The sequence below is a fragment of the Betta splendens genome, chromosome 5 (genome assembly GCF_900634795.4).
Source record: "Betta splendens chromosome 5, fBetSpl5.4, whole genome shotgun sequence".
Classification (NCBI taxonomy): domain Eukaryota; kingdom Metazoa; phylum Chordata; class Actinopteri; order Anabantiformes; family Osphronemidae; genus Betta; species Betta splendens.
The window spans coordinates 13,659,885-13,920,647 of record NC_040885.2 but is presented as its reverse complement, the minus strand read 5'-3'; the positions used below and the strand labels follow the sequence as shown (position 1 = coordinate 13,920,647).

General features: G+C 44.9%; 11 protein-coding genes and 3 long non-coding RNA genes across 29 annotated transcripts in view; 11 read left to right on the top strand and 3 right to left on the bottom strand.

Annotated features, from left to right (window-relative positions):
• Nucleotides 1-2,109: 2,109 nt before the first annotated feature.
• poc1a (POC1 centriolar protein A) lies at nt 2,110-26,011 on the top strand. Its single transcript, XM_029151940.3, has 11 exons — nt 2,110-2,348; nt 4,183-4,267; nt 4,388-4,559; nt 4,743-4,922; nt 5,036-5,143; nt 5,300-5,415; nt 6,796-6,929; nt 10,665-10,733; nt 10,845-10,985; nt 18,985-19,260; nt 24,657-26,011. Exons 1-11 carry the CDS (start codon nt 2,334-2,336, stop codon nt 24,771-24,773), a joined length of 1,413 nt encoding a protein of 470 aa, XP_029007773.1. The 5' UTR covers nt 2,110-2,333; the 3' UTR covers nt 24,774-26,011.
• On the bottom strand, nt 2,723-3,514 carry b9d2 (B9 domain containing 2). The gene has a single exon (XM_029151941.3). The coding sequence runs from the start codon at nt 3,414-3,416 to the stop codon at nt 2,889-2,891; it is 528 nt and encodes a 175-aa protein (XP_029007774.1). The 5' UTR covers nt 3,417-3,514; the 3' UTR covers nt 2,723-2,888.
• Nucleotides 26,012-32,343: 6,332 nt separating the features above from the next.
• Nucleotides 32,344-40,887, top strand: dusp7 (dual specificity phosphatase 7). Its single transcript, XM_029149692.3, has 3 exons — nt 32,344-33,280; nt 34,435-34,863; nt 36,756-40,887. The coding sequence occupies exons 1-3, from the start codon at nt 32,872-32,874 to the stop codon at nt 37,070-37,072; spliced, it is 1,155 nt and encodes a 384-aa protein (XP_029005525.1). The 5' UTR covers nt 32,344-32,871; the 3' UTR covers nt 37,073-40,887.
• Nucleotides 40,888-44,131: 3,244 nt separating this feature from the next.
• Nucleotides 44,132-47,118, bottom strand: LOC121202276 (uncharacterized). The gene is made up of 2 exons (XR_005897776.2): nt 46,541-47,118; nt 44,132-45,211 (listed from the first exon to the last, which is right to left on the bottom strand). It is a non-coding gene; the product is annotated as an uncharacterized LOC121202276 (long non-coding RNA).
• An 11,860-nt stretch (nt 47,119-58,978) lies between these two features.
• rpl29 (ribosomal protein L29) lies at nt 58,979-60,711 on the top strand. Its single transcript, XM_029149694.3, has 4 exons — nt 58,979-59,077; nt 59,480-59,532; nt 59,791-59,855; nt 60,514-60,711. The coding sequence occupies exons 2-4, from the start codon at nt 59,496-59,498 to the stop codon at nt 60,631-60,633; spliced, it is 222 nt and encodes a 73-aa protein (XP_029005527.1). The 5' UTR covers nt 58,979-59,077; nt 59,480-59,495; the 3' UTR covers nt 60,634-60,711.
• A 793-nt stretch (nt 60,712-61,504) lies between these two features.
• On the top strand, nt 61,505-94,299 carry iars1 (isoleucyl-tRNA synthetase 1). The gene is made up of 34 exons (XM_029149686.3): nt 61,505-61,617; nt 62,288-62,411; nt 62,675-62,831; nt 62,926-63,045; nt 63,291-63,373; nt 63,535-63,652; nt 63,833-63,980; nt 66,082-66,169; nt 67,360-67,420; nt 67,603-67,698; nt 68,654-68,776; nt 72,112-72,203; nt 72,873-72,971; nt 75,622-75,748; nt 77,224-77,297; nt 78,154-78,348; nt 78,504-78,590; nt 79,416-79,499; nt 81,090-81,234; nt 81,733-81,853; nt 81,940-82,031; nt 82,123-82,200; nt 82,765-82,886; nt 84,251-84,353; nt 84,569-84,652; nt 86,278-86,452; nt 88,415-88,527; nt 89,489-89,584; nt 91,318-91,494; nt 91,638-91,758; nt 91,965-92,090; nt 92,416-92,565; nt 92,846-92,998; nt 93,247-94,299. Exons 2-34 carry the CDS (start codon nt 62,293-62,295, stop codon nt 93,327-93,329), a joined length of 3,810 nt encoding a protein of 1,269 aa, XP_029005519.1. The 5' UTR covers nt 61,505-61,617; nt 62,288-62,292; the 3' UTR covers nt 93,330-94,299.
• LOC114855017 (vimentin-like) lies at nt 68,837-71,475 on the top strand. Its single transcript, XM_029149693.3, has one exon. It carries the CDS (start codon nt 69,545-69,547, stop codon nt 70,676-70,678), a length of 1,134 nt encoding a protein of 377 aa, XP_029005526.1. The 5' UTR covers nt 68,837-69,544; the 3' UTR covers nt 70,679-71,475.
• Nucleotides 94,300-97,725: 3,426 nt separating the features above from the next.
• On the top strand, nt 97,726-166,531 carry atp2b2 (ATPase plasma membrane Ca2+ transporting 2). Of its 15 annotated transcripts, XM_029149683.3 has the most exons (23): nt 121,843-123,335; nt 136,326-136,526; nt 138,233-138,490; nt 138,921-139,046; nt 139,499-139,624; nt 140,067-140,099; nt 141,173-141,265; nt 143,075-143,116; nt 145,292-145,456; nt 146,338-146,552; nt 146,719-146,961; nt 154,285-154,526; nt 154,619-154,853; nt 156,320-156,499; nt 156,623-156,710; nt 156,812-156,918; nt 157,411-157,602; nt 157,815-158,028; nt 158,118-158,329; nt 158,416-158,706; nt 159,832-160,021; nt 160,362-160,411; nt 162,784-162,920. In XM_029149683.3, the coding sequence occupies exons 1-22, from the start codon at nt 123,137-123,139 to the stop codon at nt 160,367-160,369; spliced, it is 3,660 nt and encodes a 1,219-aa protein (XP_029005516.1). In that variant the 5' UTR covers nt 121,843-123,136; the 3' UTR covers nt 160,370-160,411; nt 162,784-162,920. The 15 variants fall into 15 exon arrangements, with proteins under 15 accessions (XP_055365105.1, XP_055365101.1, XP_055365104.1 ...); XM_055509130.1 differs by lacking the exons at nt 159,832-160,021; nt 160,362-160,411 and adding an exon at nt 97,726-97,922 and having other exon boundaries at nt 122,561-123,335; nt 162,784-166,531; XM_055509126.1 differs by lacking the exons at nt 159,832-160,021; nt 160,362-160,411 and adding an exon at nt 97,726-97,922 and having other exon boundaries at nt 122,558-123,335; nt 162,784-166,531.
• A 6,140-nt stretch (nt 166,532-172,671) lies between these two features.
• On the top strand, nt 172,672-185,010 carry slc6a11b (solute carrier family 6 member 11b). Of its 2 annotated transcripts, none has more exons than XM_029149688.3 (15): nt 172,672-172,956; nt 173,471-173,698; nt 173,996-174,130; nt 174,205-174,345; nt 174,419-174,500; nt 176,130-176,262; nt 178,128-178,262; nt 180,697-180,800; nt 180,876-181,000; nt 181,407-181,519; nt 181,605-181,742; nt 182,119-182,221; nt 182,558-182,658; nt 182,766-182,936; nt 183,036-185,010. In XM_029149688.3, exons 2-15 carry the CDS (start codon nt 173,488-173,490, stop codon nt 183,177-183,179), a joined length of 1,836 nt encoding a protein of 611 aa, XP_029005521.1. In that variant the 5' UTR covers nt 172,672-172,956; nt 173,471-173,487; the 3' UTR covers nt 183,180-185,010. The 2 variants fall into 2 exon arrangements, with proteins under 2 accessions (XP_029005521.1, XP_029005522.1); XM_029149689.2 differs by having other exon boundaries at nt 172,948-173,074.
• Nucleotides 185,011-185,367: 357 nt separating this feature from the next.
• On the top strand, nt 185,368-190,010 carry LOC129604141 (uncharacterized). The gene is made up of 3 exons (XR_008694804.1): nt 185,368-185,595; nt 185,714-185,776; nt 189,883-190,010. It is a non-coding gene; the product is annotated as an uncharacterized LOC129604141 (long non-coding RNA).
• On the bottom strand, nt 186,212-200,447 carry LOC114855019 (uncharacterized). The gene is made up of 3 exons (XR_003785853.3): nt 199,726-200,447; nt 199,298-199,377; nt 186,212-190,581 (listed from the first exon to the last, which is right to left on the bottom strand). It is a non-coding gene; the product is annotated as an uncharacterized LOC114855019 (long non-coding RNA).
• Nucleotides 200,448-201,175: 728 nt separating this feature from the next.
• slc6a1b (solute carrier family 6 member 1b) lies at nt 201,176-212,402 on the top strand. Its single transcript, XM_029149691.3, has 15 exons — nt 201,176-201,566; nt 202,616-203,032; nt 203,332-203,463; nt 203,696-203,796; nt 204,144-204,253; nt 204,382-204,514; nt 205,137-205,271; nt 205,357-205,460; nt 205,992-206,116; nt 206,371-206,483; nt 206,660-206,791; nt 207,805-207,907; nt 208,075-208,175; nt 208,454-208,621; nt 209,881-212,402. The coding sequence occupies exons 2-15, from the start codon at nt 202,786-202,788 to the stop codon at nt 209,992-209,994; spliced, it is 1,818 nt and encodes a 605-aa protein (XP_029005524.1). The 5' UTR covers nt 201,176-201,566; nt 202,616-202,785; the 3' UTR covers nt 209,995-212,402.
• A 19,495-nt stretch (nt 212,403-231,897) lies between these two features.
• Nucleotides 231,898-239,505, top strand: hrh1 (histamine receptor H1). The gene is made up of 2 exons (XM_029149696.3): nt 231,898-232,705; nt 234,619-239,505. Exon 2 carries the CDS (start codon nt 234,808-234,810, stop codon nt 236,434-236,436), a length of 1,629 nt encoding a protein of 542 aa, XP_029005529.1. The 5' UTR covers nt 231,898-232,705; nt 234,619-234,807; the 3' UTR covers nt 236,437-239,505.
• Nucleotides 239,506-239,707: 202 nt separating this feature from the next.
• atg7 (ATG7 autophagy related 7 homolog (S. cerevisiae)) overlaps nt 239,708-260,763 on the top strand; it is a 37,086-nt gene continuing 16,030 nt past the window's right edge. Inside the window, exons 1-18 of the mRNA XM_029149695.3 lie at nt 239,708-240,202; nt 240,720-240,918; nt 241,078-241,132; nt 241,242-241,359; nt 241,447-241,524; nt 241,646-241,762; nt 242,762-242,908; nt 243,096-243,184; nt 244,487-244,608; nt 245,492-245,582; nt 245,726-245,870; nt 246,888-247,046; nt 249,358-249,552; nt 251,007-251,252; nt 252,357-252,472; nt 253,684-253,759; nt 256,683-256,763; nt 260,408-260,530. Of these exons, the coding sequence (XP_029005528.1) occupies nt 240,747-240,918; nt 241,078-241,132; nt 241,242-241,359; nt 241,447-241,524; nt 241,646-241,762; nt 242,762-242,908; nt 243,096-243,184; nt 244,487-244,608; nt 245,492-245,582; nt 245,726-245,870; nt 246,888-247,046; nt 249,358-249,552; nt 251,007-251,252; nt 252,357-252,472; nt 253,684-253,759; nt 256,683-256,763; nt 260,408-260,530 (2,130 nt within the window). The 5' untranslated portion in view covers nt 239,708-240,202; nt 240,720-240,746. The remainder of the gene's footprint in view (nt 240,203-240,719; nt 240,919-241,077; nt 241,133-241,241; nt 241,360-241,446; nt 241,525-241,645; nt 241,763-242,761; nt 242,909-243,095; nt 243,185-244,486; nt 244,609-245,491; nt 245,583-245,725; nt 245,871-246,887; nt 247,047-249,357; nt 249,553-251,006; nt 251,253-252,356; nt 252,473-253,683; nt 253,760-256,682; nt 256,764-260,407; nt 260,531-260,763) is intronic.

Genomic DNA, 260,763 nt, shown 5'->3' with positions numbered 1-260,763 from the left:
TGTGACTGTCGTGATGCTTATTTTGCGATCCTCTAGACCACATACTTCATTTCCAACATGCTGTCATCAGTACACACTCACATGACTCACACTAACTTTTTAGACGTGAGACAATGTGTTGATGGTAAACCATCATTTACATGTGACCAGGAGTGATCTTATTGTTTCTTTCTGTTGTGTGGCTACAAGATTCATTCAATGCATGGTCAGATTACAGCTATGTTAAAACACAACATGGCATGTTCATGTACATCTGATCATGTTTTAATACTCAAGGCCTTTCTTGGCTCTGAGGTAAATACATAAAATATTTACTTAATTACCTGGAAACTTACAGAGTGAAACCTTCTCTCACGGTCTAACAAAAGCACAAACTAGAGCAATTTCCAGTATGGAATTTGTTCCTTTCACTTCGCACAAGGATGTAAATACAAACAAAAGGCTGGAACAAGTTGAGCAGGCTTTGCAAATTCCTTTGAAAGCACCAGCTGCTGAAACCTTGACCTCCTAAAACAAAGATGTCCTTACCCATCACATCTGACAGATTATTACTAAGCTGCACAAAGACAAATCTAGACAAATCTGAAAATATAATGTAAAGAAGCCCTTTAAGCGACTCCCAAAGTGCTTCTATGCTTTTTCTAGTTGTTTAGGTTCAATATTGGGCTAAATATTTTACAATTTGTGGACAATGCTATCATATAATAACTCGAGTCTATAGTCAAACATCTCTTTCAACCATCTCATCGTTCACTATACAATGGGACATGGTTCTTCCACTCCTTGTGCTGAGCTTCAAACATTTGAATACAAACACAAAAATGTTATCATACTTCAAACAAAAGTAACACAAGACACTGTAAATAACAGTGGCTGATGAAGTCAGTTTTCAATCGACTGGCTAAAGGGAAATTACAGCCCTTTGGTTTTTAAAGCCGTCATAAATGGCTGAAACGTTTGGATGTAGATAAACTGCTCTGGTGCCTGGGATAATGATTCTGAGAGTGTGCATGCATAAAACATGTGGGTTTGTAAATCATAGCGCGTCGCTTCCTTCAATCACTGAACACGAATCAGAGTTTGTGGTTTTGAGTTCTGCATCAGTTGCTTGCTTTTCTTCCTTCTTCCCCCTCCTTCTAGCCATAATATACGGGAATCACCTTCTCACAGCTGACAATTAAAGGCTTGTTTAAATAACTCATTGATAGGTTGCACGATAACCTTGTTTTTATACTGTGGCTTACAGAAAGTGCACTGAAGTCTATGGTGTAGTGTTACTGTAACAGGAGAACATAAAGCTATGGGTTTGTCTCAGCCACGGCGACACCTGACATTATCTACCTCAATTACCATAAGTGCACAGTTGGGAAATGGGAAACAAACTTCTTCTTTTATGGTTTTTGCTACTATATGCTGAGAAGTTATTTATGCTCTACTTGGGTTGAACACCTGCTAATACCTTGATGGTGCAATAAACAGGGAACATGTACATCAGAAATGACTATTCTCTAATAATCGTAGATGAAGTTTGTCTTGTTGTTTATGGAAATACATCATGCACCAGAAACATGGCTACATAGTGAGAACATGTGAAATTAAAAAAAAAAAACCACAATTACAGGTAATTATAATTTATAATATAAGATAATACCTAAAATTCTGGCCTGAAATAAACAGCAGCAAATACATTTACCACAGTTACTACAAGCACCAGTTATGCAACATCAGGTAAACGTAGATGTTTCAATTCATATGATAAAAGTTAAACAGAGACTTAAGACTTGGTCGTTTTTCCTTCTTTTGCTTAACTTAAGCAACATTTTAGAAAATGTATTATCTACGACGTAGCGCTACATATGGGCTCTACTGACATCTGCCGACAACGATGCGTAAGCACACTCTTAAAGGGGAATATTTAGGAATTAAGATCATACAACAGATTGATTAATATTATAGTAACAAAATAAGTAGTATTATAACAAATTTTTTCAATTGTAGTGCACTTTAATTGATTGCAACTTAATTCATTACAGCAATCCTAAAGGACATTATATTAGTGGCTTTAAGCTTTAGACGACAGAAACAAGAAGGGCTTTTCCTTTAAGGCTTCTGACCAGAGACTCGGCGCCCAATCGCGGCGGGTAAACTGAACTGTGTTGTTGTTAGCAACTAGCAACTACATGTAAGCTAATGTTAGCCGATCTTTGCTAAGGGAACAAAATAGTTTGATTGATTCATTTCACATCGACGTGCAGCGCGGTTATAGTTCTGCTGTAACGGCCACAACAGTCAGCAGGTTCTTCTCAGCGGGTGGTTTTCTCCCTTAAGGAAATATGACTTCTGCACTGGTGAGTGTAGCTGCAAGCTAGTTCAGCTGAAGTTGGTGTCTCATTGGTAGTTTCATAGGAATCGTACAAACAGATGAGTACAAGTGATTATTTTTATATGATAAAGGGATATTTTACCGTCATTTTATGTGAATTGCTATTAAGGCTTAGTTAAAGCAACACATATCCATGAGAATATGTCCCAGCACAGACTTACGATGCTTCAGCCTTGCATTGAAGAACATCATATTTTACGTATATGGCAGAAGATTGATTTCATTCATAACGGGTTGTGTTGGAAATGATCACATTTACTTTTTTGTCATTTTGTAATATTTTAATTTCATTAAAAAAAACTTTGGCCGTTAAACGGCACAAACCAACATAGAGCCAACTTCGTTAAGGCATTGGTTTATTCACATATTTGTAAAATAAAAAACACAATTTAGCAAACGCAAAAAAACACTGTAAAAAGACCCAAATAAATTGGACCGTGCCTGTACAGTACAGTAAACGGTATAATCCTCCAGGCTTTTTTTAAGTCCTTTCCTTTTCATCGTGTCAGTTTTCGACGCCATATTTGTCGAAGTGTCTCATGATAACGCCGAGCTCCAGCTCCACGGTGCCCATAGCCTCGGTGTGGAGCCTGTATCTGTCCGCCCCGCTGTATATGAGGTCCGGGTTGCGGAGCTGGGGTCCCCCACCTACAAACATTTGAGCTAACTGCTCTTGCCAGGAGCCGAGCGGCCTCCAGGTCACACAGTTTATCCGGTGATGACCGGGGCTCGACGGGACGTGGCAGTATCCGTACCCGTACAGTTGGCACCGTCCGAACGAGTCCTGGTGCCACACTTGGAGGTGGATCTTCGGCCAGCCTTGGAGCCCCTTGGTCGCGTAGTGCAGATCAATCGGGTGGCTCCAGTACGCTATGTCTCCTGTTTGGGGGGTATCCACCTGGGTCTGACCCTCCTTCAGACCAGAGAGAAGGCGCCATGCTCCCCCCGAGTGAACTCCCCATTTGCAGAACAAAGTGTTCTGCGGAAAACCACTGGCCCCGACGATCTGTCCCATAATATGTAGCTCTGCCATTTCACAAAAGTCACATACAGCGACGAGTCTTCTAGCTCCTCTGCTACTGACGGCTAACGACGCAGCCCACGTCTCCTTGGTAACAGGGGAATTGTGGGTAAGGAAGGTGTAGCCTGCGTTTATTCTGTCAGGCTCCTTAGACGTCGTGCGTTCAAAAATCGAACCTTAAAACTCTAATCTCATCTATTGTCAACATATATTTTGTCATCCAAGCAAATTACTAAATAGTAATATTGTTTGTAGTTCAAACTGTGGAGCCGCTGCCTGGCAGGCTAAACGCAGGGATAACCGACCTGCACTACCTGCCTTTTAGGTAATCATCGTTTAAAATATGAAAGGCGTGACCTACAGTTAAACAGTTTTCACTACATGCTAATTATACAGCATTAAGCATTAATGACGAGTGAATTCAGCTTTACTGCTATCTCAATGGCAATTTCTTGGTTTCTTAAACCCTGCAAAACAGCGCCACTCCACGGCTACAAACACAATGTCTCTACGGATTAATAAATTCAAGAATATCATCTGTTCTTAATATAAATTATGTATTATATTTCTTCAGGTTCAGAGACGTATTTAGGTTGTCCTGCACAGCCAACATGTTTTGTTTATGTTAGTTTAAGATCAATGAATATTAATCAACAAGCAGATTTTAGCAGTTTTTGTCTGTTAATCTGTTAGTGTTTTAATTTGTTTAAGCCGTGACATGTGTTTGCGCTCACTCATGCAGTTTTGAATTATTCATGTCTCTGATTTCTCCATACAGTCAGATCCAACATTAGAGAGACATTTCAAGGGTCACAGAGACACTGTAACAAGTGTGGACTTCAGCTGCAACATGAAACAGATTGGTAACCGCTACTATTCTTTACACTTAACAAATTTGCTTTATTGTGTTTGTTTCCCCGTTCTTTTTATTTTGTGTATGACATAATTCAGTGGTCCATGTATTTACTCAATTGCTCTCCCAGCTACAGGCTCCATGGACTCCTGCGTTATGATCTGGAACATGAAACCTCAGATGCGAGCCTATCGCTTTGATGGCCACAAAGATGCTGTCATTTCTGTTCAGTTTTCTCCTTCTGGCCACCTGGTGGCCTCTGCCTCCAGAGATAAGACTGTGCGTCTTTGGATACCAAGCATGTAAGTTTTAGTTTATTCCCCCTTTGTACTTGTTAGGAATTTTTCCCAGTTTATATTTAAAAACAAAGGTAATCACAATGACGATTATCCTGACTCATAAAAGCCAAAAAATTGTTAAAAGAGTTTTATGTTTATTCAGATTTTTGTCATAACCTGTGGTGTTGTCTTGGTGTTTGCGTACAGGAAGGCAGAGTCAACAGTGTTCAGGGCTCACACTGGTACCGTGCGCAGTGTGAACTTTTCCAGTGACGGACAGAATCTGGTCACAGCCTCTGATGACAAGACCATCAAAGTATGGACTGTTCACCGGCAAAAGTTCCAGTTTTCTCTCAATCAGCACATCAACTGGGTCCGCTGTGCCAAGTAAGAGAGATGTACACATTTGTGAACATGTTTTACAGTAGTTGTACTTATACTAATTACTTATAACTATTTAGTATTCGGCCAGTTTCCTATATCCAGTATTTTTCTTTCAGGTTTTCTCCAGATGATCGCTTGATTGTGTCGTGCAGTGATGATAAGACTATAAAGCTGTGGGACAAGAACAGCAGAGAGTGCATTCATTCTTTCTATGAATATGCTGGGTAAGCACGTAGAATATAAAATAATGCTTGTGAAAAGTTGTGCATTTGAGAGAGAATCATTAAATAAACATGTTTCTTTGGTTGATTTAATTAGTAATAGCTTAAATATATGCTTTCTTTCCTAAATGCCATATATTTAATTTCTGTGTTATTCAGTTATTCAAGTCACGTGGACTTTCACCCTAGTGGGACATGCATTGCTGCAGCCAGTAGTGACAACTCTGTTAAGGTGTGGGACATTAGATCACACAAGATGCTGCAACACTATCAAGGTAAAACACTGAAAACAGTAAATAGATTCCATTTATTCTATTTATTTTTTTAAGAAAGTCATTTAACATAAACATTAGCTGCAATTTGCAATAAAATTGCAAACTAAGATTAATGCAGAGTCAGCTGTATTGAACTTCTACTTGGGAGTGTTATCAGTTCAGGATTTTTACTCGGGCAGAGTGTTGAGCTGTCCATTTTTGTCATCTGCTCTCTACCCTGTGAAAAAATGTGGCTAGAAGTAAAAGAGAAACATTACTGAAATTATGGCATAAAGCCCATGATTAGAAATCAGAATTCATGATTTTCTGCATTCTGAATAAAGCAAACTTGTGCTGATGCCTTCTTGGCAGCCCGCCACTCAGTCCGATTGTTCTAATCAGCTCCCTTAAATGGATTTCAGTGGAGGGATCTAATAATGGATAATTACATCTGTCTGAGGAGATTGGACAGGAAGATAAAAGCTTTTCCTCTCCTCCCACTTCCCCTCCTCTACTCTCATCTTCTGTGCTTCACATCACATTCTGTAGATAATTACAAATTTAGCTGCAGTTTCAATTTGTTGGTGAAATGTGGCGTAGTCACTGTTATGTGTAAGTTAGGCTGATTAGAAATGAAAAGCAATGTAGATAAGGGTGTTTTAATTATGGTTAAAACCTTGAGGGGAAGAAAAGCATTTTAGTTAGGCTTTTAAGTCAGGGTTTGTATGAATAATCTATAAAATACTAAAGGTATAAAACACTGAAGGTTGATATAGTTGTCTAGTTATTGTAGCTTGCTGCTCTGTTGGTATTTCAGTGCATTTTTGCTTTAATGTGGTGTTTATTTGCAGCCTCAGCCCTGTAGGCTGAATTAGTACACCTGCACCGTGCAGCTTCTCAGCTTCTCTCTCTTATTACAGCTACAGATGCCAGTATGTTTGTATATGTCGTAGCATGATGCAGCCAGCAGAGGGACCACACCGCATGTTAAATGCCTCCCGCTGTGCTCGTTTTGTCTCCATAAGGACCCCATTCAAATCCGTGGGCTTGAAATGGTCATTTAAATTACTATTCGTAATCAGCTGTGCTAATGAAAACCTCACGGTAGCTATTCTAATGTCTGTGTAACAGCCTGTCGTGCTGGACTAAATTACTTATGGTTAAGTATAACCATGTATTTTTATCTCACATTCATGATTCATAATAATTTCACAAAGTTCTGATTATGTCATCTTGGTACAACTGTTATAATCAAAGAGTAACTTACTTACTACTGTCCGATCTGACAGCCTGTATCTGCATAGATGAATATAAAGCAACAAAATGCATTAAAACTAGGTACACGTTTATTTTATCTGCCAAAGAACAGGGATTTGATGGACTGTGTGTGTGTGTTCTCAGTCCACAGTGGTGTAGTGAACAGCTTGTCTTTCCACCCGGCTGGTAATTTTCTCATCACTGGGTCTGGTGATTCCACAGTGAAGATACTGGACCTTGTAGAGGGCAAGCTTCTATATACGCTGCACGGACACCAGGTAGACACACACACACACACACACACACACACACACACACACACACACACACACACACACACACACACACACACAAATACGTTAAGTTGTATCCTAGAGGCCAAAGTCTTCAGCTCACTCAGTCGTGATCACTGTACAGTGCACTGGTCATGTCTGTAGTCTGCTCTGCTGTTCCGTATTTGTGTGTGGAGGCTTTGCTGTGGTCAGTTACAGTATGTGTGAATGTATTTGACTTCGCCTTCTGCGCATGTTTAGTTCTCTGAAGTGTGTCTGTGCGTGAGTGTGTGCATATAATGCCTTTTTTTGTTATAAGATATATTTTAGTACTTGCCAGGCTATGGAGCGGCCCACTCACGATGACTCATCCCAGGGTTGTTGGAAGGAAACAGAACTATGTTCCTGCCTCCGTTCCTCTGGATCCTCTACTACTCTTCATCCTGTTCTCCGTTTCTGTCCCGTCCTTTTTCTGGACCTTAACACTCTTTCGCCACATACTCGCGTTCTGGGCTTGTTTTAATATCGTCACCATCCTTATCAGCCTGAATGGTTGGGTACATATCAGCACTGGGATAGACAGAATTCTTTCCTTTAGTTCACCTGATGTACTCTCATTTCCGCTTCATGAACTGTCACTAACGTTACCGGTTTGCCCAAACAGCTGATGGCTTGCTCACCTGGTATGGGAATCTGGAGGTGATTTGGTTCTCTGCACACTCAGTCCAACTTTTTTTTTGTCTGTCACCTATGCTTCTATCCAGACACTCTTCTCTTTGTCATGGTACAAAAACAACACTTTTCCCCCCTTCTCCTTTGACACCTCCAGATTTGTCATCTGCAGCGTCGTGTCTCGGTTTCTGTTCTTTTTTTTTTTTTTTTGGCTCAGTGGTGACATCCGCCAGTCTGTTGGCGCTCAGAGCGATCAAGGCGTTAATTGTCTCTCCAGTCGCATACCTAGCAATGGGCGAGACCCCCATCTGTTTGTTGTGGTGCATAGGTGTGTGTGTGTGTGTGTGTGTGTGTGTGTGTGTGTGTGTGTGTGTGTGTGTGTGTGTGTGTGTGTGTGTGTGTGTGTGTGTGTCCTTGCGGTAAATCAGAGCGGGGCCTTTTTTTTTCTACTAAAGTGGGGCCCTAAGGTCACTTGTGGGGCCCTTTGGCTGGGCCCCACAACTTTTAAAGGCCTTTTTGACGGTCAAGATGTGATTTTAGGGCAATTGAGGTTTGGTTCAGATTAGAGCAAAGGTTTGACATCTGCCTTTTTTTGTGATGGTTAGGAGTAGGGTAAGGGGCTAGGGAAGGCATTATGGCAATGGTGGGGCCCCACTTTTATAGCACCGCAAGGCTGTGTGTGTGTGTGTGTGTGTGTGTGTGTGTGTGTGTGTGTGTGTGTGTGAAAACACACAGGGGCTGTGAGGAAGTGTTTTGCTGTTGGATCTGACAAATGTTTTGTTTACTGAGCCTCAGGAGAATTTTACCTGCCTGGCTAAAATCATGTTCACTTAGGTTAATTCGTCTCACTGTTACACTGAGGTTAAAAAAAGTTTTATAAAGCAAGTTTTGACTTAGTACTTGAATGTGTTTTAGTTTTTTAAGTTCGTGAACGACATTTAATGTTAGTGTTGCTTACGCTACTTGAATGTGTTACTGTTTGACACTGGAGCTTTTGCAAACTGCTGTACAGTGAGGTGAATGATCAAATATACAGGCGCAGTTGACCTGCAATGAGAGATTGATAGCACAGCACCAAGCTGTGATTGATAGAGATGTGATTGGGGAGTATCCTCATTGTTGCACCTCAGTCAGACCTACCACTCACTGATGTGGTGTGTCAGGCTGCTAGTTCAAGTCCCAGTCTTGTCTTTGTACTTATGTGTTTTCAGTGGATCTCACTCAGACATCCTTCGGCCCGGGTGGGGCAGAGCTGTGTTGTGGGTAGATCTTACAGGATGCTCAGTGAAACATTTGGGGATGCAAAAAGCAAACTGTGGAGGGTTAGATGTGAAGCGCTTCGTCATGATAAAGGGCAGTGATTCAGACAAGACCCAGAGAATAACTTGGAGCCGGATGGGATGATGGTGATGGAGTTGAAGCATGTGGGGATGACTGCCTGGGCCAGATGGATGTTGAAGAGGACCGTGGCTCTCTCAGTCTGTGTATTCTTCCAGATCAGCGTGGTCTTCATAGAAACCCACTTGTTAGAACGTGTTCCAGTCAGTGTTTTCAAAGAGCCCTGCGAGGCTAAGACAGCCCCCTCTGGCCAGACAATCTGTTTGTGAAGTTTTCACAGTTCGGCTTGCCAAATGACAGAGGCAGTTATTTACTATTGAAGTAGTGTTTTTATTTTTGCTTCATTAACTAATAGTTTTAGCCTTTTAGCAGTTTATTATACACTGCGAGTGTTTGGTTCTTTTAAAATCTAAGTCTAATTCATATTAGACAGTTTACATAGCAACATGAATTAAGAAGCAGTATTTGACCAGTGATCCAAAAGTATTTATCAGTATTCTTAGAGAAATTCTTTGTCCAAATGACTCTATACTTTATATAAAACACAAGCACACAGTGGTCACAAATTTATGGCAGACACCATGTGGGGCCTGTCTGGTTTCTGCAACCCCTGTTCATTTATTAATACATAAAATGTGCCACTTAGGTCCACTGCCCTGTCAGACTCGCTGTGTGTGTGCGTGTCTGGCCATGGCAAGTGCCAGCCTGGCAGCAGGCATTAGTCAGAGTAGAGACAGAACATGCTGTCTGTCAGGCTGTCGCGTTGCCATAGAGACAGTGTCTGCTTCTCTCAGGTGCTTCTGGGAAACCATTCCTCACCCAAACCAGCCTGTCTGGGTGCCAGCCACAGGACACGGCTCCCTTTTTTTTCCTTTCTTCCAGCAGCCTAGTTGTGTCGTTTTTCCTTTTTTGCTTGCTTCCTGCTTTCATCCGTTCTTTGAACGCAGTCAGAAGCTCAAGCTGTAATCATTGACCCCGTTCTGCATTCTAAGGCTAGGGCGAAAAAAAAAGAATAAATCATAAGAGAATTTTTGAGTTTTTAAAGCCGGCTCCTGTCCCACACCCTCAAGCCCACACACACTAAGGCCTGCTAAGCTCCTAACATCCTCAGGTGATCCTTTTTGGCTCAGACCATGTGACCTCACTCCACCTGAGTCTCTGCTTTCTGTTATTGATTGCGCTGCCACAGCTCACCCAGCTCCTCCGCATACATAGACACACAAATCAACACAGACAGGGCTTTCTGTTTAAGCAAAATTTAGCTTTCTTTGTTGGTTTAAAGGCTCCAAACGTGTGATCATTTCTATCTTGTCATGTCATTGTCCCGTATAAAACACATGTAAGCAAGTGTATATAAAATACATTTGTGTTGTGTGTTTGTTTCATTAGTCTTTATCCTCGACTCCTGCAAAATATTTCAGTCCCCATCCTTTACACCTACATTTACACTGCAGCTACTGTGCGTTGCTTGGCAGAAGAAAGGCAATAAATTATTCATACCATTTAGATCTGTTATGTCGGATTTAAATTAATGAATGAGCTGAAATCAAAACATAGGAATTCCTTATTATAAAGGAGTTGTTTATTTGCCATTATGCATTGGGAGAAATTAGCATTGTGTCTTTCCTGCCAAGATTATTGCTGTTTCAAGAAGGATTTGAGACAATTGGTTTATGACATTACTGCATTATCATTGCTATTCTTTATCTCTGAATGACTTCCTCTGTCCAGGGTCCAGTTACCTGTGTGGCCTTCTCCAGGACAGGAGAGTACTTTGCCTCAGGAGGCTCTGATGAACAGGTAAACAGTGCTTTATTTTACTGTAAGTTGGCCACATTGATCTTGTGTTCAGAAAGTTGTGCTTTACCTGTAATTTGATGTGTTGAGTTGCATTTTATGTTTACCTTATAGCTAATGGTGTGGAAGAGCAACTTTGATTGTAGTGACCCTGTGAAGCTACCACGTAAAACCACTTCCAGCTCACAGACAGCAGCAGTCAGCTCCTCAGCTCAACCCCCCTTTAACTCACATCCCTCTATGCTCCGCAGCCAGGTAAGTTCAATTCCATTTGGAATCTGCAATTTATGCCTCCTTTTTATTCCCCTGCACAGGTTGATATTGATCATGCACAACACATACCAGTCACATATCATGGTTTTCCTTCCTAACACATCTAAGTGAGTTACACAGTCTGCCAGCCTTTTGTTATTATCCCAGTGATACTGGGCCGTGTTGTTCTTGCCTCAGCCTGCACATCAGTCCCATCCACCATCTGGAGGAAATTATATAAAGAGTAGATGTAAGTATGAGTTCAAGAAGTTCAAGAATGAAAGTAGGAGCAAGTTAGACTGTAGCAGCATGCTAGTGATAAAGGCAGCACAACATCTAATGATGCCATTACACTAGCATGGACACATACAGAGTGGCCCAAACATGACAAGGGAATCGTAGAAGGACATAAGTCTGATAGTAGAATGTCTTACTGCAGCATGGGAGCCTTTGTGCTTGAAATCAAAGTTCCACCTTGACCAGTGTTGCTGAAACCTGCTGTGGCCCATAGGTCCGAAGGGTGTGTGGGTAGTATGAATGCTAACTAATTATTTTGTCCTAAGGGTAGCCAACGCTAAATGAAGATTCATAATATTCATCTTCAAAAGCATCGTAGAGTTGTCAGTTATGTCGTCTGTTAGTATGTAAATGTTCACAACAGAGCAAACAGTGGATGTGAAAAAAATCACATTCTTGTTTTCTGCATGTGCAGACACAAGTAAACACTTGAAGCGTACACATAAATGCACTTCTGTGTGTCATGCCATCATTGCAGCTGGCTGATTTGCTTTATGCATGTCCTTGCTTTGAAGTTTTCCATGTGGCCCAAAGCTACATTTATAACCTACACGCTGGGCAAGAAATACCCATTTATTCCCTCATCTGCATTTTGATATGAGGACATTTTCCTCATCTTTCTCAACTCATGAAACTGATGAAATATTAATCTCTCAGCTTTTGATTATATCCTCTAATTTAAAAGTTAAACATGTTTTGTCTTATTGCTGACAATCTGGAAAAGTGTAAGATTTTGCCCAAAAAGATATTGTTATTGATGGTGTCCCCACTAAGCCAGCCATCATTGCATTATGAATTAGGTAACATATTCAGCTCAAATGAGGCTATAACAACAAAGGAGAGCTGTCAGTAATTGTCCTTGAAGGGGACATGGAGTAGAGTCATTTGTCCTCATCTTTCAGTTCTAAAACCCTTATTGCTTATGGTTTGGTTTGTTCATTCATTTATTTGTCCTATATACAGAAGGCTAATTTGTATAGAGTATTAGGTAACCTAATAACACTTTTATGGGATGGCATTTGAGTTACACTCTCTCTTTCTAGTCCTTTATTTAGTTTGACAACGAAAGGGTTTGAATTTATACGTGCGTCAATAAATGCCAAAGTCAATTATGCAATAAAATATTCAGATGGAAATCAAGTTCTCCAGACATTCATATTGTGGCAGTATCTCTTCTATTTCCGACAATAATTGAATAGAATATTACTCTCTGTTTTTCAGTAGGAGTCCACTTTCACTGATTCTGCCTCTTCCTGTCTGACTGTTAGTCTGGCTAAGAAAAAGTAGTTATGTACTTGTGTTTTCAGTTTAAAATTGAATGATTACTGATAAAAAGATTTGAATGATTTTTATTTTCAGAAAGAAATGTGTTTATATACAGGTTTATGGATATTTTACTGCAGGCCTCATCCAATGCCAGTTTTAGTTACTATACCATCTGTGGTTTATGTTGATGTATTATCAATAAACAGAAGCAGTAGAGGGGTGTGTTGGAGATGGCACTTTCAGTTTCTGTCATCTTCGAGTTGTGTGCAGGCAACAAATTGAAAATACCTGCTGTGTTAACTTTTTTTTTTTTTTTAAAGCTGTGATTCTCAGTTACTGATTATAGTTGCATCATGTCAGAACTTAAGTCTTCTGGCCTTTTACTGAAGAATTTCGCCAGGGTTAAAACCTGGCTGTAAATCTATTATTTAGATGCTAAACGTAGCGTATTATTATTATTTGACACCTTGTTTAGTTGGTTAGTTTAGGAGATTAACCGATGATAGTTCTTGACTAAACGAAAAATGAAACAACAAGAGAAGTGCAGCTATTCGTAATGATTAAATATTCAAAGCCCTTGTCAGATGACACACACACACACACACACACACACACACACACACACACACACACACACACACACACACACACACACACACACACAGGACAGGGTGTCACCGACTGGTCAGGGAGCCTCAGGGATCGGTTTGGGTTTCAACTCCTTTGACTGCAGTGTTACTTACATCAACAAGGGCACAGCCAAGGTCCTTCAACACACACTCACAAAGACAAAGCCTTTTTGTCTGTGATTACACACCAAGGCTCACACGTCAGTGCTGTCTTCACTTTACATTTTATATATTTAATAGTTATCTTATTATACGTGTCAATCGCTACTTTTTTAACTTAGTTTATGCTTTGAAAACTTTCTTAAAGCTCATAGTACGTAAAGCACAGAATACACAGTAATGGTATGGATACTGCTCATAGGTATTCCTGTCAGTACACTCCTCAGCCATATTGTTTGGTTGTACATGTAGTTTACACGACACACTGAAACTAAATACAATTCAATAACCAACCACTGCACCATTTTTCTACTTCCTAGAATTAGCTAATATACAATTAGTTAGAAAAGTGTAAAACGTAGCACTCAGTTTGCTTTGTGAATGTTGCTGACAGGAATTTGGACACTGAAATATACAATTATTTCGTATAATCTACCCAAAAGTCAAAATCGTAAACCTGGCCAGGATGAACAGCAATACAATAGCATAAAAACAAACAGATGAATATGCATTCCTCATCTTCTCTCTCTCTTGCTCTGTCTCACTCTCTCTCTCTCTCTCTCTTTCTCTCTTTCTCTCTCTCTTCCAATTTCTCTCTCTCTCTTAATGGGTTTTAATAATTCTTATACTTGACTGTCATTCATTGTTCCAGGCCTGTCCTAAAGGTTGTTTAGAGAATGGGCAGCTGATGCAGAGAGGGATGATTAGTGTGGCGTTTGTGAAACCTATTATGCTCATCTGAGAGCCACTGTACTTGTATAACCCCACTGAACCCTTCCATTGGGAAATATGTCTGTTTTATTACAGCTGTCTAATCAAATGGAAAAGTAGTAATTCACTTGTACTTCATTGGACAACACTTCAACTGTAGCGTATGTGTTGGCTCTAAGTCACAAGCATTGACAGGTACATGCTCAGCTGAGAGTGTTTGTTTTGTTTTTTTACTTTAGTACCACAGATTTTAAGAAATAGTCATAAAATTGCCCGATCTTATGCAACTAAAAAAATAGAATAAACTGAAATTATCCTGAAGGTATTGATTAAAATCCAGAATAGACAATACAGTTGCATAAAAAACTGAATGATGTTTTCCTGTCAAATATTTACTGCAACTTTTACTTTAACCTCATTAAGTGAAGTTACTTCCAGGCACTGACATTCCCTTCATCCCCTTTCATGTCGTCTGCCAGTTGTTACAGTTAAAGTAATGAGGATGGCTGCACCTGGAAGTTCCAGCTTCCTAGATTTTCTGTTTCATGTATAATTTAACCATCCATAATTTATTATTAATACAGATGCTTTCATCTTTCATAAACTGCCACAAGTCTCACGCACGTGTCGCTTGAGAGAAAGCATAGACAAAAAAAAAATCCATGAGCCGATCTATATGTGTTTGCTTTCTTCTATCTTGGAAAGACTGTTAAAGGTTTTTTTGATTTCAAAGTGTTTATAATATGTTGTGGTTGCCGCATTCCGCATCTATTGTGGTGACGTTCGTCGGCTCCCTGCAGAAGCGTGTTTAGCTGTATAGAATCGTGATTCTTGGGTGACTGGGTTTAGCCTGTGTTTAAATGTGTCACATGATCTTGCTGTTGAAACCGTCCCTTCTTGCTATGTGCAGCATCCAGGATTACACAACGCCGCCCTTGGCTGTAATTCATTTCACTAAATAGAAATGGACTAATGAGACCGTAATGCTGTGTTTATTCATACAGAGGTAAAGGCCACCCATGTCCGCTGCCCTCTCACAATCTAATCCATGGGGATTTCATAGTAGCTAATTTAATATGCTGATCCTTTTAACGTGCTTAGATGTGAAGCTTTATGATAATTTGCCAGTGATGGGCACTGTACCAGGAGCATGTGGCCCTGTTTGTTAAACACAGCAAGTCCTCTTCAAAATGAGGTCTCTCCAGCTAAAGATTGAGGCACAACAGAGAAAATCTTCATTTGCCGCTGTTTCGACGTGTGAAAATAGAACCATCTGTGTGTGTGTGTTTGCGTGCGTGTGTGTGTCTGTAAGTGCCAAGCATTTCTGACAGCCAGATCAGCTCTCTCTGATCACATCCGTCCTAATCCCTCCATCCATCCTCCTCTCTCACCCGCCCCCCCACCCCCCACACCCGTGTCTAGCTTCACATCTGGGTCTTTCTCCCGCTCACGTGTGCAGACAGACGAGCTGCACGCTCGCAGCAGGCTTCCCTTCACAGTTCAACACACAAGCGCACACAAACGCACACCACTGCACGGCTCCGCTCGGCTTTAGGATGTGGATAAGCGAGGGGGGGTGGAGACTGCAGTAGCAGTCGAATTTCTACCTCCTTCAACATTATTTTATTGGTTTAGCAAAGGTAAAAGGCTGCGGTGACAATACTAAACTTTACCAGCACCACCCTTAGTTAAAGAGTCAGTAGAGAGGCTGAAACAATCCAAGGATTCAACTGCACACCTTTAAGGCGCTGGCACTGAGAGACCAGCGTTATTGTTTGAGAGTGGGAGGCAAATGCATTTGTCAACGAAGTACAGAGAGCAGGGGGTGTGACAATGGAGCGTTGAAGACAAGATAGCATTGGAGTTAAGGAGAGCCTAATGGTCTAGTGGAGCGAGAGAGCATCAGTGAGGGAGAGCGAGAGGAGGGAATGTGGCAGACGCAGGGAGAGCACGTGAGCGAGCTAGATAACATAAGCACACGAGAGGCAAACAAAACAACTGAGATGAGTAGCAGCAGCAAAGGGAAGAATCAGAGGAGAAGATTGAAAGCCACAGACACCTGTTCGTCATTGTGGCACTAAAGACAGACATCAAAGGAGATGGAAGGCAGCAGAAACTGACAGAAAATTAGAATTTACTACAGAGAGAGGAATCAAAGGTTAGACAAAAGAGCGAGCGAGAGGCAGGAGGGGCAAAAGGATGATGTGAGTTAGTAGCTTTGTAAAAAAGGGGTTTTACTGAGAATCGACTCTATAAAGCCGGGCTCTGGTGACTCACATCATTCACCAAAAAGCATCGCTATCACCTTGTTAAAGTGTTGGCTTTACTACAATTAACAGGGACCTCAGAATTCGGACTGACATTGGAAGATGGGACATTAACAGAGACGTTATCCTTGTTTCCAGTCAGTGTCGGGGCCACGTGGATCGGCAGTGTGTTAACTGGAGGATGCAGTCAGGTGAAGCTGAGGCTGAGGATTAAAACAGGCTGTAGCTGCGCCTTCAGTAAATATGACTCCAATTAGCTCATCGTGGGTAAACAATGCATAAATCTCTCAGTAGCATTAGACGGTGTCACAGTATAAATGCATGGTGTCGAGTTCAGCGGTGCTGGAGCTGATTCAAACTGTCGAAAGCGATATTGGGGGGGAAGCACAGAGTTGATGACACGCATGTAGCTACCACTCTGCCCACAGCCCTGCTGAGTGGAGCTGTGGTTGCTGATATTGTATCCTTCTAGATGAGGCTGGTGTTTACAATCAGGATCCGGATGGCCAAGGTGACGATAGACAGCGCGCCCCCAGTCGTAATCCCAGCTACCGGCCTGTCTCAAACAGACCTGGCATCGCTGGGTGTAATAACACGGCGTTGACAGCGCTGCAGCTCTGGTAACTAAGTCCAAGGAGCTGCGGTGCGATTTGAACCCTCCCGTCTACCGGATGGAGCAGGCTACTGTCACCGTAGAAATCCGCTCTGGATTATAGTATTGTCAGGGATTGAAAGAGTGGTTGTGAGCAAACTCGTCATCGTGGCTCTGGATTTCTGAGGGTTTTTACCAGAGAATGACGAACAAACCCTGCGGTACCAGGCTTGCACTGTTTTATTGACTGCAAATAATCTGTGTCTAATGTTCGTAGTTTGTCTGTTGCAACTTCAGCAACAAATGCCAACAGAAATGTTTTAACCTTTTTTCAGAGCCAACAGTTTATCTTAATATAGGTTTTCTTAACGTCGCCTTCATGACACGGCACAGTAATGTGAAGTGGCTACAGTAGTAGAATAATAACTACTCAGCCCTGAGGAAACACTTTCACTAATTGCTAAACAACATCTACCTTTACTTTATCAAGCACCAGTGTAAAACGCAAGTCAACTAAATGAGTAATTCAATTCTGAGTGTTCACAAACATAATCTGACACTCTGATGGTTCTAATTTGACATTTCGACTGGTTCGTTCGAGGCCACTTGTGACAACATAAATTATTGTTTTACATGCACAAAAGTAATGTAAAGTAAAGTAATGGTTAAATTCAAATCCATTTGGATGATGCTCCTGAACAGCGTGGAGTCGTATGTGATGTGAACACAGCAGTTCTGACTGATTAAAACCTCAGAATTCCTAATACATTTACATTTACATTTACATACGGTTGTGGGTTGTGATGAATGGTTTGGACGCATCATTCACGGTGTATTGATAGTTGCCACTACAGTTTAATTTAGGCCTTATAAAACTTTCCACTGTTGGTTTTTCCAGGCCGTGTGATTAATTAGCAGGGTGTTTACTGTGGACTCGTTTGTGCTTTCTTCATAAGGGTTTTCCCTGGTCCTGCGTAACGCGTAGGTGACCTTCACACACTATTGCGGTAACATTGATTCATGTCCCATTATAAAGGATGAACTGGAATACATATTTAGTGGCTGCAATAGTTCACACCTGCATGTGTGTGTGTTTAAGTTGTGCTTTGTGGCGTTTACATTTGTACATCTGTTATAATGAAGTGAGCTGTGTTTTATTCTGAAAAGAACAACTGTAAGACACACGTTTCATTTACCTGTAGAAAAAGTGCAGAACTGTGAAGAACGGCTTTATTTTGGTACTTAGACGTCAAGGTCACATTGACTTGTATGAGTTTTATTTCATCTGGCACAAATATTCTCTTTGACTATAATGATGAGAGTTTATTAGAGTATGGGTCTGGACAAGCATGCATCCAAACAGCAACTTGATCGAATTGATGTCATTTTGACACAGCATCAGTCTAGAAAAAAAAGAATGAAAAACGTGTTTTCCCGAGACATAAGTTCCTGTTTTTTCAGAATCACACACACAATAAAGACTTGTCATAGGCTGTTGTATAAACCAGCAGAGTCCTACTGTCCACTTCATTATGGCAGCATGTACTCTGTCTGGTGCAAATGTGTTGAGCCTGGTGACAAATGGTGGCTCTGCACATCTGGCTCCATTTAGCAGCAAGACACTGTTTGACACAGCAGTCTTGTATGAGAAGCGACGAGCACAACAGCTGTCTCGCTGAGATGCAGAGATGTTGTGTTGGAAGAGAGACACACACCACTGCAGGTCTGCAGCGCCGGCAAACGGAGAGACGTATGGATGTGTGCACCCAGCGCTTAGTCACACGGACACGTCGATGGAGAGACGGGATCACTGACCTTCATGTGTTTATGTCTCATTGGATTAATCATGAGGCAGAGGCAGAAGGGGTCTTCCCTCTGACTGTATCAGTTCCTCAAATAACTTTAAGCAAAGTCTGGGACATTTTAGGTTTTTACACAGTGTGTAGAACGATACAAATAAAAAACTAGAAGAAAAAAAACTAAAAAAATATTAGTATCACATAAAATAAAAAGTGAAATCTAACCACACGAGTATATTTAAGGTCTGTGTGTTGAATTCTTCCCCTGCTTTGTCTTTGTAGACTCCTGAACCGTCAGAGCACTTTAACAGGCAGGACTCCCGAACTGCTGCCCACACTCAGAACAGCAGTCGCAGCGGCAGCCACAGTAGAACAACACCTTCCCACCCCTGCACGAACCACAGCTCCAGCTCCTCCTCCAACCACCACACGCACTCCCAGAATGCACCGCAGCGCTCACCCCACGTTCACGGGTCCCGCGCCTCTGACGGAGACCTGCCGCCCGGTCTGGCGGGCACCCTAGAGCACATCATGGGTCAGCTGGATGTCCTCACTCAGGTGAGCAGAACATGCGCCTCCCGTCATCACAAACATAATGCAGTGTACTTTGACTGCGCCTCCCACACGCTGTTCAGAACAAATGCTTCCTTTACTTCTCAGCTTGTGGGTCAGATGAAAGCACAACCTCCTCTATGCTGCATTAGAGAGGCCCTCTACCTGTACATAGGTGTGTGTGTGTGTCTGCAGTAGACTGTGTAATCAACTGTTCTCCACAGGCTGTGGTCAGGTTTGCCCTGAGCTCCGTTCCACAGGAGACTGTCAGTGCTTGGTTCCAATTAAGGTGCTGGAAATCTTAGAAGGGCTTTGCTGTTAATCTGGGATTTGTTGTTTTTTTTGTATAGTTTTGCTCTGTAAAATGCCTTGGGATGACTTGTGTTGTGAATGAGCAATATATAAATGAGATGATTTGACTGTACCACAAGCCAAATTTCATGCACAAGCATAATGGTCATATACATACGTAGCTGCAGTACTAAATACACATATACTACACATTTTTTATCCTGGGGTCTTTATCTATATTGTAAATGGATCCGTACTTACATTTACAACATGACTGAAGTGGAGATGTTTTCTTTATCTAGTTACACTTTCTAATTTTAGCCTCTAATCTTTAATAGGAACTTCCCACAGTGGTGGCAGAAAAAGCTGTTTTTTAATTTGTTCCTTATGAGAAACATGCACACACGCGTCGCCGGCTGTGTTCAGCTCGTGTCTGCGCACAGCGTGCCTTCCTGGCCAGTGAGGCCAGGCACAGTTTGAAGCCAGACCAAACCAGGGCCTCCAGGTCTAAAGATAGGCCAGTGGACAAACACACAAAAGAACATCCGCCGGTTTAGACCCGAAGGTCTGCTTCGTATCAATTAATGCACTTTTATGATGCCAGATTTAGTTTTGCTTCTTAGATGTGGCCAGTCATGGATATAGCAAATGCAGCAAAACATTAGAGACTCTTCATAAGACACAGCAATGAAAATTACATTGACGTCTTTTTTGTTGCTACAATGATCACTATAATCACGCCATGTAATGAATCACGCAAACACTATGGTAAGCGCTTGGGAACACAGGCGGTGTAAGGGACAGGTGTGAGCGAGGGTGAAAGTATGTGAGTGGGTGAAGTCAAGGTGTGGTCCTTCACAAAGGCACATGCCAATGACGGAAGGAGCGACTTCTCCAGGAAACGGAATGTTTATGTGCCACAGTGTGACTTCACAGCACAGGTGATGAACCCATTAGGCTGCATCATCTGATGCTGTTGAAACCACGGCAGTTTGTCTGAAGTGTTCGTATTCTTTCAAATGTGACACGGCAGCTTTGTCCTGCTCTTCGCTCTGACTGAACCTCCCACATCAGACCAGGACAGCAGCAAATAGCAAACAGGTTATGCTGAGATCAAATGAAAAGCTACAGTGTGGAGTTTCCTGCAGCTTCATTAACCCACCAACACACAAAGAGGCGATGATGAAAGGTAAAAAGTGTAATAAGGAGCATATTTAGAACATTTTATCTTTATGTACACAAACCTTCGGATGCAATTTCTGATAATGACGCAAAAGACTCGAGAATCATTTAGTTGACGAAGTTCTACTGACATGCAGGAAATAAAGATAAAGACTTTACCACTGATCTGATCTGCAACGGCTCACCAGAAAGTTAGTTACGTAACGTTACAGAATTTAATGCTCATGGCACAAAGTTGGCTTCAGGTCCCAGAGGCAAAGTGTAACTTCCCTAAAATAGATGCATTTAATTCCTTAATGCAGACTGTGCTCATTGGATATGTGAAATGCAGCTCACAGGGTTTGTCAGGCAGACTCACGGGCTCACGGTGGCGGTTTAACTCCAACCTGCCTCTGTGCTGTGGTTAATGCACCACTAGGTGTGACCAGAAACAAGCTGACACCAGCGTCTCTTCCGTTCGGCTGAAGGTCTAAAGTTGAGGCAGGAAGATTCAGTCCCCGCTCCCTCTCTATTCTTTTGCTCTTACGAGTTATTTCTCACCAGCGCAGCTCTTTGTAGCAGTAGTAGAGGAGGACACTGGGAGAGATGATGAATTATTCAGCATCACATTGAAGCTTTCCAATCCTCAGTTTGCTGCGTTCGCTGCTTTTCACTTGTCTGCCTCGCGGCCGTCCTCATCAGCACCAGCACCTTTCTCTTCTCTCCCTCTGTCTTGTGTTCTTACATGTCCTCACACTAAGCCTGCAGTACTCACACATATCCTCCTCTGTCACACTCGCCCTCTTAATTATGAAGACTCTTCAGTGAGGGAATGGCTCTTTGTTCCAGTTACTAATTCAAAGGCTGTAGCTCTTACTTCCTCGACGCACTATTAGACTGTTCTTTACTGGATATTCTTTGACTTGACCTGTAATGTAACAACTGTCCCTGGAAATGAAACACAAATGACGTTTGTTCCTCAGAAACAACTTGAGTTTTTCTAGAGTCACACATTCCACTGAATTTATCTTCCTGTTAGAGGTGCAGAAGTGAAGCAAACCTATTCCTGTAAGTTCCCTTATAGATGTTTCTCAGAGGAGTTTCTGTGATTAAAGTGTAAGGTTCTACCGCAAAACGGCTCACTGAGCCCAACAGCTGTTTGAAGAATTGGAACACTGAAGCCAAAATGCTTCAGATTAGAACAGAGTCTCTTATTTGTACTTTTATAGAAGTCGTCTGTCTATAAAACCTCTCTTTTAACTAGCCTCCAGGTTGTTTCACTGTAGAAACAAGAGAAATTGCACTAATCTAGAGAAATATAGTAACTAGAAACAAGAAAAAGTCGTTTTGTCATCACGGTATGTAAATACTACAATTACAACAAAGTGTCCTCTTTTCCAACACTCAGAAATTAATGGCCGTCCTTCTTCAGCTTGTTGTGCGCGGACAAAATTAGCACGTTAACGCTGGGCTTTTAACAGATGCCTGTTGTCAACGGATACGATGATTCTTAATCTGGTTCTAGGTATTAACACCGCTGGTCTAAAACCACCACCCCTCTGGTTCTACGCACCTGCAGATCCTTCGTATGGCTTCACGTTGGAAACCTTTGCTCCTTTCCGGGTTTTCACCAGTTGTACCTTGTTTTAATAGAAGCCCAACACCACAGATCAATACCAGCAAACTGCCACCAGTTTGTCGTCCTTCGACTTTGCGGCTGCTGCAGCGTGGGGTCATACCAAAGCGATGAGACTTTGTAACAGAGGCCAGTCTCGCCCCGGGCGATGGAGGGTGTAATGTGTTCTGGAGAGAAAGGAAAAACAACTCCCTCTATTTTTAGGAGCATAAAGATTTGGTTTCTACTCCAGATGAAAACTATAGGCCCGTATAATGTTGCTGCTGCCTGGGGACACGTGCACAGACGCACTCACGTCACACAGCCGCCAGGAAGGCCAGAGCTGACGCGGCCCCCTTTAACGGGTGCGGGTCGGGACCACTGCATCCAGCCGACGCCGCCCCTTCCAGACAACCTCACCTGGTTAACTGAGAAACGCACGCTGGGCCCAGGGCTGGGCGGCCATATCATGTTGGTAAGATAAACAGGGTAGTATTGATCTGGAGATGGGAGACAGGTGAGGAGAGGAGAAAGAGGAAATACAAGCCCTTTCTCTCCCATCGTGGGTGAAATAGCAGGAGACGTTATCGAGCTCAGTGACCCAGAAGAAAACGCCGCTCGCCCACACACTGTTGAACTCCATGGCATGTGGTGTATCTGTTGGAGCCTGAGATAATCGCAGGGATTTCACAATCTCACTCGATTCCTTTGTGATCTCGTCGATTCTCCGCTCTGCTGTGTGCGCGCCGGCTTGTGCGGCACCATGAGGTAAATATAGGAGCTCAGCAGACCATAACCAAACATAGCTGGGCTACTGGATGCCTGCAGCTGCGTGCGCTCGGGGCCTCTGGTTTCGACGTTGCCGCGTTGATGTGCACTTTGATGGTTGTGGTGATTGATGTACAATGTCTGACACCTTGAGTTTAAACAGTGTGCTTAATAACCAGAATGTGAAACCTTACGATGAAACTGCATAGAAAACCACATCTAAGCTCCCACTGAACCAAGCATCCTCGTAGCACTGCTTGTTTCGTGTGTCTGGAGGCTTTAGCAGTGAATATTCAGATTTAAGCTCATCTTAACAAAAGCACCTCATAAGCTAAGTAAATATGTTAAGTTTTTGACTGCACTCATCTATGGAGTGAAAAAGTGCTCCGTGATGTTATTAACTTCAATGAATAAAACCAGCACTTGCTTATTTTTCAACAAAATGGTTCACTCTTGGAAGCTCATCAGAAATGCCCTCAGCTGAACTTTACCTCTCACGTCCACCACATCTCATGTCTAATACGCAGCTGGGCAAATTTTCGCAAATGTTCTGTTTTGCTGCTCCGGTTTCTAGCAATTCCACAATTACACTCAAGCAGGGCCGGGAGGAAATTACAGGTCAAGTGATGTTGACATATCTTCAATCATTCACTGGCCCAGCTCTGGAGAGGCTCATCTGCCCGGGTATCTCATGTTTATGCTTCCAATGTTTCTGCCTGGACCACATTTCTGTGGCTGGTTTGTGTTTGTCACCTGGCAACTTCAGCTCCGCAAACAATTATGCCAGGGACGCAAAGCAACTGTCGCCAGTTTAGTGCTTCCCAAACACTTTTAGGATTTTAGCACACAGATTTTTTTAGACTAAATATATTTTGACACGCAATGCACTCGGTTGAGTTCGGCCCACAGCAGCATTAACACTGTGCAGTATAATTCTAACTATGGCTGGAAGTCAGTACTGATCTCGTTAAGCTGCTGAAACCTGATTGGGAACAAAAGCTTGTCAAGCGATTGTCCTGGTTCAGCTGCTGCAGCTTCAGTAGCACATAAAAGTCATCTTCCAGCGATCTGTTCATTCAGATGCTGACAAACCACACCTGAAGGCTGAATGGCAAACAATCAGATGACACAGGGCTCAAACCAGCCAACACCGGCGCTGGTGGAGGATGCTGAGAGGAAAAGTATGTCGCGCTGTGATCTCACTACCCACACACGGCCCGTCCTGTGTCGGAAAGGGACTTTCTTGTATTCTTTGTGCGTATGTGTGTTTATGCAGAAGGAGAACCAGAGAGTGCGTGCCAGACACAGAGGCTCTGCTGTTTGGGGCTCAGGCAGCAGATCTCTCTACAATAATCAGCTGGATTGTCTGGCACGCACAACATCTGCCTAAGACGCACACAAACTGCCTTTTTCACACATGCACACACACACACACGCAGCCATTATATAGTCATTACTGTCAGGCTGATGCTGTACAGTCCTCACTAACTTCTCCATCTCCTTCCGTCTATCTGCCGTCTTCGTTCGGTTGCTCTCCCTAATCGTCTTCTCCCCTTTCCTCCTCCAGACGGTTTCGATCCTGGAGCAGAGGCTGACGCTGACAGAGGACAAGCTCAAGGAGTGTCTGCAGAACCAGGTGGAGATCGGCCTGCACCTCCAGAGAACGGAGGAGGCCCAAGAGTGAGGAGCAAGGAGCGAGCGAGCGCTTGAGCTTGATCTTGTGGTGTGTGGGGAAATGAGGTCGCATCAACACCATAAACAGAAACTAACACTGGTCTGTTGTTTGACGTGAGCGACTCAGTCGCACAGAGTCACGTGCACGGCAGCGTTTTCCCCACTAGACCCCGAGGCGTTCTGCTGATCTACTGATTATTAGTTGTAGGAGATATCACACGGAAGGAACTGAAAAAGTTGCTCTGCGCTCTCTCTCCTCGTTTCTGCTGACAGAGGACGTGCTGCCTCCAGTCGCCGTGCACGTATGTGGACGCGTGTGCACGATGGCCACAAGTACAGAAGTGTAGATACATCTGAGAGACCTTTGTACTAGTCTATGGTTAGCACATGGGCCCTCCCTCTGTGTGTGTGTGTGTGTGTGTGTGTGTGTGTGTGTGTGTGTGTGTGTGTGTGTGTGTGTGTGTGTGTGTGTGTGTGTGTGTGTGTGTGTGTGTGTGTGTGTGTTCAGGCCTATGCAGACAACTCATAGTGTTTGATTCATAGTGATGCTTGTGCTAATACAGTACACATTTAAAACCACTTTGTTTACCTGTCTGAATTTATCTACTGGCCATGATTTCTCTATAGAGGAGCAGCCCATTTCATTTCATCAGCAGGCACCTGTTGCAAAGCCATTCCAGTGCCTTATTTGAATCCTATGTGGCCAAACTGTGTCCCTACTGGTGAGGTTTGAGGCCACACTGACGCACGTTCCCTCATCACATGAACATAGATGCTGTAGATTCATGTATTTATTTTAGGCCTATAATGTGTAGATCATCCTTCTGCCCCATCAAGGTCCAAACATTATCAGGCCAATTGGGTAGAAGACGTGAGGTTCAGGACTGGTACAGGTTTCCAACGTTGTCCAGTTTGAGTAGGAAGTCACGGAACCTTAAGTCTGTGTTTTTTATTAATTTTGAATTATTTTAATGTTATATTACCAAAAAACAGAAAAAAGGTCACCAATGTTTGGAAGGCGATCTGTCACATTGTTGACTTTCACTGGATTTGTGTTTGGGTGAAGTTCTAACAGAGCCTATTGAGCTGATTTGTAGTTTGAACTCTTTTGCTTGGGAGAAGAACTTCTGGTTGTAGTTACGATGTTACTGTAAGATAAGTATCTTATTCTGTGTGAAACTTTCACCCACTGAACATAAGTTATTGTACACATCATTAATAAACGTTTCTCTTATTTCTCTTTTTAAATTGGCTGTTGAAATTCTGCTTTCTCTTTCATGGGTTTTTGTTTGTGTATCGAGGAAAGTTTTGTTTTTCGTTGTCCGCTTTCTCCTCTGATTCGTTCTCTAAAACCAAGCAGTTGGCTCAGAATTACGACTTCCTTGTCTTCACCGCCTTCAGCAGAGATGATAAGATCATCCATCGCTCAGAAACACAGGGAGGATTTATTTCAAAGGTTTGAGGTGGCAGCTGAATACAAGCACTCTGCATGTGTCCAAAATCCTTATGTTTCACCTCCTCAAGTAATTTTGAGTAACCTGAGCTCAAATGCTGGATCAGGACTTTTATTTTTAGATGCTTCAATGAAAATGAGCCTGTAGCTGGATTTAGACTCAGATGAGGTTTCCCCAGGAACAGAGCCATTTACCGAATTAATTCCAGGTTTTACTGAGGCTGGTGGAGCATTTACAAACTATAGGACTTAGACATCAGTTAAGCTTTATTACGAGGGGAAGAAATATTAATGACTGTTCCTTTAAGGCCAGAGTCAGGCTTAGCACTGATGGAAAAAGAAGAAAAACAAAACCGGAATACTGGAGTTGTGCAGCCGGGCCCACTCTCTTCCTTCCTGTCTGGACCTTGACACACACACACACACACACACACACACACACACACACACACACACACACACACACACAGAAAAGAGCTCCCTTTACCATGGGCCTCAACCCGACGGCCTGCCAGGAGCGCTAAAGGAGGAGAGGAGGGACTGAAAGAGTGGGCTCAATCACTGCTAAGCTGTGTGTGTGTGTGTGTGTGTGTGTGTGTGTGTGTGTGTGTGTGTGTGTGTGTGTGTGTGTGTGTGTGTGTGTGTGTGTGTGTGTGTGTGTGTGAGAGAAGTCAGTGCTGTGAGTTCTTGCCATAAACCTCTGGTTTAACAATCAATCGGTGATGGGATTATTAAAAACACAGTGTTGTAACACTCACACGGGGCGAGAGGCAGGTCAGTGCATGTGGACTCAGAGACCTACGACCATGGGGGAAAACCTGCGCAGGCCTGGGGAAAACATACAAACCCCACACACAAAGGAATCACCACAACGCTTGATTTCTTCACGCAACAGAGAGACGAAAATGTTTTTTACTGCAAAGTAAACGTCACTGTGACGTGTCCTGATGTGAAGCTTAGTAAAACTGGATCATATTTCATAGTTTCACCAGAACATGAAAATATGAAGCCACGTTTTTTTTTTTTTTTCTTTTTTTTTGGTTGGGGGTGGGGGGGGGGATTTGCAATGGTTAGTGACAAGTACATCTGTACTGTGTGTGTGTGTGTGTGTGTGTGTGTGTGTGTGTGTGTGTGTGTGTGTGTGTGTGTGTGTGTGTGTGTGTGTGTGTGTGTGTGTGTGTGTGTGCGTGAACAAAAGGGAGAAAAAAGAAGTTGGCGCGCAGGGCTGTAATATGTTGCCCATGTGTGGCCGATGACTGAGTGAGTGTGTGGGAGGGGGTTGATCCTATGAGTTGAACATCTGGATGTGTTTTTCTGGTGGTGCCGTGGTCGCTGCCACTGCTGGCCCGTGTGGGGGGTGTTTCAGTGTTTTACTGGTTCAGTGTGTCAGATCTTTTGTAGTCGCTTTGTTTCCTCAAACATTGTGTTATTATCTGATGGATTTACGATACTAAGACGACAGCAAGCTGCTGTGATGGCGGTGCCCTGTGCCGCCAGTCATCGTTTCATCTACGTCCAGTGCATATTCTTAGTTATCCTGCATCTGTTGTAAATGATCTTTGCAGACCAGACCTCTGATTTAAAATGGTTAAACGTTTTTGCTTTTCCTTTTTTTTTTGGTACTAAACTCAAAATTTGAGTTTCATCCACTTAACTGATTGATTTCCCACTGGAGTTTTCTTGCTTATGTGACAAAATGGTGAAGGCTGCTTGTGATTCAAAGGGGACCCAGGTATTATAACTAACCCGAGACGCTCACCAGAGGATAAAAACTAAGAACACAAGGACTCGGAAACAAATGAAACAAAACAACAACTAGGACACAAAAGCAAATGCTTTGCGATGCAAGTGACTGGCTGAGGTGGAGGTTGGGGAACAGGAGATCAGGGATTGAACGAACGAGCCCAAGTGTGCATCATAACCTTCCCTCACCTCCCCCTTTTCTCCCCCCGTCCCCCTCCAGTCCCAGTGAGAGTGGACGGATGGAGCGTTCGCTTCTCCTCCGCGGTGAAACAATTCCACAGAAAAAGGCTTTTTAATCTGGTTGGACCGACTGGGTCACGACAGCCATCTGCAAAGTAGCAGCAGTTTATCTGGAAACCGCTGCCTTCTGATCAGCAGGCTATCGCAAACATCTCGGTTCTGTACACGTCTGTAATTTGCGACGACTAAATATACGGTCGGAACTTTAGTCCTGAACGCCAGGATTTGTACAGTCGAAAACGCCAGCGTCTAAAGTTCTCTTGGTCGGCTCTGAATCACGCATGACCCGCGATGATTCTGCTGGTGTACTGGGCCGGCCTACTTTACAGCAGGCCGGCCCAGAAAACAAACTCAGGAGTAACTGGAGAACACCTGCCCTCCTCACAAGGTCTCACCTCGGCCGGACCTGCAGGTCCAGCTCAGCACGAACGCTCCGCCTCCTGTTGCTGCTCGTACGGTCGAAGGGATCTAAATTTTCGCCTGTATCACGTAAACTTGAAACATCTCTGGGTGAAGCCCAGAGTCCAGAGGAGCTTCACAGAAAGTGAAAGCGAAAAGAAAAGAATTTGAGAATTTCCTTATGATTTAAGCAATTGTGATTCAGGCAATAATCCAACACACTGATGCACAATAACTTGAATTGCAGCACATATTTTTGTTCCAGTCCAACCATATCAGAACCGTGTGATAACCAAATCCCACAGGTTGTGGATGTCTTTACATCCACATGTACAGTAATTACATACCTGAGTCCTGGCATGTTACATAAGCTGCCTTTATGTAACTCCGGTAGTTAAGAGGTCATTTGTGTTATTTAGGCCTAGAATAGCTGAACTAATGTTATGTTCATGTGCTGTGACTCAACTGCTGCTGGTCTGGAACAAACAGAGGGGGGAAAGCGAAACTGCAGAGGACAGAACAGATCGTTAGGAGTGTTTCATAGTGATATAATGGAGTGAAGCTGGAGGTGCAACGTACTGCACACGTAAGACTGGGTCAACACGCGGTGAGTCAACCCGCTGCTTTTACAGGCCTGCCTACGTAGAGCGCCGTGTTTGCTCTGCAGGTTGATTAGATACAGTAGGTGGTTGGAAATTAGGGACTCGCACAGAAGTCACGTTGCGTCCCCCTCCCCCCCCCATGTTAATTCAGTGATTTATTAAATAGACACTCGAGCTGGAAACAAAATCAGTCAAATGCTCTGTCTGGAGCCGCTCCAAATGTAAAGAGCAGCCGAGAGATGTGAGCGGAAAGAAAGCGCCTTCAGCCCCACAAACGCTGCAGCAACATGAGACTCTGCTCCGCTTCATGTGTTATAGGAAACTTTAATATAAGGCCAGCATCATATCTAGTAAATACATGTGTACTTAAAAGGTACCTAATGCGTATTCAAGTGTAGAATCACTCAAAGATCATTTTATCATACAAGCCTCCAATTTTAATCTCTGACTGAAAAGACTGAACTTGTTAGAGCCCGCCCCCAACTGTATGCTCTTGTTTCTGATTGGTCAGCTCCAGCGACGCTTCTAGGTCCTAAAACAAAACAAAAACAAACATCAAAAAGCACAAGTCTTGGGATTGTTTGCAAAACTGCTCTCCACTGCTGCTCTCCACATCTCTCTGTCTTTGAAGTTTTGTTTTTAATGCATTTAAAAGTGTGTTTGCTCAGTGGCTGCTCCCACTCCCACTGGAGAAATCCACATTAACGCCGGCTTGGATTCTACTTGTGTGAACACAGAGCATCTTCATTCGTTCAGCAGCGTGTGCTTACGTTGGGCAGGTGTCGTGTGTGTGTGTGTGTGTGTGTGTGTGTGTGTGTGTGTGTGTGTGTGTGTGTGTGTGTGTGTGTGTGTGTGTGTGTGTGTGTGTGTGTGTGTGTGTGTGTACCAGTCTTAGAGTCTGCATGTATTCCTTGGGTTGGATCCAAATCACGGCAGCAGTGAGGCGACATACGTGTTCCAGAATTGCGGGCGATGTGCGTGTTTGGAGGCAGAGGAAACAGCAGAGGAAATGCCAGCGCTCGTGTGGGAGAGCGGCACCTCACTCCATCACTGAGGTGAGTGGGTTTAATCCACTGCCTTAAAGAGACCTCAGACAACAAACACAGAGACAGAAACGAAGGGCTTTCCCTTTGTTTTCTTTAAAAACAACATCAATAATGCACGTGTGCGTTTGAACGACTCACAAAGAGATGGAAGTGGGTTAATTTATATTTTTTCATGATCAGGATTAATCTACAAACTTGTTTTATCTGAATGACTTTCAGCTAGAAGTATGTATGCAGTCAGGCAACGTGGGGTTTAAATCCAGAACATTTTACACTGTGAAATGGGTTTTGGAGCCGTTCCATTTGCAGTGAATGGGAGACTTTTCTTAAATGCTGGATGAGTCCCAGGATGATTCTCCAGGGATATGGGCGGGTTTTCTGGTTCAGAAATGATCAGTTGAATCCTGTTGGTGGGTGAGAAGGCTCACACGGGTCCACAAAGATCAGATCAGCCTCCATCCACTATGAGGCGTGCGCTTTATTACCATATATATTGCCCATTACACAAAGGAGGGGGCCTGGCTGGCACCAGATATCTGCCTTTGAGGGACAAAGGCAGATATGAAAAGACTGTCACCCCTCACAAAGAGCCCTAGTATTACTGACCAATGCAACCAACTGGGCTGTGGGTTCTATGCTCCGATCAGGCACAATGTTCTGACCCGACAGGTGCCATGAGTGACACTGGTTGCCTCTTCGTCATGGTACCTGTACCTGAGAGTGGTTGAGGGACGGTGTGAGGAGCACGTTCCATGGAGGCCCACGTCGTAATGTACAGGACCTCAGCTCACCTTCAGGGGCTGGTTGGGTCCATGGACCACCACAATATTAGACAGACGGCTGAGTGCTTGATTGATCACACAGCACGCAGCACGTTAACGTCAGCCAACAAGTGGTAGAGTTTCACCATGAATAATGTTCAGCTCCTCCTGAACACTTTGAAATAAGCAATGATTGTTTTGTTTACTACTGGAAAGCATTAACACACACACACACACACACACACACACACACACACACACACACACACACACACACACACACACACACACACACTCTACACACTCGTTTCAGAGAGCCTGTTGTTGTCCATGAAGGGAGTGGAAACACAAGAGCCCTAAAGTTAGTGTGTGTGTCTGTGTGTGTCTGTTTGTGTTCCTGTGTGTGTCTGTGTTTTGTTAGTGAGTGTGTGTTTGTGTGTAAGTCAGTGGGGGGGATAAAGAGCCATTGTCTGCAGCTGGTGCATCCCCCACTCTTCTTCTCTGCAGCTGTGAGGAACTCAAACGTTCCTCTTTTCCCTGTCTCTGCCTCTGACACGACCTGCTGATGCCTTATTAGGTCATTCATGGCCAAACGTAGCGACGACCCACCGACGGACCCACGGTCACAGACGGGCTCAAATAACAGCCCAGCCTGGCAAGACAATGTGTTGTCTCAATATAGTTAATATTACAGCATCCGTTTTCAAAACTGATAAATGGATGCAATAATATTTTTCAATGTTGCCTTTAAAAATATGAAAAATATAGAATAAATAATGAACACAGCAAACAATATTAAATAAAATAAGTCTATAAATAAATCTGAATGGCAACAAAAAGCTGCTGTCTGTACAGTGGTGGTAAACAAGTCTGTTCTTTTCTTGGCTGTTGCTCTCATACACTTGATCCTTTCTTAACTTTTCATGGTGTTTACAAAACACTTAAAAGAATAGAACAAATAATAGCATATTGGTCTTTTCATATTTAATGTTTTAATTATTTTGCACATCTCTAGTCTTATATTTATATTGATAGTGTTGGGATGGAAAATAAATGAACTTTGTTGTTGTTGTTGTTGTTGTTGTTGTTGTTGTTGTTGTTGTTGTTGTTGTTGTTGTTGTTGTTGTTGTTGTTGTTGTTGTTGCCCACACTCGTTCTTGCTTCTGACAGCAGCGGGCAGATGTGAGCCCTCGTGGGTTCCCGCCCGTCCCTGGGTTCGGTCCGTCCTCCGCCGTCCGGGCTGCGCTCACTGTCATGAATGGACGGTGTGTGGGACCAGCGTGAGCGCCCGTGAGCGTCGAGCGGCTCTGCGCCTTTAACTGCGCGCGCTCCTCCCTCCGCTCAGTGACAAACCCGCAGAGCCTCTTGAACGCATCCAGTGGAAATGACAAACCAGAGGCGCTCCGCGGGCCAGCGCGTCAAATCACTGTAATCATGGCTTCTAGCGACGGCACCTCATCCGAAAGTCTCCTCCGGAAACAGTAGCGAGGCATCCTCGGTGGGGTTTTTTTCGGATTTGCGGACGCCTTAGAATTTGGACCGGTGTCGGCAAATGGACGTCGATGGACTGGAATGAAAGCTTCACTTCTTCTACCGGACTGACGAACGGAGGAAAGGAGCCTCTGCATGTTCAAGTTTCCTGCTCCGGCCGGAGGGGAATCGCTGCGTGCGTGTTGGACGCGCGTGGAAGCGTGCGTCGGGTGCGTGTGTGTGTGTGCGTGCCCGCCGGAGCAGCGGTAGCGCGAGCGGCGGCGGCGGCGGCGGCGGAGAGAGGGAAGTTTAGCGCCGCGATTTGCCTCCTCTCCTCCTCGGCTCGGTGGGTTCTCATGTCGCGGCGGGGGACGGGCGGACCCACGCTTCCCTCATGAAAACTAACCATCCGTGGAGCGGCTCCGCGATCGTGACTGTGACGGCGATGTCGAGCAAGAGCGCGGAGTGGCTGCAGGAGGAGCTGGAGTCCGGGGTCGGCGCCCTGCTGCTGCTGGACTGCAGAGCCCACGAGCTGTACGAGTCCTCGCACATCGAGTCGGCCATCAACCTGGCCATCCCGGGGCTGATGCTCCGCCGGCTGAAGAAGGGCAACCTGCCCATCCGCTCCATCATCCCCAACAACGAGGACAAGGAGAAATTCGTCAAGCGCTGCAAGACGGACGTGGTGGTGCTGTACGACGACGCGGCGCCGGAGCGCCAGGAGTCCGGCATCGGCAGCTCCGTGCTCGGGCTGCTCCTGCAGAAGCTGCGCGACGACGGGTGCAAGGCGTTCTACCTGGAGGGTGAGACGCTTCGATTCATAAAAACGACCGACGTCGCGCTCAGACGCGTACGTTACCGACGGCCGTATGCGTTAGATGGTGTTTAGGTGCAGCTGCTCTAACAGTGTGTGGTCTGCTTTAGGTGTGAAGACGCGTTTGGAGTATTTCAATGTGACAGCGTGGCGGCATTCGATTCGAGTCCGGCTACGAGCGACTGTTTACAAACTGAAGTTGGGTCATTTTTGACTTAAAAATGTTTTAGCAGCAATTTCTCGTCCATAATTACAAGAAACACGGTGTAACCACCACAGTTGAGCCACTCTTTCACTGTTCAGGCGTTATGAACTTTGACAGAGCAGTGTGTTTTTTTTATTCTCATTAGGTCGGAATTCGTTTAATTATACCTGACGTAACTGAAAAGTGCAGCAGCGTCCTGCGTTTTCATACGCGGAGCTCGCGCAAATATGTTTTCAATTAAATGGTGCAGAAACGGCCCCGCCATGTTGTTGCTGCTCCAGGAAAAGGCAGGCGGGTTTTTTTTTTTTTTTTTTTCATGAATGAACGGGGAGACGAAGAGACGACGACGACGCGCAGCGGATCCACCGCAGCGCCAGAAACGAGCGGGCGCGCGTCTCAGCGGGGGTCGTTCCAAACAGACGGGGTCGCGTCGGGTTTCTGTTTTGACGCTAAACGTTTCGCCGGAGTCGTCGGCCGAGCTGCCATTCACAAAAAAAACCCGCTGAGCAGAGCTGCGCGGCGCAGAGAGCAGGACGCTGCCGCCGCAGGTCCCCGGGGCGCAGCATTTCTCAATGGAGCACATCTGTCCGGCCTGTTATTCACAATGACGTTATGCTCATATTATCTGCCATGTGGCGTTCAGGTACATGGAGGTTTCTTCAATGTAATGGTTCTATTTATAAAAAATACCTTTTATTGAATCGTCCAGTTTTGTTGCTCACTTACACACTTGCACACTGCATATGATTCCTTTATATGTTTATTATAATTTGCTTAGTTTTTTATTACCACACATTTCTCAGTGGTGACTTTTGTTCATAGTATTATTCAATGCAAGTGTTAATTTTTCCAGGTTCACCCTGGTGATGATGCGTAATTGACACTCCCTGGTTTCATCACAGCGCTGACCTTTCATTTGTCTTTTCCTCGCGCTCCAGGGGGCTTTAACAAGTTCCAGTCGGAGTATCCGGAGCACTGCGAGACCAACCTGGACTGCTCCTGCCCCAGCAGCTCCCCCCCGGCCTCCGTTCTGGGCCTGGGAGGACTCCGCATCAGCTCCGACTGCTCGGACGGGGAGTCCGACCGCGAGCCCAGCAGCGCCACGGAGTCGGAGGGCAGCCCGCTCCCCAGCAACCAGCCGGCGTTCCCCGTCCAGATCCTGCCCTACCTGTACCTGGGCTGTGCCAAGGACTCCACCAACCTGGATGTGCTCAGCAAGCACAACATCAAGTACATCCTCAACGTGACGCCCAACCTGCCCAACATGTTCGAACACGAGGGGGACTTCAAGTACAAGCAGATCCCCATCTCTGATCACTGGAGCCAAAACCTCTCGCAGTTTTTCCCTGAGGCCATTTCATTCATTGGTGAGTAGAAGCAGAGGGTTCAGCACGGTCACTTAGTCTTCACTTTATTGACGGAGCTGAGTTTATTAAAAATGCTCATGTTGTACAGTATAAAAGTGATCAGATACTGTGTTTGTCTGACTAGTTCAACCACTTATTCTTCCCTTTGTTTAAATAATATGGTTTTAAATAGAAGGAAGTTTATTCGGTAATATACAGGACACATGCAAACGTTATAGGGACTCACAGAACCACTGGTTGAATTCATAAAATCTATGAAGATCCTCACGTCAGGAGCCAAATGCAGGTTGTGTTTTTATTTTCTGCTTGAGGAATCACTTAAATGTTAATCAATTATCAGTGTCGGGCTGATATTAGGGACACATGTCTGGTTTTTATTGTATTCCATATATTCTAGTTGTCGGTTATGAGATTCATTATTTGGCCTGAAAAATATAGGAAAATGGTAAAAAATCAGATGTTTACAAAGGTCGTGTTAACTGTAAATCTTTAAACTGTCCAATCAATAGTCCAAAATATATTCTGTTCCAAAGGCCGAGAAAGCTGAGCTTTTAGTCAAAGTCAGTAATCTGTTAGTTAACGTGGCAAAACATTGGCTGCTGTTTAGTTCTTAGTCATTTCGGAACATTTCCACTCTGCCAGCGTTCTTTCAGTTTTCAGTAACAGGTTTGTGAAAGCGGTTTAGTTTAGCCACACACACACAGTCAGCTGCCTGTTTTTAACCATTACTGATAAAATACGAATGCAAAAAAAAAAAACAAAAAAGCAGAAGCCATGAATAAAACATGGCCACGGATTCTTTGAGAATGAGGTCATCCTGAAGCCTCATGGATTTCACCCCAGTAAAACATCCTTTCCGGTCTTCTGCAGCCTCGTCCCGTTTTTCATTCTCCGCCACTATTCCCATCATTTCTCGTGATGTAACTCCCAGAGAATGAGTAAATTCCCTGTGTGATGACTCAGAGCCAAGGCATTTGTGCTCGTCTTGGATTGTGCAGACCCCCCACATTATTCTTCCTTTCATTTTTCTAAGAGTAATACTTTGCATCCGCTTCGGTGGGAGGAAGTGTGACATATGCCAGAGCCAGAGGTCGTGGCAGATTTAGGTCATGCTGATGTTGAATGGAGCCGGCTGTAAAGTGCAGGGATTACATCAGATCTTTTTGGTAACCGCAGGGTAATTACGGGTAAAAAGAGAGAAACCGGAGCTGGGAAGAGGAGGAGACGCGAACCTGCGCTGTCCTGCTGTAATCTAGATTCCATAAATATCCGGCCTGATGGTTGGAGCTTGTTTTCATGCACTCAGGAATGAGAACGGACAGAGATTTGACGCGTCGTGTCAAATAGTCTGACAGAGACGCCTCGGGACTTGCTGTGTTTTTGAGGTGATGTAATGGCGCGCGGTCTAAAGTTCGGGCCGCGGATCAGCTTCCGAGACGCGTCGAGTCTCCTGACGAGGACGTTCGGCCCCTTCTCATCGTGGCCAGCGAGCGCACGTCACGTAGAAATTTAATTCGGCATCCGCTTTGAGCCGACTGACCCCAATCCTACGACGAGAGGTGCAGGCAGGGCGAGCGAGGGGAGGATGAAAGGGGGAGAGAGAGAGGAAGGGAGCACCTCACTCTCGCTCTAATGGCCTCCAGTGATGCAAGTGCAGGAAGGTGCTTGGATGTGGCCTGTTAATAATGGAAGACGTTGCTCGGGTTTTTTTTTTCTGCGAACCGAGCGGGAGGGAGGCGGAAGGAAACGTAAGCTGGCTGTTTTGGAGAATAGGTCATTCAGGGTGTTAAATAATAAATAATGTAGTACCTCTTTTTGCTAAAGTGGCTAATTGTTGGTTGCTCACTGACGTTCTCTGCTCTCCTCCCTCCTGTTTCCGGCTCCGGCCTCAGACGAGGCGCGCTCCAAGAAGTGCGGCATCCTGGTGCACTGCCTGGCCGGCATCAGCCGCTCGGTGACCGTCACGGTGGCCTACCTGATGCAGAAGCTCAACCTGTCGCTCAACGACGCCTACGACTTCGTCAAGCGCAAGAAGTCCAACATTTCCCCCAACTTCAACTTCATGGGCCAGCTGCTGGACTTTGAGCGGACGCTGGGCCTCAACAGCCCCTGCGACAACCACTCGGCCTCCCCCACGCACGACCAGCTCTTCTTCACCACCCCGACCAATCACAACGTGTTTCAGCTGGACACGCTGGAGTCCACATGAGAATTGGAGGGCGGTGGGTGTGTGCGTGTGGGGGGGGGGGGGTTCCGTCCCCTGTTTGAGGAGAGGTGTCAAGATGGTGGTATTACCATGGCAACAAGTGGCGGCACCGCAGGGGAGCAGCCAGATTTAACGAATGTTTTTGCCTCCTGGGGCTCGTTGTGCGCGAGCCGGGCCACGGAGCAGGACGGGGGAGCCCGTATTTGCCATGTTAAAGGGGAAGGGGAGCGTTTGAGGTCCTGAACCCAGAGAGGGGAACTGACAGATGGGTTTACGCGGGGCATCCTTCTCAGAGTGCACTGATTCAAGGGAGGACGACCCCCCGTCTCTTGTGACAAAAAGGCGATAAGGAGACTCAACGGACTGACAAAGCCAGCGAAGGTCACAGCTTCATACAAAGATAGGAACACGGAAAAACTACAGCGCTCAACCTTTGGAGACAACTACGTCCTCTCTGTCTTTCTGTCTCAGCTCTCGAGGTGAGCTGACCGGTGCCAAGTGGAGAATCCAGGATTTACTCATAGGAAATCTTGCTCTACTGAATGCAGAGCTTTTAAAAACCAAGGAATTTTAATACGTACACACACACACACACACACACACACACACACACACACACACACACACACACACACACACACACACACACACACAAAGTAAGTATGTTTGTACTGTATGTACTGGATGTATGTCAACATGCATAGCAGAAAATGTACGGGCAGTCCTTGACAAATTCAGTATGTCTATATGCATTTTTGTATATTTTTGTGTACATTTACGCACAAATCTATACCTTATAAGTATATACGTATAGAAATCTTACCTTTGTCCAAAAACAAAGTAATCTAATCCTATAATGGCTTAAGAGATTGTAATACTAAGAGGGGAATGGGTGAGGTGGCGCCAACAACGGGGGGGACATTTTCTTGATATTCCTGCTTCTGTTCTTCTTCCTCTCCGTTTCTTTTAATATTTTAATGACCCAAAGCAGTTTGCACAGTGGCTTAGCCATCACGTTATTGGCACTTGGAGCCGGTGCTGAAAGCAGCCAGATAAAGAGACATTCAGAGAAGAGGAGGCGAAAGACGGGAGGCCAGTCCCAGGCTGCGACGAGGGCCGACAGCTGCGCGGTGCGGCGGGGAGGGCGCAGGACTGTGGGCGGGGCTCCGGGGCCTCCAGGGGCGGGGTCCTGTGGCCCCCAGGGGCGGGGCTACGGGGCGGGGCTCCGGGGGCGGGGCTTGGGCCAGACGCCACCGCGGCCGCGCTGGCTTTTAGGGATAGTTATAGATTCAAAAGTGCTTGGGTACGATTCGCCGTTTGGCCGACTCTGCAAGTTCCCGCTTCCTGCTTCCTTCCCCATATGACTGTTGATGCCGTTGCCTAATGAGAAGTGCGGGGTGTTTCCAGCAGCGGTTTTGATGATTTTAGAGAAAACTCAACTTCCTCTGAGTTTGTTACGACACGGCCCTGCGTGTTTTGACAAACGGGTTCCTAACGGCTCGGCAGCCGGTGAGGTCAGGGCCGCTGTTGTGGATACGAAGTGCTGTTGACAATGACGGGCCGCTTGGCTTAGCAACCTCAGGCTCAAACCCCCAAACCTTTGTATTGGAGACTTTTGTTTCGAAGGCGTTGGCCTGTCTTCGGTTCTCTCTACAGATATTTGCCAAAAAGGGACTCCAGGCCCGGGGACAGTGATTGCAATCTGATCTTAGTGTTGGGGTTGTGGTGCGGCGAACTGGGACTGGCCTCAGCTACAAACTGCACTTAGCTATTCGAAATAGCATCAGGTCCCTTAACTGCATCAGTGAAAACAGAAAGGAAAGAGACCGCCCACTCATCAAAGAAAGGTTCCGGTGGATTCACCCTTAAGCCTTGGGTATGAAATGAAAAGTATATTTAACACAAATAGATATATACAGTATATATTATAGAGCTAATAGTAAACAGATCTATATTATTTTGTATACTGAGCATGCTGTGCTACTGTATGCTCTCTAACAGCAGACGTAACCACGGGTGGGATGTTGCTTTAAGAGGCAGGTCAATGAACGTTGGAGCCGTTTTTTTACTGCTGCCGTTGCTGCACGGCGGCGGCAGCTTGTGGCCAAGGAGTTTTCTGAGACCCCGTCCACATCAGTGGTCCTGTGTCTGTCTGACACTGGGCTTCATGGAACAACATTGTTCCGCCCCTATTATTTTTTTAATTATTCGTAAGTCTTTCTAATAAACACACAAACATGGCGTTGAATGCAGACGCTTCAATGTTTAAACTTTGGAGGCATTTCAATCAACTGCACGTCTTCTGGCTTGTGGAAGCTTGAAATGTGACTTAGTCCCTAAAATACTCTCCAATGACCATATTTTTTTTAAACTACAGTACATCTCTGAGCAGAGATGTGGACGGGGTCACAATCAGACACCAGGCACTGGTTTTCTGACAGGACAGCAGTTTGCATCTGAAAAAGGGTTGGTTTTAACTGGCCTTATATAATCTTTTAACTTGTTTCTAATGCTGACTGTTCAATACTCTTTGTATCTCACTTTAGAAAAAAAAATCTGTAAAGAAATGAGACGTTTGTTATCTGTTATTTGAATCAGAACATGGTGAGCTGTCTTTTTACCGTAACAGGTCGCGCAACGTCCTTTTTGTTACTCTGCAATATATGGAAACACCTTTTTTTGCAGTATTTTGTAGATTCAGAACCTCAAAATTTTTAAATTCTTCTTCTTTTGTACTATATTCTATATAATGATATGAGATCCAGCTTGATTACGGCTTGTAGACTGAAGTAACTTTTCACCTGGGGTGTCCGACGTGAAAAGGAAAGGCCCTCGTTGTCACAGCCAGAGCTGTGGTTCAGCATGTCAGTTTGATTCACAGTAGACCATTACACCCCCCGGCATAAATAATTACAAGGTCTGTCTTGTTTTGATATAACGTGCTCTATGCTATTCCTGTGGCCTTTCAATATGAAGATATATCTAAGTATATATATATATATGTTATGACTTTATGCAATTGTTTCTGTCCTATTGAGCATCAGAGATAAAAATAAGTACCATGCTTTATTGGACTTCCTCGTCTGGAGTCTCATCCCAACCACAATAAGGAAACACTGAGGATCACTTGCACCCTAGGATTGAAATATATTTCAGTACAAAGCTTTTCTATTTAAAAACAATACGGTTAATTTTAAGCTGCTTTCTTGTGTGTGTGTGTGTGTGTGTGTGTGTGTGTGTGTGTGTGTGTGTGTGTGTGTGTGTGTGTGTGTGTGTGTGTGTGTGTGTGTGTGTGTGTGTGCGCGCGCGCGCGCGCGCGTGCGTGTGTGTGTCTTTGTAACAATGAAAGAGAAATCACGTCTTTTTCTCTGTTTGTAAATTTGCCAGATCACGGGAACGGCCGTTTCCGTGTCCTTAAACTTGTAGCTACATATTGGTGAGAATGTGCGTGGGGGAGGGCGGGGGCGGCGGGCGGGGGCGGACGGGCGGCGTTGAAGACACAAAGCGAAAGGAAAAGCGGATGATTTCAAAATGTTTACCTCAATGAGGATTTTTTCAGGGATTTTTTTGACAATGCATCTTGCATCGTGTTACAGCTTCGAACACATGTTGAATAGCTGTTTTGTATTGTGCTGTACAAAGTTTTTAAATAGATGCAATCTGTCTGTGTGTGAAAACAAGGGGCATGTTAACCGGGACAGTTTCACCTCTTCTGTCTATGAAGGAAACACCGTGGACCCTACGTATTGTACAGTGTATGGATACAACACAAGACATGTTTATACCGCAAATAAATATTGAAATATTTTTTTCTTTAATATCTGCTTTACTCTCTGTGCTTTGACTCCACTTTAAGTCAGCATTTAAATGAACTTAGTGCATAATCATCACATTTGACTGAAGACAGATACTGAACCGTTTTGATATTTATGACATTCATATTTCTCTGTTATGAGGTTGATGATGTATGGATATTCCCGACCGGCCTTTTCTAAAGACCTGAATGAACCTTGGAGCGCGGAGCTCGGCAGGTTCGGCTCCTCTCGTCGTCCACGGTCTCACGCTGCTCCTCGCCGGCTCCGTCGCGCTGCGTCTTTGCTGTGGTTTCCAGGGTTTCTGACGGCGACGCACGGCGCTGCTTAGACCGAAACTCTGCCACTTCCCGTCTCGAACGTTCACATTTACCATAAAAGCTCTGACACGAGCCACGTAAACAACTTTGATCTAACCCAGCGTGAGGTCTCTTAATAATAATAATAACTCCTATTTTTAATCGAGTTCTTAGCGAGAACTGAAAACTGAAGTTGCCTGAGACATTCTTCATCTAACTGTGATGCTGGGTTGGTTTTACACCGTATCAGACTATTCCCATCATTTGTTTTTCTTTTCTTATTCTACTTCAACAAACTAGATAATCTTGTAATTTGAGCCTGACAGTAGTTGTGTTGGCAGCCTTGGCTCTTCCTGTATCAGTTAGCTGCTTCCCAGTCCAGTAAACACACACAGTAAATAGCATAAACACTAACACAAGTACTTACAGCGTCTTATTCTGTCATTTGAATGGCTTTTATACTGTAACAAACCATCCAGAGTCCAGTATCCAGTATCTGTGCTGCTACATAACCTTCCCAGTCTTTACTGTCCAATCATTCATAACTGTGAGAAGAAAGATGACAGTGAGGGAGCGTATCAGCAAAGGAGGGAAGCAAGAAGCTGCAAAAACCCTCTTAAAGACAGCAGAGCCGAGCTATAAATATCCCCCGTTCCTTCAGCGCCGTCCTCGCTTCCCTTCCCTCTTCCTTCCGTTCTCCCACCGCTCGCTCCACCGCAGAGAGGGCGTCAAAGCGAGTCGGGAGCGAGGGCCGCGTCGGGGACGGGCGACGCGTCCGAACTGTCATTTGCAGAGGCCAAAGCTGAGTTCATGAAGAGCGGGGACGGTGGGATGAAGCCGGTGCCAACGCTGTGCCGCCTTTGCCACTAAATGCTGTGTGTGTGGGTTTGAAGAGCCGCTCTTCACAGATCGCTTTTACTGCAGCACCATTATCACCCAGAGCTCACGGAGCGATTTGATCGTCTACAGTACATCCATTGTTCAGTTACATCACACCTTTAAGAAAGGGTCTATATCTCCTTTTTTTTATGAATAACGCAAACACCTGAGTCTGATCTATATTTTATAGTTCTAGCTTTCCAGCCTGGAGGGTTCTGAGCCTCCTCCGAAATCAGATGTCGGTTTTATTCTCGTGTTTCACGTGTTCACAGGCAAACGGGCCACAAAAGCCAGGTGTTGGTAGACTGGGATTCTTCAATGCCCATCGTCTGTTCAGGCGCGTTTTGGAGGCGAAGCATCACATTGTCAGACATTTCCTGCGTGTCTTGACAGGTGCTGCCTTGACTCGGACTCGTTCTGAAATTCCTCCGGGTGAGTTGCAGCCGCCGTGAATGAACAGGAAGCTGCGGCGCTGCGAGGCCTGCGTGGGAGACGCGCCGCGCGTGTCACTGCGCTTCAGGGCGTCCGACACCGGGGATCTGCCGCGGCACGTTCCTTTTCCACTCGCGGTGTCAGTCGGCCGTTGCAGCAACCGTCCTCGGCAGGAATGCGGTTGTGTTGCAGTCGCGGGTGCAAACAGACCGCCGCCCACGGAACCGCGTTTCCCAACGCTTCCCCTCTCAGCAACGGCAGGTACCAACAGGCCGCCGGCGAAGAACGCGCCTGCGTCCGGCGTTGGTGAGACGTCCCGTGGGTTCTCGCTCTGACTGACAGGACGGGGCCGCGCTTCCAAAGCGCTTTTTATGTATTTGTTGGCTTAACTTCAGTCTAATGCATGAGGTGGAGTACGATGTTGAGATGAGTTAGAGCAAGAAAAGAAGAACACAAGAAAAAGTAAACACAACAAACACACAACACATCAATCTAGTACTATAAAATACACATCAAACATGCTTGAAGTTGTGTGTTTACAGCTGATGTGAAGTTGCCGGACGTCCAGACGTGCTAATGATTAACATCTACTGGAAACAGGAAGCTCACAGTCGTCCGCCGTGTTAAAGTCCAAAGTTAATGTGGCTGAATGTGTCTTCAAACGCGTCGTCTGACTTCTTTGACCCCGGTCCCTGTTTTTTGGCACCGACTCATTCCCCCTGTTCCCGTAAGAACCGCATGGCTGATCCTCCAGAGACCAGCAGGTTGAGCGTAAAGCAGGCGAACGGCGAGCGTGTGGAAGAAACGGCGCTAATCATTAACACAGCGACGCTAGCGTAGCGAGAACATGAGCAGGTCCATCACTGTGAAGACCATCAGTAGCAGTAAGTTAAAATGCTCTGACTGGAACAATAGCGTCATTCTTAGGTCACAGCTTCTACTCTGGCACGTTGATCTCATCCCCACACCATTAGATGAGACACAAGACGAGCAGGTCACAGATACCTGTGTGGTTTGGTGGCAAACTCAGCGAACACATACCTGAAAAGACAAAGCCACTAATCACCCACAACAGTAAAAGGCTCGGCTGGTGTAAATGCTGAGTCAGCGTGGGAGACCATTAGTCCTGTTCCAGCCTGGCAGCTGTCAGAACACACAGTGCATCCTCGAGCTGCTCCAGTGTGTGTGTGTGTGTGTGTGTGTGTGTGTGTGTGTGTGTGTGTGTGTGTGCTCCAGTGTGTGAGCGGCCGCAGGTGCCAAGGTGAGTGTTTGACTTTGACCCTGTCCTCGTTGAGCTAACGCATGCGGCCTGCTCTTATCTCTTCGACCCCGGTGACCTCCTCAGGAGGCCGTGGGTGTATTTGCTGTATTCTACGTATTTAGGAGCCACAGCTTTTTGACGGGCGGAGCTTGAAAGTGGGCGTCCGCCCCCACCCGTGGCCCTCTGTTGGACCGGAGGCCCGCCTCCCGTCTGATTGACAGCTCGGATCATTTTACTCACAAGAAGCTTTTTCAAGTATTATGTCGATGACTCAGTCACACGTTGTGGATTTCTCTCGGCTGCTTTTTAGTAGCTATTGACTCATTTTAAGTTCCATGTAGTGAAGCCTGACTTCTACGTTGATGAGCCACAATCATCGTTTAATCTTTATCGGCCTTTTAATCTTTAATCCCTGCACAACATGATTTACACACGTCTGGGTGAAGGTGAGGAGCCGGTCGGGCAAATAAAGTCCACATCCGCTTCAAGTTAACGTGTAACTACAGCGGCTGATTACCACACTCCAGTGAGTGATTGGGGGACGGGAACAAGGTGCCGATCGCCCATGAGCAAAACGTGTGTGGCATTAGGCCAAAACACCCTGAAACGTCCAGTCTCGCTGTTGATTCGCATTATTTTAGCCCCAATAAACACAGGTCATTCCCATTTATTCACATTCAACTGCAAGGTGAACATTATTGGGTCGTTTTTCAGGCAGCAAGCGGTGCAAACCCAGATATGCTGCTCGTTCCTGCGTTCCTGAATGATGAGCGGAGCCCTGTGATCTTCTCCCCAGAGTCTTATTAGCAGACCATTAACTCCCTTTAACCGCTCCACTCATTTCTGCTGCACCTTTCCGGCCTGAGACCGCTCCGGCGCTGCCGTCTCACCCCGGCTGCTCCTCCGAGACAGACGGCTAAATTAGAAATGATTGGTGGATGTGAGTCGGGCCTGTGCATCAGGATGAACTTCACCGCTGAAATCACGGCATTTGTATGCGACACCAGCGCGCTCCTGCCTTCAGATCGCTGTTGTACGCAGTGGAGAGCAGGTCTGTGGGAACGGACGCGGAGTCTATTTGCATCCTCTGGCCTCAGGCCCACGGAGGACCAGGGACCGAAGCCTGCGTGCTGGTGGAGCGGACTCCACTGTACATGCGTTCACTGCAGCGAGAGGCCAAGTGGAGTGTTGTAACAGCGATGTTAGCGCTTTACAGGCTGCAACTCATTTCACGTCAGGGACCTGAGAGACAACATGCTTGTTCTTTTGTTGAAGACAACGGATGATGAAAAAGATGCCGAGTCAGGGATCTGTCTGAGCGCCCTGTGTCCCCGTCTGCGTATGTGTGTTGCAGCTTCTGCTTCTCTTCTTTAACCATAGTGACCACTGTGTCGCAGGTCGCGACCTTCTGCCTGTGTCTCTGCCGCTGTGGCGTTTACACAGCGCCCATCGCTCTCAGCTGCAGAGAGAGAGAGAGAGAGAGAGAGAGAGAGAGGCGGGGAAGTGGACATAAAAATAAAATTTCAGCCCGATCCGTGTGAGGATAACAGAGTTCTCCTTTGCTGTTGCCATGGTAACCGGCGGCAGGAAGGAAGTGAGGTTGTTGCCGAGCTCAGCGGGACCGAGTGAATGATTCCAACTTCAGCACGTTTGTGTGTGTGTGGCTTTGCGTTTCGTGGATTCACGGGGCTGGTGAAGTTGAGACGCACTCATTTTCACCTGCATGTGATTCGTCAGAAGGATTAAAATGCCATTCATGCATTTGCTAAAACACGTTCATACAGTCGACCATCAATCAACGGATCCCTTAGCAGCTACACAGGTCGGGTTCTACACCTGAATGTAGCCTGTACAGCCTGGAGCAGGTGGGTGCTGCTCTAAATATGACTTAAATTAATAAATAAACACAAATGTGTTTTTGTAATCATCTGTCTCATGTCTGATTTATTTAGTTCTGCCATATTTGAGCAGTAATTGCGGGATGGGCTGCAAATAGCTTAGAACCGTAAAGTATTTTAGCCCTTGTTCGTCACAGTGAGGTCCGTTCTGTCAAAGCTACTCCAAGTGGAACGTCTCCTATGAGCGGTTGCTCCTTATTAGCTATTAGTGGTGGAAAGCGCTCAGCTCGGCGCTCTGACCCCATTAGATCATCTGTCTGCTCTCATAATCAGGCCTCTGCAGCCTCCCACTGACCCAAACGGAGCTGCGGGGCCCAAATCGAGCGGCCGAAGCGCTCGGCCGGGTGGCCCAGTGGGTCACTCGTCCGGCACAGGGGAAACGCTGAGCAGAGCAGAGGCTTCCTTTTCTGCTTGGGTGCTGATATTCTCTATCAGAAGTTGGACTTTGAACTCACCATCCGATGAGGCACCGGGTCAATTTCTCTCCCAGGGATCAGTACTGCAGCGAAGCTTTTTATAGCACCTTTAGCAGCATTTAGTTGAGATGTCACTGTTACACTGTAACTTGAAAATAAACCGTTTTAAAATACTGCACTGGTGTTTATTGGTGTTTTGTCTATGAGAAGCATTAAAGCACATCTGCAGATATGCAGTAAATCCTGCTGAGGTAAAACGAGGCCCGAGTTACTCGTGTGTTGAGTAACAGCTGCTTCCTGTGTCAATAACAATCTTTAAAACTGCTTAATCACTTATTCCTGTTCAGCTGAAGCAGATAATAGTCTTTCTGCTCTGACCCAACTCTAAAAGCCTGTGTTGTTCCGCATATGAAGGCTAAACTGAGTTGTGTTGCATAACTCAACCTCCACTCGTTATTCAGATTTTACACTCACCAGCGTCTTCTGTTCCTCGTTCCGAGGTCTAATGTCGCGCTCGCTGAACAGATCAGATTCCCCCAAAGCACGAGCGTCTTTCCCACCGACAGATCTCACATTTGCCCCCCGCGAATGAGAGCGATGTCTCGCTCAGACACGATGTGTTTCACAGCTCACACAAAGACTGACCCTGAGCTCTGTCCTCAAGAAAGGCAATGCTGCAGAAGGTTTATTCATAGTGCAGTTCTAAAATAGCAGCTCTGATGAAGAGTAGGAATAAAGGTGTTGCGTAATAATCGCTCGACTGCGCTCGCCAGAAAGTCATCGAATATTTGGATTCCTGCTAGAAATGCAGCCGGTGGATGAATGGCCCTCTAACAGTTTTACCTCCACAACCTCGTCTATTATAGTTTTACTCCTGGGAGGTGGAGTCAGATCAACGCCTGGATACGTTCTGCAGCGTCTGTGTGTCCAGTCCTTGGGTCTGATGCGCCTCAGGACAGAAGGACAGAAGGTTGGAGTCAGGTGATCTTCACCTCTAAGAACAACACAGACGTTTCCTTCTTCATTTGACTGTGACATCCCAGAGGATGTGGTGCGATTCAAAGCAGTTGAATGCGTGACCCGGGATCCTTCCTCGTGAAGCTGCTGATCCCACCAGCAAAGTGGCTACGGAGCTGGTTTTTACCAGTAATGAGGGGAAAACCAGTTTAATGATGAGTGGGGATCATTTTAAAGTCTTAATGAACAAACTGTGGAGGTGAACGCGCACAGGCTGCATGTAAAGCGCTTTGTTAGCGACGAGTACGTGCGTCGAGGAACCGAGACAAGACGAGGGCTCTGGTGGATTCAAAATAATCATGAATGTTCTTTCCACATTGTAATCTCATTATGTGCTCACAGGGTGTTCTTGTCTCATTCAAACACTCTTAATTGTCCCTGTGGCTAATTCATCCCCCGTCACTCGCCTTTTTTTCCCATTAAGCAACGTGTCCTGTTGTTTTCTTTTTTTTTTATTTCTTTCTCATCTGGTGTCCCTGTTTCTCCCTGTGTCTCTCTAATTTCTCGATTCAGTTGGTCTCACCTCATTAGTGTCCATTATCTGTGAGAGAGAGCTGAAGATGCAGCTCTTTGAATCAGGATGTCAACAAATCATTTCCTGCAGGAGATACAGAGCATATGTGTGTGCGTGCATGTGTGTGTGTGTGTATGTGTGTGCGTGTTTGTGTGCGTGCGTGCGTGCATGTGTGTGTGTGTGTGTGTATGTGTGTGTGTGCGTGCAGCGCTAATGAGCTACAAATCCCCTGGTCGCTCCAGTCCAGACTGTGTCAGTGCTACTTGCTGGCGCATCTGAATCTGGGCTTTGGCTGCGGCGCTCACACACTCACACACTCACACGTACACGCAGACACACAGATTCATTTCTGGCGCACTAAGTGGAATCCCTTTGAGTCAAAGAGGAACCCCTGCACTATAAGTAATAACCCGGTGAGTTAGAGCGGCTGCATTTAGCCCGGCAGTTAAAAAGATTTAATGACATCAGCGTCTTGCAATGCTGCGGCTCAGTCTGACAGCACGCATCAAGAGGAGGAATCTAGAAGGAGCTGCAGGTGGAAACCGTGTTGTGGCGATTGGACACGGGCCTTCGTTGTCACCTCAGCTGACCTCATTTTCCTTCTTTCTCTTTTTTTGTGATTAAACTTTAATCTCTTTCGGCATCAGGAGGATCTTATCTGAACTGCTCTCAACGGCGTTGAACCGTAAAACCGTGATCAAGATTGTTTTAATGTTCGGAACTTTCATTTTGTGTATCCGCGTTGACCCCGAAGCTGAATCCAAATGTTTATTCTCAAACAAGACAAATGAAAGCGCCCTCATCGATAGGGATGAGTGTGTGTGTGTGTGTGTGTGTGTGTGTGTGTGTGTGTGTGTGTGTGTGTGTGTGTGTGTGTGTGTGTGCGCGTGCGTGTGTGTATGCGTGACGGGTTCCGCCATGCGATCAGAGGCGACAGATTCCCCGCATATCGGCCGACTCGGGTGTCCACGTCCGCTTCCTGCCCTCGGGGCCACGTGCGTGCTGACACCTAAGCCCCCCCCCCCCCGGCGTCCAGCCGGCCTTCCTGTGGCCGCGCTGCCGGTCCGCAGCTGCTGGCGGCGTCGGGTTGCAGCGCGAAAATAGATGCGACGGCCGTTAACGTCCGACTCGCTAAGCGCCCAGCTTCCTGTTAAAGCAGCGACGGGCGCGTCGGGTTACGGGGCGGGGGGGTTATTTATACAACCTACAGGAGCCTCACGGATCTGGACGGGAGCAAACGCCGGTTAAATCCAATTCAATTAAACTCTCCGTTGAGGCAGATAGAATTCTTGAATAAGTGTTATGTGAGTTAAATCCTCAATAAGAGGTCAACCTCAGCGTATGGAGCCATAAGAATGTAGCAAATGAATCGCTTGTCCTTTTCTCAGACAACTGTTGAGCCTGATTCTGTTTGACTGCGAATGAATCATCTTCATAGTCCACACATCTATATTATGTTGCCCTGATAAATCAGCCCCGCCACCAAATCACAACAGAGCCTTCATTATCATCACAAGCATTAGTTTGTGTAAACAAACCTGCCACATTTGATCGATCTCATGTCTTTATTTTACATAAGATAACAGTTTCAACACTCAGAGGCTCTCAGCTGGTGGATTCTGGGAGAAATTAGTCATTTTTGAGTCAGTGGTCACAATGGGTTTCAGTCTGGGGCTCAATGGAAAAGAGACTCTTATCTGGTGAGTAGGTGTTCATCAGGCCTATTTCTGGTTGGAGTGTTTCCTCTATTCACACACACACACGCACGCATGCACGCACGCACGCACACACGCACACGCGCACACGCACACACGCACACACCCACACACACACACACACACACAGGGAGACTGACCCTCACGCACCAGCGCGATCCGAGGGGGGCAGAACACACATATAGAGCTACCCCCCCCCCCCCCCCCCTTCACGTCACCATGGCAACGTGGGCACCGCATTAACCAGTGTGGCGGTGAAGCGTGAGCGTGTTTATTTGCGAGAACGTGCACGGTGGCGAACGGTGGCGTCCGTGGATGAAGGAGGGGTGTTCAACATCTGGCCTGTCTCACAGACATGTTTCCTGCCTGGTGACGAGCTGTCACAGAGCCTTGACCTTTGACCTCCATGTCCAGCGCATGAGCTCCTGTCTTTTATCAGTCTGAGAGACGTCCACAGCAGATAGTTTGGCCCGTCTGGGTCGGAGGTGAGGGGACGGGGCACGCAGCCCCTCCTTCCTCCCGCTCCCCCTTCCATTAGCAGGTTCACTCACGCTCCGGAAGCAGGCTTTTAACAGAGGTCTCGTGTTGCACCCGTCCTCGCGTCCTTGGACCGGACGCTCCCGCGTGGGGATCCGGGGAGGCGTTACCTGGCTGTTTGAGTCCACGGTGGTGGAGCGATGGTGTGAAGATTATAAACAGAACCACCCTGCGACGCTCGTAGGGAGCTGTGGCCGATGGCTGGGAAGCTGCAGCTCGGACGCGCCTGGATTAAAGTTACAGCACTCTGAAAGTGAAAGTCCGGGCTTTTTACAGGGCTCTGCCTCATCAATAATCTACAGGAGACCAGTTCACCTTCATGCAGCAAAAAGGCGCCCGTGGTTGAGATCTACCTCTTGCGTCCTCTACACGTGTGCATGCATTAAATGGGACCTCTTCTGTTCTCCATGCAGGTACATGTAGCAGTGATAGTAAAAGAGAGAGGAGTTCCTGGAGCCCAGTGATGGCCTGTGTTGATGGGACGTAGCTCGTTAGCCCGACACCTGCCCTCTGTTGAATCTGCCGTCGTGACAGTGGCGCTGCCTGAAGGTGCCCCGGCCTGTAACACCACACAGCGCAGCGCTGACCCAGATGGCATTAATGATTCATGGCCCGGATCTGGTTTTTGTTGGTTCCTGGCAGAGAGCCTGACGCCCCTCCAGAGCGGCTGAGCGATGATGTCATGCTTTAGAGTATCAATTAAAGCGCTCTTCTCTAACGCATCACTCTGCCCCCCCCCCCCCCCCCCTCCATCTTCACACTGACCTCATCAAGTCCATCATCAGAAACCAGATGCGGCCACTAAAACAATAAAGCTCCCATCCAGAGAGTCATAAAACACATCATAATCAGATGGTCCGTGCCAGGATCAATAATTTCCAGTTAGGCCCAGTAGCCGAGACAAAAGCGGGCCTGGATGCTGCAGTGGGCTGCAGAGGGGAGGGGGACGACTGATGGGGGCTGAGAGTTGGGTTACAGCTAAAGTGCACCAGAGAATCGATAGTTTGTGGAGGCCTGGGCCCAGTCAGAGTTATGGGCCCATCTCCCGTGGGATCTGAAGACCTGCTGCACGGAACGGGCCTGACCAAAACAACGGATTGTGTTTCCGTTACAAAAGGCATCGCGGGTTAATCTGACGCACATCGCCTGAAGCAACTACGGGGTTCATGCGTTTTGGATGGATCTTGAGTCTCTCCAGATCACATAAAAACACATCACCTCTTGTTACTAATTGTAAAATCTATGGGTTTCTGCAGTAGCTGCCCTGTGAGCGCAGCTACTGCTCCATTACTGCACAGCAGACGCTGCACGTGGACAGACGCTCGATTCATAGTCAATCAATGAAGAGGCGATAGATGCAAACGTCTGATAATCAGTGGCCTCTCTCCCGCTCCTCATCGTCTGCGCTTCTTCATCCTCCCTCCATTCCCCGACTCGCTCATCTGTTTCCCTCCCATTTTGTCTCATACAGCGGCTCGTTCCATCTCTGTCAGTTCGGCTTTTCTGCCTCAGCTCCCATAGTTCTCCTCACCCTCGCCCACCCCTCGGCCGAGGCTCGGTCTTCAGTTGAATGATGTATGAAACAGTAGCAGCTGAATGAGAGGGATTTGCTGGCGCCTCTTCCGTCCTGCACTGCACACGCGTACGCTCCTCCGTCCGCGGTCCTGAGCGATCCGGGATCAAAGGGAGCGTTAATACCACTGTACACACACACACACACACACACACACACACACACACACACACACACACACACACACACACACACACACACACACACACTCACACTTCCTTCCTCTTCTTCCTCTTTGCTGAGGGCTATTCATTCATTAATGGAGTCACATGCTGCCCATCTGAGTTTCACACATCACTGGCATTTATTTAGTGAAAGCGAGCACAGAGACAGACAGACAGACAGACAGACAGACAGGCAGGCAGACAGGCAGACAGGCAGGCAGACAGACAGGCAGACAGACAGGCAGGCAGGCAGGCAGACAGACAGACAGACAGACAGACAGACAGACAGACAGGCAGGCAGGCAGGCAGGCAGACAGACAGACAGACAGACAGACAGACAGACAGACAGACAGGCAGACAGACAGACAGACAGACAAGCAGGCAGGCAGACAGACAGGCAGACAGGCAGACAGGCAGACAGGCAGACAGACAGACAGGCAGGCAGACAGACAGGCAGACAGGCAGGCAGGCAGGCAGGCAGACAGACAGACAGACAGGCAGACAGACAGACAGGCAGACAGACAGGCAGACAGACAGACAGACAGGCAGACAGACAGACAGGCAGGCAGACAGGCAGGCAGACAGGCAGACAGGCAGGCAGACAGACAGGCAGACAGACAGGCAGGCAGGCAGGCAGACAGACAGACAGACAGACAGACAGACAGACAGACAGACAGGCAGGCAGACAGACAGGCAGACAGACAGACAGGCAGGCAGGCAGACAGACGTGTGCATCCGATCTCACCACGCTGCGTGTCTGCACGCAGCCGTGCGTGGCGGCCACATTAGCGTGAACGCTAACGCGTGCGTGCCGCTGCACGGCGTGCTGTGATGTGCTGTGATGTGCGTGGACGTGCCGCTGTCACATGGCCTCGCTCCGGAACACACGAGGCGGCGGCGGCGGCGCGGAGGGGAATGATCTCACCTCGCGCTGTCTGGATTTCTTCTGAGCATCTCCACCTCTCGTTTGATTCCCGCTCTCTGTGCAGCCAGGCAGATGATTCAACATCGCGCCTCCTCTGTGATACCATGTGAATGTGTCAGTGTGGGAAACCTGTGCATGTGTATGCGTCCTGTTAAACCAAACCTGATGGCTCCTGACAACAACCACACCATCCCATTCTCAAGCACGATGGGGGTTTAAAATAACATTTGCAGACTGGTTCTAGTTGAACACCTTATGTCACTCTATCCCTAATGACGCCCGTTGCTTGGGCTGCATTTTGTTTAAATGCCGCTGAGACCATTTGTGAGCTGACCTAAAAACCCCCTCATCATAAAACTCGCCAGGCAAAGCTGCAGCCTCCCTTTGTTCCTTACCCTGGTTTAATCTACACCTTCATCTAGCAGCCGCTGCATATGTGTGATTAACGCGATGAGACCTACTTTTTCCCCATTACTCAGGCAGCGCCGGGTGCAGCTGTAAGCACCGCTCTCCCTCCGCAGCAACATGTACGGGCCGACCGCAGACGAGCCGCTGTAATTACACGCGCCACGACGAGATTAATGTGATAGAAGAGGAAAAAAATGAACTGAATGGAAAAAAACCTGTAAACTGTAGCTATGTGGCTCTAACACAACTGCCAGTAAATAGATTAAACCCATATTGTAAATAGCTTCTATTAAAAAAAAAAAAAGGTGGTCACACGAAGGCGATTAACACTAATTTCCCTTCCCCTCTGGTAACTGCTACAACCTGGGTGAATAGTTCTAATGAGTCCATAAAATGGTCTGAACAAATTAATTAGAAAATGGTTTAGTGAATGGGTCATCCTTGAAAACCGCACACAGAGCGGAGCTCCACTGTGCTGAGTGGCTTTATTCAGGCCCGGAGAAAAGAAACTGGACAATGATCGAAGCAATATGTAGAGGCGTGAGTCAAAGCTCCGAGGAGCCCAACAACAACCCAAGACATGCTCAGACAGAACAGGTTTAGTCTGTGGAGAGGCAGCAACAGTCATTTATTTATTTATTTATTTATTTATTTATTTATTTATTTATTTATTTATTTATTTATTTATTTATCTATCTATCTATCTATCTATCTATCTATCTATCTATCTATCTATCTATCTATCTATCTATCTATCTATCTACAGGGCCACGCCCACATCACGGCTAGGAAGCAATCAGGCCTGAGCAGATTCAGCTGCAGCAGCAATAATAATAATCAGTCAACGGGTCCCGATTCTGCTCCGAATTCATGAAATAACGCCCCGGCAATTTCACAGCGTGCTCAATGAAATTTCTCAGGAAGCTCTGCGTACTGTACGCGTGAAGCTGGAGCAGTAGAGATTAGCCACAGTGCGAGGGAACAGGAGGCGTGTGATTTAGCGCAGACCTGAGGTCAGCCGCGGGGAGTTAGCGCCAAGGTGGGAACTGGTGTGGAAGTGACGAAGCTGCTCTGCGTTTGGCACCCGCTCTAAGCACGCGTGGCTCCTATTGAATGGGCTCATTTCTGTTGCAGCGTCACTCCGTACGTAACGGAGAAGCGCCCAGGAGCCTGACGCGCCTCCACATTCAGCCTTCAGGGGCCAAAACGTCTGGGATGAACTCTCCTACGTCGTTTATCCCATTAGATCGACCGACCACCCTGTTTTTCCAGTAGCTTGCTGTTACTTGTTCAGTTTTTACAACCTGTAAATCATTGGGATCACGCGATCCGCGGCGCTTTAACAAAAGCTGTGCAGCAGAATATGCGCGATAGCAGAAGAACCCGCGTGGAAACTGACTGAAAACGTTCACTGAAGCGTCTTAATTCTGTTCATGCAGGTGTTTAATTGACGCCTGAACACATACACCACTTCAGTGGTTTTTCTCATAAAGTGAAACCTGCCTGAATCTAAATTACGGCTGCAGCGAAGCTCTGATGATTCTCTGTCAGAACTCTCCATTTAATGCTCACTTAGAGCAACGTGTGGGTGTTTACTAGTCGCAGGGAAAAGTGAATGAACGTCAAAGGAAAAACAAACACACAGTTCGAATGAGACGGTGGAAGCGGTGAAGGTAAAGCCCATCAACCCCATAATACCGGCTGTTTAAAGCATCACTGTAGCCTTGAATTGTCTGTGTGACCTTCCTGCCGTTCTCTCGTTTGTGGCCCCCACTCGTTTCATCCTTGCCCGTTGCCTCTTATTGTCTCGCTCTGAACGGACCTGAGTGAGTCGTGCCTGTTTGAGAGGCCGCTCTCTTCCCACTGAGACAAAAAGCAGGTCAGAGTGAGGCTGGCTGTCACTGAGACACGTAACAGAAAACGCTGCGCTCCAAAATACCCTGTGCTGAGCTCCAGTGTGTGTGTGACTAATCAGCTTGGTTTTTCAGGTAGAAGGACTCTATTGATGTCGATAAAGCCGCTGTCCTGAAAAAGTGTTCCTTTATTTCATCAGAGCTGTGCCACAGTTTCAGGAGGTGCTGGTGTGTTTAAGGACCCTCTTGCAAAAGCTCCATCCGACGAACATCCAGAGCTGTGACAGGCGGGCGGCCAGAGAGCACAGGTACTGTAACCTTTGGGCTGCAGGAAATACAGCGGCGTCTGCGATAATGAGAGGGGCTTTGATGCCCTGACGCGGAGGAGAAGCCGCGGGAGCGAAGGCTGCGCCCCGAGCGCAGCGTCTGAAAATAACAATGAGCGCGTCTCCTGCCGGGGAGCGGGCGACGGGAGGCAGGAGGAGCAGAGATCTGGAAACCAGGCTGCTGTAATGACATGCGACTGTCTGCTGGATTCCTAATAGCAACTCTTTGTTTGGATGATGAAGTATGATGAAGCCGACATTAAAATGAAACTTGTATTTCTTACTTCCTGCTTCCTAAACTATAGCTGGAGTATCCATGTGGCTGCCATGTGGGGGTGGGGGGGGGGTTGTGAAGCCCCAGCAGTGACAGGCCTTGAGGGAGGCGAGATAAATGGACGGACACATAGATGGATGGCAGGACAAAGGAGGATGACTCATACTTCCATCTCCTCCCTCCTCCTATTCATCCACGGGTGCTTCATGTCCTGATACACAGTGACATCTGGCATTCATTCAAATCGGCATCCCTTCATTCATGCCCTCCTCTCCCCCAATAGGAAGGCTCCATCTTGGCTAAGACCACCCCCTCCCCCTGCACCAGTATAAACGCGCTCCCCGCTCTATTCCGCCTTCTCATTCGTCCCTTCTGCGCTTCAGCCTCACGCGCTGTCCTCCAGCTCCACGATGAATGCAGCCAGTGCAGCAAAGAGGACTCAACGGCAGAATAAGGAGAGTGTTCAAAGCATAAATGCTGTGCTGCGGGTCAGGAGAAGAGACAGCCCATCTACATTTGATCACTCACACACACACTCACACGCAGCGAGAGACGGAGCCTCGGCCTCAACATCAAGAGGGAGTGGAGACACTTCACAGCCGCGTACAGTGGCAGCCAGTTTGGAGGATGTCCTCCAAAATAAAAGCCCTACCAGGGAAGACATTCATCACGTGTGAGCAAATGCACACATGCCATTTAATAGAAGCGGCCGCGCGCCGCAGAGGACGTGGAGGCTTCCTGCTGCTGCAACCGGTGATTCACAGCGTTGCTCAAGAGCACTACCGCAGAAGCAACGAGCAGGGCAGAGCCACAGCCACTTCTGCTATTTAAGGGGGACTGTCGGCACTAACTCGTCCTTTACTTAGACCTCCTGCATCCAAGCTTACAGCTTGTAGATTTGACTGGTGGAGACCAAAAACAGAGCTTAAATCAAAGAGACCGAAACTCATGTAAACGCTAATGGTTTGTTCTTTAGCAGCCAAACATTTATTTATTATACATTTTTCCTTGCACCCGCTGCTGGAGCACATGTATGGACTCACGTGTCGATGCAGTGAGCAGTCCCGTGCATCAGCCAGCGATTTACCGCTGAACCGAGCACACTTCTCATTCCCACCCAGCGCCGCCCCCGCAGCCCCCGGTCCACGGGCGCATTAGACGCTCGTTCATTTGCATTCATATATGTGACACGCGGCGCGGCTTCCCGGATGCAGTGCGCCCGAGCTCCGCAGACATAATAAGCAGCCGCTTTCATGTGCTGAGGCGAGGTGAGTCCCCGGCGGGTCGACTTTGTGTTGCTCAAAGACGAGATTTCCTCTTCCAGATGAAAAGGAAATGAAAGTGGGTGGGGAGCGGTGTAAAGGTGAGCGGCGGATGGAAAACTGAGAAAGTGATACAAAAAAAAAAAGCACAAAGCGGGAGAGAGCCTGCGTGCGGAGGTTAGACAGAATTAGTGCGAGTGATAACAATAGAGGCATCTGCAACATATGAACACCTACTGCATGGACTCACTGTTCCCTGGTGACGCATCCTACTGAGAGTTAATGCACTGCAACCAGCACGTTTACATTTGCTGTTTGAAGCAAAATGTCCCAAAACCGACGGCCTGATGAGTCTCTGAGGCCATCTGCCTCGACCAGCTGGGGTGAGGACGAATGAAGGCAATACGCAGCAACGGGGACGGCGTTTAACTGTATTTCGTTTGGCAGGTTTACTCCTAAAACAGGTTGGTTCAGGTTTGGTGTTTGAAAAATAAAACCTGCGTCTGCCAATTCAGCGGGATAATCATTTCAGATGTATTGACTTTTATGATCATAATCCTGTGGCTCCGTGGAGAAAGTATTTGTCTCCATTAATACAGATTTTACACAGATAACACAGAATATTTGTGGGATTTGGTCATTTTGCTGAATAATCTCACACTCCCACACCACCGACACCGCCATGTGCGAAAGAGGCGACGGGAAATGGAAACCAGTCCTCTCTCCGCCACCATCACATCCAGGACAATACATGAAATAACACATGTACCCAAATCTGAAATTGACTGAGGGGAGCCGAGTGCTGCAGAGTGGAGAAGAGAGGCTTGTGTGATCAAACGGGGGTCTAAATATAGGATGCTGCTGCGTGAGTTCTGCTTGAGCAGGGATTCACCCAACCTCAGTCGAAAAGGAAAGGAAAGGAAAGGAAAGAAGAGGAGAGGAGAGGAGAGGAGAGGAGAGGAGAGGAGAGGAGAGGAGAGGAGAGGAGAGGAGAGGAGAGGAGAGGAGAGAAGAGGATGAATCTGGGCTTAATCTGGGCATTCTTTCCTGTCCATAACTGGTTTCTGTGGATCTGTCTGTGTCACATCTGTCCGTCACTGGCTAAATGCGATTAACAGAAGCAGTCTTCTGTGTGAATGAAACCAAATCACAATCGCTGGGACGTCAACTTCATCTTAACCAAGCTCTGTTCAGATTTTTGGTAACTGAGGGCAATTTTGATTTGATTTGTAAAATCTGCAACATAATATCTCATACTTTAATGTTTTAAGTTGGTTTCTTTTTTCCTTTTCTTTTTTGTTCCTTTATTTGAGTTAAAACGTTCCCGTCACTGCTGTTTCCGGCACCTTCTCAGAAGCTAAACTGGATTTACAAACATTGGGTCCTGTAAACACGTTTCCAGTGACAGTCTTGTAATTCAAGTTCAAGAGAAATTCACGCTCTGTCGCAATCGATGACTTGTGACGTAGGTTAAAAAAGTGTCCACAAATAAACGTGTAGACTGGTTTTGAATCCACGTGACGGAAAGTGACTTGTGGAAAATTATCTAAAACCAGTTTTCTTTAAGAAGATACAATAGGACTAAATAAAAAAAGGGATATCTCAACTAACATTCAGGACTGTTAATCTTAATCTGTTCACTTTTATGGTTTTTATTATTAAAAATGTATTCTTCTGTGATAGTGTGGTGTTTCATTCATGTTCACTTGCATTTCCTTTTTCTCATTTTTAAATAACAGGAACTTAATGAGCTAAAAAAGAAAGTAACACATACAGTAGACAAATAAAAGCGATAAGACCTTAGATCTTTGTCTGTTACAAATTCTGTTTTGTCATCATGAGCTACTCCACAATGAATGACACCGTATGTTCATGCAGGTTGGACGAGTATTTGAGGAAGTCACTCTGAACAATGAAGTAGTAAATGTTGTTAATGGAAACAATCAATTGTTTTTTTTCTAATGCTCATAGAAAATAAAACTAAACTAAAAATAAGACAATAGGTTCAAATGGTTTTGGGGGAGCAGAGAGAAAGACCATAAATAAATTATACTCATTATTCACACAAATCACTTTATGATGACTTTATGTTTATTTAGCGACATGGTAGTTTCGTGAACAAAATTTAAAAAAATAAAGAAAAAATAACTCAATCTTAGTAAGCAAAAACATTGAACCACGTCCATCCAGATCAAAGAAAATTTGTTGCTACTACACGTTGCTGTTGTTTCTCACTTCCAGCTGTTATGTGAGGCGAGCAGAGGGTGACATCCAGCGTCCAGCGGTGGACTCTCAGATGTCATATTACACTCTACCAACAGGGGGCAGTGTCGCTAATCAGCGCAGGGTTTCTGTCGGAGGCTTCCTCTCTTGGCCCCATTGGTTTTCTTTCCTCCAAGACTGTCTTTCTTTCTCTTCCGGTTCTCGCCTGGTCGTGTGTCAGGTATCTATTTTCCCTGGTTTTGAGGACAGTTAAAATCTTAAACAATCTTGATGTATTTTTAACGTTTGGACAAAAGCAGCCGCGGATTTAGAAAGAGCGCCTTTTAGGTCATATGTCTACTGCAGTATGTGTTGGATGTGATGCCGATTAAAGGCTCTAAATATCACTTAGCAAAGTTGGAGCTAGCGGTGTTAGAGCAGGAGCTAAACACTAAGGCATTAGCTCAGAAATTTAATTAAAGTCTATTCTTTACATCACATACGTATCCTCACACCGTCTTTTTCTTTAAACCGTGTAATTTGTACACTTTTCACTTAAAACCTGCTATGTTCAGTATGGCTAACATGCTAACGACTGAAGCAGTCATTTATTTACTTATCTGTCATTTTTGTTTTCCCTCAGATCAGCCAGCATCGAAATGGCCAAGTCTAAGAACCACACGACTCACAACCAGTGTAAGTGTGAAACTACGTCTTGTGGCTAGTCTTCATTTAGTATGGGTCATTTGCAGGTTGCACTAAAAGTCCTGCAGGTGTGCAGTGCTGGCAACAAAAAATATATTTCTTTTCTGTTGTTTTCTTTGTCTATGCTGATGTGATGAAGTTGAGAGTCGGTTATGTGCTGGTGCACAAAATAAGGCTTACACATAACAGTGATGGTGGATAATAGATGTATGCTGTTTCTTCTAAATACCTCTGTACTTCTTTGTACAGCTCGTAAAGCCCACAGGAATGGCATCAAGAAGCCCAGGTCTCACCGCTATGAGTCTCTAAAGGGGGTATGTGTTAAATATTTGACAATTATTGTGTATCTGCATGCAATAATCAATAGATTTCTTGACTCTTACCTGCATTACGTCTAGTATTATGGTGCATTCACTTCATATGAAATTGTGTAGCCGAGTACACACAAGGGTGTATAAATGTCTTTAGCAGTCTTTAGAAGTTGTATGTGCATACAGGGCAAACAAAGTAACTTGATTTGATAGTGTGTGTAAATGTATACATATGTATATACATATATTACATGTCTGTCCTTATATTTTTTACAATTTTTAATCTTCTATACTATGTGAAAGCAATGATAAGTGTTCAAAGCAATTTCTCTCTGCGTTTAATAAAGTGTTGTTTTTTTTTAAATGTTAAATCTAAATATTGAAACATGACGACTAACTGGCATCAGACGTCACGTTTTCAGGTGTATTCTCAAGCTATGGCCTAATAACTTAGAATGATGCGCAGTAATTTGTATTAATGTCTAACACTAAATATGTACAACCTTTTGATTGATGTAAATTATTGTCACTCTTCAATTGTATTTATAACTCTCAAATGTATGGCCTATTAGAGACAGTAATTAGTATTTGGGATTTATGGTCCCATCTTTTAATTTAATTTTTATATAAATTATAAAATTGGAGTTTCGCTTTGTTACAGGTGGATCCTAAATTCCTGAGGAACCTGCGCTTTGCAAAGAAACACAATAAAAAGGCAGTAAAGAAGGCACCAATCCAGGCACCAATCAAGGCACCAGTCCAGCCTGCCAAGGAGAAATAGGCAGCTGTCTGCTCTGTTTGTCAGTGTTTCATAGACTGTGTTCACCATCACAATAAAGCAATGCTTTAACAAACGCAACGTTGTACTGTTGCTTGGTGTAGATGCTCTTAATACAGCAAATGATTTAATTTCTTCATCCTCTCTGAAAAGTAAATACATCTAAAATAGACTTAGTAAAATGCCTATTTTTGCACATTTTGACGTTTCTAAATTTTGGAAATTGATATGATGAAAAAATATTTAGGGTGGTGCGGTGGGTAGCACCGTCGCCTCACAGCAAGAAGGTTCTTGCTTGATTCCCGGACGCGGCCCTGGTCCCTTTCTGTGTGGAGTTTGCAAGTTCTCCTCGTGCTTGTGTGGGTTCTCCGGCTTCCTCCCACAATCCAAAGACGTGCATTAGGTTGATTGGACTCTCTCCATTGCCCCTAGGTGTGAGTGTGTGTGTGAATGGTTGTCTGTCTCTGTGTTGCCCTGCGATGGACTGGCGACCCGTCCAGGGGGTACCCTGCCTCTCGCCCATAGCCAGCCTGGTTAGGCTCCAGCACCCCCGTGACCCCGCATTAGGGAATAAGCGGCTTGGAAAATGGATGGATGGAAGAAAGATAGATGGAAGATATTTAGCATATGTGGCAGTTATGGTAAATAAGTTGTATTTTAAATATTTATATGTTTAGAGAGATATTTAGCTGAAAATAGGATTCCTAAAAAGTCCCAGATTCTTTAAAAAACTTCAGCAACTTCAGACACATTTATAAATGTGTATAAAGAGTGTTACACAGATGGATTCGAGGGAAAATGCTACGGCACATGAAACATACACTTTGGGCTTTAAATACATACATGACCTTTTTTAAAATTAACATCAGTAAGCGTTAAATGATTTTATTCTCGCAGTGATGCGTGGTAATGCGTCACTTCCGCTCACGCTGACTTCAGCTTGCATCATATCTGGTCTCTCTCGCAGCCGGTAGGGACAGACAACATGTGAGTATCTCCATTCAAACTTAATTTTTCCAACATAAACGTTGGGTTAGAGTCGCAGTTCACCGTCTGTCCCGTATCACATCGTACCGTATAATCGCCGTCCTTTGACAAAGTTAGCTTTAGCCCGTTTAGCTACAGGCTGAGTAAGAAGCTAGCTTAGCCTGCTAGCTAACAACAAGGAGGTGTCATGTCTTGAAATAACTGATGTGGAGAAGTGACTTTCAGAGTTATCCAACTGGTTTAAGCTGGGCTGCAGCAGTTACAGCTTCAACGCGGAAGTTCTATATTACACAGAGTTGATTTAGCACCTAAAACCTCGAACTGCCTGTATTTTAAACAAAGCATTGGGAAGTGAGAGGCTTTGACAGATCCAGGAATCAGTGGAGTAGTCGCTGAGGCAAACATTTGTAATCTGGGCTTCATTTCAAATCCAAATATCGTGTTTAGGCATTACAAAGGTATATTCTGGACTTTAGCATTACGCAACATGACAAAACAGCAGTGGAAGGTTTTTTTGAAGTTAGCACACATGTAACATGCTGTAGTCATCATATAAAATGTGTGTGTGCTTTCCTCGCCATACAGAACCACGTGTGCCAAATCCATTAGTTATATCACTATTGCACTGTTACAGTATCTGTTTGGTTACACTGTGCTCTTTGCCTGACAGACACGATGGTGGAGCCAGTCCCCGAGTCCATCAACTTTCCCTCTGAGGAAGAGAAGATCCTGAAGCTGTGGATTGAGAGGGACTGCTTCCAGGAGTGCCTCAAACAGTCAAAGAACAGGCCCAAGTAAATCCAGCTGGGTTTTGGTTTATATTATTCAAATTTGAATCAGAAAGCCACAATACAATCGTGGAGTGGAATATTACCAGTTTCTGATGAATCATTACTTTAATTATTGTTAATGCCTTTCTTGAATCTGGTAAAACTGCTTGTTACTAGACTCTGGTATAGAATAGTCTTATAAGAATATATTAATGAATTGAAATGGATAATTATCCTGTGTGGATAAAGATACTTAAGAAAATATATGTTTTGTATTTCTTTATTAGGTACACCTTCTACGATGGCCCTCCCTTTGCCACAGGTCTTCCTCACTATGGTCACATTCTGGCAGGCACCATCAAGGACATCGTTACTCGATTTGCCCACCAGAGTGGCTACCACGTGGACCGGCGCTTTGGATGGGACTGTCACGGCCTTCCTGTGGTGCGAGTTTGCCTTTTATATTGATATTGTCCACATTTGATTTGTCTGAAAGCTTTAAGCGGCAATCTATCTGAATTTTTTTTGGTTGTTGCAGGAGTATGAGATTGATAAAACCTTGGGTATCAAAGGACCTGAAGATGTGGCCAAGATGGGCATTGCTGAGTACAACAAGCAGTGCAGAAGCATCGTCATGAGATATGCCAATGAGTGGGAGGTGAGCATACAAAGAAGACTGATGTCTGCTCTATGTGTGCTTGTTTACACTGAAGATGATTATATTCTTAGCTATGAGCATTTTGTAGCCTTGAACTTGCTCCCAAGCTTTTGTAGATAGTTTCTTGCGTTTTTTTAATGTTGAGGTGATATTGAAATAACACTGTTGAGCTACAGTTTTTTTTTTTAAATTAGAACTACACCATGTGAAGCCACTGATAACTTATTGTTTCTTTATGTGTCCAGACATCAGTAAAGCGAATGGGCAGGTGGATTGACTTCAATAATGATTACAAGACTCTGTACCCATGGTTCATGGAGACTGTCTGGTATGTATTTGTTTACTAGTTACAGTTAAACTTAAATTCCCAAGTTTAGGTGTCATTTACATTTGTTTAATGGACGTTTTAAATATGCACACTTTGGTCGCTCATCGTTTAATATATTGACCTGCAATATTTATAATATCTTTTTTTTTTCCGTTTAACAGGTGGGTGTTCAAACAACTTTATGACACAGGTCTGGTGTACCGAGGGGTCAAGGTCATGCCATTCTCAACCGCCTGCAACACCCCTCTCTCAAACTTTGAGTCCCACCAGAACTACAAGGTTCGTACAGGTCATTGGTGTAATGGACACTTTAGTATTCAATCTTTTACTCTGACTGTGACAGTTTTTTGAGTTTTTTTACAGTAAAGAGAAAAAAAGCTCAATTCATAAAAAATATATATATTCAGTTGATAGTAGAAGATACTCAGTTGAGCTCTCGTGTGTTTATTTTGTCTCCAGGATGTCCAGGATCCATCCGTGATGGTCAACTTCCCTCTGGTTGAGAATGAAGATGTTGCTCTGATTGCTTGGACGACCACACCCTGGACTCTGCCAAGCAACCTGGCCCTTTGTGTTAACCCAGAGTTCCTGTATGTCAAAGTCAGAGGTGAGAGACTGTTTAATATCAGTGTGTGTTCACCCATGTTGATAATAAGGCCAGGATTAATAGTTTTGTTGAATCATTCTGCAAAAAAGCTGTAGCTCAAAGCCAAAGTTTGCTGACTGAACATGTTGTGGGTTTAGTGTTGTGGACCAGAGCATCAACTGATGGTTTTTATTCAGAAAGAACAAACAAGAACAAATTATCAGAGGAGGAGTGCTGCCTTGGCAAATTGCACCCAGAGGGAAGGATTTCTGTTGCATAATACGTTGGTGGACGTTCTAGCCTTTGGCTGTGTATTAACTGATGTTTTTCTTGTATGACAAGGGACTCTTTGTAACCGGAACTTTGTATTTTATCTACAACCAAGCAGACGCTCCACATTCACAAGCAACAACATGATGCTAAGGCATAACCGATGCAGACATTGGCTTATTAAAAGCACTTTGTGCTTGTAGAACATGTTCACTCACCCACGTCCAATGGCCCTGTCACGTTAAAAAAGGACATTAAATAATGTAGAGCATTGATTCGTTAATGGTTTCTATCAAAAAGGCTCTGGCATATTTCTTTGAATGTAGCCCCAAACTTCACAACGTGTTATTTGAAATCTCTTTTCAGGCATTAGTCACCCATTTCATATACCTTTATAATTACTGTATATGTTGAGGATATTGTGAATAAGATATTTTTCAAAGATCTTTTGTTCCCAAAAGTTAATTCATATCACCTTGTCTGAGTAATAAAGTACCAGAGCTGTGTAACTAAAGCAGCTCAGTAGGATTCAGCCATCATTTACTTTTATTATTTGCTCAGTTTTCCCTCTGTGATATTTAAGCCTGTTTTAGAAGGTCAATTGTTTTAACTTGAGATGACAGTTCAGTGCATGTGTGCGCGCAACATGTGCCTGTATGTGGCTCAGACCTGAAAAATATGGATGAACCTCAAATCAGGTCAGTTAAAAAAGTGTTGTCCTTGTACAAATATAAGAAAAATACTCCAGAGATGTGGCTAGTGTTTTTCTGTCACCTTCCTGTTGTAGTTCTTAGTTCCCTGTGGGAGAAGCCGGCGGGTTTTTAAAGCATGACCTAGATTTAAACCAGCTTGGTGCAGCACCTTTGATCCTGCAGGGGGCACTGTTGAAACACAGTCCTTCATCAGAGCTGCACAGTGCTGCATGGGAGACCGCCTTAGAATACCAATGAATGTGATGTGTGTGTGTGTGTATTGGTTCAGCACCTCTTTTTTACCTCCTGTCCCCTCTTGCGTCATCCATACCCTAACATTCTCCTTAATTTCCTTATAGCTCTCTCTTCCTCCACACCCACCAGGTTTTGTCCTTTGATGTTTGTATTTTCTCGTGTGCGTGTCCCGCTCTCCCTCCGTCTTGCTGCCTTTGTCGCTGTTTGGGCTGAGGGCTGTCAACAGTGGCAGGTCTGAGCTGTGCAGTCATTTGTCATACCAGGGAGGGGAAAAACATCTTTTATTGATGCCGCCCCCCTCTCTCTCTCTTTTTGTGTCTCGGTCCATTTGGTTTCTGCTCTCCCCACAACTGTTGTTCCTGCTGTTCTCAGCCCCTCCTCTGCTACTCAGCTCTCTCTAAAATCTCAATCTGGGCAGTCTTTGCAGAATTACAGTGTCTGACCCGACTTGAGGAGGGGACTTTTCAACAGTATTAGATTTGTTTAATTTGCGTCAGGGAGCTGCAGCTCTATGATAAACTACTTTCATACCTGACCTTGACGTCACGGTTGCTGTATTATTTAGCACAAGGACTTGATATTGAGGTTGGACACACACACTGTAGCAAGGCTAATTACGTGCATTTGAATGTTTCACTAAATATGAATCATTTCTCAATGTACATAATCGATTTCCCAAAACGACTACTTTGCAAAAAATCTCTTTTGTATGTAATTATGTAATGTTTGCCAGTGAATTGCCGTAGTTATTATATTGCAGATTATTGTTGCCTCACCATTTGATCGTACAGACAATGTACATAGTAGATCCAGTGAACCTTTGCAGCCCGCCTTCACCATGGCTATATACAGTATTTCATAAAAACTGTCCTTTTTCAGTTTTATCCTTCTGTTTTAACTCACAGATAACACCACAGACAAAACCTACATTATGATGGAAGCCCGGCTGGGAGCTCTGTTTAAGTCTGAGAGCGAGTACACCCTCCTGGACAAGTGAGTACACAAGACTTTACAGCTGCCAAAGAAAACAACCCAGTGAAAATGAAACTGGTTCATGTAGTTTAACAAGTAATTTTTTTTCTTCCGATTCAGCTCTTAAATATTGTTAATTTGAACATGTATTTGCAATAACTGTGGTTCATAAAGGTAAGAATGGTGAACCTCTCAACAAAACGATGATTAATGGGGGTTATGATCATTATTTAAATAACAAGTGAAAGTATAAACATTGTTTTCTGTACTAAGAACCAGATAATTTTACATTTACTGTGAAAAGTTTTTCCCTGAGTTACAACTTGTCCTCCAGACAAGAATAAAGTTACTGAAAGGAGAATTAGGAGAGGTTTATTTCACCAGCTGGGCAGTGTTCTGTGTAGTGGAAAGCAAATCAAATTCTCTCAATTTTCTCACTTCAGTACATGATTCTAGTGCAAAAGGGCAGTGCAGGTTTGAGCAGGGAGAAAACGAAGTGAGACAAGATAAAGAAAAACCTGACTGAACAGTGAATGTACCGATGCCTTATGGTGCATATTTCCCTTTCCCTGCTGGAGAGTTGGCCTAAGGCCTTTACCTGAAAGACAAGTGTCTTTCTGACTCACTCAGCAACTAAAATTCAAACTTAAACAGGTATTCTTTTTACATGTACAGTCACATGTTCTAATACAGACTGAAACCTGGCCCCATTAATGCTAGACAACATTCAAGCAAGTATATGTGTAATATCATATTCTTAAAAGAGCCTAATATGGCTTCTGTAGTTTTACATCTAGCACTACATCATATCAGCTTGCTAATGGAAAAGCACTGTACTTGTGTAGCGTTGTTTTTGATGGTTCGTCTCCCTACAGCATGTAGACGAGTTGTCAGCCATCACTTGTATGTGTAGTCGTCTGTCAGACGGCACCATCTCTAACCACTACAGCATTGGACTTCTTCCAGTTTGCAGCTTGAAAGGTATAAGCTGGGTGAAGAAATCCTCAGATCCCCCTAATGCGGCTAAATATTGTGAGCTTATGATATCTAAAGTGTACTTAGGTGAGTGTATCAGCTACTACTGGACACTTAAAGGAAAGTTTTATGGAACAGGGTTTGGACACAATGTGTTTGGATACCGTTTTGCAGAAGTAGTGTTTCATTCAGATTTACTGGTGCCGGTGCGATTTTAATGTGCTTTGTGCTTTCAGGTTTCCTGGTAAAACGCTCAAAGGGAAACAGTACAAGCCTCTCTTCCAGTACTTTTCTAAGGTTTGTAGACTGTGTTCCTGTTTAACAGTCATGCACCATCACAAAATGCAGGCTGACCCATGTGTCAAATTCGTTACCTGACTGGCCACCAACTGGCATTCTTTAAATGTACCTCTTGATCTCTGTTCCTGTGCTTATACACCATTCCTCACCCAACTCTCCTTGCCCTCATTTCACTTTAGTGTGCAGAGAAAGGAGCTTTCCAGGTGGTGACGGATAACTACGTCAAAGAGGAAGAAGGCACAGGAGTGGTCCACCAGGCGCCGTACTTTGGAGCTGTAAGTGTTGTCTTTAAGCACAGTTCAGTCTCTAACCAATATTAGTAGATGGTCCTATGCTATGATCTGATGCCTGTCACTGTCAGGTAAGTTGTGGATAGGTTCTTTGGCCTGGAAGAATGTCATTTCCAGTAATCATGTAAAATTTCGTAGTTGAGATCAAGACACATTAAAGACTGATGTATTAAAGTAAAATACTGATCTGTAAACCTCTCACAGTTTAAGAAATGGCTGGCACTTCTAGACTGCAGTGCAGTAGCGCCGTCAGGGGTATTGGGTCACTGCTAATATACTGTATGCCCTCGCCAAGGGCAGATGGAAGCCCCTGTAGCTATAGCCAGCTGTGGACACACACTCAGTGTTTCTTAGCGTTTTCTTCTGCAACTTAGTCCTTGACTCTGTCAACCATCGCATTTAACATCTCACTTATATTTACATTTGCTTTTTTGTTAGCCACAGTTCTGTCAGATTGTTATAAATTAGTTGGTAAAACAAAAATGCCATTTCATTAGCTTTGAGAAACGCACTGTCGAAATACATATTTCAAAGTTTACTTTATGAGTAGACGTGAAATGAACCGGCGAGTGATTAATTCTCGTTCCTGACAGGGTGTTTGAATACATAATACATTTACAGCTGGACAGTACTCAGATATTTCATGCATAGCTGTCACATACCAGTAGTGCTTGTGTAAACGATGCAAAAAGTATCCAGGATCAACAGAGAAACACACTATGGAGCCACAAAAAAAACTCCAGATTAGTGGTGGTTACCGGTATTTGTCAAGTCAAATGCCATCTCTTCAGACAGCATAACTGAACCACAGAGTATTATATTCTCTCTTAATTTAAAAATAAATGAATAAGGCATTAAAAAATTGCTACAGTCCATGACTCATAATAACAACTCAGTTATTGCCACAACTGCCCTAAACTGTGTACTATTCTCTTTGCAGGATGATTACAGGGTGTGCATGGAATACAACATCATCCAGAGGGACCAGACTCCGATCTGCCCTGTGGACGCCTCGGGCTGCTTCACTTCAGAGGTCACTGACTTTGCGGGACAGTATGTCAAAGTGAGTGACACATCAGATATTTACATGTAGATTAGGTTAGCAGGCATTTCATGCATTCTGCCCTTGGTAAGACTCACTGGTATGATACGCAGGCTAAATCCCTCAAATATATCGATAGCTGAGCTGTATCAGGATCTCTTTATTATTGTTTCCCTTTTTGCTCAGTTGTAGATTTAATTCTTAAATTTAGACTGAATATTCTGGGCAGAAACTGAGATTAATTTATGAAATATTCTGTTTCCTATAATGTAATTTCCAATTATTCTTTGTTTTATGATTTGGTGCTATGGAGACAGAAGGGGGAACTTGTGTCAGAGCAGTCTCACAGATTTGTTCAGCTGCTGCCAGAGCACATTGTCATTGTTTACCCATGCACTGGGTGCCCTCTTTCTCCGTGTCACACCCAAATTCTTTACCATCCTGTGTGGGCAGTGAGAGAAAAATAGGAGTCATACATGCGCCGATCACAATTTCGCAGTGTGGCGCAAAGGCCAGAGAGTGGACACTGGTCCCATGTGGTCACTAACAGTACAACGTTAGCTAATAAAGAGCATTCAACTACTGTTACCTGGAAGATGGTCATAATCCACTTTTGAAACATGTTATAACCTAGCGTGAGTTTCAAGGTTGTCTGACACATTCTTTATTGCTGCATAAAAGCTCAGAGGTGGTTGGAAGGTGTCAGTCACAACGTTGTCTGGACTAGGAGAAGCCACAAGGGCAGCAGTTCTTCTGTAAGTTGAGAGACAAGCCGAGTATTTAAACAACATGAGAGGCACATCTTACTCCCAGAAGAGCCTGCAGGTCAGCGGCGCCAGTAGAGTAAGAGTCCAAAGTCCGTCACCATCTCGTTGCCGTGGATCTTCATATGACACCCGTGGGCGCTCGGGTCAACGCAGCACTGCCATTGAGTTGGGTACAGAGATACACCAGCACCATGCCAATGAGAAAGAAGAGATGCAGGAACTCAACGTCAAGTTTGCAGGATACATTGAGAAGGTCCAGGCACTGGAGCAGAGAAATGCTGCCCTTCAAGCTGAACTGGCTGCGCTGCAGAGCCGATACAAGGGAGGCCCCACCGGCCTCGCAGAAGAATATGAGCTCAAATTTAAAGAGGTACGTGATCTGATTGAGACCCTAACTAATGAGAAGGGCGCCGCTGATATTGAAAGGGGTTACATCGAGGAAGAGATTGAAGTGTGGAGACTTAAGGTGGAGGAGGAGCTGGCACTCAAAGAAGAAGCGGAAATGATCCTGAGAGAGTTTCGCCAAGATGTGGACAACGCCACCCTGCAGAAGGCTGAGCTTGAGAAGCGCATTGAACAACTGGTGGCCGAGATAGAGTTCCTCAAGAAGCTGCACGATGAGGAGGTGGCTGACCTCATGAAGCAGATTGAGGACTCAAAAATTTCTGCTGAGCTAGATGGCGATCGCCCTGACCTGGCTGCTTACTTGCGCAACATGCGTACAGAGATAGAGGCTGTTGCTGCTCGTAATGTCCAAGAGGCTGAGAAGTGGTACAAGAGCAAGTTTGACAACCTCAAGGAGCATGCTGGGAAGAATGAAGAACAGATGAAGACCATGAAAGATGAGATCACTACCTTCCACAATCAGGTGACAGACTTGCAGAACCAGATTGATGGCCTTCGGGCTCGCAATGCTGCCCTGGAGCAACAGCTGGAGGACATGGAGATGTACCACATGGATAAAGTTGAGAGCCTGGAGAGTGTCATCGCTCAGTTAGAGAACCAGCTCTGCGAAACCAAACTGGAGATGACCAAATACCTTCAGGACTACCAGGAATTGCTGCACATTAAGCTCAAGCTGGATGCGGAAATCGCCACTTACAGGAAGCTGCTGGAGGGAGAGGAGCAGAGGCTCGGAATTGCCAAAGATGTCTAACTATCCTGGAGAGAGGAGGCCAAAAGCAATTAGAGAGAAGACCAGAAGTGTATCACAGATTCAAAAGATCATCCCGGTCTGCTTAAACAGACTCAAAAATGTCCCCTCTTTCAAATTCTTGTTCTCACTAGAAGGCCTGGGTCAAATACCCGGCCAACTATTTCAACATCTGCATCTGTCATTAGCCTTTATCTTTCCTTATTCCTACTGATTGATTTTTTTCCCCTCTTCCCAATGAATAATGTCAAAATATCCCCACATTATTCCACAAAACCTGATTGCTGACCTTTTACACTAATGTACTGTATGAACTGTCAATTAATAAAGATTGAAGTGAGTGCAAACAAAATAACCAACTGATCATCATTTTTACCTCTGTCCCCTTTCTAATCTCTTCCTAATCTATCATAAAATTGTCTCTTTGTGACCATAACTTCTCCTACATCATACACAGTGGAGAAAAACAAAGAGCAGAGAAGCATTTATTTTTTAGGTCAAGCTCAGCAAAACCCAACTATTATTGGCACCAAGGAATAAAATGGAGGTAGTTGCTGTTTGTTAATTCATAGAGCGTTACTAGGTTTGAGAATTTAGCTTGGTGTAAGTAAAAATTATCCTTTTTAAAGACCCTTTTGGAAAAACCAAGTTGAGAAAGCTTCAAACCTCTCTGCAAAGAGGTCATGACCAAAACTGCCTAAGCCCCTTCCTGAGAGGTGCTGTTGATGAGCTTCCTCTCAATGGAGACAATGCGCCTACATTGCGCTTTAGATTGTATTAGGATCTTGTAGATAAATTAGCAATTATTATCAACACATGAGCATTGCATTGGAATTCTCTTTGCTCCCCAGACAAAGCTCTGTTGTCCATTGGAAATGTTTAATCAAAAATCACTTCATAATTCAATATTTTATATATATATATATATATATATATATATATATATATATATATATATATATATATATATATATATATATATATATATATATATATATATATATATAAATATATAAAAACGTAATTTTGTTCCACGAACACGGCACGTAGCACAAAGCGTGATGCGGTTTCAACTGATTCTTTTTTTTATTTGTTTGTTTAAATAAAAAATTGGTGTATGAGAAAATAAAACATTTCACTTTTATTAATTCTGCTAGCCACTAATTTTCTATAGTAGTACTTAGACTAGTATTTGATGATGGTTAGGTTTTGCTGAGCTTGGGTAAATCTTGGACTGCTTGCTGATGTGTCTTGTCACCCTTTTTCCATTTTCTCACAGTGAGATCATCGTGCTCTGTAGATTACAACTTACCACACCTATCTGAGAGGCTGGATGTGTTCCGAGATGACACGCACACCAGAACTACAGAGGGCAAAGAAGCAGTTGTTCACACTGAAAGCTTTATTCTGTAACATTTGCAATTTTTCTTTTTTAGGATGCTGACAAGAACATCATTAAGTGGTTGAAGGAGAAGGGCCGCCTCGTCAATGCCAGTAGTTTCAAGCACAGTTACCCATTTTGCTGGAGGTGAGACACAGTCGAATTCTACAACTTCTATTACCTCAACCTCTTTTTAAAGTGAGACCCTTTGTGTGAGCTAGAATTACGGTAGCAAATGTTATCATTTCTGCTTCAATGCTAGGTATCTCTGTCTATAGGTCAGTTGATTTTTCCACATAGTGCAAATCAAGATAAGCAGAAGCCGTCTTTAGAGGTGTTGACGCTCTCTGCACACACCTCCAAGGCCACATATAATCACATTTTACAGCATAATCTTTCTTTTTTTAGTGGAATGATTTAGTAGAACTCACTTTTGCAGTTGGAGCACCTGCAGCCTCACCTGTGAAAGATTAATTAACCTCAGTGAATATGCAGAAGTGTGCTCTCTGCCATTAGGAGACCCAAGCTCATAAAAATGAAACTGTTAATAACCACTCAGTAAGTTAAGTTAACACAATTATATTTCCAACACACATTTTTAATTTATCTTGGAGCATTTTTATCTCACAAGCTGGCCTCTTTTTGTCTGGTCGGGACTTACAATGGAAACATAATGAACATATTGCCAGACAGCAACAGAATTAAAAAGAATAAGAAAGAATAAGAAACCAATTAAATAAGATACAAGTAGACATATAAGGTTTGAATACATTAAAAAGTACAAATGTAAAGCAGTCAGTGTGTTTATTCTTTTAGGTCTGACACACCTCTGATCTACAAAGCTGTCCCCAGCTGGTTTGTCCGAGTGGAGCACATGGTGGACAAATTACTTGACAACAATGGAAAATGCTACTGGTAAGATGTTTTCAGAAATAAGCTCTTACCGTCTAGGTGTGAGCTTTTGCTAAGCACGCTAGACGTGTAAAATGATTCAATAAATGATATAAGACGGACTGCAGCCACTGCCCAAACTGAAATAAATTCCAGCTCCAACTCTACTGAGCTGTTTTTCACAATCAGCATCCTGCCTCCACAGGACAGCCATCACTGAAAGCTTTTAAATGGGATGTATTGACTTTAATGTGAGTTGGTGTATGGGCTGATCCTTATCTTGTTTGAACAGAGTTAAAATTCCCAAGGACGCATTTCCTAAAGCTATTATAAAGACCATGGGACTAGTGTTTAATGGAAAAAAAATTGGCATTTTAGTAATTGTGATGGCAGAACATAGAGCCCAAGCTGGTGTAAGTCTAATGACTTTGCTAAGTGTTCTTACTCCGTACTCACTGGGCTCCTTTCTGAGCCACAGTAGCTGCCTCTGGTAATGGGACTGTCAAACTGAGATGAATGAGGAGCTGCTAGAAAGGGGAAGCAGCAGACATACACACACACACACACACACACACACACACACACACACACACACACTACTTTTAAAGTAACTCCCTATCTGTGGGGTGGTAGTGTTTTATAGGCACTAGATATCTAAAAGCTATACAGTGGAATCAAACAAACCTGCAATAAACATTCACTTTTATTGGACATTCTTTAGGCTGTAGGTGGTGTTTATATTCGCCAGTGAGGGCCTTTAAAATCCTGGTAAGAAAGAAAGAGCTAGTTATTATATTGTCTGAGTGATTGTCTCATTTTATCCCTTTACTTAAATGGTGCTAACTAAGTATCCATTGAGAGCGTTCAGACTGATTTCTCCGAAGGTCTGTCTGTATGAATAAATTAACGATGGAATCAGTGTAATGGGGAAATGGTCTTTTTAGTAAAATGCAGAAACTCTGCTCATTGTCCTTTCAGGACTGAGTTTCATGACCAGAACAGGAAGGAATATACAGTGGTTAGACAGATTATATCAGACGTTCTTTTCCTCTGGCTTTTTTTCCTTTTACTTAATTGACCAACCTCTAGTTCTATTAGCTATTACTTCTACACCTGCCAAGCTTTCCATTCTTAAACAGCACAGATGCAATAATGGACAGATTGAACCGCTTGAAATTACAGCACAGGCTCTATGTTTTATCAGCCGCTAATTTATACAGTGAGAGGACGGTGGAGCACATGGGCAGAACCCATGTATGTAGACACAAAAAGGCACCTGGCTGAACCCAGGTTAATATTATATAATTGACATGATGCTTATATAGACAGCTTAGAAATACGTGTGTGTGTGTGTGTGTGTGTGTGTGTGTGTGTGTGTGTGTGTGTGTGTGTGTGTGTGTGTGTGTGTGTGTGTGTGTGTGTGTGTGTGTGTGTGTGTGTGTGTGTGTGTGTGTGTGTGTGTGTGTGTGTGTGTGTGTGTGTGTGTGTGTGTGTGTGTGTGTGTGTGTGTGTGTGTGTCAGATTTTCTTTCTAATAGCACGTTACTGGTTGCTTTGTGTTTTTGGTATCAAAGAAGGTAGAAGGAAAAGGTGCCACCCACCATCGCTCTTAATAAAGCTCAGCACACACTACTTCAACATGCAGATAAATCAAAGTTTGACAGCCTGCTTCACCTTTTTTTACTGTATGGTTGCTAAGCTGTGATTAGAGGATCACTGCTCAAGAGGGAGGGCTGCAGAGAAATGTGTTGCACCTCTTCTGTCACCACTCTTCCCTTTCACCCCTTTGCTTTTTAGTAATTTCTCACTTTTTTTTCCATCATGCATATTCTGAATATGTCTCCGCTCTGACCACAACCTCTTGTCTCTCTGTGTCCCTCCTGTATCCATCCCTCGTGTCTTTGACTTATAATAGAAGCCTGTGCATGTTAAGCGGCTCTTCGCTGTGTCTCCTGTACAAGACAGCACACTTTAAATTCTACATTTAGCAAAAACTAGAAGAGGGAGGGTGGAGGAGTGGTGGAGAGCAGAAGCAAAAAAAGAAAAAGAAATCATTAAATTGATATATTAGGGGCCTAAATAGAAATGCCTCCTACAAATGGGAATTGATGAAGTCGTTGCTTAGCGCAGAGGTCCTGGTGACGATTTATACCCCTCCCAGTGTTCTTCTGAGCAGCAAGTGAAGGGACAGAAAAAAACAGTGTGATACTGGATTATAGCTCGAAGTTGGTTGAGGCAAAATAGGAAGGGAAGAGAAATAGAAAGGGGCACGAAGGAGGAAGATGCCTTGAAGGCGGTGTTAACCTTTACAGTTGAGCTTCATGAGGAGAGCAGAGCAGTTTATAAGGCTAACACGAGAACTAAGGGGAAAATAAGACACAGACAAACATAACCAGTATTATGATAATCTTTTTTCTTTCTTGGAGAAAATGTATTTCAGTAAATTAATTATGTTATCTGGAAGTCTGACTGTTCTCTGCAGAAGGAAACTGGATTCAAAAGGTTATTTTAGTTCTTTAAGTCTTATTTAAAAAAGTCTATAACGCTTTGTATTTAGATGTTTTTTTCTTATCTATATCCAAGATGCATCGTTTTAATTATGTATTTTGTGTTTACTGGTTTTCTTTTATATTTTCATACCTTTTTTTTTTTTTTTTAAATCCCTGTCTCTGCAGGGTCCCAGAATTTGTGCGTGAGAAGCGTTTTGGAAACTGGCTGCGAGATGCACGCGACTGGGCGATTTCAAGGAACCGTTACTGGGGCACACCGATCCCTCTCTGGGTCAGCGACGACTTCGAGGAGGTCAGGAAAACGTGGCACGCCAACATGCACTTGTTATGCTTTATTAGTCTTTGATGAAAAACCTTTCCTCACTCAAGGCAGTTATTCTTTTGAGGGAGCTTGTTGAAGCACCAACAGCCCCTGCAACTCAATCTAGGCTAATAATAAAAGAACAAATTAATTGAAAACTTGGGAGTCTTGTAACTCTCAGACTTTTATTTGCCGGAGAAATTAGTTTTGTGACTCTCCAAGGAACTCTGCTGTGACAGTACATAAGTGCAGCTCTGCTCATAAATAGTCACGGTGAAAGTCTTTCTCGCTGACCTCTTTTTGACACTGACATAATTTAGCATATCTGGGCTCTGTGTGTGTGGAGGGGTTGTGTAAGAGACTCTCTGGCATGGCAGAGTGAGGCGATCACGGCGTGAAACCAAACAGTGTATCGTGACTCGGTGCTGCAGTTGGCGAGTCGGCCTCCCTCAGGCACCATTACGCAGTGCCTCTGTACACGCAACACATGAATCATTCATTAATGCAAGCAGCAAAAAGAAAAACAATTCAAATTGCGTTTGGTTTCTCTTCACAGGGGTTAAGACGAGCTCTAAGGTCTTTGTGAGAACATAAAGGTGTGGGACAAGGGCAGAATAAATAAATAAAAGCTCATGAGCAAAACACACAGGCAAGAAGGGGGAAAATGAGCTGAACAGACAGGGGAGGACAACAGATCCAAACTGTAATTGTCCGTCTCGTTATGGATGTTCGTTGCCAAACTCAACTGATTATGTGCAGTACACTGAACTGAATAGAGATGTCAGAATTGGGTTGTTTGAGCATTTGAAAAATGAAGTGTTGGTCCCCTGGCTGAAAGAGGGACAGCCAGCGACCTGCTTGCTGGAAATAGCATTGTGACTGCTTCCAGAACACGCAGCCTCTTGGTGCGTCCTTTTACGCGTCTGTCTGTGGCAGATCTCCCACCCAGAGCTAAAGCTGTACATGTGTCTGTGTGGCTCTGTGAGGCCTGTCTTTCACTGTGGCCTTCCTGATCCCTGTGTCTGCGAATATGCGCATTTTGCTTTTGTGTGTGATGGTGTTGGTAGTGATAGTAATGTCACGCTGTATCTGGGCCATGTTACCTGGTGCCGTGGTGAAACTAGAACAGAGCCTACAGGTTAATTCTCAGAGGAGACTAAGCAACACACTTTCAAAGATAAAGTTACTTAAAAAGTATGTTGAAATAGGCCTACTTTTAATATTGTATTGTATTGTAGGAAAGAAGCCTGAATTTTTTTTTTTTTTTACGTCTACATGCAACTGGATGGTTGTGGAATGAGAAAGTGTGAGCCTGACTTTACTGGAATCATCCTGACTTGTAAAAGGAGTCTAGTTCTTCACTTTTGGTGATATGCTTTAATGTAGCTCCTGGCTACAGTTAGAAAAAATGAAATAAAATACTGGTAACACAGCGCTGTTATGTGAATGTGTTTATTGTTCATCAGGTGGTGTGTGTTGGGTCCATGGCTGAGCTTGAGCAACTAACTGGAGTGAAAGTGACTGACCTGCATCGGGAAAGGTGAGCTGCTCATCAGACACAAGATAATCAGCTGACGACCCAAACATTTTCTGTGTGCTGTGACGGCGCGGTGCATAACTTAATCTGCTGTGTCCCTGTAGTAGTAGTGGTCTAGGTCATCCAAATGGGTGTTGTGCAATAAAAATCACTTTTGTTTTTGCTAATTATCTTTAATCACCTTCATAGGGCTAGCCGTGTTTAATTGATGGAGGACGCAGGATGCATTCATCCTGCTCCTGTGTGAGTTACAGTTTTGGGGTCAGGTCAGCGCAACTGAAATGTTTATTGTATTTTGGTACATTTTACAGTTGTATAATATAGCATTAAAAGCACAAAGATATTGGACGATAGTACAGATAGAACACCTAAAAAACCTAAAATATTGTAATTCGGTTGTTTCCTAAAAAGAGACATTTGTTGAGGATTGAATGAACATGGATAGTTTGTAACTACAACTTAGTGAGTGTTTCTCAGCTTTTCCCATGAATCACAGAGTGTGGAATGGATTTCACCAGGTCAGTATATCCAGGATATCATTCGTTTCCTAGTGCCTAGAACTTATGACCGAAAGCAATAACCGACCTTATTTTACACTGTCAGCACAACATGAGCACCCCTGTTCTCTTTCTTAACCTCATTTCCAGCGGTGAAAGATTATAAATTAGTTGCCCTTGGCTACAGTCAAAAAGCTTATAGACACTGTAGATGTAGACAGCGGACAAATGATTAAATAGCCCCCAGTTGCACTGAAACTTTAAATAAAACACAACTTGTTGTTGCCATTTGTCTTTACAGTTCCTACAAACAAAACAATTCCCTGCCTTCTTACCCTGTGTCTGTACTTTTGTCTACCCAGCATAGACAATCTCACAATCCCATCGCGGTGTGGTAAGGGCACGCTGCGGAGAGTCACTGAGGTGTTTGACTGCTGGTTCGAGAGCGGAAGCATGCCCTATGCTCAGGTGCACTACCCCTTTGAAAACAGGAAGGAGTTTGAGGACACTTTCCCTGCAGACTTCATCGCTGAGGGCATTGACCAGACAAGAGGATGGTGAGCTGTGGAGAAATTAATAGTTGGATGGAGGGAACTAACAGAGGAAGACACAGAAAGAGGATCAAAACATCGATGCAGTGTTTTGAATGAAAATCATCAATCACTTCTGAATCCCACTCACTGTCCTTGTGTCTTTTTGTTTCCTGCTCCAGGTTCTACACCCTTTTGGTGCTCTCCACGCTCCTGTTTGGTAAACCACCCTTTAAGAACGTCATTGTAAACGGTTTGGTGCTTGCCAGGTGAGTCTGTTACCTTCAAACCTTTCAGCGTTTACTAGCAACAATATACACTACATCATCAAAAGATGTTTTCCATGACATAAGTTCTAAAACATAGCTTCAGCGAACCTGTTCATGAAACATACATTTTTGGGGGGCTATTTTCAGTCAGAGATTTGATGATTGTTTGAGTTTGTACAGCTGCAGAAAGTATGTGGCTTTGGCCTAAAAATAAATACAACATTGACGCTAGTAGAGGAACATGTTAGACAATGGCTCAGAGATGAGGACGCACACAATAATGGAGGTCTATGGCACAGAGGAAAACTGTTTGGATAGAAATGTATATGCTTTTTTTCATTGATCGATTTAGGTCTCAAATGTTGTTTGTTTACACAAAGATACTGAACGTTGTTAGCCTTATCCTTCCAGTGTATTGCAAACATAATTCTGAACTGTCGTCAGCAGACATCATTCTCTTTTTCAATCATTTTTTCTTGTCTGCCTCTACAAATCCACCCAATCTCTTAACCACCATTTTTCAATTTTTTTTACATTCTTTGTTTCCACTATTATCCCCCTGCCTGTTCATCCCGTCTTATTCTTTCTGCTGTGTCTCATGATCAGTGTGGTATGTGTGCTGTAACATTTAGCCCTTAGAGATGCTCAAGAGTAGAGCTGCTTGTCCTCAGCCCCAGGGTCTAAGCACAGCACTGTGCTCACAGGCCTGCTGACCTGGAAGGACTTGACTTATTTGAATACCAAGTGCATGGTTTCTAACATGCACTTTTGTGCATGCATGCGTGTGTATGTGAATTAATGCCTTTGCTTGTCTTATTCCTCCAGCGATGGACAGAAGATGAGCAAGCGCAAGAAGAACTACCCAGATCCAGGACTGATAGTGAAGAGCTATGGTGCTGACGCCCTCAGGTCAGCTCTGAGCTTGAAGACAAATAAGAGCTTATGTTATTAGCGGTCATGGTTTAAAAGTCTTGTATCGTCATACACACTTAACTAGGAACCATGCCAGTCCCACTTAGAGATACAGCACACAGACACACTCTCATGCATAGGGTCCATACACACACTGTTTCTCCTCATACATTCTCTAGTTTGCCTTGAGCAGTAGTGGTGCCATGGCCATATGGCCTAATGAATTAAGCACTATGCAGTTGCACCATATGCTCAAATATACGCTGATGAGGAGAGCTGAGATAAAGAGAAATGTGATGGTCTGTTTGTCTTAAAGTTGTACAGTTATGTACGCCAGATGCATTTACCCATAGATGATACTGTAATGTTATGTATGAATGTGCAAGTTTACTCTTTAAAATCTTTAGGGAATCTTGTGGTGTCAACCGTCTGTCTTCATCTTTGCTCACTTTAAAGTGCCTGATATCTTTCACTAGTTTGCTATTAAAATCACTCATGGTACATTACATGAAGTTGCATCATGTTTGCTTGCTTCCAGAATCATCAGAAAACCTCTTCTGACAACAGCTGATGCCTGCCACACAGGATTACATTCATATTAATTATTTTTATAGTGTGAATCAAACTGTCTTTAATAGAGTGCAAAGATGATTTCACTTTCGTTCGCTGATGGTGAAATTTAATTTACTCCATTTTAATTTTACTGCATTTGTGTAAAACACATTTAAGTTTAACATTTAGTGGAGGTGATGATGGTAATCCAAAACAATCTGCTCCAGGCAGGTTTGATGGCCAAGTAGCTGGCCTGACCTACATCTTCCTATTGTTTTTTTGGTGTCCATCAAGGATATGAAATTTGTCTTTTGTTCATTTCATGGTTAGCAAAGAGCTTGACATGAGATTAAGCTTTTGGATAACACTGTTTTACTCCTCATCTTGCTTTGTTGCTGATGTATGCGTTCAACTAGCTACTTGATGGTAGTTGGGCTTTCTCTTAATAAGGTGGAGGACTTGTTGATTAATGCTGGGCATGGTCTTATGGTTGCAGCAGTGTTGCTTCCACAGTAAATGGGGTGTTACTGACAGCTGACGTATCCGCACCGTAGTGGCTCAGGCTTCAGGATTTATTTAGCAGGTCCTCCTAATTCAGTGAGATGTACCTGATTGGCCCAAACCTGCTTAGTGGCTGGAGACAGAGATGAAACTGAACCTTTAGCACTTTACTAGTTATTAAAGCTGCCTTGCCTACATCTTTAAAGTATTGTTATATAGGCCTAACATTCATCAGCTGATGTTTGAAACTGTTGAATATGTATGTATGGTTTTGAATATATCAGTTCATTTTGCGTGTTACCTGTTGATTAAGTAGAAAACAACAAATTTCCACTGCAACAGTTTTGATGTTTAGTTGTTAAGCATTTTGCCATTCGTCCCTGAATGTGCCTGAAGTTCCTGTTGAGATAATACTGTAACTAAAGACGTCTCTCACATGCCTCGTACACATTAAAACTAGATAGCAGGTCACTTGTTCACACTCTTCCGCAGCATACACTGATATTCTAACCACTTCTCCGTGTTTCTCTGCAGACTTTATCTCATCAACTCTCCTGTAGTGAGAGCTGAGAACCTGCGTTTCAAAGAGGATGGTGTGCGGGACGTTTTGAAGGACGTCTTCCTGCCGTGGTACAATGCGTACCGCTTCCTCGTGCAAAACGTGCAGAGGCTACAGAAGGTATAGTGGGGCCATTATTAGCCCTGCAATGCTCTGAATTCTGCTCTTAAAACACAATAATTCTTAATGCTGCTCCACTCTTCTGGTTACAATTAATCAAATCAAATCAGTGGCACTAATTGTGAGATTTAGCAGACTGGCCTGAGAGTATAACAAACATAGTTGCAGGTTGAAGAGTCAAAATGCAGCTTTTCAGTTATTCTTCACGACCAGATTTACACCCACTAATCATCAGGGAAGTAATAGCAGCAGTTTAACTGGCCTGGTAGCGTTGGCAACTAGAGGTGATAATTCATTTAAGCTTTTTCTTTTACAAAATAAAATCAGCGCCAATTCTTAGTACAATAACTCTTTGTATTCATAGGTCTAATTTGACACCGTTTCCTGAATGATTGTGATGATGATTAGTTTGTTTTTGAACAAATCAGATTGTCAACAAGTGTCAAAATGAATAGTAATGTTTATGTCTCTTGCCAATTGTGTGTATTTATGTCTTAGGAGGAAGAGGTTCCTTTTCTGTACAATGAGAACACAGTGAAGCAGAGTGACAGCATCATGGACAAATGGATTCTGTCCTTCACACAGTCCCTCATCCAGTTCTTCAAGGCTGAGATGAATGGTGAGACGAACACTCAGGTAGCCACACTGTCCCTGTATTTTGTTATCCGGATCACCTGATTAAGTAAAGGTGCATTCTTGTTGTAGCATACCGCCTGTACACTGTTGTGCCTCGTCTGGTCAAGTTTGTGGACATGCTCACCAACTGGTACGTCCGGACCAACCGGCGCCGTCTGAAGGTGAGAATGCGCCCCTCAATTCAGGCTTGCTTTGTGCTAATATTTACGCATTTTATTTATTTTGCTGGGACTGAACGTGTGAACTTTGCAGGGAGAGAGTGGCACTGAGGACTGCCTGTGGGCGCTGGAAACCCTCTTCAGTGTTCTGTTCTCCATGTGCAGGCTGATGGTGAGTCACACTGGTCGTGTGTATGAGACCCTGTGTCCTTGCTCAGTGCATGCACGTGTGACACTGGCTGCGAGGAGATTGAGTAAGTAGGGAAATTTCTTTTGGTGAGGTTCTGCTTTGGTGTATGCAAGACCCAAAGAAATAATGCTGCCGTGGAAGAGGTGTGTGTGTGTTGGCATGTCTATGAATAATGCACAAGCAGTAGGAGTTTTTATTTTTAACACGCCGAAGATGTTTTCATGTGAGGCGAGAGGCACGCTAAGAGGTTAGCCGAACCCGGATCAATGCAGATCGGCTGTGAGCTATACAAATTAATTAGCCATGCTTGAAATGGAAGAGAATCCCATTAGGAGTGACCCCACTCTGGCAGAAATTCTGACCATTTACAGAGGAAAACATCTACAGTAAAATGTGTTTTGTATGCTGATTTTATAGCTGCTGGCGCTGACTTCAGGGCCCTAATGTCAGAAAATGTAAATTATCTACAGTTCAGAGAGTCTTGTAATTTTCCTCTCGCCTCTCTTTTCATCTTGCCTGCTTGCTTTCTTGCCCCCTTCTCCTCAGGCTCCATTCACACCCTTCATTACAGAGATGATGTACCAAAACCTGCGTCACCTCATTGACCCCACCTCTGTTGAGGAGAAGAACACCGGCAGCATCCACTATCTCATGCTTCCCCAAGTCAGGTTGGCCGGATTCCCTTAATAAAATTCAGATTTGTTGACTGCTTAATGCTGAATAGAGAGGATTTACTCTGCGCTGAAACAAACACCAGTTTACGGCTGATGGTTTGCTAAGCATTTCCATGAAAAGACCATAGCAATAATAAATGGTGCCTGCGTGTGTGTGCATCTACTAATGTAATTAAAAACACATCAGTGAGCCCAACTCAAAATGGCATGTTACTTCATTACAAACAGCATGGTTAGTATATCTATAAATAGCTCAAATGACTGATTACACAAAAGACCTAGGAACGATGCTCCAGAGCCTGTTGTTGAGTAGTGAGCCTCTTCACTAGCGTAACTTGATTGATTTCCTTTCATTATTTAGTTGGAGGACTTGTAAGCAGGGTAGGTTCAACTGAGTTAAGGTAACAAGGACTCTGGTTGTTCTTGCAAAAGTGTATTTACTACAGTAGCTGACACTAAGTGAAAACTGAGAAAGTTGAACTGTAAGAATGGATGGTTGACCTGCAGGCCTAGGCTCCTACAGTATTAGCCCTGAAGAAGAATGCTCCTCTCAAAATATGTTCATTTCACCCTCTTTAGTTCAAAGTGTGTGTTCTTGTGGCTGATCAGTTTTGCCCAGGTGGAATTTTTGAGAATAGTTGCTTAAACTTCATCTTCAGCTATAAAAGTGTTCTGCCATGATTAAATATCCATTCGATTTAGCCTATAGAAGGTAGTGTGTGTGTGAGCTCCACGGTACCGGTTAATATAACCCAGTCTGTCACTCAGTCAGCGCCGCTGCTCTATTAACTGCTTGTCCTTCCTGCTGCCGAATAGGACTACTTCACCCTCCTCCCAAAGGTCAGCCACCAATCAGGCAGTGGGACCAGCTGCTCCACAGTCAGCTCATTAAATGATTGGCTGTCCCTGGAGTCCTCTTCTCTCTCATTTTACTCTAATGTTGTATGCACACAGGGGAAGCACACTGCATTAGTAAATGAACAGGCACTGCGCACACACTCATTTGTGCAGACAGAGCTAATATTGCTATTATGCGTGATTACCAGTGACTGGGCAGCTCTAATTTGTCTCACCATGTACTGTTAGTGGAAGGTTCTAAGCTAAACTCTTCTGCAGATGGTTCTGAACCCTGTCTTTGTCTGTACTGACCTTGAGATCTGTTATAAATTTAAGACCTGTTTGCGTTTTTAAATCAGCACCTTAGCTATCCAACGACGCACCCAAAAGTCACGGGCTTTATTTCACGTGCTGAACTACTCACTGTGCTTCTTGCTTTAATGTTGCAAATGTTTAAACAGTTCCTGTGATGCGGTAACAGCGACCTTTTATGCTCTTTTTTTGGTCTTTGTGTTTTGCAGGGAGAATTTGATTGACAAACGCATCGAGAGCGCCGTCTCTCAGATGCAGTCTGTGATCGAGTTGGGCAGAGTGATCCGAGACAGGAAGACGCTGCCAGTCAAGGTAAATCATAAAACTATATATACATGTGTAGCAGCTTTGCATGCTCTTCACATTCTCTCAATCAGCCTTGTGAGGTCTGCAGCAGCAGTATGTTTTTTTTCAACACATCAGCTAGAATGTAAAAATATAGTAAAATATAAAGCATAAGCATTCAATGTACTCAGTATTCATGTACAATGTTCAAATTAACAAAGAGAAACCCTTCTGTATTTCAGTACCCACTCAAAGAGGTTGTAGTTATTCACCAGGATGCAGAGGCTCTGAAAGACATCCAGTCCTTGCAGAAATACATCCTGGAGGTAAGTAAACTGATGAAACACGGTGTTTATTTTTCTATACAAAGATTATTCTTTGTTTATGCTATGTGCAATTGCTCATTTTGTGTAGTGTGGCAGTTGACTTGGTAAACTCATTAGTCATTCATGCTACTGTCGCTCTGCCAGTGTTCAGTGCTTCTTATTCTCATCTTTTTAATTAAATGTTTGCTGAGATCTATACCTTCACACAGGGGAAGCTGGGTCTATTTCTGTGTCTTGAATTTATTGATTTGGTTGTGGAGCACTTTAAACCTTTAACCTTGCTGACGTACAAGTTTCTCTCTTGTAAACCAGGTTTCCTTTGATCAGAATTTGGGTTCTGTAGCCCAGAGAAGACTTGTAAACAAAGAATACAGCAAATACAGAGTCACTGCTGCTTAAAGTCTAATAATTTCTATCAAGTCGTACAGGAAAACGTGGTTATATTACAGATCTGTTTAATATTTAAAGGGAAACAAACGACAGGATTGGTTAATGGTGGCCTGTAGCCTTCAGATTCTAGCTTTGTCAGCTTTGCTTGGCTGACTGGATAACACTGACAGCTGTGTCATCAAGTTGGGCTGTATCGCATGACTTTGCTTGAGTTGACAGCCACCTGAATGTATTATAACACGCTGAATCATCACACACAAAGACATATATCGTATGCCTTCAGGACTTTTACATTGATTCGTTCTATTTTAGATAACCAAGCTCCGCTTGAAACAGAAGGTAGAGCTGGTGTTTTTAACCTCACTGTCCTCGAGTTTTTCTCAGGCTGCTACAGCAGCTTATCTGCACTATCTCGGCAAGTCAACTGTGCTGGAACTCAATCACAATGTCCAACCTCTCTGTGATTGAGTGAAAGAAGCTGTGCAAGACGTGCCATAGTGGGCAAAATTTACTATATCTATTTCTTCACTAGATGAATCACATTTCTCTCTCCATTTAGACTGAAGAATGAAACATTTTGTGCTGAGAGACAGACATATTGACTGAATTTGTGAAATGGCCTATTGGAGAGCTAAAGATGCTGACTGGTTGATTTCATGGATGACTTATTCTGTGACTGAATGACTTTGATCAGTGTTCGATTTGCCCCCTTACAGCACATGCCTATAATAATTAAAGTTTTTATTTGGTCAGACAAAAACAGTCTGACCAAAGAAGCCTGTTTGGAATTTTAATTTTAAAATTCAGGTTTAATTTCCTTTGTGTTCTTTCAAATGTATGTTATTGTTGAATTTAAATATTATCTATAATTTTTTCCACACAAACGTGTTATAGCAGTACAGCTTGCAATGACCTTTCAACAAAGAAAGTGACTCTGGCAAAAAGAATTTGACGAGCGACACAAAGATATGACGTATATTTTTATGCTTAGTCAATTACTTTCCGCTTAAGCGCATAACTGAAGTGGTGATCAAACCTGGAAAAACTGAAAATAAAGAAAACAATCAAACTTACAAAAGTAAAAACATTTAAAAAGAAAATATTTTTTTGTGGAATATATTAAATAATACCTCTCAAAAGCTGTCAGGTGAGGTACAGTCAGGAAATTCTGCTGCTTTCTAAACGCTTTCTTACATTTTGTAAAATGCAGTGTTTGTCTTATTTTTATCCTACAGGAGCTTAATGTTCGCAAGTTAACACTGTCAACAGACAAGGACAAGTACGGTATTCGTCTGCGAGCTGAGCCAGACCACATGGTGTTGGGAAAGAGGCTAAAGGGGGCCTTCAAAGCCGTCACCGCTTCTATCAAGGAGCTCACAAATGAACAGCTGGAGACCTTCCAGAAGACAGGTGTGTACAAAAAAGACACACGTAGGAATCGTAGGTCTTCAGTGTAAATGTACATTAGCGGTTGAGGGCTAACCTTTGCATACAGTTGTGGTGATAGAGGTATTATTATTACTATCGTTGATATGAATTCTGCCACACAGGGAGTAAGTTTATGTTCAGATTGTAAACCTTAACCTTAAACTATCATCAGAGCTCAAATAGGGATCAAAGCAGTGCAAGGTATCTTGTTTCTCCAATTACAGAAAAACAAGGAGAGCCCCGTAGTCTCTAGGGAGGAAAACAGTGAAGGTCAGCTGGGCTGTAAGAACTTAACATTTCCAATCACTTGGATGTTTGAAGTCAGGCCAATTGGAGGGAAAAGGAAAGATGAAGGATGAAAGCGAGATGGTAGAAGATGGCGGAAAAATTGTGGTGACAGGAAATGCACAGATGGAAATGTGTACAGCAGCAGCACGTTTTGATTCATTAAATTAAGATCAAAGGCAAGATGTGATGGTTGAGTGTGCAAGGAGCTGATCTGTATAATTCAGTCCAGTTTTACTCGGTAAAGAACAAGGTTCAAACAAAGACGAAAGAGGATTTTAAAAGCGGAACCTGTTGTATTTGGTCAAAATGCATGATTATTGGTTGTTCTCACTTACATTTCACAGCTTATGAAAATTACTTTGGTGTTTGTTGTTTTAACACAAAAATGTAGGAACCTTTCTCCTCTTTAGGCTGAACTGTCTGATCTTTGCTAGCTAGGCCTGAGGTGTGTTCCCACCTTAACTGATAGTGATCAGTGAGTTAGTGGAACCGGCACTGTCTGTGAAATCTTAACTCCAAACTGATTGTAAGTGCAAAGCCATTGGTTGAAACACTCGGCATATTCCTTGCCTGTACCTTTGATCCCATCAATTTCTGAAACAAAGAATGAAAGTTGAGAAATAAGGGCGATGAGCGGCAGGGCGGGCCACGAGCAAATCAAAGTGTGAAAATCTAGGATTAGGGGGGGATCAGAGTGACTGTTTCACCCAGCCTCTGGGTGTGGAGAACGGAAGAGCAGATGAGAACATGGTCATGGGTTTTAGTCAGAACACAGATGTGGGTAATTGCTGCCAGGGGCAAAGTGGAGATGTAGACCTGGGTAGATTGGGTTTGCTGTATTTTTTCTTACTTCAGATAGAGCCAGCATGACTACAGTTAAGAACTCTGAAAATCTCAACTAAATCAAAACAAAGCCCTAGTCTGCCTGTGTGTGAGGAAAGCACTTTGGGTCTAATTAAACCTTTTTCTAGAGTCTAAACTCGTACTGTCACTTTCCATTTATTCAGATTTGATTAGAAGGATAATGGGGAGCTAAACCGTTAGTTATTGGTTTATTCATAATTTGTTTTCATTCTACTTTAAATGGTCTATAATCCACTGAGATTTTTTATATGAAAATCCAAGAAAATGCATTTACCTCTCTTTTTTGTTTGCCATATGTAATTAACTTCAATCAAGCAGCAATACTAAATCACAAATTAATGTTCAAGTACATTTGCTTCATTAAGTGCTTTTCTCCAGATTGGATAATTTGTGCGAATTGTAGTATTTAACATTTTAAAAAATGAAATAATTTCAAGCAGTGTTCCAATGGTGAGCTTCATTGGGCAATAATTTTCCTTACATTAGTTTTATAACCCCAAAAAATAAGTTGCCAGTGCCCATAAAGGCCATGAGACTGCAGGGGAAGTTAGAACTCTGACTTTCTCTTTCTCTTTCCAGTTTCTACGTAAGAGTCAATGTATCATATTGATTTGTAAAATAATAAAAGTGAATGTTCTTTATTCCTGTGGTGAATTTTTATATATGTGTGTATAAACAACATACCTCGTAGTTCAAAATGTGTTAATAGTCAATGAATGTTCTTGTATACAACCATATAATATTTATTATGGCTTTGATTGTAATTCTTATTCTCATGTTGTTAATTCCAAGGATCCATCGTTGTGGACGGTCACGAGCTCCACGAGGAGGACCTGAGGCTCATGTACACGTTCGACCAGACCTCTGGCTCTGCAGCACAGTATGAAGCGCACTCGGATTCTCAGGTACTGTATGCTTGAAATTCATACTGTACGTACTTAAGCTAGATGCACATGTGGTGGTAGAATGTATTTGGTTTGAACTGTTATAGAATGTTGCCTCCTCTATAGTTTCTCACATTGCTTTGGGACGTGCTTGTGAATTCTCTCTTCTACACTGAACCTTTCTGTCTCTTCACTGGTGCTTTATCTATTGTTGTATTGATTGAGCAACAAAGTGTAACGGGTTAGAATCTGTAGGTATAAAAGTTCTTGTGCTCCCATCTTCCCTCGGGTGTGAATGTATTTATTTGTCTCTACTAGGTGCGTGACGTATGAAATCCTTGCCTGGCTAAATGGAAGCCAGCATGTGTACGTTTCCCGCGGGCTGCTGCTAATCGGCGCTCCTCCATCCATATATGCGCCACACTGCTGCACCTTAATACCAGTTTACTGAGCCAGCTTTTTAATTCTCTCGCTCGCGCCGACTCTCCAGCTCCCATCTGTCTTGCTCTCTGTTCTCTGTGTTTGTATCCTATTTGTCTGTTGTTTTTGTGAACTTTTCTGTCAGCCTGTCATCTCTCTCCCTCCGTTCCATGGTAAAGTGTTCAGGTCTGGCAGCGGCTCAGCCCTTTTACAGCATGACTCTCGTTTGACATTAGTGAGTCAGACAGGCTTCATTTTTATCATTTATTATTACTGCTTGGTTGCTCTGTTTTGAGTGTCCATATTAGAAATGTTTTTACTACAGTAAAGTACAGCATTTGTTGGTGAACCTTGCAATTTAAAGCTTGTTCATAAGATAAACATCTGTTTCTACTATTGCTTGTTGAGAAGTAAATTAACCTACTCTAATTCTCCCCCACAGCTTTGTAACAGTAACATAATTTATGCTGAAGCATCTCGTGGCTACATCCAGAAGGTCAACAGACTCTCTGTTGGTTATTTATCTCATTGTCCTCTGTACTGTGGCTCTGTGGTTCTGTAGGTCCTGGTGCTGTTGGATGTCTCTCCAGATCAGTCCATGGTGGATGAGGGCGTCGCCAGAGAGGTCATCAACCGCATTCAGAAACTACGCAAGAAGGTGGGGCAATAATTTCAGCAGCACTACTCTGAAAGCAAGAGTGACATATAACACAGCACTCCAGAATTTTGTGGGTCTGTGTCTAATGAACAGAATCTGACACACGTGTAATCAGGGTTGTGACGGGATGAGGAAAGGATGCCACTCAGGCAGATTACACAGCAAAAAAAACCCAAGTTGCTATAAAAGAAAAAGTATAGTTCTACCTATTTGTATTAATTTACTTTGGTCCACTTTCCAACAATTACATACTTCAATATTGAGCCTCGCCATTTATTTTTTTATGAATCAAGAAATGACAGAATTGACAACAGCCACTAATTGGCAATTACACCCTTTGTTGCAGCTCCGCTTTTAATTCTCTGTTTTGTTTGTTTATTGTTTTACTTAACCATCCCTCCCTTCTCACCCTGTAGGTCTCATGCTAATTTTGCCAGGGCAGTTTTGAAATCTTTCCACTGCAGCGTCACAGTTAGAGGTTTCTCCATCATAAGGCAGGCTTAATGGAAGCTTAATTACAGTCTGGCCCCTTTCAGATTCTAATGTAGGAGCTTTGAAGTGGTCTGGGGAGTAAAGGCGGATTAGCCAACAGCCCCTTGTTTTCACGAGCAACGGACTGTTTTTTCCGTCCCCCTATAGCAGTGGTGTACGTTGGCTCCCAGCCAGACTAAATTCCTCCAGTTATTTCAAACTGAGATCTGTTAGGAATTTTCCACACCGGGACCGGAATTAATTTTTAACAATTCTTTGACATGCTTGGTGGTAGTTTATGGGTGTGAGCGTGTGTCTTTATTAGTGATTACTTGGGTGTTTGTGCTTGAGGGAAGCACATGCCTGGTTAAGAAACAGGGGTCAGCATTTCCTTCTTTTCATCACACTGTTCACAATCTGGTGTTCTCTGTAGCACTGTTTGATGTTCCCTCACTATCTCTCTCTCTCGCTCGCTCGCCCGCCACCGCTCTCTCCTGCACACAGACACACACATACTGTACTAGTCCCTTCAGGGTAGGGTCAGTACCTTGACTTGGCAGAAAAAGCCTATAAACCTTCCTCAATTGATTGACTGCTTCTCTGTATCTAACGTTATTCCTCTGCCCTTGAGCCACATTCTGCAGTTGCTGTGTGTATGCTGCATAGTGGATGTATGTGTCTGTGACTGTGTGCGCATTTGCACGGCCACACACTGTAGATTAGGATAAGATCAATGTGTTTGAATGTGTCAAGGTTAGAGGAAGCTGGCAGCACACGGTGCCAGAATGGATGGGCTCTCATCCAATAAAATATCTCCCCTTGTTCCCTTCTGCCTTTATTTGTTCCTATACTGTCTGCTTTCTGTTTTTTTTTTTCTTTATACCCGCGCTTCTTTCGTCTACCTCCTTAATTTATTTATATCAGCCTCTCCCTCCTCCTGATTTCAGGTATTTTGCAGATTTCGTTTTTCTTATGACATTGGAAAAAACACTTTGAACAGGCTCATGACAAATGTGTAATATGTTGTGTCCTTGGTAGCCAGTTATTTGAATCAGATACCAGATTGACTAACCAAATGCCTGTGTAATGTGCAATATTGTTTGAAGAAGTATTTGAACACGACATTAAACACACTTATTTAGGCTTTTCATAGCATAGAAACTTTAAACACAAAACACCCCCAGACCTTGAATCTGGAAAACACTGCACATGGCATTTGTTTCCATAAAACATTATGCATATTTCTCAACCTTTTGCCTTAGGGCCACTTGGTGCCATCTGATGAGATAAGTGTATACTACCGCTGCCAGCCAGAGGGGGAGTACTTGGACTCTGTAATCAACGCTCACACTGACTTCATCTTGGCTACCACTAAGGCGCCACTTCTGCGCTTCCCTGTCCCCAAGAATGCAGGAGTCATCATAGAGGAAAAGACTCAGGTAAACAAAGCCACCTCCGGGTAGGCAGGAACATTTCTTCCTATGTCGAAGCATGGATGAAAAACAACAACAATAAAACCTGCAGGAAAATGTATATTGTACAATACATGTACAATATTTGATGCTTGTTTTTTCCTTCTCAGCTGAAGGGCTCAGACTTGGAGTTAACCATAGTAAAGGGAACATCAGCCCCTCAGGCTGCTTTAAATGGACCAGCCTGTGCTTATGTGAACATCAAGATCAAGGTCAACAACAAAGAACAAGGTGCACATGGGACACTGAAATTGAAGTCTTGGGTAAAATAGATCATGTGCTGATTGCTGGATAATAGGACGAGTACAACAGCTGCTTTAGCTCTGCGTGGCTGTGCATGTACAGGGTTCATTGAGTTCGTCCTGACTGTCATTCAACTAGCTGAATTGTTTGATTGCGGTTGTACAGTAACTCTTTTTACCTGGTTTCTTGTTTAGAGGGCGTGGTGCTGCTGGAGAACCCCAAAGGAGATAACAGAGTGGACCTTGAGAAGCTGAAGAGAGTGTGTGGCAGCATCTTTGGAACAAACAACACTCAGCTCAAATTCTTTAATGGTGGAACTGGTAAAAACACATTCTACGCCCACATTTCATATACTGTAGCCATGGTAAGATACTTGAGCCACTGTCTGTAATATGGTTTCTACTTTGTGTCACTGCTTTATGTAGAAGTATATGTAATTCATATTTACAGTAGACACTAGTGGAGCCCAGTAAGTGGTTATTGAAACTATAACTGAATGCATAAAGTAAAACATAGCATATACTACGTTTAAAGCTGGTTTTGCATAAAAGCTTTAATAATTCATGATATATACTTGACTTTATGTTGATTCGATCACAGTGGCTCCCTAAAAACTCAAATAAAAATCTCTTGTGTTCATTACAGAGCTGACCAGTAAAACAGACCTTCAGGGTCTAAGTGGCAAAACCTTGACAGTGACTCCAGGGTCTTTGTCGACCGTCTCCACCACCACCTCCACCGATGCCCTGCTGTGCCCCTACGTTAACCTGCTTCTCTGTAACGTGCAACCAGCTGGTGAGAAATACGTGTGCAAATGCACACAGTGATGGCTCTCAGCTACTGTACTCTAGCTCCACTCCTGTTCACATGTTAATCAAGAGGCCTGCTCTCATTCTGCCTCTTCTTCCTTCAGTTTTTCTTGTCTTTCTTTCCATTGCTAGTCTTGTGCTTGATCACCTACATTCCCTGGACTTGTGAAGAAGTCTAACTAACGATCCAATCATTTCTCTGTTTGTAGAGTAAATGAAATCTGTCTGGCTTACTTCTGTGAAACGCTGTTCTTCTCTCTGTATAGAGTGCCAGACAGGTGAGGTAGGCACCCTCCTGCTGGTCAACCCAGTGGGACAGAATGGCCTTGACTATTCAGGCCTGTTATCTGAGGCTGCTAAGGTTTTCGGGCTCCGCAGCAGACGACTCAGACTGTATCTGGACCAAGACCTCACCCAGGGTAAGTAATACTAGTCATCATATTGTATTTAAACTATTGAATGAATCTGTGCTAATGTTTATTATTATGATGGCACAGAATTATGTACAGAAGAAATATTTATCTTTGTATTGTTATTTGTACATATGTTCTTTAAACATTTTCATATAACCGGAAATCAGTGACTGTTACATTATGTGTTATGTTTTAGTTAAAGTGATGCTTTTGCTTAATTAATATATACAACCCTGTGCTTTTCTGTTTTCCAGTGCTGCCAGCTGATTCATCCGTAAAATCTCTAGACACCAAAAGCCTGTTTGTAAGAGTTCTCCCAACAACAGCTGAAGCATAAATGAGCCATCCTACCATCACCATTTGTCTCTAATGCATCACAGTTCCTCAAAAGAAAAAAAAAACACTTCTACTCTAGTATGCAGACCTATATAAGTGAAATTATGACATGATGTATGTTAATAAGAAATCCTGATACAAAGCAAGCTTCTCTACAGAGTAACTGACACATGACAAAAAATTGGCATTTAATGGCAGAAATTGACTTAAGATTGAGAGAAGTGTCATCACATTCTTAAATGTGGCGATAGCTATGATGAATCACTGTTTAGCCAAGATTCTCAGTCCCCTTCGATGCAGCTTCTTTCTCTCGTCTTTAATTTGTTGCCAATTTTAAGCGTCAGTATTCTAAGAAGGCACAATGTGTTTTGGGGCTATATTTATTCTGGACAGAGAAGACATTTACTTTGTTCACTAGGAAGTGGATACACTTCAAGAACAGAAGGGCTGCTTGTAAACAGCAGTGGTACACACTCGTTGGATAGATGTGTGAAAATGAAAGTGTGAAGTGTTGGACATGGAAAGTGGGAATTGTCTGAAGGAAGGAAAAACCAACCGCAAAGAAAATCCAATGACCCGTTTGCAACACATCAATAACTCTATCTGGAAACAAAGGTTACAAGGAGTTATCGTATTACTCATGCCGTATATCGTATTGAATCTTTTCCCTTATTTTTCTAATGATCCATTTTCCATCCATTGTTTATCTAAGATGAGCTTAACCCTGCATAATTTTCACTGTCGCTCATAAACCAAAGTGACGTCATCTGCTTGTACACCAGTTTAAATTTAACAGATAATCTGAAATAAATATTCTGTACGTTGCGCTGGGAGTTTTTTTGACTATGCATTTATAGGTGCAACTGATTTGAGGCTGTTGTATCTTGGAGACAAAAGGTCCTGTAATAATAGAAACAAATGGAAAATGTACTATTTTATGTGGCAGATGGAATAAATCAAAGGTGAATTGGTGTTTTCTTTTTCTTTCTACACAACACAGTATGAGGAGGAATAAATCCTATGTGTGATGCTGCAGACTATCTTTGACTTGAATCATCTACAGAAATGTGAGTTTGGTTGTTGTGGCTCGGGTTTTTTCATGTTAATAAAAAATTAACTATATATTTATTGGTCTAACTTTGTACTGAATATGCCACTTTCTGTCGAGCAAAACAATTTTTTACCTTTTACTGAGGGCATAAGTATGGTTAATAATGTTCCTGATGATAATGTATCAAAATTGTATTGTTGCATTTTTTAACACAATATCACACAGGTGATGTATCGCATATGCCTGCTTTTACTTGCTATTCGTACTATTTTGCGCTTGAGATTAAGTTAGAGTTCTGTCCTAAATAGTTTCTTGAATACAGAAAGTGAAACTACAGCACTCCTGTTTTTCTAGGGAACTCTTGCTGTTTGGTGTAGACACTGCTAGGCGATATGTGTTGGAAGAGAACAGTGAGTGAAATAGATTGGAGACCTGGACACTGGTGTTTAGAATGTGCTCCTGAGTTTAAGGGAGAGATCTGATCATCATGTAGGCAGAAACCAGCAGAGAGATGTCAACAGCACTTTGATGTGTCCCTTCGTTGTTATAGAAATCAGAAGTGCTGCTGCATTTTGTGTGATCAGCAGAGTTTTAGTTATACATATTGGCAGCCCTGTCGAAGACCAAACCGTCATGCCCATGAGATGGAGATGTGTTCAGTAAAGTATAGGTGGTCATCAGTGATCATCCCCAGATTACAAGCAGACCTTGTGGCCACAGTTGCTGTTGATTACAAGTACTGTAGAGGTTGATGCTGTAGATGTGGGGAAAAAACAGAATTCTTAGATAGAGAGACGGATCCAGAACAGAGCCCAGTGGCACATCTGTGGGAAACAATGTGAGCTACATGCAATACATTCTTCAGCCAAGATATCTTGAAGGTTTCCCAGATCTGAAGGACTCGGGGAAAAGTTAGAGACCTTTCTATATTTCACTATAATAGCCCTCAGATTAGATGGAATCATAGTAAGAGGTGTTTCTACTGTTTTACCGCTCTCACCAAAACATTAGAACTGTCTGCAAATATAATCCACTCTAGTATCCACTGTGACCTCAGTACTAAAGACATTAGAGTAGAATTATCACCTTTCTGGTAGCTCCAAACTGAGAAACTATAATAATATATAAATAGATTAGCTGTGTTGGATTAAATTAGGCTTTGCATGTGAACCCAATAAAGCCCAATAAGTATGTTTTGTTTTTGTGTTTTGAGTCAAATGTGATAAATGCTTCTTGGTTATGACGTGTTTTTTCTGTCATGGCTCTGCAGCCCATATGTCTTGACTATGGCCTAATAAGTAGCTGCCTGTGTAAAGCTGAGAATCTTCCACTAGGTCATTCTGTAAGTGGGAACTTCAACTCCCTCAGTCCCAGTTGAATTAAACAGCCAGACTGATGAAAGATGAACTGTGTACACATGATTGAGAATGAATCTATAAAATTTCAACCAAACCTTCGATTGTAGACACTATAACAGAAACCTTGTCCTGCTGTAGACTTTGATAAAGTGATTTAATACGGTCACTGGAGTCATCATATTCTTTTCTATCCGCGTGTGTGACCTTGATCTGGTTTGCAGCGGACAGTTAAACATGGCGCTAAGTTGACTTAAGTTTCCAGAGGACATCTATAGGGTACTGACATCCACAGGCATGTTGTTAATCTGTGTCTATAAAACCCGGGTTATATGAGTTTGCAGCCAATATAGTGAAGCCTGGTGTGTGTTGATTAATGAGTGGACCAGGAGAGAGAACTGCTGGAGGCACTTGAAGAAACACTCCGTTAGGGCCACTGTGCAACACCTTAATATAAAAGATATCTATTATATTAGATATATCAAATAAATGCTGAAGTATATTCAACTTTTGAGGCATAAAAGACGTACTAGACTACCTCCCATCACAAGACATTGCATTATTTGACACGTTTACTATCTACCTGTGATTTCCAGCATCTACAATTAGTATCACTTTGGTGTGATTTCATTCTCCCCCTCCAAGGCGACGCAGCTTCACATGCTGCTGCGCTGGTTAAATATTAAGCAAACCGCTCTGTCTGCCTCATCGTCCTCTCATCCGTCTCTTTCCCATCTGCTCCCGTTGCTCCATTTGTGTCTCTGCACACTCTGACTTGAGTAAGAGACCAGGTCAGTGACCCATCTGCAGACAGACACACAGCGCAGAGATACAGTAGGCAGCTGTGAAGTGAGCATGACCCCGTTATCTAATTCTAATGATTCAAACGGCATTACAGGTTGCTGCAACGACAGTACAAGTGTTTGTACAGTGCACGCACAGGTGTGTTTTTAGGAATTCTGTGGGCCAATAAGAATTAAACCAGCCCACTGTGGCAACACGTGTGCTGCGTAGTGGAAAAAACTAAATCTCTGCCAGTAAATCAATTTTCACCGCTCTGCATGTCGCCCAGTGTCGAGTGACAGCAGCACATACAACCTCACACAAGCAAGTACAATGGCTAAGAGGATGAATGAAAGCTGGCCCGTTTGCTGTAGGCTTCAAGGCGCGCATGCTCTGAAAGGTCAAGTTAGGTGATCTCACCATCAGTTCACGGCTACTACTACACTGAAACATAGATCCTGAAGTATACAAAGGCCTGAACTACGTCAAGGTTATTCAGTTTTTGAGTAGGATGTCAATAAGTCTGGCGTATATAGTGTATAGTCTTGCTGATTCAAAGTCCTGTAGTTAAATACAGTTACAGTTAGTTAAGTTTAAAGTTACATAATGACTACCTATATTTAGGAAAAAAACACGAACATGCAAAACCAAGCTGTTCTTTCTTGAGAACATTAGCACATATTCCAATGTGTTTAATTAAAAAAAAACAATGACAATCATCGTCGACTTCACAATACAGCACTGCTACCTCGATGGTATTAATCCTAACTGAAAGACTGTAAAAGTTACATATAACGACAAGCCATGAACGCGGCACTGAATTAGCTACGTAGCTAATCTAGCTATCTCACTATGGAAGCCACGTTAGCCAAGCGAGTCGTAAACTAACGATTAATTCCTATTTTAACGTTCGAGTCAGAGTGTTGATGGGACGTAGACTAAAGCTTTTGGATTTGGTAAAACATTCGAAGCTACAGTGGTCAAATACAAGGCTAACCGCAGTCTTACAGTTTCCCAAGCGCTATTTACTGCGCTAGTGTTAATCTTGATGTTATCTTAAATGATGTTATGCTGTTTATTCTGAACATTATAACGCAGTTCAGGTTTATCTCTCATTTCCCGCTAAATTGGTCACCACCCCCCGCCTCCACTCAGACAATAATGCGCAACACCTGAGCCGCTCGTCCGCACGCTTCTCACAAGCCGTGCGCCAAAATCGAGCGTGGAGCCCGGAGTGGATGAACGCGTCGGGGGCGCGCGTCGTGAGTCGACGAGGGAGCGCACCGGACCCGCGGAACACGCCGTTCCCGCACCTCCCGATTCCCCGCTACCTGAGGCTGTCTACACCCCGATGCGCCCGGTCCTCCCCCTCCCCTTCCTCCTCTTTCTCCGGGATCAGGAGCAGGTAAGGCGCGGGGCGGATGGGGGAGAAAAATCTCCCGCGTATCCGCGACGTGGGCGTAGGGGCGGGATGCTGCTCGCGCTGCCTCTTGGCTTGCCATACACTTGGGCTGTTTTGCGCCCGTGATGCGGCGCTTTCGCGTGCGAGCGCTTGGCGCTAATGGGAGATTCCCCGGCGTTCGCAGCGAGATGCGTCTGCGGGACTGACTGGCGCTGTTGCTACCCGCGCTGTCCGCTCGTCGTTGCCACAGAGACGTGTCTTCTGCCGCAGGTACGCGGGGCCACGCACGGGATGGATGCGAGCAATTAGCGGCGTCTATTTTTGGGCGCGCATGCATCTTCTCTGTCATGTCACGCAGTTTAACGCAGGGATTGATGGAATCTCACGGCGACCTATATTTTACACTTTGCCAAATTTCGAGCTTACTGTGCTTTATCATATAGAGATACTGTATGTTACGGTTGTTTGGATCCAGGGTGCTGCACTGAGGGTGATGCGGTAGTTCACGCGCAAACTTACAGCACGAGACAATGAGATACGTCTTCAGTGGAAAGCTGCCGTTTCTTGCCTCTTTTTTTTGTCCGTTTTTATCAGTTACGGCTTTTTTTCCTATAGAAATGTGTGTGAGTGTGTGGTTTGAAGATAGATAAACATTTATCCACGTGAAGTATTCAATGTAGTAATTTTGGAGATAAAAGAAACGTTGTCAGCTGTGTAAACAAGTGTGGGGTCATGCAGTGGAACTCCATGATTGAACCTTTAACCTGCCCTGCTTAGTAATAGTTCCCGTCTACAAAACAAAAATAAACTGGGTTTGTGCTGCGTGAAGACTCTGGCTTTGGTTTTGTCCGTGTCTTTAAATGAAGACTTCTTAACTCGTCTGTTTGTCTCAACCCTCATTAGGCCTTGTTTTAAGTCTAAAAGTATGTAATTGAAGTAGATCTAACCTGCGGAGAGCAGCTGATTCTCACCTTTTCTTGAATGAAACCTACCTAATGTATTTATGTCCTCGTTGTAAAAGTTCACATCTTGCTATCAGTGGTTTGGAGATTGTGTCATGCTGGACATTTACGAGGGGCTAAAAACACTCAATAATTATTATTGTCTTCTTCAGCTAGTGCACTTCTTCAGTGGGGATGCATGATTTATCCAGATTGGCTTAAACAATAACAAGTGATCAGCCAGAGTTGTGTATTAATGAATGCTTTAATTATCTAGACAGAAGCATCCAAACATACAATACTTGACTGGTTAATGAAATCATGAATTCTAACGAGCCTTTCAGGATTGTTAATTACTACTGCAGATTCACTCCGATCATTTGCATATCATGGCAGAGAGTTTGAATTAATTTAACCGTGACCAATCCTCACTGCAACAATCAGAAATGCAATTGTAGTCATTATAGTTCTGTGGAATCACTAGACTGATGGATGAGAAAACAGTAGCAGATTGTGTTTCCTGTGAGTTTCTTTCAATTCTCTGTTCCTAGTGATGAATTAGAGTATATTTGTGCTTCTAGTCACTATATAATCAGTAGCATTTTGTGTCTGTTTTTTATCAACTTTTTAGTTCACTGTGAACATAAATACAGTTTGTTTTTCTCTTGAAGCATTAAATTAACGTCTGGTATTGTAACACTGGATGTAGGTTGTTTTATTGTCTCGGTTGTAGCTCCTAGAATGCATTATACCCTTAAACAGGCCGTTTTTATCACCCAATTTACCTCTGTCCTACTGTTTGCCTTATTATGCAAGGATGCAAGGCATCAGATTTCAGAAGTGTTCTGCACATTCAGTTTGATGATCTGGACTCTGGGGGTGAACCACATACTCTAGTGGACTGTTTGCACCGGTGTAGCATTTGCTCAAAAAATCCTTCAGTGACAATAAAGAAACTGCCAGTATTTGATTTTCAAGGAATGATGCATGACAGCAACACAAGTAGCAAAAGCTGTGAGCGCCTAAGTTGTAAAACAGTAGAAATAGGCTTTTGAATACTTTTTCCTAGTCTGTGTATGTTTTGCAGTCGATTTGGGTTTATTCATTTATTTTTCTACCTCCACGGCTTAAAATTCCTGCCGTGTATGAGGCGCAGCAGGTAACTCCTGCCTGGTCACCAAAGTTCCTTTCTGCTGATTTCTTCTACTCCACAACTGAAATCACCGCGCATTCCCCACAGCGTGTTGGATGTCGTGTTTGTGAAAGACATGCGTTGTTTGCCCGAACAGAGCGTTTGCGAACATTTTCCCCACTTAAAGCTACAATACGTAGCTCAAGCTTGTGTTTCTTTGAATCAATAAACTCTGCTCCATCCAGTTTCCATCATACTGGACAACAATAGAGTTTTGGCACAGAAGAATAAACTAATCCACGTTGCTGATTTCAGTGTCTGTGTGGGGAGTGTGGTAGTTTCAGATGAGAAAGATAATGGTCAAACACATTCTTAAGACATTGGTGGTCAGACCACAACACTTTGTAACATTAAATCAGGCTAACTGAGAAGAGGGACTGATGTGTAACAGCTGTGTGGGCTGTGTCTCCGTGGTGCATGGAGAGGATTAACCCTTGTCCACCAGAGGTTCTGGCTCATGTGTTGTTGACGGACACTAAATATAAATACATTCATTTTCACACAGCCTTCATTTGTTCTGAGCAGCTGTCTAGACCGTTAGATTAAAATCTTAGATTTGTATTTGGCCTTGAGATACGTTGTTCCTATAAAGACATTACGATACATGATTTGGAGGCCGTGCTCTCCTGCTAAGCTCATAAAAGGTCACTGAGTCAAAATGGAGGCGTGAAAAACCGATGTAAATATATCAGTGGTAGGAGTTTAATATTGAAAAGCAAGCTGTGGCCTGTGGGCGTGTATTGATGTTCACAGTGTGAGGTCACTCTGGAGTCACTATTATTCGTTACTGCGTTGAATTGATGAGACATTGGAAGTTTTCTGCTCAGAACAAGATGTTCTAACGCATCGACAGCCGCTACTACTGAGCTGCAGCCTCAAAATGCAGGTTGCACACTTACAGTGTGTACTGTAGCTATTTCATGTTGTAGGAGTGTCTGTGATTTATAATCAATGTAATCATTTAGTTTTTTTAACATATGTTAAGGCTTATACATTTGGCTATTATTGGAAACAGAACTATGTTGTTAACAGAAAAGTGTCTGTTGATGGTTTACTTGGTGGAGCATCGGTGAAGGGAGGCTCCCACACACATGGAGTCCTGCTGATGGACCAGTGCCGGCTCAGGGAAACAGACTCTCTGAAAACCACTAAAGCTGCGTAACAGGATTACTGCGAGGTGAAAGATTTGGAAATCCGTTCAGCTCACACTGCTCCGTGGAAACTATGTCTGTGCCGTTGTGTTTGTTTCTGTGCTCAACACTATTTATCATCACTCCGCGTCCTGCTCCCTGTAAGGTCAGTCTCCTTTTTGAGAAACACAACCGGTGCACGTGCTGTTCCTCTGTCACTAGTTTATTGCTCCGCAGTGAATTTGATTAAGCCACACACAGTAGGTTAAATATAGCGTTCTACTCCGGGAAGTTGACCTATTTCATCAGCATTTACCCGATTAATATAATATGAATATACATGTATTATATATGTTAAGGATCTATCATAGCTGTTGGTACTGTAAATACAGAGACACTGCAGTTGGAAGAAAAACCTCCACTATGACCCACCAACTTATTAGTCATTATATGAAGTCAGGCTCTTTATCCAGGTAAACTATGCAGAAATGAAGATACTGTTTTCTAGATTGTAATTATTATTCATCATTCATTCATGGTCCTCTGCATTTTAGTTTTTGGTTTGTTGTAAAAAGTTAAAAACCTCATCTCAACTTGAGATGCCAAGGTTGTGGGTTTGAGTCCCATCACTTTTAAAGTTTGAAATGTAAATGATCTCTCTCTGCCCTGTTGTATGGCAAGTGCTCATTCATTTGATGGCTGGACTTGACTTCAGCTTGAGCTGGCATCAGAAGAAATGAGCTATCAGCACGACCACTGACTGGACTCAAAATGGCCACAGCTGTGCTGGGTAACCTGCCTTAAAGTGGACACTCCAAGGATTTCCTGTAGGCAGCATGCAGTTACTTGACTTCTGCCTCCCGCTCACTCATGTTCTGTTCTGATAAACTCATGAACTGAAAGTGTTCCAGAGTGCTTTTTACCTGCAGGGATCAAATCATATGCAGAGAAGTCTCAATGTCTGTGTGAGCTACTGTGTTTTCAGTCTATCCCAGTATCTGGACAGTTTGTCCATCCATCACAGGGCCACAGGAGAAAAGCCATTTTTTGTTAAAAATAAACCAAGTGCATCAGGTTGCAATATTGTATTTGCCGTAGGTTTCAACCTAAATAGGTGAATAAAATGTTTTTTCACTGCTGTGTGGCGGTGACACCCATCTTGGCATGCCATAAACTATTTCGGGTATCTGCTCGGACATTAATGGTTACAAATGTTCCATGAGTTTGCCAGACAGGCTGGAAGCTGCTCTGCATGCGGGGATGTCTGCTGTGCTGCCTTTGCTGATCAGACCAGGCGGGCCACCGGATGCAGAACCTTCTCAAGCTCCTTCAGAGTGGACATTACACAAATTGCCTGTAGTGAGAGGAGCATGTGGCTTTGTATATGTGAACGTCTGAAGCTGATGTGTCCCAACTAACTGTGGGGGGAGGCAGCTTGAACTACACAGTGGCAGGCCAGAGATGGCATCTAAGTATAGTTTGTGTGTGTCTGTGTGTACACAAAGGTTTTGGGGGTACTGTCTATTTACAGCTCAGCCTGTGGGAGATGTCCAAGTCCCTCAGAAAGGGCAGAGGGGCATGGGAAGACCTCCACTCTGCCTCGTGTGTCATCCTCCTCTGCTAAGACTTGAACAACTGTGTGCATGGACGTGTGCGTATTTGTGTTGTGTGTTCATGCATGCATGCACACTGTGCTGCGTCAAGGCTGCTGAAAATAGTCTCGGTGCAAAAGTACTGTAAAGGAATATGACACTCTTGCATGCTCATGCACACACACACAATTGTTAAGGGGAAATTATCTAACCGGATTTGAATTTTCCTCGTGGCCACCCCCAGAGCTGGTTGTTTACAAGGCCAAAGACTTGCTTTTCCACTGATAGTGATTCATTATTTTCGGAAGGAAGAGAGGCAGCTAGAGTAAAAGAAACTAACAATGGGGAAACAAACTTTTAGTCAACTTTTAGTTTATTTTTAATACGTTCAGTTCCTCCATTGGGAAACTAATGCAGGGATTTATTTCAGAATTACTAGAATGAGCCTTTACTGCAGATTCCAGGCCCAGGCAACGAGTGACTGGTCAGTGACAACTGGCGGTTTTAGTGGTAGAAAGTCCTGCACTTGTGTTGTCCCCAAATCTCTCACTACGCTCAAAAATAAACCTGTGATATTCTGCTTAATGTTTGCTTTTAGCCAGGCCTTTTTCATTGCGATGGTATAAAATGCATGTATTTATTTTAATTTTTCAAAAAAGTGACACTTATTATTATTATTAGCAATTGCAGTCACCAGTGGTCTGTGGGATACTGTTGATTAGAAAGCTGTGTGTGTGTGTGTGTGTGTGTGTGTGTGTGTGTGTGTGTGTGTGTGTGTGTGTGTGTGTGTGTGTGTGTGTGTGTGTGTGTGTGTGTGTGTGTGTGTGTGTGTGTGTGTGTGTGTGTGTGTGTGTGTGTGTGTGTGTGTGTGTGTGTGTGTGTGTGTGTGCGCGCGCGCGCGCTATGTATGTCCTGTACATACACATACATGACCCTAGTGCTTTCCTCTCCTGGCCCTCTCTCTCTCTCTCCCTCCCTACATCTTTCCCTCCCTCGCTTCCACCCTCCTTTCCTTCATTTGTTCTAGGGACACAGCCCTAGTGTGAAGCTTCTTGTTCTTGTATTTGTTGGTGCTGGGCAGCTTTGCAGCCTTTCATGATGAGGTTGCGTGTGACAAATACACCCGCCATGCTCCGTGGAAGTGACCAGTTCGGCCTGGTGTCTGCTTCTGCCAGAAGCTCCCGAGGTTATATTTAGTCCTGGACAGGCCACTCTGCTGCTACAACTATCATCAGCACCAAAAGGGATATCTGGGGAAACTGTACCACCACCACCACATTTCCCCTTTTCTGCTGCTTTACTGTAAGTAACTCCCTTTCAAATAATGACACTTCTGTTGAATTTCAGAAACTGCTTTTGTTACTATGGAGAGGGGACAAAGCTTCAGTAGGAAACACTTGACATGCAGTGAAGTATGTGGACTTTTGTTGTGCCACTGAAAAATTCCTGTGACCACTATGGTAACAGTCAGCTTCACTGGAGGTCTGTGTGTCAGAGCAGCTTTGAAATTTGCTTAGTACTGTAAGAAGAGGAAAACACATGGACAGACAAATCTGGGTACATCTGAGTGTACAGAGTGGGGACTACTAACATGTAAGACAACCTGTGGTTTGATTATTACCGTTCCTTCATTGTGTTTAAATAGAGAAGTGCTGCATATTTGCTGCAGACTAGGGGCATTTAAAGCGCATAGACATGGAAAGTTGAAGAAGTGACTTTCTCATCCCTGGAAATGGAAACTCAGTAGACACAGAAAAAGCGAGGGAGCCAGTGAAAGACAGGACGATGGGAACATCTGGAGAAACAAGGCCAGTGCCAAAGCCAGTGACAACATGAAGGGACTGGAAAGTCTCCTGAGATCGGCCTGAACTCACTCACTGAGTCACACACACATGCATACAGAGCACGGGCTTAAATATGGGGATGCATGTGTTGCCTGTGACCGTAAGTTTCCCATAAGCTCGACCATTGGCTTTATGCCAACATCATGTGGCAGTTTCTTTCTTTTTGTCTTTGCTTTTATTCAGTTGTTGTTGCTGCTGGTTTACATACTTGGAATAGAATTCGGTGGAATTCAAAATAATTTTGATTCCTGTCAGCACACAGGCTTGTCTCTTCCAGAGTACTACTACAGTAGTAGTTAACCAAATAATTATGCAGTGTAAGGACTAGGGGAGCTTCCAGGGTGCAGCACCAAATACACCCGAGGGATGGGATGGAGGGCAGAGAGATAATGAGGCGAGATGCAGGGTTTGAGTGTAAAGTGCACAGCTCCCTTCTTGTGGACTAATAGGCTAGATTGCATGACACCAATTACCTGCAACGGCATGAGAGTGTGTGTGTGTGTGTGTGTGTGTGTGTGTGTTTGCGTGTGTATAGAATTACCTCCAGTAAGTCAACCCTCAACCTCCACTGCGGGGGAAAAAAGCTTCTTGATGGAGCACTCCTAACTGGATTTTCCCTCCCCATCTCGTTCTTCATGTTTCTCCATTTTCCCCTCTCCCACCACCATCTCGCCTCTGCTCTGCTTCAGCTCAGGGTTAAATACATGATGCTCGTAGGACAATCAGCAGCAGATTCGCTCATATTTAGGTGCCAATTATCTAGTGCTGAGTTTACGCCTATGAACATATTGAATATGCTGCAGTCTGAGTGTATGTGTAATCCTGGAAAAGGGGAATTGGTTGGAACCAAGTGGTGGCTGTCTGCTTCAATAAAACTAGTTTAAAAAAAAAACACTTGTACACACTGTAATTAAAGCAGTCAGTCTATGATGAAATGAATACACAGAAGCACTGTCATTATCTGCCTACAGTGTGTAGGAAAAGTGCACACATTAAATAAGAGAGGTCGAAGGAGAGAGAGAGAGAGAGAGAGAGAGGGGTCTTACACATGTTAAATAAGTGAATGGAAAAATCCTGTTCGGTCAGTGGAAATTGCCCCTGAGAGCAAATAACTTGACCATGCAAATGCCGGGTCCAGAGACGAGTGTACCACGACCATTAAAGTGCCAGGGGAGAGATACGATCAATGAACCCACGCACTCAGGGCACCGAACCACAGGGCAGGATGGAGCCCGGCGTGGAGCTACCTGCATTCCCGTCTCTGCTCCGCAGAAAGACAAGGACGCGGACATTCTTTTCTGCCAGCGCCCTTTGTTCCTAATGAGGCTGAGAGATTGGATTCATTCTAGGCAGAATAGCTCTACACTGCCGAACCAGCAAGTTTTCTTTAAATAGCGAGGCGGCCCAGTCCGCTCGTGGGGTTACTCAGTTCAGTCATTAGTCTTCGTTAATTAGCCTCTTGTTCTGGTTGCTGCTTGAAGGAGAACGAGGAGATAAAGTATGTAGAAAGGATGGTGTGGAGGTCTGGAGGAGCAAACCAGAAGAGGAAAACACACAGAAAGGAAATGTTTCCCTTGGTAGTGTGTTAGGTGTCTGGACTCTAGTAATGGAGATGGTTTAACGTTGTGAAGGAGGTTTTCTACAAAGTAGTCATGGATTACAACTGAGTACAATGGGTTAGAGACGACAACAAGCCTGAACTGCGCGTTGTGTGTGTGTGTGTGTGGCGGTGCCACCATTCATCCTTGTGGGGAGAGCAATTTTCAGAGATACTGCAGGTCCATATTCCCAGAAGCACGCAGCAATTAACTGGAACTTAACACTGGTTGAATTAAATTTTGAATGTGAATGAACTGGGCCACGTCCCCGGTGAATAATCTGCTCCACCAAAATAAATGTAACATTAAAGCACGTCGGTAGTGTGAAATTAACTCGCTGGGATGTTTATACGTAGATACATTTTGTTAGCTTTCCTAATTCTATTCATTTATGAAAACAGTAATATCCAAAGAGGTCTGGGAGACAAACCAAACCTGATTATTCATAGCTCCTCTGTTCGTCTGTGCTGGACAGCCACAATAATAGCGCTTAACAAGCTCTTTTCTATGATACTGCGTGAGTGGCTGTCTAGCATCTGCAGCTCAGAATATACTGGCTGAGGCAGCAACACGATGACCCCAAACACCAAAGTGACTCAATGGCTCTGGAGACACAGTCCGCTTCGAGTTGGACTGTACCAGAAGGAGCCCAGACCTCAGCCCAGCAGAATGACCTTAAAAGAGACAGTTCATCCGAGACACTCGGTGTCTATCGCTGAGCTGAAGCACTTTTGTAACGATGAATGATACTCATTTACAGCTACAGAGGCATCAGGCTTGACGATACTACTGTCGGGTCTAAAGTGGGAACCATACAGCAGGAAACTCTTCATTGATCACAGAAATTCTCCAAGTTAGATCCTATTTAAATAAGTTTAGAAATACATATTTTAGTTTAAACTTCTTTCTTGTATGTATCTTGTAACCTCCATTTATAATTTAATTTATTCCCTGTTATACTTTCTTCTTTGAACATTTTCTTTATAAGACTGAGGCCCTAATTATCAAACGCAAATCATACACACTAAGAATTACACGGGAGAAGTAAATATTTTCTGTTTTTGTTATGCTGTCATTGAAAACCTTGTCAGATAAGATGTTTAATGTTTAATTTCTTTCATCTCTTTTTGTGTAGAACTAGGGGGAACCGGCAGCATTAGTTTGCTCATCCCAGAATCTAGAAAGAAATAACCAGTCTGACTTCAAATGCACCTGAATCACAGTTCATTCACTCTTACTGTGATCCGTCTGTACAAACTCTGTATTATCAGAGTTTGGAGGCTCCGTGTGCTGTCTTGGGTTCTTTAGTATTTCCATTGTGACGCTGCTCTTCACTGAGGTGTGAAATCATGTTCTGCTTATATGAAGGGAAAGAAGGTGTATCACGCAATGGGACACTCTTGTGATTTAAATAATTGATTCCTCTGATGGTGCTTACATCATGTTGGCGATTTTAGATACACATACAAAGTGCTAGCAAGATTTTTAGCCATTGGTCTTTTGGCCAACAGGAGGCTGAATCATCATCATCATCGCTTCTTCAGCCTTGTGTTCATAGTCTTGCACTATTCTGTACGTCAGGATTAGGTCGCTGTAAGCAGAGAAGCACAATCAAAATGGCCAAGCATTCCCAGTGTGGTATTTATTTGTGAAGGTTAAAATAAACAAAAGCTACTGCCTTCCTTTTATACCATTTTAATATTAAAATATGTCCATATTCTATATATTCTGCTATTAGTGTGACAGGATTTTTCATACTGGTTGGACACTGGCTGCACACACAAACATCTGGGCTGGGCACCATGGTATGGGCGTGGACGCTGGCTGCGCGATTCACACGTCGTACATACTTTCCAAACGTGTGCACAACTTTCAGTGCGTGGACAAATATTTTCGGTACATATTTTTATGAATATATCAGTGTGACCGCAAAGGCGCAAGCAGTCTAAGTATACGTAGATCAAATGCTTTGGCTGGAGTTCTTAATCCTAATTGCGTCATTACAGGTCTTTCATAAACATCACTATCTGTTGACTCAACCATGTTCTTGCTGAATCATCAACTTCTTCTTCTTCTTCTTGCTTTTCTCTTAAATATAAATTTTCCCCTTTCACTTTGTCATTGTTTCTTCTTCACTTGTCTGTCTGTCCTCCTTCATCCTCTACAACCACCTCCTCCTTCTTTCTACTCTTTCCCTCAGTTTGCTGCAGTGCATCACTAGCAGGCACATTAACATCTCATCTCCATTACGCAGCAACATTCTGCCCTCTCTCTTTGCTTTTTATCACCTTCTCTCTTCTCCCGTCCTTCCTCCTTCTACAGTACATGCACCTTTTTTCCACAGTACTGTACGTTTTCATACTATTCCCCCCTTTGCATTGCTTCTCGACACACGCCTGTTGTCTTTCTAGTCTTTATTTCCCTCATGCGTGTGATCATCATCATTTTAAAAGCGTCACCTCCTCCCTCCTCTTCTCCTGTGATGAGCTGTGCTCTACTTGTTTCAAGAGGGAGGATGCCCTTGGTGTGACCGTGAGAGAGGGAGAGAGAGAGAGAGAGAGATGGGCTAAAGCTCTGCAGTGGCAAGCTACTGAGTGAGCAACTTGCTTACGCCGTGTGTGTGTGTGTTTGTGAATGTACTTTCAGATAATAGTTGGAGATTGAAAGGAACACAGTGTGTGCGTTCTAGAGAGCGTCGGCCAGTGGTATTTGCATAATGGAAGTCAAGCAGGCAGCTGTGGTTAACATGGAGCCCATGTTAGTCCCACCACACAGGAGCAGCATTGTCTCGTTCCTTTTCTCCGTCACTCTTCATCACGCTCTTCCTCTCACCTGATGTGACTCTTCCCTGGAGGGACAAAGAAGCTATTCTTGCCACAGTGTCCGGATACTGACACTTTCTGAGGTTGCTCACAAACACGGCACGATGTGCTACCTGGAAAACTTGTAGGGCCTGTTTTAACCCCTGTTTTACCCTTGTGATAGTAGAAAGCTGGGGATGTTATAAGCGCTTGTCTTTTGAACTGGTGCCTGGCACTGAAAAGGGAACATATAATGTATTTAGGCCGTTTATTGGGGACAGCCTATGTGGCTGCGAGTAAGTATTCAGGTCTCGTCCTTAGGACTTCTGTTTGAATAGAATGATACATTTTATTACTTAAAAGGATTTGGGCTTTTCTCTAATGACTTCCTTGAAGGTGTCTTTCCAGATTAGTTTGTCTCTTGGCTTTACCTGCCTTCCCTTGTGTCTCTGCTGCTGCTTTATGACCTCTTCTTGTTTCTATCTCACCTTCTCCACTTTGTTGTAACTGAGTTAGCATAAATTATTTTTTATTTTTAGTTTATTGATGCTGTAGTATACTGTAGATGTGCTGTAGTGGGCTAGTGTAAAATGAGCATGTAAATGGAAAATAGATTATATGAACCACACTGAACATCGTCCATCATGTCAGAGCTCTTTTAATGTGTCAAAGTAAAATATGCAAATAAGGTGGAATAAAAGACTTTCCTTTGTCTTTTTATTTAAACAATATATTTGCTTTTAAATTAACTTGAGAAAATGAACACAGCTGTAATAAAAGAGCCTCGTTCTGTCAAAAACAACGAAGGTTAAAGATGTTTTGTACGCACTAACTTAATAACCCGATCTTTTAACAAGTACAAGATGTAAGGTGCGTGCGTGCGTGTGCGCGCGCTACCATTATTCTCAGTGCCAGCAGATCAGTTGCATAGCAACAAGAACTTTTTGAGGGCAAGAAATATTTCACCAGTGGAATGTGTCAAGCACTAGAACAGGAAAAATGGAAAAAGTGAAATTCTGATCTCAGGACTATAATATATGACAGATCCATTATATTATGCTAGTTCAATTTTATAAATTCTAAACAAATGTTTGTTTTATTCATAATTTTAAATGTATAATACTGAAATGTTTCTGTTTAGAATTTTGAAGGCTTTCAGGTGAAGTAACCTATAATATTGTGTCCCCGTTGCTGTTTATCAGGGAGACTGACCAGTCATGACTAGTGATGACGACTGTGTGTGTGGTGTTTGTGTGTTTTCCTCCACTAACATGCAGCCGGCCTACAGTAACTGGAGGCCTGGGTGTGGGTACATGCGCTGTAGGTGTGATGTGTGGCGTGCTGATACTTGCCTGGTGCTTTCTTTTGTAAACATGTTTGTGTTTTTCATTTTTAACTTGATTCTGACATATTTACTGTTGATGTGACAGTCACAGAAGAGCACGATGGGATATGTTTTCATGTTGTGTTGTCATGGCAGCTACAGTATCTTCTTCCCGTGAGATGTTTTGAGTTTCTTTTTTCTAGAAACTAACTAATGATTTAACTGCGTTCGCATCAGTTCATTGTTGGACTAACGTTGTTTGTGTTTTTTTTTCAAATCTGTCTTCACTCCAGGCATTAATTTCACCTGAAAATGAGAAAATATTAGCTAATATACTGTGTGTGTGTGTGTGTTGAGAGAAGCAGGCAGGGTAGATTAATGGCTTCAGACATCCAGCTTTTCTCGTTGCTACCTGAATGCTCAACCAGCTGAACAGAATTCAGAAGACAGCTCTGTTTCACTGTCAGTACAACTGTGTGTATGTGTTGTTCTTTGAGAGTCACCTTCTCTGTTAGGGGTCAACCACACACTTGCAACCAGATCAGTTCCCCTGCGTTGAAACCTGACCAACCTGTCTGCAATGATTAAAATAAATGAACGTGTTGTGATGATCTCCTTTTCAGGGGTCATTTAAAATCCCAAACGAGTTATTAATCAGTTCACTAATCAACAATAACAATTAATTATTTTGTTAATTGGGATGCAAATTGGTGAATGTGCCTAACCTAATTCTTAAATCCTGGTTCGCTCAGACCTGTGGACGATAGGCCAAGAATTAGTGATGCTGTCACAGGAAAGCAGCTGCCAACCTGAAGAGAGGGCGAAGGATGGTGTGACAACATCCCCCGGGGCCTACACGGCCCAACGCGTGGCCCACCGGCCCACAGGAACTGCTTCACCCTGACAGAACCTCATATATATATATATATCACTGCACACCAAGGGTCCAGCCCGGCTGCGAACGGCGGAGCCCGCGTTCGCTGCTGTGTTATGTACTGCCCGCCTATCGCTCACTGTGCAATGTCCCCCTCTCCTCCGCGTACCCTTGCCCCCGGCTTGGGTACGCAGGAGGCCTGGCTAAAACGAATTCGACTGAGCTCGCCCCGACTGTCAGGCGACGTCTTCCTGTCGGCTGGCTGCGCGTGCCGCTGTGTGCGTGCGTGTGGGTGGGTGCCTGGGTGTCCGTGCGGCTGACAGGCCCACGTGTGTGCTTCCATTAGTCTTATGGCTTATGGCTGTCCTTGGGCAGTGAGATGAAGCCCTCCATCACTCCCGGAGCAAGAATTGAGAGAAGAGAAAAGGCACAGAGCGGTGCAGAGAGAGGTTTGAGAGGAAAATGGGGAAGAATGATGAGGCCCTATTGCCTGTCGTCTTCATTTTGATTGTATAAGCCACAGTACGTTTGCCCACAAATGCAGATTAAACAGGATAAAGACAGAGATTTGTCACTTCTCTGCTCCGTTTCAAAACAAAGGCCAAAGCAGCAAGTCAGTAGAGATCTCAGGCGTTTATACTTTCTTATCTTTTGAATGTTGAATGTGACCCATGTTCAACACATGCCAGGAAGAGCAGGGAATTGACCCACTAACCCCAACAAGGTTAGTGGGCAGATGTTACCTTTTAAACCACAGCTGCCCTGGTGAATAAAGTCCAATGGGGGAAATATGAAACCTCACCTTACAGAATATTGTTATAAACAGTAAAATATGTTCAGATGGAGCATATTAATTTGTAGAATGTCATTTTAAACCAATTTCCTTTGTTCGAGCATCTGTTTCCTCCAGGACATTCTCGTGCTCATACATGTGTCGCTTCTTGTAGGTATTGTTTTCAAATTAACATAAAAGTAATTATCTCGTGTTGCTGTTCCTGTCCGTTTGCATGTTACAGATCAGATTCTTAGGACAGACGTCTAATGAGCTCTGCGCTTCTGTTCATCCAATTTTAATAAATGCCTTGGACTGAAGCGCAGACAAACAGCGTTTTAGGTATATGTGAGGTGGAGCGTGTGGCCTCTCGCGCTAAGGTTACAGACCTCTGGGAGTCATCTCATTAACCACATGCTTGTGCGTGGGCCCACACACAAACCCAGAGAACGGTAATATCTTACTACAGCACTCAGGAGATGGCCTATAAGGTTAATGGTTATTGGCTGGTGGGTAGTGACCAGGATACGAGATATATGATTGACCCGAGGTAAACATTGCACTTTATTGGTGAACAGATTTGTTCTGGAAGGAGATGGAGATTGTGTGGAAGGTTTGGAGGATGTCAAGGACGAAGAGGATGAGGGTCATTATACTAATCTTTCTAACAGGGTCCTTTTTAATTAAGATGAATGGCGCACATTTGCTAAATAAGTGTGTCCAGCGCGGAGGTGTGCGTCTATTTGGAGTGACTTTGACATTAATAAGTCATGTTTCAGAATTAAGGTGTGGTGCTGTACTTTTCAGCAGGGACACTGCAGTGGGCCGAGCCTCTTTATTTAAGCTGACGATTAGGAGACTTTGCCTGAGGGGTCATGGCCCAGTGGCCCTGCGTGTTCCGATGCCTGCGGGAGCCGGGCAGTGACAGCCTGCGTGAAGCGACGCTGCTGTGCGGGAGCGCTGCCGTCTGCTCCCGCTGCATCTGATGCCACCGTCCTCTCATCCCCCTTGTCACAGGGTTTGGTGCACTGCAGCCCTGACTTCCCCACAACGTGCTGCATTGATATGCAGGGCCTGCTTCTGATGCCCATCAGTGCTCTCTCTCTCTCTCTCGCCCATTTCTCTGTCTTCCTCTCCCTGAACCCTTCCTTCAGGAGCTCCATCATCTTCCCTGCCGTGTTGAAGATAAACGTTCCGAGCTGTTGCTCTGTAAAGCTAAACGGTCAACACCCCCACCAGAGCCTTTCCTACTGAAACTTCATGCTCTACCCAACAAAAACTCACTATTTGCAGTTTTTGCTTGCATTTTACTTACAGTACTTACTGTTTGTCCTCACCTGCGGCCTTGCGGCAGCTTCACTCCTGGTCGTCTGGGAGTGAAGCTGTTGCTTTGATGAATGTCATGTTTTTTTCCAGCTTCTCCATATTCAGTGAGACTGCATGGAGTCATGTATGGAGTAGGCACATGGTGATTTCCTTCAGATATAAACTAAGCCTGTGTCCCGAAATATTAGACTATTGCCAAATGTGCCTCACCAGATCCACTACGTTAACCTTGGCTTTCATGATTTGGCTGATCTCATCATTTTATGGTGCGGATGGCAGAAGCAGTAGTGACACTGTGATAAAAATGGAGACCCCTGCAGTACCGTACTGTAGGTCCCAGCTGATGCACCCAGCTCAGCTCTGTTTAATTTGCATGAGTCCTGGTGGGAATAACCTGAAGTGGGTGAATGCCGTTAGTGATGCTGGCGTTGTCAACGCTCTGATATTTACATAATGCACCTGTGACACAACAGGGGAGAGAGAGTGGAGCAGAAAGGAAAAAATAGACACAGGCACAAACAGGGCGAACACACGAATAAGAGCGAAAGAGGCCCCCCTCCCCTCCCCTGCGCTGCCTGCAAACGGTGACAGGATGAGATGTGGGGTAGTGACGTGACGGCAGCGTGACACAAAGCTGTTATCCTCTCCTGTCGCGGCCGACTCGCTGGACTGGGGCCGAGCGGGCGTGTGTCTGTGGCGCACGCACGCTGTCCTGCAGCCGCCACGTCCCGCCGCTGTGTGCTGTGTGGGAATCCCAGTGTGCAGGGCAGAAATGAGGCGTTGAAACCAAGGCTGTCCTTGAAACATGCGTCTTGCTCCCCTCCTCTCCTCCCTCCTTTCTGTTCCTTCCTATTCACGCTGGCATCTTTTATTCTTTTCTTTACCTCCACGTGGAGCTCTATTCTCTATTCCACATCATCCATTTTCTCTGGCCCTTTTCCTTCTCAGTCATGTCTGTAATGAGCTCACATTTATATCTAAAGTGGACCTGCTGTTACGCTGTGGCGGAAAAATTGGTACAGCGACATAAATACATTTGCTGAATTCTTCTTCTCCTATCTCTGCATCTATCGACTGTATCTTGATGCCTCAAGCATGAAAAAAAGTCTCGTCAAGTGAAGAGCGGTCCTTCTGCTATGCAGCACTGTACACACACACACGCGCGCGCGCACACACACACACACACACACACACACACACACACAGACACACACACGCCCACCCGTGCCGCCTGCTGACATGGTACAGGCTGTGCATTCAGACAGCCCCGGCTGAGGCGGTAGCAGTGGGAGTGCAGCTTAGCGAGCCTCCACGCACACACACGCACACCTCCACTCACCCGCGCACACACACGCACACACGCCGAGCGCCGCCGCGGTTCGTTCGCCGCTGTAACATCATCGTTCGCCGTGGAGGATCCCCGCGTCGCGGCGATGCCGGTGACGAGCTTGCTGCCGTGTGAGTATACATGGTCCTCGTGCGCCGTGAGCAGCGTGGTGTAAATCGTTAGCGTGTGGGGAGGCTGCGTGCGTGAATATTCATCTGTGGAGAGGACAGTCATTCTGCGGTGTTTTCTGTCCCCTTCTCTTGTCCTTTCCAGATGGGGATGGGTTTTTTTTTGCTGCTCGTGTGTCGGCAGAATGAGGTCTGCAGTCTCCCCGTCGTAGGCGCCGGCTTCGCTGCCGTAGCTCATCACGCGTGCGCTGCCGGCAATCTGTCCCCACTGCATTAACTAAGTGATTGTTCTGGCACGGTGACTGAATTAGTGCAGGCCATTATCACCTCCGCTCCTCGTCTGGCGGGCTCGGCGGCTGCCTACCAGCACCGGCCCCCTGCCGCACACTGGTAAGTTGCGTTTGCAGTCGTCCGGTCGGCCGACTTTTCCCGTCACTCAGGCGGACAATTAGTTTGTCAGTGTGGGCAATAACGAGACGGAAGGAAGAGCGGCGCTTGGCAGCCAATCAAACGAGCGTTTGCCAAGAGCTTCGCTCATTCACGCGTCTAGGCGGCGGTGCCTCTGTTGGAGGTCGGGAGCCTGTGTGACCTCAAACATCGGCTCCGCTGCACCAAGACAGCCAGACAGTGGAGGAGCCCCCCCCCCCATGAAGGGAGACCCACTGTTGGCGTGCAGCAATGTGCACCCGCACGGAACATGGGAACAAATGCACCAGATGTGACGTGAAGGACCGTGACACGCTCAACAAAGGCAAAAAGTCCATGGCTGGTTTGCTTTTGTCACATCACACACACAGTGAAGATAAAGTCCTATTATCACAGTGCCTCTAATTTTGCTGTGTCATCATCACTTCTGTAGCATAGCAACAAGCGCTAACGCAGCCGTTACAGCTCTTTTAAAATGCAAATCGGGAAAATTGAGTCTAGGAATAAATGAATTGTGTACATATTTTATTTGTGATGGCAAATGAAAGATGATTAGGTGTGAGTGACAAGAGACACAGAGGACGCGCAGGTGATAAGGATGAGAGAAGAAAGTAAGACAGAGAAGAGCGTCTTCTCAAATACAGTTGTTACTCTCCTTCATCCTAATGTCTGATCGTCCCCCTCTCCTTCAGGATTCTAAGGGTAGAAATAGGCAGACAGCGGTGCACAGAGGACCAACTCTAAAACCTGCCACCGCTGCTGCAGAATCGGGGAACTTGCAGCAGACTGCTGTGACATGCAGGTGGTCGGAGGGAGGCAACAGAGTCCCCACTCCGCCTGAGGCAGAGAGGGAACATGTATGAACACACCCAACCCCAGCATCACAGAGCCTCCATCTCCACATACAGTAAAGCCCATGAGAGCCGGGCAGAGAGAGCGTCCTGCAGCCGTAATGGCTCAGCAATGCAGATGGCGTCAGGTGGCTCTGCAGATCTTTGTGTCTGGATCATTAATGACGGGAAAACTCCATGCTCAGATGAGATGGGAAGGTACAGTACGTCCTGCTTCATGCAGCTTTTGCAGCACATTATTTGACGCTTATCCCGTCAGCTCTCCACCTGCATGTCTTGGCATTTAACTAACCAATAAATTCCCACTTTCGCAATGCTGTTTGGCAAAGACTACTACTTTTTTGGACGGTTCCTAGTCTCATCCCTCCTCATACGCCCCCCCCCTGGTTCTGTCTTTAGTCCTCATCATGCCTGTATGTGATGAATTTAATTAGATCAGTGACTCCCTCATGATTCCTGCAGGCTCTAGAGCAAGAAGAGGCCACAGGAGTCTTTGTTAATTTGTGTCTTCTGCATGTGTGCGCCCGTGTGTGTGTTTACTGGACAACATGGGCATCAGTGAAGCATGGAGCTGGAAATGTGAGGCCTAGGAAATGGGAGACAGGGCAGTGTGCGCTGTGTGCGGGGCAACCTAAACCAGCATGGAGACCATCTCGACTGAAGAGGCATCTCCCTGCTTCTGGGTAACGGCTAATTGGAGTTTACCTCGTTTCCAGCAAGACAAAGGCTCCAGGCTTTTCCAGTTGTAGAGAAGAAAGCAGCTGCTTTAACACTGCGATGTGGTGACTCGGCTGGTTTCTATGCTTGCTCAGTATAAAAGGTAAATGCCATTATTGTGTCGGGACACAGTTACAATCATTTGACAAATCGTTTTCCTGCTAAGGCTCATGTAAGCTGGAGCCAGCTGTCAATCAAGTTCAGCCTGGATGGAACAGGACCGCATATGAAGACAGACCTATTTAAAACCTCCAATTAACCTGACCAGATACAAACAATAGGAGTGGTACGCATCTTTTTTTTTTTTAAACCGAACAGTTCTGCATGTGTGTGTGTGTGTGTACAGAGTCGTTTAGTATGTGGATTGACCTGGTTGCCATTTTGCCATGTGTGCCTGCTGCACAGGACATTTTCAAATAACTGGTGTTTCCATCCCGCCCAAATTTGCAGTCTATGCCTCAGTACATGTAGTTTATGGTGTTTCATTCAGTCTCTGTAGTGATGACGGGTCCGTTTGCAGGGCCTACCAGTGTCATTACTATTCAGTCAGCCATATTCCATGTGGACTGCACCATGTGTCACACTGCGTGTGGATTAGTAAAATCCCCATGAGCACATTTGTCATCCCCTTGTTTGATGCGTTATTCTTCAAAGTCATCGAATGTGGCCGTGAAGCAGATTAAAGCAGACTCATTCCAGGTTTGACCAGGTTTAGGTGGGTAAGGTGTGAAACAGACGGGTGTAAACGCCATTACCATCACTTAAACATTGGAACAATCTCTGCGTGGTAGAATTCACCAGAATTGAATTCTCCACACAAGGTGCTTGACAGCCAGGTGCCAGGCTCCGCCACAATCAGGCCGGAGGTCGGGTTTGACGGGAGGATTAATCAGGAGCCAGCAAATGTATTTGTGACTGAGACGCTGATCACCCTCGGACAGAACGGCCCCATGAAGCGTTGGAGCTGCTATTTATTGTTAGACAATTATGGTGCAACAGCATTTGGCTTAGATGGTTCTTCCACAGTAATGGCCCTAAGTATTTTTCACGCTTCATTTGCTTGTTATAGCTCAGTGTGCTGGGCAAGAAAATGCCAGTATTGATTTGGATACAGCTGTTAGTGCGTCTCCGCACTGCCGAGCCAGGCAGAATAGAGCTGTATATCTCCTCATCTGCCCCCGCTGCCTCACAGCCGCGCTTGCATTACGTCACGCCGCTTACGGAGCCAAGGTACGTGTGTGTAGGTGACTGCGAATGCACCACAAACAGAATGAAGCCTTGTTCAGTGTGAGCGGGAAAGGCGACATCAGCCACGGCTGTGTGAGCTGCAGGGGCCGTGAGGAAGAGGACGGGTGGATGCGAGGAGGAGTCACCGAGGGTTTATACCAGCCATGTGTCATCTCCTGTCCTTTAACCCGGCTCTTTCACAGCTGTAGCGTATCATCGCCAGCTCCCGCTTCCCTACGTCTCAGCCTCACTCTGCGGTGAGTCACGGCAGCAGCCAGGCGTCGTCCGGCCGACGGCTCCCGCGCCACCGATGAGCCCACATAGGTTAAGCACGCACGTACAAAGGCACGGCGCAGCGGGGTCAGGAAACGCGCCGCGGATCGGCCGGAGGCTTCAAGGAGCCACTGGAGCTGCTAAACACGTGTGCTCATCCGCCGCGTGCATGTCATGGAGCTTGTGCGCGGCTGAGCTCAGCGCTGCGTGTCCAGCGCCACGGGGAGCGAGCGAGCGAGCGAGCGATTGATTGCTTGGCAGGAACACGGCCCTGTAAACGCCGGCGGAGGGAAATCTGACTGTTTGTTCTGCCTCGAGGTCCTTGTTCTTCTAGTTCACATCGTCCACCGGCCACGTGCGTGATCACATCGCGAGTTATGACTGATTAACGCACAGAAGCACATCATTCCCAAGGGTTGACATGGTTTCCTGTACACAGATGTACAGAGTCTCTCTTCCTCCTTGACCTCCTGGATTTCTTTCCAAAATAATACTAATATTGTTGCTGTGCTGAGTTTGCATGACAGCTGCTCCAAACTCAATCAGGGAGCGCTGGTGGTGTCTCTGTGTGTGGCTCTGTGCCTGTGTGCGTGCATGTGCTGTTGCAGTGCAGCTGCTGTCTAACGCTCGTGTACTTGCATGTGTTCGGGGAATCCCTGAACGGGATGAACTACTATAGACAGTTCACGAGTGATTCACTACACAAGCTGAGAGTGCAGCCACTGTTTATAGACTTCAGAGTTTGTTTCATTCCCTAAGCAGCATTGGGCCTCCACAACAGTCACCTTAAATGCTGGGCAGCGTCTGCTTCCTCTGTAGTTGTAATTAATAGAACGTGGACACACCCCCATCGACCACGACGATCATATAGTTTGGAATTATAATCCAGTTTTTATATCTTAGCAGGTATGTTGTTGTTGTTGTTGAGAGCGTCTGTAGTACCGTTTCCTGCCAACAGGGGGAGCTGTGCACCAGTCCTGCTGGTTCTGGTGATGGTGCAGTATGCACCGCTCATATCACAGCTCTGCCTCGCTGTGCTCAAGGACAGTTTGAGACCGATAAACATGAGATGCATATGGCTTCGCAGCGGAAGACCACACAGTACCCACTGCTTGTAAGAGCATGACAGGAGAAGGAGGCGCCATTTCATAAGTAGTTTAAACATCCGTGTGCGTGTTTCTGTTAAACGCTAAACATAATTAGTTCAGGGTTAAAGATGCTTTTGAGAATCAGACACTAATTGTGATGCACATGAAGTTGATTACACTGTAACTCAGGTGATGCAACATGTGTAACATGAGACAAACGCTGGTCAGATGGCGTCAGCAGCTGCCTGTGGGCCTTTCGCTTTTATCCTGCGTCACATATGGTGTTTCCCATTCAATGTCCTCACACGTTATGTTAAAGAGCTGCTAATTGTTGTAAAATCTCCTTGAGTGTCGAATCCTATGTCACACATTACTCCTTGCAGACGAACTGACACGTAGTGAGGCAGGTACAGACTGACAGCGAGGGTAGACGTCAGATTAGAGATTAGTGGGAGTGTAGAGGAGATAGTTGTGGAGGGGGCATTGTATTTTGCAAGGGCTAGCAAAATCATACAATGTCCCACAGCATATGTGCACTATAGGAAAGAGGACGTCTCATAATATCAAGTGTATTTTATTGCATCATTATTTAAAGATGGACGGATGCCTGGCAGCAGAATGTAACCCCACCTGCACCGCCGCCGCCACCACTCACCTACTGTATCAACATCATGATAGGAGACTGGTGAACAGCTGACGCTGTGGACAGAACCATGATGATCTGCGCTAAATGTAATGTGTGAACTATTTGAAAAGTAAGAAAGGGCAGAAAGACTCAAAGTAAGCACCTTTTTATCCTCTTTTCTTATTTTCCAGTGCTGAAAAGGTCAAACAGTTGAAACGTTGCGTCTATACATTATGTTGGTTTCCATTTTTCCTCATTGTGTGACTCATTACTTTGCACAGTAGCTGCAATGCATGAATAGGTAGGATGGAAAGCCGGCGTTGCTCTGAAGTACACTACAGGTGCCTGTGTCTCTGTTGCAGCGTGTCCATCTGGTGCTAAAGCACATTCCCCGTGTTATGTGCTTTCTTTCTCTCCTCATCCAGCCCATAGATCCACCGTTCACACGCACACATGCAAACACACGGCGTTTCCTGGGAGCGCATTAGTTTGCTTTCATTGGAGGGTTCTGGAGGGTCTGGCCAGCACAGATGTCTGCCTCGGCGTGGAGAGAGTCCCGCCACCACTGATTGGACCTGCTCAGCGGGCGGAATGAGAGAAGCGCATATAAGGTTGGAATAAATGGAGTAAAGCCCCACTCCGTTGTCTTTGTTTGGGTTGTTTAGATTTAAAGCCAAGCTGAAGTGCGATATTAAATGCTTTTCTGCGTCGGTGCCTTGGCCTTGTTGTCCTGGATCTGCTGTAATGACAGATTGTTGGGCTGCACCTGTGCAGCTGACGCTGCTGTTTGACTCGGGTCCTTCTCATTAGCGGAGCGGACGGCTTCCTGTCGCGCTGCAGATGTGCGCTCGCAGGTTGGCAGGGTCTCTCGCTGCCCAGCTGTGACAAGGTCGCGGTCCTGCTGTTAGGAAGCGCGCGGCGCTGTCCGCCGCTGGTCCCATCCCATCAACGCGCTGGATATTAACATTGTCTGGACAACGTTAGCGGTACATGCGGTAACAACGGCGCGTGTGTTCCCACCGCCTCAGCGTTGCTCATTCAGTCCCTCTGCAGCCTCCAACGAGCACCAAGCGGACAGACTGTGCCTGGTAACATGCTACCGTGTGTCTGTAGCTATAATTAGATGCAGGACACCCTAACTGTTGTGGTGCTACGGTGTCTTTTTTTTTTTTTTTCGGGGAAAGCTTTTACAAAGAAACGTCTCCCGATCTTCTGAATAATGTATTCTTGTTCGTGTTGCATGGCACTTCTGTGATTGATTTCTGCTGCTTTGTTCTTTTACTGGGAGGACTGGGAGGGTTTGCTCTTTTTTTTTTTTTTTTTTTTTTTTTTTTTTCTAAATCATGTGTTGAACGGATTAAACGACCAGCCATGACTTTTCTGGTTTTAACTGGAGCAACTGGAGACTTTCTGAAAATTCTATAATTAATAATAATAATTCTTTCTGAGTGTGGTGGTGTTTTATGTGACGCGCTGGGTCACAGGGGTCATTGATTAAAATTGGAGGCACACGTGTGCTGCAAATCACCGATGACGGATCAATAGTGTGCATGGTTGTGATATTTATGTGTTTGTGTGGAGGTCGCTAGGAACAGGATGAGCTCTTTTTCTCCCCATCTTAAACCTTATGGAGACGATAAGTAGCAGTGAATGTATTTTTGCTCGTGTTTATCTGTTGCATCAACCTCTATTGTTGTTCAGAACCTAAAGAGATCATTAGCATCGAACAAGTTATTGCCAATAAAATAAATCATGGAGCGTAATATTCTAATGGAACGGTTTTAAGAACACATGGCACTGGTTTCCAGCTGATCGTCTCAGAGGTTTGATGGGATTTGCCCTGAAGCCATAGAACCTTTGAATGGGGCCGCGCTGAGCAGAGTGTGGCGCACCGCGTTCCCGAGTGTTGCCGGGGAGGGAGAGCGATGCCCTCGCTGCGCGGCTTGCGAGACAGCATGCAGCCAGTGTGCAGCGGCTGCATAGGAGCCAGAGGATGGAGAGCTAGCGCGAGGCGGCAGCAGCAGCAGCAGCGGCGGCGGCTCCGGAGCTCGGCCCATCCTCCCCGTGACAACGCAGTGTTACGTGCTGCGTCTCCGCTCTGTCGTCAGAGCAGCCCCAGCCTCCCACCCGCACACAGCTCCTCTGCGCTCTGCACCAGAAAGGAGCATCCTCTGCTCTCCACCCCCCCCTCGCCTCTCTCTCTCTCTCTCTTTCTCTCTCTCTCTCTCTCTCTCGCCCTCAGTCAGTCGGTGTGTCCTCAGAATGAGGTTGGCAGCACCAGTAGCAGCAGCCGCAGCAGTAGATACAGACAACGGGGACACAGTTACTGCGGCAGCCAGGAGACGCTGTCCTTCAGCCGGGCACCATCTACCGCTGCCTTCACCCCTGCCCTGAGAACACAACACTTACCCTTGTGCTCTCTCTCTCCCTCCCTCGCTCGTTCTCTCTCTGTCTCTCCTTCATCCTCCCTCACTCTCTGTCCTCTTTGAATTCGTCTCTCGAATTCGCCTCTCTCTCTCTCTCTCTCTCTCGCTCCTTCCCTCTCGCTCGCTCTCTCTCTCTCGCTGTCTCTGTCGCTGTAGCAGTGATGGGAAAGACCACCATGTAGACGCAGAGAGGCAACGGAGGCAACAGCAGAATAGCAGCAATGGGATGCCACACATGGAGCGGGTCTGGACTGCAGCCGTGGTGAGCCTGAGACCTCCAGGACCTGCGACCACCATCATTGCCCTTCTCAGGACCTGACCACTGGGGCTGTCCAACGCTCACCTGGATGCTCCCCAATTGTGTTTCGTCATCCCTTCCTCTCCTTTTTTGCTGCTGTTCTTTCTCCTCATCCTCTGTTTCTCCTCTCTGATGGCTTTTCAGTCTGCTGACATCTAGCAGTCTGTCCTGAAACAGAGAAGCTGCTCATCGATTTCGCCTCCTGGATTCCACCCCCCCCCCCCCCCTCTGCGTTTTTATTCTTTTTCGCCCACTTGACCTACGAGTGGCGTTCTTTTCTAATTCCTTTTCGTGATTTTTCTCGCCCGCTCATTACACACTTTGGATTTTTTCTTTTTTCTCGACGAGGCCAATCTAATCTCTCTGTTGCTCAAGAATTTTGATTGATCTATAAGCAATAACAAACACTAATCCAACTGACTTGCCTCGCTGACACCATGGGGGACATGTCCAACAGCGATTTTTATGCCAAGAACCAAAGAAACGAGGGCAACCATGCGGCAGGCTTCGGCTGCTCGCTCATGGAGCTGCGCTCGCTCATGGAGCTGCGTGGTACAGAGGCAGTGGTCAAGCTCCAGGAGGACTACGGGGGCGTGGAGGGACTGTGCAAACGACTGAAAACCTCACCCACGGAAGGTGAGTCCTCCTGTTTGTTTGTGTGTGTGTGTGTGTGTGTGTGTGAGTTCACGGCATCCTGTACTACTGAATGTTGCGCTGAGTCAAAGATCGGTGATGGATGCTCATTTGTAATTAATGGTGAAAAGCACAAACAGCCTGCAACCGCGCCGCAGCACCAGCCTGGGGAGGGAGTCCCGTTTGAAGGCACTAATGAAAATTCTTGCCGGCCAGCTTATGTTAGACCTGTTTAGTATGCACCCCCCCCCCTCTCCTTTTGTCATTCTTCTGACTCCTCAACCAATCAGCCATAGCCTTATTAAAGAGCAGGTCTGTGGGGCAACATGGTGGAGGGTTTAACCATGTGGGATGTGTGGTGGTATCTGCTGATGGGCGTGAGTGTAATGAGGGGGCTCTACATGTATGTATATGTTCAGTCGTTTGAAGATGCTTTTTTTCGCTTCACATGCATTTTTTTTAAGCACAATTTGAACTTACTTTAGCAGAAACGCACCTAAAGCATGCGCCAAATGTTTATGACAGTGCTGGAATCATGTAGTCTCACGCATGACATCAGAAGCAGGCTGTAATCCTATAGGCCGATAGTCTGGGAAGATTGCGTTTCTGGCCGTTCTTATCAAATAACAGCAGTCTAGGTCAGCTGGCGGTAACACTTGGAGAGCAAATGAGAGAAATCCAGAAAGCTTCTCCAGCGGCAGATTGGAATAAGGTGCAAACGACTGATGCTGCTTATTGCTCATTAGCATATGTGCAGCATCACAGTGAAACAATGGCTGCAGTGTTACAGCGGTAATGAAATGGAAATTAATTTGAGCTAGCAATAAAAGGATCACACTAGGCATAGATGTATAATTTCATTTTCCCCTTCTCGTGTGAGTTGTGATTAGACGTATGAAGATTCCGAGGCGTCGGTGCACTGGTAAGAGCCTGCAGATCTGCAGCAACATCAAAATGAAAGTAGTTAAACTTCAGATAGAAGCGGGGGCTTTTATGTTACTGCTAATCTGGTTCGCTGAAGTAAACACCAAACTAGTTGAGACCGATGTACAGATAGTGAAGTCAGTAAACACAGTATCATCACATATCTACAAGACTCTCAGTAGGTTACTTAGTGAAATGCTTGTAAATCATATTAAATGGAAGATTCCCTCCATGTTGTAAGAAAAACACATGGCTGATGAGAGAATGGTGTAGCATAAGAACCAAATAAAACACATGGAACATATTTGGTGACACCTATGCAACTCTGGGTTCTTATGGATCAGACATCCAGATGAACAATAACGGTGGAAGATGTGTATATATCTATTTTTAGTGGTAAAGGGGAATTATGTCATCTTGGTTATTATCAACTCTACAGCTAGATTTAAAAAGTTACATGAAAGCAACATGATGCACTTTAAATATGAAAATTACATTATCAGTGGCTACATCTATTTAACAGGCTCTTAGTTTTGGTTCAACATCTGGTAAAAAGCCTCTTCTCGCATTTTTGGTTTTACTCATTAACCGTTTTAATGAATTAATTTATCGCTTGCTGGAACATTCAATAAGTGAAGTAATCATTTCTCGTGCTGTTTGCATTAATGATCCCAGTTACTTCCATGCTTCCACTTGTGGGCGTGCTATGTGTTTCTCCAGAGAACACATGTTGCCTCACAAACACGATTATGGCAGTTATGCTTGAAGGAGGTAGGAGTACATAAATAAATGTATGTATATATAATCGCAACGTAGGTATAAAAATGCAACAAGTCAGGAATCAGCTATTTTAATCATACATATTCTGACAAAACAGGAATTAATCAACTGCAGGTTTGTGTCAACAGCACGAGTAATATAAAAATCAATAAAATGCTTATCCAACAGGCAGACGTTCCAGAGCTGGCGTATTTATCTAAATAGGAAAGCTAACTTGTGTTTGCCTTGAGGTTTGGGCAGCGTTTCTATTCTAAGAAGAATAGCTGGAGAATATATATAAAACATTGAAGAGCGCTACAGTATCAAACACACACATTATGCATGTTGGAGCACAACACGCGCTCAACTGGATCCAGGGTGAGATGTACATCTTTTATTAACCCTCTGAACTTTAAAGCACTCAAGGAAACTGTGCTTCTTTAAAAGATGCGTTTACATTTTGTTGTCATTTCTCATTTTATGCCAAAAAGGGGCAACAGCTGAGCAGGTAAAACATAACGCTGTCACATCTCGTTTTTAGATTAAAATCATCTCCCATAGTCATAATGGTAATGTGAATGGTAATGGAGCCCCCCCCCCCCTTGCATTCTCACTTTCCCACTCCTACAGTAAGTGTTTTTAGTAGCTTGCTTCCTTGTATTGTGTATCTGCAGCCGGGATGTAGTTACCTGTTCTGTGAAGACGCTAGCGTTACCCGCGGCCACCGGGTCGAATGGCATGAGTCACTCAGGGGGCACGTGGGACGTCGGGCTACAGCTTCGCTTCCAAGAAAGCGCGGCGGCGCGCTTCTTAGGGTACGACCTGCTTCTTGTGAGATGGAAAAAGACAGTTGGTGGGAGCTCACGGTACAATTATTTTCTCAAGAGAGGGTAGAGAGCTGCTAGATGGGCCCTCCCATCCAGGGGGCAGGGGATCACAGGAGAGTGCTCAGGGCACAGACATTCCTCAAAGGTTGGGAGGATCAAGAGACGCTCAGGGCACTGATAGTCTTTGATGTTGTGAGGAAGGGAGGGTAGGGCACTACTTAGCCAGACCTTACGGGAAAGAGGAGAAGTAAATATAGATACATGTGCACGTACAAGGAGTCGGTTTGCCTCATGCAACTGTTGTGGAAAGCGTTTAAGACAATGCTGGACGCGCCTGCAAATTCAGATGAATGAACATTTTAGTGGGATTGAAGATAGAATCCCAGATAGAAGAATATCAATTCTGGTGTTTCTGACGGCTTGTTAGGAATCAAAAGCTGATCTCTCCTCCGCAAACGCAGCGGATGCAGATCGACTCCCAGTCCACTGCAGAGCCGTGCGCCGTTCGTCTGAAGCCGGAGCCGAGGAGCTCTTCTGCTTGCTGAGCGGCTAATTAAAACAGCGAGAACTTTGAATTGGCTGAATAATATTTAATCCAACAATAACATTCAGCACTTTTTTCTTGTCATAACCTAACATTTACATGCTGCTCCTTCCTCCTTTGCCTTTTACTGTTTTCTTTGCCCTCTACAGTATCGCCATGGTTCATTATATTTTCTTTACTACCTCCATCACCTCTGCATCACCCTGGTTCTACAGCTACATTTAATCTCTCACCAGTCTGTACACTGCTCTGACATATATCATACTCATGCATTGATCCTATAAACTGTCCAACCCATCATCTGTAACCTGACTAAATCTGAAATTAGTGTCCTGATAGATCAAGGCCACACCTGATCCCTTCATCAGCTCTCGGCATCAACCACAGTAAACATGGAGTCAGAAAGCTGAGGAGAGAGCGGGTGAAGGCTCCATGTTGCTGTTGCCACAGATGCACATATTATCCAGACGTTTAAGGGCCTGTAGCCAACGTCCCTGGACGTGGCTGCAACAGGAACATTGATGACAAACTGAAGAGACAGATGAGATGATCGGCAAACGCACATCAACTTCCAGAGAGATTAGAGGTGAAGGTCAAGGTGCATCACTGTCGCAGCTCATCATCCGTCACTGGTTGAGCCGAAGTGGACTTAATGGGTGAGGAGAGTCCACCGTCCTTTGAAAAAAAAAAAAAGAAAAATGAAGCCACAAAGCCAAGAGAAAATGAGCCAAACGTGGGACTCAACGGGTGCAGAAATGCAGCAGTGAACATGGAGGAGCAGCTAATCTGTGCAGGCTGCAACGCTCACATCTAAACACCTGGGAACGTCTAGGAACAAACCCCAGGGCTGCTGAGGCCTGGTCTTATGTCTTACGTATGAGCCCTGATCTCAGGCTTCAATGGGAACTTCTCAGCTCTGACCACATGTTTAATAGGACTGAGACAGCTGGAGCAGTTGCCCATGAGGAGAGGGCCAGAATAGCTGTCATCCGTCTCCACAGCACCGCTTCCTGCCTCCTCATCAGCCTTTTCCACCTGGCCCTCCTCTCTCCACTTCACACCTTGGCTCTCCTCCTTTCTCCGTCTCCGCTGCTCCCATTTCTATTTCGGTGTACTGGTCGGTTGCTGGTTTCCCAGTGGGCAAGTGTACAGCATAGCCCAAATAGACCTGCTCCACATCTATAACCTTCATCATCTCACTCCCGCACTCACTCCTCTGAGTTGGTCGCGTGTTAAAGTAGCACACAGAGCTCGGCACCTTCACGTTTGGGCCTAAATCTGCGGTTTCAAAGGAGGCGCGAGGTTCAAAGACTACAAGGTGCCTGAGAACGAGTTGCAGTAGGTTTAACCTGCGTTGCTTTTAGTGGAGGAGGACACAAGTTGATTATATGTAGTTCTTAGCACACTGAAGCATGACATGCGAATATACAAACTCCACGGATATGTTGGATTTGAATCTTTACATCCTTTTCCGTGGCTCTAACTTGACATAAATGACACAGATGTGAGGAAACAGACGGTGCTTCTTCACCCTGTTGTTTCTCCTTTGTTTGTCCCTCATCTCTCCACTCCTTCCCCTTTTTTCCATCCTTTCTCCATCGCGCCCTCCCTCATGATCCCGCTAATTGCGTCCTCCAGTCGTGGCACCATGACCACGTTCCCTTCTGACGCAGTCTATTTAATCTCTGTCCCACAAGGGATCTCTCACATGAAGCCGCCGTCTCTTTAATAAGGACAATTTCTCCTGCTTTGCAACTTCTCCCCTCCTCTGTTCGTCTCCCCTCCGCCCGCCCTTCTCTCCTCCCCTAGTGACTAAGTAAAATGGAGAGAGGAGGCAGAAGCAGAGCGAGAGAATGAAATAGGCAGTGAAGGAGGGAGGGAGATGGTTCTCAGAGGACACATTATAAATGATACACAGCCATTTGCTCTATAAGTGAAAAAACACATCGTAGACACACACACACACACACACACACACACACACACACACGGGTGTTTCTCTGTGACCTTGGGCTGTGCGGTGACACACTGGTCAGTCTTGGACTGTAACCAGTAATAGGTGAACACTCACTCATCCACAGCGCCGACCGCCACACGTTCCAGTATAGAAAGCTGTGTGTGTTTACATATCTAAGCATTTTCCACTGGGACACATTGCGATAAGTTTTCAAAAGCTGTTTTAATGTACTGTAAGGGTTCGTTGCTGTACTGTATGTGTACAGCTAAATGTCAGTCAGTCAGACTTCAATGTTTATTTTAAAGATTATTTCTTTAAGCTGTGTGATTGTGGTGTGTGAAACCCCGAGACTGCAGCACATCAGCATCATGTATTGTGTAATATTGTGGCACTGTATTTCTTTTACCTGGTTGTGGATGACGCCGGGTCAATCTGCAGCACTAATCTGCTCAGTTTACCATTGTAAATCTATTTTGAAGCAGTGAAACCTTTCACCTGTTAAATCCCGGCTCTTGAGCGACTCTGCTGCAGAGACAGATGCAGAGCGTAGACATGCGCTGAGGCAGCTGCTCGACATGGCTGTCCCCAGAGAGCCCTGGCTGAATTAAGGACAGGTGCCAACAAACTGGAGCCTGCTGCTGACTCATGAGTTTACAGTAAGGCCTTGGCTGTGGGTCCACTTACATCACAGGTTGTGGTTGAGTTCATCTTCATGGGGGTGGATTGACGGTGCGTTAGCTTTCAGGTCAGAACCGGGGTCCGTCCTCCGGCACCCAGTGTTTCATAAACTGACTCACCCAAAGCGTCGCTGATGTCTGCACCCGGCCCCTCTCCATGAAAATCAAGTGAATCGGAGCTGGCTGCCGTGAGTGCGGCCAGCGAGGTGACGTGCGCGGATGCGCCTCGAGCCGCATACGCAGCGTCTCGGGCTGGAACGGGCTCGTTTCCCTGCTTGTCAGCGCTTTTCCCCGCTCTGACCTCTGTCCCCGCTCGGCTCCCGCTGTGGGGCAGAACAAGGGCGGTACCGCCGCTGCCAAAACAGCCGGGCAAACTTTCTTCTGAAGGGCAAATAGACAGATACCGTCTTGGACCGGAGCCAGCGCTGCCTTGCTCAAGGGCCCAGATCAGTTATTTGTCAGCTTCGACTTTATGCATATTGTAGAGGAGGAAAATCCATGACAACAGCAAGAAAACGGGAGCAGAAACATGGGTACAGTCTTGTGCACACCTTACTGTATGTGTTAATCCTTTGATGCCTTGCCCATTGGCATTTTTAAACAGAACCTAGGCCTGTTTAGCTCAGGGGAACAGGGGTGATACAATAGATAGTCACACTTACACATAGGTACTGGATCAGTATCTGTCAGTGCAGTTTAAATAACCAATAATAATAATATATATAGGACAGTACAATAATAATCAAATATGAGCTTTACATTATAGCAGGAGAAAAATATCTATCTGTTCATGATTAAAGAAATATTTTACAATTTGTTTCAGTGTTTTTAAACCTCTGCATCGTTGTGCACTATTGTGTACTTTTACTTTGCACCACTGAAACCTGTACAAATCCTTGTTGTATACTGAAGCATTATTATTATGCATGAAAGTCCAGGAATGCGTGGAATAATGGTGTCGACCCTTCTGGACCCTTTGGCTTATCAGGCCACAGTTCTAAAACCAACAGGCCCATTTGAATCAGGCTGCTTTGCTTCACATTGTAACTTCTGTACCATCAGTGATTATTACTATTAAAATATTTGAAATAATAATAGTTTTCAATGCATGAAGAACGTGCAGTATAATATAGTATAGATTAATAGTATAATATTTTTTACTGTGCAGTTTTGTGCACAAAGCAATATTACACAATTGTTCATTTGTATTATGGTTATTAGTTTCTGTTAAAGCAAATGCTGCTGGAATGAGTGTATTCTCCCTGCAGGTAAAAGCAGACAGACAAACAAGGGCCACATTAGAGTGTGTAGATTTCCCTTACCTGTCATGACTATTTCATGACTGCCTCTGTTAGTTTGAATTTTAATAGCTGTCCCTATTGTGTCCGGAGCTTATCTGAGCCCCTGGGCGAAACCAGAGACTGACACCCAGATGGGAGACAGCAGATAGACCACTGTCACTCTGCCTTTCAGTGTCTTGGACCTGGACGCTCTCTCTTTTCACCCTCGAGCAGTGAAGGGTGGCTGAGCGGAGGACGGGCGCTTCTTTATTTGTGGGAACATGAAAGTAAACCGGCTCCTAAACGTAACAGAATTAAAATAAACTGATGATTCAAAATGCTCCCATGGAGTCTGTCTGCAGTCTGGCGCCCATGTACCTGCACCCCGTTAATTAATAACTGTGTGTGTGTGTGTGTGTGTGTGTGTGTGTGTGTGTGTGTGTGTGTGTGTGTGTGTGTGTGTGTGTGTGTGTGTGTGTGTGTGTGTGTGTGTGTGTGTGTGTGTGTGTGTGTGTGTGTGTGTGTGTGTGTGTGTGTGTGTGTGTGTGTGTGTGTGTAAAAGATGGATCGCAAACGATGGAGGACGCCTGGACAGACTGATTGTTTGATCGAAGGAATGGTCGAGCAGTTTGGAATTACAGGATGAAGTTACCGACCCCATTACACTCTGCCCCCAGTTGTGTCTCCGACACGGTCGCACACTGTTGCTGCCTCTTTTGTTACACACTGACACACGCGCGCGCTCGTGCCTCTCTACACACACCGAGGCGGTAAACAGATGTCTCATTGATGTTGTGTCCGTGTCTCGAGCCGCGGGGCCAGCTACCATTACTCAGATGGTCAGACAGAGCATTCAATAAGAGACCGAGGGCCGTAGTTTCGAGTTTATATGTCCACAGCTTGTACTTACAGTAGTTTATATATTACCCTTCATATTTTTTTTGCAGACCCTTCAAATGCAGATGTTTAGAAAGAGCCCTTATGTACTTCAGCTTTGACCCAACATATTATCTTTCAATGTCACAGTCTGCAGAACGTCAGGGGGTTGGAAATGTTTTTTTGTACAGTACAGCATGCAAGTAACTTTACAAAGTCAGCAGAAATCTGCAACAAGTATCGCCATAGAAACATGGGAGCTTTAGTATTATAGAATAAAATTGAAATCTTTATTTAGTTGTTCTAATACACATTTCCTCCTGACATTTATGCCACCGCGTTCTGCAAACTACTGATACTAAGTTTTTGTGTGTGTGTGTGTGTGTGTGTGTCTGTGTGTGCCTGAGCTGTGAGCTGTGTTCTCTCACTCCACTCTGCCATCTCTCGCATGAGTCAGACTCATGGAGCACAGTGCCTGACAGCAAAACTCACCCACTTGTACAGCTGCCCCCACAGACTCACATACTCTCACACACACTTGCATATTTTATTTTCAGCATCTCAACATACATTTCATTTGAGTTGTTGGATAGCTGCTGAGAACTGCACCGTGTCCTGAGCCTCTTCATAGAAAACACAAATGAGGTTTCATGAACAGATGCGTGTGTTATGTTCTAGATGTGTCCTGTTACTTACAGTTGTTGCCACGTTTGGATAGTGGGAGAGCAAATACTCACGTTCTCAGCCCTGACGGAACCAGAGCGGATGTAAATGCAGAAGCTGAGGCGCTCGTGTCCCGCTGTTTTTAAATGCCTGAGATTCAAAGATCAGCAAAACATCCAGCTCTGTTGTGTCTAAGTAAGAAAACAGGCTGACTGCGCTTAATTGTGTCTTCATTTGGCGGTGGCTTCAAACACTGAAGAACAGTTTAATTCATCGCCTCAGAAAGAGAACTTGAATTAAATATGCGTTGAATGTTGCCCCTGTCCTTTCCCTCTCTCTAACATAACAATGCATCATATGAGGTAGATCTTCTCTCCACCACCGCGTCTTCGTAGGCGCAGTAACAAAGCTGTCCTCCGTCACGCCATAAACGCTTTCATTAACATCGAGGTCATTCTCAAGGACACTGTGACACATTTTTCTGTCACTCCATCTGCTAATAAGAGCAGGATAATTATCCACCTTTTAGCCGCTGATGGGTTATTATTCATAGTTACTCTACATCCAGCCTACTCTCATTCCCGGTGCCGCTCCCCGTCGCTCGCTCTCTTTCTGTTCTCACTCTCTGGTGCTCTGTGAGTCACACTTCAACCTCTCTCTTTCTTTCTCTCTCTCTCTCTCTCTCTCTCTCTTTCTCTCTCTCTCTCTCTCTCTCTCTCTCTCTCCTTCTCTCTCTCTCTCATCTCTCTCGATCCTCTCACACTCTCTCCTCCTCTACATCTCTCTCTCTCCTCTTCTCCTCGCTCTCTCGACTCTCACTCTCTCTCTCCTCCTCGTCAGTCAATCTCTCTACATCCATCCTCTCGTCCTCCTCTCGTCTCTCTCTCTCTCTCTCTCTCTTCTTAAAATGGTGAGAGCTGAGAATACATGCCGAAATTACTAATTTGCTGCTGGGAAAAAAAAGGCATCAATATTTTGTGCGGGTATGATGTTGATTATCGTTGTAGAGCCCTGTTGCCATGGTGACTTGTTTTGGACACTGTGGCACAAAGTAATATGAAAAGGAGGAAAAAAAAAAGTTCAGACAGACGGACATGAATACATAACACTGCATAATGAAATGTATGGATGCCCAAACTAGACTATCTCCACATCATCTTGCTGAATACAATATGTATTTGTTTATTAATGAACGGTGTTTGATGGCTGTTTTGCTATAACGCCTTTATTTTACAAGGACATTTAGAGGTCATCACATTTTTTCATTTTTTGTCGACTCGATTGTGCTCGAACACGCCTGTGTACACACACACATACACACAAACACACCTGCATATATGCTCTGGTGCATAAAAGACGCACACACATCACATATCCACACATTCTCCAAGGTTCAGAGTCACGGGTATTTCCACTGAACGAGTGGGATGCATAGTGTTTCCATGGTGATCTATTTTTAGCCACTGACAAAAAAGGGCCAACTGTTAAAATATGCCATCATGTTCCCTCTGACTGAAAAAAAATCCCATTTCCTCTCATGCAGAAAGGAGGCGTAAAGTTTTTTTTATCCTTTTTTTTTTTTTTTTCGAGTCCCTCTCTGTCTCGTCTATTTGGAAACAGGATGCAAGGCAGGTACCGTTAGTCAAAGCGATTTGAATCCCAGATCCTGCTGATTTTGACAGTTTGTCGCATTACCAGCTATGAGTTATAGACGAAGAATAGAGAAGAGATTTTAATCTTCCGATGCTCTGTGAATCTTCAGTGTACATAAAATCAGTAATTTAGTATCAGTTCTATACTGTACTGTATATCTTCTTATATGAATTCAACTACTTGCTACATACATGAAACATATGACTGATGTTTCATCATATCATTCAATGGTCTAGAGATGCTCTTTAAAGATACATTTTGTTCATTAAACTGCGGAAACACAGGAAAAACTGTTGAGTCATTTTTCGTGGTAACTAAACCGAAAATCAAACGTCTTCTCACAGGTGTCAAACGCTGTAACAGCTTTTCTAATGTGCACAAACGATGTGTTTTATTATGAAGAATGCCAGGTTAATTAGCGACCACTCAGTGGAAATGAATGAAACGCGCAGGAGTGATTCGATGGCACGCGTCCAATTTCATAAATATAATTAAAACACAGGACACATTGTCGCGCAGAAAGCGACTTCTCCAATCTGCTGAGTCACCTGATGCCTGCTGCTTTACTCCATTAGCAGATGATCTGAAAAGTCAATGCAGTCCATGGCTATTGATGGTGCATCACTATGACATAGCGTTGCTCTACTTCACTCCGATAGAAGGTGGAAAATGAGTGTTCTGTACTGAAATACATTTTACTGTCTATGAATATTTTAAATGTAGGGACCGTGTACAAGTGTTAACAACTGTAGTTGGGTTTTGCTCCGTGTTCTGCTTTTAGTCCTGAACTCACACGCAGACCACTTTGCAGTCGTTCCCGCTTCTCTCTGAGAATGTTGTGACTCATCTGTGCAACGCCACATTTTTCTGCCTTCTCACTGCCTCCTCCAAATCTCCTGCCAGAGCAGTTAGGTGGGCCGACGCTTTCTAGCCTACAATATTTCATAATCTGGTGGAGGAATCTGTTGCAGCGAGCAGCGGTCGCAATCAGGGATCCAGGAAGGAATGATGGTGTAGCAGAGGATTTTCCAGGAAGCGATGAGTATTTAATGATTAGGGAGATTGATTACAGCATAGATTACATCTCAAGGGCATTGAAGGAGGACACACTTAAAACATTTAACAAGGTTAAACGTCATTCTCAGCCGTCGCACAGACGAATACCCGTCACAAACAGTCGGCACTATCTTGTATTTCCAGCGGTTCTGCGCCGACGGACGTCCGTGTGATGAAACGCTGCCGTCGGTTTGCACGCGAAGCAAAAATCACAGAAGGGTTCAACGCGAGCCTATGCACTGCACTGTGCATTCATCTGCGCCTGTGCATATGTGTCCAACCGAGTGGAACCGGCTAAGCGCTCATTATATGAGCACCGGCTTTACGGCGCGATGGCGCAGGCAGCCGTGTGTGTGTGTGTGTGTGTGTGTGTGTGTGTGTGTGTGTGTGTGTGTGTGTGTGTGTGTGTGTGTGTGTGTGTGTGTGTGTGTGTGTGTGTGTGTGTGTGTGTGTTGCAGCGGGGTGCTGTGAGATCAGTGTGAGAGCATGCTAGGTTCTCTCGCAGAGACAATTAAAAGAGAATAGATAATGAGGCTATTTATAGCCGGATCTATTTGTAACCAGGGCATTCTCCTACGCAGGAGCTGGGCTCTTTTTTTCTCCTTCCTGCCTCCCGTCCCTCTGTTCTCTCCTCCCGTTCTCCCCGTCAGCCGGGTGCAGCTGATGCGTTCGCTCTCTGGCGTCAGGTGTGGGCCGCTACGTGCCGCCGCTGCTAATAAGTCATCTGGCGGTCGCTGTGCGCTCGGATGGGAAGCGGTGTCATGCGAGTGGCAGTGTTATCAGGTGCGATCCGGGGCCGCTCCTGGGAGACCCAGTGACGCACCATGCATGACATAATGCTGTGGTAATGTCTGTGGTTGTCTGGGAGAGAGAGAGAGAGACAGAGACGGCGAATGCACACTGTGCTGGTGTGTGTATGTGTGTGTGCTCAGCAACCAGATAATGGGACAGCAGCTATATCAAGCAGCTGTTTGAACACACAACGTTGCATTTACTGTACAGCAGTGCACTGAATGCTGCCTTCATCATTTGGTGAAGGTTGCTCACAACCGATGCAGATTCTCACTGTGATATAAGTGCTTTAATAGCAAAAATGCAAATGAAGGTAATGTAAGAATTTAATGCAACCCCAGTAATTTTGTATCATACCATGTTATAATTGGATTAATTATGGTTGATGTTTTACAAACTACATGCTGAATTAGGTCATGAGAAATAAAAGTAACCTTAAATAAATGTCTGTCATTTTTAACATGATGTGAACACAATGCACTAAATCGACTACATTTAAAAGGTTAAAGACTGCAGTGGCACACACACAAATCTCCCTTTGCTACTGTCATGCGTGTATTACGTTGTACTGCTGCTCTTGCTAATGCCCCCACACGCTATTCACGTAGCTTAAGAACACGTTTTTGGACAGTGTTCTAAAATAAACTGTGCCTCAAGTCGGTGTGAAGTTCTTCAAATAAAAGAGCAAAAGATATTTATGCTCGGCAGTTGATTTCGTATGAGGAGGTGGATGAGGTCGAAGCGCGGGGCCCTCGGAATTATATAAGGAACTCAGAGCTGTGGCCCACATGAGTCAAACTGGCAATTAGAGATGGTTTGTGTGTATTGTAACTCGGAGAGAAGGAGGAAAATAACAGAAGCAAGAAAAAACTATTTCATGAAGTTCACATCAAAAAGTATTGACTATTCACTGTATAAAACTGTTCATTGACCCCCTGCTGTTAATTTCTACACGGGTGCGCTGGTAACTCTTATTTGTTCCCAGGTCTTGCCGGCGTCCAAACCGACCTGGACAAGAGAAAAGAAATATTTGGGAAAAACCTGATACCTCCAAAGAAGCCAAAAACCTTCCTGCAGCTGGTTTGGGAGGCCCTGCAAGATGTCACCCTCATCATCCTGGAGATCGCTGCCCTCATCTCCCTGGGTCTCTCCTTCTACCATCCTCCCGGAGAGAGCGGCGGAGAGTGTGAGTAAAAGCAGCCCCCGCTCTAGCTTTTACACCCACTGATACCGCTGCGTCCGACATCAGTAGCTGTCGCTGGCACGCGCACTTTTTAATTGGCGAGGTAGGTCACAGTTTGTTTGGAAACCTCAAGAGGTCAGTGAAAGCCATCGAGCTAAGGGTTAACTGTGTGTGTGTGTGTGTGTGTGTGTGTGTGTGTGTGTGTGTGTGTGTGTGTGTGTGTGTGTGTGTGTGTGTGTGTGTGTGTGTGTGTGTGTGTGTGTGTGTGTGTGTGTGTGTGTGTGTGTGTGTGTGTGTGTGTGTGTGTGTGTGTGTGTGTGTGTGCGCGCGCGCGCGCGCGCGTGTGTGCGCGCGTGCGCGCGTACAGGCGCGTTATGGATGTGTTAAATGTGGGCATGAAAGGTACCAGGAAGGTTAATGAAGTGTTGAGTAGAGAAATAACCTTGAGCTCCCAGTGCCCATACATCAGCCCTGTGAGCTGTGTAACAGGAAATGAAGACAGAGACCCTAACGAGGTGCTGAGTCAGCAGCATCAGTCATCGCTCGCAGCGTTATCACAGTAATGGAATTCAGCCATCCTGCCAAAGAGGCCGCTCGTCATTATAAGGGCTGAAAAGGCTCTTCGGGGATAGAAATACCAGAGAATGATCAGAAATTAGTGTAGGATACTCTAAAAGGATTGCGTCAATTTCTAAGGTGTTTTCCCTTTACATGTATACTGTACATACCTTACGTTACCCTTTCTGTACCCTGCCTCCAATTAGAACAAGTAACTTCCACATTCTGTGATTATTTTGTGTTTTAGTCCTAGATTAACAATTATTTTTATTGTTTCTAATGTGGACACATGCACTTCACTTGACGTTGACTACCTCGTCCTCTGAGCTCATTTCTAAAATCTGCATCGCACTAGCCATTAGCTTCAGTGGAGGAAGTAGAGGAGGTTGTACTTCATAAATAGACTTGCTGAGTTCATTGAAAGTCTGAGCTGAGGTCGGAGAGGCCCTGCCCTGTGTGGCATCGCACTCCAGCTTCCAGCTGCACATCTTCACCTCTAGCCGTGCAACTGGCCCCTTTAAATATGTTCACAGCTTTCCATACTGTCCATTTCTGAGTACAATGGCACATAGAAGGGCAGAAGTACCGCAGACAAAGGATCTGATATCAGGATCTTATGAACCTTCACAGTAACACTCTAGCGCCGTAGCGTTTATGAATTAGATAACTGAATAAGATAACTATGGTTTAAAATCTCTGTGCTAAAGATGTGATGATTACATTAATATGAGCCAAATGTATTTATGATGTGCAGTGCAGCCAGGATTAGACAAGTCTTCAGCGCAACAGGACGTCCAGCTTGCTTCCTGGTCTGTGGTTAGTACAGTAAGACCTTTCTATAATATAAGGTCTGCGCTGGTTCCTGTGTGAGCTGCAGGCACTTCATGGTCAAAGACAAATCTCACCTGTCTTCTGAAGTCAGCCGAGCACAATTGCAGATTCCTAGTGAATTAGATGAGGAAGCAGCGGGAGAACTCATTCTTAAAGACACTAAGTCCATAAACATCATTATGTATAAGTATCAGCTTTGATTAACCCGGTACAGGTCTCATTTCCAGTATTGTAACTGCACACGTCGCTTGCAAATGTACAGTCTGACGGTCTCTGTGTAAATGCCCCCCCCCCCGTCTGTCGCTGCTCCCGAACCCCAGCCTGCGGCTCGGCGGCCGGCGGCGTGGAAGACGAGGGCGAGGCGGACGCTGGTTGGATCGAGGGCGCCGCCATCCTGTTGTCTGTGGTGTGCGTGGTGCTGGTCACGGCCTTCAATGACTGGTCGAAGGAGAAGCAGTTTCGCGGGCTGCAGAGCCGGATCGAACAGGAGCAGAAATTCCAGGTGGTGCGCGGCAGCCAGGTCATCCAGCTGCCTGTGGCTGACATAGTGGTGGGGGACATCGCACAGGTCAAATACGGTAGGTGGGAGGGAAGGGGGAAAGGCTCTGTTCGCACAAATCCCCTCCTGCTTCTGAAACATGACTTTGATTCACAGTGGCTAAACTTTCCAGCAGGATAAGTTTGCTCTTTGAGTCAACTGGCTCCTCAGTTGTTCCTTTTTAAAGTAATTTCCACGGTTCAGTAGCTGGAAATAGACGTCCACCTCATTTCCAGAAGGGGATTAAAGTTATGAAGTCCACCCCAAGCAATTAAATATATTAAAGCTACAGTTGAGCAATTAATTAAGTACATACAGGCCTACACAATGAGCAAGACACACACTCTCCAAATTCCACCATCACTATAAATATGCCACGCTGCCGCATCCTTCCTCTCAAATGTCTAATGGACTTGGAGTTTGCTGTGATTTCTGTCTATAACATCCAGTCGTGTGCGACTCTGCCACAGGGGACCTGCTTCCTGCTGACGGCGTGTTGATCCAGGGCAACGACCTGAAGATCGACGAGTCGTCGCTGACTGGAGAGTCGGACCACGTCAAGAAGTCTGCGGATAAAGACCCCATGCTCTTGTCTGGTGTGTTGCCCTGTGTGGACGGATGGGTGTACCGTGTTCTGTACAGTGGGTCCCAGTCATGGAGGCAGAGACGGGAGAGCGAGACAAAATGCGCGTTTCATTCCTTGCGATTTCGTGAAACGTTGCTGAATAATTCAGTGCAGGAGAATGTCGGATCCATGCATGCTGTAAAATGTGGGCTTTTACTTTGGAAATATGTGATTGTATATTTGTCAAGACGGTTGTTAATATGAGCACAGCGGAATATTACGACCTCCTGGAAGACATTTGTATTGGTTATTGGTTTAGTCTTAGTCCTGTGGGTACTTAATGAAACGGTGTGCATTTTAATTATCCTCACGCTCATTCACATCGACTCATAATGAATTATGCAAAAGGCAATATGTTTGGGCGCGTATTGTACACACATGCATAGCTATGGCAAACTATTCCTGACCTGCTTCCTGCCACAGGGACCCACGTGATGGAGGGGTCCGGGCGTATGGTGGTGACTGCTGTTGGCGTCAACTCTCAGACTGGGATTATCTTCACGCTGCTGGGAGCCGGCACGGAGGAGGAGGAGAAGAAAGAAAAGAAAGGTAACGTTATGTCACCCATGCGTCTTTTATATAAAATATCACAGGACTTTTCTGCAGTTGGCTGCTTCACAAGTACTGAGGTAATTTGTTTTTTTTTTTGTCAGTGTTGCCCAGCAACATACCCTGAAACACTTATGTCATTTCATTACCTTATGTGCTGAAAATGCAAGCGCGTGTGCTCATTGCGTAATGTTAGTGTTGTTACCAGTCCTTGTAATCAGAGGGGTTGTGAACACTAAGCTCACAAATGGACAAATGTCCTTTTGGCTGCACGTTACTGTACATGTAAGTGTTTGTATCCTAAACTGGCAGAGCGCTGTGTAAATACTGTATGACATACTGTAAGCAGTGGTGGCACTTTTGTGAGCTGTAGTTTCCAGCTGCTGTGGGTGCAGGTGCATTATTGTCCTTACTCTCTTATCGTTCCAAATTCGCCTCGAAGGAGGGGCAGTAGAAGACGGACACCAGAACACAGGTAGAGTATCACCTTTCTCTGACCCCCTGGGAGTGGTCCCTGATCCCTGTGACCTTTAACCCCTAATGATCCCCAACGAACCGCTGTTGCCCCCCCCCCCCCGTTTGCGTAGCCTGTGGCCTCAGCTCCGGTTTAGTTCCTCACTTAAAAAGAGAAGCCTCGTTGTCACAACACTGCATCTTTTTAAGTGCTGACAGATGACACATTTCACAGAGCATAATTCTCTCCCCCTGTAACAGGCACTGCACTCATCCAACTAACTAGCCAGCATTCATCAGCCCGTTCCATAAACACGCTGAATGCTATGATTACAGAACGCCTGCCACACTCGTCTCATTGCCGCGCTGCAGAACAATGCCACGAGAGCGAGAGGTTTGCAGTCGTACCAGCAGCAGTGGGCAGAGGAAAATGCTTAGCGTTTGTAGATTAGCGTTACTCGCATTAGGCAACGCGGCCAACAGGAAGCTTTACTGTATGTTGAGCGTTTATGTTCAGATATCTGTTCCCTGGCGTGTGTGGATCTGGGCCTTGTATTTAATTAACAGTCTGACCCTAGGTTAAAAGCAATATTCGAATCAACTTATGATTCTGTGACACTCTAAAATATTACACGAAAACCATGATTGTAAATGCAGTCACCAATATACAAATGCAATAAGATTACAGTGCATAGAGCATATGACGTATTTTAACCATAGGTGTAACTTTTTTGATAGATTTTGTTTTCCAAACTTTGTTCAGGTTTTTGTGTTTCATGTTTGTCCAGTTATGTACTTTGTAGACGTTTCTAAACTTTTGCTTCTGCTAGTTTTTGACAGATATAAATATTAAATGAGTCCATGTATGGCCCCAATCCTCCACAGACAGTGTATTGTCACATGCAGCGTGCATATGCTGAATCTCCTAATTGTGCTATAACCATGTTATTTCTGTTCATTGTCTCGTGTACGAATATGTGTGTGTGTGTGTGTGTATTTGTGTGTGTGTGTGTGTGTGTGTGTGTGTGTGTGTGTGTGCGGGCACGCGTGTGTGTTTTTGTTCATTCGTGTTCGGCCCTCATTGTTACTGGCTAGACTGCTCCCATGCCCCTATCCACCCCATCGCAACAATAGCCACGGATGGGGCTGCAGGCATTAATGCCCCTGGCAGTGCCAGCCTAATTAATGGTAGGTTGACAAAACCTCTGATCTCTGACCTGTTTCCGTCGTGACTTCTGACTCTTTCTACTTCACCAACCTCCAGCTGTCTCCTACCATGGATGCTCACCCTCTGCTCTTCTTCCCATTCTCTCCATCGTGTTGGACCCCTCTGTATCCATGCTGTCAGTGCATGTCCTCATTAGTTCAGAGACTAGTCGTTTGTTCCTGTTCCTTCCCTTTATACTTTTGTTTATCCTTTAGTTCTTCCGTTTCTGGAAAGGTTCCTAATGACTTCACAACTGTAGACATGTCCCTCATTAGGTCTGTGGTGCTACAGTAAGTATTATATATGAATATGTAAAGGACTCATTGTGAGGGGTGGTTCCAGGTCTCTGCTCTACTGTATAGTTTTCTCTTGCGTCCTCTGAGATTCCTGGAAAGTGTGGAAATCAGTGTTAACTTAACAAAGGCTTGTTGCATTCATTGCTGCGCTGGGTTTTGCCTTCACCTCCCCAGAGAGCAGCTCCAAAGTGTTTCCACTCAAGGCAGAAGGGCTATGATTTGGACTCGAATAGTGACCTTGAGCTGTTAAGTAACTATTCACCAACGTGGGTGAAACGAGACCTTGTGTCTCCAGATATGTGAGGAAAAAATCTCATCTCACAGCTTTATGTGAGTAATTCCGCTCATTTAAAGCATAAACAAGACTCAGTCATTGAGACAAACATCCAGGGCCTGTACCTCGATAATTATAGCCTGGCAAAATAATGGGATCAAGGTCTGCAGTATGTGATTTCTTAATTATAATATCTTATTTTGTAAACATGGTGTCTCCAGTGCTCCGCAGCCGTCTGATTGTGTGATACTGTAGGTGTACTTCTGCAAAGGCTCCCGGCGCTTTGTTAGACTAAAAGCGTGGCAATTATGTAATTTAAAATAATCTTGTAGACTGAAATGCACATTTCATTTAAGTTCACGTCTTGTGTAAGCTGTATACAGCAACATAACAAATTCACTGTCCCTGAACTTAGATTTCGATTTTCCTCCAGTTGTTCTTATGTAACTTGGCCATGTGGGAAGCTTTTCCTTCAGGCTCTCTGTCTCTCTGTCTCTCTCTCTCTCTCTCTCTCCCCCCCCCTCTGAATTTTCATCTCCAGTCTGCTTTCCATCCCTGAGTGTGATCTTGCATGTGCTTTCTGAAAATTTTCTCTCTCGCATGCCGTCTCTCGTTTGTGTGTGGTGTGTGTTTGTCATGTTCTCTCCCTCGCTGTCAGCATTCGATGCCAACGCTGTTTCTACTGTATGTCACGATTTCATAGCCCATACCATTGACTGGAATTGTTTACAATGTGTCTGGAATTAAAAAAAAAAGTCCTTGTGCTCATTCAGAACATAAAAATGTAGCCAAATGCTGCAGGTTTTTATTGCTAAAGATAATATTATGTCACACACAATATACTAGAAAGCCCTATTAAGCATGTTAATTATTGTTTATGCAGTAACATCAAATCGATTAAAACCTAATGTCCTCCCACTTCATTATGAGGAAACCCTTACACCACAGTATGTCTCTAATTAGTGATGGGATAACTCTCAATTAAACGTAGTTTTATTAACCCTTGTACGGTCGATGTAGCTGCCAGTTACATCATATCACTTACACATCACAAGCCTTTCTATGTGACTGTCATGGAGACGTTGTATTAAAGTCATTCTCCTGTCTCCCTGTTTGTAATTCTTGGTTTTCACTGTGTGTGTTGTCTCTGTGGTAAAACTTTGTTGACTTGTCTGCCTTGGTTATTTTTGTTGTTATTGTCTTGTATGTCTCCATCATAGGTAAAATGCAAGATGGCAATATGGAGAGCAACCAGATTAAAGGTAACCAACCCATCTCTTCCACTCTCTCTCCTCTGCTTCATCCCCGTCCAGCTCTCCCTCCCCTTTCTTCTCTTTTCCTTTCTGTGGTGTGTAGCGTAAGCTCTGGGTCAAATGCAGGCGGAACATTCCCAACCTGTGTTGTTCTAAATAACTAATCCTGAGCTGATTCTGTTGGACCACAGGCCATTGTCAGTCTGTTGTTTATTAAGCGGGTCTCCAATATTTTAAGTGTTACATAATTAAGTTGATACCCAATTTGACCCAGGTTTTACCTGCAGTCATGTTAGGTTAGGAAATCCCTCCTTCTCAGTCCGTCTGGTTCAGTTGTTTTGTCCCTGGTCTGTTGTTCTCTTCTTTGGTTTTTGTTGTACTGTTGACTTGTCTTGTTCTCTATTGGAGGACAGCAGTCTGCAACCTCAGCAGACTTTCATTTTTCACCAGTACAACCCAGAACTGTCCTTTAGTAATGCCCAACACTGTGGTTTCTCCTTTCAGCTGTGTCATGAAATCATCTAAATTAGACTTTGAGATTAAATGGATACTATGACATTTTCTGTGGTGTTTTTAGAGTTATTAATTATTTATTAATTTCTTCTTCTTCTTCTTTTAATTTAAATAATGTCGATCCTTCCTTCTGAGATGATGTCATCAAAAACTGTATCTTTCTGTTTCTGATGGTCTGTAACAAAGAGGGAAGCGCTATATGCAGTGCAGAACATTAACATTTAAATTAAAATGTAAAAAATAGGGCTGTGACTTGTTTTGTATTAAACAGCTTATTCATTACAGACACATTTTCCTAGAACAGCTAATCATCTCCACTCATGTCTTACCAGCAGCCAACTGAGGATGATGAAGATGCCCTGCTACTGTACAACATAGATTGCGCACTTTTTGTTTGGAGGGATCAAAAACTAAAACTATGACATATCTAAAACAGTTACTTTCATCACATCAAGCACAGACTTTGTGTTGATTAGAGAACTGGGCTTGGGCGATTCTTTGTGTAATGGGCCGCAGTAGCAGAGACACTGGTGATTATGAAGGGGAGACAGCTTGAGGACCCGGTTTTAATGCCACATCATATTTTACAAATTACCTTGTTTCCACAGTATAAACACACAGAAGATCAGATATGAGTTGCCTTCTAAATTAGAACAGCTCTGATATGTATGTAATGTGCAGTGTATAGATTCAGAAAATTATTTTTACCAGAGATTTTGACAAGTGGTAATGTATCAATGTTTATTATTATTTAAAATGCAAACACACCAAGAGGCTATGTGGTAATTGTGTTTTGTGTGTTAAGGTGTTGTATGAAATGTATCCAAACAGTTTGAGTGTTTGGAATTGAATTCATTGTCACTTTGACTGAAAGGAGACGTTTTAATAACCTGGAGTTTATGCTTTTATGTTTTTATTCTGTTGACAGGTTGTTTGTAGTGAAAATATAATTTCCACTGTTACTTTGTAGGTTCTCTGCCTAAAGGTTGGACTTTAGGGACGCTGCTGCATGTGTTTGTACATCACCCTGTGGTTAAAGCATATTTACGGCTTGACTTTGGTATAAGGACTGTTTGTACGTCTGCAGGGTTCTTACAGTGAAAACAGAACAGCTAAACAACTACAAATCAATGCAAACCTCTAGAAGGCTTGAGACTCTTAAAACCAATACTTTTTTTTTTTACTTTTTTTATATTGTGCTATATTTTCTCTTCATCTCTTCAAACTATTTTTGTTCATCGTATTTTTAATTTTATTTTTAATTTTTTTGTTTTTTGTGTGTTTGCTCTGCCACACTGTGTATAGGTTTTTCTCCTTCCTGGAAAAGCTTAGCTTTCTTCTAAATACCTTGAGAACAGCCTGTACCTTGGTTATTAGACCACTGAAGTAGACATGAATGAGTGAACAACTCAGTCCTTTTGATCCTACTAGTACGACAGATGTTAACAGTCCTTGCTCTGCTATGTACAGTGAAAGGTTATACATACCAATTACTGTAGTTCCTATTTGTGATGGGCAGACCTGTGATCTGTTCTGGGTTTAAATCTCACCTAAAGTCCTGAAGCTAGTGTAAAAAAAAAAAAAAAAACATTGTCTCTCGCTTCCTCCTAGTTTCCTCGCTCTCATTTACATTTCTAACCCTGCTGATGTCTGTTTTTGTGGTGTTTACAGTAAAGAAGCAAGACGGAGCAGCTGCCATGGAGATGCAGCCTCTGAAGAGCGCTGAAGGCGGAGAGACGGATGAGAAGGAGAGGAAGAAGGTGTCCGTTCCCAAGAAAGAGAAGTCTGTGCTGCAAGGGAAGCTGACCAAGCTGGCTGTCCAGATTGGCAAAGCAGGTAGAGCAGAGTGCTCATAGACCAGTCCATCACTCACTCAGTCAGGCAGCTACAGCAGGGCTACAAGGTCCTGAACCACAGACCTGTCCATCAGGACAAGGTGTTGCACCAATGAGCCTTTTAATTTTTCTAAATGATCAAGGTGAAGCCCCATTGTATTTAAATGACATATTATCTACATCAGTCATTTGTAATATAATGTGAAAGCAAGACATACAAAAAGGCTTAAAAGTTTTTTAACTAACTCGTGAGAGTCACACAACCTACAATGTCTGACATGAAACCAGCTGAAGGAAATGAAAGGTTCTAATTTTCAGAGAATCTTTAAAGAAGTCTCAGTTTCACAGAGAGTGGCTTCAGCCTGAGTGATAGAATGAGGACATGATGTCAGGACAATAGGAAACTTGGATGGATCAGCAGCAGGTAGATCATGCGGCGCTGGATATGCTTGGACTTTAAACCACCCTTTGACCAGCGTCACATGAGTTTGTGTGTTACTAAACTACCTCCAAATACAAAACTAGAACTGTGAGAAAACACTGATTACGGCTGCCGGGACGTGTCCCTTCTGTGCCTGCGCGTCATATTTGGCTCAGAGTCGCCCGTAGGTGAGTGTGGGTAGTTGTCAGTCTCTGACATAACCTGCTGTCTAAGACAAACTCCACCTTTTGCCTATGGAATCAGCTGCAGCCCCATTGTGACGCTTAGCAGGATAAGTTCTGTCAATCTTAAAGTATTTCAACAATACAAACATTATACATTACATTGCTTAAATGTCTTTATCTTTTTTGAACAGGACGCTTTGTTTCATCTGCTACACTGCAGACAGCATCTTTTCGTTCAGCTAATACCTTGTGTATGTTTTTTTTTTTTCTTTTCAGGTTTGCTGATGTCAGCGATCACAGTCATCATCCTGGTCCTGTACTTTGCCATTGACAACTTTGTGATGCAGAAGCACCCATGGATGCCGGAGTGCACTCCCATCTACATCCAGTACTTTGTCAAATTCTTCATCATCGGCGTGACCGTGTTGGTGGTGGCCGTGCCGGAGGGGCTGCCGCTGGCCGTCACCATCTCCCTGGCGTATTCTGTCAAGGTGAGCAGGTTCTTACACACTGTGGCGCCGTCGGCCGCACTGAACGTGTTGGTATTTATTGTATATTACAGTCATGGGGATTCATCATCGTTAATTCTGATTAGAACCCTTCTACGCGATAGACTTGGCAACAACAATTAAGGGCCATTGTCACGTTTCCCTCCAGAAAATGATGAAGGACAACAACCTGGTGCGTCACCTGGATGCGTGCGAGACGATGGGTAACGCTACGGCCATCTGCTCCGATAAGACGGGCACGCTGACCACCAACCGCATGACGGCGGTGCAGTGTTACGTCGGGGACGTGCACTACAAGGAAATCCCGGAGCCTGGAGTTCTGCCTCCCAAATCGCTGGACTTACTGGTCAACGCCATCTCCATTAACAGTGCCTATACCACCAAGATCCTGGTAAGCATATGTGCGCTGTGTCGCACGTGCAGCTGTGTGCGAACCCTGCCTTGCACGGATGCTATTTAGGTAAACATGAACGCTCCAGCCCACTCTGTGGAAACGGGGCCGCCATATGATGAGAGCAGCCCTGTGACAGTCAGGCAGCTCTGCCGTGCTTTCCTCTTGGCAAACCGCGCTGTCAGTGTCCTTGGCTGCTGCTTGAGATTCACCAGGCGCTCACTCCACGCACCACCTTGAGAAGTTGTGTAATTTTGCCTTATCTGATAGTCAGAGCACAGCAGACTAGAACCGAATCCGATCCAAGTTTACTGTGAATGCGGTGATGAGCGATTGTTAGCGCTTCCTGTGCGCCCACGCATCATTTAAGCGCCGTCATGTGTTCTGAAGCCCTGTAGAGGCCATTCGTTGATGGCTGCCCAAGTGACACACACCTAGAACTTACTGTATACAGGAAGGAAGCTGAGTGCGGGAAATGTTGTATGTGCCAATATGAATTCCTGCCCCTCGAGGCACAACTGCAGTCTTGGTCAAACCACAGTTGGTTCTGCATAATTACTGCACGTCAGGTCCAGATTTAAGCCTTGTAGGACAGCACAGGTACTTCTGCCACACACACTGCATTACTGGGTGTCCCTCAGGCTTCAGACAACAGTGTAGTTTCATCCTTGTAGCTTCAATTTCACTATCTCTGTAGCATAAGAATTCACTCTGTGTGGTGTAAACACCCATAAGACTTATTGCAATATTGGCTTGTGATAAACGTTTTCTGTCATCAGGCCCTGAAAGGTTCTAAATTACATAGGAACATAACCACAGCATGCAAAATGCGCATTGATGTGCAGAAATGATTTGGTACAATTGAATTGAAGAGCTCGGAAACAAATGATGGAGTCATCTTCCATGATCCAGCATCTCTCACACACTTGTGCGTTAAATAAGAGGTTCTAAATGAAGATGCTTTACAGCACACAGAAAAAGAGAATTATCTTCTGCGCGCGGGATCATTTCACATCGCTGAACGTGTCAATTAGCTCGTGTCGCGGGGACAACGAGGCTGCTTTCGGTTTCCCGTTCCCACGACGTGAATCCTACCAAGACGAGCCACATTAACGAGACGTTATCCCCCATGAAAAACCTGCAGGAACGCTGTGCGGCATTACATCAGACTGGGGCAGGGAGCAGGCCCCAGCAGGGTGCCGCTTAGACTCCGTCTGCTAAATTGAATGTCTTCACTCATACAGAAGGCCTCAAACATACCAATGTGCTAAGCTAAACTACAGTAACATGATGTTCATGCTTGCGTCCATACACCGGTAGATGCATTCATGTAGTGTACACACATAAATATAGTACAGAGGACAAACTCTAGTACTTACTGTCAGCTATTACTGTACCGTATGTGCTGCACAGAGTCGGCTGATGAACTGAAGCAGGATGCAGTAGTGAAAATTCTGAGGCATATCTAGCGTAGCCCTTCCTTCGTGCCTCAGCCGCCCCCACTCCCTCAGCACCACTCCAGCCCTGCAGTATGCTGGCTGGTGTGTTCTTATATAAGAGGCCAATCCTGTGGGATGCCACGATGGCTGTGAAAGTCTTTGATGGCCACCGCACAAAGGCACAAAGGCAAAAAGGCAGGCTTTGATACACATATCAGTCCCCCCACTGCCTCCCTGGCTCCGTAATACAGCCGCTAGTATGAAGCTCAGTGTCTTCTGCGGGCACGGACCAATTGTAAAGTGAAGAAACGCCGTCCTTGAGGTCAGAAAAATCACCAGCGTTCACACAACGAAGCCAAGCACGCGTCATGTACTGTAGAGCACACGGCGTGCCCACACGCGTGACGTCTGGGAGTATTCGTAGAAGACACGACACGCATACATGGAGGTTTTTACCGCATCTGTCTGTCTTGTAGCACTTACGTTAGGGGGATTTGTGAACAGTGTCTTTGTGTCATCATGTCCTTCCTGGTTTTTTATCCTGTCCTCTTTTCTATGGGTTCTTTGGCAATTGCTTATTGGTTCATTTTAGGATCCATGTGAGCTTACTAGTAACACACACACACACACACACTCCCCATACACACATCTGTCGTATTAGACATACAGGACTAACACTGTAGGAGGGGTTCAGAGCACAGGTGCGTGTTCTCGTAGCACAGTGGTGTGTGTTTAGCATGGCTGTGTGAGTGTCCTGGGAACTCGGCTTCATGCTGCTTCAACCACCTGCTCAGGTTATTATTCTGGTCATAGACGGGAGAAGTACATAACAAACACATCCATGCACCAACATAAGTAGACGGCTTTGCTTTTGAACTGCTGAAAGGAAGGAAACAACTAAGAATGTAGTTAATAATAACAAATATATATATGTTTATTTGAAATATAATAGAGTTTCCCTAAAATCAGCAGTGAACAGCTTGTAAATAAATTAAACTTTATTTTAGGGCCTTGTTGTAATTGGCTGTGGCTGGATAACATGCACATTGTGCTGGAGACTCGATGGAAGTAGTTGTTTGACTCTCCTGGAGTTGGTCTGCTTCGTTCCGATGTTGTTGCACCGAACAAATATCATCAGTAGAAGGGGAATTACAGGACTTGAGACGTATGAGACAAAGGGAGCAGGAGGCAGAAATAGAAGCTGAATGGAAATGGCGCTAAGAGGGAGAAGCAACGCAAAGCAAGGATTAGTACACAAAAAGGCAAATTATATAAGGAGGGAGGAGAGGAGCCACACTCGCGTGACAAGTGTCCTCGTGGTGGGCTGGAAGGACATGTTACGTTCCCCCAGCACGCCTGCAGGCCGTAGCCCAGTTGACTGATCCAGTCACGTGGAGCGCTAGAATATCGTCTACTCTTACATGCAAAGAGGGAGCACGGAACGGGGGTGCCATGCAAGTTAGAGGTTGGACCGAAGAGAAGAACGAGACGAAAAGAGGGCAATGAACGAGAGAGACGATGGAGCTGGAGGGGCAGCGGCGACAGGGCGGGGGCGGAAAGGAAGCCGGTCAAGATGCAGGAAAGACGAGGGGAAGGAACAGGAGGTGTGGATTAAGGAGAGCCCCAGGTGCAATAGGAAGTCAAGGTGCCAGCTCTCCCTCTGGCATATGTCCTCGCCCGCGGGTGCACCCACGGACCAGGGAGAGGGCAGCTGGTCCTCCGCCACGTCCAGACCCGGCTGTGCCAACAGTGGCGGAGAGATGCCAGCGTTGGGCGTCCCGTGCCAGCGACCGTCTTTGTGCGTAGAAAAGCGCGTCAAACTCGTCCTCTGAGGAATCTCTAAAAATAAAAAGGCGCTGGCGTTTCTATCTGGTTTGGTTCAGTCGGTGCTGCCGCGTGTAGGGTGTTCGGCAGCTTTCTGCCCCTGGGGTGGAGCTGTCAATCAACGGGTCAAATTAACGATGATCAGCCTTATGAGGACCGGCAGTATATGGATTAAACAAGGTGGTGTAGTGTACAGTAGTCTCAGATGAGACTGTATTTCCACATGTGTGTGGGGCCTGTTACACAGGGAGGAAGGCGCACACTCACCCTATGCTCACGCTCGAAAGCCAATGGAAGCATGTGTCTGTGATCAGACTAGTTGACGTCTTCGCAGCTTATGTGAGCTTTTATCAGAACCCCAGTCATCTGTGATGCCGCTGTGGTGTGTCGAGCCCGGGCCGGGGGTGACCTGCAGCCCTGTCAGGTAGCCTTGATGCGGGCGTCTGTTTTGGATTGTCGGGGGGACGTGGCTCCCTGTACACGCGCTGCCATGGATTGGTAGAGACAATGCGTGTCCGCGTGGACCGCCTGCAGTTTAGATCCGCTCGGGGTGAGTGTATGGTGCATCGCAAGGACTGTTGAGCAGCTGAATGCTATGCAGATATTCCTCCTTGCAAAGCTGGGCGGCATCCTGCTTTACCAATCAAATAAGAGGTGATTACACAATAATAAACATGCATTTGAACCCACTTCTTAAAAGATACTAAAAGTTTTGTTCACAAAATACATTTCAGTCGGTCAACTGACTGACTGAACTGTGAACTGTGAGCAGCACAGTTCTGTCATTTTAGCGCCATTTGTCGTGTTTGTGCATTTGTGCCATCTGTGACTGTACAGTAAATGTTGCTGATGAAGCTGGTTTTGCTTTTATTTATTTGTCTATTAGAATAAGTCGCAGTGCGTTGAGCATTTAGTGCCAAAGTATTTAATTAAACCTTTAGCAATCAGCGTTAACCAGCCATTTAGGCTACAATGAAAGCTGTAATTTCATTAAATTCAGATGACAAAACTAGTGCTTTTCCTTTTAACTACTACATCTACACTGTGGCTGTGCACCACAGCTACACTACAGGGAGAGACCTCAAACAACCGTAACAAGTATAATGCATCACACCCTGTCTGCGCCGCAATACAATTTGTACAGTAGGATAAGACCCTTTGGGTGTTTTTGCTTAGAAAGATCAAATCAGATGGTAAATTGTAGCAATAGTGCTATTAATCAAAAACTAATTCATAGGTTTTTATTGTTTTGATTGAGTGAGATGTGTTTTATCCTATTTGGCTTGTTGGTAGCGTCTTAACTCATTCAGCCCCATTTGAAAGCAAACAGAAGTAAAGTAACGCCCAGACTTCTTTTGTTCTAGTTTATAATACAGCATTTTTAAGCTGAAGTAGGATCTAAAAAACATTGCCTGCTTTTCAAGCAATCATTCACCCTGATCCCATTTAGCAGTTTTGCTTCATGGTGCTCTGTTGCTGGGAGCCCACTCTCCCAAACACTTGGCAGACGGTGCAGATGAGGCTGTTTGTTTCATGCTCTCATTAGCCAGTGACAGGCGGTGTCTTCCTGATGTAATCACTGGTCATTAGGAAAAGGCATTAATTCTTTTATTTACCACAATCTCGGTATAAAGTATTTATATGCTTGACTGTGACTGTGGGAGACACAGCTGAACATTAACCAGATATGTCCAATTACTGGGTGAACATGGGCCAGCACTCTGATTGGGTTTTAATGATTAATGAGATTTCAGATCACTGTCTCTCTGGCCTCTCTAGGTTCTCAGCTGGAACCCTCGGCGCGAAGTGTTGGCCGCTGGAGAGAATCGTGAAACATGAGTGTGGTTGTTGAAAGAAGCAAAACATTAAATATATAACTGATTAAAAAACACATTATTGTTATTCTTAGTTTAATGGAGGATTTACAAAACTACCAATTACAAAGTCCATCAATATCAATAACCATTCTATATATACAGTATATATCAACTATCACTGCAAATTTACGCATTGAATTAATTGTCATAATCTTTGGAATTCTCTATCAGCACCTCATTAGGAGTTGAAGCCCAACATCAGGTGGGAATGTGAAAATTTAGTTCTAAAACTAAATTCACGCTAATGTGACCAATTATGCTGCAAATGTGAAAAGTTTCTCAACAAAGGGGCAAGTGTTTAAAACAGCAAGAAAGGGAAAAGTAGAAGTGGAAGTATTGGAAGTAGAAGCTGTGCTTTAAATGTGCTCTGGGTTGGAGGCTTGTCGAGGCAGAGAACAGGAAGCCTGTTCTATTCTATTTCGGGGGCAAATAGCACAGGCTAAAAGTGTCTGCTTAGCAGCAGTGCAGGAGTATTATGCTTCATGTGCTTTTGACGTGCTGTACAGTAGTGTGTGTGTGCGTGTGCGTGCGTGCGCGCGTGCGCATGTACACAGCCATGCTGACATATAAGTGTGTGTCTGTGTGCTAGACAAAGAAATTGTACCTGACAAGCTGTTCTTTAGCGGTGCGTGTAGGTGTTAAGTGTACAGTAGGCTCTATATAACCGGACCCTTAGAGACTGGCTGTCACCTCAGTGCAATCGAACACAGATCCACATGAAATAGATTTACCGCCAGTCAGGAGCATATTCTCCTGTTTAGTTAAACAGCACCGTCTTAACAGCATTATTTGCTGTTTGGTTGATATGGACTTGATTTATTTTGGCCATTTATTGTGTTCATTTCCATAGTAAATTAACTAAAATGTGTGTGCAGCTTTTTGGAAAACAATACCAATTTGTAGCTGCCACGGAGAGCGGTGTTAATGGTCAGGGAGAATCGCTACTCGTGTGACATATTGTCAGCAAACAATTAAGCAGCCAATTGAGATTGAATGATAATAAAAAAGCTGGTCTCGTCTGATCAAAAAGCGCCTTTCTTTTTTATCAGAGCAAAATATCAGCCTGAGAGTGTGAGGAGACATGTTATGAACAATGACGGTAACGATCGCACGCGCGAGGACGTGTCCAGAATAATGAGCATCATTGTCACGTCACCGGTCAGCCTGCGTGCGGGTGCTGTAGCACATACAGGGCGGGCTTAAGCTGCGTTTCTGTGTGATGTTTGGTGGAATAGGGCTGAGTCGAATGAGTACAGCTGGGGAAATACTAATAAATACGGACTGGAAGCGGATGAAAAGGGAAACACAGACAGATTGGAGGACATGTGTGAAGTGAGATGAGTGAGAATCCTGTACGAGAATCACAGCCAAAGAGTAAGAATCCCCAAGTGGCGGAACGAGCACCCTCTTCTCCCCTGCTCGCTCCTTCCAAGTGTGCTTTGCCCGGTGTTACCATGGCAACGCCGAGCCTTTTGCTAGCTGACCACATGCGCACGCCCGCACATACAGTAAATAACCGTGTACGCAACCACACACACACACACACACACACACACACACACACACACGCTGAACAGTCACCTGCGCGGACACACACACACACACACACACACACACACACACACACACACGCGCTGAACAGTCACCTGCGCGGACACCCACACACACACACACACACACACACACACACACACACACACACACACACACTCCAGCTCTGAGAGGCAGAGAAACTGCTCCTTTGGCTTTACATGCTACACATGCAACCATTTGCTGCTTCCCTGAAGTAAACACATTAATCAATATGGGACAGTTTGAATAATGAGGTGATCGCTTGATTTTCTCCAAATAAATGTAGAAATGTCCAGTAGGGGAAATAACCTTATGATGAAATGAGCAGAACTGCTGCGATCCGTCTAGTACTGTACATACAGTGTGTGGTGTTTACTGGACCAAAACGTGTCCCTAATGTACAATTACACATTGCGGTGGCTGAGAGGCCTGAACTGAGAACATCCAGATTTGACTCGTTGTGTGTCCCACCCTCCCACACAGCGCAGCCCTGTCACCTGCTCATGCGTGCAGCAGACAATTGTTTCACGTGCTTTTAAATGTCCATATGAGAAACGGAACAAAAGTGCCGCTCAGCATCTGACGGCGTCTCCCTCCTTGTTTCCCCTCAGCCTCCGGACAGGGAGGGCGGTCTGCCGAAGCAGGTGGGCAACAAGACCGAGTGCGGCCTGCTGGGATTGGTCATGGACCTGAAGCGGGATTACCAGCCAATAAGGAACCAGATCCCAGAGGAGAAGCTGTACAAAGTCTACACCTTCAACTCCGTCAGGAAGTCCATGAGCACTGTCATCAAGTTGCCCGATGGGAGCTTCCGCATGTACAGCAAAGGGGCGTCCGAGATTGTCCTCAAAAAGTGAGTCCGATGCAGAGGTCAAACGAAAGGGTTTCCCTAAATACAGCAGCACAAAACTCCCGCGCACCCAAAACACCCTCCACTCGTTCCAGATGCAGCCATATTCTCAACGAGGTGGGTGAGCCGAGGGTCTTCCGTCCGCGGGACAAGGACGAGATGGTGAAGAAGGTGATCGAGCCCATGGCGTGCGACGGCCTCAGGACCATCTGCGTGGCGTTCCGCGACTTCCCCAGCAACCCTGAGCCCCACTGGGACGACGAGAACAACATCCTGAGCGACCTCACGGCCATCTGCGTCGTGGGGATCGAGGACCCCGTCAGGCCAGAGGTGAGGGGCCGTGAAGGCATCGCGGTGCCTTTGATGCTCGGTGGTGGGCGCTGATGGCTCTTACTGGCAGCGTTGCCACTTCATAGTTCCTGGACTGAAACCAGGACAGAGCAGCTGCTTTACATAAGTCTGTGTGTACGTTAGGAAAACTGACCTGGCCTGACAGCTCCTGAGCAGGTAGACGGAAGCAGGAAGCTAACTGACTCCTGCATTATTCAGCTTCCTCCTTTCATCATTTCCACCCCCACTCCTCAATCCAACAAGGCCTCTCATTCAGCCTCTGCCCGTCAGTTCTACTCGTGGCACCTTTTGCCTGAATCGTAGGTTTTGACTTTGACATCTCTCCGGTTGCTCTTTTTCTTTTGATTCCCTTCGCGCTTCACGTTCCCTCTCCCTTCGCTATGCCTCCTCTCTTTTTCTGTCTGACTCCCAGTTATGTAAGCATCCGAACAGACCTAGATTAAAAAAAAAGTATAAAAAGACAAGAGGCAGAAAAGGGAAACCGCTGGCAATCTGAGTTAAAGAGTGTCCGGTGTCCAAAGCTGTCAAACGTTAAATGACCTGTAAAGAAAACATGCAAACTGTAGGAAGTTTGACGTGCAACTATTTCTAACACACTCCAGTAACACCTTTTACTTCTCATAAGACTGGCTAATGTTGGAAATGAGATGACTTTCCCCCGTGCTGAAAAGGTCACACAGGGTGGTAAACATGTTTTGGGTTTGTTTATCGGCCTCTAATTTCCTCCTTGCGAAGGAAACGTGATGTTCTCTAAATAACTGGCTTCTCTGCAGGGTTAGCCCCAGAGAAAGCGACCGAGAGAGGCCGAGTTAAAGGCTGAGCACGATAAACAGATTCAGATTCATGTCAGAGGATGATGGACTGTGGGAGGAGGAGGAACGCGTAAGAGGAGAAACGGAGGAAGACGAGAATGTAACCAGATCCGCGCCGGGGACGCGAGAGGCTCGTTTTTTCGCCTCACCTACTATCCTCCTACCCTCTTCCTGCAGCGGCCAGATTGTATTTTTAATAAGCATCCACTCTGCTCCTCTCGTCTCCCGACCTCCGCTTTCCGTCAGTTGACCAGTCAACCAGAGCAGTGGGAATCCAAAGGAGCGAAAACGAGACAGCGGGGACAGTATATGGAAGGACAGGAAGCTAATATCGTGATAACAACAGCTCGGTGTGAGAAGAGAAGCACAGTGTAATAACTTGTAGTGATGGAGCGTCTACATCGAGCAAAGCTACTAATTACTTCACACTGGAAGGAGCAGAGCTGGAGAAAAGCTGCTCCGGGGACAAATCTCCTTCAGATCTAGTCTGTGGCTTTGGTTCATGTTTGCAGAGTCATCAAATGTGCAAATTGATAAATTACAGCCAGAATAAAATTTCAATAGAGAAGTTTATTTTAGCAGTGTGATTTCAGCCTCTTCACATGGACCTCGTGTTCGCATGTCGCTCTTTAGGTGCCTGACGCCATCCAGAAGTGTCAGCGCGCAGGCATCACTGTTCGCATGGTCACAGGAGACAACATAAACACAGCCAGGGCCATCGCCATCAAGTGCGGCATCATCCATCCCGGAGAGGATTTCCTCTGCATCGACGGGAAGGAGTTCAACAGGAGGATCCGTAATGAGAAGGGAGAGGTACCGTATCAATATGAGATGAGATGCGCAGCTGAGAGATGAGCGATGAGAGCGGAATCACAACTACTGTAAATGCTAAGTGTGTGTGTGTGTGTGTGTGTGTGTGTGCGCGTGTGCGTGCAGGTGGAGCAGGAGCGCATTGACAAGGTTTGGCCCAAACTCAGAGTTCTCGCTAGATCCTCCCCGACGGACAAACACACTCTTGTCAAAGGTGAACAGTTTAATCTCCCACATTGGTATTTAAGTGGATCCACATGGTTCCACCTCACATTCAGGTAGCGGGCGTCTTACTCGTGTGCACCTGTTTGACAGGGATCATTGACAGCACCATGGCAGACCAGAGGCAAGTGGTGGCTGTGACTGGAGACGGGACCAATGATGGACCGGCTCTGAAGAAAGCTGACGTGGGCTTCGCTATGGTAAACATCCTCCCTCTCTGAGTGTTTTCCTTTTGTGCTTACTTCCTCGCCAGTCTGATCTCAGTCAACACCTGCAGATGTCTTCCTCATCTGAAGAGGATTTAGGCTGTCTCCCTATGCGTCCTGCCGCTGGCTGTGTAGACTAGGAGCGCCCCCTAGTGGATTTCTGAGCTTGCACAGTTGTTCGGCAAGACAAAAACACACTCAAACGCACTGAATAAACATTAATTTACATTTTAGCTCAGGATTCTGACTTCAGAACTTTTTAGGCATATTTAATCAAAGAAGGCATTTTTACTGTGAAAAATAAAAGGCCTTCTGCATTCTGCAAGTCTTGATCATCATTCTCTACTGTTTGAGCCAAACTGTTCAGGGTTCTGCTTTGCCCAGCGACTATGAAGGTAATGGAGTGGTAGATTGATGGATGACGCACTGCTTTCCTACAGTACAAATGATGAGTCAAATGTAACGTGTGTGATATATCTCATCCAGGGTATCGCCGGCACAGATGTGGCCAAGGAGGCGTCCGACATCATTCTGACGGATGATAATTTCAGCAGCATCGTCAAAGCGGTGATGTGGGGTCGGAACGTCTACGACAGCATCTCCAAGTTCCTCCAGTTCCAGCTGACCGTCAACGTGGTGGCCGTCATCGTAGCCTTCACCGGTGCCTGCATCACACAGGTCTGTGTGGGCGTGTGAGACGGGAGGAGGCGCTGTTCACAGTAGGAAGGATGTTGCATCACATTCTTGTAGGCAAATATAGGGCGACTACTGAAAATGACCAAACCATTCTGTACAGACTTTAAGCTAAAAGGGTTGTACTTTCATAAATCAATAAAGAAGAGAGAATTATGGTTGCATGTTCTAAAGTGCAGATGCTTGTGTTTGGACAGGACTCCCCTCTGAAGGCGGTGCAGATGCTGTGGGTCAACCTCATCATGGACACGTTCGCGTCGCTGGCTCTGGCAACGGAACCTCCCACGGAGTCTCTGCTGAAGCGGAAGCCGTACGGCCGCAACAAGCCCCTCATCTCCAGCACCATGACCAAGAACATCCTGGGGCACGGCGCCTACCAGCTCGTCATCATCTTCACGCTGCTCTTTGTCGGTGAGGGTTGGAGCCGCCCCGCGCCGAGGTGAGATCCCAGTCCAGAACCAAAATGAACCCATGTTTTTTTGGGGTTTTTTTCCATGCAGGTGAACAGATCTTTGACATTGACAGTGGCCGTAACGCACCCCTCCACTCCCCTCCGTCGGAGCACTACACCATCATCTTCAACACCTTCGTCATGATGCAGCTCTTCAACGAAATAAACGCTCGAAAAATCCACGGGGAAAGGAACGTGTTCGACGGCATTTTCAGGAACCCAATATTCTGCTCGATTGTCTTTGGCACCTTCGCTGTGCAGGTGAAGTCCTGCATTTAATGTCAAGGAGCTAAAAGGATGAATTTGTAACTCCATAAAAGCCTTACTTCCTGTTTCCCCCCGAGTAGATTGTGATCGTGCAGTTCGGAGGGAAGCCATTCAGCTGTCAGCCTCTGGACCTGGAGAAGTGGATGTGGTGCGTGTTCCTGGGCCTGGGGGAGCTGGTCTGGGGGCAGGTCATAGCCACCATCCCCAACAGCAGGCTGCGCTTCCTGCGGAGGGCGGGACAGTTGACGCAGAAGGACGAGCTGCCGGAGGAGGACGTGAACGAGGAAAACGAAGAGATCGACCACGCGGAGCGGGAGCTGAGACGGGGACAGATCCTCTGGTTCAGAGGCCTGAACCGCATCCAGACTCAGGTGAGAACAGTGTACGCTCCCAGAACATGTGGGTTTATAGTTAATGTAGTTTTTAATACATTACTCTTACACGTATGGTTTTATGAGCCAGGCAACATTTCACCTGTGATGATTTCTGACATGTTTTGTTTTCCTGTCTGTCTTTGTCGTGTAATGATTCTCCAGTAGGAACCACCTCAGACATTACTTTTTGAAGCTTACGCCCAAGAAGATGAACTAGTCTCTGTATTGTACTGTACATGTGATGTAGTATCAGTCATAGAATGACTTTACGTGAAGATGACTCATTAGGGTGCATGAAGGTGCAGCTTTCTGGCGGTGGACTTGACGTAAACACGGCCGTGGAACCGGGGAGCGCTGGTGATCGGACGTCAGTCGAACCCAAGTGTAATTGATCTGTTGTGACTGTGACGACCTCTGCAGACCGCTACCACTGTGATACTTAGGACAACTTCGCCCATGCATGGTTTCATCTCATTGAGTCACTGTGGTCCAGGGTGAACGTATCCAACCAAACAGGGTTGCAGGTTTTTGTCATAGTTTTAGTAACATAAAATATGTACCTAATGTAATGTAACTTAAGAAGTAGGCTCCCAAAACATACTGTACATGGAGAGGGTGCAGGCAGAGGAAGCAGGGAGTCAGTCCATGGTCAGTGGTCTCCATTTGTACAGACAGGGCAGATCTGCAGCTTCATGTCATTTGTTGAAACTCTAGCTTAAAGTAAACCTGCAGTCTCTGAGGCAAAAGCATATTAAACAGGGAATAGGCTTCCAAACCACATACTGGCTTCATCTGTGACTTATTAAATCTACACATAGACTCTCAAACTTTTACCAGATTTGACATACGTGACTTGTTTGGGCTTTAGACTTACTACAATCCTCCAGAAGGTGTCAGGTTAGCAGCTGATGAGCACCACATGTCTCAGTTGTGTCAAAATGTAGGCAGAAGGGAAATGACGGGAGCAGGCGCATGTCTTTGTAACGCAGGCGTGACCCCACCCTGACCTTTAGCCCCTCCCCTTTATCACCACAGTCACCCAGCAGTCAACGTCTGTTGCCATTTGGTCTCTGTCACTCTGAGCAGCCGTTTGTCCTCTCCTGTCCCGCTCTCCTCCCACAGATTGAAGTAGTCAACACCTTCAAGAGTGGCACCTCCTTTCAGGGGGCGGGAGCTCTGAGACGCCAATCGTCCACCACCAGCCAGACCCAGGATGTAACCAATGTTTCTAGTCCTAGTCACGTGTCCTTGTCCAATGCCCTTTCCTCTCCTACAAGCACTACTGCTGCTACTGCTCCTCCCACTACTGGCCGTGAGTCAGAACTCGTGTCAGTCTGCTTCTCTGCTCTCAATGCTTCAGGGGTGCCATCCTGCCCCGAACTCAAAGTTAGTTCTCCTCCCACATCCTTCGACTTCTTATTTTTAAACCCAACAACTATGGCCGTCTCCGTTGTGGGGGTTGGCATCTCTGAAGATTTGTCTCTTCTTCTGTCCTGCTATCTGCTTTTTTCATTTCCTCTCTTTCTTCTGTTTTTTTTTTCTTCTGTTCTGTTTTTCCGTTGTTCATACTGGATTTCAGATTCATCTTGATATCTCCTCCCATGCTTGGGTGTACTGTCCTCTCATTGGTGAATGTGTGTTTGTTTCCTCAGAGTGCTAGGAGCGCAGGACTAAGGGTGATACCCACGGCGTGACATTTCAGGTTGTGAGTTTGTCTCCCTCTGCTCATCACCCCCCCCTTCCCGCCCACACATCACCCATCCTCCAGACCTCCCATTTTTAACATCTTGACAGACGTTAATGTGAACTAATTCCAATCAACTCAACTAAGGAACTGGGTAAACATTCAAGTATAGGTTGCATTGTTGTTTGTTCCTGATGAACTGCCCTACAGGCTTTTAGAAGGTTTTCTGGTGCTGGCAAACTGGTCTGAAGTGAAGACGCTGCAGTGTGTGTGGTTGACTCCCTTAGACATCCAAACAGGAGTTTGATTTAATTGAAATGGGTCCCAAATGGTTCAAAATCCTAAAATCTACCCATGAAACATTTTACTTGATGCTTTTGTCCACCCCACCTTCTCTCTCTCTCTCTCTGTCTCTGTCTCTGTCTCTCTCTCTCTCTAATCTTGACCTGCTTTATAAGAGTCAATGCTCAGGGTGCGTGGACAGGAATGGAGGGAGCAGGAGAAACGCCACAGAGCAGCACTGTACCAATAATTCATCCCGTCTTGTCGCTTCATACTGTCAGTGTAGTTGACTGTCATGTTGCCATAGTAACGGACCCAGATCCTCTGCAGCACCAGCGTAAATTTGAACCCCTGCCGTTCCTTGACACCCCATCAGTGTTCCTTGTCAGACATCCTGTCACATGCACTCATCCTGACAGGCTGCTTGTATAATTTCTTTTACCTGTTTTGTCTCTTTACACCCGAGTCTGGCCCACTTAGTAGAAGCAGTAGACGTCTAATCTGAAAATCAGTTGGGATGAATTATTTTCTTAATTTAGGCCTCACTGTACAACGCTAAAGCCCAGCAAACAGGAAAAAAATAGTATTATGTAAAACATTTGTTAAGTAGTAGTAATAGTGTAATTGTAATTGTAAAGTTGTTATCTGAGGGTGGAAACATTTTGGCTTTACTACGTTTAGGTTATTTTGCTAACTTAAGATTTGTACGTTTTCAAAAATCTGATTTATTATTAATTAATGGTCTTTGTAAAGACATGGCCATAAAAATTCAAACATAGATGTTTGGCGTTAGACAAATAATCACATGTTGAATCTGTCTTTCTGCTGCTTAAATACATTTTGTGCTTTTTAGTAATAGATCATTTGCATTTTCCTGAATTCAGGGTTGTTTAGAGCTTTTATTCCAGTAGCACATGAAGAAACGCTGCTGTTTGGTGGCTTTTTAATCCCTCCGAACACGATGACATTTAGACAGAATGTAATAAATAATTGTGAGAACAGAGCAGCCACAGGGACGTGGGGCCCATTTTCTAGACTTCACGAGCGCTGTGGAGAAATTTCACTTCCTGTCTAAACACCCAGCAATAGATGAAGCATCAGGTGATCTGTACACACGCCCCAGTAGCTGACACATCCCTCCCAACAGCACAGTGATACTCAGACAGCGTAGCCTGAGACCGGGGCTTATACTTGACTGTTTACTGAGTCGTGCATGGAGTTGAGAACATGCTCTGAATGTCGGACCTGTTACAACAAAGTCGTTCTCATTTCCCCTCCCATGTGTTTCAGTCTGTGTGCCGACGTCCACCCCTCCATCCTGTTGTCTTGTTGCATGTACTTGGTGTCCTCCTCCTGTGGACATAATACTGTAACCTGCTGCGTTTGCTTGGTTTCTTTTGCCGTGTTGCCGTTTTGTGGCTTTCACGCTGCAGAGCTCCTCGTGCAGACTCCACTCTCTCCATCGCTCTGTTTGGGGCCACGCTTTGTCCACTCTGTGCTACGTGTGTGTGTGCCTGTGTGTCCTACTCAGAGTCTGTGTGGATATTGTCCCGGACAGTGCTCTGGTACTGCCAGAAGTTTCAAACCACACGATTGGATCTGTCAGATCTAACTTCCTTCCTTCTTACTGACCTCGTCCACCAGATTTCTTCAAACTTGCATGTGATATTCTCCTTTAATTTTTTCTGTGGGCATTCCATTTATTAACGTGGCTTGTTTCTAGGTATACAGCACATTGGACTAAAGCGTATACTTACAACGAGCGTTTGTGTGGCTTTGGTATTTGTTTTCCTCGAAATGTATGGTTTTATTGTGTTTTTCTGATTGTGTTCCTCACGGTTTTCCTTAGTGCACGCCAAAATTGAATGACTTGTGAACTGTAGTCATCTCGTGAAAGCAGAACACAGACTGCAGTTGCCTTCTCTCTTGCTGCTCCTTGACCTTCTCCACCTCTCTCTCCTCCAACGAGAGGTCCCCTCCCTCCTCTTTGTCTCCTCTCCGCTTTCGTCTCCACTCTCTCTCATCCCAAGGGTCCCTTCGACCCTCCCCATTTTCCTCCGGCACCATCTCTCATCGTGTCCCTTCTCTTTCCCTCCTTTACACGACAGATCCGCGTTGTGAATGCATTCCGTAGCTCCCTCTATGAAGGCCTGGAAAAGCCAGACTCCAGATCATCCATCCACAACTTCATGACACACCCCGAGTTTAGGATAGAAGACTCCACGCCCAACATCCCCCTCATCGACGACACGGACGAGGATTCAGCTCGGAGGAGGAGGAAGTACTCCAGCCAGCCCTCGTCCCCCAACAAGAACAACAACGCTATCGACAGCGGCATCAATCTCACCATCGACACCAGTAAATCGGCGGCCTCCTCCAGCCCCGCCAGCCCTCTGCACAGCTTGGAGACCAGCCTCTAACCCCGATCCTGAACTCAGCTCCGACCTCCCACATCCTTGCCGTCTGGTGGCGCCTCCTCCAGACCCTTTAACTGCGCCCTCGCACCTCGTCACCCGCAGGCTTTCACCTCGTCCCACTCACGGCTCGTCCTCCAGGCCCTCAAACCCCCGATTCCATGCCTCCGTCGCTCCCGTTCCTCCGACCGTGAGCTCCCCGCGGAGAAAATCCGAAGTAACACAACAAGGTGAGAAGAGAACATACAATCAAAAAAGCGCAACAAAGCCACAAAACGTGCACAGCCATCCTGCTTTTATGGTTGTATGTGTACGGTGGCGGTGGTGGGTGTGGGACTCGATGCGTGTTAGCATGTATTGTATTAGCGTGCCGCTGACTGCACATACGTCCGAACTTAGTGGCACCGGGAGGAGGACAGTGAGGAGGGAAGAACTGAAAAAACAGACGAACTTTAAAACTCACCTTACACTTCTTCTCCTCAACAATAACATTGTCAATACTGAGAATAGTTTAAATGAAATTGAAAAAACATTGTTATTATTCTGACTGAGATTATTATTGTTATTATTATTGTTGCTCCTGCATGAATGTACATTACCCAAGTTTTATTTCGAAGGCTTTTCGTTCTATTTGGGGTTCTTTCGTTCTGATGGGCTCGGCCTCACGGCAGACTACTATTTTGGAGCCGGCTTCTCTGGGTTCCCGCCCGCAAAGCTCCCTCGTCCGTTTGGCATGAACATGTACGCAATCGCATTTCATCAATAAACGGAGACGTGAACCAAGGTGGTAGGGCTCAACTTGCACAGTAGTTTTGCACCTGTCGGGAAAAATGGAACGCAAAATAATAATGATGATGATAGCATTTATGGGATATATTCTATAAATATAAATATATATAAATATATTTAGAGAGATTTTATCTTTGTTTGTTGGCATGTTGCCTTGTTCCTGCTTCAATGGCTCAAAATACTTTGACTTATTTATGTCTTAAAGAGAATGTAATTTGTTTACAACCTCGTAGAGATAAACTTCCTGGTTTCTACAAGGAGGGAGGCGAAGCTGAAGCTCAGAAGGACCAGAGCTGTGTTGGTGTGTTATTACTGAAAAACCGTGTGCTGGACTTTGCCTGCTATCTTGTCAAATACTGTAGATATTTTTAGAGGATTAACGAACAAAAAGAAACCAAAATATAATGGGATACATAGTAAATGTGGAATCTTAGTATTATTCTGTATGATTGTTGGGATCAAGGTGGAGTGGCTTGCCTTTGGTTTTTCTAAACAGAGGCCTCCTTTTTGTGACAGAGGGGGAATATTTGATTCTGTTTTTCACTACTACTTCTCTTTTTTTAATTGTGTTTTCTTTCCTGTGCTTCAGCGCTGGCCTGTGGTCAGGGCTCGAGTCTAAGGCTGTTATCAGGACCTTTACAGTGAACTGTCTTCTAGGTAAACCTGCTTGTTCAAAGGACTTGTCGTTTTAAACGCGTGACCATCAAAAGGCTGCAGTTGAGTCATATTAGAATTTCGCAAAGTTATATTTAGCTTATCTGTACCGCATGGAAATCAGACTTTTTGTCTGTTTTGTTTTTGTCGGAAATTTGGAATATATTGTGCTTTTCATTTATTTTTTTTTTTTTCGTTACGATTTGATTTTTGGTTTCAAAGAGTTTATTTGGCTCTGGCGGAGAGAGAGAGGCGCACACAGCCCCATAAAGCTGTTGGCATTTTTAAATCTCAAAAAAAGGAAAAACTGACAAAAAACCCAATTACAACAAACATGGAATGTTGCTTTGACTCTTTTTCTATATATAAAAAATACAGTTCTTTTCTGCACTATCTGGTTATGAATGAAAACTTCTGTGGTGTAATTCTAGATGTGCTTTCGTGTGTTTTAACCAAGCTTGTCTTCCTGCCGTCACAGAGTATACAATAATCTAGCATCAACTGTACTCACTAGTCGTAAACTATTTATTGTGCTTTGACCAATCAGACATTACCAGAGAGCGGTTACTTACAGAAGGCACATTTACCCCGACTTATTGCACTAAGAAGGACAAGGCCAGTTAACTAGCCTGTAATATTCTTAATAGTCTCTATTACTAACTGAAGTAAGTCATTGGCGAGCATGATACGATCATTATGCAACTTGAAAAAAATTTACAAATTTTCTACTTACAAAATCCTGTACACTACTATAGTATATAGTGTACTGTAACATCCATCCAAGCGGTTCTGTCTGTTTCCTTTTTCTATATCCTCCTCCTCTGTCATTTCCCAGTCGATCCATTCACTAGGAGAGGGTGCACAAGCTTTACCAGTCAGCTCAGGCGCGTTCGGACCGTAACATGGACCATTTGAATAAAAAGCTGTCTTTATTTAAGTTGAGAAAAACACACAGTCTGACAATTCTGCGTAGACGTTGTTGATTTTTCTTGTTTCTTTTGCTATGTTTTAACTCGACAATTTGTTTTGTCTGTAAAGAAATTCAAACAATAAACAGAAAACGGCATTTTCCAATAAAAAAGACTTAAGCCAACATTCTCAAACCACTTTTACATCCAGCACTTTCAAAGTAATCTTTGTAAATACAGCGATGCGCCCACTGTGGACAGAAACTCCATGCGGACTGGCGCGAAAACAGGAACTCTTTCTGACTACGTCTCCCATCATGCATCACAAGTCATACTGTACCACGCATACCACAGCTGTTTGGCTGTATGTAATCAATCACTGCTCCTGTCAGCAACAAAACATCATGATTACATCCAAATAATAACACGTGTTGTAACAGCCTATAATTATGTTAATGATGACTCCGATGATGACAACGATGATGCTGATGATAACGATGATGATGATATCAATGATACTTCTTGCAATATACTCTCACCTGCCTCGATGTACTGTATTTAGCAGCATGCAGTTTGTGGAACAAAGAAAAAGAGAAATGCCAACAGATAACTTTTTGGCATACTTAGCCATTTATGGGTAAGTGATTTAAGTGTTCATCTTGTTTTTATGATATTTTTTTTCATCTATACAATAATTGTAAATAAAAAACTCAATGTCTTTGTTCATTTAATACTATGCAAAAAGTCATGCTTTTCTGATTGTTACCCACCCTTAATCCTAGAGTGTGTTGCTGGAATGTTTGTGTTTTCAGAAGTCAGTAAACACAATGTGATGTAAATTATTTTCTAGCTCGAGGAAAAAAGTTCAATGATGATGAAATAATATCATTATATGGGGAAGATGATAATAATATTGGTGGTGACAGTGATGATGATGATGATGATGACGATGATGATGATGATAATGATGAAATGTTACTCTTGCTGCTTGACTGTCCCATTTACCACACTCCTGACAGGAGCGCAAGTGAAAAACACAATAAAAACAAAAACATGAAAAATCACTAAATAAATCTCCCAGAGCAGCATGACCCAGCATGGTGGTTCCTGGCCCCGTGTCACCTGTCCTGTTCTCACTCGTTACCGTCATTTACGTTCAGGTGGTTCTGTTTATAGCAAACATTTGCAGGTGTCTCCAATAACAAAAAAAAGACTTGTTTTGTTGTTTTTTTTTGGTATTTTTTGCTGTAAGGCCTCGGTTCTTCATGGTGTGTTATAAATAGAATGACTAACCATGCACATCCATGCTAACCACTCTGCGGGGCTGGAGGGACAGTGGTGCTTTGAGGCACGTGCTAACATCAGCGTTTACCATCTTGGTTTTGGCGTGTTAGCATGCTAACGTTAGCCGAGTAAAACTGGCGTCATATTTAAAAGTGGTGCAGCTTATGCACATGATTGCGCTGTAGAAAAGGTCAACAGAGGTTTAAATTACCTGTGGGGTCACAAACGTCGTCACCAACATTTGAAACCACGTTTTCTTTCGTCCTCAAGGCATCACTGGAGAAAAGGTCAGACGAATCTCTGGTTGGTCGTTTAGCTCTGATCTCGCATGGCTAACAAAAGTGATTCCAATCTGATTCTATGTAGTTTTTTCTTTCTCACCGCTTTGTGGTCCCTCTTATTTAATAATCTGGAGGCTCCTCCGATATTTGTAGTTGATCAAAATACAACATTTCTATAATTGTCTTACAGTCGTTTCATGAAGTGGCATCACCTCTTGTTTTTTTTGGGTTATGGACAGCAGCCGTACGTCCACTGGATGGCAGCATTTCACTAGAGAGGAATGACCGCGCCGTCACAGTTCTGTTCTTACTGCGGGGAGCCTCTTCACCTGATCAATATACAGTAACACATGTACAGTACAGTCGCACAACGTCAGTTGAGGGCAACGTCAGTCTGCACAATATTTATCACGGTGTCGTCACATTCAAATGGAAGCCAGTGATGCTTGGTGACCGAGGTCATAACTGCCACAGATGCAGGTGCGCACTGCGACGCAGGTTATGAATTGAGCGTGGGCCGGTTAAACACATGCACGTTGTTAATGAGGCGGAGGAAACGGGGTCAACGTGCAGCCATGATGAACTGTGTGCGTCTGCGGGAGGACGGTGGCCATGACTCCACCGGATTAATGAGCTTCACGCCAGGTAAGAACCGAGCCTGTGCTCATGTGTGCACTTCCACACGTGGTTGTGACGTTATTAAAGCCAGTCCTCGTTTCAACGAGCGGCCTCACGAGTCCGGGAGAGAGTTTTACTGTTAATCTATGGGTGTGAAGTTAGAGCAACGTCTGCTCCTGTTGTGTGTGTGGTTGTTCTTTGGACGTGAAACGATTCATCAAGTAGGTAAAAAAGTTTTGGTTTTCGTAATGATGAAATGAGAGTACTATTAGATGTGTTCTATTTGAAGCTCCACCAGCATTACATTAGTTATGTGTCACAGGACTAAATCCCTTCGCTGAGACTGGGAGCTCCATCAGAGAAGTCACAGCTTCAGCGTTAACCCTGCGTTTCCCCGCGCGGCAGCCTGGTGATGCGAGCAATCAGCATCAGCATGCGAGGCGGCGCCCGGGGAGGCGCAGCCTGTGAATATAGAGTGGGCTCCCACAGCTCGGAAGATTAGCACCCGAGTGCATTCAAGTCCATGTGCGAGGGCCGATTTCCAGGAAGAATAGCCCTTTATTGGGCCCCAAGTTGAATCCTGCTGCTTCCCTTTGGCCCAATAGAAAGCTGCAGTAACTGACAGTCCTTTACAATCAGCCAACACTGGTGGAGGTTTCGGGGGCTCCATCTTTTTTCTCTCTCCTTTTCTCCCAAAGGATTGATTTTGAAATTACTCTTTCTCTGCCCAGTGTGTGCATGGGTTGGTATATTTGTGTGCATTGGTCCGTATATGTGTGTGTGTGTGTGTCATTACATGCATGCATGCGCACACACACGCACACACACACTCTCACACACACACACACACGTACACAAACACGTGCACGCTGCAGTCTTGGCAATTGTCTTAATGGGATAAAGGGAGACTATGGTTCCTGTCGGGGGGATGGGACTGTGGGAATGACATGGGAAAACACACACACGTTGCTTTCATGGCACCAACAGCTACGTTGTCAGTGAGTTTGAAGTGAAGGTGATACATGGTGATGTTACTGCTCAAATGCACCTCTGGGTTGTATGACACAGCTGACTACAGGCTTGAAACTGGAAAATAAAACAACAATCACGTGTTCAGCTTTGATCTGAGGTCATGGTTTAAGGTCTTTTGTCTTTATGCTCATCATTTCTCACTGTGTAAAACTAAGGGTTATTAAAGGAGATTGAAAAAATTATATTAAAGATTATTCAAAGCTCTGCTTGTAGCAGTAAAGGATCCGTCCAGCAGGGGGCGTCTGAGGCCTTCAGGCTCACAAACCTGCTTCTCAGTTGTTCCCAGTCTTTTTGGCTCAACACCCTTCAGCGTAATATATATCACACACACTATTAAAATGAATGAGATGTCTGCTGGTTTAAATCGCATATTATAAAATATCTCCTATTTTCAAGCACGCAGGTTGACTTCCCGCCCAGAGATACACTCTCTCATTTCCCTGGTGACAGCAGATGGACAGGTCTGTGATTACCGTCCCACCGCCACACCTCACAGGTATAATAGCCTCATTCCACTGCTCATTGTGTCGATCCCGAGGTGTCAGGCAGTGGGAAGCAAATTGCCAAATTGAGAGGAAGTTGAGGTGTGTGTGTGTGTGTGTGTGTGTGTGTGTGTGTGTAATCCACATTTCATCTTGAGATGACAATGCACTGAAGACGTGGAGGGCAACGAATAACAGGGAAATACAGCGAGAGAGAAACCCACCAGCAGACGTGATTTGATAGATACACAATCTCCAGTTTGTGTTAATTACCCATGGTCCATTGCTCCAAGCGCGTACTAACTAAAAAACTCATGCATCAAAAAATTCTCCAGCAATTTCAGGTATGGAGACAATACTAAGAATAACTCCATGTATAATCATCAGAGCATTTCATGAGGCAGGTGCTGCACATCAGTAGTCGCTGTGGCCTGTAAAGCTACAGTAAAGATGTGCAGCTCAACACAGGTTTGGTGTTTTTGTACTAGAAGACATAAAATTGCATCTTGACTTGTTACAACAACAGCAGCTTAAACTGGCAGCCAACGACGCCACCTAAACAGGACACCACGTGGCTCCTTCCCTGTGACTCTCCACCTCCTGCCTCACGCTTCGGTCCCGGGGTCACGGGACACACGTTGCTCTCGCGAAGTTGGAGGCGACAGGTGAGAAGAAGCAAAGATGCCGTTTGGTTCAGAACGACGGGCCGTCGGACCCGAACCTGCCCCCGCTGATCTTAATATTCCGCCGGGCGATCGCGCGCTTCCCAGCCCCACTGGCCTGCGCCCGCGTAGCTGGCAGGTCCCAGTCACTACTGGGTGGCCGCTTGGTTCCTACTCAACTGCCCTCTGCTGCCAAGCGCTGAAAGCAGCTGGAGGTGGGCTCCCCGTGAGCGCATGACCAGGAACGGGCCCGGATGATCCCTCCGCTGTCTGACGCTGTCACACTTTAGCCGTGAATGTAAATATTACACCAGACCAATTGTCACGCCGGGACAAAAGAGGCCGAATCCAGGCGGACTGAAAGGAAGCAGCCGATTGGCCGCAGCCGCTTTGTTGAACCTGAGTTCGGGATCTGTTGCGACGGTCTCTTTGTGCGGCGTTTCCCCTCGCTTCCTTTCTCCTCGCTTTCCCTCGCCGTTGCTTTTTGTTGCGGCTGAAAATTGTGCATCAATGCAAGTCCAGGGCTTTCTCGGTGAAGTGACCCGTGTTTAACTGTTCTGGGGGCGTCTTGTTGAATCGCTCAAACAAATTGCTGTTGATATGAAGATGTGGGGTGGTGTCTGCATTGAGCCGGAGCGCTGGCGTCGCAGGGCGCCCAGTAAAAAGTCTGGCGGCGGTTATGACTTTGTCTTTTGTGGGTCTGGGCCTTTGCTGTCACTGGGCTCCAGTCCAGACATGTCACAGATCACATGCAGATTTTCGGGGGCTTTTCCGTCCGACGGTCCTCTTATAGAAGCTTAGCAAACAGTTACAAAGATCCTCCGTGTTTACTCTCTGTTTATACAGAACTGTCCCGTTCCGGCTCCGCTCGGTCCAGTGACTGAGGGACGTTACATGTTTTCAGTGAAACCACACTCCTGTCGTTGCTACAGATGACTGTTAAAGTGACCGGGGCCCAGTTGTCCAGTTGGTCCATTCCCAGTTACAGAGGCCGAGTGGCTTCAAGGCTTCATGGCTCCAGTTCTAGACACGTCTAGACATTTTGAATTATCTAAAATAACTAATGAGGAGTGGGATCTGGTGAGATCAAAATGAATACGTTACAAATGAAACCTACATTAAATGGGTCTGAACACTTTCTACAGACACATTGTGAATGTTCGTCAGCCTCAGGCCGAACAGAGCATCATTTATGATAAAAACCGTTACATAACCGGATGTGAGACGAGCCGATGGAGTCTGACATCGTTGTCCACTCTCCTCCCACTGTTTCATTTTCTATTCTGCCCTCTGTTATTTTTATCGTTCCTCTTCTCCTGCACCCTTTATTTTTGTATTGTTTTGCCTCTGACATACTGCTGCTCCTATATTCCATCTAATCTCTTCCCTTTTCTTTGCATCTTGTATCAGCCTGATGATGGGTACTGTATCTTAGCAACAGGTCTTTATTTTCCTCCTTTGTTGTCCCAAGTAGACAGCAAAGAGACTCCGTCCGTCCCCAGGAGACGCGTCGGCCAATCACTTTGAAGACCCCGGCTTGTTGGGAGTCAGCGCCGGGCGGATAATGGTGGACAAGCACGACCGGCTGCCATCTTTTCAACAGACAGTAAGCCATCGTAGTCTACAACCAACTCTTGGCCTTAACGAAGCTGGAGAATGGGATTGGTCACTACAGCAGAAAGGTTATTTTTGAGGACGTTTCTGGATTCCAGCAGCATGTGATTCCGCTCCACACGTGCAAAAAGCAGCGGCAGCAAACAGCAACACGAGCCCCCGAAGCAGCATCGACCTGCAGGACGCTAGCGGCTTCACTCCCGTCAGGCGACTTCTGCCTGATAATGTCATACGAGACAACCAAAATAAAGGAGTCAACTGTGCTGAGAGGCACAAGGAGCGTTCGCCAGCCGCTTTGGGTGGCCGTACTTTTTATGCAGGGCACTTCCTTTAAGCTTCTAATGACGAGTGACCCTTGCGTGAAGGGATTCTTAGAGACTAGGTCAGGCTTTTGGAGTCAGGGGAGTTCCTAGTGCACCAAGTCTGTCACGCCTGGAAACCAGGCAATCAGCTCGTGCATGAACAGACCCAAACCCAACAAACTCTCGCCCTGAGCCCGCAACCACACCATTGTTTCAGGCAGCGCGGGTTATTAGGACTTTATGACGGGCGGCTCGTTCATCATCGGCTGCTGTCAGCAACAACCGCGCGCTTTGGGCCGAGGCAACGCCGCGCCCGGGTCGCGGAGCGGACAAAGAGGTGTGAGTTGGTATGCAGCGAGCGGAGGCCCAGGAGCGAGCGCGCTCACAAAGGGAACCCAACTGTTGACATCAATTTATAAATCAAACCGGGTCAGCGCCTCTGTGAAGCCGGGGACTTGACTTCCCACAATTCTTGAACTTACAAACACCTGAGGTGAAAGGACGTGTTTAGCCTGGTATGAACACAGAATATACAAATCATCTAGGGGAATAAAATGGGCTTATTTTATCATGAACAATGATCATGAACAAAAGTTTTTGCAACATTTATTTGATGATGAGCAAATAAAAATGGGCACTTGGCCATTGTTGAGATTTAAAATCGCACCTCACATCGTTATCTTTACATCATATGACTTCCTGATCTCCAGGTGACATTATTTTGAGGTGAGGATACTTATTTTTTCTAAATAACCCTCATATATGACGTGAAGCGGCGCCAGAAGCGGATTATCACAGATAATCGACTAGTCGACTGTAGACAGGCTGCTGGGACGCAGCCCGTCGTGTTCTCCCGTCTCCTGGTGTAACCCCGCTCTCCGTGCGCCCCGGTAACGCCGAGGTGCGCGCTGGACTGGTAACCACATGGCTCCCATCCAACTGGAGGCGCTTGAGAGTAGACCGCTTGGAGAGTGGCAGCGCAGTCGCAGGTTCTCCGTCGCCCGGTGCAAGATCTCCCGTCACGTCTGGGATCTTTCCTTTATATACACGAGACTCGACCGGACCACTTCACTCGGACGCGAACCCAGATTGTTCTCAATCTGCTCTTTTCGCCCCCTCTCTCCTTTTTTTTCCTCACCCCCCGATCAGGCTTTAACCATCCTCGGGTTTGTAAAGGCAATTGTTAGTGCGCATCATTGCGGGAGCCAAAAGGAGGTTTGCCACTGATCCATAGGACACTGGTGAGTAGAGCGACGCTCCGCACATGTCTTTGGTTTACGTTGCGTCATTTTTCTCACTTACGGGCTTTTATTGAAGTTAACATGTAATTCTGACTCATCGGGCTGTTAACTCGCCACAGTAAGTGGACGCCGATTTTAATTATTGTAAACTCAAATTAAGTTTTTTACACTAAGTGCTGTTTATTAGAGGAACTTAGTGGTTTAGTCGCATGTTACTAAATCCAGTGTTTTCCTCGTTGCACAATGCACAAAGTAAAGCATTGAACATAATTTTACTCTTCTTGGTTTATTTGGATTTAAAACAGATGACTTGATCTGCACGAGTCAATAATGACACTGCTCTGACTCGGTTTGGTCTTTACTGTAAACAGAAATCTGGACTGTTGGATGGGTGTGGTTTTTACATTCACAGCACAGATTCGGAGGTCCCAAAAAGAATTGAATTCCAAAAACCGCCGACAAATCTATTCAAAGTCCTTGTTCTGAGGTCACCCTTAATGTCGCCCTCTCTCAGCGGGCTGCTGGAGCGTCATGACAGCTGAGAAGAGCGGGCCCGTTATAAACGGTAAACCAGAGGATGGCCGGGACCCGGAGGGGTCCAGCTCCAGCCTGGACAACGGGGAGTACAACGAGAGGGGCCACTGGAACAACAAGATCGAGTTCGTCCTGTCCGTGGCCGGAGAGATCATCGGCCTGGGCAACGTCTGGAGGTTCCCTTACCTCTGCTACAAGAATGGAGGAGGTAGAGTGGAAGGAGGACGCTCCCCCCTGCTGTGTCTGCAGGACCCCTGCACAGTCCTTCTGCCTAAAGAATAAATATGCTTAAATATGTCTAGTGGCAACAGCATAACACAGTATAAGAAGCACTTTTCTAATGAGGTTTTGTTCTAGTTATTACTTTATGTTATGCATATTCATGTTAATTAGACACTATTACATCTCAGTAGGGAGCACCTGTTGTGTTATCATCATCCTGCAGCGTCACAGCTCTGGACCTTGTTCTAGTACCAATGTCCTGTGCGTGTTTGTGTGTCTGAAGGGGCGTTCTTCGTCCCGTATGTCATCTTCTTCGTGTGCTGCGGCATCCCGGTGTTCTTCCTGGAGACGGCCCTGGGCCAGTTCACCAGCGAGGGAGGCATCACCTGCTGGAGGAAAGTCTGCCCCCTGTTCGAGGGTAACCACAAATCGTTATAATGATTAGGAGCTGAGCAAATCCACACCATTTATGACCTCAACCTCCGCTTCCAGGTATCGGCTACGCTACGCAGGTGATTGAGGCCCATCTCAACGTGTATTATATAGTGATCTTAGCCTGGGCCATCTTCTACCTCTTCAACTGCTTCACCACGGAGCTGCCGTGGGCCGGATGTGGGCACTACTGGAACACAGGTAGGAGCGCGTGTGCGCGGTGGGACGCGCCGCAGGACGCGCCCGCGACTCACACGCCGCCGTGTCTCTGCAGAGAACTGTGTCGACTACTACGGAGAAAACGCCACCAACATCACAAACCCCAACGCAACCTCTCCAGTCATCGAGTTCTGGGAGTGAGTACAATTATTACTTTTTGTGAAGTTACATTAAAGAATATACTTCATGTACTGTATGATGCTGGCTTGAATGACACCGTGAGCACTCATCATCGGCCATATTGTTGAAAGGCTGAGCTGCTGATGGCTCCAGACTGTTTAACCCCCCACCCCCCACCTCCCCCCCAATAATTAGTCAGCCTTTTCATATCTGTGTGTCAGCAGGCCCTGGTAGGCCAGCTGTCCCCCAGCTAGAGCCGTGTGCGTGGCAGTGCATCAGGCCCTGTCCGTGCGTAACGCTGACACACTTCCTGTCTCGCCGCCAGCGCCTTTGTTTACACTCGTGGGTCAAATCTCATTTTGGAGCCATTTGTGAATCTCTGTGTTTTAATCACGAGACAAGGAGCTTGTCGGCGTTGGACTAGTCCGTTATATAGTCCATATAAAAAATATGAGTTTAGTGACAGCAAAGATCTGAGGCAGCAGCAGAATGAGACGCTCGGAGAACGAACCACCATGTTGTTGGCAAAAATGCCCCAATGACGAGCTCTTATAAATCCATGCCAGGCAGCCTGCTGGGACTTCCACTGTACATGAAGCATAAACAGGGCTGGGAGCTTTATGTTATCTGAAGTAATAGTTAATATTGAAACCAAATGCATTTTATATCTATAATGCAGCAAATAATAATAATAATAAAAATATCCAGTCTTAAAAAATTATTTTATGTTTATAAATTAGAATATGTTTACGCATACTACTACTACTACCATACTACATGCTCATGTACACAATACGTTTCTACAATAGTACTTTGTATACTTCTATTGAGTTCAGAATGTGCCCAGGTATATTTGCACACATTAGCGCTCGCGTCCTGGCCTTCTGGCTGACCAGGAGGCACGGAGGGGCTGTGCTGGACCTCCACCGTGGCCGGTCACCAAGAACATGTCACCGTGATCAATGGCCGGTCAGGAGCTCTGGGGGTGAACGCGGTGGCAAAGATTTGGCAGCGCCGGAGCCGCAGCTCCGCTCTGTGGCTCCGGCCCTCGCTTCTCATCCCCCGTGAATGCTGTTGCTTGGCTTTGCTTCAACAAACAGGAAGTGCACCGTCGATTCACCGTTGCTGACAAGCTATGATGTCACTCCTGCTGCTAACAGACACTACATCATCAGTCGGCACAGTAACAGGCTGATAGCTTTTCTTATATGATAGTTGCCGTCGCCGCTATCAGACTTTAGACCCGATGAGCCAGAATGGATGGAGGGAAGCGGGTAAAGGTGCTGTTTCAGACACGGAAATTGACTGACTGAGAGGTTCAGTTCTGATGGGCCTTCACGTGGTTGGTTCTGTAATGGAGGGTCCACCTAAGGTGAAATGGAAGGTTGGAGAACACACTAAGCGATACGCTCAGGGACTGTGGCCAACCAGCAGCAGAACGACTTCACTATTTATGTATGAAAACCTCAAGCAACTATTTATTTTTTCATCAAAGCCTCTCTGTGTTGTAATTTATTTAGCGCAGGTTTCGCTGACAGAAAGAAAAAACCCAGAAGCTCAAGAACTATGTATAAACGCTGCTTCAATGTTTGATTCCAAATCAAACCAAATCAAAGTGTGAACCGGTGTTTCCTGCGCCCAAACAGGCGCCGGGTGCTGAAGATATCGGATGGAATCGAGCACATGGGAGGGATGCGCTGGGAGCTGGCCTTGTGTCTCGCTCTGGCCTGGTTCATCTGCTACTTCTGCATCTGGAAGGGGCCCAAGTCCACTGGCAAGGTGAGACGTGTGTGTGTGTGTGTGTGTGTGTGTGTGTGTGTGTGTGTGTGTGTGTGTGTGTGTGTGTGTGTGTGTGTGTGCGTGCGTGCGTGCGTGCGTGCGTGCGTGCGTGCGTGCGTGCGTGTGTGTGTGCGTGTGTGCGTGTGTGTGTGTGTGTGTGTGTGTGTGCGTGTGTGTGTGTGTTCATGCCTGGGTGAACACGGAGCGAGTGCCACAAGCTTGCGATGGATAAGGTGCACATGGATGCGTCTCCGCGCCTCTTTGCTGCTGCCGCATGTATATTTTAACCACTGGAGCATTTTTAATTTTCTCAAGCAGCCACAGGCTCCAACGCTTTGCTCTGTCTTTCCCACTGCAAACGGAGCACAAAGGCCGCGTTTGCGCCACCCTCTTCTACCTTCAGCCCCAAATCACTCGTTCCATTTTAATGCCCTTCCCATCTTTGGCTGCTCTGTGGCCCTTCAGGAACTCCTCAGATGCCGTTGGCCACAATGAGTTGAGAAATGGAGGTAGAGTGAGAAAATGTGAGCGAGCAAAGAGACTGAGAGGTGAGTGAGGAAAAATTAATGGGCTCACAGTCCACATAACGGGGCAAAACAGCTCGGCGGCGGCGCCTACATCTCCCTGAAGTGCCTTTTTGTCTTGCTGTGAAGTAAGAGAGGAGAATGCTTCTTCACGGCCGGGCTTTAGCGGCCGGTCCAAGATTGATTCCTGCATTCAGCGGAGCAAAGAGGAGCGTTCATGAGGAGCATGCAGAGTGCGCCTCCGCCGCGTCTCCCTCTCCCTCTGACGAACCAACGCAGCGCGCTGCTTGCGACTGGGGGGCGCTTTCTCCCCCGCGGGCCCTGCAGCCATTCAGCTCCGGCTCCGGCTCCGGCTCCGCTAAGCCACTTGCTTTTGTTGCGCGCTGCTCGCCAGCCATTCTCACTTCTAAGCTGCGGTTAGATTTACGGCGACGCCGGGGGCGAGTTTGACCAGTAAATTTGCGCCGGCTCAGATGTTTGCCCGCGGTGAGCTGGAAGCAGCATGCGGAGCGTCAGAGGCTCATGGGGAGATTGAATATCGTCCCTTTTCAGCTCCGGAGAGATGAGGGAGAAAGAGAGGGGGGAGCTTTGGGGTGTGTAATCGTTTTATTTGACAAATTACAGGAGGGATGTGTTTGGGCAGGACACAAGTTTTCCCACACTTTCCCCGTAGTTCTTGCTGCGCTGAACAGAGGGTGAATGAGGGTGGTCGTGTCCCGAAGTCACACGAAAGCTCACTGTAGGAACTGAATTCAGGATTTAAGAGCTGAAGATACGGCAGTTGTTTAAGTGAGAACACAAAAGCATCAGGAGACTCAAATGCCGCCACACACTTCTGCATGCATGCACACCCAGTGTGTGTGTGTGTGTGTGTGTGTGTGTGTGTGTGTGTGTGTGTGTGTGTGCGTGCGTCCTCACCCGTGCACTTCTGTGCATGCTTCAAAGAGAAGCACATTTTCCCACACTGCCAGCATCACTTCTCTGGGCTTCTCCTGCTTAAAGGACGGGGCCAGAGAAGCCCTCTTTTCTTTTCAGGCCCCTGGCCCGGCTCTGTTCTGTCCTCAATTGGACCCTGACTGGATGCCAGCAAGCCAGGGGATGTATGTAGCCCGCCTTTGCCTTCCAAGAGGCCAGGGTCTTTGTTCAAGAGGCTTCTTGGAGTCTTGAGATGTCGAGCGCGGTTCGACCAACCTGAACATTTTAGCAAAGGAGGAAATGGAAGTCTGAGAGTTAGCGAGTGTCGCTAATGCTCAGAAAATGTATGTGGCTTGACTGAGCGTGTGCTCAGACTCCAGCTGTGACCCCTGATCAGCTGATCAACACTTGTTCATGTCCCCTCAGGTTGTGTACGTGACGGCTACCTTTCCTTACTTCATGTTGCTGATCCTGCTCATCAGAGGAGTGACACTGCCAGGAGCCTACGACGGCATCAAATTCTACCTCTACCCAGACATTTCACGTCTCTCAGACCCTCAGGTAGGCTTCAGCGTGAAATCAAGACACCTGATCACCTTATGTGCAACATCTGGTGCTAATATAAAGCTCGTCATCCTGAGGCAGCTCGTCTTACTGTCACCTGCCACTTACTGTGGCTTAAACTTGAGCAGGAATGTGCATCACACACACACACACACACACACACACGCACGCACGCACGCACGCACGCACGCACGCACGCACGCACGCATGCACACACACACACACACACACACACACACACACACACACACACACACACACACACACACACACACACACACAGGACATGACAGGAGGAGCTGCCAAGGAGACAGGTGGTGTTGTTGTTACTGTGATGTGGTACAGGATCAGATTTTTTTAAAATTACTTTCATTCACCTTAGGATTTTCACTTCTCGAAAGACAAATATTCTTCCTTTTTTTGCCTTAGATGAGATTTTACGAACGGCTCAAATCCGATCTAAGTGTGTATTTCTGTAAAAGTTGCATAAACAGAAGCTGAGAGTGACAGAGGCGGCACAGACACTGAGAGCAGACTCTTTGACCTTGTCTGGAAAAGGCAGACAGCTGGCGTCGCTAGGCAACGGCAGAACAGAAAGTATCAGTGGATGCGGTGTCATGACAACGCAAATCGACATAGATGACGGGTTTGAACGAGAACGACGGAACAGAGGAGAGAGGACGGATGCCGTGGAGTATTTTCATACGGATGAACGGCTGCGACCTGATTGAAGTTCAGGGAACAGATCAAGATTCTAGAATCTTCACACTTTCATTCACAGCCACACAAAAACACAGTCCTGACGCCACTTTGTTCCTTTTCCTACTGTATCTGTATGAAATGTCTGCTTGGATCACAACATTTCACCTGCTCTGCCGTCATGTGAGCGCTCGCCTATGGAAACGTCTGTTTCACACCCTTCATGCTAATAACCGGTCCCCGGGACGGGATGCTCAGCGTGCGATGACAGGAGGGCGGCAAATTAAAACCCAGAGCGTAGGAACAGACGAGCCACTGGCGCTTGTTGAGGTGGGACGAGTGTTAAGAACAGTTAGTTGGGATGAACTGAAGTAGTGAGTAACATAGAATGTTCTTCATAGAAAAACAAAGAACGAAAGCAGGCTTTTAACCACGGGTAAAAAAAGCAGGGGATTTAATCGGCTTCTAAAAAAGTAGGATTTGTAGCCGTTGTCTAGTAAGAGGTGTGTGTTACACACAGCAAATGAAGGGAAACACTTAGAGTGAGACAGTGAAGGAGCGAGGGAAACAAAGAGACGGCCAGAGTGAAGCAGGGCGATAAAGAACGGCCGCTGTTTGCCAGAGGAAGACATTACTTCTGACACCGGCGCTCAATGAGCTTCCTCTGGAACAATCATGGCTCTGTTCCGTGCGGCGGCCCGCGTGGAGCCCCCCCCCCCCCCCCCCCCCCCGCAGCCCGAACCTCCATCACACCTCTTACTGTCTGCCGTTCTCACGCTCCGTCCTCTGCGCCTGCGGCTGGTGGGCGCAGAACCCGAGCACCGGCGCGTCCCGCTCCTCCCGCAGAGTTAGACCGGGGTAACTGGTGACTCTTAATTGCCCGTAGGTGCGGATGGCGGTCGGCCCTGCGACGCTGGGGCGGCCCCCACGTCTAGGAGCAGTCGGTTCCCCGCTTCGCTGTCGGTCGTCATCCAGCTTTCACACAGTAGAACGTTTCCTGGAGCCACAGTCTCAACATAACCAAACACAAGCCGGCTAAATTAGGCACAACATCAACAAGTGATTCTCCCGGAGCCTGGGCCTTTAAGGTTTCCCCGCGCTGCGCGGCCATCAGCCCAGGGTGAACTAAAGGGAACATTAATGAACATTAGGGGAGAAAGGCCCGTTCTTCCACAGGAACAGTCCTGTGTTTGTGAGGTCACAGAAGTTACCGTGGTTACTCCCAGGAGGGAGCGAAGACCGTGCGTTTGTTAATTGTTCCGTGGTGGGGAAATGAGATTAGTGGCTGAATGGTGATGTGAGGGTTTTCAAAGAGACATGCTGCATTAGGTTTGAATTCGCCAGCGCCCCATGCGATGCTGCGGGCCCTGGGGTCCTGCGTCCGTTTCATAACGCGGCCTGAATAAAGAGTCAAACACGTTTGAGGTTGCCCCCGAGTGGTCTGGGGATAATAACATGTTAAAGCAACACTGTCTTAGCTGCTCAGGTGAGGAACGATCGGTTCAAAACCCGAACGCGTTCAACGGAACTAAATGTTCTACTGCCTGTGAGTCTTAAACACAGACAACCCATACTGCAGGTGAGACGTTCTGAACTGAGCCATGATTTCAAAATCGGGAAAGTACTTGAATCTCATTGAAACAGAAGAGCTTTTACTGTTCTCCTGCGATAATGATTTGAATGTAGATCTGCATTAACGGACTGTAATATGCCCGCGTGCGCGCGCTCCCAGGTGTGGGTGGACGCAGGAACGCAGATCTTCTTCTCCTATGCCATCTGCCTGGGCTGCCTCACCGCTCTGGGCAGCTACAACGCCTACGACAACAACTGCTACAGGTAGCACGCACTGGAGGAGGCGGCGCGTCGGCCCGCGGCGCGCGGCGCCTAACGGCCTGTCTGTCTCGCCCGCAGGGACTGCATCATGCTCTGCTGTCTGAACAGCGGCACCAGCTTCGTGGCGGGTTTCGCCATCTTCTCTGTGCTGGGCTTCATGGCCTACGAGCAAAACGTCCCCATCGAAGCCGTGGCCGAGTCCGGTAAGCGGATGCGATCTGTGACGCGCTGCCGCTGAAGCCGATGCCGTGTCTGGAGGAAGTGGGCCTCTGCCATCAAACAGGCGCTTATATAAGTCCTCGCGCTTCACCTCAGCTCTCAGACCGCCGTGTTATCATTTATTCAAGTCACTATGAATGATTTAGTGAATGTGACAGAGCGAACGATTTGGAATGTTCCAGAAATGAATGATTTAAATAATGCGCTTCGGAGGTTGGCGCTGAATTATGCAAAGTGGGGCCATCTTTGACTTTCAACCAGAGCTTACAAGCATCCACCTCAGAGCCCACGTTAAACTCACAGAAGCACCTGAACAACATGAAGGTCGCGGTTAAACCCGTGGAGTCGGTTTCTGCCACATAAACCCTTCTCTGATACGATCTGCTCCAGGTCCCGGTCTGGCTTTCATTGCCTACCCCAAGGCTGTCACTATGATGCCTCTGTCCCCCCTTTGGGCTTGCCTCTTCTTCATGATGCTCATCTTCCTCGGCCTGGACAGTCAGGTGAGACCCGACTCCTGTCGCACCGACGCTGCAGCAACTGACTCTGACGACGCTTTGTGCTGAACGCGAGTCTCTCCCGCTCCAGTTTGTGTGTGTGGAGAGTTTAGTGACGGCTGTGGTGGACATGTACCCGGACACGTTCAGGAGAGGCTACCGCAGAGAGCTGCTCATTCTCGGCATGTCTGTGGTCTCCTTCCTCATCGGGCTCATAATGTGTACGGAGGTAAGACTTCAGTTGGGATGAACCAGTTTTTCATCAATACTCTGTATTTCGTTGTTTTAATATAATAATAGAGGAGAAGGCGTTCAAACGGTCCTCGGAGGCATTTGGTTTCATACATTTTCAGGATCTTCTGGGCTGTTGATCGTCTGTTTAACGCTATGATGTAACCCTGCTCCCAGATTCATGCGAGGCTTTATTCATGACGGCGCTTTTAGTTTGCTTGAGCAGAAGGAACAGACGAGAGACGAGAGGCGAGCCGCACTGGGAGCCGCGTGTGAAGAAGCAGCGGGACATTTAGGGATTTGTTTGTCTCAAAGGTGGATGAAAATATGATCGAATCTGTGACACACACCTGACGTGTGCCTTGTTCTGTCAGGGCGGCATGTATGTGTTCCAGCTGTTTGACGCCTACGCTGCCAGCGGCATGTGCCTGCTGTTCGTGGCCATATTCGAGTCCATATGTATCGGCTGGGTGTACGGTAAGACTGCCACACGTTTGCCCCTTTACTGTAGGTGACGCAGGGTTCATTCTCACAGGACAGGCCTTTGCTTCTGGCTGCTATAGTGTTTCTTGTCTGCCCTCTGCTGGAGAATAGGCTCAATCGCATGCAGGAAAAACGAAAAGCTACATGTACATGATGGCGGGATGATTATGTCATGTAATCATTTTCTATTCATCAATGTGTGCTCGTTTTCATTTCCCGAGTTCAGCATGCTCTTTTCTGGACGACCAGATTTCCTCGTTCTGTCGGAAAACATAAATCGTGTGATCATTTTCTTCTTAATCTGTGAGTGACGCTGGTCTCCGGTTTCAGGCAGCGACAGATTCTACCTGAACATCGAGGACATGATCGGCTACAAGCCCGTCTTCTTCATCAAGTGGTGCTGGATGATCCTGACCCCGGGCATCTGCGCTGTGAGTCCGTCACGGAATCGGAAGCAGCAGCGGGAACTCAATATCAAAATTATGACCGTCAGAGATGGGATTTTTTTTAAACGCGTTGTGGTTTTTGTCTGCAACAGGGGATCTTCCTGTTTTTCCTGATTAAGTACAAACCACTGAAGTATAACAACGTGTACACGTACCCCGACTGGGGCTACGGCATCGGCTGGTTCATGGCCATGTCCTCCATGGTCTGCATCCCTCTGGGCATCATCTGGATGATCTGGAAGACTCCAGGCACCTTCTCTGAGGTAAAACACGCACACACTGGTGTCTCTCCATAGCCAACATGGGAGCGGCAGTTCTATATTTGAGATCCACTTCTAACCTTTTCATTCCTGCGTCTGCAGCGGATGAAGAAGCTGACGACCCCCAGTCCAGACCTGAAGATGAGAGGGAAACTGGCCGCGCTCAGTCCCTACGCCGCCAACGACGCCAAGCTCAAGGTCGACGGGAAAATCTCCACCATCTCAGAGAAGGAGACGCATTTCTAACGCCTGCGACGGACGAGGGCCGAGTCCGGCAAACACCGACCCCAACAACAGCATCCAACACCGCGGAGAACAGGAAACGGAACAAATTACCTGGAGTGTTATTTTTGTTTTGTACAAAAAAAAAAAGAGAAAAAAGGAAACGTCCTCACGTGATTATTATGTAGTCTGGTTCTGTTTTGCACAAACCTTGAATAACGATAATGTTGTTTTCAGTTAACACTGCGACTAAAGCAGGCGTTTCTATCTTTTCTAACCATTAATATTTTGAAGCTGTGTTTGATGACATGCAGCATGTGGTAAAACATGCCAGCACTGGTCACACTAGTGTCTGTGCCTTTAGAACAATACCAGAGTGTTGTGTCGTGAAAGGCTTACACTGTACATTTATTGGCAAAGTGTGGTGCCTCTCTATTAGGTACTAGGTACCCAAACGTGACTGTCTGAGACGGAGCAGCTCGGACCATTCCACCTGCACTAGATCTGTCTGATAGAGGATGCAGCAGTAGGGCTCAGTGGGCGGTTACAGGAGGGAGCGGAACGAAGCCCAGCTCACATCAGAGTTCGGCCCCTGAAGGTTTGAATCACTTCAATTCGAAGCGGTCGCTGAGCAAACTAAGCACAAAAGACAAAAACAAAATCTCTTGATCTATTGGAAGCAACACTTTTAACAGGGGCGATTCGGGGCTTAGCGGGTTTCCGTGGCGACGCCGTTCCCACGCAGACGCTCAGGATGTTTGCAGAGAAACCCTGTGGAAGGAAGCACCTGCAGCGTTCTCCTCCCTCTGATTTGGGCTGAGTTGAGGACGGGGGCTCGCGGGCCGAGCCCCGTGAACGCACCGCTGTCCTGCAGCTGCCCTCCTGTAAGCAGCCTCTGCTCTCAGTGACTGTGCTGAGGAGCACAGAGTCAGTCCAACTCAGACCCTGCCTTTGGATTCCCCGCTCTGGCCGCAGTGAAGACGATGGACGCCTGTCAGATGCGCGTCCTTTTCATTCTCTTTTCCTCCGTCTGTCTCATCTTCAGCCTTTGCTTCATCCCAGTCGTTGGGTTTGGGCTCGAACACGGCCCCATTACGTTCATGCATTCCTTAATTTATGTCTCTGAGTCAGTGCAGGGCTAAAAGCAGGGTCTGCTCCTGTCGTCCATTTGATTGTAGCATAAGTCAATGAGCTGGTCTCGTTATTTAGGTCCCCATCGGTCCATCACAGCTTCATCCAGTCAACGCTCACATGACTCCGGTTTGTCCTCCGTTGCTTTGTCCCGCTTTCTCACTTCCCGTCTTTTCTTTCCTCGGTCCCTGTTTCCTGAGAGTCGAACGCAATCAGGGGGCGGCGTGTGCGGGAATGAAACGCAGACTGCATCTCTGCACAGGTTTTCAGGAGGAGGAAGAAGAAAGTGGGGGAGGAAATAAAGAAGTGATGAGGTGAGCGAGTGCACAGTCGAGTACGTCGAGAGGGAAAGTGAGGAAGTGTTTAGTGGCCGAAGCTCCTCCTGTCTGTGCTGTGACGTCGTCTAAACCAGCACCTGGTCCCTCTGGTTACTGTATTATCACCTCCTCACTGATGTCTGTGCAAATATTAATAGATGTGTGCGTCAAACGTTATCGCCTGCTGTGTAACACTGATCGTGTCGATGTATATTTTTACGTCTCTTTCTAGAATCTGTGGTCGAGATGAAACGGCTTAAAAAGTATGGAACGTCCTTTGTTTTGACTTTTGATATGTCGCTCAAAAGAACTATAATGAAAGTTGGACTGTGGTACGCGACATTTGCTATTCACAGGACACACTGTCTGCTTACTCATTTTTAAAAATAAATATTAAGAAAAACTGAGTGGAGAGTTTTTTTTTTATTTCACTTACTCTCACACGACTGATTCAGCTATGCAGAAATAACTACTCTCTAAAGAGAATTTAAACTACAAATCACTTAAAAAATTTATATCTCTTATCAGTGCTGGACGTGCTGACTAAATACATGGGTCTTTATCAAGACGGCAAAAATGTAGACGTATCCTGTCTTACAGGAAGATGCGTTCACTGCCCTCTCCTCACCTGCCACCAGAGGCAGCCCACCACAGCCAACAGCAGTATAGAGCCAGAACTATCAGCCAAATAATAGAAGAAGAAGAAGAAGAAGAAGAAGAAGAAGAAGAAGAAGAAGAAGAAGAAGAAGAAGAAGAAGAAGAAGAAGAAGAAGAAGAAGGACAACATTTCTTCAAACGTTTCATGCAAAAGATTCAACAAATCTAAGACTTTCTGTGTGTGTGTGTGTGTGTGTGTGTGTGTGTGTGTGTGTGTGTGTGTGTGTGTGTGTGTGTGCATATCACATGCCTCCATCCTACTGTGACTCTACAGCAACCAGCTTATGCCTCTCTGATTTGGTGACATCTTGACTTGATCCAGTAGATGACGACAGGTAATTCTCCCTTTGTTGCCGCGTCTCCTGCTGCGTGAAAACATCTCAGGCAACTTCACTGCAACTGTCTGAAATCTGCTGTAAAACGACTTAATGCTTTTCTCTTGTCTCCTTTTAGACACGAAGAAACTCAGCAATGCGACAGGATGAGGCCTGCGGCCGAACGCGGCGTATTAATACAGTAAGTCACCTGCTGGTGTGTAAATGGAAAGGAAATGATTTACAGAAGTGAAGGGACAACAGAGCAGCAGGAAAGCAGTGCGAAACCGCAGCCAAGTGAGTCACATCTGCAGCCACAGAGAAGGAAGATTAGCTGAATCACGTGCACGTGTTCTGGGGCAGAGCTCCAGGACTGAGCCAAGATAGCAGCTCAGTGTGGCCAGAAGTCCGCCTCGCCTCAAGATCAGAGCAACCTAGATTCAGACGCGCTGATGCAGGATGATAGGTAAAAGTGCAGAAAAATCCTGTTAATGGAAACGCACAGGTGACACAGTTAATGTTTCTCCAACTCGTAACGCTGCTGGTAATTTCTTACCGTGAAACACATTAATTTCGTTTCTATTTGATGTCTCTCTTCTGGGAAATATTTGCCACTGAGAAATTAAATTACTACAAATTCATAATAGTTCCACAGAGATGTGAGTTTTTATTAGGACTTTTGTTTAATCTTCATGGCAAATACAGTAGTTACTATAATATATGAGTGCCAGTATTGACAGAATCAGTGGCTCATCCACTAACTAAGATCTCCGTCCTAGTTCGTGTGCTCCCTGCCATCAGTGTGTGAGGAAGGAAATGTTAATACAAATGTTAATACAACTATAAAATGAAAAAAATCCACTGTGACTTCTTGCATACGATTTGTTTAAATCTGGAGACGAGTTGGGAAGCAGGCATACATTAGTAAGAGCTGGCATGTTCTTAATGCGCCACTTAAAGGTAACTTTCAAATTATATTTTTAAGGTTATCAGAAAGAAATACAACGCAATGCACTTTAGGGTTTTTGTGAGCCGTTTTTCCATCAGAGCCAAATTCAAAATGCGAAACAGGCTTATTAAGATTAGCCTGCAGCCGTATGTGCAATAATAACAGGGGCTCGTAAACACCCCACATTGTGCACGCGAGCTTTTAATAAGCTCAGCGCAGGATCAGAGCCCAGAGTCAATCAGCCAGAGGTCGCGGTGCTGCTTCTGTGCTCGGACTCCTTCCTTGTTCCCGCTGGTCCCCTGCTGTTCCGGAGCTGCAGGTATCCTTTTATTTTCAGCAGGGGGCAGCAAATTTCAAACTAAGACGACCAGGTAGAAACGGCTCCAACGCGCGCGTGCGTCTGTTCTCTGCGTGTTCCTCTGATGCGTTTTCTGCTCGTCGCGTCGAAAAGCTTCGTACGTCTGTGTCATCGTGCTTCAACGGAGCCCGACGCGGCGCCAGGTCCGTCTCCTTCCTGCATACTGTACTCCACGAACGCAGGTTTCCCCTCCTCCCAAAGGCGGATTACACGCGCCGAGCTCAGGCCTTTTGTGCAGGCACGCGTCGAACGTGAACGCGCTCGCGGGATCTGTCTGTTACACGAGCCTCAACCTCCTCGGATGTGAGACCCACGAAACAGACGGACAGTGGGAAAGCGAGGAGAGGGAGGAAGATGGAGCGGGGAGGGACGGCAATGGGAGCAATTTGTTGCGTAATGAAAGGCGGCGGCGCAGAGAAAATGGCTTCCGTACCTGGTTAGGAAGCGAAACGAGGGGTTGGACAGGAAATTAAAAGAGGTCAGATGGAGAAACAGTTCATTATCTGTTATTAGAAATCACACTGACGCTGCAGCGAATAGCCTCTAACAAGCATCGGGCCTTTTCAAAGCTCACTGGCTAAACAGACATTTTTTAATCAATGTCTCCACATTGTTTCCTTCGCCATTCACAAAAACTGGAGGCGTTTCAATAGTTGTGGCCACGGGAATTAAAATCAGTGAAGCTGAGAACAGCTGCTGCCTCCAGCTCCTCAAACACACGGTCCCGCGTGTGTTCATTTTCACCGGCGTTACAGAAAAGCTATTACCCCGCGTGACGGACCCTGCCCCGAACGGCGACATCTTCCCCGTGCGCCGCAGCTCGCGCTCGTCCGCGCGTCTGGGATGGCGGGAGAGCGGGAGGAGATGCACGAGGAAACAAGCGTTTTCTCATCTCCTCTTCAGTGTGCAGCCGCTGGAGTTCAGTTGGAGGCTCTCTTTGTTAACACAATGCTGCAGGTCATTAGCAGCAGCAGCAGCATCTACAGTAGCTGCAATGGGAACCAGTCCAGTTCGTCACCACTGAAGGATAACAAGCGAGTGCAAACCATTTTTCCTTGCGCTTTGTTGCTTTTCTTATAATTGAATGGTTTGACATACATTACTGGGCTTTGATTTTCTACCTGTGTGCCGCTAAAGGGCCTGAACGAGCGTGAAAGGGTCAAGTGACGGCTGTGGGGCGTAACGTTCAGCTGCTACAAGCATCTGAGCAGCCGCCGGAACGCCTGCATTTATACTTTAATATCTGCTCTCAGTAAAGTCATCATCACAAAGTCAATCATCCGACTCGATCAGAGGACGCGAATGGGCATAAAATGTGTTGGAAGCGATCCCGCCTTTGTGCTCCATTGTGCTTTTTGCGATTCTTTTCGCATTAGGCTGTGTCCTCTCCCCCCTTGCTGTAATGCTGAGTGTACACACACACACACACACACACACACACACACACACACACACACACACACACACGCACGTGTATGTGCCCCAAATTATGCGCGTTTGCTTAGTGGACTCGGTGAGTGGTCCGTGCCCATTGGGCAGGCCCTGTGTTGCGCGGTTCTGCAGTAATAGGTTTTGGCAGCTGTGTAATTTCTGTTGATTTCTCCCTGACCTTGAAAAAAAACTCTCCTTCTGCAGTGCAGGTGTCATTTCCAAGGCATTTACACATGCACACAGCATGCACACGCACTGCACAGCTGTGTAACGTACACCTTTAAACATCCACTACTCAAAACCTCAAATGTAAATGTTTAGGTGTATTATTGGACGGCAGCTCCTTTTCTCCTGTATTTGCTGTCGTTAAAGGTGAGACTAGTTTCCGTTGAGCTCGAGCGTCGCTATTGAAGGACTGGACCACGCTCTGCTTTGCGGGAGCATCGACCGCTAACGTGAATGTTGTGAGGGCTAATAGACGTTTAGCACAGCTGGGTGTGTTGCTGGATGCGTCTCTCACACTCCTACGGTTTGTTTCCTTCTCTTTTGTTTCACACGCCGCCCGAAGCAGTCGATGGCTTCACACGTGCGTTAGCGCCATCATCTCGGTGCTTAAGCAGCATCTGCGCGCTCGTCACCGGGAACTGATCAATGGCAGCAGAGGAGGCAGCGTTCCTGTGCTCAAGCAGCTACGGGGCCTCGCAGAAACTGTGACTGGTACAAAGCATGCAAAAAAGCAGGAGATGTGATTGGTTGTTGCTATTTCACCAATACCTCTAACTTTTTATATTTTGACGTCATAACAGTGTGTACTGAAGGATTTAAGCACAATGCTTCAGGTTGTGGCTGTTTTTCTATTTCTAGTATTTATGTGATGGATTCTGAATTTACTGCTCCATCAGTCTTGCAAAGGTGCCTCTGACATTCCAACACCCACAGGAACATAAAGGAGCCGTTAAGTGTCCATTGGCTCCAAGTGTTGATGATGCTGTTCAATAAAACCCGTGACACAAACTCGGGTTCAGATCCATTTTAACAGCCTGTAACATCAGTGTGTCTAAGCTGTCACCTGCTGTAAATGCTCCAAAGCACAGAAGGTGTGGAACACACAGGCACCGGGACCTACAACAGGCAGAGACGCCTCCCGTCAGGCGCTGCCGCTCAGAAAGGTCAACGTGGACAGAAAAAATAAATGAGGCGGCTCCAGGGGTCACGGGTTTGGATCGGATCTGTTCTTGTTGTGTTTGGGCAAATATTCATTTAAACTTCAGGTTTTGTTGTGATGACATTTGTTGGGAGGACGTTCATTGAAGTCAGTGGAGGTTTAGTTTGATGGGTTTACTTGATGCTGCTACTGTACATAATGACTCCTGTCTATGTCGCTGACGTTACTGTCGTTCTCTCCTGTTTTTCGTTACATTATCTCTCTGAATGCAGAAACTATTTATGTCTGACTTATTTTAACTATGACAGCCACAACTAGGATGAACAGGTGAAAGCTGTTATTGCATGAGAAACTTTTCAAGACATGGCCTTTTTTTAGTGTTACAGTACTAATCCTGCCTTTTAGGGGGGAAACGTTGAATAGAGTCCAACCAGCTGGAAAAAAAGAGCTTCTGTCCACCCACAGTGCCACTGCATGATCAGCGATGGTGTGGATGTTAAAGCAAGGGAGGAAATATATAGCCTGAAGAGGGAGCGCCTCCCACAGCGGTGTCAGCTGAAGAATCAGTACATCCTCACATTTAAAACAAGCTCTGAAGAACAATTTGTCATTTGTGAGGTAATATATGAACTGTTCCCAGTCTGACTTTTTCCTGTAGAGCAGGAAGCACGAAGGAGGTGGAAGAAAAGCAACTGCAACAAGGTGACTTTGAAAAGAAAGAAAGACACACGAGAAAGTAAAATGTCCTAAAAGACTTTTTGTCGCCATGTAAATTTTGATTCTGAATCATTTTCGACCTACTTGAAAATGGGTTTAGTTATGCAATCGGAGCCAAAGGTTCATTGTCGGCGCAGTGAAGCGAGGACGGGAGCGTTTGTCTGCCAGGTCACAGGAAGTGGAGGTGCACGGCGGCATCAAAGCCACGGGAACATCTCGTCCTCCAGACTTCCATCTGACGCCTAATCCCTCTGCCTTTCTAGTCTTCCTCCTCCAGCGTCGTCTTCCTCGTCGCCGCGCGTCCACCTCCAACCCTCTCCGCTCGGTGGTGAATCACGCGGTCCCGTTTTTGCTGCGTTAGTGAAGTTCTGTCATACGTTGACTCACCTATCATCAAATCAGAATAATGAGAGCTCTTAGTCATTTCCCATAATGCCCCCCAAAAACACATTTTACTCTAACAACTGCATTGCATGTATACTTTACTTCTTCCCCCCTCATTTCCTCACACACGATACATCCCATGAGATGCAGGAGGGGCCTATAAATCGACAGCTCGCTGTATAGCACATTAGCCAAATTCCCTTTGCCTAATGGTGTGTCAACAAGAATAGACTATTAACGTATAATGATGTGCTTTGTGATAACGAGTAGATTATTTGGTTTTACTATGCCATGAGCGGCTGCACAAAAATAACAGAAAGGAGGCTAATTCGGCCCTAATTCGCTGCCTGAGGCGCTCTTATCTGTTTTGCTCTCGTACGTACTGTATGAAGTGCCTCTCCTCTGCTCTCCTCTCCTCTCCTGTGAGCGCAATATGGCGAAAAGCTATTTCAGACCCTATGGATGCGGAGCGCCGTTCGCATCCCTTTAAGTTCCCTCAGCTCGCATCAGATAGCGATGGACGGGAGACTGTTTCGCCTTAAATTCCGCTGCGCGTTTCGTGTCTCAGCAGGTTAATGTGACTTGTTGGGAAATTGTCTTGTGAGGCCAGCGGCGGCGGGATCTGCGCTCGGTCGTTGGAGGCTTTTAAGCTCCTTCGTGTGTTTAAAGGCAGAGACACAGAAAATGTAAAAAGGTGTGAAAAGGGCGATTTTGCATCAGGGAAGGTTTTTTAAATTGCACCTAGGATTGATTGCAGTTGCTGGACTGGACTAAAAATGTATTGAATTTAAAATTGTGGCTCAAATTCAACCTCGTTCATCCTTCAGGGCTTCGTTAATGTCAAACTCCCCGTATGACGGCGGCGCAGTGTTAATTCAGGGCCAAGCGTCCTCTTCGTACCCTTTCTAAATGGCAGCGTGACGAGCGCCGCTACTCCAGGACTGATGACTCAGCATCCTCCATCATCTGGTCGTCTGGGCGCTTCACGTCGGACGTTTTCGGCCCATTTTCTGTCCCCACCGCGCGACGCACGCGGCGCCGCCCGGCTTCACCTTCGCAGCTCCGTCTGCTGCGTTCCATTTGTTTCACGCTGCATCCGCTCCCCTTGCTTTTAATTGCGCTCCGCTGCCCCCCCCCCCCCCACCCTCCTCCTGTGAGTAAAGCATGCCAGTCACAGCCTAGTAGGCAGACCTGTCACTACTGTTCACCGTAACCTTTCACTGATGCAAACATGCAACGCTTGAGCCAGCAGCGCCGCCTAAGTGCTGTTAATTCATAGCTTCCCCTTAAAGCCTTCGTTTATCATGTTTCTCTCTACGATCTTTGTTCCTGTGGCTCTTCATGAGCCATTTTGTTCCTGCTTCATCGCGTGTCCCATGCGTTTTATGGTAAAGAACATCACAGCATCTTAGCATCTCACCATCTAGTCTGGAAAATGAATTGGCAGTCACATGCATGCACTTCAAGCGGCGCATTAAGCATTTGTGCCACCTCTGTGTGCAGCCTGTTGCTTCCACGTTGAATTTGCTCAGTCGGTCGTTGGCACTGCTCATCATGAGCTGCATCATGGTCGCCAGTGTTTAGGGAGCCTTAAAAAACCCCTCAGTTTCAGATGAGTTTAAGATGATCCGTGCTCTGATGTGTCACAATAAATTAGCCTTACTGCGGCGTCGCCCCTCCGTTAGCCTTGCGTTCTTCAGGCAAGGTTAGCTCGGTGCCCGTGTACGTTCTGCTTCAGCGGGTGGCTCAGTCACCAAACACCCGCTGGAACCTCTTCACTTGTCATTGTCAGTCTACATCACAACTTAGCCAAACGGGCAAGCGTCCTGCGAGCCGTGTCACAATACATCTGCTACTCATGCTAAATGTCCGTTCACAAGCACTGATATGAGAGAAAAGCCTTTTTGTGAAGACAGCAGAAGATCCTGGAGTTCCCTCAGCTGCCACCGACCAGCGTCTCGGGATCCACAGGAGGCAGAGAACCTCGACGTGGCACGTGATGATGAGAGAATGCGCCCTGTTTATTCCGGCGCTGGAACATCATTGTTTCTCAAAGCTTCCACCTTGAAGCACTGTGAAAAATGAGGCAAAGCAACAAACTACAAAATACGTATTGATGAGTGTTATAAATAAAGCAATTGCATTTTCAACTTATCCTCAATTCAAAAGCTCATTGTCTAATAATGATAACATACTAGAAGAGCAGGTCTTATAAGATCCGCTCCTCACAACCCTGAAGGAGTACGATTTTCAAACACCCATATCCCACAACTGAATCATGAAATAGAGCAGAGCCAGTGTTCAAAGAAACGGGCGTCACGCCGATTACGATTTAACTGCGCGTGACCTGTTTGCCTTCAGGCCGTTAAACACGATCATGTTAGATCAGAATTATATCTGATAGGAATAAAAAATACCTAAAATCTTAATTCTAGTTTTTGTCCGCCTCCCTACAGTATCTACATGTTGTTTTACATATATGAGAGAAGCATAAATAGAAACAGGACGCTCGTTAGCAGTTAGCATACACACTTAGCATGAAACAGTATCAGGTTGCAGTGTAAATGTCATTATCACATAATATCAAAACATAACAATATCAAAGGCAGCAGAATGTTTCTGTTTGTTTTGGTGTCAGTCAGTGTCTTTGCTACTTTCTTGACCGCTTGTTCAGAGTTCGGGGTGGATTGATTCGCTGGTGGATGATAGTGATTTCATGTCCTCGTCTTAACGGACATCCTGAACAAGCATCTGTCTAGAATCTGCATTCTCTAATTGTTACACTAAATACAATGATTTCCCTTAGTGAAGCTGCGTGGACCACTACAATTTGCTGCCCTAAATGCAAAGCTAGTAATCTGGACAATCTGTGCCTTCATGATTTCACACATACACACACACACATGTACAGTAAGGATCCTATAGTTGTTCTGGACTCATTGTCATTGTGATCATGAGCACTTAAATCTATTTGGGTTCATTTCTTAACTTCAAATAACCTTGACTCTTACATACAACACACATAATCAATTCTCTTTGTAGAAGGTGTCAAACATGCATTGTTTCTCATTTTCTCCTGCAAATTCATTTTTACAGGTTTGGCGCGAACTAAAACCAGAGGTTTCAGATTTTCAACGCGTACGCCTTTGCTCAGTTTAATTTGGTGTCATTTCCCTGAGTGGGTGTCCATTATGAGGCCAATGACTGGTGGATTGGCACCAATCATCCATGTGGCAATCCATTCATTCGTTACCATAGAAACGGCCTGGGTGAATGGGGGATAAGTAGGGGAGCATGGAGAGATTGCTGACACCTGCTCTCATTGACTTTGTGTAGCGCGCACGCACACATCACTTATAAATATACATACATTGTGTAGCGTTGGGAACACACACAGGCCTTGTAGACGCCTGCACAGAGGTTAATCCCACCTCTTTCAGTTCCGTGCTTTTTGTGAAAAAACATAATAATATTTGATCGTAAAGGGGTTAGGGGGCAGATACAACCTCGGGCACTGCAACAGTACAGAGTACAGTACATCATCATCATTGACATACAGTCAATCTGGAATTGAACGTTCCACAGTTTTACAGGTCTCCGCAGGGGTGGACGTCCCTCAAAGCCTGAACAAGCACAGTACTATTACTGTGGATTGGTAGATGTTTGTAAACCTGCATCTGAACAAACCTCAGCCAAAGTTAGTAGCAGTGTGTCAGTGAATAGAAAAACAAACACAACCTTAAACATGGATCAGGTCGTGATGTGATCACTGGGGGGCAGGAACCGCATATGACACAACTGACTGATTTCAATAAGTAGCAAAATTAGCATTAATAGATTGGATTTAACATTGAGTTTATCTTTTTAATAGTCCAACAGCGCAGTTGTGCAGGAAAATGAAGCTACACGCCGTCCCATGAAGAGTTAGTGGTGTGCAGAAGGTGTGTGATGAGGGATCATTACACAACCAATTGTGCTGAACTAAGCTACACCAGGCATCTGAGCAGCCAAGTCCCAGAGTGAGGACCTGCACAGAGAGCGATAGGTACAATATGAAATGTAATGCTTTAGAAGGTAAAGGCTAATATTCATTCATTCATTCATTCATTGAGTCACCTTTTGGGTAAATACATACATCAGTAAACATACATATACGATACAGCAATAAATAACCCTCCACATGTGATGGAGGTAGCGAGATAAGCTGTTCAGTATGATCCAAACCACCAACAAGACAACAAGATGCCGTTAAAGAGTCTAAGCATGAAGCCGAAAAGCTCGAATGAAAACTATCGAGGATGTGATTTGAAAACTAAAGAACTTTTCCTCAACCACTGCTTTGCATTATGTAAAACAGAAATGGAAGCTTGGAAATGGAACAGTAATAATGAAAATCTGATTTGTCAAGGTTAGGGTTCATAATGACACACTGGAATGGTCCGTTTAAAATCAGAGGGAAGAAGACTAATAAGACTTTATAATCAGGGAAACTGAAAGCAGTGCTTCCTTTAAAAGGTGGAGAAACAACCTCCAACAGGCAAGTGGTGAATTTAGTGTGATTAATGCTGCCGTCTGTTAAAAGTCCCAGCACCTACTTCCACTTTTTGGGCATTCTGGTGTGTTTCTGTGACTCAGCTTCACGTTAACACACTTCAGGTGAGTTAGAAGTGAACTTGCTACAGTTCGCATTTCACATTTTGCTGCTTTAGCCAACGATTTGTGTCGTATTTTAATTAACAAAAAACAGGCCCTTCACAGAACTCATACAATATTGAAGAAATATTCTTTAGCATGAAAAGCAATATAAGCAGTTTCCTTATGTTCTATATGTTCTACTGCTGTGTGATAAAGGCCACACAGTGTTCCCTTTCTCTTTCTATGTCCTGTTCAGAGCTATTGGTTTTGGCAGCCATGAGACCATTATACTATAACATACGCCTTAAGGTGCAAAACAACATAAAGTATTTGATGGAGCAAAGCAAATTGAAATTAACCCCTAGAAGTCTCATCCGAGGATGTGTAATAAGGATTCTGTAAAACTTAATGAGGCCTGTTTCATCTGCTGCCGCAGCAGCTGGAGGAGGCTGCGGGTTTGGCCTCAGCGCTCTCCCTCTGAATGTCTGGCTTTCTCCTCTACCCCAGTTCTCAGACTTTGCCTTGGTTCTCAGCCGTCGGACCAAAAATAAGTTCTAACTGTCTCCTTCAATCTAGCAGCTTCTATCAGGCAGTCTTCAATCAGCCTTTTAATTTAGTCTGGATGCTCTTGGCTGCAGGATTAATTGAGATGTCACCTCAGAGACTTCCAGCCCATCAGTATGCTGTCCATCTTCCCACGTAGCAGCCACTGCTCTTCAGTCCTTCTTCAGAGACCCTTCTCTCACCTTATTAAACACTGTCTGTGAATACAGTTCGCCTGAACGCACCAGTATCTCTCTGTAGGGCTCTGTATGAAATGTTAATGGCTGAGGGACAGACCCTCCTGTTTCATCACACCTTGCTCCGTGACTGGCTATTGTCTATGACCTTTGCCCTCAACGCCATCCAGGTGGACACGGTCAAAAGACCAACCGAGCAGCACCCTCCCGCTCTGTTGCCTAGCAACGCGTATTTAATTTCTCACAGCAGGGATTTGCATTCAAATGTTCGTGCGAGTTGAACTCAATTACCTTCCTTCCCCTTGCGTCATTCAAACATGCTGTAAACTCTTCATTTGACAGTAAATTAAGCCCTCGCACCTTTCTATCTTTGACTGAATTTAATTACTATTAATCGGCAATGCAGTGACCGCTCATGGGGACTACGCCACATTACCTGGTGTAATCCTTTAAACTGGGCCGGTGTAAGAAAAACACAACGCTCGCTCTCTGACTCCCCATCCTTCCGTTCCTCAGCTGGTGCAGGTGGAACACACCCCGACTCATGGACCACGTCCTGTCTGCGCTGATTACTTTAACCCCAGGTAACAACACGTGGGAGCAGTTTTAGGAAGCGACTGGAGCGCCTCATGCCTCCTGCTTGTCTATGAATGTGTAAGCTGGTAATAAAGATGCAAGCCTTCAAGTATTACAGTGCACTCAGCTTTCATTTCTCAAGCTCAACATCCTCATTTCAAATACTTCATTTGTGAGGAACATTCTTGTTATAAAACCAACCTCTAAATTCCAGCTTGTCCATCTTCCACTTCACATCTCCGTAGCTTCAGCAGTTACAGGCCTATGAAACCCACTCATCCAGGCTCAACCCCCCACTTGATTCTGCTCTGACGCTGGGTGAACCAATGGATTGATGTCCATCTAACAGGCCCAAGAGCAAGATCAATGTTCTTTGCTATAAATTATTGTATAACCAGGGGGATATAATGGCGTCACGGTACCGTGATCCAGTAGGCCTCCGGCCAAAAGCAGCACCGTTCGGTTTCCATTTATAGTAATAGGTCATTAACTCCTGTGGTGCATTCAGCCAAAACCCATGTATGGTAGATCAATAGTTTGACATTGAACATTGACCGATTGGACAGAAATACTGCATGTATGTTGTACTCACATGTTGAGTTATTTCACACACTGGTTTTATGTTCTGACAGGAACATATGGTTGAATATGTGAATGGATGTTTGGCTGATGCTTATTTCAGTGCTTTGTAAGAACACCAGCACCGTCTGGCGACACAGACGCTCACAGGACCTAGGGTTTTGTAAATAGCAGCACATTATAGTGAGAATGGATCTATGTATGAATCCAAGTCCCTGCAAACAAACATGTCTGCCAACGGCTCAAAGTGCTCTCGACAGTCTCACACGCAAAATGTGACGTTTTCTGTTGAATGAATTCAAACGCTCAAAATGGATTCAAACTCGTTGTCTCTGAGTTGCAAAGCAGATTTAATGGGATAAACACTAGATGAATAAACAAATATGTAAATCTAATTTAATTACCATTTTAATGCCTCATTTATTCGTCCTTAAGCTCTCATCAGTGTGTAAATAAAAGCGTACTGGCAACACAGATGTGGTCAATTACTGACTTGCTGGTGTTTCAGGGTTCGCTGCCCACCACAGTTCAGAAAACAAGAAGAGTCAACAAGCCGAGATGAGCGACGAGCAGTCACCCTGCTCATTTACTGTGTCACGCGGCCACGACTGGGACAGGTCTAGGGTAAAGGTAACTGACCTCTGAGCCGCATGTTTGTAGAGAGAGACTGCTGAGTGGCCCAATCCGAACATCTGAAGGAGCTTCTGCAAAATATAACCCTCAGTCGACGCCCTCTAGTTCACATATCAACCCCTCAACCCCCTGCACCTCACACTTCAGGTACAACCCAGAAGTTCTGATTGATGACTCTGCTACTGTGGGATGTATCCAGGTTGGTGACGTATGAGTATCAGGGAGTGATGGATAGCTTTGTGGACCCGTGTGGACAGAACCAGCTCCAACTTAACATCAGTAAAACTAAGGAGCTGGTGACAGACTTTAGGAAATCTGTGAGTGCTGTCACCCCTCTCACTATTAAAAAGGAAGAGGTGGAGGTGGTGACTGAGTACAAATACCTGGGAGTGTAGTTGGACAATAAACTGAACTGGAAAAAGAGCAAAATCAGCTGTGAACAAGAAGGCTCAGAGTAGAATGTACTTCTGAAGAGGCTCAGGTCCTTTAACGTGTGAAGCTCCATGCTGAGGATGTTCTATGAGTCTGTGGTGGCCAGTGTTCTACGCTTTGGTCTGCTGTTTCAGCAGCATGAATGTATCAGAAAGTAACAGACTGGACACACTGATCAGGAGGGACGGTTCTGTTCTGGAGGTGGAGCTGGACCACCTACATGCTGTAGCTGAGAGGAGGATGCTGGTCCAACTCCTCTATCCTAGACAACACTGTGTGTAGATGTGTATTTTTAAGCTGCTGTCCTTCTTGTGTGAACCTCCATCTGTGACAGTGATCCAAGTGTGCAAAATAATTTACCTCTGGGATTAATAAAGGGCGGCACGGTGGTGCGGTGGGTAGCACTGTCGCCTCACAGCAAGAAGGTTCTGAGTTCGATTCCCTGAGGCGGCCCTGGTGCCTTTCTGTGTGGAGTTTGCACGTTCTCCCCGTGTTTGCGTGGGTTCTCTCCGGGTTCTCCGGCTTCCTTCCACAGTCCAAAGACGTGCATTAGGTTGATTGGCTTCTCTCCATTGCCCGTAGGTGTGAGTGTGTGAGTGAATGGTTGTCTGTCTATGTGTTGCCCTGCGATGGACTGGCGACCCGTCCAGGGTGTACCCTGCCTCTCGCCCGTAGCCAGCTGGGATAGGCTCCAGCACCCCCGTGACCCCACACTAGGGAGTAAGCGGTTAAGAAAATGGATGGATGGATGGATGGATTAATAAAGTTTTTTGAATCTTGAATATTTTCAATTCAGAGTATGTACATGTAATTTGTATGTTTACTGTTGACTGATGCTGCTCTGGAACACATTCATCATTAACCATAATGTTGGCTCGGCAGGTAGCGCGTCGACGGCTGCGTTTCTACCCAGCTATTTGAAGAATGATGGAAGCCGGTGTTTGTTTTACTCTGCGGCTGTGTTTTGACCCTGCCTATTTGTTTGAAATGCACCCCCGGGTTCGTTTTTGTGAATCACTTGGCAACAGGCGCGTTGCCCTGTCTCCGTCCTTTCAGCGCCAGCGGAAGCGTTCCACCGAGGCCCTGCTGGAGAGGCCCGGCAGCGTCCTACCTGACTGACTTACCAATGAAGAGCCAGACACTGTGTGGCTCTCTGTGGGACACGTCGCTGGTGCTGACAACAGTCCCTCCTCCGCTGCAGCACCTAAAGAGAACAGATGCTTTTTAGGATTAAAAGACATGGAACCCAACAGCTCTGCTCTGTCTCTTAATCCGTCTGAAGCCTCCCATTCCTCCAGCGCCGGCTCCTTCTCCTCCACAAATGAATTAATAAACAATCTAAACAGAGGATTTTGGTTGCTAGAGTAAATCTTGCAACATTGACAAAATATGAACCTGCAGATGCGTCATAAGACTTAGACAGCAGCAGCTGTTAGCTTAGCATTAGCTCAAGTCCTGACAGGCTTCGCTTCCTACGAGAATATTTAAATGAACCCCGTATTCACATCACTAATGTTTCCACTCATGCTAACGTCTTTTACTGCACACGTACAGTGAATATAGAACTTTCCGAAAGGCTCCGCAGATTGGGCCGCTTCCCAAAATGCATCAGTCTTCATTATCACTGTCATCATCCTTTTGGTCTTTCTCACGCCGGCGATAATCTGTTCCACGGTGTCCGAGCATCACTCGCGTCCCCTGTGTCGGAGCAGTGAGACAGTGAGGCCCAGCTGTCTGCCTGCACGTTCGCCCACGCTCCACTCTCCATTACTACCACCTCCTCCTGTAATTACAAGCTCCACTGCACACAGGCCCGCCATCAGGTGGGGCCAGGGCCACGAGCGCAGCGCCACCAGCCCTCGCCGGCGCCATCTTGAATTCCGCCTCGGGAGGCTCCTTGCACATGTGAGGCGCCGCCGCCCGCGGGCCAATCAGCCGGCTGGGATTAGAGCCGCCGAATCTGGTTTCGTATCATTAGGAGGTGAGCGCACCCCTCGTTGGGTCGCCATCTGGGGATTCATTCTTTCTTTCATTGCGCGAGCGCCGTGCGCCCTGTAGCACGGCGAAACAAAGGCGGAGCGACGCCGCGGCGGATGAGCGCGGCGGGGTGGGGGTGGGAGGGGGCGCGAGGGCTGAGGAACATGGGGAGGAGGGAGGAAAATCAAAAAGGAGCTTGTTCGTCAGATGTTTTTAGGCTTTGATATCAATGGTGTTGGTTGAGACGTTGCATGCGATGTCACTCAATACCAGAACATTTCCAATAGTCAAAACCAGGCCTCACCTCACAGCCGGGTTGAATATCACAATTAAACACGCCGCTGTTTTAATTCCACAACTCAGCCTTTAACTGTTAAACCCTGGGAGCGCTTCGTCTCCCAGAGAGACCCTAATAATTTATCTAGATGTGGGAGTTAAAGTCTGCTTTAAAACTGCTCATTTGGGATGTTCCACAAGGGTATTTCATTTTGAAAGACAGCGGGCTAAGAAGCTTATAAGCACTGTTTTCAATTTATCTCACACACCCTGACTCGCTTTATTGGCTGGGACCCTCTTATCGTGTTCCGCCAGAAGCTACAGCAGCGGCTGACATCTCCCGCCGTATCTGGCATGGCTTCGCAGAGTGGCTGGAAATGTATTTTTTACTCCTTGACACAAATGAGAGTGTTTTACACAGAGCGGAGACGATCAGTGTCCAGATTTCAGATGGATGAAAATGTCAAATGGGAAAATATTATGTGAACAAATTTATACACTGTGTGTGTGACACTGATTGATTCCGGTGATGTTTAGAGAAACGTACAGTAACTTATCAAAGGCAAAGAGAGGATGTATTTCCATGTAAAGTAACCCACTGAAATGCATTGTGTGCATCAATGGACCCTTGAGCTTGTCAAGGGGGGAGAGAAAGAGAGAGAGAGAGAGAGAGAAAGAGAGAGAGGGAGAAGTTGATGTTAAAAAAAAGCTGCAGGACTAAGAATATAAAACCTTGAGACAAGAGGATGCTCCTCTCTCAAACCCGTTACCGTCACAGTGGTGGAAATGTTGAGGTTGGGGAGGGTCGACTTTGAGCTGACATTGACGCTATGTAGATGAGAGTGAGGACCCTGCGCTGAATGTTACGTCCCTGCTCGCTCCAACAGACGGCGGCAGCTCGTTCCCCCGTCTTCTCTCCCCTCCTCTCTTTCAGCACCACTCCTTCGGGGACAGCACCTCGCGCTCCAAGACGTTATTTGTCCGCCACCCTTTCCCGTCAGGATCATACGTTCGCGCGCTGCTCTCGGAAAGGAAGTTTCCAGTTTGGGTGTATTCTGAAAAGTACAAACAGACAACTTTTCAAAAGCTCGCTTTTTTTTTCCACTGGGGAAACTATCTGACAAGGAAGGACATTCTCCTGTAAGTATGGTCCTGTACACTGGGCATGCACTGGGTTTGTTGGCTCGATGCGCGCGCGGATTTTGGCAAAGCGCACGGACGCGCGACTGCGCTCGACTCGGCGACGCAGACTTTGGAGACGCTGGCGCATTTCTGGAGTCCCGCAGCCACATTTTCACTATGTCAAATAGAAACGTGTGATCTGTGCGGGAACACGCGCGCGCGTTTCCTTATTCAGTCTGTCTCGAGGGCGCGTTTCTCTTTGAAGTAAAATGTGACATGAACCTGGAATATTAATGACTGACTGATATGAAACGAGTCGCAAAAATATAGTCACAGTGGCGTACGTGGAAAAACAGAACGGGATAAAGTTTAAATACATAAAAATAAATAGCACACTAATCTACAGCAATTAATGTAAATTAAGAATATTCAGAACTGGCATGTAGATTTATTATGAAAATGTCTATTCAGGCTGTAAGCTCCACTGAGTTGCAGCCACTTCAGGTGATTCATTAGACATGATCGTCGCCTCTGACTCCTAAATGTGTTTAATTGCGCTTCCCTTGTACCGGAGCAGTGGGAAGTGGGCCATTGAATTTAGAGCTAAATGAATCAAGGACAAGAGCAGGCTCTAAATTTCTGCTAACATGCATTCACTTCAGTCAATTAAAAATCATTCGTATGGCTCTGGGAGTCCCGTGGCGTTAATAGATCGTGTTGCACATATTTTTTCTGTCGACCTTGAAGAAAGGCCTATAATATATGTATATATATATATATATATATATACATATATTTCATTGTAATGAAACTCTTCTTACTCATCAATACAGTTTACACGTTTAGTGTTTTTTTTTCCTTTTGTAAACAGATTAAACCGCTATTGAGAAAATTTAATACGAATTTCAATTTAATGGAATTTGACACAAACGTCTCCGCGAAATTACAAAATTTTATTGTAAACTAGTAAATTTTCTTTTCTGGTCTCATCAGCTTTTCAGATGCTTTGTTATTTGAATTAAACACGATGCATTTTGATCTGAACGCGTGTGTATTTGCGTTCCCAGAGGCGCTGGACAGCTGCTGAGGTGTCGCTGCTTTTGCTCCAGACCCTCCTCCGCTCCGCTCGGCTGATCTGCGGGAGTTCGTACAAGACGGGATCGCCGCGGTTCGTCTGGACCGGTACTGACGCTCACCGCTGCTCACTGGTCAGGACTACCCGACCCGCACAGTCACCATGGCCACCAACGGGACCAAAGCATCGGACGGACACGTCCTAACGGAGACTGTGAATGACGCGCCCACCACTACACCAAACGACAAACCTAAAACCTTGGTGGTGAAAGTGCAGAAGACGAAGAAGGAGGTGCCGGAGAGAGAAACGTGGGCTGGGAAATTTGACTTTCTTCTCTCTTGTGTCGGATACGCAATCGGACTCGGAAATGTCTGGAGATTTCCTTATTTATGTGGCAAAAACGGAGGAGGTAATGAGGAATTATTGGCAAATTTCCATGTATCCACTCGACAAAAGGAGTGCAAAGATCTCGACATCAAAAGCATCCAGTTACTTCCCAGTGGTCTATAATTAAAATAAATCTAAAGGGCATAATCCCCCACGAAACCCGTGCGCAATAACGCGCGCGCCAGAGTCCGTGCCACAAACTGGCCACCGCGTGAACGCAAACACTCCTTCTACCTAATGTCCCTTTTGGATTATTTTAAATGTTAATGGTTTCTGGTTTATCGTTGCTCACCCGCCTTTTACCTCTTACCTCTCATTCAGGGGCCTTCTTGATTCCCTACTTTTTGACCCTCACATTTGCTGGCATGCCCCTGTTCTTTCTGGAGACGGCTCTTGGGCAGTACACGTCTATCGGAGGGCTTGGAGTGTGGAAACTGGCCCCTATGTTTAAAGGTAAAGGCACTTAGGCCCTAAACCATGCTTTTTATGTTTATCGGCCACGCTGAATATCTGAAATAAGAGGAAAATATTTTCTCTCACATTTGGCGACTGTGTAACTGTGTCATAGACTTTATCACTTACACCTTAAAATCTCAAAATGCCTCACATATATTATTTGTTCCTGTTTCATTTAAACACATATTTTATCAAATTTTAATATCATGCCTACTTCCCATTGTTTCAGGTGTGGGCTTGGCTGCTGCTGTTCTGTCCTTCTGGCTCAATATCTATTACATTGTGATCATTTCCTGGGCTCTTTACTATCTGTACAATTCTTTCACTACTGTGAGTATTTGGTAATTTTGTTTAGCACTTTCATTTTCCCAGGTTGTATTTTTACATGGCAATGTGGCAGGTTCTGTTTGCCAGCACTTAGAAGGGAACACTGGCTTTAAGAGACTATGACATTTATTACTTCCTTTCCCACATAATTAGCGCCTTACTCGAGGTATTGATAAATGCATTTGCTGATGAGACATTCACGCCTCCGAGAAAAGCATGAAATCTCAATGTCCCAAATGAGTATCATGGTCTTGGCTGCTTGACAGCCAAGGACAATGGAAGCCAACGGTGGGAGAGCAGCCCGTGTAAAGAGAGCTGTCTGTGTGAATTTTTCTTTCTTTGATTTTCAGGAGCTGCCGTGGCAGTCTTGTGGCAATCCCTGGAACACAGATCGTTGCTACACCAACTACAGCATCACAGACACCCGAAACCTCACCAGCGCTGTGGTGGAGTTCTGGGAGTAAGCTCAGCATGAGAAACACTCCAAATCAGCGTTGTGTTGCGAACACGGTCCACCCTCCATAGCTTTTGTAACACAAAGCCTAAGACCAGTAAGACCAGTAAGACCAGTGTACTCGTTCCCCGCAGACGCAACATGCACCAGCTGACGGACGGTCTGGAGAAGCCCGGAGAGGTCAGACTCCCGCTGGCCATCACCCTCGCTGTTGCATGGGTGCTTGTCTACTTCTGTATCTGGAAGGGGGTCAGCTGGACTGGAAAAGTAAGTAAACCCAATGTGACGGGCCCCAATCTGCACGATCCTACTCGCACTTCAGATTCACCGCTCAGAATCAGCACAAGGGTTGTAAAGAGACAAATAAAAGGATTTGTGTTCGTTCTAATCTTAATCTAATCCCGTATCCATTTTTAATGTGATTCCTTCCCTTTCAGTCATAGTATCCCACAGCTCGCAGGTACAAAGGCTGCAGCTTGGGCTGTGGCAGGTTTTAGCCAGTTATGTAGAAAAAGCCCAGTGAGTCCAGTGTTTGTTTCCCGTGGCAAACACGGTCGCGGCCTCTGCCGGCTCGTTTCCTCCTCTGCACGTTGCATCGCGGCTGATCTGAAATGTGCCGACTTTGATAGCGCAGCGTGAAATTAGCCGAGATAAGGAGGGAAACGGTACAATAGCGGTGCGATGAACCCGAGCGCTCCGGGGTCACCCGGCCTCTGGGGAACCGCTGACTGGGTCAGTGTGCTGCGCTGTGAGGCTCACGAGCAACTTGGCAGTTTTCACTTCCTCTGTACTTCCTGTGCATTGGCTTGTGGCTGGAAAACCTACGCCGGTGGTGGATGTCGGTGCGATTCGGCCTCTGCTAGCCTAAGCATCACGTTGTGCTCCACAGGTGGTGTACTTCTCAGCTACGTACCCTTACTTCATGCTGTTCATCCTGTTCTGTCGTGGGGTTACTCTGCCTGGTGCCATTGATGGGATCCTCTTCTACGTCACGCCAGACTTCAACAAACTGAAGGAGTCGGAGGTACGCTCTCTCTCCGCCTCCTGCTCGGTCTCCAGCTATAAGAGCCTCCCTCGTCATTAAAGGTGTCTTGTACTTCCTGCACCAGGTGTGGCTGGATGCTGCCACTCAGATCTTCTTTTCCTATGGTCTGGGACTGGGCTCTCTCATTGCTCTCGGCAGCTACAACCCTTTCAATAACAATGTGTACAGGTTGGTAGTGTTGCACTTCAATTTCATTCACTACATGGAAAAAATGTCGCCGTCTCTTAAAAACCCGTGCAGACTTATCCCTCATGAATGCGACTGAGCAGATGTCTCGTTCTTGGATTATTTTTGGTTTCCTGGCAACACAATGACCGCTGTAGCTTCTATTTCGGGACTATCTGAGCCTCCAGCTTTCTGTCACTCATTTCATTATTTTGGCTGTAGTTCCTGTTTTACACTCACCGGCGCAGACTGTGGTTTGGCTCAGCCCCCGTGACATTGTAAACGCTGGTCAGCAGCCAAACGGCTGCACGTATTCCGGGGCTCCGAGTGGTTTGAAACTGCTGGTGCTCGCTGCCATTTTAAAAAGGGACCAGTCAATATAAATGTATTCAGATGCGGCGCTGCTGCTGCGGGATTCAAAATGGCTCCTCGCCGTCCCCTCCCCCAAACCCCCCTCGACAATGTGTGACAGGTTGATAAGGAATTGATACAGGCGTGACAATGGCTGCCGTGTGCTTTGTCTCTCCCCTACAGAGATTCTGTCATTGTCTGCTGCATCAACTCCTTCACCAGCATGTTCGCCGGCTTTGTCATTTTCTCCATCGTGGGATTCATGGCCTATGTAACAAAGAGACCCATCGCTGATGTGGCGGCCTCAGGTAATTGCAATCAATGTTGGAACTCGATAGTGCCAAGGGGCAAAGGCAAGAGATACTCACCGGCGTAGAAAAATTTGCCCCTGGAAACGTCTTCGTTTTAAGATGCATGTCCGATTTCTGGCTTTGTAAGGAAGGAGAAATTGTTCAGCAATTTGGAGAAACACTTGAGTTTAACATGTAGGACACAGTGACACAAATTAGACTTGGAATATTTGTACGGCGTCTCCTACCGGTCATGTTATCACTTCCATCAGGCCCTGGTCTGGCATTTTTGGCTTATCCTGAGGCGGTCACCCAGCTGCCCATCTCTCCTTTGTGGGCCATCCTCTTCTTCTCTATGCTGCTGATGCTGGGAATCGACAGCCAGGTAAAAACTGAATAAATGATCCCACCTCCAGAGACACGTCTGAGGCCAGGATTCAGTTTCATGCAGCCATTCTGTTTCGCCATTCCCATTTTCAGACATCCAAGTATGAAACTAGCGACTGACCTAATAATTATATTTTGACGGTGTATTACATCATGACTCTGCAATCTCTGCAGTTCTGCACGGTGGAGGGCTTCATCACCGCCCTGGTTGATGAATTCCCTCGGGTTCTCCGGAACCGCAGAGAGATCTTCATTGCGGTCGTCTGCCTCGTCTCTTACATCATCGGACTGTCCAACATCACACAGGTGACCCTCGCTTTTTTTAGGGGGAGGAATCCAACCACTTTGTGACTTCTGATCCAAAGCACTAACCTCCAAGACTGTTTACAGCTACCTTGTTTCTACCAAATGCTATTCACTGCACTCCAAAGATCTTCAGCGCTGAAGGGTCGAGCGATCGCACTCCAATCAGCTCATTCTGCGCCACTTTTCACTCGGCACACTTGGAAAAAGCATGAAAGCAATTTGGAGCCTTGATTCCACTTCTGTTAATTTCCCAGTAGCCGCTGGGCCAGAGGATTATAACGTAGCAGATTAGGCAGATCTGTGCAACACATTCAGAGCAAGATGTGTCACGGCTGAAGGCTACGGTAGATTGCCATGAAATTTAGCATTTTTCATGAAGATGCCCTGCTGAAGTGATTTTACAGAGCCCCTAAGTTATTGTTTAGCAGCTCTGTCAAGTCAAAATGTCAACACTTTGGTCGTGGCAACTTTGGGTCAAAACACATTTGCCGGGAGACCATTTTGACCCGCAGTGGGGTCAGAACGCCACCTTTCCACAAGAAACACACCAGGCTGCCACGAATAGGACTTTAATAGACAATGCTGTTTCACAATTAACAGAGACTGTCCCCAGACTTGTATCCCGCTGGGTTCCCATATTGCGAAATGCGCAGCCCTGTTAGAACGATGCAGTCACCTGAACCACTACACCGGTGCAGTATATCAAGCTTTGCAGATGAGCAGGTGAACTGTATCAGGTCCATTTGAGCCGGCGCCCGTAATGGCTCGATAGAGGCAGGAGATTGTGAAGACGTGCAGTCATTTTATCTGAACCGCCACCGTCTGTATCTCACCGTCACAGTAAAATCGTTTCTACAATTAAGCTTAAACCCCGCTTCTATCCTCAGCCCCATCCACTGGCGCCTTCGCCCTTGTTGTTCTTCCACTTGACTGCTTTAGCACCGTGATAAAAATCCAATACCATAATCGCCTTTTCTCTTTCCTTCATTTCTCCGGCTTCTTCCTTTTCACAGGGTGGACTGTATGTGTTCAAGCTCTTTGATTACTACTCGGCCAGTGGAATGTCCCTGCTCTTCCTGGTTTTCTTCGAGTGCATCTCCATTTCGTGGTTTTACGGTGAGCCCGATATGCCTCTAATCTCCTTAAGGAGCAGCTTGACTCCGAATATTTCGAAGCAAAACGCATTTTGACTGGAATCTATGAAACACCAAATCGTGTGCTGGATTCAAACATCCAGTGGAATAACTAATATACCTTTGACCATGTTCTATGTTTGCTTCTAGGTGTGAACAAGTTCTATGACAACATTGAGGAAATGATCGGCTACAGGCCCTGTCTGTGGTGGAAGGCCTGCTGGGTGGTTTTCACTCCGCTCGTTGTGGCTGTAAGTGTTATCTTTAGACACCAGCAGGGAAAATAGCATCCCATTAGGGACAATACTGAGGTTTTTGAGGCGAGTTCCCAGGTGAAGGCACATGTTGGGAATGTCCGCAAACCACATGCTGCCTGGTCACATGTACAAAAGCAGCTACATTTACTTTTGAAGGGCTTTATACAAATTAGGCAAACTGTATAAAACAGATGAAGCTGTGCATCCTGTCTAAATGTCTGTAAGCTATTCGAAGTTGCTGAGACCCGCTCTCCTGTGTGTCTTGTACACAGGGCGTCTTCTTGTTTAGTGCAGTGCAGATGGTTCCGCTCACCATGGGCGACTACGTGTTCCCAGCCTGGGGTCAGGGGGTGGGCTGGTTCATGGCCCTCTCCTCCATGACCCTCATCCCTGGATACATGGGCTACATGTTCCTCACACTCGACGGCACATACAAAGAGGTAAGATCATAATGCCATCTATTATGTAGAATACAGCACAACACAGGCAGAAACGTCACGCTGCACATGGAGGGTGCTAATACAGTACATGTAAGACACAAGCCCTGTGGACTTCTACTGTAGAAGAGATCACTCATCGCCGGAGGGAAGCGTGGTTGAACGCAAACAAGGTCACTCGATTTTTATCAGTGGAGTCTGGCACAAATATTATACCTGAATAGACCCAACTCACACCACCCTTGCCTGCATTTATGACATTTACATAATAGCTGACATTGGAAGTACCTGATGGGTGATTTAGCACCGAGAAGAGTCTTCACGCTGGATGGGAAATGTTCAGCTGAGCCCAATGTGGTTTTGTCCAGTGCACTGCAACAGTGCGTTAGTGCTAAGATGTAATGTTTTTAAATGAGGAAACACGTGCATGCTGGGAAAGGAGATATGATGAATGGCCATAAGAAGTACAGCACTGATAAAAAGAATTAGTAGCATAGTTTTAATTAGCTCTGTTCAACTACTTTGTACACCTCTCTGCTAGAACAGGCGCTGAGGAATTACGTCCATTTATATGCAGCCGAATGGTGCAGTGCATTTTTATTGATCTAATGATGCTAATCAATGACAGATAATACCCTTTCTGACATGCCATTTACGTTAAGAGCTTTCTGATTTGCAGTCATCCGCAGTGTGCTGAATAATAACCTACAGCCATACAGCCCCTAGTGATATATATAGGTTTCCAGCCAGCGCTGAGAGAATAAATGGGCCATAATTGCAGGCAGTGCAACAGAGTCTGTCAGAGGCGATGTGCAGGTGTCAGATCCTGCAGCACCAGCTGATGGCTGATTGTCTAATTGTAGCAATCAAGCAGCTGATTGGGGCTCTGCACCGAGGCACACTCTCAGTTTGACAAGGCTTTTTGTGCTGCAGAGCTCGGACCAACGCTGTCCGTGCAGTCGAATCACAGATTGGGACGTTCGCGGTTCTGTTTTGTGGGCTTAGTTTAAGCCAGGTTCAGTCAATGACAAGTTTGTTTGTTAGTGTCGGTAATTTAATTGAAGCAGAACATACATCACGCCAGAGTAAACGAGTCTCTGTCTTCCTTGGTGATATCTCAGACCCTGAGGCTGTATAATAAACAGATCCGCAGCTGTGTTTCAGCTCACAGCTTCCGCTTCAACATCTGCAGCTCTTTAGTCTGGACTAAACGCCGCGGCGCGTTGTGCGAGTGGTGTCACCGCTTTGTTTCTGCCTCTCAGCGCCTGCGGAAGATGATCAAGCCTTTGGCGATCGTGAAGGCTCAGGAAAATGGCCCGGACCAGCAGACAGAAGGCCAGAATCAGAACCCTGCCAACGAGGAGGCGTACATCTAGACAGATGTTGCAACCTCTGTGTCTTGACGGCCACACAGGCACCCTAGCATGGAAGAAACGTAATAACGGTTGGGAACGACCGCCAGACTTCAATGTCTGCTTTTATTCACCTACCTCCTGGGGACACGTGAGACCAACCTTATTACACAGTTATTTTTAGGGGTTTTTCTGTTTGTTCATTTGTATAATACAGATTATAAAAGCTACGAGGAAAAACAAACCACCCAGCAAAGTCGTTGTGATGTTATGAATTTCATTATGCAAAAAATTAGTCTTTTTAGAAAAGGAAACGTGACTTAGGAAATCACTGTATATTGAATATATAATTTAAATTTGGAGGCCCACATTGAGTCAATAGTATTGTGCTACGTTGAAGTTATTAATCTACTAATCTAGAATTATTGTACAAAGAAAAATAATGGTAAATGCATTTTGCTTGTACATTCAATAAATAGATGCTTGTACATGAAATAAAATAAATGCAGTGTAGTACAGTAAGTAAAAAAAAAAAAACAGTTTCAAAGGGAAAACTGAATATTGACCAATAAAAGGCAAAGACATTATGGGAATGTGCAACAGGTAAGGCCAAATTTGCATACATGTGTAAAATATCATTTAACTGTCACTCCCTCGAAGGATTTCGCAGTTTGCCTGAAATGTTTACCACCCGTCTGGGGCTACCTTTAAAAAGCACAACACAGCAAGGAATTTGAAGCGTCCAAGTTCTTTTGGCTCGATTGAAACCTGTGACCACAGCAAAAATAACCTACATAGCAACAGACTGTTAAAAATAGTTTTTGTTTTCTAAACAATAACTTTGTACGTTATCGGAATCTTTTTTTTTTTCGTAGGATCGTTTTTAGATCGTTTTCTATATGTGAGCGTGAGGAAGACCAAAATCACACTCGAGTTTGAAAGATTTGTAGAGATTTGACCTGCTCGCTATTTATGGACGATTTCAAGCATCCCCTTTTGTCTGACTAGAGCAGTGGGGTGGTAAATACAGCATCCGCCTACAAGCACAACTTGGATCTGTAAACTACCACATCCAACATAAAAGCTGTAGCCATTACAGAAATTGCACATTTGTCATGTGAATACAATATTTCTGCCTTAGGGGGGAATATTTGAAAAATGAACATTTTCCTTCTCCCGAAGAAGGAGTCGTGTTGCAATAAGCCAATGCTAATTCAGATCTATATTTTAAACTGTGAGTACAAATAAGCTGCAGTGGCTGCTGCATCGGAGAGTGTGTGATGGATTTCTATGATAGATACCACTGTTAAGACTTAAACTGTTTACTTGTATTATTTAGTAACACACTCCTCAGGAACAAAGGTGGACGTGACCAAATTCAATCAGAAGAAAATTCATGCTGTATTAAAAAAAATGGAACTATTTGCAATTTTCTTTTGCAATCCAACGTCACAAAAACATGAAGCAGTGTCAATATGTACAGTATCACGTGTGTTACACGTACTCGGGCACACGAGCTGATCCAAATTGTTGCCTCCTCTCTGCATGCGCTCCAGCCAGCACAATGTCCTTCAGTGTAAATACTGTGCTGACCTTCGCTCTCACAGATTTACAGTAGCGAACTCCAAACGGAAAAACTTTAGGTGCGTTGGAGCACGAAGCCGACGAAAGCACAGCTGACACCACATGACACAGGCCATCACCTCTGACACTGCACCTTTTCACAGAGTAAAGGAAAACCTATCAATACATATCAAGTTTATTTGGCAATATGAAATATAACTGTAGGAGCCGACTTGACAGACCACAGATATTGTATTACTATAAAGGTAGTTTAAGAACATTTGCTTCTGTGGCAGCTACATGCGACAGAAATCAGGTTGAATCAGTCCCATTGATCTACGTTCATGTTTGTGAATTAAGAATTAAAAATGTGCAATGACAAAGGGTTTCATGAATTTTGTATAGTTACCATACTGCAGTTTTCTCTCTTGAATGATGTTGTAAACTGGACTGTGTAATACATGTATCTGTGAATGTCTGTACAACCTGATTTTTCTCTCTTTCTTTTGTCTAAATGTTGAACAAAAATGTTATATTATTTGCTGTTATCTGCAATAATATTATCATCTCAGAAACTAAAGCACATCTCTCTCTCTCTCTCTCTCTCTCTCTCTCTCTCTCTCTCTCTCTCTCAACTGTAAAAATGACTATTAACAGAATAGAGTAATAAAGATAATAATAATTATAATGTAATAGAAATGTCTAGTCAGAGAATATTGTTTTGTATATTTTTAGCTGTTTCATGGGCCTAATGTAAAATATTCTATGTAAAAAATATAATAAATGTCTTTAGATGGTGTTATATGAAAAAGCATGATTGCAATATATGTTACCTGCAAAAATATTAAATAAATCCCTATAGATTATAACAGCTGTGTCATGTGTTTGCTGTCTGTGGAGTGGGCATTATTACCCAAAGCACATGGGGTGATAAAATATATGTATAGAGTTTTAGACAGTAGAAAAAAAGTCAGGAGATTTAACAGAAATGGTCAAAATGCAAATAACCACTAGAGACTAAACTTAGTTTACAGTCTTTGACAAAATGGTTCCTGCCACAACAATATCCTTGTGGCACCTGCGCCGAGCTCTGTGCCAGCACAGACACTATCGCACACACGCCTCCCAGTCGCAATGCATCATCGACGTCTCCGCTGCCGTGCAGTGGTTAAGCTCCCATTCGCTGTAACCCAAACAGCCACAGAGAGATGCACAAAGAAAGGAGGCACGACTGCAATGACAACTTTGGCTTTGTGGACTTAAACTCGCGGGACGGCACACGCTGCACGTGTGAGCGAGCAGGACACAAACCTGAAGGCCACCTTTATGCGCAGCTCTCTTGGTCATTCATGTATGGATGCAGCGCTGATGCTGAGCTGAGGTGAATGGAATTAGAACAGTCTATTCCAGATTCATCCCCTTTGTGATGTCATAAAGGGAGCAATGACAGTCTCTCACCTGCCCATCGACACAACACCAGTGACAGACGGGCATTGTAATACACCACAACCCCCACAAATCTGGGGATTCTGTTCTGTGAAGTTCTGTGTAAATGAATCAAACAACAAAAACACGAGGTCTGTGAGAAAACTGAAGTTAAGACACACAAGCAGTCCCCTCTGGAACCTTCTGGAGTGACGGGAACTCCAGCAGAATTCTAGTAGAATCCGACTGTCCACAGTCGTAGCGCTCACTGTATGGTTTCAAGCATGCACTGTTGCGTGCGTGCATGCGAGCGATTCAGTGTATGTGTTTGCATATAAGTCCGTGTGTGCTCATCTAAGCATGCGGCGGCAGTGGAAGTGTCGGCTGTGGCGATGACGCAGACGTGAGTGGAGCGGCTCTGACAGCTCTAGTCTAGCAGAGGTAGCGGCAAATCTGAAGTTACCTCCGGGCCCCGGCAGCGCACACTGTGCAAATGGTAATCTGTTTTCCCCTGCCGCCAGCTTGGCCAAGGCTTCCAAGTGGGATACACACACTCTAAATGCATCACAATCATTGAGCGCTGACATGTGCGACGCGGTTCGGGGGAGGGGGATGGGGAGACTGACTCTTTGTACAGCTGCAAAATGTAGTGGAGTTCGTACAACGGATGGATTAGAGTAACAGCGGTTAAAGCCTGGAAGAGGAAACACCAGGTTGAGACAATGCTGGCATGTTCTTTGCTTATGAGAACAGTCAGAACAGCAATAACTGACCTTCATTGTCATTGTCATTTTATCAATTACCAAGTGCTCTGTGAAGGAGACTTTAAGATGAGTAAATATTTTTTATTGACTGTGCTGTCATACAGTCAACAGCAAGAATAATCATTTTCATTCCCGCTGACTCCAGCAACGAATTGATACATTTTGATGCTGTCATGAAATTAACTTAAAATGCAATATCACAAAAATTAATTACACAGGAAATGCCTTTCCTTCGCCTAGGATCCCATTTTCTGCACCTAATAAAGGAAAAGGATCCACACACTAGCACGCCCCATGTCTTCCCCCTCTGCTCACCTTTACATCGAGCCACTGATAGCACATCTGCTCCCAGGAGACGGACGGACGAGCAGCCAGCGAGCGAGGCCGACGCCCTTATCACTGCCTGCCACATGATGGGATTAGCTGAAGTGTCTCACAAGGCATTAACGAACACTTTTAATTGCCTACAAAGCACACCCTGCCTGAACCACACACACACACACACACACACACACACACACACACACACACACACACACACACACTACAATGCTGGGTTGTGACACACATTGGTCCCTTGGTGTTCTAGTGATGCAGAGTTTGTATTTATCACTGAGTTACTGTTGTCTGTTCAATCCACTGATGCACAATGTGACACAGAATCTGGGTCTGAAGCTGCTCATTTATCCCCAACCCCCATTGACTTTCTCATACAACACAGATGTAATTGAAATCAATAGATGCTTATAACTATTGTATCTTGCGGTGCCATATTACAACACAGCTTACTGCGGCCACCAGACGACACCGTCGCTCTGACCCCTCAGTAAATTTAGCTTTATGTGAATTTGGAAGATAAGGAAGACACTAAAATGGAGCCACTGGTCCAAGAGACACTGTAGAAGCACAAGTCAAACCTGTGTATTGTATCTTTAGTAATATCGTGAGTGTGCACATGCAGGTTCCAATAATTTAAGCTTTTTGAAAGACATTGAACAACATTTTGGTCATCAGAAGACACAAGGTCAACGTGGACAGAAATCAGTGGCCAGTCACTTCTGCATTCAACCAATCATGCTAATAATTGAGCAGAGGGTGGCAAAATTCCACTGCTCTTCATGCTGCAGATTGGAGAAACACAGCATGTATCCCAGTAAATCAGTAAATCTCACTCTGAAGCACCAATGCAAGGTTTCCAGTTACAGGTCAGTGCCTGGAGGAGGCCGCGACATCCGCCTCAACGCGCCTCCGTTCCCTTAAAGCTCTCATTCTCCTCGGCCTCCTGCTCCACGGTGGGCGACTGCCGCGTCGGAGCCTCAAACCACTGAACCGGCTCTTCGTCTGCAGCCTGTTGCCACGCCGCGTTTGCCACCAAATGTCCCTCAGAGCTCTGAGATCGTCCTCCGACGGCGTCGCCGGCTACAATAATGTCGAACAAACACGAGGCGCGAGATGACGTAAAATACAAGGAAGAAAACGGGGAATGATGGAAAGATGACATTCCATATCCACTTCTCGTGTACGTATGTATGTATGTGTTGAACGTGCACGGCTCCGTGTTTGTGCCAGCGCTGTAGGACAAGCTGCACTCACACCTCATCAGGGAAAATAGGCCTTGATTGACTCTGAAACCCTTTTTATGGAAGGAGGTTTAATTACTGCTCCACTTGCTCTTAAGAGCCGTCACCTCATCAGCCCAGTGCTTTCTAACTCAGCCGGGCTTCTAGTGCCTCAAAAATCATGTACTTGACACCGTTTTCTGAAGAGCACCAAAAAAGGTTAGTGCATAAAAAGCACGTCTGTTCAGGACAAAAACAATAAGACAGAGTCCAATAATGTAAATGTGAAACATGTTTGAGCCACAGTTATCACCATGGGAACAAGTCGTCCACAGAATGTTACTCAGGAAGGTTAGAGCATCACCTCAAACCCAATGCATCCGTATGATTATGTTTCGTTACTATGAAATCACTGGGTTTGGTGTTTCATATACAGTATTTAGGTTCACACCATCGGAGGAAAAGGTTCAGAAACATAAATGACCTGTGGTTGTGTCTTCTGTGTTTGTCAACCTCTCAATAAATCAATCATGTTTGACGTTGGTGCAGTGTATGAGGCACGAGCATCGCAGCGACTGTATTTCTACTGATCACATGTAGCTCACAGGTGCCGGTACCTGAGCCAGTATCACTGGGAAACTGCTGCTTTGTACCGCAACACGTCTGAACAGCAATGTGTCCAAGGGCGAGGCTGAGAAACCCTCTTCTATGGTCTCATTGCTGAACCAATCAACATCCAAGCGAAGATGAATCACGTCACCCCAGTCTCTTTTCCTGATGCAGCTTATGCAGAGAGGGGGAAATCTGATGTCATGCCTGCCTGCTCTTGGCTGTCAAGCCTTCTGACACACACAAACGCATACATACACAGATAAAGGTTATTTACGATATAATTACTTCTTTGACAGTTCAGATACAGGCCTATCACTCAATATTATGAAACTACTGAGGCCTGGATAGTGTAGATACAATACAGACGGCTAAATCTCTGAGTCTCTAATACAGAACCAAACTCAGCCAATAAAACACCCACTATAATGAAATAGTTACTTAAAAAACCATTGACTTTGGGATAATGTTTCTTTCGCTAAATGGAACTATTAGAATTTTGAAAGTCCTGAAATCATACAAGCATAATCGCACTAGATCCTTGGAAGGCAGACTACACCATGATAAGGGCGTCTTTCATTCCCCCAATGCCCATTACCATTCAAATTCAGCCACAATATTGCAGGAAAATAGAAGTCAGGGGATGTTTATGTGGAATTCTAAAGGCTGTGGAGATGACGGTGAATGTGCAGTGACTCTCCCATACGGCTCATGCTCCCTCTGCATGACCTAAAGCAGCCGAGCTATACTGTACATGTGCCTGTCTCACTAAGACAAATGAGGTGTAATTAGCTGGGTGTTGGAAAAGGTTGGACATTAACGACTGCAGTCAAAGATTGGAGTGTAGTTTTAAACTGTGCTTGATGGGAACACCTCGTCTCTATGCAAATTCGACAGCGCCGCAGTATTTCATTTTATAGTTTCAAGCGATATTTATATTACTTTACAATAAAGCAGCAGAGCACTGTGGTTACTGCTGAGAAGACTGACACACTGAATTGGACATGCTTCTAAGAAAAATGGCAGAGACAGATTACGGATTAAGCGTGCCACATCCAGCTCTCTAACTTCGCTCCCTGTCCCTTTTCTCATGGTAAAAGCTTTCCTTTTCTCTGTTTGGAGAAAGTAGTGGGAAACAGTGAGTCAGACTGGAGTGCCGGGAGCCGGACCGGACTGCTAATGCAGCTGGATGAATTAAGAGTTGGTTCTGCTGGTTTACCATTTGAATGACTGGGAGGCTTGGGAAGGTGTCGAGCTCCGCGCTCAAAGAGATGCTTCATAGCCCGAATGCACTCGGGTTCACATCTACATGTCTAAATATTTGCTTCCAGGAACACGTTGTGCATAAGTGGAAAGACATTAACTGTACGGCTGCAACAGAAATTAAGCCAATTCAGTTTCATTATGCTAACAATTACCGGTTAACACCAGCTGCTCTTGTGAGGATGAGTCTAGCAGTGAAAAGTCAACAGCTGACACTCCGTTGTCCACTTTCATATACAATTATTCATTTAGGGTTAATCTGTGCTGAGCAGACTATTAAACTTTGCAGCAGAATGAATAAGGCACAGGTGAGCATCCATACAGTATTTCTTATCACCTTTAACTACAGCACTGAGTATTAATAAATCCTTCACCATTCACACTCCAAGCCCAACAGAACCTGGTGCACCCTGTAATTACACCGTGTGGCCACAGGCGGTGCTGCTGAGCAAGCCTCTTTAAAAAGCCTGTCTGAGACTGGATGTATAATTTTACATGCAGGTGGAAACTGACCTACATGTAGCACTCCTTGAATCAGGCATCAGAACTGGCTGCAGTGTGTATTTCTATAGCTGGTAATGAGGTGAGGCAGGTGGATGTAGAGGGGGCGAGCCCTTTATTTCCCATTGGGTGCTTTCACACACCTTGCAATGAGTGAGACGAGTCCTGATTACACCGAGCAGGAAACCGAGCGAGGTTGGTTTTATTCAGGACGAATGTTCAGCTCTGGAACGTTCACAAACTTCACTTGGAACATTAATGAAGCCCGAGACGTTTGCAAACAGTGAAATACAAAAAGTGTAGGACCTACATGATTGAAGATCATGTAACCGCTTGCATCTGCTAATGGCACAATTAATCATGCAGGCCACCGTATGCGTCGCATACTGGAACAACGCATTCTTTTCATTTCCACATGGCACTGAAATTCCCTCTCCCACCAAGCTCGCTTCCTTCTCTGCAGCAGGAGTATCTCCAGGCAGCCTTGCAAGACAATGGCGCACAATTACCCCGAGCGAAAAGCACTGTGGCACTGACAAATGTAGTTTTTACAGAGCAGGAGACATTAGGTTCTCACATCAGAGTTAAATACCTCCTATTTATCTCAGCGAGAGAAAAGAGAAAAAAGGGGGAGAGAGAAAGTCAGAGTGATCAAGACAGACGGGTGGGGGGGGGCCGAGGGCCGTGGAGACATTGCGCGACGTTCCATGACAACCGAGGAAGGGGACTCGGAACTATTCCGCTCTATGTTCCCATTAGGAACGTCGCATGCCAAGCGGGGAACCGCAGAGTGAGAAGGTGCAGCTGCAAAATGGCCTGTATCCCATTTTTCCCACAGAGATGACTGGCAACGTCAATTTAGCCGAGTTGACATTATACAATAACAAGTATTAGATCCAATTTCCCTTAGCTGTGGTCAGTCATTAAGTCATCCTTTTGTTGTTTTTCCCATTCAGTCACTTGCCTCACGCCTCTTGCACATTTCAGTGCTTTGACAAATGACCTCCCCGCACGTTTAACAGTTGATTCCAGTCCAAACAATTTCAAATGACACTAAACAGCATCCGTCTAATCTCCAGATGTGATCTGTGCCATTTCCAGTCGACCAAGTGCAAACCGCCCTTTCGCTGCGTGTGAAGGCCGGATTTTTAACAGCTTGCAAGATTTGGTCCCATTAACGTTCCCGCTGGCATAAAGTAATTACGCTATCAGTCACACGTCCTGAGCCGTCAGTCTCAGGCGTCTGCGTGCCAGTCAGCGGTGCCTCCTTGGCTTTCCATGGGTTTCAAACAGCTTTTACTGACAGATACTGTTTATCACGTCTTCACTCTTGACTGTATTAGCAGAATGCATTTGCACTGCATTTTGTTTGGCCAAAAGCTATGAATATGGAAAGGGATGGTTACAGACATAGATTGTAATTCTTTATATTTTTCTTTAGAATATAAACAAGGGAACAATTAGTTTGGAGTCTGTGTTTCATGTGCGTTTTGGTGTTTTTGAACTACTTTGCTGCAAACAAATGCAACAAAAAACCATGAATGGTGTCATTACATGGTGTCTCGTCCCACTATAGATTACATATGAAACTGAGTGAATGACTCGTCTCGGAACGGATGGCATCAGGCTGAATGTCACACTGAAAGGCGTGACTTCATTTTCTGAAGCAACCAATTTCACAGCGCACCCATGACAGGACTGTGGCCTGTGGTTTGTGAAGGTTTGTGGGACCGAAGCGCTTCACAGACGCTGGTTCGAGATTGGTCAGACGTGGCCTTTCCCTTGTCTGTGGAACAGTCCCTCCCAGAAAGCGGCGGTGGGATAATGTAAACACAACCATCATTTTGGTTGCAGGAGCCCCTTTGTTGTATAATGTCTGCGTCAAAGTTTGTTACAATCAGAGGATTTTGCGTGAGCGGAGGCATAATGCGAAGATGGCTAAAGGCAGCGGGTCTTTGAAAAGCAAAGCCCAGATAGTATTCAGTCTGCAGCGTTTAGAGCCTTTCACTGAGCAGCGGCTCCGGGGCAGGAGGAGGTAATCCAGAGTGCCTGAATGCCTCGCACTAAAAGAAAAGCACTGCAAACTGATGATCCACGATGTCTTCACACAGTGTCAGCCTCTGGACCTTCCTCATGCGCCACAGCTCAACCTGCCTGTAACGTTAAAGGCTTGGGGACTGGTAACATGTCACTCCCTCAGATCACACTTGATACAACAGCTGAAAATAAATTATTACCCATAGTTTGCAAAGGTGGGTCTAAAAGCAGATCCACTTTTAGTCCTATGGCTGGATTCACTACTGGACCTGAGCTCCAGCACAGAAGAGGTCCCGTTGAACAGAATGTGCAAATGCACTGTCTTATGCAGAGTTAAGATGATGTTTGATGTTGGGCTCCGTCTGTACCAGTCAACAGCGTTTGAGAAGGATGCCCCTCTTTTCTAAGCCACAGAACTGGATTTGGGTTTGGTGGAATTGTTAGCTGACATAAGCCATTTGCTTCATTTCAAAGAGAAGCCCCCAGATCCTCGCATGACCTAAATGTGGGCGAAGGAGGAGAAACGCTGGAGCGCTTGTTCAGGAGATGGGCATGAAGAGAGCGCTTTAAAGAGTACACGCTGCGCACCTGACAACGGTATCACTCCGTTGGCCCGTGTGACGGTGAAGTACGAGTCGTTTTAAAATGCACGCGCCGAGAAAAGGCAGTTTTGTGTGAAATGAATGTGGTCTCAGCGGAGGACGAATCAATTAAATGCCTGTTAACAACACACTTCAGTAAACCACAGTCAGTTTTACTCAATGATTTTGGCCCCGAGGGCTGAAGCACTGCTTAACTCTAACATTTTTTCCATTAACACTAAGTAGTATCTGAATTGACAATTACAGTTTTCTGATAAACAATGCACAGACGTAATCGCACAATCAGTATCTCTGATCTGCCTGAGGCACAGCGAGGCAGAGCGCCATGGCTCATTTTAATGATCTCATGCCACCGTCGACTCATTACTGTTATTGTTATTTGCAGTCTGCCGTTTTCCAGGTTCAGGGAACCTTTTGCCGCAGGCCCGTGGGCAGAGACCACAGCAGCTGGAGACGAATGACGCAGAGCTGAACCGTCACCGGCGGTAAAATACATATTTCTCAGTTGGGTTCAGACTTCAGGTCAAAAGAAAAGGAGCCACAAAATTCACCCATCGAGTGTAATTGTTACGCAGCGTTCGGATTCACAGATGTTACAAAGAGGAACAAGCATCTGTACAAACACATACGTCACTGTATTGATTCTAGTCTAAATGAGCAGGAACAATCAGACAATCGACAGCGCTGGATAACATGATACTGACTTTTATACAACAGACAGAAATGAGAATCAAAAAAAGGAAACAAGTGCCAAAATATATTAATTTATGTACAGTATATAAAATATATATTCCATTTGCAATAATATACAAACACTCTATTTACCCTCTACCCTATTTTTAGGAGTGTTTTATGTTTTTTTTATAATTGCAGCTTTTCATATGAACCACATCAAACCGCAAAATCAATCCAATCCAAAATCATTCCAACCTCTCTGCAGATGAATTATTGCCTGGATCGATCACAGCACATCAAGGTTGTACTTCACCCCAACAAGCAACGGCTGCCTCCTTCCCAGAGGGAAGCGTCTGAGAAAGCGCTGCCTCACGGGGGCCATTATCAGTCTCCAGGATGTGGCCTTCACGGCAGAGCTGCAAAGAGGGAGCCGTGGAGAGATTAACAGGGACCAGGCGGAGGAAGCGGTTATGAACAGGCAAATCATACATACGTGAGCTACAGGCAACAATCAAGCATTGATGTGCAGTTTGCCACACGAAGGGAAGAAGGAAGCGGCCGGTCGGGGTCACGACGCCCGAGGTTTAAAGTCACCCGGCGACTGAACCGCGGCCCTGCTGAGCGGCTGTGGGAGCAGGAGCCATGGAGCATAACAGCACCTCCCACCAGCTAATCTAACTTGCGGGTGCTGCAACAACCATGTAATCATTGCAAACGGAACGACTAATTTCCAGTCCTTCAGCATCCGCATTTGTTGTTCGTTTTGCGTTTGTCACACAAAAATGTGTCCACGACCAGCGAGGTTTGAGTGGAAGGCTGCTACTGCGAAGGACGGGGCGAGCTGAGTTGCCTTGAGGTAGATAATGGAGGGTTTGGGGAAAAAATAAGGAAATAGAAAAAACAGACCAAAGGGTGTTGCCAGGGTGACCGTCATGAGTCATGCTGTGATGTCAGACAGCTTGTTCTCGTCACATGAATCATGCTAATCAGACGCTGTATGTGGAAAAAAAACAAAAATGATTTGTCGGTCACAGAATTAAAACTGATAGAATCAAATTTTTTAATATTAATGTCAATACGCATGTTTTTGTATTATGTTTGTGCCTGCATGCATTACGGCGATTGGACTTGGCTCATTTTGCCTGTTCACTGACCATCTCCTATTCCAGACTCTATTACACAAGGTCCATTACACACCTCCAGAAAGGTCAACGCTGTGATCTCCACACGTCAACCCTCTCACCAGCTCCTGACTCACTCGTCCACATTCATCCCAACACGCGGCAAACGGGGGCATTTATTGAACGCGCGTGTTCTGTGCATTAACATGATCGGTTATAATGAGCAGCAGGACTGACGTGTGGAGCAGCCAGATGCTTGGTGAGTCTACACTGACCATGAGCCGTGCTAACAACACAAAAGCCTTTTGTGCAGATGACGATGCAGAGCACACACAACGCACAGTGGTTTCCTCAAAGGCCTCAAAGGCCTTAGACCACAGTAATCCACCTAAGCCCCGCCCATTTTACACTGGTCGGTCCCACCTTTCCAGGTGCGTTTGATTTATTGCACATTGCTCACGGGTGGTGCATTAATTATGTGATGAGCATAATATGGGTTTTCTTTGTTGTTGTTGTTTTCTTATTTTTAACAAGATCCCTGACTTTTGTTACACTTACCACAGATTTAAACCAACTGTAAATGCAGGTTTTATATTTCCTGCTGGTATTTGGAACAGGCCACGTTAAGTGGGTAGAGGAAAACATAATGATTGTGTCGAAAAGAAGACTCAGTATTTGCAGGCAAACATGAGTCAAGCATCATTATTTTGAGCTAAACATTAAGAGATAATTGCGAGTGAGAACAAAAATAATATTTCTCAGAATAAGAAGAAAGTAATTTAGATGTTTTTCAGCACATAATACTATAGATATGATATCACAAAATAAAGCTAATTAACAAATCACTGAATTGAGATTTTATTTTATTTTATAAAAGAACACATTCAGTCATCATTTTCATTTAAGCGCTAATACATCATTCATAAAACAGTTCCATGTTACTGTACGAGAGAAAGAACCAGCGCACGCAACAAGGTAAGACAAGTTTCCATGTTTGTTTATCCATTAATGATGAATATCCATTTACTGAAGGGGGAAATGAAATGAAGTGCTGCTTGACACTGACTTCATTAATCTGTAACAAGAAACAGTAGGAGAGTGCTTGTGGAGAACACGGCTCCCTGTTGCTAAGCGGTTCTGGTTGGCAGGCGTAATGATGTTAGTTTTACATTAACTTGATAATGTTCTCTCCCGGAGGCGCCATAAAATATGCGTCCATCAGAGACGATTGTGATGAAACCAATTCCTAATGATGTTAACTGTGAGCTTGTTGTGTTCTTCCTATACATTTCCTTTTTATGAAACAGCCTTTTCATCCCGTGCAAAAATTATACTGATTCATAGTTTTTCATAGTTTCACTTTTCTGAAGCAACTGTCACAGAGCTTTGTGCTAAATGCTAACATGGTGAATGATATCTTGATACGCTCTTAGTTTACCGTGTTAACATGCAGGGATGAATTCAAACAAAATATTGCACAATATCGAGGCAGAGCTCAACTTAGAGTGAGTTGTAGAATTCTCTGCTGTCATTTTTTTCCAGGACAAACAAAACGTCAACCTGCTGGTGGCGCTGAAGGAACATCACCTGAGTTGAGAATGAGCGTTAAACATTCCACCACACAGAGTTTCCCACATAAACAGACGTCATCCTGATGTCTTTTCATCCTGTATAAAGTGGAGGAAGAGTCAAAGTCACATTCTTATCCCCAGATCTGCTTTAAAACTACAGCTAAATGAAACATACTCATGAACTGAACTGATGGATAAAGATGATTCGTCCGACTGTGTTGACACCCGCTCCTTTAAATTGCAGCCTCAGCTTCGCTGGGTTGTGTTTTTGTCGGCACTGCCTCTCCAGCTCGTGTCTGATTAAAGCGAAGCGTCGACTTCCACCCATGGGCTCCGACACCAATTAACCTGTCACCTCCGGAGCCGCCCCGCCGTGCGGGTCCCCACTGGTGCGCTGCACCGGTGAGGTTGCCTTCCAGCGGCCCGGCAGGTAGTAATGTGTGTTATTGTTCTCTGGAGACAGACGGCCGCTCTGGTTCCCCCTCTCTGCTCTGCTGTCAGGCAGCATGATTAGTGGTTCACCAGCGCCGGCGTGGGCCACCAGTCACTGCGTTATTATAACATTATGGGAATAGATTGCCCTTATTTATTCCAGGAGAATGAGTTGTCTCTCTGGGAATATCGAGCGTGTGGGTAGAAGGGCATCTATGGAAGTGTCACATCTTCATGTGAGGTCCATAAGTAATGCTAAAGGACGCCGTATCTTATGTGGAGAGGTGGCGTCACGGTTTCCAAGGCAGCCCTGACACCCCGAGCCTGAAATGATCCCTGATGCACTAATGCAGCGCGTTTGTCATCATTTAAATGTCATTTTAATGTCTCCTTCCGTCAGCGTCTCCAGCCAGAGTTAATGTCTATGATCCACAGCACATCCGTGCAACATGTGAGGCGTTTTACTGCAGGGAACCAGGGATGCAGCTGCCGCCGTGGTCTCGAGGCCGGTAACGCTGAATCAACGATCGCACACTGTATTGCTGGAGACGTGCACAAGAGGGACTGCGCTGCAGGGGCTGGCGTCACGCAACCGCACCTCCCAAAGATGTCAGCCGGCTCATTAAGGGAGAAGAAATGCGCGCGGCTCATAATGCCAGTGGTTCCCAATCACGCTCCATTGAGGCTCGAGAGGCTGGTTTCCGCCGCAGCCGTCGCCGCAGCCGCTGATTTCTCTGATTGCGGTTTCACGGTGAGTCATGAGCACGGAGGGTTTCAGTGCAGCTCCAGCGGTCCCGTGCTGTTTTTGGTGGAACCGTCATTCACAGAAGAACAGAACAGAATAAAAGTAACAGGAAGATGCAGGACAGTAACAGGGAGCCTGTGCTTTGCAGGCTGACACATCACAGGCCAACAGAATCTTCATGCTTTCTTTACTTTGTCAACATGAGGTCAAACTCACATTTGGATCATCACAAATCCACCTTCCTGCTCATTGTCATGATAAACCGCCTGAATGGGCCACAGCATATCAGGCTAAATATGCCGAGCGCTGCGCTGAACAGCACAGTGGCGCCTTTTCAGGACGGCGGCGGCGCCGCTGCTGATGCGGAATCGAGTCCGAGAAGGTAACAGTCGAGCGTTTCACTCTTTGTTTTGCAGAAAGTGACACGCACCAAAACGCCATAAATCAAAGTGTCACTCTGCAGAACAAAGGCCGCACAATAAGGATCACTGCCTTTGAGTGTGCAACGGGAACGGGACGTGCCCGGGTCACCGGCCCCTGTCTGCATCCTCACTCTTAACGGAGGAACAGAAACGCGTGGACGCGGGTCACGTGACCGGCGTCAGCAGGCGGATTTAAAGGTCCGACGCCGGCTTCTGCAGGCGCTGCCTCCGCTCGGCGCCGGAGCACGAGTGGCGCTTGTGTTAGACATACAGTAGATAGCTGCAGAGCTGTTCCCAGCACTAAATCAGCAAGTGCCACTTTACATAAAAAAGAGCTGTCTGGGCTGCAGATAAACACGTCTTGTGCCAGAGGGATAAGAGCTGCTCTTATTTTACTCAGCTTGCATTATTGCAGCCTTGTCTCACCTTGTCTGCGCAAATAAAGCTGTTGGGTTTGTGATTTGTTTGTGGGTAACAACTCAGATACATATGCTAATTAAACACATTTTTTGTTATAAGCAAATTATGGTTCACTGTGTGATGGGAGGACATTGTAGCAACTGGGACATTTGTTAGAATTATCATTCATTTCACCACATATGTTACAGAGCTCAACTTGCTTCATACTGTGAACGCACATTGAAAACAGACACAGCAAATCTATTTTCCCCCATTTCGCCGCTATTTTAACCCGTTTCTGAAAATGAATTGGCGTGAATGACAACAAGGCAGAACACTGAGAAGCCTCTTCTTGTCTCCATTAGCAGGTCCTGTGTTTCCAGAGAGGCATCAAAGAGAGTGGAGCAGGAGAACGCAGGGGGGAGGCTGGCTGTAAGCTCCAAGCTGCACACAGAGATAAAGACCAGACGTGTGTGTGTGTGTGTGTGTGTGTGTGTGTGTGTGTGTGTGTGTGTGTGTGTGTGTGTGTGTGTGTGTGTGTGTGTGTGTGTGTGTGTGTGTGTGTGTGTGTGAGAGAGAGAGGGATTAGGCTGACTTTGACTGGCTCTGCTCCATTGTGACAGCAGCTCCTAAGAAGCTGCACACTGCCACATGACGGACAGGGCTTGGAATTGCACAGATAGACCCCCCCCTACACACACACACACACACACACACACACACACACACACACATCTCACATCTGTGTAGTGTCAGTGCGATAGTGTCTCTTAACCCCAAGGCAATCAAGCTTTACACATTTTTATGACTGGAAAAAAATATGCTGTAAAGGCAACGAAGGTCACGGACTCCTGAGTTTGTGCTTCGTACGACTGCGTGTGTCGTATCTGCAGGTGAGTTCAGGGCAGGACAGGGTCCAAAACAAAAGCTCCCATTCTTCCTCAGAATTTCTGCTTCTGAGGTTCTCCGTCCTGAGTTCTCAGCGTTTGACCCTCCTCATCCCTGAGTGAATCAGCAGCAGTGACTCTGCAGCGTTAATCACACACCTGGAACCGTTAACAGCAGGTTGAATCCACTCTATGAGGATAAGGTAACGTTAAGCAGCCTTGACATAGTTTATGCTACGAAGATTTTGTGTTGTTACCTAGATTTGGGGATGGAGCATTTCCTGTTTTGCTGAAAACCAATATGCTGTTACAGTAAGCTGCTGTTATCTGTGGGACTCGTTTGCTGTTTCCCCACATGATAGAGTGTCAGTTGAGAGTCATTACCTCAGCTACGTCCCACTGTCATGTCACTGTGTCGTTGCCCTCTAGAGGCTAATCACACATGGCGTTATCAGTGGCGTCGGACGTGCAGCGTACGGCTGAGACAATAATAACGATGTCATTTCCCAGATTCAATACGCAGCTATAATGCTATGATGAGCATCAGAGTCTGTCCATCCTCCTCCTGATGGTCCATAGGCTCCACATAGCTCATCCTGACTGCTAATAAGAGCTCACAGGATGCTGCTGTGTCTCATAGTGGGAACATGTGGGTGCAGGTGGATCTGGACACGATACTCACCCATGGAGCAATATGCATGTGTGTGTTGGAGTGTGAGGGTCCAGTGCAGGACATTATTCTTCATTAGAAACAGATGAGTGGGTCTGTCTGTTCCACCACTGTGGCAGCCACACACACACACACACACACACACACACACACACACACACACACACACACACACACACACACACACACACACACACTTCTGTGTTTTGGAGTTGTCTGTTGTTTTGTCAGGGGTTCATGAATATTTTTTATTCTGTACAGATTTTAATGAATAAGACAGAAGCTCAAAACCGTCAAATGAGTTCTGTAAGAATTCATTAATGTTTGGACCTTATCTCAGTTTTTCATCATATTTAAGATTTCAATTCATCATCACATTTGTCTAATTAACCTTGGCTGTGGCAAATAATCCCATGAAATAAGCCTCAAACAAAACAGAAAATAAAATGCAATCCGATGCAGAAGTTTATTTTAAGGATTTATCAACTAAGCCCCTCTTTGAGATGAACGTGAAAAACTAGTTGACGTCAGCTGGTTATCATTAATACCAGGTTTTTCCGGGTCACAAGTGGAGGAATACAAATTGAATTTCAGGATGGATAGAGTTGCATGAGCGTGCAGGAATGAGACTCTCTGCTATCTGTCAGGCAGATTTGACTGGCGCTTCACTGGGATGGAATTACCCAGTATACCAACACTTCACTGTTTCTGCTTAGTTCTGCAGGATGCAGATTAGCCTTTGTTTGGTGAAAGCAACTGTAAAAATTAATTTTCAACTCATCAGCAATTATTTACCAGGATACAAGAGTGTGTTTCTTCTCACAGCTTTATTTAATTATAATTCTTTATTTGCTATACAACTGATTAGGGAAATGATTCTGTTAAAGGTCAGAGTAACGCAAGGGAACAGCTGATGTTCCACAGCCTCAACCTCAGCTTCCTGTGTGCATAAAGGTTTGCAAATGCATTCACAATAGGATTCCACCACAAAAACACAAGAGGTGCATTTGACTCGCGTAGTCGCCACGCCATTGTCAAATTAGCACAAGTCGAGTAAGACACACAAAGACCAACAATATGGAGAGAGCAGATTACATAAGTCCTTCACTTCACATGCCTGACTATGTGACTGCGCGGTGCCCAAGAGGCCGAGGGATGGAGGAAGGCAGCGAAAGGAGAGGAGGTGGGGAAAGCGGAGTGAATTGGAGAAAATTAAGTGGAAGAGGGGAGAGAAGAGGGATTTTTGGAGACGGGGTGAGGGAGGGGAGGGGGAGGGACGCTGATGAGAGGTTTATAAAAAGGAAAGTGAAGATGATGTAGAGGGCGTATGAAGAGGGCCGCCGTCGTCGGAGCTAATGCCAGTCGGCTCGACGCAACAACAGCGTCGGAGAGGAGACGGCTCTGAGCTCCGATACGTTTCCTGACAAAAAGCCCTTATCAGACGCCGCGCGGCTGGAAAGATGCTGACGTGCCGACAAAAATGTCGAAATCAAGTCCACTCGGAGGCAGATCGATGACCTTATTCAGATTGTGTGGCTGATGCCGTGTGACACAATGTGTTTGGTAATTAGTTTTTTTTGGAAATTGCTGCGTTCACCCCACTCCTTTTAATTAAAAACAACAATTTCAGTGATGTGATGAAGTTGAGTTTTGATCTTAAAGAAATATGTCATTAAAACATCAGTAAGAGCTGAACATAAAATTTAATCCTGATGTTCAAAGCTGATGTTATCGTTGGATCTGGTAAAGACTGCGCTTTGCTCAACCTTCATCCTCCATGATGACATCCACTCAAAAAATCTACGTTCGAGACGTTTCTCTTAGACGTGTGTTTCATACACGCAGTTGCAGAGGAGGTGGGGAATTGAAGGACCAGTCCTGGGACGTGTGATCTCTGTCTCTAACCTCAGAATGCAGGACTTTAAAATAAATGTTATTTACTTACATCTTTGAGAAACTGGGCTCCAATAATACAATTTTAAAAGAAGAGTGAGGTGGAGGGAAGAATCTTGTGAGGAGGCGAATGACTAAGACAGAGTGGGAATGGAATTAAAGGTGAAGAATACTATAGAATAAATGTCACCGCTTTTACAGTTTATATCTGTGAAATGAATAAAACCCCAGCTGTTTGAACCCAATCTGTCTCCATCGCTGCTGTTTCTCAGGCTTCACCTTTTCCATGCTGACATTTGTTGGCTTTGTTCATAGATTCTGAACAAAAGGTGGCGAATCGATCCCAAGTGCAAACCGCAGGGTGAATCCCATGTAAAATGAGATTAGCTGCACTGATCCACAGATAATGGAGACTGATAGAGGAGATGACCAGACACTTCACGCCAGGACACGTCCATTCCAAAAGGCGCTCGAATCCTTTAATATCAGCTGCGTCACATATTGGCACACGATTTAAAATGCAATGTTTGAGTAGGTCCAGACTTGACCAGCAGGTGTCAGTCTTGACCTACGAAACACGCATGTGGTTGGAAAAGCTTTGTTGTGTTGCTATGACGAAGAATTGGCAAATGAAATGTGATATTGCTTTTTGTCTCACTCAGAATAGCCTGATTTGAATCTTATTGATGTTCACAGCAGAATAACATGAATAACTGATAGGAATTAGAATCCCAGATAGTAAAATGGATATTATTGATCAGTAATCAATTCCCATTAGAAGCATGTGGTTTGATCTATATTATAAAATTAGGCCACACAATAGTGGACTGTTTCTTTGCTATAATTACTAATTATAGTCCCTTGTGGGCTCCCATACTACAGTCTGGCCTAAATGTAATTAAAAAGAGCTCTGACGCACTAATTCACACACGCAGATTGGAAAACACGTGATTCACACTGATTGAAACAGGTGCGTGCACACACACACACACACACACACACACACACACACACACACACACACACACACACACACACACACAAAAGAAATGTGATTACTCACACCCAGCTGTGGAGCAGAAATAGAAAAGCCTGGCCGCTGTATTACATTTGTCAGTTTGAATCTTCGTCTGTGTACAGTTCTACAGCGTCATAATGACTGTTTAACAGAGACTTGGGTTATAAAATATAAATATTGATTAACTCATGTCAAACCCCCCGGTGGCTCATTCATCCTCTTGTCAGCGCTGTCGTCCTCCAGGTCCTGTGTTGTGCTGCTGAAAACGAACTCAGGGTTCAGTGTTCAGCCGGAGGAGTCAATCGGAGCCTTAAGTCTGGCAGGAGGCTGCATTTCTCCATTTTCACAGTAACGCGAGCTGCCCAGTTGTCACAGAGCAATCTTTGGAGCTACCTCGATGATATTTATTGATAGGGGAATTTTAGTCAAAGTGCTGCTGGAAATCAATATGTGTAAATCCTCTGGTTATAAGGACGCGTCTGTCACCAGCCGCTGCCCCCGCCTGACAAATGTTTCAATTTAGAGGATGATGGGATATCATTTCCTGCTTATCTTAGCTGCTCCATGCTCCATGCTCCACACACACACACACACACACACACACACACACACACACACACACACACACACACAAACCCTTGATGTCTTTCTTCAAATCTTTTTAATTTCCTTTGTTTTCTACTTGTTCCTTCCCTTCCTTCCTTCTTTCCTTCCCTCCTCCCTTCCTTCCTTGCTCCCTTCCTTTCCATCACCTCTTTACCCACATCTCTTCCAGCACACGTCAGCAGCAAAGGGAGGAAATATTTCAATTTTCTCTGCAATCCAAAAACAATTTTGCTTGTGCATCTCCGGCTGGAGCAGTGGCAGGTGTAACATTAAATACACCTGATGAATTAAAGGTCCCCTGAACCCACAGAGAGGTGTTTTTATAGTTTTTCTCTCAACATTCAGCATCTGCATTTGCATTTCAGGAAGCCGACGCACACTTTACATATGATTTATGCAAATAACAGTGACCCCTGAGCCACTTTGTGTTTCAGTCGGTAGCTGTTTGATGTAAACTCGCATCCGCCGCTGTTGAGCTTGTGATATGTTCACTTTGCAGTGCAGCTAGTGTGTAGAAAAGGTGTGACAGTGGTTGGGTGTGACCTCCTCCCAGGCGTAGGCTGGGTGGAGGGTGGAGGGGGAGGGTGGGGGCGATGTCAGACGTCAGGTCGCAGTCTCCAGAAAAAGTCATTTGAGGCTGTGAAGATGTGAAGGAGTGGAGATTGAGCCGTCAATAAGGTTCAATCTACACAGGATATATATGTGCAGTACAGGAGAGTGGAAAGCACCTGTGTGCGTGTCCAAGGCCCACATCTGTGCATTAAAGTATCATAATTTCATTACACATATTTATAATAAGCCAACACACACCACTGTACAGTAAATGGGCTGTTTATGGTCTATGCCCTTCAGCTGGTCTTACAGGTACATCACAAAAAACAGCATCAGAATCAGCTTTAATGGCTCTGACTCCGTCTTTGTTCCCTCTGGTGGCAAAGAAAACAAATTACCTACAATTTGAATTATAGGTATCTACAAAAGAATCAACAAATAAACTGCAGCTCCCTGTGTTAGAAGGTCAGCAGCTGTTTTCCCATTTGATCTGTAACGTCTGTAACTGTGGAACAACCCACCTTTTTCCCCATAAGTGCAGAAAGTTGCAGTTTTTAATGCATGTAGTTTGGGGAAATGCCATAAATCTGTGCGATTGGGTCCAACAGAGCCTCCAGTGCAAACCAGTAAATAGTGGGACACTGACTTTAGCACATTAAATAAGCTGTGTTGAACTCTGAAAACCCACCAGCGTCACATCTCGCAGCTTTTTACACCTGAGGCATAACGTTGCTGGAGCATGTGGCTGCACTAAAGTGCGCTAAAATGACGTGCAGACCGTTCCTAATGCAGGTCAATGATAAACAGAGCACGTCAGACTGCAAGACTCAATCAAGGACTCAAAGCAATGTGTGATGCACTCCATAATAAGTACATTGTCTAAGGTTCATCTCTCTTGTGTTGTTATTGGAGGACACCATGTTACCATGGTCCCTCATCACCAGTGTAGCTTCCACCCTCACCTCTGTCTGATGGATTGATGGAACCCGGCTCAATTGGAACGAGTTATTATGTTTTGGAGAGCGCTGCGTCTTTATTCATCTCAAATAGCTTTTTGCCCCCACGACAGTAATGACCAGATATCAGGTCGCGGAGGACGCTGAGTTTTTTTTGGTTTTTTTTTTTTTTTTCACAACGTGCGTGTAACTCCACAGTGAATCACAGCTCTGCGACTTACAATGCGCATAACTATCAAGTGAGACGCATTTCCAGTAACAAGGCAATTTGACGGCTGTAACTCCAAAGTGTGTATTCAGCGCAGGGAGGCAGCGAGTGGGAGCCGCAGAGATGAGAGAGGAGGGAGGAAGATTCCCTCTTTCTTTGCATTTCTAACCTCTGTCCTTCACTCGGGTTCTGGTTTTCAGGCGGAAAAGCCACGAGCTGGAAACGACACGGACTTCGCTGGAAATCGCTCATCACCGGTAAGTCTGGATTTTTACCACCACGTTTGGCATCGTTTCAACTTTTTTTTTTTTTTTTGCGTAAACAGACAAACGGCGTCTCGGTGTCAGGCTGTTAAAGTGCGCACGCGAGTTTGATGATGATTTTTTTTTTCTAAAAAAAAAAAAAAAAATCCCGAAAGTTTTCGTGCGCGGATCCCTCGGCGGCTCAACAGGTGGTGGCGCGCGCGCCGGCTCCTCGGCCATTATCCGCCGTGACAGACAGGCGTCAGGTCTCAGAAGGGCGAGACGCGGCACCGCTCATCTGGGCTCGTGCGTGATAAAATCAGACGGCCACCGCTCATTACCGATAATCCTGTTTTACCGCTGAACATATCCTGTCATTTGCTGCGGCCAATGCGTCGCTCAGACGCACGAAACACGGCGCTCATAATTAGGCTGTGGGGAATATTTTGTCTGTGTAACTTGTTAGTCTTTAAGAACGCGGTGAGTCACGAGGTTCCTTAAATATTAGTGTTGCGGAGGCAGGTATTGTATAAACAGAGAGGCTGTAAACAGGGCGAGAAAAACCGTTTACAATAACACGTTTTGGCTCTGATTAAAGCGACACATACAAAATACATCTTCCAAGTGCTGGTCACACATTATAACGTGTATTAATGTGCTGTAGCCTCCTCTTTTTCCCGGTTTTCCTCCAATTTTAAGCGCATTTGACATTTGACATCACATTTTTAGTAGCTTCAGGGTTGAGGCGAGCTGAAGTTGGATGATTTCTGACTCCACTAAAGTCTAATTGGAGACTAAACATCCATCATGTTGCTGTAGTGATTAGTTCTGAGGCTTCCAGCCTTAGATCATCGAGATGCAGCGACTGAAGCAAAGAAATCTGGACTTCTGTGGTTGAGGATGCTGCGCTGAAACCCTCCAGCTTTCACTACTTCTGTGACTCAGACTGTGTGTGGTTGGTGTGGATTTTTTTGCTTTCCTCCTTCTGAGTGTGTCATGAGTGAGTAGGCAAACACAGGTGTATAGACGTATACACACACTGACAAATATTAAAGCGCATGAACACTGATGTGTTCATTTTATTGGCTTCATTTGATCTGGGACGTTATCTCCTGTGTTTTGACATTTGAGGGTTCAGATTCCTATGGGCCACTGTATGTGTTGTAATCTTGTCTACTAATTCTCTCCTGTTGAAAGCAAACATCTGCGTAATGCTCCATATTTGGACTCAGAGGATCTTGGAAATAAAAATGCCAGATGACGTATTTAATATTGCAAATTAATCACAGAAAGACAAGTCTGCACAAGCACACGTACAGGAACACCCACCCGCCTCCATGGCAACGGGTTTATTTCAGTCTCGTCTGGTAAAAATCAATATCCTAAAGAGTCAGATAATTGATTTACAGCTAAATAATTTCTGTACGCCACGTCTTGCTGTGTTTTGCGCATTCAGCCCCGTTGCAGTCGGAGGGTTTCATCCCAAGAGACGGATTCCAACATACAGCACCAACAGCGTATTACAGCCCGCGCTCCTCCAATTACACTTCGTACCGCTGCGTCATTCACTCTCCCCTCGTGCGAGTGCTACAGAAAGCCAGCTGGACAGCGAAAAGGAAAGAGCAAGAGACATTTTAGTTAATTAAAACTCTACACTCAAACCAACAAGAAGTGTGAATCTGCACAGGCTCTTTGCTTGCCGCATCTGCTCTTTTGACTTTCTTTCCCAACAGTCTGTGTTTTTTTGAATTGTTACAACTTTAATTATTGTAACTACATAATCAAATCTGTTTCTGCATATGCAAATGCTGGGTCTGTGAAGTGTCTGCTGTGCTTCTACGCTTTAAGGTGTCATATCGCATCTTAGTAACTCACACACACGGGGTCAAACATTTACTAATGCACTCTGTAACGCTTGTGTTTTACAGATCTTAACAGTTTGGATTTATAAAACAATGAAGACTGGGCTGAGAGCGGTTCAGGAATACTGTTGAACCCGTAAGTCGACTGCTGCCTCAGAGCCCATTAGAGCTCTCTGGCTGCCCGGTGTTGAGGACACGCCGGGACACAGCTGTCCACGATGTGACTGCATCCGGAGGCGACGTCTCTCGCTGAACATGATGGAACCCGGCCTGTCACCTACCGCACACCCTGCACCCCTCAACGCGAACAGCCACGTCAATTACAGCGGCGGCAACTGGAGCGGCCTGCTGGACGGCGACGCGGCGAGGAGCAACCACACGCTGCACGGCCGCGTCCACGCCGCCGCGCTGGGCCTCGTCCTGGGCCTCCTCTCGCTCCTCACCATCATAATGAACCTGCTCGTCCTGTACGCCGTGAAGAAGGAGAAGAGCCTGCACACGGTGGGGAACCTCTACATCGTCAGCCTGTCGGTGGCCGATCTGATCGTCGGGGCCACGGTCATGCCGCTGAACCTGATGTACCTGCTGGAGGACGAGTGGCGCCTGGGCCGCGCCGTCTGCCAGTTCTGGCTCATCATGGACTACGTGGCCAGCACTGCCTCCATTTTCAGCCTGTTTATCCTGTGTTTGGACCGGTACCGCTCCGTCCGGCAGCCGCTCCAGTACCTGAAGTATCGAACGCGGGGCCAAGCCAGTATGATGATCTGTGGAGCCTGGCTGCTGTCGACGATGTGGATTATTCCTATTTTAGGGTGGCGCTCGTTCACGCACGTCGAACTGAAACCGGAGGAGGAGAACAAGTGTGACACGGATTTCCGCTTTGTCACCTGGTTTAAGATCATCACCGCAGTCTTCAACTTCTACGTCCCCTCTATTCTGATGCTGTGGTTTTACACACACATCTACTTAGCAGTGAGGCAACATCTAAGAGACAGAGAGAGAATCATCCATCCAACCGACTCATTTGGGGAAAACGAGAATGGACGAAATGCTCACATGCCGGAGAAAAATGACTCCAAGTCACCAAAGAAGGAAAGTGGAGGTCCAGTCAAACTATCGAAACAACAACGACTGCTGGATCAGAATACTCTCGATCAGATGTATTCCCTTGAGGAGGGGGATAAAACCAAACCTGCTCCCTTAAGAGCTCACAGAAGGATTGGTGTAAAGTGTCCACAGACGACAATACTGGACCTGACAACGAAACGACTAAGAATGGCACAAAAGTCCAAAAGACGCTCCTTGTCCCCTGAGAAGCAGCCGGACACAGAGAGTCCGGCCTGTGCGCAGGACGGGGCCGGCGCCGAGGGCAACGAGAACAAACTGCAGGCCTCGGTGAATGAATGCCAGGTCACGGTGCCAAACTCCGTCAGCGGGGTGTGTGACATCAGCCAGGTCCCAGACGTGCAGAGATACACGTCGGTGCTGTACAACAACTACGACCTCAGCCGCGCTCTGCCCTGGACGGAGGAGGCGGCCGCCGACGAGGCCAAACTGCACCCGGCCAATGCTGTGACTCTTAAACAGACGTGGCAGCGCTTCATCGACCAGTCGCGTCAGCGCTTGCAAAGCCTGAGGATCCACAAGGAGCACAAGGCGGCCAAGCAGCTAGGCTTCATCATCGCCGCCTTCCTGCTGTGCTGGATACCGTACTTCATAGCTTTCATGGTCATGGCGTTCTGCAAAGAGTGCGTTCACCACGACCTGCACATGTTCACCATATGGCTGGGCTACATCAACTCCACTCTCAATCCTTTCATATACCCGCTCTGCAACGGCAACTTTAAGCGAGTTTTTAAGAGCATTCTGAATATCAATCTGTGACAGTTTTATGTTGCGTAGGTGCAGGAGAGCAAAGGAAACCAAAACAGGCTGAATCAATCAAACTTGTAAGAAATGTACAAATGTGCTGTAAGTGACATTTGACTTTCCCTTTTGTTTGGTCCCGATTCTGTTTTTTTACAACATTTATATATTTTGCCGATGTTATTCTAACAGTAATAAAATGTGTCTGGACCGAGGTTTTTAAATTCAAAAGAAACATATTCATGTCCTGAAACATATCTAGGTCTATGTGTGATCCAGATGTGTTTTTAAATGTTTGTTTGTTTGTTCATTTATGCTTGTACCTGATATGTAAAGTAACCAGATATAAAATATTTAAGTTATATTGATGAATATCACTGAGTTACAGTTATTTGTGACATCAATTCAATTGACAGAGTATTGGACATTACTTGTTCATGTGCCATCCTCTTTTTATGTTCATTAGGTAGAAAGAAAACAAAGATCACATGCATTCACTGTATGGACTGTATATAATGTACTGTATGTACTGTCAATGTTAAACAAGCATATTCTTAAACAGTGTTTGCATGGAAACCACCTAATGCATTCCTTAAGGCACTGATTGCTAAGCTTTTACGCTCATCTGTTTTCTGAGGTGATGCGGTTTCTCTTATTGCACCATTAGCTAAAGAGGACATCATATTAATACATAGTGCCGTGGTAATGCAACCAAACATGCATTTGTATTGATAAAGTATTAACAGGCTCTAGAGACAAAGCATCAACAATGTCTCCAATAATCCTGCTGCTGAACTAGAACAAGCAAAAACAATATACACACAGTACAGTAGTTTAGTAGTAGCACTTTTTCACTTTCCATTACTAAATGCTTAATTGATGTGTCTGATACAGGGTTTACATGCTGTAAAGCAGCAAAATCCCACATTGTGTGTGTGTGTAGTGTTCCCAGATGGGTTGTGAGTCACTACTTAGCCGATCAAACAAACCAGGGGAGTTCGAACTGAAAGAGGTGATGATGAAGCATGAGTGTAATTGCATGTCTCTGTCAACTTTACAGGGGCGTCAGGCTAGGACTCTGCTTTATTTCATTTATTCTTTTTTCACAAATGAAGGCTGAGGGCTCTCATGTTCACATACAATTCTGCAGTGGAAGTCTTTTCACTGCCTCTATAAATTTAATAATCTCAACATTATTAATATTGGAGCACAAAGTGATAGTGTTTTATTGAAATCATTTTATTCATCACTTATTAGAATGTTAATAATGATCCTTCTTGACAATGCACTACCTAAAGATGCTAAAAAGATTTTCACAACAAAATCACGCTGCTATAATTGTATGATTATACTATGGTACAGTAGATTATAATGCTGGACTTAATTAATGAATAATAACATTTTAGCATTAACCATTCACCCATATCTGGGAAATTATTACATTTGCTTGGTTTGCCAAGTTGGATATCAAACTTTGGAAACCTTTAACCTTTAAATTCAAACCCACAACAATACTGTATACTAAGTTAGTCATTTAAGTACATTTATTTATGCATCATAAAAAGAATGAACTATGGGTGGAAGGAGCTTTACCATCTGGAAAAGCAAAAACATGATTAGGTCCTTCCAAGAAACTGAAATAGGAAAATAGGAAATAGTATTATTTTTATTGTTACCATTATAAAATAAAAATATTTTCAGCAAAATGATTGACATTTGATTTTAGCATAGAAATATATATAGAAATATAGTGTTTACACACAGCTGTAATGTTAAGTCCAACATTTAGAATGTTAGTGCGATGACTAACGTTTTATTAGATGATCTTTAATGACTAACTGTAAGTAAAGCATTGTTTGGCACAGAAAAAAAGACAGGTTTGACTTAGTTTGTTTATTATGGCAAAGAAACCAAATGCTCTGCATATAAGTCTTTCAAATAATATATTATGCAGGGGACAGCAGCTTTAAGGACTTGAGCTCTAACACAATATGATTTAAAGTTTTATTTTTGGAAACTCTGCCAAGCTCCAACTAAATAAGAGATAATATCTTAACTTTTAGTGGGGATGTTCATTTCTTTCAGTAATTGGTTCACAAAGGACCTTTACACTTTTCATCGTCATCATCATCAACAAACCAAGTTGTTCCTTATTAACTTGTGGCTGATTCATGGTAGATCGTTCAAAGTTGGGCTTTATGTTTGTTTTAAAATAATGTGCTGATTATTGATTGCACAGCAATGACATATACTGATGCGTCAGGCATTCACTACAATGTTTTCTGGTAGTTTTCATGCATTACTGGGGTAAATGTTACAAGTTATTCTAACAAGCATGTTTTCATGTGATACAGTAGGTATAAATAGCAGCTGACTGCATGAAACAAATATCTGTGACAGGGCGTAGCAGACACTGGCCTTGCATGCCAGTGGCTAACTTGGTTGACACTTTACTGAAAAAATATGAAGCTCTTTATAAATGGCTGATGCAAAGCATGAGCCTATAAACCACAGCTTATTTCTTCTACTGTGAGTTTGAATGTGTATTTAATATAATTAGTGTACAGTATCTGAATTTCATGTAACTACACTGGCACTAAAGAAGGCTCTGAATGGTAAGTGTAATAAAAATACTCGCAGGACACCTATGAACTGTAGGTTTGCGAGTTAAGAAAAGTGTTTTAATTTCTATGTAATAACTGTGTATAATACATATTTTAGGGAATTATTATATTTGCTAAAATTGCTATACACATTATTATTTTTTGATTGTATTTACAACACAATTTACGAATTTTAGACTCTTCTCATTTGCCTTGTTTACGGTTGAGTAAATGATACATTATGCACATTGCACCTTATAATTTGCTGATGTCACTTTTTTGACAGCTGCATCGATCTTAAACACGAACTTGAGTTTTACTGTATGTCTTCAATCTAATGTTTGTGTTTATAAAACAATCTTTAGCTTATACAAAATAAAAGCTGAAATCTTCTTCACTTATATTGTCTTCTTTCTTTACACTTACCTTCACATTCGACCAAAATGTTAAAATATATTTTCAAAATATCTACTTTACACTGACACTGTCATTCAGAGTAAATAACCAACCTCACATAAAAAATAACACCTGCAAGTGACGATTTGCCTACACCTAACCCGAACTAATTACATTTAAGTAAATATATATAAATATTAATTTTATTTTTCATGTCATCTCTATTACTTGAATCTCTTTGACAACGCCACTCAACCTTGTGCGTTTGCTCCTAGTGTGATAGTTTTCAGACGGTGCCTAACTCACTGTCGTGACTTCGGGTGTAACTGCGGATTGAGAAATTTGTAGATTTTCCGGTTGTCACTGCGGTGGAAATGGCTTCGTAGCTCCGTCGTTACATTGTCGGAAGTGTAGACTTTTACCTGGTTTATCATAAATGCGTTCTATTGAGACGTTTCCATCTAAAAACAGTGGTAAGACTGTGTCTAACAGTGCGTACAGGCGTCTGTTTGCTGCAGCCTTTAACAAGCTGTTACTGTTCACTCCGACATGAAAAGAAACGGCGCCTACAGGTTTTTGTCAGTTTTCTCATGCTTCGTCGTTTGCGCTCTCCTTTTTACGTTTTGGTTCTTTATATTTTACTCTCTGGTGCTCGCACCATAAAACAGAGAAGCAGTCTTGTAGCAGCTAAGCTAACCGTGCCGGGCTACTTACCCATACTGCATTGCTTTATTGACAAGTGCCGCCGTCACATGATCACATCCACCAGGAAGTAAGGATTTCTGGTAAGTCAAGAACCCTCGGCGCGTGAATATTTGACACTAAAGCTATTCCTGCTCTGTTTATCATCGCTGGCATTTATTTGGCATAGAGCAAATTTAGTGTGTTTTGTTGCCTCTCTAATGCTCAGTGTCTGTTAACACGTTTGGCTGCTTTTTACAAACAGTTTAAGATGCAAAAGCTGCTACTTGTCATTTCGTAGCCTGTGTTTATTCATTGCACAGGGGTTTGGCAAGTAAGAAAGGCTTGAAAAGTAAATACAGGATTCAGAACTAAAACACTTCACCTGCTATAACGCATCAAATAATCGATTAATACAATAACACACTTAAATACCTAAAATCTTTTACATGCAAAACATAAAATAACAGAAGTTCTATTTACAGTATGTAGCCAGAGTTATGAAGACATATACCATTGGCCAAATCATTTAAATTCATTTATCATAAGTCACACATTTGCCTTGATTCATTGACTGAATGTTTATGTCACTGGGTTATGTACAACTATTTTATTTCACAGTTTGTAAAACTCGTCTGTGAAGTTGTGATGGCGTCTGGCACCAGTGAAGCAGCTTCATCTGCTACAGATCTCAAACTGCAGTTCGCTCCCTTCAGCAGTGCTCTGGAGGCAGGTTTTTGGCACCAGCTTACTCAGAAAAAACTTAATGACTATAGGTTGGACGAGAGCCCTAAATGTATTAAAGGATTCTACTACAATGGTGAGTAGTGTGGTCAGATGATGTCATTATTTTAGTGTAACTGGTGTGATAAAACATTTTTTAGCATAGAACAGTGAAACCAACTTGTACATATAAAACAGTATATTTAGATTGTCGGTTTAAGCAGTGAAACCTTCTTAAAGCTTTTTAAATTCACAGGTGACCCAGTGGGTTTGCCCATCCGCCTGACTTTGGAGTACAGTGCTTTTGATGTGTGAGTTTTATGCCATATATTGCTTGGATAATTAGAATAATCAGAACCTTTTTTATTTTCTGAATACTTCTGAAGTTTAGTAGTTGCATGTATTATTTTTTGCTGTTAGTGATGCTCCTACCCCAGCTCATTGCTGTCCAGCTTTGGGAACTCTTTATAACACCAACACACTTGATGCCTTTAAAACCATTGATAAGAAGGCTCTGCTGGAGAAAGTGGCTAAAGAGGTAAAATGAACACCTAAAGATTATCCGTAAAACACAAAGGTCAGAAGTACAGTATTATTTGTGTAAATTTCTGTTCCTGTTTTGCAGATATGGGAAGCTATACAATCTGGGGCTGCAGTAAAGGACCCATCCATCCTTAGTAAATTTATCCTGTTGACGTTCGCTGTATGTACAATCAGCTACTGCAAATGCATAATGACGTTATGTTATTATGTATTAATTAGTTGTGTTATACATACATTTTTACTTGTCATTTATTTGTCGTATTTTTATTTTATTTTCTCAGGATTTGAAAAAGTACCACTTCTATTACTGGTTCTGCTTCCCTGCACTCTGTTTTCCAGAGGGGATAAAGCTTGTCAAGGAGTGTTCTTACCTAGAACAAGTTTTCTCAGCAAAACAGGTTGGCTTTCTAAATTCAACTGAAGGGAATCTGTAGGAAAATATTTTACAATTATTCCTTAGGTCCTAATTTCTTCTCCTTTCTAACTTACCTATGTTATGATGAAGAACATGATGAACATGAATGACATGAACATGAAAATTACAGTATATAGTGTAGGTGCCCAGTGGAAGTTGGTGCTAAGGATTTTGTTGGCAAAGCAGTTTTTCTTTGTTAATTGAGCTTGCTTTTAAAGGTAAAATCCTCAAGAAGGCAGTGAAAAGCATGGCTGACAGTGCATCCAGCTTTAATAAAGGCTGTGGATTAGAAGAAAGGTGTGGGGCTGGGGCAAGGACAGTTAAGTGCTTAACTGTTCGAGTGAACTCAAGAGGCTGTGTTGGGGGATTATATCTATTAAGATGAGGCAGCGCAGGAGAAAAGACTAATAAAAGTAATGGGAAACACACTGTTGACCCTTCTCAGTGTGATTACAACTAGGAAACAGGCTTGAACACAACTTGACCTGAATTGACTCCCCTGATGCTGTTAACATTTGAGATCCCTCTTTATTATATGTATGACAGCATTGTTAAAATATGACTCTACTGTAACATTGCCATGACTCAACTTTCAGACAACCTCACCTGGATGGCTTTGTTGGGAATATATTGTTAGACATAATATTAAAATAGGATGATAATAGGATTCATAATCATTGCTCAGATAGAGTAGATTACATTGTTTGCATACTCTAAATACTACCTAAATTAGATTAGACCCAGTAGACAACTAGTCACATAGGCTCACAAGGCATCCTATGACTGGTTGCTACTACATGTAGATGAGATTGCACTGGTGCAGAATGATCATTTGTTTTTGTAAATGTAAAAGTTACAGAATTGCTAAATTAATACTCCTATAAACATCTTTATGATGCACTTGGTATATTTGGTAAGCAGATGCATTATAAAGTCCGTACCTTAAAGAAATATAGTTGACTCTTCACTGTTTCTGCTGCAGATTGAATCCCTGCAGAAGGTTTATGATGGCCTGTGTACAAACAAAGGCGCGACTGCACTTCCTTACTTTCTGATGAAGTACACAGAAGATGCTGTTCAGATTGCTCTGCTTGAAGACTGGGACACATTCTTCACTGATACCAAGAAGGTATCTTTCATCTTTAGTATTAATATAATATACTGCATATTTTCTACAGTTTGCAGGTTGTAAATACTTGAACTGAAGTTAGACACTTGCTATAGTTTTAAGTAGCTAATGAATAAACACAGATATCATTTTATCACCCAGACATGTATGTAGGCGGTGCAGACACTACTTGTTTTGGTTTTTCTAGGTCACTGTGGGCATTTATGATCCGTGTACTCTGGCTCAACACCCCGGATGGCCGTTAAGAAATCTACTTGCCCTGTTAGCTAACAGATGGTAAGAACTTGTATGTGTGTTTGTGTCTTTAAATGTGTGTGCATGTCTGTGTGTATGTTCTGAAAATATCACGGATTTTCTCTCGAGCCCTTGTACATGTACTGTACATGTACTGTCCTCACTTAACATTTTAAAATGTATGTTATGAATGTTTTTCGTCTTTCACTGACTTTACTTTCAAACAAAGGCAGTTTGCACTTTAAAAGCACAGTGTATAGCACTGCAGCCATACACAGTGTCGTAAGAGCATTGAAGGAGTGGGATATAATTGATTAATTACACACGGTCCTTCGGGAATCACTGGCTTGTAAAATACAACCTGTCTACAAAGCCGTACATGCACATTTTCCTGATGAACATGTCCATTTTGCAAAGCAGCTTAAGAGCAGCTCGTGTCACACTTTTAAACCAAAAGTCAAACTTTCCACACTGTTTATTTTGTGATTTTCTACAGCCGCTAGCAGTCAGAGACTACTTCAAGCTTTCCTTGCTATCCCAGAATTCGTCATCATTCAGGAAGGGAAGACACAGTTCTTTAGAACGCTCATCTGTTCTGTGCTTGCTCACTGATCTGTCTGGTAGCAGCGACATGAAAAGAATTTAACCACTTACAAGTTCCTGGTTTATTGTGTGTTGACATTTTGGAATGACGAATGAAGTGAAGTCCTTTTTCAAGCACATTCAAATATTTATATAGAGCAGGTGCTACTCACATATGTCATCTGAGGACTTTTCTGTTTTTATTACGTCTTTATTGATCCCACAATAGGGAAATAAACAAAATAAAATATGAAACCTCAGGGTTAAAAAGAGTAAAGATGAGTCACATTCTGTTCTGATAAATAAGAAAAGAGAAGTAAAATGACTCATCCAGTATTAGGAAAGAACACAGTCAACCGGAGGAAGCCAGTCGTGTAAGGCCATAGTTATGTGCAGTTCCTAAAATTGTTTTTTAGTTTGTACTAAAAATAGTTTTCCTTTTTCTGATGCAGTACTCATTAGATGCCATTATTACTTTGTTTTGAACAAGGCTGAGTTCAACAGGTTTGCTTTTGATGTCTTGCAAACATAAAGAATAAAACAGGATTTATACCCTAATATACAGTACATAGCCTGAAGCAGCTTCCGTGGGCCAAACCGGGGTTAAAAGTTTGAATGATTTCCAGTGTGTGCTGCTGTGTTTATATGGGATGAGTTTCTAAAGAACTTTAAATATATAGATTTTCCTAAAGTCACTTATAGTTTTTCAGCTTTACTGCATCATATTCTTTTGACTGACTTTTGTGTGCGTGTGCCTTCCAGGGGCTCTAAGCTGGACACAGTGGAGGTGCTGTGTTACAGGGACAGAACTCTGCAGGGACATCGTTCCATTGAGCACAGTGTCGTCTTCCAGGTGAAACTACCTGAACTTCCCAGCAGCTCAGGTAGACTTCCTAGTGTGTGTGCTTATACCTGCGCATGGGATGCTGTGTATGTATACACTTAGAAACTACTGTACCAGTAATGTGTCAGCTGATACTGTACATATCATTGTTCCCCAACAACATATTGCTCAAAGGTTTTAAATAATTTGGGCCTTTTTGGAGAAAACCTAAATAGTTTTTACTACTGAAATCACTTTTCATTTAATTTTATTCAGATTCTCACAGTCAAATAGTTCTTTTTTGTTGATAGGTGTATATTGTAACTGATACGAACCCTCAGTCTCTCCACTGGGACCATCTGCTTCCGTTTTAGGCCACTCTAATCTGACACAGCTTTTCCATTATTCCTTTATCTCCTGAATAAGGAATGAAAGTAATTTAAATGGTAATACCAGAATGTGAAAGGTGGTAGCACCATAATCTGTGCAGGTTTTGTTGAGATGGTGATGTGATGAGGAGCCTTTTTTTCACCACAGCTCTCTTTTTCAGCATACTTGGGCTTTAATTAACTCGCAGAGAATCCATTCATGTAACAGGAATTGATTCAGCTTTTCTCTTTGGATTTGCATGTAAAAATTTTGTATTGTTTATAAAAGATTAATGAATTCACCCTGGCAGAAGAGCTTATAATACATTTGTCTGATTGCATGATTTAATATTTGCATAACTAATTTAGCCCATATAAAAATAATAATGAAATCATTATTGATTCAAATGCATGAGTTGACAAAAGTAATGTACCATAGATTCTGAAAACAAATTCACTTTACAATCCATTCTCTGTATTATTAGAGTGGAGGCTAAAATGGATAAAGGAAAACTAAACAAAAATTACACTTAATGATTTTATAATTCCTATATGTTATGCCTCTTTTCATCATAGTGTGTCCTAAGAGTGTAGGTTGGGAGAAGAACCCTAAGGGTGCCATGGGGCCCAGGATAGTCAATCTCAGTGAGTGCATGGATCCCAAAAGGTAAAATACCCAACAAACATCTAGTGCCTATGGATCATTTTTCTCCTGGAACTTTAAGTCATGTTATTGGTTACTGCAGTCTGTCAAAGATAGATTTATGAGTTGAAATGAGAAGAACATTACTGTCGTCTGTCTGTGTCCAGGCTTGCAGAGTCATCAGTGGACCTCAACCTGAAGCTGATGAGATGGAGGCTGGTTCCTTCACTGGACCTGGACAAGGTGGTCAACACAAAGTGTCTTCTACTTGGTGCTGGGACTCTTGGCTGCAATGTGGCCCGTACTTTAATGGTAAGCCTGGTAAAACAAATTGCTGGTTGTAAAAAGGGACCAAAGTAAACTGAAGTTTGATGGATGTAAAATTCTTTGATGTTTTGAAAGATGAGCTTTGGCTCAATACCAAGGAGTGAATACCTTAGTCTTACTACTTTCTCTGTTTAATGTATCTGCAAAGTAGAAGCTTTAAATGTTAACTGCTGATAACTGGGGACAACACCTTTCCAGTTCAAATAAAGCAGAAAACCTTCACACACGCTGACCTGCAGTCAAACGATCAGGGATTTTTGTATCTGTGTCTTCTGGCTGCTCCCAGTCCTGCCTGACTTTTGCTGGCTGTGTGCTGTAAACAGTTTACCTTGAGTTAAATCTGTTTTATTCATCTGTTTTATTTCTATATACAGACAGTAGACACAACTAAAAATGTGTGGTTAAAGTGCGCTGTAACGTCTGCAGGAGCCAGGAGCAGCTGCGGTCTCTGAATCCTCAGAGTACTGCATATTCTAATAAACCGTTGTTTCTTCCATAGATGTTTACCTCATGATATAGAAGCATGGGTGCAGTGACCACATCAGTCATATATTTGTTTTTGACCATATTTGTAGCTGGTATAAGAATAAAACCATTGGCTTTTTAAACTGAATTGAAGTTAATTTAATTTAATTTGAAAGCTTTTGCCTGAGTCTGATAAACAGATCTTGGTCTGCACTTCATATGCCTTTCACTCCATGCTTGTTATTTCCAGAGCTAAGGGAACTTTGACACTTTGTTAAGCTGTGAGTCAGCGCTGAAATGAAACAACCTTGTGAAGTGTAATTAATAGTGAGGCTTTACTTCATGTTAATAAAGAAACATGCAAATAGATTATTTAAAAATGAATATGAAGCCTAATGTAGTGTTAAAATACAAGCCCAGCATAAACGCACTGAGGCTACAAAGTGTTGCTACAGACAATTTTCTTGTCAGTAATTAGTTGTATTCATATTCACTGTAATTAAATAGTGTGGATTTTGTTTCTCTTTTGTCCTCCAGGGATGGGGAGTGAGACACATTACATTTGTTGACAACGCAAAGATCTCCTACTCAAATCCTGTTCGTCAGCCGCTCTATGAGTTTGAGGACTGTCTTGGAGGAGGGAAGTCCAAAGCCATCGCAGCTGTTGATCGTCTTACTAAAATCTTTCCTGGAGTGGTGGGTACCACAAAACCACACAACAGTTCTCAGACACTGTTTAAGGCAGTTTTTTACCTGACCTGTGACGATCAGGACTCTGATTTTCCTTTTGAACCTTTGGACACTACAACGATCTGAATATTGTTTTTCTAGGCTTTAATCATATTTTTGTTTGATGACTGATTCCTGAGAAGTGATGACACACCGACCGTGCTGCATGCATATTAATTCTGGTGGTTTCATTACTTGGTGATTAATGAGAAGGGTCTCTGGGGGCAGTGTGTTGCTATACTAAATGGGAAATGAGCCAAACACTCACAGCAGGGCTCTGTTTTGGTGTGAAAGAGTGATACCAGCTCTAACTCAACCACTCGGGAAAACACACACGCACGCACACACACACACACACACACACACACACACACACACACACACACACACACACACACACACACACACACACACACACACTGAATGCATATTTATGACATAAATCGAGTGTACACCTGTGTGCTGATGCATATTTACTGCTGAACACACCGTTGTAAGATGATTCATCTTCCTTTTGGTCTGTCCTCAAATACAAGACAAGCGATTTTGTGAATCTCAGACACAACTCACCAGAGGTGTTTTGTCTCCCTTTTATTATTTTATTCAGTTGAGGCCCTGTAGAATCTAGACTCTCAGATACCTGTTGTTGTTGTTGTTGTTGTTGCATGTCAGTTATTTTATGTAGCAGAAAAGTTGAACCATATCAATGCAACAACTGATCTGTAATCAACCATCCTATCAACTACTCTACTCCTGAAATTGTCAATCTGCACCTTGAACTGGCTCGTTGCGGTTTCCCAGAACATGTTGAGGGTTTAGTTACACTGCAAGACTTTCCCCCAATGCTATCTCTGTCAGGTTGTTGCTGAAATGGGATGAATGGGCCTAGATTAGAGTGTGACAGGCAAGAAGAAGTTCCCCTTAAATGAACACACACACACACACACATGCACAATGATAATCATGTCATCAACTTGATGTCTGAGTTTCTCTTTCTCTGTCAGGTTCTGGTTTTCTCTTATTCTTCTGGGAATAAAATAGAAAGCAAGGAACACAGGCTTTTCACTTGATGGATGGCTATGTGCTGTCATGATGTGTCTAGACAGTGTGATTGTCTACCCTCATCCAAGCTGTAGCTATACCTGCCCTTGTATTTTTATCAGTGGGGGTATATACCTGCTTCTTTCTCCCTTGTGCTTTTCTACAAAGAGAGGGGCATCAGGTGCCAGTGAGGAAGATGGAAAAAATATGAACAAGCTGAGCTGAAAGCACAGAAGTGCATTAATTGAACCATAAGCACCTGGTTCAGCCGAGGTTACAATGTTGTAAATGTCAAGCAAATTTTGCATTTTATCTATGTATATATATGTGTATTGTAGTTTTTTCAAACAGTCCGATCAGAGCAGGTAGAAGACACGGGCTCTGGCATTGTTAGGACTTCATGAAAGACTGTTGATGTTTTCAGGAGGGTCCTTTTCTCAGCTGCAGGTTGAGGATGTTTGTTGTGGAGATTGGGAGTATGATTACCATTTCTGAAGCCAGGAGTCACCCCTGACTGCTTAGCAGTACTCGGCGTCAAAGTGAAATGTAAATTCAAGACTTGGTTAACAGCTCCCACTCTTGAAACGTGGAGAGCCATCCACTGATTCAGGAAAAGTGGCATTTCCTCTTGTTAAAATTTCGCACCTCATCTCTGCCCTTTTCTATCTTTCTCTTGACTATGAAATTATTCTTGACATTTCTATTCGCCTCACTGTCAAGTCCGCAGTCCCTGGAGATAGTCGCAGTAATAAATTTTGGCGATGGACAATAAAAGAGATTAAGTCATTGAACCATCAGAGACCCTCCTTTATTCATTTCATTTACTTTGCCATGTTTTTTTTAAGGGAAGTGGAAAAGGAAGGAAAGCCACTACTGTGGGCTCATAAAGGTCAAATTCAAAGCGACTCTTCCTTTTATAAAGAATATTCTAAACCATAAAATGTTTTATTAAGGAGCTTCTTATTGCGCCCTCCCACACAAACACGCCTCCTCCTTCTGTGTGGTTTGACGTCTCATCTTCCTGCAGTGACGTACATGTGCTTGTCTTTTTATTTAACCCCTTCTAATGTTGAATTTGCTGCTTAAGCAGCTCTGAGGTTGTTGATGTTTATACGGGTGATGAAGATGCTGCATTTTAAATTCACCTATTGCAAACCAAAGCGCTACAACTACATATTTGCAGTGGTACAATTTGTGAGCTGTGTCTTGTTTTCCTTTCCCTTTTTGCACCTTGCAGGTCGCAGAGGGCTACAACATGAGCATACCCATGCCCGGCCACCCGGTGAATTTCTCTCAGGCGACTCTCTCCCAGGCCCAGAAGGATGTCGAGCAGCTGGAGAAGCTCATCTCAGAACACGATGTGGTCTTCCTACTAATGGATACGAGGGAGAGCCGCTGGCTGCCCACAGTCATCGCTGCCAGCAAGAGGAAGGTACGTACTGTACAGTACAGGGTAACAGCAAAGTAAAAACATCCCCACGATCACTGAGCAGAGGCAGACGTTAATGATAATCAATCAAACAATAATATAAAGATGAAATAAGAGTTTAATGCTTCCAGCATTGAGTTATTAATCGGCAGCGTGTGGCACGGTGTCATTACTCTCATCATCCTTCCCAGCAGCAGGAGGCGGCTATTTTCAGCTAATACAGTGCATTGTGATGACAGATGACTTTATGATACCTTTCCAAATAACAGATGGACAGTTAACGATGAAGCATTTAAAGCAAGTGAAAGATCTAAAAGCTAAAGACCCAGATTTTCTAAACCAATCAAATCAGATTCGAAAAATAAATGTGACTCCGGATCGTTCCTGTTTGCTGCACATTTACTGTAATCTCATGTAATTTACTGTTCTTTTGTAGCCGTAGTCAAGCAGCCTCCTTAAGGTAGAATTATATGTCAGCGCTCTGGCTTCACACTGTGTTTTATACCTTTCATTGCACCTTGTTACACAGTGTATTAATGAAATTACTCCAGCTCAGCGCAGCAGTTTGCGATTTTTACCACCTCTTAACTAAACTGTGACCTGCAACAGCAAGTGGCCACTCAGGTTGTAAATGCCAAAATGAAACAATATGACTTGTATTACTGTAAACTCCACAGAGAAATATTTATATGTTATCAGCAGTGTAGATGTTTCTTCCCCTGCGGCTGTGACTCAGCCTTCCAGGAACTGCAGGGTCAGTGGTCTCTTTCCAGACGCTAAACCACTAATCTGAAGCACTCTCAGTGCCACAAATGCCTCACAGAATAGGATCAATCAAAAGTATCTCAGAATCAAAGAATGAGAGAGCTCTTTTGTGAAGTCGCAGCCGAAGAGCCATGAGCTACAGTACAACGTGCTCTAAACCTTCCGGAGGCCATGAAGCTGTAGAATTTGGAGCATGTTCTCTGTCTATTAAAACAAGCTTTTAATGTTCTGTTACAGTGTGTTCATGACATTAAATACACAGATACTGGAAATTCAAACCTCACATTAGATGAAAAACATGTCAGTTTAGACTACTTTTCAGTACTGCTTGGACCTGGACACAGTGCAGCACTTTAAGCCACGTTTCAGAATTTAGAAAAAATTTTTCTCTCTCTCTCTCAGGAAATTGAAATTGCTCGATAACATTTTCCAAACCTTGGGTTCACCATTTGGAATCCTATTAGTTGCCAGGCAACACAGGATGTATTGAATGTTACGCCAGCATCTTGTAAAGCCTCCAGTGGTGTTTCTGCCTCAGTACCTATAACACCACCTGTTTTGGGGGTAGTTTTCGTGGTTTTGCCATTTGCTCTTGACACAAAGTTGCTTCACACTTTGTTCAGATGATGCAGCTGAACAAACTGAACTATTTTATGAGTGCCTTACCATGATTCTGCTGTGCAAATCTGCAGCTAGTGGTGAATGCCGCTCTGGGCTTTGACACATTTGTGGTGATGCGCCACGGCTTGAAGAAACCCGCCGTCAGTCAAAGTGGCTGTGGAGCCGTGGACTCTTCGCCTTCTTGTTCTTCCACCTCGTCTTCGTCGTCGACTCCAGCCGGCTCTGCGCCCTCTGTCCCAGGATCCTCTCTGTTTTCCAACATCCCTGGGCACAAGCTGGGATGCTACTTCTGCAATGATGTTGTTGCACCAGGAGATGTAAGGAAAACACACAGCTGACAAGCAAACACAAACAAGACAGATCTTTTAAACTCTACTCTACAGTTGTTTGCTTTCCTTTCCTTTTTTCGGAGTCTAGTCTTTCCTCTGTATTACTGCTTTATTTTCTATCCCTGTACAACCTTGTTCATAACCACAATTACAAAGCAAAAATGTTTTAGTGTTTCACTGTACACCAAAGGACAGACAGGCAAGGTCAGCAATGACGCAACTACTTAGGTAGGCAACTATCAGTTCTTTTTTCAAGAACTGATGGAAGATTTTAAAAGATAAGTAAATATAAAGGCTGCCCACAAATTGTTTATCACATCTAGTGACCATTGTCATGGGCCGTATGAATTTATAGCATTTTAAAATCCTACAGTATGTTTATCATGAAGACGAGAAGGCGAGAGCTGCCTGACACAACCTTTCCACTTGTGAACATCGTTTTTTTTGCCACCCACATTTTGCTTGTGTCCATTCGGTTTCTGTCAGTCTTTGTTTCTCCTTTTTACATTTTTTTCCTCCTTCGTGACCTTTTGATACGAGTAATTTATGAAAGCCGTCCATCAGCCATTGAAAGCCGCGGCCAATTGTTAGAAACCATTCAGCTCTGACTTCTTCTGTAAATGCCATGTGGCTCCAGCCTGCTGCCATGGGTTATGGTATTATTACCATTTGAATTAGAGGCACAGCCTGGTCTCACCAGATTCTAAAACTCAGAAATGAATTTGAACCTGGTGAGGGAATGAATAGAAAGTTGTAAGCAGCGTTTTTTGATATGAGTGGCTGTCGCGTTGTGCTTTGAGCATTGTTTGTTAATTGAAAGAAACACACACGTTCTGCAGAGCTTAGGGTTGAGTCATGGTGGCTCCATACAACGACTCTTATATTAGAGGAAGTGCTTTTCTTTGCAGACACTGATCCCATTTAGATAAATTGCAATCTATTAATAAAGAGCTACAGTCAATATGCATCAAATAGTATTGTAGTAGTTGTTCATTCTGCCTGTGTCTGTGCTATAATAACCTGTTAAGTGAAGTGTTCTCTGGTATTGTACCTTTGTTTTCATTTTCTTGCTTGTTTCCTCCGTCTGACTAGTCCACCAGGGACCGGACCCTGGATCAGCAGTGCACAGTCAGCAGGCCAGGCCTCGCTATGATCGCCGGCGCCCTGGCTGTGGAGATGATGGTGTCCATTCTGCAGCACAGTGAAGGGTATGACCACGCAAAGTGACACACAGTGCGAGCACTCACAGACACTCACCCACCAAAGCTGTGTCTGAGCTGCTGCGGCGCCATCGCCTGTAGGGGTCTGACGTCTTGTTGCCATAGCTCTGAGCGCTACCTCACTGCAGCCTCGCAACTAAAGGATGTTGTGCCTTTGATGGCTCGCCTCCTAAACGTTTAGCGAGCCTTTTGTGATTTCTTTTCGGTAGAGCTTCAGCTGAAGTTTTAGGAGGCTGTAGTAAGTACTTCCCTTAGTTTGGCTCTAGAACAGCTGCTTCAAATATACTTTTGCCCAAAAACTATTATTGGCAATGGAAGCTTTCTGCAGTTTATTGTCCTCCTTGTGTTGTTTACACTGTGATGCAAATTCACTGGATGATCTGTTCTGGCTCAATATTTTCTACACTGATGGGGCTGTTTTCATGCGTATTAAGTGTGTATTTGTGTGCATTGTGGTGTGTTTGTAAAGCGTACTTGTGTCATTGAAAGTCATACTAAAGTAGGTGCTTGCGGGGCCTGATAAGACAGCCATTTTCTTTGAGTGTTTTGAGATGGTAGAAATCCTCACAGAGCTGCTCTGTGTGTCCTGGATAAAAGGCTTAGAAAGTGAAGGAGAGGAGAGTTTTCATGTTTTATGTGTCTATACCTCCTTCCTTTACAGCACAAGCTCTCCTCTTGCATCTCTGCATCCCTGTTTTCCCGTTTGATAGCTTATTATAGTCTTCATAAACCCTGCTCCTCCACGCCTTCATCCCTCTTAGCAGCCTTACACCGGCTTTTATATGGAATCCTACTTTGTAACCACCATGGACTCTGGAGGATCGTCACCTATGGATTAATGTTACAGCAGTTTGGCAGAAATTTCTTATTTCGCCCAAGTCCTTTTGAGCTCTCCCTGAAACCTGATGGTTCTGTTATAGTGTAGGAGCTTTTAGATCCCCTAAATAATGTTATATTTTATGTCCAGGCAAATTTAGACTTGCATGACATCATGCAATACTGGATGTGTTGTGCTCTTTGGCAAAAGGCAGAAAACGTTTCTTAGCACCTTACTGTATGCTGTTATTTTACTTATCAGCCATGGGTTTATATTTAAAGGGGCTTTGGAGACATGCGTGACAGCCAGTTGTTGCACATGTCATGATGACGCCGTTCTATGACAATACAGTATAATAATACGGTTTTCTTTCTCTGTATAGGGGCTATGCTGTGGCCAGCAGCAGTGACGATCGAATGAATGAACCTCCCACCTCTCTGGGTCTAGTGCCACATCAGGTCAGACACACAAACTGCCTCCAGTACATCTTGATACTCAGGATTGTGTTGTCGTTGCTGTTGGGCCATTCTTCTACTTCTCCTTTCCTCTAACACATGTAACGATGCTTTATCTTGGTGTGAAACCTACCTGTTATATGCCATTCCTACCGATGGCATTGCCAAAATTATCCCAGATGCCAAAGGGGTGGAGATGCTCAACAAAGGTTTGTTGCTGATGTAGGGTCATTTACTGTAGGAACAAGACTTTATCAATAAGCTTAGAACTAAGGAAGAAAACTGCAGATTTTTCCGACGGGTGCCGCCTTACGCTCACCACCTACTGTAAGCGTGCCTTTCAATGGATCTGCCAGTTGTGCTCCTGAAAGGTTATAATTTGCTATTTCAGCTATATATTGTACATGTCACTGAGGTGAGAGTTAGTTCCCATGCTCCTCTATTCGGCTTGATTAAAATGTCCCTGATGTACTGACATTTATTCAGCCCATCCATGACAGCGTTGGCAACAATTTACAGCTACAGGTTGAAAGCATTGCTTTCAAAAAAGATGTGTTTTATTGCTTTCTATTACATAACTTTGCACACATTTCACACATTTGTTGTGTTTGAATTATAAATCAGTGTCATACATTAATCTTATTCAGACTTTTATGAACTGTAAAAGCCAGATATGATTAGGATAAAGTCACTCACCATAGTAAGAATTAACAGTAAGCAGCTGTTTTTTTACACACTTTACTGAGCTACCTCAGTAACACAATGCTCATTACATGTTATAGTGCCTAATATTTTATAATTATTCTTCTCGTTTTCATTCAGCCAGTCTGCTCTTTACTTTTGAGTCTGTGTTTGAGAGTTGTTCCGTGTTACTCCCTTGCGTTTGTTGTAAAAGCTTGTCTCCTGAACCCTGAGTGAATGCATTACACATGAATACAGTCCTAATTGCCATTAGAGTTTCTGGCCTTAATAAGTCTGTTGATTTGATTGAAAGGTCTGTCGTGAATATCAACATTTTGTCAGAGAGATAGGTGTTTTATTCTAGTGACTACTGCAAATCAGAAACTCAGAGGAAATCAATAGAACATCTTTTGACCAACCTTAATGCTAAATGCATTAAATACAGCTACCTCTCCTTCAGACATGTATACGCTCGATGTAAAATATTGTCAAAAAATCACAGTATAGATGGTGATGGAAAGAAACTATACAGCAGATGATCCCCAAGCACAGCCGTCCACACTGTGTCCTTTTGCTTATGGACTGATATCACACCACCTCCGTTCGCATCATCATCCTCAGTATTCATCACCCAGAGTTTCTTTCATGTGCATGACACACCTGCTGCTTGTGGTATTTCAGCCAAAGTACAGAAAAATGCCATGTAAATAGGATGAAGGAATAAGGAGAGAGGTAAATACTAAGGAAATGATGCTTGTGTGTATGTGTGACAAATACTGACAAACACTCTGCAGTTGAGTGGTTTAAGCCTCAGTCTTTGGCGGAACAACAGTGACAACTTGTGGTGATTTCTAAGGAGTACATGATGTAGTAAACGCTGACCTGAACTTCAGTTACTTCCAACTCGTAATCAAACATACACTATTAAAGTTAAAATACCACAGGCATTTAATCCAGGAACACGCTGCAGTGTGGCACTATTGAACAAAGTCTGGGGATTCAAGCTGTTACTGGTTTGTTTTAGACAAAGACATTAGACATTGTGTTATTCTTACAGGTACAAACGTATATTCTGCTGAATATCGTCTTTTCTTAAATGCATGCTCATGGTAACGTGCTCTGCAGTGTATGTAGAACTGCAAGTCTGTTCAAGTTCGTCTCTTTTTGCCCACGCTCACTCACTGACGTGACTCACTCATCCACTCACCCTTTCATTTCTCAGTTCCACCGCTGGACATGCTTGCTCTGGCAATGTTTCTCACATTTTTGTTATATCTGCGCTTTTACTTGCTGCTGTTTTGTCCATTTTTGTGCCTCTCTCTGTCCTTGAATGTGGCATTTTAATTCAGACGATCCACACTCAGATGTGAAGATAAATGAAGAGGAAGAAAATGTATAATTAGCCCCGGCTGTTTCGCAGCTGTAGAAAACTGAAAGGTTTTGCCGGATGAAGCACTGCAGTGCATCATGCTTGGCTATCAGTCAGTCAGATGTATGTCTTAGCCTATAGCCTTAGGTTGTCACGCAGTCTGGGTTAGTGCAAGTTTGGCCCCGTAAAACGATATTTAAAAAGGGTGAAATACATTTTACGTAAATCTAAATAACGGAGCCAAGAGCTAAAAGCTTTTCAATTCTGTCCCTGGTCACTTGCTGTGGTAATTGGTCACAAATGTTGGATACATTTATCAGCTTCACCAGCAGATAATTACAGCCAGGAAGTAATTCCAAGCTCTACTCTATGCGCATTACCAAAAACCATAATGGATGAAGCTTTTATTAAAAAAAGTAGAGGGTGTGGGTATAAAGAGGTAGAGGGAGGCAATAAAAGGGGTATATTGTGGCGAGTAGTGTTTTAGCATGTGCTGCTAAAGAGTGAGGGTGCATGCGTGCATGGAAGGGGGTCTTTAGTCGCTAATTAGCCATAATTATTGTAGGTATAAATGGGACGAAGGCTTTCAGCTCTGAGGGATGTGCTGAAAATGTTAAACTGGAACTGTGGCTGTCGTGGGCAGCAGAGGGAGCCCTCAGCGTGCTTTATGAAATGTAGGACCCACACACGGTCAATGTGTTTCATCTAGCATTTGCTTTTGGAACTTATACTTGCATTTGTTTGAGAATCAATGGTCACTTCGCCCCCTTTTACATTAGTTACTGTGTTAGAAATATATTAATTTCAATATGTGTTGTGTGTCACTGAAGAGTAAACCTGCTTCATGTTTGTGCCCTGTTGACTTGTTCTCCTCAGATTCGAGGCTTCCTTTCGAGGTTCGACAACGTCCTGCCGGCCAGCCTGGCCTTTGACAAGTGTACCGCCTGCTCACCCATCGTAAGTCAACATGTGTTTGAGAGTACACGAAATGTTGTCATAAGGGTTGAGTGGCTCTCGTTCCTGTGTAACAAGACTGTTTTGAAACCCCAATTGCACCTCCAGCAGCAGTTGGGGGATTCCCACTTCTCCCACTTCCACACTGGTTCAGTCAGTGAAGCTGTGTTGAAATGTCGTTCCTTGAGGAATACTGAATGCACACGCTGAGAAGAGCTGGTAAAAGCATATGGTAACAATCAGGCAGCAGTTGCTCATTGATGTCAGCGACTGTCGTATGTGTGGAATTAGCTCCCACCACTGTGTGTGTGTGTGTGTGTGTGCGCGTGCGTGTGCGTGTGGATAAAGACTGGTTATTGAAGCGTCCCCATATCCCAGCTCGGCCAAGTGCGATGGGAGACATTGCCTTTGTGTCTTTTTTTACTGCGTTGTCATTGGCCCACAGCCAACTGCTCAATCAGTGTCCCAGGTGGTCTGTGGTCGGTAGCATCCAGCGATGGGATTGGTCGATGCACATTAGTGTAAGAGCGGGTGGGAGGGAAAGTCAGCCACAGCGGCGAGAAAGTTAGGGGAAAAAAAGGGTGAAGGGGAGGGGAGAGGTAAAGAGAGGAAGTGCGGGGCTGAAGAAAGGGTGTTGTGATGAGTGGCTCGCTCTCTCCCTCTTTCTCCCCACATCTCAATGCAGTCTTTGTGTCTATAAAGAGGTCATAAAGCCCCAGATCTATCACTTTCATGTGAAGAGCGAGCGAGGAACCAGGAGCCAGAGAGAGGGGGTGGGAGTCGGCTCTCTTGTCCTCTAAAAGTTTAAAGTTGCTCCACCTACGCTGCTTTAGAAAAAAAAAAAAGTTCCACCCCGTCTTAAGGTGTCATGTTTCGTCCGTGTGACTGATGAGATTATTCGCTCTGCACAGAGGGTTCATATGGTTTGATGGGATTGGGCAAAGGGGACAATGAGCGAGTTGAATTAGGAAAGACGATCCTTTGATAACGCCGGGATGAAGGGAATTTGGTGCATATGTTTTGATTCGGTTAATCCCACCTTCGCACCTTGTGCCTCGCTGCTTTGCATTGGCTCATCGGCCCCGCGCTTCTCGTCTCTTCCAGCCTGCTCCCGTTTCACTTCTTCTCACTCTGTCTCACCTTCTCTCCTCTCCTGCCGCCCCCCCCCCCCCCCCCCCCCCCACCATAGCTGCCCTCCAATTATGCATCCCTCTGTCTCTGTAGCAGTGTGTGTGTGTGTGTGTGTGTGTGTGTGTGTGTGTGTGTGTGTGTGTGTGGTGGTGTGAGTGAGTGAGTGCATGTCTGTCTGTGTGTATCCCTGTGGCAGTCAGCTGTGTGCTGGACGGTCACTATGGAAACAAAACAGTTCTGCCCCTGTCTGGGGCTGGAGCAGTTCCTGTGGAGTTGGGGTGTGTGTGTGTGGGAGAGGGGGGGAAGAGAGAGAGAGAGAGAGAGAGAGAGAGGGAGAGAATGAGAGAGAGAATGAGAGAGAGAGAAAGAGAGAGAGAGATTCTAAATCTTTCTGGGCCTGTACGCCAATAAAACTACTCGCCAAAGAGTAAATCACAGCTGACGTTGCTTTGTCTCAAACCGGGCCAGACAACTCCTACTACACCTACTTGTACTAACACTACCAGACATGCTACCGCTATTTATAGGAACTAAAATCACATATGTAGTCAAAAGTGTTAGTGTATAAAGTCCCTGTAGTGATCTCTAACACAGCTGAATCTGTTGTTGAACCTTCAACGTGTGACTGTCTCACATTTACGTACACGGTTACAAATTTTAGTGCACATTTCACTTGTATTTGTATCTACTACTAAAAACAATTGGTTTGTAGAGCAACAAAAGCTAATATGATGTAATAAAAGTTATAAACCTGGGAAAACAAAATAACACATATAATTATAATTATCTGTACAATAAAACAGTAAAACTGATCACCTAAGAAAAAGCATCTTACTGCTAAATTTTGTACATTTAGTTGTATATCCACTTTATATATTCTGTCTTTCACTAATGCTGTAGCTGTGACAGTGGTGATGTCAATTCAACAAATGAACCGAGTGGCGTTTCTGACATCAAACTGCTCTCTTTGCTGCTCGTACCGCCAGCGTGTGTGTAGGTGTGCGACCGCAGTGGGTTGAGTCAGTGTGGAGTCTGGTGTTTTCAAGGAATTCGTCCAACCTGCCATGCTGAGCATAAATGTTAGCGGGAAGTTGAAGCCGTGACTCACCAGGAGCTATTTTCTCATACGTGTGCAGTGGTTGTTGCTTCACCGGAAAAGCTTTTAAAGCATTTCATTCATTGCTGGGCATCAATCAGAAACCTTCATCATTGTGTTCTTATATCTTCCCCTGCATAGTTAAAGCCACTTTTAATGCTACTGTACCGCCACCACTACTATCAAACAGTTACATGGTGACACTACAGTAGTACCAAAGCATCTGCTATTTACAACATCATTCATTCATTCAGTCATTCTACTTGTGTACTCATAGCTGAAGTTAAAGCTTCTTTCCGCCACCAGGACCACCCATTGTGTGTTTGATATGTTTATGGATGCTACACACAACAAAGGACACACATACATGGCCTATAGCCTGACTCTGAGTTTCCACAGGATGCACCCACACACAGCTTCAAAAAGACATGAATACTGTCAAATAAAGCGGGAGGACAGATATTTATGTGGGAAGGAAGGAGTGAAGGAAGGAGTGAGGCAGTGAAGGAGTGAAGGAAGGAGTGATTGCAACATGTGCAATTGTGCACATGTACCTGACACATGTAGTTTTAATGCTGTAGCTTTTGTAATTGGTTCTTTTTCTCTTCTGTGTTCGATCACTATTGAAACATCAGCGGTGCAAACGACTGTAAAATGTTATCATAAATTCAGCACATTTCTCAAGTTGCTGAATGTGTCATGAGCAGCTACTACATTTCAACAATGTAGTAGCTGTACATGTATGTAGTATTAGTGCTGTAATAAAGAAATACAAGGGAAGGAAGCGGAGAGCGAGAGGTAGAAAAGACAAACAAGGGGCACGTCAGTGTGTTTTGTGTGCGGTGTGACTGGCTCCAAGACTAGACGCCAGGTCAGTCTGCACACACACACACACACACACTGAATCAGAGGTAATCTTACACCTGCAGAGGCGGGTCTGTGGGCGTCCATGAAAGGCTTGGCCAAGTTTAGGAAGGTAGTTAAAAAGGCAGAGGATCTGTGTGTGTGTGTGTGTGTGTGTGTGTGTGTGTGTGTGTGTGTGTGTGTGTGTGTGTGTGTGTGTGTGTGTGTGTGTGTGTGTGTGTGTGTGTGTGTGTGTGTGTGTGTGTGTGGTTATGGCTGTTTGAAGTCAGTACTACTAGGAGATCAAGGTAAATCATATCTGCAATGTTGTGGAGGTGTTGAGTTGCAGTTGTTGTGCAGGACATCAAAGTAAATTTCATCCTGTTAAAATATTATCTGCCTTTGAGGAATGCTGCATTTTTGCCCCCCTCATAACATTATGAACCCTAATATAAAACCTCATTAAATACAATAAATCGCCTGTAATATAAATGCTTTAGTTAGTATTGATGTATCACAATTAACAGATATAAAAATATCTGAATCATCATTGTTCTTTCTTTCTTTCATTGTCCAGGTTCTGGACCACTATGAACGAGAACGCTTCAGCTTCCTCTCCAAGGTTTTTAATTCTTCCCACTCGTTCCTGGAAGACCTGACGGGACTGACGCTGTTGCACCAGGAGACCCAGGCAGCAGAGGTAAGCCAGGCCCTCCACTCACAGCCTCCGCACACAGGTAGCGACACGCAGGCACAGGCGCCACAGGCCACAGTGGTAACCTGTTCCTGGATCAGAACACATGGTGGCTCACTGTGTACAAAGCAACACTAGTGAGATGATTGACCTCATTAAGGGAAAGAACTGTTTAGTGATTGATTGAATGTTTTATTTTATAGCCATAGCCATTTTATAGTCACTCTGACATGTGTGTT

What these genes read in the sequence shown, in the direction of transcription:
- poc1a (XM_029151940.3), top strand. An exon ending in ATACGCTGCACGGACACCAG is followed by an intron (nt 6,930 to 10,664) that starts GTAGACACACAC and finishes TCCTCTGTCCAG; the next exon opens with GGTCCAGTTACCTGTGTGGC. An exon ending in CCTCTATGCTCCGCAGCCAG is followed by an intron (nt 10,986 to 18,984) that starts GTAAGTTCAATT and finishes TTGTCTTTGTAG; the next exon opens with ACTCCTGAACCGTCAGAGCA.
- b9d2 (XM_029151941.3), bottom strand. Translation starts at nt 3,416, where the DNA reads ATGGCAGAGCTACATATTATGGGACAGATCGTCGGGGCCAGTGGTTTT.
- dusp7 (XM_029149692.3), top strand. Translation starts at nt 32,872, where the DNA reads ATGAAAACTAACCATCCGTGGAGCGGCTCCGCGATCGTGACTGTGACG. An exon ending in CAAGGCGTTCTACCTGGAGG is followed by an intron (nt 33,281 to 34,434) that starts GTGAGACGCTTC and finishes CTCGCGCTCCAG; the next exon opens with GGGGCTTTAACAAGTTCCAG. An exon ending in TGAGGCCATTTCATTCATTG is followed by an intron (nt 34,864 to 36,755) that starts GTGAGTAGAAGC and finishes CTCCGGCCTCAG; the next exon opens with ACGAGGCGCGCTCCAAGAAG.
- rpl29 (XM_029149694.3), top strand. Translation starts at nt 59,496, where the DNA reads ATGGCCAAGTCTAAGAACCACACGACTCACAACCAGT. An exon ending in CCACACGACTCACAACCAGT is followed by an intron (nt 59,533 to 59,790) that starts GTAAGTGTGAAA and finishes TTCTTTGTACAG; the next exon opens with CTCGTAAAGCCCACAGGAAT. An exon ending in GCTATGAGTCTCTAAAGGGG is followed by an intron (nt 59,856 to 60,513) that starts GTATGTGTTAAA and finishes GCTTTGTTACAG; the next exon opens with GTGGATCCTAAATTCCTGAG.
- iars1 (XM_029149686.3), top strand. Translation starts at nt 62,293, where the DNA reads ATGGTGGAGCCAGTCCCCGAGTCCATCAACTTTCCCTCTGAGGAAGAG. An exon ending in ACTGTCACGGCCTTCCTGTG is followed by an intron (nt 62,832 to 62,925) that starts GTGCGAGTTTGC and finishes TGGTTGTTGCAG; the next exon opens with GAGTATGAGATTGATAAAAC. An exon ending in CCTGTATGTCAAAGTCAGAG is followed by an intron (nt 63,981 to 66,081) that starts GTGAGAGACTGT and finishes TTTAACTCACAG; the next exon opens with ATAACACCACAGACAAAACC.
- LOC114855017 (XM_029149693.3), top strand. Translation starts at nt 69,545, where the DNA reads ATGAGAGGCACATCTTACTCCCAGAAGAGCCTGCAGGTCAGCGGCGCC.
- atp2b2 (XM_029149685.3), top strand. Translation starts at nt 123,137, where the DNA reads ATGGGGGACATGTCCAACAGCGATTTTTATGCCAAGAACCAAAGAAAC. An exon ending in CAAACACACTCTTGTCAAAG is followed by an intron (nt 156,711 to 156,811) that starts GTGAACAGTTTA and finishes CCTGTTTGACAG; the next exon opens with GGATCATTGACAGCACCATG. An exon ending in CCGGTGCCTGCATCACACAG is followed by an intron (nt 157,603 to 157,814) that starts GTCTGTGTGGGC and finishes GTGTTTGGACAG; the next exon opens with GACTCCCCTCTGAAGGCGGT.
- slc6a11b (XM_029149688.3), top strand. Translation starts at nt 173,488, where the DNA reads ATGACAGCTGAGAAGAGCGGGCCCGTTATAAACGGTAAACCAGAGGAT. An exon ending in TGGGCACTACTGGAACACAG is followed by an intron (nt 174,346 to 174,418) that starts GTAGGAGCGCGT and finishes GTGTCTCTGCAG; the next exon opens with AGAACTGTGTCGACTACTAC. An exon ending in CCAGTCATCGAGTTCTGGGA is followed by an intron (nt 174,501 to 176,129) that starts GTGAGTACAATT and finishes GCGCCCAAACAG; the next exon opens with GCGCCGGGTGCTGAAGATAT.
- slc6a1b (XM_029149691.3), top strand. Translation starts at nt 202,786, where the DNA reads ATGGCCACCAACGGGACCAAAGCATCGGACGGACACGTCCTAACGGAG. An exon ending in ACAAACTGAAGGAGTCGGAG is followed by an intron (nt 205,272 to 205,356) that starts GTACGCTCTCTC and finishes TTCCTGCACCAG; the next exon opens with GTGTGGCTGGATGCTGCCAC. An exon ending in CTCCATTTCGTGGTTTTACG is followed by an intron (nt 207,908 to 208,074) that starts GTGAGCCCGATA and finishes GTTTGCTTCTAG; the next exon opens with GTGTGAACAAGTTCTATGAC.
- hrh1 (XM_029149696.3), top strand. Translation starts at nt 234,808, where the DNA reads ATGATGGAACCCGGCCTGTCACCTACCGCACACCCTGCACCCCTCAAC.